General features: G+C 37.7%; 2 protein-coding genes across 4 annotated transcripts; both read right to left on the bottom strand.

The window, feature by feature from the left end:
- Positions 1-30082: 30082 nt before the first annotated feature.
- Positions 30083-95249, bottom strand: QSOX1 (quiescin sulfhydryl oxidase 1). Its single transcript, XM_058176166.1, has 12 exons — positions 94619-95249; positions 76598-76698; positions 72976-73024; positions 71033-71135; positions 65442-65532; positions 61116-61261; positions 54401-54538; positions 51607-51736; positions 45647-45763; positions 43876-44005; positions 41215-41400; positions 30083-36807 (listed from the first exon to the last, which is right to left on the bottom strand). The coding sequence occupies exons 1-12, from the start codon at positions 94893-94895 to the stop codon at positions 35969-35971; spliced, it is 2307 nt and encodes a 768-aa protein (XP_058032149.1). The 5' UTR covers positions 94896-95249; the 3' UTR covers positions 30083-35968.
- Positions 95250-130902: 35653 nt separating this feature from the next.
- Positions 130903-239336, bottom strand: CEP350 (centrosomal protein 350). 3 transcript variants are annotated; one of them, XM_058175292.1, is made up of 39 exons: positions 239109-239336; positions 218545-218630; positions 214762-214805; positions 213884-213995; positions 199254-199377; positions 197230-197822; positions 196665-196778; positions 196302-196415; positions 194508-194654; positions 192762-193399; positions 188284-188405; positions 186466-187454; positions 185916-186069; positions 183354-183508; positions 181356-181542; positions 179957-180162; positions 179677-179840; positions 176646-176756; positions 175985-176125; positions 175748-175881; positions 174979-175098; positions 172434-172588; positions 170127-170320; positions 168857-169041; positions 167992-168079; positions 163312-163455; positions 161999-162150; positions 159764-159886; positions 154529-154728; positions 153073-153284; positions 149663-149807; positions 149042-149202; positions 148566-148702; positions 146564-146646; positions 143623-145592; positions 138750-139151; positions 137948-138094; positions 136836-136958; positions 130903-135411 (listed from the first exon to the last, which is right to left on the bottom strand). In XM_058175292.1, exons 2-39 carry the CDS (start codon positions 218615-218617, stop codon positions 135250-135252), a joined length of 9225 nt encoding a protein of 3074 aa, XP_058031275.1. In that variant the 5' UTR covers positions 218618-218630; positions 239109-239336; the 3' UTR covers positions 130903-135249. The 3 variants fall into 3 exon arrangements, with proteins under 3 accessions (XP_058031275.1, XP_058031276.1, XP_058031277.1); XM_058175293.1 differs by lacking the exon at positions 239109-239336 and adding an exon at positions 221363-221515; XM_058175294.1 differs by lacking the exon at positions 159764-159886 and having other exon boundaries at positions 239109-239335.
- Positions 239337-239946: the final 610 nt, after the last annotated feature.

Raw genomic sequence — 239946 nt, 5'->3', positions numbered from 1 at the left:
AAAAAAAATGCAACCATAGTGACTGCGGTTCATTTCTATATCTATATATGTATGTATGTAACATTTCATTTCCTTCTTCCTAACTCCTAACATCGGAGTGCCCACTAAAGCAGATGCCAAGAGGGAGAGAGATCTTGCTTCAAGAAGAATTTTCCAATTTTTTTGAATTTATATTGAAAACAGATAGTTGAAATGCTGTGCGTAGGTCTATAAATTTGATAGCGTTGAGTGAAACAGATTTCTATAGTTAAGCTTGCTCCACTCTGCATAAGACCTGAAAGAGGGTTTCTGTCATCACCCCCACCCCAGACAAAGGTGTTGCAACAACAGAAACATACTAGAAAGTGGTGAGTTGGCCACCAGCAGAGATACGGTTCAGATACCCCAGGGACGGGGAGGGGGTTGGGAAGCCCAGCAGAGTCAAGGACACTGTCTGGCATCAAGCAAGATCCATCCTGGGATGCGTTTCCAATTCTCCTGGTTTAACCGGGGCAGCTACAAGAGTAATTTGTAAATTGTGTGCAACTGCTTGCATCACAATAAATAAATTTAATTATTGACCACTCATATGAACCCAAAATATGCAATCCCAGAAGAGGCTGCTCATCACACTTCAGCATGATTAATTACTCTGGCCTTGTCTCCTTTCAATTAGCACCCATAATGAGTAGACGCGTTATCTATTACACATATTACAGATACACTACATGATAATCAGGCAAGGTAAAATAGCTAGCACAAAGTAAAATGAAGTTAAAAGACAATTCTATTCTTCAGCAGGATTTATCTTTTTTCAGAGGACAAGACCTATAAGCCTATGCCTTAGGTTGGGGAGGGGGGTCTCCAACCTTAAGACTTGTGGACTTCAACTCCCAGAGTTCCTCAGCCAGCAAAGCTCTGGGAGTTGAAGTCCACAAGTCTTAAGGTTGCTAAGGTTGGAGACCCTTGCCTTAGGTTCCTTTACTTTGAGACACATCACAGTTCGTGCAAAAATAGAGGCATGGGGTTAAACTCCTTAGTAGGTTGAAAATTCTCACATTCACATATAGAAACCTTTTTGATTTGCAATTGAAGCCCTTCCATTTTGTTGGAAGACCATTGTGGTGATGTAGATAAACCCATTTAACCAATAATTTAAAATTAAGTTTTAAAACACTTCTCGTTGGTTGGACTGTGCCCAGGAATTGTAGATCTTTAGTAGATTATTTCCTCATAATTTCAAGGGAAGAGGCATGTAGCTGTCACAACCACAAAGACAGATTTCACTGAAGGACCAGTATATTAACATGCAGATAAAAACTTTGCAACCTTCCTGTATCACAGGTTGTCAGCACCTGCAAATCCACAAACAGCATCAAGCAAAATAATTATTCTTCACCTTCCTGGTATATAAGTCAACACATGGTCAGATTCATAATGGATTTCTCCACCTCCCCTCCCCCTAAAATCATATAAAAATAAAACTTTATTTTTAAAAATAGAGGAAGATGTGGGGAGATAAGGGAATAGAGAGGGCTTTTAAGAATAGTATGCTTAGATAAGGGGTCTCCAACCTTGGCAACTTTACGACTTGTGGACTTCAGCTCCCAGAATTCCTCAGCCAGCTTAAAGTTGCCAAGATTGGAGACCCCTGGTTTAGATCACTATTCTTGAAGAAATAGAGAAATTAATTATATATGAAACTCATATTTCCTCCAAGATCACGAAGGACAAGTATATAGTTCTCTTCTTCCTTCAAGTTATTCCCACACACTGATAAAATGCATTAATTGAGAGATTATGATTGTCCCACTTGAATCCTGAAGTGAACCTCAAAAGTAAATGAATCAGAGTTTAAACCTGGTTTGCTCTGCCCCTGGTCAGAGGTTCAAGTCATTACACCATGCTAGTGGTAATATACTTTCAGGATGATATAAGACATAGTCCCAAACTCTAGAAGGGACCTTGTTGAAGATTTATTGTATTAACAATAAAGAATATTAACAAATAAAAGCAAAGTAGTTACTTGGCTTAAAGGCTTGAAAAAAAACAGGAAAATGCAAAAAAAAATATCTAAATGCTACAGATAATATATAATTTTGGCTCGAATCAAATGAATGTTATCCTGATGTAACAGTAACTAACTTTTTATCTTATTTTTCTAAGTTGATGCTTTCCAGACAAATTGGAAGAAGAATTCACTGATTTTTTTTTTCCAGTTGGGAATTAGTTGCAGCCCCACTGCTTCTGAAAGAGATCAGGTTGACAGAGTGCTCTGTGTATTGCTATGTAACATGATCAAGGCTTCATTCAAGCTAGCCGTGGAAGAGCTTGACTTGTGTACACTATGAGGAAAAGCAAGATTTGCATTTATACACAGCATTTGTCATAGGCATTTGGAGAAAGTCTTGGTTTATGAATGTACCATTCCTCAGCCAGTATGGCCCTAAAACACAGAAAGCGCGTCTTATCTAAATACCCCAGAGCCTTCTAATTATCACATTGCTTGTTATACCAACTATAGCTTATAACCTATAGTTTGATTCTTATTCATGGAATGCTGTAGCACATCTATTATCATGACCATCCTCAAACAACTTTCTGTATTAGTAATATCTGGGTATTAAGATGGGGAAGCAGAGATTACTGTTTCCCAAAAGACATTTGCCCCAACCAAATACTGATTTGTATTTGCTTTCTTGAGACTGTAACTGACTTGATAGATCATTGGAATGCAGTCAATGGGCAAGTAGACGATGGAAAAAGAGTGATGCCTTTAGTCAGCTTTGACATACAGAAGCTCATATTTCTGACCCTGGAAAACCACTTGGCAAAGCTACTATTGTAGGTTCAGTATAGTTAATTGAAACATCTGTCAGCTAAGGTCTTGGTAGCAATTAATGGATCGATATTGGGCTGTGCATCTAAGACATGCATTCCCAAGATCCAGTTATTTGAAAAACCTTAGCTGTTTAAATGTACCCATCCCCTCCATATGACTTTATGGTCACCTTCTTTCCTTTTAACAGAAGCTGTTGGCCCTGTTGTCCTCTGAATAAATCATTCTATTTTTGTTTTTGTATTATCAGCATAAGCAATAGTTTCATCTGTATCACTGAAGATTACACTAAACTCAGAAATGCAGGAAACATGGAATTATACCGTAGTATACCTGTCAAGGTTAGGAGATGAGGCAACTTTATTTCATAGCTGGTTGCACATACTTAGGCAGTCACAATATGCTTAGGTTAATTTCTGATCCATTCATTTTGATATAATCCAAGACTGATGTTGCTCAAAGTTATTCAAAGCTCAAGCAGTAATGAACAGTGAATTGTTATGAGGGACTCCTACAATTTAGTAATGAAATGTATGTATCTATTAATTTTACAGATGTCTATCCTGCTGCAATTAAAAAAAAATCTCAGCAAATTCCATAGAATATAAAAAACAATAAAAGTATCCACAACAAACCTTTGAAAAAACTATAGAAATAGCTAATGGTTTATTAAGTACAAACTTTGATTTAAAAAGCACCAACCAAATATAAGAATGAGAAGAAGAAAAATAGTAGTTGGAGATATCATGATAAAATAAGGAAAGAGCCCTTGGAAGCTGCTGTCTTTAGCAGCTTTGAAAACATTATCAAAGAGGGAGCTAGCCCAATCCTGGGCTAGGTGGATGCTGCATAATATCAGCATTGCCACAGAATAGTAGTGCCTTCTCATTTCAGCCCACTGATCCTCTAAAAAAATGCCGATCAATAACAGTTTCTCCTTGTTTGATCTAATAAGCTGGCCCAGTACTGTTTGCAATAAACTGTTCTGCAAATATTGGGACTTCAAGCCATAGATGGCTTTAGATGTTAAGCACCTTAAATTGTACATCCAAACCAATCAACAAACAATATAGAGTTCACAAAACTAGTATTATGCACTAGTACCAGAGGCTACTGCATTTTGAACCAACTGTAATTTTTGAGTAGTTTTTGAGCGAAGGCTCAAGTAGAATGCATGATTACATAGTCCAACTGGGTACGGATAAGAGTTACTGCATCTAGATCCACTTGCTTTAGGTAAGGTTGTAATTGACAAACCAGCTGGAACTAGGAATAGCCCCCACCCACACACACACACACACACCCGCACACCTTCTATTTGCTATTTTAGCAGGAGCCGTGGAGCCAAAAGGATCCTCTAGGAGTCTAGGTGAACTTGCTTCCTAATATCTATGCTCTAACATAATCTTCATTTCAAACTTGGATCAAGGGATGGTTTTTTCAGAAAGTGGGGAGGCGGACCACAGTCTCTTTCAAGGTGTCTGGAACTCCACCCTTTGCAATGAGGAACTGAGAGTTTCCCAAATCCAAGGGAATTAGTCCAGTTCCTGAATTTATCTACTTTATCCACTTCCTGAGCAAACCAGGAGAGGTCCAAAGGGCATGTGCTAAAGGGCATCCAATAGAGCACCCTACCCATTTCCCAGACAACAGGATGAGCTAATATCCCAGTCACAAGTGACTGACTTTGTTGACAAAATGCTGTACAAATTGATCACTGTGGTCCAGGGAATTATCTCCTCTCCACTGGGTGGCATTGAAAATGAGGAGTCTAAAAATGACATTTTCTTTTGGACTCAGAACACTTTGTGGGGGGGATACTAAACTGAGAGAGAAAGGTGATCTGGGGAAAGAAAGCAAGAAAGGGAAGCTCCCTAAGAGTGTAGGAGTAAAACTCAGCCTCACAGCTCTAGGCTTTTGATTTCCATTACTATGGAAACTTCCATTTAATCACTTAAATGTAATGAGATGGATGGATGGATGGATAGACAGGTAGGTAGGTAGGTAGGTAGGTAGATATTTATTTATTTATTTATTTATTTATTCGTATTTTTATACCGCCCTATCTCCCTAAGGACTCAGGGCGGTGTACAGCCATATAAAAACACAGAAATATACAAAATAAAACATTCAACTAAAAAACTTATTATAAAGGCCAAATATTTAAAATCAGATATAAATAGTAAAACCCAATTTAAAACCAAAGCTAAAATTTAGTCATTAAAAATTTAAAACCCTAGTCCAGTCCTGCGCAAATGAATAGATGTGTCTTAAGCTCATGGAAGGTCCAAAGGTCAGGAAGTTGACGAAGTCCTGGGGGAAGCTCGTTCCAGAGGGTGGGAGCCCCCACAGAAAAGGCCCTTCCCCTGGGCGTCGCCAGTCGGCACTGCCTGGCCGACGGCACCCTGAGGAGTCCCTCTCTGTGAGAGCGCACGGGTCGGTGGGAGGCATTCGGTGGCAGCAGACGGTCCCGTAAGTAACCCGGCCCTATGCCATGGAGCGCTAGATATGCCATGGAGCTATGCCATGGAGCGATAGATAGATAGATAGATAGACAGACAGACAGACAGACAGACAGACAGACAGACAGACAGACAGACAGACAGACAGACACTATAGATAGATGAGAGAGAGATGGGTGGAGATAGATACATAGATAGATAGATAGATAGATAGATAGATAGATAGATAGATGATAGATAGATAGATAGATAGATAGATAGATAGATAGATAGATAGATAGACAGACAGACAGACAGACAAACAATACATAAAGAGATAATGGATGGAAGGCAGAATTATATGCCGCCAGGCAATATAGTATAACACTCAGGTCCCCAAGGCTCCAACATAAATGCAAAAATAGTGATTCCAGGGGATTTTTAGGGAGAAGATTTGAGTTTAAAGTGCAAGTAGATTGTTCTACAGAATGGAAGCAAGATAAGAATCTAGAAGTGTAAGATAACAACTGTATTTGGAGAAGAGCACATCTTATTTCTCTTTGGCTTAGGCAACCCAGGGAACAGTTCAGTTCAGGGATAAAATGGGTCCCCTTAAATGTGGGCTACTTATTAGAGTAGCAAGGGAGGGAGTGCTAGGAAGGGTCACAAGAAACAGGCTAAGCACAGGCTCCTGGTTCTTAATGTAAAACAACTTAACTCAATTTGGGGGGGGGAATTCTGGGAGCTGAAGACCACACATCTGAAAGATGCTGAGGCTGAGAAACGCTAATATAGAACATCCTGGCATTGTAAACTTCGATATTCAGCCCTTTCCAGAAGAAAATAAATATTTGATGTTAGACCAATGCCAAGAAAATGTAGAATAGCTGTGTATTTGCAGATTTCCAGTGTAGCTAGTTAAAAAATTGAATTCCTACCCTGAAAGAGGTAAATTTAGTGCTACAATGAGGAAATATGGCAGACAGGCTGCAAGATGCTAAAATATTAGGAAGTTGAAGTTCTGAATCTTCTCCTAGGTTTTTTGCCTCACTAGATGATCTGGCTACAAACAGCAACTAAACATCTGCTTATACTAGTAGGATCTGTTGTGCTTTGATTGAAGGGGTATTTCTTATTGGTCCAGGATGATAATGTTTTGGAAGTCTTACATATCAGATTTTGATACTAAAATCTACCTTCCTGCTCATACATAGTATTGAAGAATTTCTTTTTCAGCAAATACTACATACAATGTGACACTGAATTTAAACTTTACTTCTTACAGTTTTTTTCTTAAATACCATGCCTGGATTTACATCACATGCATAACAATGTTGCCTTCACATAGTATAGCGATCTTGGTTAATTTTAACCTTGATTAATTGGGTGTGTATGGCAGTGTTGTGAAATCACAGTCCTTTTAGTTAGTTAAATATTCAACAAATTAAAAATAGGTTAGTTCAGAAATTGAATTAATGGACTGATTCAGTAATTGAGTTAAGTATATTGCTCATCCACAGAGAAACAATAAAGAGCAGAGAAGCTGATAATATTGAGTGGTCCTGACTGATGAGTAACTACAGCCAATCTTGCATTATGAGACATTTTTAAAATAGTGTGTATTTCCATAGTAAATTTCTCAGTCCTAAGATTTACACTGAGATTAAACAACATAGTCATTAGCAAAATAAATATGATATGTTTACAATAGGTTTAACATATCTATTTCATTTTTTTAAAACAAAAAAGCCTTTTCAACCTCACAAAAGCCAAAAATCTCATTCTATTTGTAGTGATAACATCATGTGACAGCCATACACCATCCAACCTTGGTCCCTTTAAGACTTGTGGACTTCAACTCCCAGAGTCCCTCAGCCAGCAAGGTTGGAGATCCCTGTTTTGGAGGGAATAATATAATGAAATATTCTCATGGGGCAACATTCCAATACATTCTTGACAATAGCACCCCGTCTGCTTATACAAGTACAAGAACTGCCTTACAACAGTTCATTTAGAGACCATTCAAAGTTACAACGGCATTGGAAAAAGTGACTTATGATCGTTTTTCACACTTACGACCGTTGCAGCATCCCCATGGTCACATGATCAAAATTCAAATGCTTGGCAACTGATTCGTATTTATGATGGTCACAGTATCCTGGGTTCATGTAATCCCCTTTTGCAAACTTCTGACAAGCAAAGTCAATGGGGAAGCCAGATTCCTTAACAACTGCAGTGATTTGCTTAACAACTGTGGCAAGAAAGGTCGTAAAATGGGGCAAGACTCACTTAACACATGTTTCGTTTAGCAACAGAAATTTTGGAGTCAATTGTTGTAAATTGAGGATTATTTGTAAATGTATTCTGACCAGCTTTCCCTAGCCTGTGATCGTTCCTGTCTAACACCCAGACTAAACTGTCTAGAGACTGTGGGATCTGAAGGCCAATTCTCTGGTGAGCCCTAGGTAAGGGAAGTGTCCTTGAGCATCTCATTATCTTTGCTACTCAGAGCTACCAAGGTTAATGATTCTACCGTTTATGGAGGAACATTTGTACCTACTAACTGCTGTCACGATTACAACCCTTATGTGTATAAATGTGTTGTTTGACCCTCAAGGTGTAAATAATCAGTCGTATTTTGTAGTTTATGAAATGGAAAGTAAAGGATTAAAGAAATTTTGGATAAATGGCCATACATCTCACTTCCCCCGTTTCTTCCCACATCCACTTATATATCACACTATAGAATGAAAAGTCTCTGACCTTTTCTTTTGTAGCTGGATTTCGCAAGAAATTATCTTCTAGGGCAGGTACCATATTCGATGTAAAATATTACTGGTGTCATAGTGGGCTGCCCTTGATGTCTTTATAACCCTCTAAGATCAATTTTAAGTTTTGTGCCATTGGAATGTATTTTAAGGTCCATCTACTTTTTTAAAAAAATAGGGCTATTAAGGGTCTCTCTACTCATTGTTGCCATGGTTTGGTCTTCCAGATTCTTGCAGCCCAGATCTGATAATCCTATTTTTACACATACTCCTCCCATTTTTCCCCTCTCTCCAAATGGCCACTTGGCTTAGTTTGCAAAAGAGCATCTGGAATTCAGGCTGAAAACAGCTGCCAAACTCTTGAAAATTACAACTTTAAAACCGTGCCTTCAATTGCTGCCTAATGAAAAAGAAAGGACTCACTGGAGCATTCCCTGCTGATGTATAGGATCATCAGCCAGCCAGCAGGGGAGCATCAAAGCTAATGACTCTTAGCCCAAGTCAGCCTCAGAGTTAAAGCATGCCAGTGGAGGCCCAGAGGGCCAAAATATGAATCTACTGGGAACTGAGCTGCAGACCTTCCAAGCAAGATTAGCTCTAGGAGTCAGCTGTCCAGGGGAAGAGCAGAACTGCAGGGTCTCTTTAGTGTCGCAAGAGGCTCTTCCCCTACAACAGCCTCCTAAGTGAATTGACATATACATTTAATTTATATATCTATTACTTACACACACACACACACACCACTCTGTAATAAGGATCAGCACTCCTTCTAATGCAGCTACAGTACATCTTGGCAGGAGAACTATAGTCAATTTCATAAAAGCAATCCTAGCAACAGCTATGAGAATTAGATAGCCATACTGGAGCTGATACACAAGCCAAATCACTAAAGCACAATTGTCTAAGAAATAATGCCATGGCAAGTAGAACCCAAGTTCTGCACCCCCTGCTGAAATACAGGATTAAAAGAACAGGCTATTAATCATGATGACCATATATTACCTCCAGTATGGACGATAAAAAGTTTGTAATATCAGTTGCCCGGGAACGTTAGCAAGGGGAGTGCTATGGCAGCTTGGGAGCTACCAATTGCCACCAGCCCACTCACAGCAAGTAAAAAATAGAGGATTAACAATGTCTTTGGTTTGATCCAGTTAGGTTTTTTGCTTTGGCCCTCAGCAAATAAAATGGTAGTTTTTAAAAATTGCATGTTTGTGTTTGTTCCACATGAGGATTACAAATCCTTTCTTATTCGTGACTTTGGAGTTGCTAGACGGCATTGCTCAGATCACAGAAGCTCATGAAGGCATCGTCAAGATGAACTCAGTCCCAAAATTTTTTCCAAGCATGCATAATTGAGAATTATTTCATTTAATGTGTGATATACAATATCTGCATCCAACAGAGGCAGGGAGTACAACCTGAGGGATCACGTAGAGGGCCGGTTTAGCTCAGGCTGGTAAAGCCTGTTATTAAGAACACCGAGCCTGCAATTACTGCAGGTTCAAGCCCGGCCCAAGGTTGACTCAGCCTTCCATCCTTTATAAGGTAGGTAAAATGAGGACCCAGATTGTTGGGGTGGCAATAAGTTGACTTTGTAAAAATATACAAATAGAATGAGACTATTGTCTTATACACTGTAAGCCGCCCTGAGTCTTCGGAGAAGGGCGGGGTATAAATGTAAACAAAAAAAAAACAAAAAACAACAACGTACATATTCTGAGAAAGTAGGAACAAGAAGGAACGACCTCATGGGACATTGGAAATATTGTCTCCAATGATGCTCCTCAAAATCATCCAAAAGACCAATTAAATAAGTGGGCCCTCTTCAATCTCCAAAAAGTTTTCTGTAGCCCTTCGGATGTCTTAGGACTACAGAATTTCCCACCTAGCATGTAAGTTCTGAAGCCTATGGTCCCAACAGATCTTATAAGCTTAGCGTCATCTGACACTCTTTGTGCGTGCGTGTGCGTGTAGGGTGAACAGTGCTGGCCTTTTCCCCAACAGAGTATGATTTTAGGAGGCCTGTGGCAATCAAGCCTGGATTGATTCAAATGGTTGCTGTGAAAAACCAGTCTGATTTGTTTTAGACATCAGAAACAATTAGAATCAAAGTGCCAAAGGGCTGATAAGATTCATGACGCTAAAAACTCACAGGTCCGTGCGTTTCAATAGAATATCTGAAATATGTATATAGTTCTCTTTTGTCCATAAGGAACAGGAGCACAGAGGAGAACCTCTACACCTGTTTTCTTGCTTGAATCAGTAAGGAAGGAATTGCAGTTGGAATTGTGTAAGACAATAAAATGAAATTTAATTCATGAAGGAATTGGTTGACCTCTGAATAAGCGTCTGCATTCCCTGACTGACAAATGTTAGTCTTAAGAATCTGCAAAATGGAGGTGCTGAGGTAATAGGAATAACGATAATTAATAATAATTTATTTAATTTACATGCCACCCAACTCTCAATGACTCTGGGTGGCTCACAAAGCAATCAAAGCAAGCACAATAAAAATCAATGAAAGATAAAAGTTGACAAGCATGGCGGACCAGATGGAATAAAGTGAGGGGTCACACTCACCCTTGCCAAAGGACTGGGTGAAGAGCCAGGTCTTCATGACTTTTCTAAGAAATAGCAGAATGGGTGTCATCTTTTTCTTGGGGGAAATCTCATTCCAGAGGGCAGACACTGATATAGAGAAAGTGTGTTTCCAGGATTGCAATAAATGACATTGTTTAACGAAAGGAAACCAGATCCTGCAGAACTGAATTGGTGGGCAGATGCTAAGGGGGACAAGTAGTCCCTCAAGTAAGCTGTGTAGGGCTTTATAGGTAAACAACCAGCACCTTGAATCACACTCAGAACAAACTGGAAATCAGTGCAGCCTGAAAAGCTAGTATGTTTCATGGGCATATCAAGGCATGCCCATCACTGCTTGTGCTGCCACCTTCTGGATCAGTTAAAGCTTCTGGGAGGCCTTTAGGGACAACCACCCCATATAGAGCATGTTGCAGTAGTCAAGCCATGAGTTGACTATGGCATTACTGCCTAAAGGCCCCCAAATCTAGGAAAGAACGCAATGAATCCAGATGGAGTTGTGTAATGGCCTTCCCAATATGTTTAACTCTGGTGCTCTAATGAGAAAAAAAATGAAGGTTAAAGTGATCTCTCTTTAACTGTCAGTTCTCCTTTTCTTTTTCACGTGTACAAAGATTACCATTACTTGGCTGCAAAAATCATGCAACCACTAGATGGCAGCAAAGAGAAATGGGCCCTTTGAACTCCCTGCTGCCTTCTAGAGTTTGTCCTGATTTTGCAGCACACATACAGCACTCCAAACGAACCTATTTAAAATTATGATATCAATATTGCAATTTGCAAGAAGAGATTCATTTTCTAAGAGAAGACATTTCTGCAACGAGACAGAATTTTAAAAAATCCTGAAGAAAGAGAGTCAGTAAACCTGGCAGTGTAAAAATGGCACTGCAGGCTCATTTTTAAATACTCACTGTTACTAGGAGCAGGTTTTGGTTTTGTCCACCCAGATTTAGAACTCCCTAGGGATGACCAATATAGAAAAGTTTATGATACTCATGGTTTTTACTTCCAAGATTGTGTGTGTGTGTGAAAGAGATCAGAAAACACACAGAGACATAGATTTAAAATAGCCATAAATAAGATCCAGGAAATATTATGAAGGGTCACATTTAGCGAAGGTGGAAGAAAAATCAGAAGGGTAAAAACCATATCTCATTCTTCTGCAGGGAAGGTTCTTGCCCTTTTCTTGCGTATAGAAAAAAAATCTCCCTTCAGAGCTAGCTTCTCTGCAGTATTGTGCTCCTGGTTGCGGTGAGTAATATGGACCAGGGCAGAGGGTCTATATCAATCTAGCAAAGCAGAAAAATGAATGAAAATTGAATTCCTGTGGGAGAAAGAGGAGGAGGAGGAGAGAGCTGTGCTTCAGACAGAAAGATAAATCAAAGGATGCTGGGAGGAGAAGAATGATGAACCAGCTCCTTGGCAGAATGGAATAATTAGGGAAACCGGTTGGAAAAGCAGAGGGAGGGGGAATGGTAGAGAGAGATGGGAAAGGCAGTGATTATCCATTGTCATGGAAGAGGGATACCTTTGCCCAGAAGATCCTTTCAATTTTGATTTGGACTATATTAAGACCATGGAAAGATCATCTCTGAACTAACAGAGAAGATACAGCATGGTATCTATACTGTCTCTCTGCCCTCAACCACCAGAGAAGTATCTGAAAGTAGAACATTCTCCCGCCAGGTTGGTTATTTTGCCTGTGCGGGTACCAGAGAAATAAGATGTGTGTATGTGTCTGTAGGTACAAATACAAAATATACACTTTTATAGTCATTCCTAAGATTCTCCCTTGTGGTTGCATAGCTGTTCTAGAAATTTAATTAGCTGGAGAGCGGAGAATATTTTAACTCTACCGGGGGAAGAGTTGTTCCTCACAGCAGAAAGCTTGCTAATTCATCTGTCTTTCAATGTTGCTTTTCAGAAGCAGAATAGATCCTAACCTTTTCATCTTTTCTTCTTTCCAGGCAGACCTCAGGTTTAACAAGTCACTAGATTAAATCAGTTTCCAGGGGATAAATCTATTGATGAATATTAGGTAAGCACTGACCCTCCATGTTCAGAAGCAATACTCTTCTGGAACCCATGTATTTTGAAAAGTGCACCTGTGTCCACAAGCACTGCTTATTTTGATGTTACCAGCATTCTGAGGTAGAAGAAACCCTGATCAATTTGAGAAACACAATTCTTACATTAGGAATTATATTAAACCCATGCCTCCCAAGACAGTTTTAGGGAAGACCAGATGACACTGTAAGCTAAGCTTTTCTGGTTTTCCTGTTTGTTTGTTTTCTTATCAAAGGAAAACTGTTCAGAAAAGAAAAGGCAAAACAGAAATAGAATCCTTTTGCCAGAGTACTGTACATAGAACAATACACAACTGAACCACACAGGAAAAAGCAGTTTCATAGAAGGTGCCCACCCTGATTGGGATAACCGTTTTCTGTTATTTATCCTGCACTTTCTACTTCAAAGTCACATCACTTCTAGTTTGTATCCTAATCCTGGCTAACACAATTTGCCAGCAAGGTTGGTGGCTACACAACCTAAAAGGTAAAATATAAAGCCAATTTTTAAAAAACACCTGATCAAGAAAAATATTTTAAAGACATATGCACGAACCACATCATTTTGTGTTCCTTAGGCTTCATTCTAAAATATGTTATCAGGAAATGCTTATAAGAAAAGAATTAACCTTCACATAAACTATGAATTCTTGCATAGTTAAAACCAGTTTATTGAATCAACTAAAGACATCACAATCATTTTCTTTTCTTTGAAAACAAACACAGTAAAATATTGAGCAAATATTTTATGAATTTAAATATATCTTCATATATACCCCAACATCGATACTTTAGGTTTCTCTCTGAATGTTTTACTTTGATGCACATTGGCTATTTTTTCCAAAAGACAACATTTCCTCATTTGTACATTAATTCATTATTTGAAAAAGCCACTTTTGCTTTCCATTCCAAACTCTCAAAAACTGAGTACAGTATAAAGCATAAATAACCATGTTAAAAAAAGGTAGAGCTTAACAATTGGGAAACGACATACTGTAAAAGTGCTTTCAAAAGTTAAGATTTTGGATTTTATATATGCACTTTTCTGAAATTTCTCCTTCTTATGCTGTATTTAATCTACCTATGTAAAACCTTAATTTAAGATTTAATGCAAAGCAGAGAATAAACTTATTTTCTTTTAAAGACATCAAAATGTGAACCTGTCATAGTGTTCATATTCAAGGTAGTAAAGATCTGTCACCTTGATTAGAGCACATCAGTGTGTGTGTGGGTCACTGAGAAATTCGCTAAAGTTAGTCTCCATTCTATTTATTTAATTTGTATCCACATCTTTATTATTTTTACAGATAACTCAAGGCAGCAAACATATCCAACATATCTTCCTCTTCCTATTTTCTCCACAACAACCCAGTGAGGTAGATTGGGCTCAGAAAGAGTGACTAGCCCAAGGTAACCAAGCTGGATTTGTGACTAAGGCTAAATTTGAACTAACGGTCTTCTGCTTTCTAGCAATGTACCTTAAGCACTAGACCAAACTGGCTCTCATAGATATATCAGAGATATTCTATAGAGAAGAATATCCAACCCTTAAGAGAAGAAGCACATCTGAACCGAATATGCTACAAGAGTTTAAAACAGCAACCCTGGCATATATATATATATATATATATATATATATATATATATATATATATATATATATATATATATATATATATATACACACACACACACACACACACACACACACATATGACTTGAACCACTAATGCTCTACCTTTACCCTTTTAATAATTAAAGCCTACTGATATTATAATTTGAGGAAAAAGCCTGGAGCCATTTAGATTGAGACTCGACTTGGGGCAGCAGGTAGAGTGTTGGATACAGAAGAACAAATCCCTGGTCTAAATTCCAGTTAAGCCACGAAATTCCCTGGGTGTCATCATCTCTCAGTCTTCGCATCTTCACATGGCTGGCGTGCGGGCATGGGATTACTTAGCATAATTAGTCTAAAATTCATTAGTGTGCTTGATTATTAGTGTTGCTCATAGATTTCTTTTCCTCCCTGGCCAGCGGCCATTAATTCTCTCTCATCTAAAAAGGCTGCAGCACACCTCATGTCAGCACTGAGAAATAATTTCAGAGAAATTGGTAGGAAGATTTGGCAGCTGATGGAATCATTCTAGTTATTTAAAGATGCTTCTTTTGCTTTAAGAGAAACCAGGGACCTATTTCTTGAAAGTCTTCAGTAAAATGATTGATTGCATTATATTGTTTCATAACAAAGTGCTTTGATTCTATTTTCAGTTTGTGGAGTACAGCCTTGGTGACTTTATCAAATGGAAGTGATATAAAATATCAATATTAATAACATATAAACCAAGAACCACCACGCCATTTGAAAACCTGGAAGAAAAGCATTATAATAAGGAACATGTGCAAATTAAGCAATAGCAATGCAGAGGTACAGAAAACGCTGAATCCTACCTATTGTGAAAAAAATACATCTTAAAAATTACATCTCAGTAAGCTGCATATACCATGTCCAGTCCCAACCACAACAGAAAAGTTCCCCAGATCTGAAGCTGATGATCCCCTTGGTCTTGATACAGGAAGAAAAATGTCTCATCACTGATACTGGCATTTTTGTAATCTTTGTCTTGATACAGGCTCCATTTTTTCTTTGTAAGAAAGGTGCAATTACTTGCTGATAGAAATATGGGCTCCATCAAGCGCCTAGTTTCGGTACAAGAACATTCCTGTATTTCTTTCTAAACTTGATGCTCCTCACTTTTAAACAATTTCATCCAAGAAAACCTTCAGATGTCCAGAATTAGCTGTACATAAATAAGAATGGCTGTACTTACCAGTGATAAAAGGAAGGTAGGTCTTTCAAGATACGTAGAGGATAATAACATAACCTTGAGAAGTGAAACTTGTTTGTAGCACAGCAGACCTGCTGCCTGGCATTTAGTTCCCCTCCCCCCTCCCTGGACGGGCTTGTTTTCTTCAACAGAAATTATGAAGGAGCAGATTAAAATACAATGGGAGAGACTAGGATTTAAAAGGGGAGGAGAAGCCAAAAAGTGTGAAAGAGGAAGAGGCAAAGGGTGTCAGGTCTCCCTGCAGAGAAGGTGCTGTGATCTCCACGGTGTAGAATGGAGAAAGTGATTCTGTGTGTGGGTCAGTAGAAGAGAAAGAAGGGGAGGGGGGGAACAACCTCTGAGAAAATTAAATTGCACTTGAGGGCAAATTCTATTAGGGAATAGTGACTGTCTCTCAACAGCCTGCATCCATTTAGGTAATTAGTTGCAGGACAGGAATAGCCATCCAGGAGTTGGTCGTGCAGGCCCGGTTTGACTGATCACAGGCCTAGCTTTCTCCTGGCTTCAGGGAGCAGGAGCCTTTGCACCCCAAGGAGTCACGTTTGGTTTAGGAAATCAAATCTGCCCTACTGTAAATTATAGTTTAAATTAAACATCTGCATAAATTAAACATTAGTGGGATTTTTATGTCTTTCAGATTTTGCTACAGGGATTGGCCATTTGTTGAAATTATCCCTGCGAAATGCTTAACTATGATGCAAATGGCCCATGCCTCTTAGTCTGTAACCTAATTTATATCCAAGTGCTCCTGATAGAATTGCCTGGAAATGTTTTGTAAGATTTGTTTTTGTGATCTTTAGCTTCTGCTCCGTATGGTTGGTTGAAGGTTACCCTATCACATGTGCCACAATTAAATCAAGTTTTGTAAGTTGAAATGTAGCTGCTTGATCTCTAATTGGCCTGGTTAAATGTGTTTTTGAAATACATCAGTGGTGGGTTGCTCCCGGTTCTCTCCGGTTCTTGAGAACTGGTAGTAAAAGTGGCAGGAGGCTCCGCCCACCCACCCTGACATCATATTTGGCGATCTGCGCATGCACAGAAGCATGCGCGCATAAGCATTCCTGCTGCGAACCGGTAGTAAAGGTAAGTAGAACCCACCCCTGAAATACACCCAGTAAATAACCACATGTAAGGCAGGAGTTTAAAATGGCACCAGTGGTGGGTTGCTCCCAGTTCTGTCCGGTTCTATAGAACCGGTAGTAAAACCGGCAGGAGGCTCTGCCCACCTGCCACAACATCATCATGGGTCATCTGCGCATACACAGAAACTTCTGCACATGTGCAGAAGAGTGTGTGCTCCCGCTGCAAACCGGTAGTAAAGTAAGTAGAACACACCCCTAAATGGCACTGCTTTTAATGTGAGGTTCTTGCTTATGTCACCCAATCTTTGATCCTGTTAAAAGTGATTTTCTAGCCCCTTCTTTTCTAACCCTACTCCTCAACTTAAACCACAGCTTCCTTTAATTCCCTTGGCTCCCACCTTCTATATTTTGCTATCCAGAATTCCTGCTTCTCTTATTCTCTGGTAACCAAATAAAGCTTTTAGACTCTGTGAGCACACTGAGTTAAGCATATGCCACTGGGCAGTGCCATGTCAGGGTTAGGTGATAGTGGTTCACAGAATTCAATACATTTCTGTAGAAAGATGCTTTCTCTTTCTGCATATATCTTTGCTCCTGAACACTGTCAAAGTTCCACATTTCTCTTATTGATCTAGAAAGGGAATCTGACTGAAAAATTAACTCAAAGTTGGGTGCTGCCTTGCTTCCTTTATTTCACAAAATCTCCTAACACACAATATGTGCCAGCATGAAAAAAAGTAACCACTCTTTCAGATTTAGTAACTAGTTGTATGCTTTTAACTGCAATTAAATGCTTCCTGTAATTGGTGATCAGTTTCTCATGTTGCTAGGTTCCTTCTTGCTTGGCAAATTTCAATTTACTAGAAATTTGGTGTGAACTGCTCCAGCTGCATGTCTCGGCAGATTAATCAGGAACCACCTGGTAAAAGCCACTCCTTTTAGCTGCAGCCAGTGCAGCCTGGACAGTCCTTCCCATTTTTCCCAATCAGATAGCTGACCAAGTTCCAGATCACTTGCTTCCTTTTTGTTAATGGCAGTAAGAAACTAAGGTCGTACATCAGTTCACTAAAAAGGAAGAGAAAGCCCATTGACCCATCTTTCCTTTCAGTGGCCCTACTCAAAATGGCTGGTTTCCCACTATAAAAAAAAATTGAAATAAAGAAATTAAGCTGTTGGCATTTTTTCTATGTCTACAATAGTGGTGGAGAAGATATAACTGAACGATACATTGACCCAGAAATACCAAATAACCATCGCAGATCTCAATCTGAAAGCTTGGGGTGCTCTTTTTAATGCAAGCTTTGTTGAGGTATTAAAATGCATATGGCAACAAGAACCAGTATGTGTGTCATACTGTATGATTATTATATAGTCATACAGTATAAGTATAATCATACAGTATAAGGACATACTGTATGATTATTTCTTTAAATAATCAATAATTCTGCTTTATTTTAACTTGGCATTGATCTTTTCTGCTATAGTAAAAAATAACTAGATCCTTCTTGCTTTTTGAGAAACCATTTAGATCTTTTTGAAGACTATGTATGGGATAGGGCAGAGAAATTAAATACCTTCAACTGTATTGATCATTCAGCTTGCCAGTAACTACAATTATACCTTCAGTACTTGATTGATTGGTAGGATATAAATCATAAGATTTTAAAAATTAATTTTGTAGTCTTTTAGATTGTAACAAGCCAATTCAACTCCGCGATTGCATAGAGAAAATAAGCTATCCCATCAGATGCCAAAACCCCGGAGTGCAGATTTTGATCAGCTTTATGGATGTTTTGGGGGGGAATGCTGGGGCCTGTATTGTTGGTTTCATTGTAATGGTTTTAATCTTCACATCATCTCTGGGTTGATTTGGAGACTGAATTCAAGGGCAATTTGATAGAATGCCTGAATCAAAAGAGTGATCCAATTTGAATCCTTAATAACTGAAAGGGATGCTTCTGGATCCATTTGATTTGGCCCAAGTCATGTGCCACAAGCCCACATGAGCCCAACAATGCCTGAACCAAGTTCAAGTTTCTCACATTATTAGAGAAGTAAATAGAGGGTCTGGAAAAATATCTGGCCCTACTCAGCCTAACTGGGGAAAATGAAGAGTTCATTGACAGAAAACAAAAATCCTGAAGGAAAAAGCCTGACAGCATATAATTCAGAAGACTAGGAAAACCAAGAGACATTCTCTGTACTGAAACTGTGTAGTCAACTCTAGTTCTTCTCCTTGGAGGGTAATTTGCAAGGCCAAAGAGGAAAACTCATGTGGTGATGATGGGTGACTTGATGCTGAGATGAGCACAGTCTGCAGACTATATTAGATATCGGGGAAGAGTGTTGTCTCCCAGATGTGAAGATCCAGGACATAATGGAGAAGCTGATCTAACTAAACAAACATACTGACTATCATTCCTTTTTAAAATTTCATCTTGGAATAAATGACACTTCCAGAAATAACCTGGAAAAAAATATCAAAGAAGTAGGCAGGAGACAAAAGAGTTGGAGCAGCACAGGAGGTGTTTTTGTCTACAATTCTGAATGAGGTTCACAAGCAAAGGCCAGAAGATTCTGGAGTTGAACCATTGGCTCAAGAGACAATATTATTAAGAAAATATCGGATTCCTGGACAATCAGAGACTCTAGTGAGAGATAGACTGTCTCTCACAAAGTCTGTGAAGAATATATTTGAAAGATTATATTCCTCATATCCTCTGGTAGGTTTTAAACTAAATCTGGAGGAGGGGAAATCATGAATACATAAAACCATTCTCAAAGAATAAACTCCAAGTCAGTAAATGTTACAAAAGGGAAAGAAGTGATCAGAAGGAAGGGATGCTCAGGAATACACCAGGAAGTGCAAGCAGCCAAATCAGTGGTGGGCAGTTCCTGGTTCGGTCCGGTTCTATAGAACCGGTAGTAAAACTGGTGGGAGGCTCCACTCAACTGCCACGATGTCATCATGTGTGATCTGCGTATGTGCAAAAGCGTGTGTGAGCAAAGTGAACCAGTTGTAAAGGTAAGTAGAACCCACCCTTGAGCCAAATCTATAAAGGGCAGTAATAAAGGACTTAGTCGCCTGTACACCAACATGCAGAGTATGAGGACCAAAAAGTTGAAATCCTAAGATTGGGTGGGGTGGGGGAGCAGACAAAGTTGACATTGTTAATGGAAAATCTAGTGGAAGGAACTCATGATTGGACTATTGCATTAGAAGGAAGTAGTTTGTTCCACAGAAACAGAAGGAAGAGGGGGAGGGGACATTATATATAAATAATGTATACCTTGATGGACATTCGTTACACCAAATGAAAAACGATGCCAAAGATTTTTGGGTGAATATGAAAGGTAAAAGAAATGATAATGGCTCTGTTGGGATATTTTAAAGGTCAGGCAAATGATGATGAAATATTAGTTAATCACATGGCTGAGATGTGGGATGAGACATTGATTTGCTGTTTGGAGAAGTTGCCATGATGGTGAGAGAGAAAATAAGAAGGCTGAAGGGCTTAATTTCCATTTTGCATCTGTCTTTTTGCAAAAATAGAAAAAGGTCCTCTAAGAACTTGCCCAATGTGGAACAGGAAAGAAATGCATGTCAAAATGGGCACAGTTGATGAGAAATCATCTAGAAGAGTGTTTCTCAACCTTGGCAGCTTGAAGGCAGGTGGACTTCAATTCCCAGAATTCCCCAACCAGTTCCAGTTTTGTTCTTCAAAATACAAAAAGGATGATGAGGAGTTGGAAAGAATACAGAAGCAATTATCAAAGAAGTTAGAGTAAGTTAGATAAATCCATGAAAGGTAGTTAAAGAACTGGGTATGTTCAGTCTAAAGATTACAAGGCCGAGGAGAGACATGGTAGCAGTCTTTAAATGACTGTCATAGGGATATGGGCTCCATCACTGGAAGCTTTCAATAAGAGACTGGACTGCCACCTGTCAGAAATGATGTAGGTCTCCTGCTTGGGCAAGGGGTTGGACTAAATGACCTACAAGGTCCCTTCCAACTCTGTCAATCTGTTAAAGACCAATGGTGGCAGCTTTACACAGAGTGATTGAAATTCAAAACAAGGAGCAATTTCCTCACTATGATAGCTACTAAACAATGGAACTGCTTGCCTATTGCTTACTCTAACTTCTTTGATAATTGCTTCCGTGTGGGCTGTGTTTCTGGAGGTTTTCAAGCAAAGTCTAGACAGCCATTTGTCTGGAATGATCTGAGGATTCCTGCCCCAGGCAGGAGGTTGATCTAGAAACCTTCCAATATCCCACTGATTCTCTAAGTGACAATCAATAAACATGAAAACGAGAGAGGAAAATGTCCCGGTCAGCTTTTCATTATGTAATAAGCTTCTGCTATTTTGCTTGGCATGTGATACAACTGGTGGAGTGAGGATATCATTTTGATATCGCGGAGGCCCCCTGTTACCATTCCTGTAGGGTACTGCCAAGGGAGAGAAGTCTTCAATGTGATTAAATCAAAAGGGACTCTTGGCATGTTAATTCCTGACCACAAAGACCTAGCATTTCAGAGGACTAGAGATCTACAAAACAGGATGATGGCAATTCCACTGATTAGACTATTTTTCTTATGCCTTTGCTAGCAATTTCATCTTTTCTACTTGGTTCAATCTCAGTATTTCACAGTCTTTGGGGCCAGAATGCACGGTGAAAATTAATCTGCGTGCTTTTTTGTTGTTGTTGTTCTCTTTTCTATATCTGCTGTCCACTCCTCTAAGCCTGTATATCCAAGATAGTTATGCATGTAATAATTACTCTGAGAAAGCTATAAAATATAGTAAGCTTATGTCTTTTAAGTTACTGTGCACACCTAACTCGGAATTCTGAATTAAGTGTTCGGATGCCACTTAAAAGTGTGTATAATTTTATTTCCATACTGTGCAATATGCCTATGGAGTATGGTTGTGATGTGTGAAGCTACTTTTTTAGTCAGTATAGGTTAGAGAAACATGAGATAAAAAACAGCTTTGTGGAATGAAGAAAACTTGGAGCTTTTAAATTGTCTGGCTCAGCTCCAAGCCAGGTTATTATGGAATAGAGGCTGCCATTTGACAGTCTGCCCTGAGAGGTGGGGTGGGGAACCTTTTTGGTTCCTAACCAGTTTCCTAATCTTATTCACATCCTAATTTTATTTAGTTATTCAATTTGTGTTGCTCTTATAAAAATTGTTCTGAAGGTACATAAAAGAACCACACAATTCAAATAAAACTCAAACTGTACAGACAGAAAGTTAAAGGGTCAATTTAAAGCAAGCAGAAGCTAAAGAAAGGGTGAATGTGATTCTGACAACTGCGATACAGTTTTCCCACCGATTTTAACTGAGAAGCATATAGAAAACCACAGAGCCAGTCCTAAGATAGGCATTTCGCTTAAAAACTGAGAGAATCCTGAAACTTTAGCACTTATCTGGCTTTTCACCTCTAGCCATTTTTTATTATTTTAGAAGATTCTCTAAATATTTTAATTGGAAAGAAAAGTTTAAACCTTCTGCTGTGATGTCCATTCTGGGATATCTACCACGGTGTTTTTAAACTTGGCAACCTTAAGATGTGTGGACTTCAACTCCCAGCATGCTGGATGGGGAATTCTGGGAATTGAAGTCTACACACCTTAAAAGTGCCAAGTTTGAAAGACTTCTACAATCTACAACATGATGTGCTCTCTATCCTAAAATGTTTGCCTATCAATAGCTTATCATGGTAAAAGAAAAGTGTTAATCCCATCTATTTCTATTTCTCTTCCATCTCCTGGATTAGCTTCCATGAAACCATATAAAGATAATCCAGAAGGTTTTTCTTAAGGCTGATGTTTCCCATGCTTGCCTTTTGACAGAGTTTTGGGAAGTGTCTGGAATAATTCTAAATCAGGGCTGTCAAGCTCCTGGCCCCTGGGCCAGCTGCGTCACACGATAGCCACGCCCACTCCCAGTTTAGCAAAGGGGAAAAAAGTCTCGATATGTCACGTGATGACACCATGACAACACAAGTTTGACATCCCTGTTCTAAATATTAGTAACTATTACAACAATAATATATTTTCCCCTGAGATAAGGAGTGCCTCACTAGCCCAGGGGTGAAATGTCTGAAGTCTGCTACCGGTTCACTTTGCTACTGGTTTGCTTTGCTACCGGTTCGCTCTGCAAGCGCATGTACAGTGTGCACCAAACGCATGCTTTGCTCACATGTGCACTGCAGGTACTACAGTGCAGCGCTGAAAAAGGAGGATTAAGAAGCCTTTTCTGAGTCTGCAAAGGTAAGTAGAACAGCAAGGGGGGGAACAGTTGTGCCATGTGATTTAGATTTGCTAGGAAGCAGGATTTCCTTTTTTCTAGCTAATATAAATCGTGTGACACAGCTGATCATCAGAATTACCAGTTCTCCTGAACTGGTAGCATTTTTTTTTAACTACCGGTTCACCTGAACCGGTCCGTACCGGTAGCCTTTCACCCCTGCACCTTGGCCTTCTGAAGGTTTTAAAAACTGAATTCCCCCAGAGGGTGGACCAAGAAGTTTGATTAGTGGAAATTTGTGTGGTTTGTGCAGTTTACAGGTAGTCTTTGACTTACAACAGTTCATTTAGTGACTGTTTGAAGTTGCAACGGCACCGAAAAAAGTGACTTATTTTCACACATATGACCATTGCCGCATCCCTCATGATCATGTAATCAAAATTCAGATGCTTGGCAATTGACTCATATTTATGACAGTTGCAGTATCCCAGGTTCATATGTCACCTTTTGTAACCTTCTGGAAAGCAAAATGGGGAAGCCAGATTCACTTAATAATGGCGTTATTAACTTAACACCTGCAGTGATTCACTTAACAATTCAGGCAAGAAAAGTCATAAAATGGGGCAAAATTCACTTAACAAATGTCTCACTTAGCGACAGAAATTTTGGGTTCAGTTGTGGCTTTACGTCGAGGAGTACCTGTATAATACTGCATCTTGGTTGTTGTATTATGGTGATCTTAATTCTGATTTATCGAGGTTTTATTATATTGTCCTTGTTAATTGTTATTAGCCACCTAGAGTTTATGTGTCAGATGGGTGGCCATAACTACTTTCTAGAATAAATAAACAAATTCGATGCTGAAAAATCCAAAAGCTGCTTTCCTAACACAGGATTCCTGAATATACTTTCCTTGAAGAGGGAAGTCCAACAGGTAAAGCTTTTATCCAAGCTATAAGACACATTACAGCTGCCAAAATCTCAATTCTGCCTGGTGGTGAAAGACATAGGAGTCTTTCCCCTTCCACCCATGCCCTTCTAGAAAGGACAATTTTTTGCTGTCCTGTCCTGTCCTGTCCTTGAATCTGATACTGATCACATCCACCGCAGTTATTGGTCAGGATTTCTGTAAGTGGAATAATTCTGAATGGGTCTAGGGCAGGGCAGGGCAGGGCAGGGCAAGGCAGCAGATGAGGCTGGGCAACTTTAAGAATTCCAAAGGAGGGGGACACAGGGTAGGAGCAGGACTGGGTGAGGAAGCAATGGGGCTGGACAGAGATTGATTGGGGTTAAACTGGAGGACAGCTGGGGGGAGAAAAGAGGAAACTCTGGAGGATGTGCTGCATTGTTGGCATTGACCCACTGACTGAGGGGCAGGTGGTCAGGTTTTGAGAAGGAGCTGAATGTTAGGGTGAACAAAGCAAGGGGCTGGCGGGGGAGGGGGAGGGGCAGTGGATTTTCTTGTCCCCTGCACAAGACATGGCAAATGTCCTGGTTTGGGAGATGGAGAAGAGGGCTCCCTTTTCCTCATGCATTTTGCATAGAACATAACAACACACAGCTATTATGACAGAACAGCCAAGCATTTTTTTTTAAAGAAAGGACATTGTTTCTTTATTCTTGGGGTTGAAACCCTATTCATCCCTCCCCCCTTGTGTGTGTGTGTGTGTGTGTGTAAAACAAAGATAGAGAATTGGTCTATTAATGACCCATGGTTATGTGTTTTTATTTTTAATGTTATAAAGCTTCCCCCACTGTTTTTTTTTAAAAAACAAAATGGCTGAAGGGGGAGAAAGAAATCCGCGGGTAGAAATGGAGGCCGGTGGGTGGGCATGTAAAACCTTTGGCTTATTACTGCTATCGCTGACATGTGCCCAGGGGAAATCAGGGTGAAAGGCAGCTATGGCAGCTCGGCTAATGCTAAGGAGACATCCACTTGCACCCTATTTATCAATCTGAGCGCTGAAGAGGAGGCAGGCCAGGCCAGTGCCCATGAGACAGCCCACCACAGAGCAGGAATTGATTCAAAGATGTGGGCACCAACCTTGTAAGCTCTTGCATTGCCGTAACCTCAGACGGTTTTGTTTAAATGTGTGTGGGGACCAGTTTTTGATGCACCCACAAATCCCATCAAGGTGCTGCCAGAGTTCTAGCTTTCATTTTTAACTGAGTGAGGATTTCTCACCAATAGAAACTAGAAATTTACATTAAAAATGCTGCTGACCCCTCTCCGTTTTCACTGACATTATAAGGAGCACATAGAATCCTAGCCTGGATCCCCATCCTATTTATTTTTTTTTAACTCATGGAAAAAGATACTTAACCAAAGCAGGTGGAGTAGAGACAGACTTGAACTGTTCCCCAAGTGTAGAAGGGGATCTGGATCTGGATCAGAATCTCACCAAAATTCTAATTAAAATAAAGCTAGCAGGGTCAGCTGCACACAATGCCGTTTATATGTGCCTTGAGATGTTAATCAAGGTCAAGTGAGGTTTTCTGTATCCTTCAAGGCAGTAAGAAAAAAAAATCATCTGTTAAATCTCTGTGAGTCAGGCTACTGCAAAAGATAAGCCAGCAAGCAAAAGTAGGAGTATATCTGTATGTAAATAAAAGGGAAAGAAAGACATGGCTGCAAAGAAATGCTCTCCACTCTGGAAAAATATTCCCACATGAAATTTGCTACTTCCATTGCCAATCCCTATCCTACCTCTATTGGTTCTCTTTCAGGTTAATGTCAGACATTTGACTTTCCTTCCAGGTAACTGGGTACAAAGCCTGACAGATTTTAGATGGTTGGGAAAGTGTGAGAATGCTACTTCAACCCTGGTTGAGTAAGGTTGATGTAAGCTTGTCTCATTCACAGGCTAGGCTGGGGATGAGAAGAAACCAATCTCAGAGGGGCATAGGAGGGGGTAAAAAAATCCCAATGTTGTTAATCATACTTTCAGGTTTGGATAGGGTCCAAGCTGGGAAAGGCCCTAAGACTCCAACACTGTGCTCATAAATTACTGTAGGAATTCTTACACAATTAAATACCAGATGTGGCTTAAAGTAAGTTGACAGTACACGATGTCTTATTTTATAACAACAAAAGAAGAAACAAACATAACTGAAGGTATCATTTTAAAAAATGGCATTGTGAATATCAACAACATCAAAATGCTTGGCCCTATTCCAAATACTAGCAGTCTCTATGAACCAGACTTTGGTAGTGCATAGATGAAGACTACTTGGGCATAGAAAGTGACAGCAGCTCAAATGAACCTTGATAATAAGCAAGAAATTCAAGCCATATTATAGAGAAGAAGAAAAATGAGGGGAGAGGGGCAAGCATTTCAGGCTTAATAGAGCAGAGAAAGAGGGAATGCCAAGAGCAAAGAAAAGGCGTGTCTTAGAACCTCAACTGTGGGCTTCCACCACAATTTTATCCATCCTGCCTGGCACAGGTAGAAGGAGCAGGATCCAAGCTGAAGAGTTGCCTGTCTATCCATAACACATTGTTGCCCTTCCAATGGGAACAAGACATTTTGGTCTCTTCCAGATGTTTTGGAGTACCATAGCCATTAATATCAACTAACGGGAGCCAATGGCTTTAAGGATGTTTGCAGTTAAACATATTAGACAAGAGAGAGAATCTAAGGAAGAAGAAAACTTATGTGGGCTTTAAAAAAGGAAAGGAAATTTACCCTTTACCCTACATTATCCCTCTCAGCCTCTGATTTCATTAGCCTATTTAATAGAAATAAAACATCATCTAGTTCAGGGAGTTGGGATATAATTAATATAAAGATAGATGATAGATAGATAGATAGATAGATAGATAGATAGATAGATAGATAGATAGATAGATAGATAGATAGATAGATAGATAGATAGATAGATAGATAGATAGATAGATAGATAGATAGATAGATAGATAGATAGATGTACTATCTAATGGGACTAGGGAATTAGAAATTGAACTTCATAGAATGTATCTATAAATATCATTTTATGGAATACAGATAGAAGTTTTTCCAGTGGTCCTACTTTACAATAAAGAACCCAATCTTGGCTAATTTCAAAAGTTAAGTATTGGGTGGTTGAAGTTGGATTGGGGATCAGTTAAAACTTTCAGAGCTGTTGACTAGCCTAGGAAGTTGGGGGGGAAATCCTGAAAGCATGGCAAAAATCATGAAAGCACTTCTGTAATGTTGCCAGAAACATCAGGGAAATAAGTGTTTACCTTGCTGCAATGATATTAGAATAGCTGATATAGTTGATTGACAAAATTTAAGAGATTTTGATGGGGTAAAAGAGAGTAGGGAATGCAGAAAGACATGAAGAGTAGAAACAATTAATTCCATTGTTGCAGTTAAACAATATATCCTCATGAAAAATATTTATTAGTCTGAATATAGCTTACATCACAATTTATCTCATTGTTTTCCTGTTTGGTGGTGTTGTTTAAGGCAGGGAAGTATGACCAACTTTTTGGAACTTGTAAAGTTCTCTGAACTCTGAACTCTTTTTATCCTTCTTTGGAGCATTTTTTGGCTCTTGGAAATGTAAAGAAAACAGAGGTCTCCATATACTGCATTTAGAATTCCACAATTGCGCTGTTACATTTGGTTCTTCTACCTCCGATTCTCAGTAAAGTGAAGATGTAAGGGGGAAAAAGGCATCAAATCGGATTGACACCCACTACCACCTCCTTAATAAAGTTTATTATCAGCAGTCTGTAATCCTTTTAAATCCTCTACAGCAGGGGAAGGGCCGGATTAGTAGAGGTCAATGTAATCCCAATGAATTGGTTACAGGAGGATTTAGCTAGTACCAAGGGAGCAGATGGCCCAAGTTCCAGCTTTGGAAAACAACCATTTTCTTTAATGATTAGGAACAAGGATAAAAGGGCAAGAGAAATGGGAGCAGTGGTTCCGGGATTTTAGATGGGGGATGGTAGAGACAAGCGTTATCTTAGTCTTTAGAAAATCATACCCTTGCAACAGGAATGGAAAGACTGTAGACCCTAAATTCGGATTATCCCAGAAAAAATAGGATTTTGGCCTAGTTTTCATTAGTATGCCCAATTTGTTCCTGGGCTGTTCCTCTAAATTTGCAGATAAGTGACTACACACGCACACAAAACATTTGATGACTTCATTCAGTGTACAATGTACAATGGAATTCAGACATGGACGCATCAAATTCAGTGCAATCAGATATGATAGTTATCTTGAAAGTAAGTAGATTGGATGCACAAGGGAGGAAAGCCCACCATAGAAACATTCTACACTGAAAGAGATTGGCGGTTTCTCTCACGCTGGATGTGAGCAGGGAGGAGGTGATCAAATTCCCTGAGGACAACAAATTATTTAGAGTGCTTAAAACAAAATGGTAAATGTGTAGCACTCCAGAAGGATGTCTCCAAACCTGGGAAAGATAAATTAAAATGGGAAATGCAGCTCAGTGTGAACCAGGGTAAAGGGATGCATCCTAGAACCAAAAATGAAGGGTCAACAATGATTCAACCAGGAAAGAAATCTTCAGGTTGTGGTCTTCGGTGAAATGTTACTCCAATGTATAGGTGTCATGAAAGCAAAAATTCTGGAAATGATTAAGAATGAATACAAAGGGTTTGTTTTATGAAAATCCAAAGAATTTTCATATAGGAAATATTGTGCATAGTTTCAATTCTACTTCAGAAAGGCTACTGAAGAGCTGGAAAAGGTGTAGGCAATCAAAGCATCCAAGGAAATGGTACAACTTTTGTTTGATGATAATTTACAATAATTGAGTTAGCAAGAAAGGGAGATATTAGCTATATAAAATTAATGCTCAGTGGTAGAAACTGAAAGGAAATTGACAGGCTTCCTTATTATTATAATTTTGGAACCCAGACCAGGGGTGAAATGCTACCGGTTCGGGTGAATCGGTAGCGGAGATTGGGGCTGGTTTGCTGAACCGGTAGCAACTGCTGGCTGGCCACGCCCCTGAACCAGTCTGTGACCCGCAGTCCTGCCATGCTTGCCTGCCTTCCACAAGGCCTTCCCAGCATCCCCATGGCCAGCTTGTGAAGACAGGCTAGCAGAAGGCCACATGGAAGGCAGGCAAGCATGGCAGGGCTGCAGGGAAGGGAGCTAGCAGCCTACTTCTTTCCCCGCAGCCCTGCCATTCTTTCCTGCCTTCCACACTGCTTTCCTGGTGGTCCCGCATGCCCGCTTACCTTCTGAGGTTGGTGTCCAGCCCGGCCAATGGGTGGGTAGGCGGCCCTTGGTGGAAACACAGAAGCTGAGAGGGGCGGCAGCAGTGCTCTGGGAGGGCAAGCAGCCGTCACGGGGCTGCTGCACCTATGCCTGCCCTGTTTCTGCAAAGGCAAAGCCCCCACCTGCAGAGCGATCCAAAGAGGGGAGGGGGATGCTGCAGAAAAGGCCACCTTATACCAGGGCCCACATGCATCCAGTGCCAGCTCCGTGGGGCTTGGGGTTCCAAAGCAGCCCCTTGGGGAACTTGGCCAGCAGAGTCTGGCGCTCTGGGGGAAAGAGGCTTGTCTGCGGCAATGGAAGTAATTTCTTTCTCTTTTTTCCCCTTTTTTTATTCTTATCTTCTCCTTTGTATTTTTTACTCTTTCTAATTTCCTGTCTTTAATTTAGTGCTTTAGTATATGTTTTTACTATTGCAATTATAATATTTAACAAAATTATTTTTAAAAAAGAACAAAAAAATCTTTTATCTTTTTTCAAAATTCGAAGGTACAAAGGAATTTTATAGCAAGCTTTATGGAGTAACTTCAAGTTCAATTTCTAAATCTATTTTTTAAAAAACCTAATAGTTGTGTAATGTGTGTGTGTGTGTGTGTGTGTGTGTGTGTGTGTGTGTGATTTAGTTTACAAACTTCCCATGTCCTTCCCACTAGTCTAGGGGTCAGGAACCTGCGGCTCTGGAGCCACATGTGGCTCTTTCATCCCTCTGCTGCGAATCTCTGTCGCTGGTCAGCTCCACAATTGATAGGGGCTTTCGGTTAGGACAGGTAGAGGAAAAGGAACACCGCACTAGGAGGAGTCTCTATGATGGGGGAGCTGGACTTCCAGTCGGCTCCAGAATTGAATGGGGGGGCTTCTGGTTAGGACCTTTGTGGCTCTTTGAGTTTTTAAGGTTTCCGATCCCTGCACTAGTCAGTGCAATGTATCATAATCTTAGAAACATAAAAGCAAATACACAGGCTACATACACAAACTTATTTATTAGCAAAAATAAATTTATTCCACTAGGTCAAATAATTTGGGTAAACAGAGGCTTCTTGGTTCATTTCCATGCAGCATGGTGGAATACAAAGAAAAGGCAGTAAACCAGTGGAAAGGGACAACTTAGCACAGCCAACTCACTTTGGAACAACTCACTATGGGACAATTCAATTTTAAGTATTTAAAATAATTTTAATTTTTTTTTAAATTTTTATGATTCACATTTCATTCTGTCCCTCCTTTTGCATCCTCTTTACTGATTTTATTCCACCATTTCTTCGATATTAGTATAACTCTTGTCCCGTGGAGAGTTGTCCTGCAACGAGTTGGCCACAGTGAGTTGACTGTGGTGAGTTGGCCATGCCAAGTTTTCCTAGATCCATAAACCAGCCACAGATGGCTCTAAAGAACTAAAAGCTAATCAAAAAAATCTTCTTTCCTGTTTAAAGTGGCTTCTTCAGTGTTCCATTACAAGGCAATCAGCATTATGGTACAGGAGAAAAAGATTAACAGACAAATTTATTGTTATATCATATGGCAAGATGGTTAAGGACAATTTATTTCTGCAATGACCTTTGAGGTAGACTGCCATAGAAATTCTGGGAAACAAAAGGCATATTTGTGAGATCATGTAATTAGCAAGTTAAGTGTATACTATACTTATAACACTTACTCATTTATTGGGCAGTCAATCTGTGGCAGAAATATATGGCTTGGTGATTCCCCATACTTCATCCCAGCCTCAACCACACTAGTTATGAAGCAGAATTTGACTAGTAAACCTCATTCAACAGTATGTTCCTTTTTATTTAGTTAAGAGTTGGAGGTCTATGTGATCAAGAATGACATACTGTTTAATCTCACAGGCCTACTCTGTGATTTTGGTTTTTAGTCTTGACCTTCATCTGCATTTTACATTATAAGGAATGAAGGAGACATCATTATCTATGTCACTATGTCACTAAGATAGTCAAGTTGCAGTTTACTGGATAGATCTGATCACTAGAATACATTCTGGCTTCTAATAGCCTTCATCACCATATACTGTGTGTATGAAAGGGAACTGTTCTCAGTTTTGCTCATAAGGGAAAAGAAGGAAAAAAGGAGTTATTATTACTTCTATTGTTTCTTTTAATCCTTTGCATTTGGTCATTTGAACTCCCTATTCTTGTCCAAGCACACATACTCTTAATACAAGTACAATTTGTACCAACTATACTAGGAGTTGAAGAACTGTGAAATTAATTTTTGAGGCAATGCAGTTTTTGAGAATAGTATGTTCCTATGTTCCATGAGAGTAGAATTTATTCCTACTCCACCTATTAAAATCTGACTAAAAAGCTCACTGAATTATAACCTCTTAAACAGATGATAGCCAAGAAGAACTAACAGGTTTTTTAGAATAGTTTTTCAAACCTACTATCCCTTGAATAAATTAATAGTTGAGGCTACAATTATGTTAACAGACAAGAAACAAGGCAATGGTAGCATTATTTTTACCACAAAGCCTATGCACGGAAAGACATTTACATCATTTGAACGAAAATCTAGAGTGCATCTTACCTTGAACACCCATGCAACCATTAAACAAAGAAAATATAATTCTGGTGTTTATTGTCACCTGTAAACAACCGTAAGAGAAATACCTTATTATATTAAAAAGCTGTATTTCAAAACTGATTTTTTTCTATAACATGGAAACCAGAGAGTTCTAAACTATATGATACCTGAAAAAGTCTACAGAGTTTCTCATTTAGTGCAAATATGATTCATAGTTAAGTCTTTGATCCACAGATCATAACATTTTAATTGGGAGTAGTAATTTCAACGACCCTTCATTTCTCTATTTTAACCATACTATTACTTCAGACACATAGTCATATGACACATAATTTGTTAGAAAACCATTGTGCCAAGGGAAACAAGTATTCTTCAGCATTAAATATCAGAGAGTTCATATCATTTGAAATACTACAGTCTAATTAAATTTAGTCTAGGCCAATGTTTCTCAATCTCAACAAGCTGGTTAGTGAATTCTGGGAGTTGAAGTCCAGACAGCAAGTTCCTGAGGTTGAGAAACATTCTGTTGGCAGCAGAAACAGGTGTACAAAGAAATTTGTGGCTGAATGATGGATCCAGACCAGCAAAATCTCTCTGGAGGAAGGAGAGATTGTTGAGATAATCCATGTGACTCCAGACAGCTGCTCCTTCTGAGTAGATCACAGGTAATGTGTGGTCAGTTTATGAGTTGAGTGGCTTCAGAGTTGAGGGATACTCAAGCTCATACTTGTAACACAACCTTTTAAAGACATAAAGCCTGCCTGAGCCTCATTTCTAAACCACTTTTTGGATTATTTCTTTCATTGTCCTGAAAATATTTGCCATTTTCATTGAGTGAGTTGCCTTCTCCTTGGAGAAAGATGCTTTAAATGTGATTTTAAAGGCTCTGGAAAAATATTGATTTTTTTGATTAAATGGCAAAAACATGTATACAATATATTTTGGAATGGTAACAAGGATTAAAACTCCAGATAGACTTGGAATTACAATTCTGAATTAATTAGAATTATTCTTGTCAGAATTGTTTGGGCTTTTTAAAGAAGAAACATGATAATGGGACCTTGAAGGTTTGACATCAGAGGAAGCTAGAGGATAATACATTCATTTTGTTAACAAAGAAATAAATAATGGAGCAACAAGCTTTAATGCTTGTTTTTGAATATTGGTGTTCAAAGTTTTTGATATGAGGGAACATGGGACCAAGAAGTTAGACAAGAAGAATAAGCTACAACGGATAAGTATGAAATTAATTAGGATGTGGATTTAACTGTTTCAAGCAGAAAAATATATAACAATATACTGAATATGCAAATGAAACTAGATATTTCACCGCCAAAGGATACACATTTAAACCAGAAAAATAACTTTTTCTTACTGGATTTACAAAAGAGATCTGTTAAAGTCTTGAAGGACATTGTGAGAAATGATTTTAAAAAGGACAAACTTTACTTGCTGGATGTACAAAAGAAATCATTTAAAGTTTTAAATATTCTCAGGTTAAAAAAAGATGTACAGAAAACAAGCTCTGGGACTATATTTAAAGGGGTTAAAACTTAGAGTTGTTAAGTTTTCTTCCTACTTGTAATACTTAATAAGATTATTTGAAAAAGAAAGAGAAATATCGGTAATTTCAGCTACCTGATATCAGCATTATAGAGCCTAGCTAAGATTGGATTAAATTGTTCCAGCTCCCAAACCAAGCTAAATATGGTCCTATAATTTAGACCATGGCATTCTCTGTTCTTAGTCAAATGAGAAATCCAATCCCTGATGAGCTAGAAAAATGTGAGAAATTGAGGGATGCTAGCGACAAAACATCCCTTCAGATGTTTTGTCAAAAGACTACTTTTTAGACTACCATTTATTTCAAAATACCAGAGCAGGGTTGAAAATAAAGCTGAATAAAACTATTAGTATTTCTCAATAGCCAAAATGGAAGATGTATTTGAAGATTTATTCCTCCTTAATTTCTATTAGGGTTACCAGGAAAAAACAGATATTCCAAGAGTAATATCAGTACATATTTCTTGTAGATTTTAAATACTCATACAAGTAGTCTGCATCAATTTTGTTGTCATCTATCATCCATTGATTCAGGTATAATCAATAGATCTATCTGTCTGTCTGTCTGTCTGTATCTCTATGTATCATCTATGATAGAAGATTAAATTTGAGGAGAGATATCTTACAATTAGGTAAGATTTGTATGTGAGATTTGAATCACAGACTATTGAAGTCCTACTCAAATTAGCTCTCTTGGACTGGATAAAGTTTCAGAAGGCACTTGCATAAAGATGAATATCCACCTACAAAGACAACAGGAGACACAGCAAGATAGAGTAGCACTCTAGGGGGGAAAAGTCAATTTCTGAGGAATGCACCTTCAATAATACCTTCCTGTGCTACATATTTTTCCGTTTTTCTAAATGCCAGGTGGAGTCACTTTCCTCCAAGTATAGGGGTGGGCAATTATGGCAACTTTACAATCTGTGGATTTCAATTCCCAGAATTTCTGAGCCAGCCATGCTGGCTCAGGAATTCTGGGAGTTGAAGTTCACAGCTTGTAAAGTTGCCATAGTTGCTTATCCTCGTCCTAAGATAATGGCACCAGGTGTGACTGCAATGAACAGGAGTTTGCAATGTCTTATTAGACATCTAGATGTATCATTTGTTTTTCTACCTTCTAAGGTCTTATCATTCTTCCCCAGTAAAGAAATCTTGCTAGATTAACATTTTATCTGATTTACCAATAACTTCTTTCTTTTTAAACAAGACTAGGCTATTTCTTTCCATACTGAGGCAGCTCAGAAACAATTGGAAAGTAATCCTCAGCAATCAAACTTAATGGCCAAAAGAATCCTTAGAGGTCCTAAATGATTCCCTCTCCTCCCGAACTCTTTCCAGTTGAATGCAGGTACCCCAACAGGGATAATTCTAATAATTTCAAAAATCATCAACTCATGGCTCAGGGAGTGGTAACTGCACTCCTAAAAATGCATATTTGCCTTCATTTCTTCTCTTCTACTGGCAGCCCGTGGGCCGGATGTGTCAAGTGCAGGCCAAGCCCACCCCAACTCCATGAAGGAAGAAACGTTGCAATATGTCACGTGACAGCAACATGAAGCGGTGAGTTTGACACCCGTGGTTTGTAGAGTAGGATAGAAAAGGGGAATGACATCAAAGCTGAAGCTACCAGGATATGGAGAGAAAGACAAAGGGCACAGCGAAAGGAGTGAAAGAAACAGCAGCTAGTAAAAACTGCTACACTGATCTATCTATTCGACTGCACAGTCTTGACCTGAACTTGTTGCCAGCTGCTTTCAGTTCTTTACACTAGGAGTTCAAGTTCAAAACCCTCAAGGGTTGTTTTGTCTTCCATCATCTGATCAAGGGAAGAAGCTGGGCTGCATGGGAAATACAGGCAAAGGCACTAAGTATATTCTAAGCAGGTCCCTAAGAAGTCATGCAGAAGGGTGAACGAACTCCATCAATTTATATTTTAGATGGGTATGGAAGGGAGAATCTAATTCTTTTTTGTTTACTTGATTACTGCTATCAGCAAACAACACCATATAGCTGGTTTTACTATGGGTAGTTTTATAGTGGCACAGAAGCTTTGGAAAAGAGATTAAAAATGGTCAAGAGATCTTCCAGCACAATATTTTAGACTGCTTGTATATTAGGTTTCTTCACAATGTTACAGAGTTTGGACATACCTCAAGACACAAGGCACAAAGATTTCAGAAGTACCAGTTTGTTGCTGGTCCTAAACTTATCATGCTTTTTTTCCTCTTAAAACAGCAACAATATTTGCATTACATTCTGACTGTTGAAAAGACGATTGTATTACATTTATCTAATGAGATCTGAATCCTTTCTGCTTATTAATCCTTTCCTGCCACCACAGACCAAAAACAATAAAGAGCCCCTGATTCTTCAGACAATCAGCCTGTCACCATGTGCTCTGAAATATGACCCCATGCCCCTTTTGGCACTACACTCAGCTATTTTATTCTGGTACAGAATCACAAATATATACAAATGATCTAGCAACTGTGACAAAACAGACCTGCCTGCTCATTAGGTACTCTTTCATATGTAGAAGTAGCAATTTCCATGCATTTTAGGAGATCCAATAGTATACTCTACTAATTTGCACCCTTAACAACCAATATATCGTCTGTGTATTTTTGCATCTGTGTATATTCAGTATAGGAATTGTTAGTTTAGTGAAAGATCACCACATCAAGCTGATATGCACATACCCCTTCCATTACCTAATGGCTGCTGTACCTCTCCTTCAATTTCATGTCAATGAGTAGCCTAACCGGGCCTTGCGGTAATTCATGCGCATGCGGAAGAAGGTGTACATGCCCAACAGGCAGACAGAAGAAAGCAAATACAAGAGAACACACAAGCTGACATCCAATCGGGAGAAACCCATTCCCAGGATATAGATCCACTGGTTTCTCCTCGAAGTATTCTCCTTTTCCACTTGGATGCCAGAGAACTGTCTGGCTCCCAAGTTCTTATGCCTCAGGGACTCTCTAATATAATCAAGTGAGCGGCGGCCCTCATTCGCCATCAGGAACAGCCGAGTGTCCCTCTTAGTCCGCCTCTCCCTGATGCTAATCTGTCTTGCCAGCTTCAAGGCTTTGCTCTTAAAACGCTGCTCACTAAATGTATCAAGATCAACAATATCCTCCACCATTTCTTTTGCCTTTGTGCTCATCTTGACAATGCTTGGTTTATGCAACTCTGGAGAACCAGGTTTTCCCAAATCAAATTTCTTCTTTTCTTCTTTCCTAGTCTCTAGCTGCTCTGTCTTCTTGTCTTCGTCTGGTTCCTTTTGATTATCTTGGTCACTTTCTTCTCCTCTTCCTCCCCCTTCTAGCTTCCAGTCAGCTTCATAATTTTGCTGAGCAACATTTCGACCACTTCTTGTTTGATGCTGCAGGGGAAAACCCATGTAAATATTTTTTTCAGAAAAATGCCATTTGAGAAACATCAAGACTCGATTCTCATCCCACATAGACTTTTTCCCATCTTGCAGAGAACTGTCAGTTGAGGTGTAATGGCATGAAGGGCAGAAGCTTTTGGGAGGCCACTGAATCTTGGGAAATTTGGGATCATCAGTTTCTGTACCTGAACAAAAAAATGATTTAAAAAAACTTACTATCATGCTATTCAAATAATATTCTCACACACATTAACATTCACAAGCTACTTAGTCTATAAGCAGTGAGTGGTTTGACTTATGCCTAATTAATTACTGCCTCTGATACCTTATTGTTAAAAAGCCATTAAAATGTTTCTTTATGATGGATATTTATGAAGCCAGAAAACTTAACTCATTATTCACTGTAGATTATACAAAAGGTTTGCTAATATTAGGTAACATTTATATTGATTATTATATTGCACTAGCTAATTTCCTACAATGATGTTGGTGTATATGGGGTACAATTTTATTTATCTGTACTGCACTTAATTATAAACACACCAATAAAGCTACTACTGTATACTGATTTGCTTTAAAAACTGATCAATGCTTATTCATTTTCAAAAACTGAAAGATAACCCAAAGAAAATGTCTCTAAATATTTATGGAAATAGTTATGAAATACTTAGCTAATGCTTTCAACAATTTTTACTGTGTTTTCAGTAACTGTGACATAAAATATTAAGAGAAGTATGCATCAAAATATTAACACTGCTTTTCCATAAAAGCATGTTGAAAATGGTTGACAATGAAACAGATTTGAAGAGAAAATAAAAATAATAATATTTGCTTCATTAGTTTGAAAGCAATGCAAACTTTTGAACTCCCTGGTTCTTAGCCAAGAAAAAATTACTACCACAAAATTGCTTCAATAATCCATCTCCAGATGAGGATGTAAAATCTTGGATGAAAAAAAAAACCTGACAAAAATAACAATATTTATTCACTTGTTATTACAAAATCTTCCAATATTTTCTTTGCTTCAATTCAATGAGTTGACTGGAGGTGATGTCCTATCCTGTACGGCTTTATGGGCTTCATTGCTGAATTAGAAATGCAAACTGGGATACTGTGTCTGTAGCATGCCTACACATATATAGATAATTCTGGTCCCACAACAAAAGCAAGCAAGCAACTTCCAAAATTTAAATTATAGGCTACACCTAAGGGGTGGGGTGGCGGGAATGGCTACAGCAGATCATCATCATTGCCACCACTTGGAAATAATACTATTTTTTCACTTACAAAAATAAAATTGCATGCTTCTGTCTTACAAATGAATCTGCTTGCCTTGGTGCCAGGTTTTTGGTTTGTTTTTTTAAAAGCACCATGTAAATTACCTAACACCTGACTTGCCTTTGGTAAAAGTGAACCACTACAGTAAGTATTTTAAGCAGTTAAAACCTCAGCACTTGAGTCAAGATAAGCAGAGGTCATATTTGATAGAGTACAGCAAACCATTAAACTGGATTATTTTATTTTAGTGACACATACTGTTTTCCTTTTGTATTTTTGTTTAATGATTTTATATGCCATTCAAAGTTGCTTTGTTTGAGTTGGATGGCCATATAAATGTTTTGAATAAGCAAAGGTAAATAAATTTTAGAGGTAAAAATTTTTTTACCTCCCCCAAATTTTTCAAAATAGGGCATGCCAAGGATACCCAGTTTTTATCATTTCTCTCTAAGTATCCGATATTTGAAATACACCCAATTATATCAGGTCAACCTTCCATCTCTAACTATAGAGGAAAAGGAACATGACCTTTACAGACATATACAAGAACTACTATTTAGGCAAAAAGGGCTGAAATAGTTTTTAAGTCCAGAGCAATTCGATAAGACTATAAGAAGGCGAAGAAGGTACAGCACAATCAGATAAGATAAATGCAGATAAGCATTCTGTATGGAGAATCTGCTGAGAACAACAAAGAAAGATTCATATGATGGAAACATCTTGTGGATATTTGAAATCATAATATCACAATTTTAGTAAATGCTTGCAATAAAGAATCTGCTGTCTACATTTATTGTGCGATTTCCCTATTGTTAGTAGATAGGCCATCAACATTCCCTTGGACTGTTGACAGTCCAAAGCATTTAAGAGACTGACTTTAACAGGCATTTATTAAAAGCTCCGGTGAAATTCTGAAGAGGATTTAGCCTGTTTAGTGGCTGCTATTTACCCTGGGCTTGAAGGAATAAATGTATGGGTGGGTGTCTGCGTAAAGAGAATAAGAAAATATGCCTCAGAAGATCAGAGATTATGTCCCTAGGGATAGACAGAGAGGGTGGGAAAACCCAAGAGGAACAAAGAGTAAATAACTCCTTTGATTCCCTGGCTTGGTCAATGAGTCCCTCTACTTTCTCCTCTCACAATCATCTGTCAAGGGGAGTCACCTACTCCTCCCCCTGTCAGGGAAAACAGGACTGTAGAACAAGGGACTGCATCTGTCTGTGAGAAGCACAGCATTTAGGCAGCAGTCCTGGAGGAAGGTCCTCTCAAGGCACGTGTCAGCCTTTAGAAGCCCCCAGTAGAAAAGATGAAGATTTAGTAGCTAAGTCTCTGGTTCAAAATCACCAGCTGCCGACTCCTTTCTGACAACAAGAATCGGTGTTTTCTGTCTGACCCTCTCTGCCCTCTTCCGATCCAAGTATTCTTCACATGGTGAAGAATACACCATACACCACAGCATGGTGGGTGGTGAGGTGCCTTTTAGGTTTCTTTTCAAGTTACAGTGTCCTCCTCAGGGCTGCTGAACCAGGGAGCTAGAGGACTCTGCAAGCTTGAAATATATAGCCTGTCGGGCCTAATCGAGTTCTAAGCAAAGTGTTCCGAGAAAGAAAAATTATTTATTTTGTTTTAGAGTCAGTGAAACAGATGTAGCATCTCAGAACTCGGTCAAATAAAAATTCTCTCTGTCTATGTGTTTCAAAAATGCTTCCATTTCTAATTGGAACTATTTACATCCAGAAACAATCTCTCCCTTAATCAGGACTTGACTGCAAACTGACAAAAAAGATGAGGAAGCTTCTCATATCAAGAACTCTGATCACTTTTAGTTTGCGCCATCATAATACAGAATCAATTGGTCACTGCCTATTTTTTTATTCAGATCCCAGCATTACAACAATACATCCAGTAGAGGTGAGATGGCTATTAAAAAGGCCAGTGCATCCTGGAAGGTAACTGCACTAACGTGCAGAATGAAAAGGTAGCCAAGCCAACCAGTTCTAGAAACGAGCTATTACAGATACTCCTCGACTTACAACAATTCATTTAGGGACCATTCAAAGTTAGAAGGACACTGAAAAAAGTGACTTGTGACCATTTTTCACTTATAACGGTTGAAGCATCCGTATGGTCACATGATCAAAATTTGAATGCTTGGCAAGCGGCATGTATTTATGGCGGTTGCAATGTCCTGGGATCATATGATCACCTTGGGCAACCTTCTGACAAAATCGATGGAGAAGCCAGATTTACTTAACAGCCATGTTACTAATTTAACAACTGCAGTGATTCACTTAACAACTGTGGCAAGAAAGATCGTAAAATGGGGCAAAACACACTTAACTGTCTTGCTTAGCAGTGGAAATTTGGGGCTCAGTTGTGGTCCTAAGTCAAGATTACCTATATTCAATTTCCCCAACACATATTCAACACCAATTGTCTTCAAGGAGAGCTACAGAATAATACTTAAAATGAAAGTTTTCATATTTGTCATTTCCTAATGGCAAGAGTAATCAACCAATTTAACGGCTTGCCTCCAGAAGTTGTGATGCTCCATCACTGCAGGCTTTCAAAAAGAGACTGGACAGTCACTTGTCTGAATTGGTATAGGGTCTCCTGCTTGAGCAGGGGGTTGGAATGGAAGATCTTCAACATCCCTTCCAGCTCAGTTATTCTATGTTCTATGAGATGGAACTCAGTCAGAACGTACAGTAGTCTTTGCTTACCAACCACTTATTCAGCAGACACTTGACCATATGATGGGTTTTGGAAATAGAGACTTATAACTGGTCCTTGAAGTTGCAACTACTTGCAGAGTCCCCGCAATCACATGATTGCAATTTGGGCACTTAGAATAGAATAGAATAGAATAGAATAGAATAGAATAGAATAGAATAGAATAGAATAGAATAGAATAGAATAGAATAGAATAGAATTTTATTGGCCAAGTGTAATTGAACACACAAGGAATTTGTCTTAGTGCATATGCTCTCAGTGTACATAAAAGAAAAGATACGTTCATCAAGGTACAACATTGTATCAAGGTACAACACACACTTATGAAGGTTGTAGCATCTCATAGCCATGGGATTGCCAGTCAACTTCTGATATCCAAAGTCAATGGAGAAGATTAAAGTCCACCCTCAATCATGGAAGCTCACTGGGTGAGCTTGTTCTCTTTCTGCACAGTTTACCTCCAAGGACTGTTCTTCTGAGGCAAACCCAACAACTAAGTAAGCTTTTGGAAGGCTATATATCGCTAGGGAAACAGAATATATGCTGGTTAAAAAGTAGACTGCCAGGAGCAGAATCCTCACCTGCCAAGCGAGCATTGACCCTGTTATGCCTTGACCAAAGCCACAGAACAGCCTCGTCCCTGTTCTTCACTTCATGCATAGACTCAGCTGCCATCCCTTCAAAATGCTCTGCACACATCCTGCAGCCGAAGAAATTGCGGACATATCCTCTCATTGTAGGAAGAACTTCAGGTATACCTGAGGAAGCTGAAAATTAAACCACAATTGTTAACACCAAAGTAAAAAGGAATGAAAAAGTAACCCCCGACAACTACCATCTTCCTAAAGTGAACGCAAATCATGTTTCTTCTCCAAAGCGGAGCAACAGATGAAAGAGGAAGAATGCATTTGCCCCTGATATTTTTAAAAAGAGCCAATCTTATCAAGAAAGGTATCAAAATGAGAATCTTGTACAAGGAAAAGAGGTACAACTATAATTTATTTATTAAAAATAAGTTATTATCACTTGCTAACCAAAAATCGACTTATTTCTCTTTTGTTACTTTGAATGAATTTTTTTACTTTCAGAACAAATGACCATTACCTGAATATAAATGGAGAAATATCCACCATGTTCATATATCGTTACTACCATTTCTTTTCTAAGTAATTTCTTTTCTGACTTAAATGCTTCCTTATCTCTTTTAAAGCCATAAAATTGTATGCAATTATTTGGATGAGGTGTGACAAAATAGTGTAGAACTAGTGTAGTATAGCAGTAGTATAGCAGGTGCAATGCCAGACTTGGACCAGAGAGGCTGGTTCTAGTTCCCTCTTGATCCCAAGCTCAATGATGCTATCTGACCAGCCTGGTATCTGGCAAGCGATGGTAATAATGGTATACACACATACATATACGCATACACACACACACAAACATAGGGGATCTCATAGAGCAATGGTTGTAAAAAATAAAATTAAAGAAGAACTCCCATGCTTTGTGATAACTTCTCCAAAAAAAGGGGAGATAGATATTTAATCATCACAAACAATATTAAAAATGGTATGAGAGCAATTGTGTTCATTTCTGTTATTTTTTTAATTTTTTTTAATCAGAGAGATGAATGGCAAAGACAGAACATTGCCAATGATGAACCAACTCCCAAAATGTTTTCTAAGTATGTTCAAATGTGAGGACCAGCATGATGTACTCACTAAGGTTTTGGACAAGGACTGGAGAAATCAGGGTTCTAGTCCATCTCCACCCAGGGAGTTCATTGGGTTACCTTTGGACCAGGGGTGAAATCTAAAAATTTTCCCTACCGGTTCTGTGGGTGTGGCTTAATTGGTGGGCATGGCTTGGTGATCAGATGACTGGGTGGGCGTGGCCAATAACAATAAATAATAAAAATAATTAACAAAGTATAAAAAACAATAGAGGTACCAAAAAACAACTTTCACATTTTACATACACATAACACAACACAACTGACTCACACACAATGTAAAAGCAGCTGCACTTCACACTTCACACAGCCACAAAAAGCTCAAAAATCAACTTTCACACTTTACACACACACAACTGACACACACACACACACACAAAATGCCACATGCAGCTTTCTGAGATTTTGTGTGTTTGTGTAGTTAGAGTGAAACACTGCAGAAACACACCAAATCTCAGAAAGCTGCACAAATATTTTATTTTATTTATTTTATTTTATTTTATTTTATTTTATTTTATTTTATTTTATTTTATTTTATTTTATTTTATTATTTTATTTTATTTTATTTTATTTTATTTTATTATTTTATTTTATTTTATTTTATTTTATTTTATTTTATTTTATTGTGGACTTCAAATCCCAGAGTTCCTCAGCCAGCAAAGCCAGCCAGTTGATCACCGAAGAAATAGATTAGTTAAGCGATTGATTCTGTCTGGCTGAAACTGAAACTGCTTTCGGGCCGGAAAAAGAGCCATGCGTTCATCAGTAATCAGGTAAGTGCCTTAGAATCTCTATTCTTACTTGTAGAAAACATGTTTTCTACAAGTAAGAGTACAAGTAAGGTTCTGCTGATGAGGAACACAGGTGAGATCGCCAGAGGAGACTTTAATTTTTTTTTTAAAGTTTAAAGTCTCTGCCGATCTCAGCTGAGGGACGGGATCCTCAAAGGCTTTTTTTTTTTACTTTTAAAGGCATGTTTCGGCTGAAGCAAAACCGGCTTTTAAAAGTAAAAAAAAAAAAACCTTTGCCGATGGTGCTGCTCAGCAGAGGCAGGGTGGGTGGGGCCAGGGATTTTTGCTACCAGTCCTCCGAACCAGCAGCCGCCATCGCTACCAGATTGTGCAATCTGGTCCGATCAGGGAGCATTTTACCCCTGCTTTGGACCCCTTTCACTAGACATAAGCTTAACCTATAGAGTTGTTCTTGTGGGACGAAAATAAGAGAAGGGAGTTCAATGCGCACTGGATTGAGATCTTGGAGGGAAAATCTAGGATATAAATCTGATAAAAGAATATACAATATGTATAAAATCCTCTATCTGCAACAGATGAGAGTGAAATGGTGATGAATTTAATGGACACTGCAGATATATTTCTGACAGTATTTTATGGTTAAAAAAAACCTCATCAAAATGGTAAAGAATAATGCATCCAAGGACTATGATTGTGGATCCAGGCCTTCCATTCTAAAGTTCAGTGTGATGAATGGGATATAAAGCTTTAATGCAGCTACATACCATGATCTGCTGCTTGAACTGTCAGGTGATGGAAGAGAGTCCAGAGTCCACATGGAAAACCCCGGAAGTGAGGTTTGCTTCCTTGACATCCTACCCATTGAGGTCTCTCAGGTAACGTGGCATTTGGAGACTGAAAGATAGGTGGGAGATTGAAGGAAAAAAGGCTGTGCACAGAACAAGATACCCCATTTCATTCACTGCATGGCCCACAGCATGTTAGTTCCAAGCAAAAGAGAAACAAAATCAAGGATGGGGGTGAGGAGCAGGTAAATGGAACAAAAAAGAACAGCTGGGAGCTGCTTAAGAAAGAGAGGATGTGAAGTTCTCACCCCATTCATCTCATCATGATTTAGGTTTATTTGCAACTTGGAACAACCAATCTGTTCTGAGTTAAATTTCTGCCAAATCATGGATGACTTGCAACCATTCAATGGAAATGTACAGAGTGGATTGTTCAGGGTTCAAATCAATTGTTTTTCTGGTTGTTTTGTTTCATTCAATTCTCCTAATGTTTTCCCTACTTCCCCTGGGATTTTCCCTTTTTCCCCTATGGCATCCTGGCACTGGATCATGATCTCCTTACCTTCCCAGGTTGTTTCCACAGGCAGCTTCCTTACTGCCTGTGTACAATGGACAGTTAGGCTTTTTGTCCTTCTCCCACCACCACCAAAAAAGAAAGAAATTTGACAAGAACGTAGATTGAACAAGGGTTGCCCACTGTTTTTGTACCATCCCATTAGTAAATTCATTGGTTTGTTTATGTGTTTGTTCCAATACAAGTACCACCACCACCCATCCAATACAAGTAATTCTCGGTGGTGAGCAGCATGAAAAACATTAAAATAATAAAATAATAGTCAAAGTGATCATTATCTGCCTCAGTGGGAAGATAGAATAAGGCAGTGAGGATTTTTTCCATGTTTTCATTTAATTTGTAAATATATACAAATAGAATGAGACTATTGCCTTACACACTATAAGCCGCCCTCAGGCTTCGGAGAAGGGCGGGATATAAATGTAAATTAAAAAAAAATATTTCTTAGGTTTATATTTCTCCCTTCATTCAGATGCTGTCATAGAACTCCCTCTTATTTTCCTCCAGAACAACAACCATGTGAGGTAGACTGGGCTGACAGTGTGCGGCTGGCCCAGTATTGCCCAGAGGCTTCTGTGCAGAAGGTGGATCTGAACTTGGGTCTCCTCAGTGTCACTACAACACCTTCCCCCTTAAATCATGCTGGCCATTTGCAGACCAATAATTCGGAGAGTAATTTTATGGTACACAAAATAAAACAGAGGTAAAGAATGCTAAAAAGGATAACTGTAGAGACAAATAGACAAAATATTACTCTGACTTCATTATAATCTTAAAGTGTTATAAATACTATTCCATTCTCAATAAATGTATGAAGGACCCAATTGATGCAAGAAATGCACATTATTTATTAATAACATGTTCATTAAAAGCACAAATTCCTTATTTTTTCAATATTTTTTCAATTTTCAAATTCAATAACACTAAAGGCAATATATTTTTTAAAAAAACTTAAACAGAAGAGTGTGTGAATCATAGAAAGTATTTACATTATTCATAATATAACCTAATGAAACTCAATATACTTTTGCAATAAATTTAGATCTTGAGACAGCTCCATAATATATGATAACAATGGCAAGTTACACATGGAGCTTGTAGCATTGGAAACAGAATACTACCAATATCTAGTGGGCTTTATATATTCAACTTTTATATATTTTATATATAACCTACCTCCTTTTTATTCTTTAGAGCTTCCTCCCATTCACTCTGCAAAACAATTGTCTTTGGTCTCAGCCACAAATCCAGGTTGTAAAGGTAATTCTTGACTACCAACCGCCCAGCAAAATGCTGAATTTAAAAATAAGAAAGGGAAGGAAAAGATTAAAAGATGTAGATGGAATCATTCTCTGAAGCATATGTGAATAGTATCATGGTGTGACAACGCAGAGTACATTGGATGGCCCGCCAAATTCCTTTTCTTAAAAAAACAACCACCAAACAATATTACATTACCTTAAGAGGGGTAAACCCCTCTGTCCCAAGTGGGACATAAGCAAGTACCAGAGTAATCAGTGACCCTTTTCTCCAGTGAAAGAGAGAGAGAAAGAATGGAATTCATCCAGGCGTTTCAAATTCAACAAATATAAAATATGACGTTTAGTCGGGCTCATATTTATTGTCCAAAACATATTATTCCAGAGACCATCCAGGATTCTGATAGAAGCTGTTAGATTATTTACTAAGAGGAAATAATCTAAGACCCATTAGCCTCCATCAGACTAAAGACTGACAAATAAGCCAGTTTAAGCCCCAAGAGACAATTGAAGTCTAAATCTTGTAGCAATCTATTACAACAGAATCACTGGGATACCACTAATCAATGCCATCTTATTCAAATTATAAGAAGTATATTAGCTGCCACACATAAATAAGGCTTAAAGCAGTGTGAAAAATATTCAGTTACAACCATGAACTGTTGTGGCAAAGAGTTATTGACATAGACCCTGACATTCTTTAGAACCAAAAGCTTAATGTTGTCAACACCAAATGCAAGAGCGTCAGTCCACCCAATCACACAAGAGATCACAAGTCAGCAAGAAGGAGTAACTTGAGCCAAAACCATACCCTTGTTTCCTATATAGCTCCAACTCTGTTGAAAAAGCCATGGATGTATCTTTCTGCACTGTCCATCCAGTTATTGGTGGCAGATCTTGGCGGCACTTGAAAAAGGGGACACTAAAAACAGCTAGTTGTTCTGTAAGCTCAGTAGTTCATCTCCTGTTTTCCAACGGGCTTTATGGAATTCCTCCCAAATCCAGCCCACTACTTGCTAATACTAAGAGGGGCTTTTTTTGAGTGGTGTTCAAGATGTTGCAGTAGCAAACAAGTCAGTCCCTATGGGCTTACAGCCAGGATCCAGATCTTGACTCTAAGTCCAAAATAGTCTCCAAGGATCACAGAAAGCTACTTTGACAATAAGTCATCTCAAATCCGATTAGCATCAGCACTTTAAAACCACAAGCACTCCAGGGAGGGAGGGGGAGGGATCAAAGAGCTATATGCCTCAATTTGGGAGTGGTGGGGAGAGAAATGTAGCAGAAAAAGCCATGTCACTAAAAGAAAGCCAGGCAAATGACAGGTTGACTGGAGGAGGGGAGCAAGTTCAGAGAAAACAGGAATATTGATTGAGAGGACGTATAAAAGGAAAACACCTGTTTTGTTTCTCAATGAGAAAATGTAAGCAGTATTAAATGGCAGGGTGGCAGTTCAAGTAAATCAGCAATGGACGTTGATGAAAGAAAGGAGATTTTTCTTTGATTATTTCTTTAAAAATCAGCACACAGAGAGTTCAAGTGAACCAAAAATTTCTCTTCTATCTGAAGATTATTTGTTGTTGTTAGTTGCGAAGTCATGTCCGACCCATCGTGTCCGACCCATCTGAAGATTATACACTAGCTTATTTGAATATATAGCCTAATACTATATTAGGCCATATATTAGCCTAATACTTACTAATTTAGTACAGTAAGGAGAATGCCTAGGTAGCAGAAAGCCTGTTGAGATCCTGGACTGTCTAGAATAAAAAAAATTAAAAAATACAGCCTTCCGAAGCTTTATTTTTATTTTAGATAGAGAGAAGCCAAATTCCAAGGAATCTAATTAAAAGGAAAAACCTGTCAAGAAAAAGACCAAGGAAATAATGAGTTACAGGATCCAATCTGGGTTGGTCACTGGAGATCAGAGGTTTTGTCTTCCGAGCTTTTGGACTAGTGCTGGAGCCCATCTTCAGGGAACTTCTCTGTAGCTAATAATGAGTTAAGTGGCTGGAACTTAGACAGACTTCTCCACCTTGTGGCCTAAATCTAGTAACACACTTCACATCGGATACAATACTGATTGTGCTTTTTCAAATGTAAATTGGTTATGGGAAAAAAGAAACTAAGTCATGGGCTCTTTCAGAACACTGGTTGACCAAAGTTTATGCTACAATGAAAACCAGAAACTACATACAATTTGACTTGGCGGGTATTTTTAATGTATATAAACCAATGGGAAATAAGAACTAAAGGGGTGATTAATAGTAAAGTAAGGCTACAGAGTTAACACCGTGAGCTCAGCCAAACCATCAGTCATACAGAAGTATTAGATAAAGCCTAAATTATTACCCTGCAAATCACCTAAACACTACTGGCCTTTTCTTATTTTAAGACCCTCTCTTTGGCAATCTTAAAGGGCAAATTTAATAATCTCCCAACCACACAGAGGTTTTGCCCATGTGAATATGTGATATAGGAAATCTGAAACATCATAGCCCATGTCTTATTAACACTTATATTCAAACAAGATTTATATAGCTTCATCCCTGTCCAGGCAGATAAACTTTATAGCCATATAAACTAATAATATCCCCCTCCTATCACAGTAAGAATTACAGTTTAGCAACAAAAAAAAAAGATCTTTGGAATCTATACTCAAGCCTTGTAAATGCTTTTAGGCCCTTGATATCCACATTAGAGAAGAAGAAGATATATCTTAGAAGTTATTAGTGTTTTCAACCTTGGCAACTTCAAGATGTCTGGACTTCAACTCCCAGAATTCCCCAACCAGTCAAGCCATTCCCAATGCTGGCTGGGGAATTCTGGAAGTTGACGTCCACACATCTTCAAGCTTTTCAGGGTTGAGAAACACTGCATTAAAATTTACAAGCATTCAAAACAAAAAATGTGATGTTCTGCTAATGCTTGAATCTTTTTTCCCAGTTTTACGCTTGCTCAAACATACAAGAATAGCAGTAAATTTAAAATAAACTGTATAAAATACTGGTAGTCAGAAATGAAAATTTGGAACTTGAATAGTTCTTTCATTAAAGATTGGCCTATCGGCATTATTTCAACTTACAAAGAACTGAGGTTGAAAAATTCAGACTATGTGGAGGTAGAATAGAAACAAGTATGATTTTCATATACAATTGCTTTCCTTTTTAATGTATGAATTAATCATGCTCAATTTTTCTCTGACATTGTTTGGAAAGGGAAAGAAATTCACTGAATTAGATCAGGAAGTAGATTTAGGAGAAATTGGGTAAGTAGATAAAAGAAGTGCTTTGAAATGAGATAATAAATCTTATACAATATTACCATTCAATCTGACTGCCCTAAATCCAGTTTAGCTCCTGAGGACTCTGTCCGTGTAATTTTCTTGGCAACAATACGCAAATTATTTTCCACTGCCATCTTTCAGGATAATTTTTGACTTCTCAGTCTAATCTAAACTCTTGGGATTTATGGTGGACCTCCCTACTTAGCTTTGTTTAAGCTCAGACACTATTAATTGGGGCCATGTTAAAGTTGGACAAACCAATTATCTTCTATTGTTCAAAACTATTAGTTCTTTTTTTGTTAAACCCAAATTAGTCTGAAACGGTGATGAGTGAGAAAAAGTTCAAAGAATGGTATTCAATGAAATCCTGGAATGCAACTAAGAAAAACATGGATTCTCAAGAGAGAAACAAATCTTTATATTGAGTCAGAACCACAAATATTTATGCTCTTGTTTCTCAGTGTGTTGCCCACAGAGACTTTGGCCGATCCAGATTTTTAAATCATGCTGTTAAAAAAAAAAAAAGCACACATGGGAAAATAACATGCTGGAAAGCTAAGTCGCAATCTTAAACATAATCTTTATTTCCAAGAATGCAAAAATCCTTGTCAGGTGCAAAGAATCAGAACCATTCATATTTCACTATACACAAGAATCTGGTAAACTAAAGTTCAGCACTAAATTGGCACCTGATAAAAGTCAATGGAATTTAGGAGGCAATGGACTTAGAATGCTTGTGGCAACTCAAGGATTCTAAACTTATGACATGCTTACCTCCACTCCCCAGCTCTGCCTGCTCTTCTCCAACAATTCTGGAGAGATTCTTAGAAAATGAAAATGATAGGGCTGTAGCTCCATGCTTTCTCTTTTTTGCCCAGAAAAAAGACAGAAGTCAACTGAAGTGACAGGGAATATCCTTGAAGGCTAAAAAAAAGGACTTGGAAAGCATATCCATTGGTCTCCTGTCAATAGGGCCTCTGGTGGCTCAGCAGACTTAGTCTGTCTGTTATTAACACAGCTGCTTGCAATTACTGCAGGTTCAAGTCCCACCAGGCCCAAGGTTGACTCAGCCTTCCATCCTTTATAAGGTAGGTAAAATGAGGACCCAGATTGTTGGGGGCAATAAGTTGACTTTGTATATAATATACAAATGGATAAAGACTATTGCTTAACACAGTGTAAGCCGCCCTGGGTCTTCGGAGAAGGGCGGGATATAAATTCAAATTAAAAAAAAAAAATTATGTGACTGGCCTCATCCACCATAGCAGCCAGTGTGTGACAGCCCCCATACACAATTTTCGTACACAATTTTCCAAAAGTAACTTTTTCACAAGACTGTTGAATTTTGAAAAGGCCTTAAAACTTTTTTAAAACTAAACATTCAAAAACCGTTTAGTAATAAAAATCTTATAATTGCTTTTGCAGAATTGTCCACAGATCCTGCTTAGCAGTGTTATGAGCACATTTCAGTAAGCACCATGAAGTTCAAAGGGATGCTACACAAAATTAATAACACTCTAAAAGATAAAGAAAGAGTGCTGTTCGGAAGTAGTATTTTATTAATGGGGGAATTATGATTTTTGCCTACAGAAAGGAGCGTATTAACAGCTTACGGATGGCTTTTAAGACTGAACTTACTCTCCAAATGAAATACTTTCATATACATAAAAAAACAGAATTACTGATAAGATTATAAAAAGGCAAATATATAGAGAGGTAGTCCTCAAGATATAATGGCAATTTGGACTGGAATTTTATTTTATTATTTATTTATTAAATTAATTTGCTGCCCATTTCCATCATTACAACCACGATGTCACATGACCGCATTGCTTAGTGATGGCAATTCCAGCAATCCTGGTTACCATCATTAACCAAATACTATTTGGTTGGCTAGTTGTTAGGCAAAGACCTACCCCAATTCAAACCATTCCCAACGTGGTCTCTCCAGCCCCAAACTTTGGTAAGAGACTTTCTTCTTTTCAACTACCCCCATCAACCTGTCTTCCCCCACTTCTCTTTCTTTTGGGCTGCCTTGCACTCCATCTCTACTAGCCTTGTTGCCCTGTACTTGCTGGCTCTGCCATCTCTGTGAGAAGATCAAACGCAATTTGGACAATTTGGACAAGGTGCCAGCACAGCCTCAAGAAACAGGCTTGGCGTGGACAGCAGCGGTCTTGGGAAGAGACAGAATGGTTGCGCCTTATCAGCAATGGAAGAAGGCGGCAAAGGTCAGTTGCGGTAGCAAGGCCAGCAGAGGTGAGAAGACCAGTGCGTGTATGTAGCCAAAATGGCAGAGAAGGGGGAGGGGGAGGCAGATAGAGGGAGTTGAAGCAACCCTGCAGTAATAAATGCAGGCAGGTTGCAATGTGCCCAAAATTTAATCACATGACAATGGGTGGTGGGTGCTGCAATGACCATAATTTCGGGGACCAGGTGTAACTATCATTTGCTCAGCGTCACACTGATGTTAAACAACTGCTGAACAAATGGTCCTACTTTGAATAATACCTGGCTATAATGGGGGAGGGCAGCAAGAGAGAGGAATTGTTGGGAAAGTCTCTCAGGTCTAAAGGCTTCACATCACTCACCTGGACCAAAACAGACACAAAGTCCTTCAAAGCAGAGAGTCGCTCTCCCTCAAGGCTGGGGAATACTGCAGCCTCTATCCTTAAGGTGTAAAGCACTGCAGACTCTAAATCAGCCATGTATATCTTTCTCCTGTGGCACAAACATTATCCAAAAAAAGGGGAAAATTTATTGATAAGTGACACAACACAAAATGACAATTCTAGGGTGTAATCTAACGCCTCCTTTGGCATCATCTGACCCATCAGTTTGTCAGCAGCAGTCAGAGATACATAAAGCTAGTTCAAGCTGTGCCTATAGAACTAGTACCAATTTTCTTTGGAAAAAGAAATGAGACTTTAACTGCCCTCCATTATCTCTCTTGAGATTAATTTCTATAAATTTGCACTGACACCCATATTCTTTGCTAAATTCCGAAAGTCCACAAATGTTAGTATCCTGCACATAATAGAGTTCCATGATTTAACTTCCCTTCTGACCACACACTCGATCACAACTTGAAGTAGGCCTCTATTTCTTTTAATGCTCAAGTATCTTGCCTTTATGTTTTGTATCAATCACTGTTTTATTCCTCCCCAAATGATTTGCTCTTTTTAAAGATTTCTTGCCAGAGTATCTTTAATTGGAGCTGGTCTCAGTGAAATCCATTATGAATATGTATCTTATTCTGTAACATCAGATAATCCAGCTTGACTTCCAATAATATGAAAATCACTTTGAACAAAAGAAAGAAGAGCTAACTACTTTCCCCAGACAGAACCACTTTAATGTGTATGTACAAATGTGCTTTGAGAAGGAGTAGTATGATATAATAAATTATTTTCTCAAGAAACAGTTCTCTCCATCATTCAGTTTTTATGTGCATACTTTTATAGAGCTGGATTCAATCATGTATTCTGTCATCTCTGTCCAAATATACTCTGAAATGCAGGAATGATTTTTCCATGGATTATCTTCCATGGATTATCTGCATAAAAAGTAGGATTTTTATGAAAATTCATTCCAAATTGAATTTTCACCAAAATCCTACTGAATTGGAGCTCAACAGAAGAGTGATTGGGGCAGTGAGATATTCTTCGCAAAATTCTGAAATGATAGATCCTGTGCTGTTTGTGAGAACGTTTATTGTACGTTTGTTGATTTTGGAGAAACTGATAAAATGAATTGGTCTGAATTATGGAATGAAAATGGACTTGAAGGTTAGAAACTAATCAGAATAGAAAAAAATGTGAATAAATTGTGAATACTAATAGAGTGCTTAGTCAATGGCTTAGCATTGAGCAGAAAGTGAGACATGGGTGTGTGATGCCCATTTGGTTTGCTTAATATGTGTCAGGAATCCCTGTGGTGACACTAATAAATGCTGAACAGGGACTTACACTCCTGTGTTCATTCATGTGCAGATGATGGTTGAGATCGAGAATGGATTTGCAGTGAAGGTTAGATAAATAGTATGATGCAACAAAGAATATGGATCTAAAAATAACCTAAGTTGTGTTTGACAGGAAAGAGAGAATGAACAAATATAGATAAATGGCAAAGAACTAGAGTGAGTAAATGAATTTATGTATTTTTGATATAATAGCCACCTAAGAAGGGAAAAAGGAGACAGAAATACCAAATGCTGGTAGAAATGTAGTGGATAGTTTGTGGTCTGTGATGAAAAATGACTGTTGAAAGAAGTAAGAATGACTATGTACTGTATTAAGGACACGCTTCTGCTTTTGCATAAAGCAGTGGGAATTTAGTATGCCAAGAGAAAAGTTAAGTTGAATGCAATAGGTAAGGGATATTTAAGAAATATGGTGGTAAAACAGGAAAAAGAATCAAGAATGAGTGAGTGCCAAATGAGTGATGACTATGGAAATGAGTGATCAGTATGAAAGTACATTGAATTTGATCATATAGGAAGAATGAATAAGAATTAAATCATAAAGCAAATCTATGAAAAACAAAGAGGAAGAATGGTAGGAGATGCTGAGGTCCTTAGAGAGAGGTGAAAAATTTAAAGAAGAAGAGTCGGTGTATCAAACTCTGAAAGGACATAATGGAAGCAAAGACAGTTGCCACCATAGAAAAGTAGAGAGAGGATGTTGTCATGAACTAGACTGAGCTTTATTTTGCTTTCTTTTTCCAAACTCACAATTTAATTTCTTTGGCTTACAATTCTTACTCCCTTTCTACATTCCACATTACGTTGCTTACCTTGAAAGGGAACAAGTGATGAGTATGCATGTGAGTATATCAGTGACGTGCAGCTACCTGGCTTCAAAGCCAAATTAAAAAAAAGGCATTTCACAAGGGACATGAGAAATTTCACTGCAACTTCTCGTGACCTCTTTTAAAATGCTGCACTTTTTCCTGGGCTGGCACAGCAACTATAGAGTCCCAAGAAAATATGCACTGGCATTAATGAGGTGCAAAAGGATCAGCACACTTGTCATAACATGTTGCTTAGCTTAAACATAGATTTTCCTGGGATGCATGCCTACTGTGCCAGCACAGGAAAAGATGTAGCTTTTTTAAGGAGGTGTTGAAAGGTGCAGAGAATATTCCAATGCTATCTCTAAACTAACGTTTCCACTTCGGATGCAAAGCACTGTACATCCATGATGTATAGCTCTTGCATCTGCTAGCCCCCTTTTTGTTTATAAACTTGTTCAGGACAGACTGGATACCCTGCTCCTCATAACTACGAATGGTGAGACTAATCAGCCTTAGCTTATATCGTGAGAACATCTGAAACAGCATTAGGAAAGAAGAAACATGAAAGCATTCGGGGAAGCTGGCACTCACTTGTCTGCCACCTTCCAAATTGTAAAATCAGTTGTTGTCTGTGCAGTGGGGGACATCGTTGGTATGAAAACATCTCGTCTAAAGACCCCAGATAAGTTCCGCAGGAAATTAGTATACTGGGATCTCCAGTCCTCCAGCCTGGAAGGAAACATGAAAGGAGACAGATTTTAACAATGTGTATTTGTGTCCTTTCTAGTTATTATCTTTTTAGTTTCAGTTATATGTTATAACTGGTGTTAGGATTCAGCCAGTTCGCACCACTTCGGGAGAACCGGTTGTTAACTTTCTGAGCAGTTTGGCAAACTGGTTGTTGGAAGAAATCATTAGGGCAGAGAACCGGTTGTTAAATTACTTGAATCCCACCACTGGTTATAATTCACATAGCAACAGATATATTACAAAAGAAAAAATTGAACCGTCAATTCTCTTTAAGCATTAAAATACACAAATGAGTCTATATCATTACTAAAAAGAGATGTAATATTTTGCACTAGTGAATTTCAAATAGGTAGGCCATAGATCATTTGCTATTCTACCTGTTACCCAGAATGACCAAATACACCTTATTACCAGAGATGCTATATACTGGGTTCAATTTGTATGAAAGATGAAGTGTAAAAAGCAAATTAAGAAGGAAAAAGGGAGAAGGGAAGGGAAGGTGCTAAAAAAAGAAAAATGAAAAGAAAGAATAGCTTCCAACTTTCTTCGATACAGTTAAGAAATATAAAATATATTAACCTCTTGTTTTAAAATTTTCTATAAACATAAATATTTCTAATTGTCAAATCCCAAAATTAATGTGGCATTTCTTTGTTTCTAGCAAAAAGTCCAAAATTGGTTTCCATGTAAAAACAAAATTAGACAGAGACTTTTCTTTAATCAATGTAGTTAATTTCATCAATTCAGCCAAGGATACAGGGAATCTGTAAGACTTTTCATCTTTGTGCATACAAATATCTTGTTGCAATTATTATATATAGAAACAAAGTCCCATATTTTTCTTCAGGTGCTTAACTGGCTAGCCTAGTCTTCTCTATATTTTAGTTAGTTAGTTATTAATTTTTAATAGATACCCCCCTGTATCACCTCCATGTGCTAATTCCAACTGATTAAAAATTCCAGAAAAAATAAGCTGTCCCTAAGCAGTACACTTTTTCTGCATTCACAACTATTATACATAACTATGTTTAATATCTGATTTCCAGAGACAAGATCCCATGTAACTTTGCAGGAAATGAACTTGGTCTTAATCGTCTTTCTTTTCTGGTATTGAATATGGCTTGTTAAACTCAGATCTGGGTTAGGTCCAGGTTATTGGAGTAATCTATCTCTAGATCTTATGATTAAAGAGGAAAGGCAGGATATGAATGGAATAGTAAATTAAAATTATTATTATATCACCATTCTGCAAAACAGGCAATATAGTATTTGCAAACACTTAAAATAAATGGGCCTTGGAAACAAGCTATAATAAGATAGGGCAAGCCAAGCAGATTCATCCCAAATTAGAACAATTCACTTTCACTTTATTGCCTTTGCCACATAATTAATTTAGAAGACAAAAAAATGGAATATCCTTCATGTAAACTGCCAGATCCACCTCCCTTCCCCACCACAGTTTAGCACAAATTAAAGAACAGTCCTGCACTCCATATGTCTGCAAAGTAATTATGAAGCTAGTCAGTATATTATTATTTCCTACTGATACCACATCTACAGATGAAACAATCCACATTTCATTTGTCTTAGTAGCAATAGTCCTTAGACTTATATACCACTTCACAGTGCTTTCCAGCTCTCTCTAAGCAGTTTACAGAGTCAGTATATTGCTCCCAACATGTTCAGCAAATGGATTGTACCTAGCAAATATCAGAGAAATACAGATTCTATTCTTAAACTTCAGATTGGGTGGGAATGACATTGACTTAAAACTGGGCATCATTAGAATCTGGTCAGGTGAATTTAAAGAAAGAGATGTCTGCAAAGATTGTGAATATTATTAGTGACTGACTTCAAAAGCCCAAATGGGTCCATGGGTTTATTTTCCATTCTCCTAAATATCTCTCTCTCTCCTTCCCTCTCTTTCTCTGTCGTTCATCTGATTCCCTTTGAAATCAGTTATATACTATAGAGAGATTCAAACAGAGACAAGCCTAATCTCAGCCACCCCTTTATCTATAAACCAGGTGGCTTAAGATATAAACAGAGTTTTGAATACCCTTGCTGGACAAAGCCAATTTCCCTCACATCCCAAAGCAGCACCAACCGAAGAGAAAACTGCCTGCCAGTGCAGCAAGCAGTGGTACCAGCAAAAAAAAATCCCTCAGGGAAGCACAAGCAGGAACAGTCACTTTATACTCTGTTTTCTCGGCCTGATGCTCTTTGCGAGCAGATGGCCAGAGTCGGCATCATCACAAATAATTCTGTTCTCTGCCAGTTCTGCAGCAAGGAAAACAATGGCTCTCCTATTGGGTGAAGCTGGCAGGAAAGAAGCAAGATGACCGCCTCTAGGCAGCCGGCTACCTCACTCCAGTTAGTTCACTACAGATTTCACATGCACCAATTATTCCCCTCCGGTCCAGGAGTGAGTAGTGCCTTCGCATCTGTAAACCTCTTACTAAGGAAATCAACAGTGCCAACATGCCCCTTTGCCCATCACAGTAATGCCTTCACTGCCAGGTGGACATCAATCATCTGCTAAGAGCGATGTAGGGGAGGGGTAGGAGGGAGACCATCTGCTTGTTGTTTAATGCGCTATTCAATAGCAGGAATTCACCAGAGGGTCCAAGCACAGGTTCCATTGTTCTCTGCCAGCATCTCAGAACCAGCCATTGTCTGGCTTCTAATGAACTTTTCTGCAATTAGAAATGCATGTGGAGGAGACGAGCAGCTGGGTGGATGTGAGGTGGTAGGTCAGAACACAGTTGATCACTTGCCAGGTTTTCAGAAGACCATACTCAATTATCTTTGTTTCCAAATAATGTGAAATAAAATTTCCCTTCTGCAAACTAGGCAGAGAATCACAAGTTGCAAGGCTGATCACAAAAGGTAGCACTGGATGAATATTTTTCAGTTCCTTGATAATTTTACCAGAGAAATTTTACCAGAGAAAAATTTTACCAGAGAAAAACACAAGGTACTTTGGTGCTATTTTAATACTGCATCTACGTAAAGCATTGGAAGACATGATACAGAATGTGAAAAGGCTTGGGGCAATCCCCGGTAGCAATAACAGACTAGAAGGCGATCAATACTGTACACTGTGCCTGAATCCTGATGAAATTAAGGTAGTACCAGTAAATGGTTCCTAAATCAAGGAAATGGATAATTGTGAATGGATCTGAAATCCTTCTGAAGCATCAGGTACATGGCCTGGAGATGCCCACCTTAATACCAAAGAGTGTTTTTGCCAGCCACACGCATATACTGATGGACTAGGATAGCTCAGTTACAGTGATATAAACATGAGTAATTTTCAGTCACTAATTCTACTGGGTTCAATGTGGAATTACCTTCCTGAATAACAAAAGAATAATTGCCCTATAAAACCATAGTCAGCAGCATCTTAAGGGGAGCAAGGAGGGAGGCCAATGCTGTCAAAAGTGATGCTATGCAAACCTATTCAACATAGATCTTTTCATTGCACTTTTGTCTAAAAGGGGCACAGGTTACAGTGATGAAAGCAGGAAAGTCCTATGTTCACAGCTATTTCCATAGCTGAAAGACCTGCACAAACTATGGATTTGCTATTGCATGAAGTTGAAGGATTTAATTTTCATTCCTGAGCCTCTAAAAGCCTGGCTCCAAAAACCTAACAGCAAACTTTTTATATATATATATATATATATATATATATATATATATATATATATATATATATATATATATATATATATATATATATATATATATATATATATATATATATATATAAATGTTCTTGTTTTAGTCACTAACAGCAATAGTCAGTGGAGGCCTTCCCAGTTGTATCATGTTCTCAGAGAGTTTTCAAAGTTACAGGGAAATCTGGAAAGGAGCTCTAAGTATTTAATCATCGCAGTTTAAATCCAGAACAAATAAGCAAGAATATGGGAAAAAGAAAATATTTTAAAACATGGCCCATTTTCCATTCCTTTCATTGGCCCACTTGAAATAAGAAGACTGGTGCCTCATTACCAGCCAGGACACTTACAAGTTGAGCCAACCAGCTGTGTTATGCCTTTCTATGTGCTGTAATTTTGCAGATGCTAATTAAAAGCTGTTGGCCTCCTGCTGACTGGGATACAACAAACTACAATGAGATCTGAAAGGCCTTCTATCAATATCACATTCTAGTTTGAGACAGGAATCTAATGAATTCAGTTGTTCAGCTTTACTTACAGTTGCTGAGTATATCAAAAGGTACCATTATGTACACTATTACATTGAGCCTCAAAATTCAGCTTCCAAGCTATTATGCCAAGAGATAGTAGTTCAAATTTGAATACTCCACAACTAGGGAATCACCTTTCTTCTCAAGAAGATTCACAATGAATTAATAATTTACTTGTATTGACATATTACACTGCAGCATTAGAAGTGACAACTGTTTACTTTAGATAGAAGTACAACTAGTGCTGGCTTATAAAATGTTATCTTCAAAGGAAATCTCCTAACATGTGCAGCTAACCACAAAAAAGTCAGTGTATACAAATCATTAAGGGGAAGAAGGAATGTACAAGATAAGAAACTGTGTAGATCAGATGGCATAAATCCAATATATACCTACTCAGTCTGGTGTCATGATATTAAAGGATACAGGAGTTTGCCACAAATAGGCGGGGCCACACGTGGCAAACACATTGCTCAAGTCTGGTTTGGGGGAGACTTAAGATTAAACTACAGGACCACAGTCAAAAATTTATCATAGTAATCGGAGGCACAGTTCCTCACATCTATACAGAATCAGGTTTGATATTGCTGCCTTAGAGGATTCTAATTATGGTGTGTGTATGATGCAATAACAAGACAGGAACACAGCTTGTCTCTCTGGAATAACAGCACTTGAAAATTTTGAAATTAGCAAGACATATCCCATATCCACACCCTCCATACACAAATCCATTATATCCCAGGAGAGCGCTCTTTGAGCAACACCCCAAAGAAAAATCCAGGGTTTTTGCTTCACACACAACAAGAATCTCCCATCAGTAGAGATTCCGTCATTCCGAACCCAGCTAGCAGTTAAATACTTGCACGCCCAAGCAGTTGGCTGAAAACAAGTTTTGACAATGCAGCTGTCTGAATTATAATAAACAGACTGATCTCTTACTACAATGATCACAGAAGTTCTGTAGAAATCTATCCTGTTGCAGTTTTCTGCAGATGCCTGAATCATAGAATTGGAAGGAGGTCTTCTAGTCCAGGGGTCTGCAACCTTGGCAACTTTAAGACCTGTGGACTTCAACTCCCAGAATTCCTCAGCCAGCACAGCTGGGAGTTGGTCCACAAATCTTAGTTGCCAAGGTTGGGGACCCCTGTTCTAGTCCAACCCTCTGCCCAAGGCAGGTCTCCTTATACCATCCTGGGCAAATGGATGTCCAATCTTTTCTTGAAAACCTCCAGCATCCACAACTCCAAGAAGCAAGTTGTTCCATTGGTTAATTGCTCTATCAGGACATTTCTCCTTAGTTCCAGGTAATGATATCTCTTTAAACCCATTGCTTCTGGTCCTGCCCTCAGGTACTTTGGAAAATAAGTCAATCTCCTCATCTCTGTGACTGGCCCTCAAGTACTGGAAGACAGCTGTCATATTTCATCTAATACTTCTTTTTTGTTAGACTAAACATACATTTAGTCATACCCCAAACATACCTTAACCATTCATCATATGGTTTAGCCTCCAGACCCCTTATCATCTTTACTGCTCTTCTCTGCACTATTTCTAGCATCTTAGCATTTTTTTTTTTCTATTGTGGCTATTGGAACTTGACATAGTATTCCAAGTATAGCCTCACTAGCGCAATGTAGAGCGGTATTATCAGTTCTCATAATCTTGATGCTAGCCCTATTGATGCAGCCTAGGGATGTATTTATTTTTTTGACAACTGCAGCATACTGCTGGCTCATACTTAAGTGGTGGTCCACTAGGACACCTCATTCTCTCTGTTGCTATTGTTGAGGCAGGTGCTACCAGTACCTATTCTATAGCCATGCATTTGGTTTTTCCTGCTTAAATGCAGGACTTTACTTTTCTAATCACTGAACCACATCTTATTGGATAGCACCTATTGCCAAGATCCTTCTGATTCTTGAATCTATCTTCCAAAATCTTAGCCATTCCCCCAGGTTTGGTGTCATCTTTAAAATTGATAGGCTCCTCTTCTAAAGAATAAAAGAAATTCTAAGAATAAAAGAAAATAAAAATAAATTCTAAAAAATATCCCTCACACAGGAACTGGTCTGAGAATCCCAAAAATATAAATATTCTGCAAATTTCTTACATGAATAATTATGAAACAAAATTTAAGAATGGACAGTCAATTTCTGTAACATATTTAAAAGAAATTATGAATTGGATAGAAAGTCCTCACAAAAAATTCTCTGGGTTGCCACAGGAACCTACATTCTTGAACCCAAGGCGAATGAACATGGGTGACAGAGAATTCATGCATTTTAGCAGCAATACTAGATAAAACAGAAAAGGGAGGCTTCTATGACTATAATAATATCTCACCCAGGGATGTTTCTGCAAGAACCATTATTGGTCACAAGGAGGCCAGATGGAAAGGTAGTGATGTTGAACTGCTTCACTAGCTCTTCATTGCTCTGCAGGACTCGCCTTACTGCAATATTTTCAAATTGAAACATATCCAGTGCTACCTAAAATCAAACAAGGTACGAGTCAATATTACTCAGCGGGATTCAAGAAATGACTTTCTTCCTCCTCTATTCAAAAATTTAATCTTCTGAAATACTCTCTTGCAGCTCTCATTCATTCTCATGGTCCACTACCAATGAAATCTTGCTGATCCTTTTCAGGCTATTCACATCTAAACAGTGTCACGTTGCATATTTGTGAATGAATCAGAGGCGCACACATTCTTTGGAATGTTCCATTATTATTTCTTTAGCAATCCATTGCCAAAGTCTCCCTTGAATCCCAAACTGGAAAAGAGGTAGGTATTACTATTACATATACTCAGCATAATGATTACACAATTAAAGATTCTTAGGGTAATCTCTGTGTTTATATTTATAACAGCCAGTAGGTACAACCTATTATTTCTTTTAAGACTTATGGCAATTAACTACTTTCTTTATTTCCTCTCTTATCCCAAAGTTCACTGAAGGGAATAAAGCAGACAGAGGTACTCAATAGCCATGAAGAAGAAACTCAGAAGAGAAAGAAACAAAGAACTGAGAATAAAACAAACAACTTTTTTTCCAACGTGCAAACATATCTGTAAAAATAGTTTATTTCTCCCCTCTTTTATGCAGGAACTTCTTTGTACTGATTTTCATCAGAGAGCACCATCAATTTAAAGCCAAAGGCTATAACTTTACCTTCAGATGTTAGGTCAGGGTTACAGCTCAATAATGATCATGATACACATAAGATTTTATTATCAATTTTGGGGAGCCATTTGGGTTCCTGATCAGTGGGAAAAGCATTCTGAATAGGACAGTGCCTCCATGGCCAAAACTGAATCTGATAGGAGTCTTTCTGTTCAGACTTTGAGGGGTAAATAGGCATAGAAAGCCAGAGGGTACATAAAAACATGGGCAACATAATGGCTGTCTGTTAGTCAGTTCCCACTTCTCTTTCCAGGAACAAATGATTCTTCCATTTTAGAAAAACTGGCAGCTAAAAAGAGACATTGGGAGGGAAATAACTAAGATGCTTGGAGCTCAAGTCAGCAGCTGCTCATCCACACATTTTCATGCACGGAGAAATCTTCTGTGTTGCCACTACATGTCAGTGTTGCTAGAATCAGAATTTACATCCTTTCACATGTACACTAGGTTTTAAATTAAAGATCTTTTTGATGTTCCCTGCTTAATTTGTAATCAGAAGTTCAGGTTTAGTCTGTCAAAAAAGATTAAAACAAAAGTCTGGGCAAATGCACAAAATCCTATTGTCAGTGTTATCCATGTTTACTTTAACTGGAAATACAGTTTATAAAAAGAGATTATATTCTAATTTACCATACAAATGTAACTGTTGTGGAGAAACAAAAGGGATGTCCCTGACACCTTGAATGAAAAAAGCTAACCAGCAGAAGTATTATCCTGGTTTCCTCCTTTCATTGGATTTCACTGTGGGTTGTGGGGGCGGATTATGTAAAAGAAATTCTTTCACAAGAAATTAATCAATTGGAAGTTAAATATTATTTTGTTTAGTCGTATTGAGAAAACATGTTCTGTGAACTATACCATTTGCTTCCTTCAATTTAACCTTGTCAAGAGATGATATCTGGGCACGTATGCATAGCAGTTATTTTTAATAAAATAAGCACCAGCCAGGGAAGAGGAAGCACCCCAAAGCTGTAAAAAAAAAACATCTCCTGAACAGCTCAGAAATATTAACTTGACCTAACACAGGACAAATAGAAGAGAATATATGTAGTTCAAGGCGAAACTGTGGAGTCCTTGAAGCTCTCTGAGCTTGGTTGTTTGCTTCCAGACATTTCAGTACCCAACTAGATAAAATCATCAGTGCTAGTGAGTGTGGGCTTTCCTCCCTATTTATATACAGCACAGTATTGGGGGAGTGAGGGGCAAAGGTTCTGCTTAGTAGTTCCTTGATTAGGGTACTGTTTTTTGCATGATTATTTGCCTGGTGTTAATCCCTGCTTATTTGGGTGCAGGCTGCTGGAAAGGAAGTGTTCTGTTCTTTTTATTTCCTTGTTAGCATTTTTATGGTCTCTTTTGAATGGTGTGTAAACAAGGGTAGGCTTCAAAAATGTTAGTAAGGGGTTCTCTGCCCGGTTGCTGGGTGGGGGTGGCCATGGTGGGGGTGGCCTAATCAGCCTCCTGCACCATGGCAGGGAAGGAGGCGTTTTTGCCCTCCCCGGGCTCTGGAGGCTTTCCTTGAGCCTCTAGGAGGACAAAAATGGCCTCCCCGGGCTGCGGAGGCCCTTGGGAGGCCAGAAACGGGCCCATTTATGGCCTTCCTGAGCTTCCTGTATGCCCGTTTTTCGCCCTCCCTGAGGCTCCGTGAGTCCCCTGCACTTCCCTGCATCCAAAACAGGCCGCATGTGGACTCCTGGAAAGGGTGGGATGGGGTGGGCGGGGCGGGGCCAGCCAGGAGTGAGATTTGGGAGTTCTCTGAATTGCACAGAATCTTAGCTAGAGGTTCTCTTGAACCCCTGCGAACCCCCAGCAGCCCACCCCTGTGTGTAAATGAATGGTGTGTAAAAACTACCAAGGAGAAAAATCACATCCCCACTAACTCTGGTAGGCAAGCTACTGCATATAAACAGGGAGCAAACTCCACATTCACTAGCACTAGTCGGGTAATGGAACTTCTGCCAGCAACAATCAAACTCAGAATGCACCAAAGACTTCACAGGACAATTAACCAGTAGAGATGTGGAAATATCCCTAGAATAGTTATTGCTGACAGTATTGGGGATTAAATTAATATGTCAAACATATTCCCACAGAGTGTTTGACCCATGTAAGATATTCCAGGATGGAACAGGAAGGAAGAGCCAATATACAGTACTTTTTATTTATTTCGACAAAAGTTTCAGGTCTATAATAACATAATAATGTTTAATTAGCCTATTTATCTGTGCATCAGAGCGTGCTCTAAAAACTCACTTTGGGCAGGTTTCTTGGTCAGGTTGATTAAAGGTCATGTTACAGGGAATGAGCCATTAGTCACTTGACACCTGCAATGCCTTCAAGAGTGTCCTGAAATTTTAGTGCAAAATATAGCACACAGGGCACTAATAGACACCCAATACCAAAACCTCCCTATACATGTTTAGAAAATCCTGTAATTGGTTGTCAATTATTTCCCAGGCACAATGTAGCAATATCTTACAAGTCTGATTGTGCTTTACGTCCTGTCCCTATAGCCCAGTGAATCAGCAAGGTGTATTACCTGAGCCACATTAAAGATCATCTTGCTTCCCAGGACATAGAGAAAGTTTCAGCCTTTTTTGCATAAATAACAGCTCTTGCATATTTCTGTCAAGGTCATCTCCCTTACACTTTACCCTGTGGCACGTTCTTGCTTTGGAATTATATTCATATTCCACTCTTTTGGCTGTGTCCTTCTTCTTTATTCAGAACTTCTCAGTTTGAATTTGATAATAATCACAAGTGGGTCTCAATTAGTGCAGTTAATGAGTCCCAAAAATGATCACATTATTTGAATTTGCACTATCCAAAGTGATATTTCTATGGACAATGTGGAAATTAGTTCCAGCTCAATGGAAATAGGCAGTGAAGTATTTTAAACAACAATTAAATATTATAATAAAAGGTAAAAAGAGTATACTCTTGATTAAAATTCATGGTTAACAAAATCACATAGTTACAAAAAGCAAAATAAAAACAAAAAAAAATTCTATGAGTGTTTCAATATATCCTATTTTAGTGTTGCTACAACCACATTCATGTCTTCAATTACGTCAAATTTTTGCTCTAAGGTTATAACAAGCCTCTTCTTTTTTAAAACTTGTACTGTTTTCTTCTGACAGAATCTTCCTTTTCTCCATTTTCCACAAAGATTAACAGCATCTAAAACCCAAACTGCAAATGCACCTGTGTAAGTCTCAATTGCACAAGCAATAGCCTTGCATTAATGTGGTCACATTAAACACAACCTGGTATTAATTTGCACTAAACCAAATACCGTATTATTTGAACTCCCAGTGATAGCAATCTACCTGTATTTTAAAAGTTAATTAATCCAATTTCAACTCTTTATTTTAATTTTATGTTAGAGGCCTCAAATGTTTTCTGTGTAGACAAGCAGGATATAAATTTAATAAACAATAATAATACTGACTGTGATGTGTATGTTGAACAATCAATTAAGATTCACCTCTCTGCTCAAAAAGGAGTCATCCTCGTCAAATATCAGGGCCAAATAAGTCACGTTGTTTACCAGAAAGAAATCACGAAGTTCTGTCACGCTGAAAAAAGAGGAAAAACATGATATATTGTTCTAAGTACAGATGAACACTTCTTACACAAATTTAGTTGCCCATTGCCTCCTGCTATAGGAGATCTTACCCAACCAAGTTATGAGCATTGGTTCCTGACTGTAGGTAACAGCAATACATTTTTAATAAAACAGGATTTTTTATTTTATATGGGAATATAGGAATGCAAATCTCTACTCTTCGAAAAATCTGGCCTGTTTCCTCTTTCCAAATACGGCAGCTACATCTTTCCTTAGCAAAGATATATCAGTGATAGCTTTCAGTTGTTACATCTGTACTTGTTAGAGGAGAACGGGTATTACAAGTGATATAGAGCAACTATCAAAAGTGACATTCTTGTGCAAATTGTCCACCTCCACAAAATCTAGCTAGGACTTTCATCATTGTTCCTTCATATAGCCATCCTCCCATTGTATTGGTATTGCCCCCCAGCATTCATCACCCAGTACTGACTGACAGTGTACCCAACAGTGATGGGATGCAAATTTTTTTACTACCAGTTCTGTGGGCGTGGCTTGGCGGGTATGGCATGGCATGGCTTGGCTTGGTGGGTGTGGCAGGGGAAGGATACTGTAAAATCTTCATTCCCTCCCCACTCCAGGGGAAGGTTACTGCAAAATCCCCATTTCCTCCTGATCAGCTGGGACTCAGGAGGCAGAGAATAAATGGGGGTGGGGCTAATCAGAGGTGGTATTTACTGGTTCTCCGAACTACTCAAAATTTCCGCTACCAGTTCTCCAGAACTGGTCAGAACCTGCTGAATACCAATTCTGGTACCCAGGCGGGTTTATCTCATTTTAAGATTATTTTTTACATTGAAATGCAAAAACAACATGTCCTGAAACAGGTGAAAGGCATGTTATCAAATCGGGGACAGAGAACCAACATACAGTATTATTTCTGGTGGATTTTTTTAAGAAAAAAGGATATACAGCCAGAGCAAGGAAGAAAGCACATCCTATCTTTGTGGGAATCACTGTTTCTAAAGGTCCTTCCTTTGGCAATTAGGAGCCTTTTCTTTTTTTCTCCTTTTGACAATCATTGATTTAATGACAGTTTGAAATTTGCTTTTGCTTGCTTTTATTTAATCCAACCTAGTTATTTTACACATGTAGCAAACCCTTTTGCATTACTATCTTTTGCATTTTAGTATTTAATGACTATGGGCCTCACAGTTTAAGGATTGATAGTCTAGTCTAGTCTAGTCTAGTCTAGTATAGTATAGTATAGTATAGTATAGTATAGTATAGTATAGTATAGTATAGTATAGTATAGTATAGTATAGTATTAGTATTAGTATTAGTATTAGTATTAGTATTAGTATTAGTATTAGTATAGTATAGTATAGTATAGTATAGTCTAGTCTAGTCTAGTCTAGTCTAGTATAGTATAGTTAAGCCATGTCTAAATGACAGATTGAATGCCAAATTGTGATTTTAATATAGATTTTATTTGTTATTTATTACCTTATTCTAGACTTTTTAACTGGATATTCTTTTAAGTGTTTTTATTTGTTCTGGGGTCTGGTCTTTGACTATAATAAACTTGATTTGATTTGATTTGACAAGGTAATCATTGATTTAATGACAGTTTGAAGTTTGTTTTGGTTTGCTTTTATTTGTTTGCATCCTGGCTTTTATTAGTTTAGTAATAAGTCAAGGAAGTGAATATATCCAATACACCTTCTTTTGATTTTCCACATAGCAAACACCCTATGAGGTGTGTTGGGCTAAGAGAGAATGATTGGCCCAAAATCATCCAGCTGACTTTCATGGCTAAAACGGGAATTGAATTCACGGTCTCCAGCTTTCCTGTCTCTTAGTTATAACCACTGCACCACCACTGCAGTCAACTGATCACAATTCGGGCACATGGCAACTGGCTTGATTTTTTTTTGACAGTTGAAGTGTTTTGTGGTCTCATGGTCGCAATTTGCAATCTTTCCAGCTGGCGTCCAACAAGCAAAGTTAATTGGAAAAGCCAGATTCTCCTACCAACTGCATGATTCACTTAATGGCTATGCGATTTGCTTAATGGCTGTGGCGATTTGCTTAATGTAAAAATGGTCATAAAATTGAGTCCGGTCATCATTATTCACTTAATGACCATATTGCTTAGCGACCAAAATTTCAGTTTCAGTTGTAGTCATAAATAGTCATAAACCTGTAATGTTTTCCAAGAGAATAGAAGTAATAATGCTTTTTCATACATACTCAGTTTTATATAATTATGAATAATTGTTTTGAGGGTTTTTTAAAGTTTATCTCTAATTCCAGAATTAGAGAAACAGAGAGGGAAAGATAGATAACCCACAGCCAGCTAAACTCCAATCTCATATGTCTCCCATATCTAGATACCAATTCAAGTCATTCTAGGCTTTACCTTACAGGAGCCTTATAATCACATTTTGATACATTTTTGTGTCAAACCTTTGCCAAGCAAAAAATGTCACGCTTTAGTAAGATGTCTGCCCGTGGTTTCCTTGATCACTTCAACAAATTTGCATTCTTCTAAATTTTGTCCACCAAGATAAGAAAAAAAATTCATCACACATTCCAAGTGAACTACCAGCTCTAATGCATAAACATTATTTTTAAATGAAAAATTATGGTAATAGGTTTGATTACCAGATGTGTTGTCAGATCTTCAAGATAGATTAGGTCAAGAAACAGAAAACCACAGGAAATACTCAAACTCTACTTTATAACATAAGAAGTTTGATAGGTGTGTGGAAATCTCATGATGAGTTATAAACAATGATTCAGTAAATGAGCAGTTGTTACAACATGTATTCAAATACTATAAGCTATAACTTGTCTTTCAAATGTTTATATAAGCACTGTTCTATCAACTACGCATCACTTACTGAGTCATTGTTTATAAACTTTATAAAATGAATAATATGTAATATGCGAGATGATGGTTATCTCCAAAACGTACCAACACCAAATAATGAAATGTCAGTTCCGCTAATCACTCAATTCCTTACAAAAGAATATGAGTGTATTATGAATGGACATTTCTGCCCACAAAATAAAACCAGAAATTACAAATATAATTGGACTATTAATTGTCAGAGAAGGACAAAATTGAGGAATTTTTGAATGGAAACTCACTCCTTTCTTCATTCTTGGGGCTCAACACAATGCAGAAACCATCCCTGATGATGAAATACTCAATTTACTGACGAACATATTGGTTGGGGAAGATGGAAATTTTAACTCAACATATTGAGGGGGGAGGTACCAGTCTGAGGAAAGCTAAGTTATACAATTCTGCACAAACAAACACAACATTCGGGTAGGCCACAGAATGTTGCCCCAAGTGTGGGTTCTATATAACTAATTGAGTAACCAGTTACAGAGGGCAATTGACTGCCCATTGTTGACAAGGCTTTTGTAGTTTTATTTCATGAGAAGATGGCTGTTCTCCCAAGCCTGGGGCTAGGGAGGCTGCTGCCTCCTTTCCTAAATATTAGTCACTGGTAAGATGGTTTGGGGTTTGCCATTTGCTCTTCCTTTCTTTCTTTTTTTCTTGGAGCCTGGTTTTATGGTCTGTTTCTATTGTCTGTTTCTATGATATTCTTTTTATATTGTTTCATGTATTGCAAGCCACCCAGACTCATTTAGAATCAGGCAGATCAAAATGAATAAACATTTTATCAAAAGCAATTATAACTTAGGTTGGGTTGCAGAAGTAAGACATAATCTCCTTTGTAAAACAGGCAACATTACAATATTCTTCCTACAGCAATCCTTCACGAGGCAGAGAAGAATCTGGGTTGACACAATCAAAGGCATTTTGGTAATCAGTGAAAAATATATTGACCTCTTTTTGGAATTCTTTGGTGTTCTCAATTATCTAGGGAGCATCAGCAAAAATGTCTTGGGTTTCTTGACCTTTTCTAAAGTCACCTTAAACATCTGACACACCCCTTTCTTTCCAATTAGGGCTCTGATCTGTGTGGGATGGTTTATTTTGCTAGCATGTGAAATTAAGGCTATTGTGTGATAGTTCACACAATCTGTTAAGTCTCCTTTCTTTGGTCTTGATATGTAGACTGATCTCTTCAATCTGGTAACCATTATGTCCATATTTGCTTCCATAACTTGGTTAAAATCTTTACTGATTTGCAATATTTCTATAAATATTCCATTAATTCCTGTAGCCTTCTGACTTGATAATAACTGTGATCTAAGATAATCTTCTATTACTATTTTAAAAACTAAATCAACGTAAAAATATTAGAAACCTTCCAGAAAACAGAAACTAATATCTATTTTTAAAATATTTTTCTACAACTGAAATTATTTTATCAAGATCAACAATCACATAAATAATTGATAATGTACTTTCAATCCATGCAGCCTAATACAAACTGATTTTACTTTAAAATATACATTGTTCTCATTTTTTATGTTCTATTTTATTTATTTATTAAACTTATATGCCATCCATCCCACTGTCAAGTGACATTATAGCTGAATTTAAAATGGTTTGCTGGCCCAAGGAAATTATTATTATTATTTTTTTGGTTTACACTTATACCCCGCCCTTCTCCGAAGACTCAGGGCGGCTTACAGTGTATAAGGCAATAGTCTCATTCTATTTGTATATTTTTACAAAGTCAACTTATTGCCCCTCCAACAATCTGGGTCCTCATTTTACCTACCTTATAAAGGATGGAAGGCTGAGTCAACCTTGGGCCGGGCTTGAACCTGCAATAACTGCAGGCTTCTGTGTTCTTAATAACAGGCCTTACCAGCCTGAGCTATCTGGCCCCTATCCATGCTGATTTTTCAACATGGAAGGTGTATATATATTTTAAGAGATAATACACACACACAGCAATACAAATCACAAACCAGTTATATCTGTTCACATTGATTCACTGTAGCCCCAGTCTCTGCTTTCTTTTCCCTTTCTCTGTTATCCTTCTCATAAATGATTTTAGATTACAATCTCCTTTGGTGCAGGGATCTGATACCTTCAATCTGCTAAATGTGTAGGACAGTACTATCCTATGTTATTAGATTGTTCTAATTAAGCACTTTGAATATCTAACGTAATTTAAATGCTCAGTTTTCAGAGTCCAAAGCAGAGGTGAAATGCTACCAGTTTGGACTGGTTCGCCCAAACCGGTAGTAAAAAAATGCTACTGATTCGGATGAACCAGTATTTCCGATGATCAGTCTTCCCCCCCATCGCTGTTCTACTTACCTTAGAAAAGGCTTCTTAAGCCTCGTTTTTCAGCACTGAGCGGTAGCGCCTGTGGTGCACATGCGCGCAAAGCGCACATTTAGCGCACACTGTGCATGTGCATGCACAGCGAACCAGTAGCAGACTTCGGAGCATTTCACCCATGGTCCAAAACCCTTTTACTTTTTCTGTTGAGTTGAAGGAAAAATGAGTAGCATGCATACTGATGCTTAAAAGGGATACTTTGTCTTGCAATCTCCTTTTAAATTACCTTGTCGGATGCAAAGGTGGGCTGAGAGAGGGCCATGTATCTTCATGACTCTCCATTAAAGTGATTATGGTCCCTCTTAGAGACTCAATGGTTTTTTCATAATCTGTTCAGGAAAAAAAGCATATCATTGTGAAATTCCGATTAGATCAAGATAACTCAAGATAATTCAGGTTACCCCAGAAGATATCATGCATGAGCAAAGTCCCAGGAGCTTCTATCACTTGATTACTGGGAACTATTGCCGACACATGCTTTCCAATGGCTTAAGTACATCCTTTTTTTCTGATTAGTCTATCATCTTTATCCATGTAGAGAGAATACGCAGGAAATGATCACATCATGCAATTAACTTTTATAGATTTTACAAGGTCAAACCTCTAAACATGGAACAACAGGAACCGAGACATTTTTTTCCTGCCCAAATACTTAGAGGAAGGTGAGTTCCAGTCACCTGTAGCTCATTTGTCCCAGCAAATCTCTATATGCCTTCTATACCCCTATAAAGTTCAATTTTCAGTTGAGAATTGAGGAGCAAAAGTAAATGTGAAAAACTGAACCTAGCCACTCAAATGTAACCCTTCTGCCAAAGAGCCACTCCCAACTTAGTTCTTACATGGCTCATCCCAGAGTACAGTACTTCAAATTCAAACCTTTATTGTCAGAGTACAACATGTGTACAACGAGACTGGCTGAGCCTCCCTTCGTGCAACCCCCCCAATCCAATACAACTCACAGTGAAAGACAGTAAAAGAAAAATCCCTAACCCAGTGAATCCTACTAACAAACACACAGTCCTACTTCACCATGTGAATTTATTGCACATCGCACCAGCCCCGCAAGTCAATCGTACTATGCTGTTGTAAAATTATTTTCCATTCAGAAGCCTGACAGCCCACGGATAAAAACTGTCCTTCAGCCTATTTGTACGGCTGCCTATGCTTCTATATCTCCGATGGCAGGAGAATAAAAAAGCGCTGACCAGGGTATGAGTTTTCCTCAACTTCCTGAAGGGGGATTCCCTCTACAGAGAGTCCGAGTAATTCTCTTGAGCAAGAACTTCACAAATGTTGTCTAACAAGTATCATCATTAAAGAAAGAATAATTGCTTGATCCTCCTACAGTTCAAGAAGCAATCAACAGTATCTGTTGAAGCTCATAAGGAGATGGATTTAGATGCTGGCCTTTGGGCTGCGGCAATCTTCATGCAGCAATGTATTAGCACTTTCTGCTTTGCTTTTAGATTTTGCTTCTTCTTTTGGGACTTTCTTTTGATTCTATGATATCCCTCCCACCCCCAAACTATGGCATGTCCATATTGCAGTCTAACGAACATGCTGAGAATTCTTTGTTACAGATTCTTAAGTTTCTTCCAAGAGAAACACTCTTTGGTTATCCCTAGAAACAGGAAGCTGCTATTAGATAAATATTTAGGTTTTAAGTAGGTCTTCACCCAGGTAAGCAGAAAATAAGCCAGCACTCACAGAGTTTATTTGGAAATGCAAAACCCAACCACAACTGGTTATAATTTATTTTTTTTTCAAAGCAAAAAGAAAGCATGTGTTATTCTGAACAATGTTAAGCCTTAGATTAATGCACAAGAGAAAGTCAAGCCATATATTCTTTTCTAAATAAGTTAATCAGGTTCTGATTTACCCATAACCCATATTATTTATCTGGATACAGAATTTTGGCACCCCAAAATGGAAGTCCCAATTTGCTGATTTGAGAAGGACAGAAATATCTTTCAGGCCTTGCCCAAATAAAATATGTAACAGAGATACAGGAAAGGAATGAGAAGTCTCAAAGAAACTGCATAAAAATAATGGTCATATTACATGGTGGATCATCTCTCTCTTTGATAAGCATGACTTTCCTTGGGGATAGAAAGAGACAATTTATTTAGCTGCTACTTTACTGGCAAGAATTCTGCATATGGTACATACTGTTGAATTGTATGCCATCCTCAGGTTTTTGGGAGAACGTCTTGAAAAACTGGAAAAAAATAAACCACCATTGTTAGTTTCTGCTTTTAAAGATTGCTTTTGTAGTATGTTAAACAACATGTTAAGTATGTTAAGTATGTTAAGCCTAGTTGTAATCTGAAGTTCTCACCCATCAGCCTACAAGCTGGGAGAGAAGTATATAGATTGAGATGGAAGAAAATTACCAAGATAGTTTATTGTTGATATTTTCCCTTTCTGTTCACTTTGGAAGATCTGAAAAACTAGATTAGGAACAGATCATCGTGAAGAAAATCTTCCTATGTTGTTACTAAAAATCAACATGAACTTGATGGCACATTATCAAATAATCAATGATTCAATCTATCCATATCTTTCTGTTAAAAACTCTTTTTGTTAAACTATTGTATATGTAATACTTTGCTTTAAAAATCCCTGTGAATTGTTATTTTAAAAATAAATTAAAATTAAAATGCCTCTTTCAATTCTACTGAATTCTGTTCTGGGATTCTGTCAGGCCCAAGCAACAATCAACACACGAAGAGTTCAAGTTCAAGCAATTCTACCTATAATACAGGATTCTTCCCAGACTGCTTGTCTTCCTCTGGGAACAGATAGATAAGATTGGATGGAGCTTGGGGGGGGGGGGCAGGGGGGTTAGTCCTGGATCTCTTGCAAACAATTCAAGGATTATTCCCCACTTGATTACTCCTCCTTGCCGAGTTGGGCATTTCCCACAAATCCAGAATAAATCAGTGATGGGTTTCAAATTTTTTTTACTACCAGTTCTGTGGGTGTGGCTTGGTGGGCATGGCATGGCTTGGTGGGCATGCCAGGGAAAGGTTACTACAAAATCCTCATTTCCTCCTGATCATCTGAGACTCGGGAGGCAGAGAATAGATGGGAGCAGGGCCAGTCAGAGGTGGTATTTACCGGTTCTTCGAACTACTCAAAATTTCTGCTACCGGTTCTCCAGAACTGGTCAGAACCTGCTGAAATCCATCTCTGTAATAAATGCCCCATTTTCACCTGCAGAGGAGCAACCAAAGAATGTTGATCATTGCATAGGGGGAGATGTAATGACAGAACTGGAAAAGCATCCCCAGGAAAAAAAATATGTCGCTTTAATTAATTAAAAAAACCCAACCAGCTACAGACTTATTATGAAAGATGTAATTCATCTTACCAGGAGCTCCATTGGTTTGCAACTTGATAGCTATATTTGTTTTATGAGTTATATGTTGCTCAGGACACTGCTAATAAGAGTTGAACTGGTCAGTAGAGGGGGCATGCATAAGTGCACTAACATGCCTATTGTCCCTGTCATTGTATTTTTATTCTTTTATTCTTGTTCTCGTTTTTGTTTGACAAATTCTAAGAAATAAATAAACTTCCCTTTTTTCTAATATAGAACAAGAAGTTCTTTGACATCTTAAAAAGTATAAGTGGTATGGGACAGTGGGTATATCTTGTTTCATAGACTACTTCCAGTATCCTAATTTGTTTCTAATTTAACAAAAAAAATTCCTCCATTGGCTTCATACAACCTCACCATTGTAGTTTTGACAGTTCATGATTTATCATTTTGTAGGAACATCAGAGAACTGAAGGAATTCTAGGATTTTGGGGGGGGGAGTCCTTTCCTTGTTTTTCACCTCTCCTGTGCCCACCTCCACAGGAATATAGTCTCATAGCTACAATTTAAGCTGAAAACTTTCTATAGACTCTAGAGAAAGCATAATTCCTAACGTTGTTGTCATATTTGGCCAAAAATCAGACAAACAGTTGTCACTAAATATTCCATTTCTTCAGGTATTTTTATGCCTTCCCAAACCCCAATTCTTGTGATAGGGGCTAGATTCTGGAATGTTCTCCACCTCTTCCCAAATTCACAGCACATCTACACAAATACCTTGTAGGGATCGATAAAACTTCTCTTTTTACCCAGGCCCTGTTAGGTTATTCGTTATTCGTTATTCGTTTTGCCTTCCTATTTCCCTCATTTTTAAAAATTGATATGCTCACACTCCGTCAACTTCCGGACCTCCGAACCTTTCGTCGCGAGCTTAAAACTCACTTATTCATCTGCGCTGGACTGGGTTAGTTTTTAAATTTATGGGTTTTTAATGGGTTTTTATCTTAAATTTTTAATCTTGGCCAATTTAATAAGTTTTTTAATTGTATTTTAATTGTATTTATATTGTATTATTGTGTATTTTTTTATCTGGCTGTGAACCGCCCTGAGTCCTTCGGGAGAAGGGCGGTATAAAAATTTAAATAATAAATAAATAAATAAAAAATAAATTTTCTTTTCTTTAAAATTGTTTGTTACACACACACGCACACACACAAATACAGTTCTCCAACTGATTTGCAATAAAATTGTTTTACAAAATCTCAAGCAATATTGTCTCAGGCAGTTACATTCCCTTATCTGAGCATGAGGATGTGATTTTTGTGCATGTGCTGAGGTGTATTTATCATTTTTGCCCCATTTTACATCCCCTCCAAAATATATTTATCACTCATTTGAAATAAAACTGCAAATTAAGTTTCTAATTATTCCATGGGAAAAATTCATTACTATGCTGCCAGTGGCATTGGATAGGGCAAAGCAACAGAACTGAATTATCAAGCAAATAGGCCTCCCCTTTCCTACGTTGATTCTTTTGGAAAGATTTATAACATGTCCTGCCAGCTGTGTACTTTCCACCTGATCAAATGTACACAAATCAAGAGCTTGTGTAATGATCAGGCTTTAGAGATTTAACAAAACACAAGGAAAAGGAAGCAGAAAATGCCACATCAGCTTATAACAAAAACTGAATGTAAACCCAGGAAAGAGAGGGAAGGAACAAGACCTATATATGTAAATAGGAAACTTCAGGTTAGAAAAGGCAAGTTCCGGGAGATGAATAAGATTGCTTTTCTTTTTAAATAACTGCACAGTGAGGATTAATTCAGATCCAGGATCATAAATCCTAAGAAGAGAATTACCCTTTTGTCTATTAAAATCAGCCCCCTCTCTCCAAGCCTAATTTATTTGCCTTTTCCCATGAACATTAAGGGAGCGTTTGGATTGTCTTCTGCTACTTGCAATCTGAATTCATGTCTGTTTCTGGCTGTAGTAAGAGGCACATTTGCACAGTACAAATAATCTCTAACTTCTAGATAAATGGGCGGCCAAGGGTCACGACATGTAAGTTAGTGAGATCATCAAAGTTTATAGTGCGTAGTTTTCCTTTTTTCCCATCAAAATCCAGCAAGAAATCATGTAGCACTTCTGAAGAGTTTGCCATCTAAATTCAGCTACACAAATTTCTAAAGGACACAAAAAGAAGGTTTGGGGATGCTGCAAGTTGCCCCTCCCGAGAGATCATCAGGTACAAGTGCTTGCAACTTCCTTAAAGAATGCACCAGACGGTATTGTATGCCTCTCTACCAGACCTTGCTATGCTCAGCAATCTAATGCTGGTTCCAATTGGAGCAAAATGATCTAGATCAACTACTCCTGGGATGCTGGCTTTTAATTACCCAAAATCATGCTAGTTGGAGAGAACAGGAATTGTTCTTTCCAAGGAACCCTCACCACCAGAGTTTTTACCTTCACAGTAGGGTAGCTCTTTATTCCAAACTTATAACAGATGTTCTTATTGGAAAAATCAGCACAATCTATAGCTCCCAGTATCACAGCAGGTCTCCAGTCTAGAAGGAAGAAAGACAAAAAAATCATATTTTTCCAATATGTGAAAACACATAACTGAGTGTATATAAAATGACTACATAACCAAGAGCTGTTCCTTAATTTTTTCTTGTTCTATACAACATCCAAGAAATATGACTGTTTATAAAGAGAGAGAGAGGGGGAAAAATAGTTTTTTCAACTTGCAGCCGAGACTTGCTGATCCTCCCTGACGTCAAGGGAATAGCAAGCAGAAAAATCTCTGGCTATTAACCATTAACTGTAGCCTTTCGAATTGAGTAATTCATATTTTGGCAGGAAAGCCTGTAAAACTCTATATGGCCCCAAAATCGTCTTGAATCCCATTCTAATTTAGACAAAAGGCTTGGATCTTGTTTAAGAAATTACCACTAACTTAGTCATGGTGTAGTTTCCAATAGATTCTCAAATGAAAGGTGCTATAAAAGCTTTTAATAAAAGGAAAAAGGTTTGTCTGGCTGAAACAGTTACAGCTGCTACAAAATGTAGCTGCAAAGACAAGTATGCGTCTTCCTTGGTTAGTGCATATTACGCCTCTGTTTCACAAGCTTCATTGTTTGCCAGCACAGTTCAAGATGACCTATAAAGCCCTTCATGGCACAAGACTGGGTTATTTTAGGGACTACCTCTTCACAATCATTCCTACCCATCCCATCCGGTAGTAAAAGTGTTTCTGGGTCCCATCTATTAGGGAATGCCATCTGGCAGGGCCTAGAATTAGTGCTTTCTTTTTTCTTTTTGCTATGGGGCCTGCTGTTTGGAAGACACATCATTCCCACAAAGATTAGTTTGGCCCCAACATGGCTGGCCTTTTGCAATATCTTAAAAACATGATTCTATCACCAAGCCTTATTGATTGACTTATAAAGTTGTTCATGGCAGAGTTATTTTAGGGACCACCTCTTTACGATCACTCCTACTCATCCCACTAGGTCCAGCAGTAAGAGTGCCCTCAAATCCTTTTCAACTCCTAGCTAGAGAGGAGTTGAAAGGTCAGCTGGAGCTGGAGCTCATTGAACTCAAAGGTTTTTGACATGAACATTGAGAAATCGCAGGAAAGCTCCAAATCACAAACAGCAGGAACATACTGGGCTTTCCGTGAAATACTGTGGTTAGGAAGGAACAAAAAGGGCTACTTTGCAAAGGAAAAAGGGAGGAGATATTTTGTTATGGAAACCAAACATTGCCTTCAACAAGGATGTGGGAGGGTAAGGAAATGACAACTATACATCCATCACCACATAAATCATGAGACTCAACACACTTGCATCAGTTCTTCTTATTTGCATGATGATGTCATGATGCATACAGCCATTTTGATGTCATTGTGGCTTTTTATGAATGTTACTGGAGCCACGCATCACTTTTTTTCAGGTGAAAGAGAAAAGCCAAAATATGAAAGATCTGGTATTGCATGAAATTAAACTGAAGTATTCAGCTAAATTCTTCAACGTATTTCCCTTAAGCTGCATAAAAATCCAGAAATGGATGTGGGCTATACTAGAGTTCTCAGGACAGGAATGTGGATAAAGTCAATAGCACACACTAAGGGAAGCATAAAGTAGGTTTTCTACTAAGCCATTATGAAAAGGGGAAAAAAAAACCTAATCCAAGATGTAACGAAGTGGAACAAAAACCTCAATTGTAAGAGGCAAGTGTGTTGATAGGGCTTTGGTCAATTCTGTCATATCCCTACAGTGTTTGGTATTTAGTCTTCTGGAAAGCTGCAGCTGAGTTCGAGTTTATCTAAGGTCAAGAAGAGAAACAGGGGGATGGCCTTGAAGGAGGAATTCAGTAATGGTTATGTGAGTATGAGCTAAGTCTTGGATGGAGAGAAAAGCTTTTGTATATCCTACAACAATATAACAATAAAAAAAGAATTCCAGTAGTTCTTGTATCTTGACCTACCTTGACAGACTGACAAGTAGATTGATGACAAAGACAGTCTTGGAAGTGCTTTAAGTTTATGGATATGTCTCAGTGCTTCATGGCTGAACCAGACACCTTAGATCAGGGGTCTCCAAACTTGGCAACTTTAAGACTTGGGGACTTCAACTCCCAGAATTCCTCAGCCAGCAAAGCTTCTGGGAGTTGAAGTCCACAAGTCTTAAAGTTGCCAAGTTTGGAGACTCATGCCTTAGATGCAGAGGGTGTGGAGGAAATGGAAGCAGTGGTAGTGAAGCACGTGCATAAGGGAGGGAGGTTATAGTAGAGGGTATAGGAAATGACCTTGAAAGACAGGAGGAAGAGTCACTACAAGGCAACAGTCAGACCAACAGGGCAGGAACCTGGAGCAGAAACTAATTTGAGAAAAGATCTCAAGACAAGCAAGCCCTACCTAGTTCACATGTTTTTTTGGAGGTAGGGGCATATTCAGACTTGCAAGATTCTGCTACAATAACTGGTACAACAAATAAATAATACAATTCTGACCTATGTGGTATTGGTGTCTTAGTCTGGTCTACCTTGTAGATCTGACAGAGGCATAAAGGAAGCATCTTCGGGGAAATTTTCTGAAATCAGCCATGAATGGAAGGATTACTTGACACGGGAGAAACAAATAGGAGGAATTATCTTATGCTCATGCACAGAAAACAGAACAGAGATTATCACCTAGAGCAGGGTGCCTAGTAGTTGGCAAAGAAGCTGGCTCTAACTCTTTTGTAGAAACAGTCTTGTATATATACAGGTTAGCTGCAGTAGTAGTAAAATTATGGCTATTTATGGTGGTCTCCCATGAATTCTATAATCCAAAAAGAAAGAATAGTCTCTCATAATTGTCTTGGAAGCTGATAAGTTTTAGTGTCCCCCCCAAAAATTGAAGCAAAACAGTGAGATAGCCTTGAAAAGAGAATAAAGGTAATTCTCAACTTACAACAGGTCATTTAGTGTCTGTTCAAAGTTACGACATCACTGAAAAAAGTGACGTGTGACCATTTTTCACAATTACAACCACTGCAGCATCCCCAGGGTCACGTGAACAACATTCAGATGCTCGGCAACCGATTCATATTTATGATGATTGCAGTATCCTGGGGTCATGTGGTCCCCTTTTGCGACCTCCTGATTAGCAAAGTCAACCGATAAATCAGATTCACTTAACAAACGTGTTACTAACTGAACAACTGCAACAATTCACTTAACAACTCTGGCAAGAAAGGTCATAAAATGGGGCAAAATTCACTTAACAAACATCTCACTTAGCAACATACATTTTGGGCTCGACCGTGGCCGTAAGCCAAGGGCTACCTGTACACCTAAGGGTCAGTCCTCTAGATAAGGGAACAATCTGTTCTAAATGGCAGTGGACATAACCCAGAGGCAGGCTGGCCTCAACAGATGCAGATATAACTGACTGAGCAAAAGATTGTGGCCTTTGCCATGAAGCCATGATGGCCATGAAACTTAAACATGAGGTGGTGCATCAAATTACCGTATTCCAGAAGTGTCTTGATAATGAGTGACATCTCTCAGCCAGTAAAGCCATTATCAGTACAGGATGACTACCTCTGGCAAAGAGACTCTTTATCCTCTGTAAATGAAGATAATACAAAGGATTCCAAGGTCTTGGGACTCTGTTGCAGGAAGAACTGATTAACACCAGGCATGTGATAAAAGGCCTTCTGTTAAACCCAGCTAAGATAAAGTCACACTTCTTGAGGGGGAAGTAGGGATCATATTTCAGTTTAAAATGATGTGTTTTCATCACATGGTGAACTTTGTAAACTGCATTGCTACAACCTGCTAGTTGTAGCTTTTAGCGTGATTCAAATTCACCTGAAAAGCCATCTTGCTCTTTCAGATGTACCGTATATACTCGAGTATAAGCCGAGTTTTTCAGCACGTTTTTTGTGCTGAAAAACGTCCTAAACTTATACTCGGTCTATCGACTTATACTCAGTTTTTTTTTTAAGCCCTCGGCTTATACTCGAGTATATCGGCTTATACTCGAGTTTTTTTCTTTTTCACATTTTACAGGACGGCGGGAAGCCCTGCCGGTGCAGTGAGAGGCGGGCGGGGAGCCGCCAGCCTTCTCAGCTGAGGAGGAGGTTTCCCAACCGGTAGCTGCCTCATTTCCCTCCCTCGGCTTATACTCGAGTCCCCAGTTTACCCCAGTTTTTGGGGTAAAATTGGGGACCTCGGCTTATACTCGGATCGGCTTATATTCGAGTATATACGGTATTTAATCAGAAAAGCAAGCATATGTTCTTACCTCAAAAGGCCATTGTCAGGTTTGTTCGGGGGTTTTTGCATAATATAGAAGATGGGAATGAGGATGTGAAGGCAGGAATACAGAGTGACAAAGATGGCTAAGAGTTCTGATTATGAATAGTCCAAACACATCTAAAAAGCATCCGGTGGAGGAAAGTTGGACTAGGAGATTAACCCCCAAAATCAGCGTATGGAATGTGATAAAGGATACAGATAACTCAGCCTATAGCTCAAAAAGCAGCCAATAACTATTTTCTACAGAACGTATCCCTGTTTTTCCCTTTTGCCACTGATGCAGCAGGATCTTAGCAAAATCCTTTCATCTCCTCTTCCTCATGTGCAAAATTTCAGTAATCAGAATACTGTTAAACGTCCCCCCCACCCCCCCCGGTTAAAAGGATTGCTCTGCTTTCTTTTGCTTCCTGAGAGGATAAGTATTCTTTCTAGAACCAAGAGTACAAATCTGCTCTCTGTCTTTAGGAATGAAGCAGCATACTGGGAGTCCTCGACTTACAACCGTTCATTTAGTGACCGTTTGAAATTACAACAGCACTGAAAAAAAATGATTTATGACTGTTTTTCACACTCACAACGGTTACAGCATCCCCATGGTCACCTGATGAAAATTCAGACACTTGGCAACTGACTCATATTTATGGCGGTTGCAGTACCCCAGGGTCATGTGATCATCTTTTGCGACCTTCTGACAAGCAGAGTTGAATGGGGAAGCCAGATTCACTTAACAACTGCGTTACTAATTGAACAACTGTGGCGAATCATTTAACAAGAAAGATCGTATCAACAAGAAAGGTTGTGTCAAGTAAGGTCATGAAATGGGACAAAAGTCACTTAACAAATGTCTCACTCAGCAACATAAATTCTGGGGGCAGTTGTGATCGTAAGTAAAGGACTAGCTGTATAAGCTGAGAAATAGACAGAGAAGCAAGGCAATGGATAGGAGGGAAATCAGTCAAACACAATTTGCTGCTCTGCTCTGTGTCTTGGAGTTGGAGAAGGGAGGACAAGGGATGCTATCCCTCCCTTTTGAACCTCTAACTTTCTAGGGGGCTTATGGACCTGTTTCTGGTTTGTCAATGCTGGAAACCATAGCTTAAGTCCCTTAAGTTCAGTGGTGGGTTGCCACCGGTTCGGTCCAGTTCTTGTGAACCGGTAGTAAAACCGGGGGCAGGCTCCGCCCGCCAACCCAGATGTTGTCATAGACCATCTGCACATGTGCGATCCCATTGTGAACCGGTAGAAAAGGTAAGTAGAACCCACCTCTGCTTAAGTTCCATCATATATGGAAGCCGGACAAAGAACCAGTGAAACACTGAATGAAAACAGCTTAATTCTTCCTCCCTTCTGCTGTTTAAAAACCAAGGCAAATGGTGGGATCTACTATGGGCCATTCATCTGATTTCTCCCTATCTTCATTCCATAGCTTCCTGTCATTCCATAGCTGTAGTTCCACACAAAAAACAGAAGATGGGGAAGAAAAGATCCAACAAAGGCATTTATTTGAATATAAAATACAGAATTTTATGCTTATATGGAACATTTGCAAACTCCACGCTCACCATGTGGAAAGATTTACAACTCTGTGAGAAAGACCTAAGCTAACAGTTTTCTTCAGGTATTTGCCTTTCCTTGTCACTACTACACCCATTATTGTAATTTTGTATGGCATTGGTTGGGAAATATGGAACATATACTTCAACACAATGAAGAATGCTAAGACAAATGAATGCCGGCTTAGGTACTAATGACTTCCTGATTTCTAGGCACAAAGCAATAATTGTTCTATATGGGGGGGGAAAAAACAATTTAACTTCCATGGGAAGGTTCAAGAAAATGTCATTCTGTCTAGTGAACCATTTGAAAGACATTTTGGCAGAAATATTGCAGCAGGATAATCTATGGATTTAGGACCCTATTTTTCCTGGATCATAAGCAAAAGCAAAAGCTGCAAAGTCATTTTGTTCTCCGACACAAAAGTTTCCTGCTCACATAATAGAATAGAATAGAATAGAATTTTTTATTGGCCAAGTGTGATTGGACACACAAGGAATTTCTCATGGTGCATATGCTCTCAGTTTATTATAAATTATTATATTATATTATATAAATTAATATATAATAATAATATAAATTATTATATTATATTATACACACACACATACTGCGGGGCAATTTGAAATAATTATTCAGTATAACACTGGGCTAATGATTTGGTTTAGTGTATTGTATTGCTGATTATATTATGATTTGTTCTCAGGGAGTTCTATTTTCATTTTCATAAAAACCCTACAAGATAAGTTAGATAGATAGAAAGAAATTCCCTGGTGCAAAGTAAGCTACAGAACTCCATAGCTATTGAGGGCAGCTCCTGGCTTCCTCAGCATTTTGTCTTCTGCAGTATGCAGGTTATCTTGCATGCAGTAGAGCTAGTCCTTGACTTACAATGGTTCATTTAGTGACTGTTCAAAGTCCAGCGGCACTAAAAAAAGGGACTTATGACCGTTTTTCACACTTATGACCAATGCAGCATCCCCATGTGATCAAAATTTGAATGCCTGGAAACTGGCTCGTATTTATGACGGTTGCAGTATCCTGGGGTCATGTGATCCTCTTTTGGGACCTTCTGACAAGCAAAGTCAACGGGGAAGCCAGATTCACTAAACAACCGTGTTGCTAACTTTAAAAACTGCAGTGGTTCCTGTAGCAAGAAAGGTCAGAAAATGGGCAAATGTGTCACTTAGCAACATAAATTTTGGGCTCAATTGTGATAGTAAGTCGAGGACTACCTGTATGATGTGACTGGTATTAAGGAAGACCAGATCTTGCAGCCAACCACAAAGCTTCAGCATTAGGCAAAATAGCCAGTTTGGTTTTGTAATTAAGGCACCAGCATAGAAACTGGAAGACTATGAGTTCTAGTCCTGCCTTACAACAAAGCCAGCTGGGTGAGCTTGGGCCAGTCACACTCTCCCAGCCTTAGGAAAATGGTGAAAAAACCTTGCCAGGAAAACTGCAGGGATCAGGTAAAGAGGTCATCAAGAGTCAAAAATTGACTTGAAGGCACACAAAAAAATTTGATATAACTACCCTTCAGAGCAACACATTTTGCTTGCTGAGTTTGAGTTTTAAACTTCCACTGCAAATGGCTTCAAATGCCTTGCCTTAGAGACTTCTCATTGCTCAGCAGAAAATCAGCCCGTCTGCGGCCTATGCTTCGGGAAGAGACACTCAACCACCAAGCTGTTTTTGAACAAATGTTCTCTATTAATTATTTTTATTTTCACATGAAATGCACATTAAGAGAGACTTGGCAAGCTACTCTTTCCATTGCCTCTGCATAGATTTTGCCTTAAAAAAACTGTTTTGCCATTGCCAACTTTTGCCAGAGCGGAATATTTCTAGCTCCTACTTATGAGCCATCCCAAACAGTGAAGAAATTCTCAATTGGACTCTTTTAAAAACAAAAACAAGGAAACTGTCTCCACTGTTAGGGGTGAAACGGGATCAGAGGGAGACCAAAATTGCGACTACAAGTGAAAATAGTGTGTGGTGTAGAACGTGACTACTTCAAGAGCCAAGACTTTCCGGAACATAGCCAAGGAATGAATTTAAGATGTTAAGTCAGAATCTTGACGGTCCTGTTGCTGCCAAGGAAAATCCTTCAAAGGCGGGCAATACATGTTCAATTTTATTTTCCAATTTATGTCTCATTTATTTCCCCTCCCAAGCTAGTATTCTTTCCAAAAGTGCAGAAGACACAGATTTACATGCACAACTTTTTTAAATCTATTATCTAAAAGTTGTTTAGCTCGCTTGAGTTTGCTATAGTAGTCAGATCTAAACCTCATTAAACAGGGATGATATACTGTGCTACAAATGTTTTAACATAATTGAGGGGAAGGAAGATTCCATGAATGATTCCTCTCCAGAGGTTAATGTCAGATCAGAAAACATATTTAAAAAAAAAAGAAATATGTTTATTCCTTAATCACCCTGGCTCCAAAAACATGTGATGCTTTTTTCCATACATTTGTTTTATTTATTTTTTTCATCCCAGGCATATCGTATCATTATAGCCTCTTACAGCTGCACATAGCAGCAGAGGTGGGCATCACATACTGTAACAACCAGCTCACCCAGAACCGAAAATGTGAGCATGCGTGCAGCATTGAAAAACCAGCGATAATATAGGACATGATAGTGCCAGAGCCGATGGACAGGCCCAGCAGCTGGTTGGAACTACCGGTTCGCCTGAACCAGTCCGAACTGGCAGCAGTCCACCACTGCATAGCAGCATATTCCAAAGAGTAAGTACAGTATCACATGGGAAAAAAAGCTTTCTTCCTTATTTCCACCACAAAACATATTTGGGCAATTTTCCACTCTACCTGTGGAGCTGAGAGTTCTAAATAAAGATGTATCCTAAATGTAGAATACTCTAGCAATTCCTTCTCAGTTTTGGAACTACAAGAAAATCTGGCTATCAACTCAAATAACTTAGGGTTTTAGACAGACAGGGATAGGAACTGGACTTTATCCTGGAGGCCAACAATTTTTTTTATAGCAAGGAACCACACTTCTTTTTTCTTAACCCACTTAGTTTAGACTCTTCATTTTATCTATATAAGCAAGAAAAAACATAAACTCAGGCATTTGCTACGGACCAAACTTGTACACCCCAGGTTGAAACTGAATTGAATGCTAGCTTCTGTGACAAATGGATATGCTAGAAGAAGCATTTATGAAGTGTAGGAATGACTTGGCCAATGTTGTTTTTATAGCAGCACATTATAAACCTTTCCAAATTCCAAATTCATTTTTAGGTTTAATCTTATAATCTGGTCGGAGCGTTAATATTCAGATCTACTTCTTTAGCACAATGGAGGACACAGTTCACAACAGAAATGGCCTAAGCTCTTATAGCAGAGGTCTTCAAACTTGGCAGCTTTAAGGCTTGTGGACTTCAACTCCAATTGGCTGGAGACATCTGGGAGTTGAAGTCCACAAGTCTTAAAGCTGCCAAGTTTGAGGACCCCTGCCTTATAGCAAAAGGAAAGGGGTATTTATTATCAGACTTTATTATCAACAATCATAAGTGCTGTCAGGTGAGGTGGCTGAGGCTTCCCAGGGCAGTTGCCATTTTGTGCTGTACTACAGCACTCTCCCAGTTCAGGTGCAGCCTGTGCCAGGTCTCCCAGAGACTCCCACATCCTCCTTTGGCACCTCCACAGTCCTTATTTGTGGCTCCCTCTGCTTAACAATGTGTGATCCTCAATTAATGATGGCAAGCAGGAGTGCCAAGATTGAGGCGGCTAAGCACTGTGGTCATGTGATGTCTCACTTACTGATCAAAATTCCAGTTTCAGTTGTAATTGTAAGTTGGGGGCTACCTGTAGCTAGCAAAAGAATTCAGACTGTTCTATCTACAGAGATAAGTTAGCAAAATAAGTCTCTGTTTTTGGGAGATAATTTTGACATGGACATGCCCAAAATAATAATAATATAGAAATAAAGATAATAATAAAACAAGGAAGATCAAGGAAACACTGGAAATAATATATCAGCAAATAACAACCATAGCCAGGAAGATCAGCAGATACTAGGCTTAAATAGCAAATTACAGGGTAGAATCTCTAATTTTAATCCAATCAAAAATGTTTCTACCAATCCATCAATGGAGAGACTGCAGTAAATTAGTCAACACTTGACAAAGAAGAAACAGTGCCATTCTGGGTACAGATAATGGGGCAACCTAAAGAAATATTCCAAGAACGCAGCTTGGCTAAAAGAGATAGGTAAGTAAAAAAAGAAACTGAAATGAAAGAACTTATGATAACAGCAGAAATGGTGGACCAAAGGACAAGGAATATTAGGAATTGGTCAGCACCAGGTGAAGATGAAGTGCTCGGTTTTAGCTAAAACATCTGACTGATCTACACCCGCTCATTGTGAAGCATTTAATAACATACTGCAAGGAGCTAAAATTGAAGAGTGGTTTAACATCTGGCAAAACCAGATAACCTGATTATGAAAAATCTAACAAAGGGCACCCAGGCAACTACAGATCAATTACCTGTTCACCAACAACTTTCAAATTGCTAACTGGTGTGGTAGCTGATGCAGTTCAGCAGCATTTGCTTGAAAACAATCTCTTTCCACTTGAGCAAAAAGGAAACAGCCAAAAGAGCCAAGGAACAAATGATCAGCTCCCAACTGACAAGATGGTTTGGGAAAACTGCAAGAGAAGGGAAGACCAACTTGAATGCAGCATGGATTGACTACAAGAAGGCATTTGACTCACTGCCACATAATTGAATAATCAAGTGCCAAGAAATAACTGGAGTCAGTTGAAACATCAGAAGCTTTGTGCAAAGTCTGATAGCACAATGGAAGACTCAATGATGGTCAATGATGATAAATTGGGAGAGGTTGATATCAAGACAGGAATCTTTCAAGGAGAGTCACTATCACCACTACTGCTTGTCATTGCAGTGATTCCTTTATCAACAATACTGAACAGCTCAGTATTGATAGCTCAGTATGGCTATCAAAAAATCAAAAACATCTGCTAGGTTATCTCACTTCCTTTACATGGATGATCTGAAGCTGTATGGAAAAACACCATCTGAAAAAGAATCACTGCTCAACCGTGTCCATATATAACAGTCAAGATGTTGCAATGGAGTTTGGATTGAACAAATGTGCCCTGTTCACCATTGAACAGGAGAAAATAGTGAAAACTGAAGGATTCAAAGATGCCATATGGAAATAAAATCAAAAATAAGGATGAAGACAGTCACTACAAATACCTGGGCATCCTTCAAGCTGACAAGATCAAGCACACTGAAATCAAGTAAAAAGTCAGAAGTGAATATATCAAGCGAGAGAAAAGGATCTTAAAAGTCCAAACTCAGCATACTTACCATCAAGGTAATTACGGTAACACCTGGGCAATTCCAGCCATTAGATACACAGCTATAATATGGCTTGGACTCAACCAGAACTAAATCCCTTGATAGGAACTCCAGAAAAATAATGACAATAAATCATGCCTTTCATTCTCACAGTAATGCTAACAGACTCTACCAAGGAAAATAAGTGGGCATGGAATGTTGCAAGTACATCGGACAAAAAAGGGCATTGTTAGAGTCGCTGATGGACAGTGAAGCAGATGCACAGAAGCTAGTATACCAGGAAGGCTGACTGAGTACTAGAGAGGCTAAACTTGCCTACAAGAAAAACCAAATGAAGAATAGAAAACAGACATGGGAAGACAAAGTATTACATGTCCAGTACTTTAAAAAATAGCAGCAGATAATAATGAGACCTGGCAATGGCTAAGAGCAGGAAAGTTGAAGAGACAGACAGACTAATTCTGGTTGCATGAGATCAAGGCTTAAGAACAAATGGATACAAAGCCAGAATTAAGAAGACAATAAGAAAGAGAAAGTGCCATCTTTGAAAGAAGTTGAAGAAATAGTGGACTTGCTGATTAAACTGCTGCAAGAAGATCGCACAGGCTGATTACAAACAACAGCATGACAAGATAGCAGCAATGATGTACTTGGAGATCTACAAGAAATACCCTTTGCCTGCAAGTAAGAAATGGTAGGAAAGTCCTAGAAAATGAATAAGGTAAAGTGCTCTGGAACTTTAGAATTCAAATAGCCATATTACACCACACACTTAACAATTATCAATAAGAAAGTGTAGATAGTGAACATGGCAATACCTGGAGATAGCAGAAAAGAACAGAAAAATTGAGAGGTGGGGGTGGAATACAAAATATAAGGGCTTGCAAATAGAAGTAGAATGATTGTGGCAAAAGAAAACACAATGTGTTGTTACCAATAGCCTCTGTGGCTCAGACTGGTAAGACAGTCTGTTATTAACAGCAGCTGCTTGCAATTACTGCAGGTCCAAGCCCCACCAGGCCCAAGGTTGACTCAGCCTTCCATCCTTTATAAGGTAGGTAAAATGAGGACCCAGATTGTTGGGGGCAATAAGTTGACTTTGTATATAATATACAAATGGATGAAGACTATTGCTTGACATAGTGTAAGCCGCCCTGAGTCTTCAGAGAAGGGCGGGATATAAATGCAAATAAAAAAAACCAACCAATAGTGACAAGGTATTGAAAAATCACCATCAGTCAGTTGCAAAAGATAGCTTTACTTAGAACAGCTTACATCCTGCAACAATACCTTTAATGCCATCAATTGTCAACATCAACACGGGAAGGATTCAATAAGTGGATAAAAATGCCAAATCCAGTTTGAGCATCTGGCTGACTGTGCAATGAACCATAAAAAAGGAAAAAGAGAAGGAGAAGAAACCATGAAGAAAAAGGGGGAAATAAATGGGAACATTCATGATCAAGTGGATTTTTAAGTTTCCAACTTAGAATTCTTGCTCAAGAAGTAGAATCTATAAACATTAGAACAAAACAAAAACTTTAATAAATTAAATTAGCAGTTTAAACATTAGACAGTCCTCTGCCATATTCATGTTGCAGATCTTGCAACAAAAATATAATGGTTTTGTTTTGATTACACTTCCAGTATACTCTTGAACTTTACCATCAATAGGATCTATTGACCTAGTATAGAATTCCAAGAGGTTATCTTATTTGCCTGAAAAAAATAAGGGTTTTCCCCCAGCTTTTGCCTGGGCGGAGATTGTCAGGTTTAGCTCAAGAATGATGTAAAACAATTCAGACAAAGTTCAGTTCCTTATTTACTCATACCACGTAGACAGAATCTTGCCAGAGTAAACTTATACTACTCTAACCAAAGGATATACGTTGGGAGATTCTAGAGAGTGGCTATCCCAAATCCCTTCCTCTTCCCCCTGATCCAGATCCAGATTGTCTTGGCTCTTGTCTCTTCTTAGAATGTACTTCCTCCTTCCCGAGAATCGATTCTATAGTCTATCACAGAGATCTTGTATTTGCTGAGCAAATCCTTGAGCAAATAATAAGCAAAAGAATTAAAGGGTCAACAACTGCAAGCAGGGTTGCTTAAAAAAGTTGTATTGTAGCGCCTTTAATATATTATCCTGGAGTTGATCCCTTCCATGGAAGTGACCTTTTACTTCATAAGAGGTTCACTAACATAACCTGTTTTGAAAGAAGAGAATAGGGTTTCTCTCTCTCTTTTCTTCCCCATTCAATTACACATTCCCCTTAATCTCTTCTTATTCAGTTTTCTTCCCACTTTTCTATTTCCTTCTCCTCTCAGTGCAGATACAACTTCCCCTCACCCCAACGTTTTCTCGATTTTTCCCTTTTTTGTTGTTTCTCTGTTATGGAAAATGCAGGTGTGTGTGTGATTGCGTGCGTGCGTGTGCTCAGTGGCACAACCACTTGTATGATAATGGGGAAATTGGGAGTAAACTTTAAACTGGTACAGAATGAAGCTGCATAGGTTGTAAATAGTATTGGCTATTCAACACACATAATATTATTGGTTTGGTTTGGTTGCCAGTGTCTTTTCAAATGCAATTCAAGGTGATGGTTGGCAATTTTAAAGCCCTCCATGGCTTGGGAGCAGGTTACCTAAAGCAGGAGTCTCCAACCTTGGTCCCTTTAAGACTTGTGGACTTCAAACTCTGGGAGTTGAAGTCCACAAGTCTTAAAGGGACCAAGGTTGGAGATCCCTGACCTATAGGATGTCTTTTTCCAACAGTTTGTATCTGGTCCAATTTGATCTGGTAGGATGGGCATATTCCAGGTCCCGTCAACCAAGGAATATAGCCCCTGATGAGTGACCAGAGTATCTTTTCTGCTGTAGCATTTATTCTCCTGCAGTTAGGATGGTCCCGATCCTGTTGGCCTTTCAGAAGGTCTTGAAGTCCTGGCTATGTATCCAAGTCTGGGGTCCTGAGTCTTTGAAGGGCCCAGTTCCTGATTATACTGACACGAACAGATTACAATATCTCTTGCCTGTTATTTGAATTTAATTTTTTCCTGTATTGTTTATATTATTTGTTTATATGATTGTTCACTGTCCAGAGTTTGAGATGAGCAGCTGTACATATTGAATAAATAAATAAAAATACAGTATACTTTTGTGTAAGAATATATTGTACAGAATATATATTTTTATTGCAAAGATGCTTAGAAAAATAGCATCTTCACAGCATCGCATATCTAATGCTGAAGTGATACAAAGCCTATTTTTATTTCTGTCATGCTTGCCCAAAAAGTATCAGTTGATACTGGAAGATGCTATTGAACAGATGTTATCAACCATGTGTTGCTCTTGACCTTTTGAACCTAATTTACTTCTGTGACTCCCCCTCTGAAGACTCTCTCCATCTACACTACACAACAATCAAACAAGGCTTCCCCAAAGTGGTAAATATTGGCCCCAAGAGTCAATTCAACTGTCCATAATTGTTTTTGTTATGGCTGATTGAGCAGTCAGCCAAAAGTTTATATTGGGTTTGGCGTTTTTTATTCATCTATCAAGTCCTTCCCAAATGGCTGGGATAGCAGAAGGTGTTGTTTAATGGTGCTAGAGATAGCATTGAAAGATGTAAGCTCCTCAAAGTAAACCTGCCTTTTGCAACTGACTGATGGTAATTTTGTCAATGCCAATGGTGTACAAGTGGTGCTCCAGTTGCTTTGAGATTGTTACTGTTATTATAACAGTAGTACCGTTAGTTAAAATACTATTTTAAAATTATTTTCCTATAATCAATGTTTGGGAGTTGATGAACAACGTGAAATTTCATAAAGGGGTCAATGAGCTCAAGAGTTTGGGGATCATTGGTTTTTAAACTGTATCATGTATACACTGTGGCTTTTCTAGAAACATGGCATGGCCCTCTGGCTGAGAACCACTGTTATATATCACAGCAGGGAATGACTTCTGATGGGTAGGTACAGTTGAGAGAGTATGACTGTCTTCTTAGGTCCAATCTATCACTAAATACTATTCTTCATTGCTTCTTTAAGTGCCCCATTAAAGAGAGAAACAGGCAGGTCTGCAAGATTCCTGACTAGGTGAGCCACTGAGCCTGACTAGGTGGCTAAGACACTGAACTTGTTGATCAGAAAGGTTGACAGTTCGGGTGATTCAAATCCCTAGTACAGGTCTCCTGCATGAGCAGGGGGTTGGACTAGGTGACCTCCAAGGTCCCTTCCAACTCTGTTACTGTTACTGTTAGTGATAATTCTTTCCCATTGTCAATATCCTCCATATTTTTTTTTGCTTACAAGTCATTACCTTTTTGCTTGTACCCTTCAGTTCTCTCTATTAAAGCTGATTAGCAAAGATAAGGTTATCAGTCCAGCTCCCCAGCATGGCCTCTTGTATCTCCCACTGTTGTTATCCAAACAATAACAAATGTAAATTGTTAAACTGACTGTCTCTTACTTCTCTGCTCATTTCCTCCTGCCCAAAGATAGAGGAAGGGCATCCATGACAAGTGCTTTTGTGCTCAAAGCATATTTTATTTATTTATTTATTTTGTCACAACATCACAATGAGCTCATTACCATCTTTGCTCTTTTTATCTTTAGATTGCAACAGGCAAGGGGGACTCTGTTCTCTGCCCAAAATTGCCTAATGAAGGTAGACCAGGGTTGAGTTTTGAGGGCAAGAGTTGTTTATACTGATTTGGTCGTCCATTTGCCAAAAGATCACAGAACAGTGGCTGACTAGGATAAAAGTAGACACAATAAGAATTGAGCCATGATTCCATTATATAGTTTCATGCTGAATTTAGCTTCATGAAGTGAGATACACCTACCTATTCTGAAAGAAAAGATGGGAGTGAAGATTCACAGAAAGGTTAGGTAAGGCATACATTTAATGAATAATATTTCCCATAACTTGGACTGAAAGTTCCAAGCTACAATCCTATACGCATTCAGAGGTATTAATGAACACAAACACTTATAGCAGCCAGTTTGTTAAAAGGAATACTGATCCATCAAGGGAAACTTTAAAAAAAACCTTACCTCTCCTTTTGAATTAGAATAAAAGAAAAATAATTAAACACAGAGATACAAAGGAACAAGAGGCTCACTGCAATCCTAAAGCCAAGGGTAATGAAATAGATTGGCACTAAAATGGAAATTCACTGCTGAAGCATAAAAAGGCACCGCAGAAGACGCCTGAGGAAAAGGAAGGGGAATGTTTGTTCAAGAGATGTAAAAATAGTAACAGTACCAACAAAGACAATTGGTCATAATTGAAAAAGTAATGAAAATGACAGTTGGTGGTAAATGTTCATACAGAATCCATAAAAGAGTAATTATGACAGGATTACACAAATGTATCCATTAATAGAGTCAGTAATAACCGTCTACAGCTGAGAAGCAAAACAGATTTAAATTGTGGTTCTTGTTCTTTTTTAAGCAAAATAGAGACGAAAGGATTGTTCAACTGTGATATTAAATAATGCACAGATGGTTCAGGGCACACTCATAGAATCCATGCAGTGAGAAGAAGACTGCACATGTTTTTTGTAATTTACCAGTTAGAAAATGTGAGGATTTAGAAGATTTCACAGGTTGTGTGTTTAGCTAGCATATACAGGTAAAATCCTCGACTTACAACAGTTCAACATCACTGAAAAAGTGACTTCTGACCATCTTTCACACTTACAATCATTGCAGCATTCCCCATGGTCAAGCAGGAAAGGCTTTCTAAAACTGTATTTACTTAGCTAGAACTAATTGATAGAGCAAGTACAGTCAGTACAACAAGACCAATCTAAACATGCCTTTTAATGATTTAATAAAAGCTTACTGGAGTGAGGAAAGTAATTGGCAGAGTGAGAGTAGTATAGGACAGTGTCATGGAAATAATACAATTTATAGGTGGAGGGGACTTGTAGAATAAAGTTCTTTGCAGATGGAGGAACAATTAGAGAGAAAAGCACCCTTTTTAATTCTTCTTCACAGTTTCAGGTTTTTTTTTTAATCTGCAACTGGAAATAGCTAGGAATTTAATCCTCCCCCCATACTGTCCTAATGCAAAGCCCAAATTATTGTTTTTAATGGACACAGAATGTAGAGAGAGGGGGGGAGGGAGGGAGAGAGAGCTCAATTTAAAATCAATAATTCTGCCTTCATCTTTTCTTTGGGAAGAAAAATAAATTACTTGAAAGAAAACCTAGTGAACGCTATTAGGTTTGCTTCACAGTATACACAGTACACGCTGGGAACTTGTGAATTCTCTGTTCCTGTACTGACTGCAGGTCCCCTGTCATTCATTGAGTCTGGCGGGTCATATTTGGGAACTACGGACGTTGTAATACAGTGCACTGGGAGGCACCTGGCTGGGAAAGGCTGCCTTACACAAACAGGCAAGGGAAAACGTGATTTCACAAAAAGCAAACAGCGAGAAAACCAGCGCCTAGGAAAAACCCTGTCCCGGAAGAGGCAGCAATTCAGCTCAATGAGCGTGGAAGCAGCAGCGGCTGGTTTCTTTCACCGGGACTTCATTTCGGGCATGCTCTACGCCAGCTGCGGGCAACCTGCGAAGCCAGGACCAGCCGAGAGGGCATCTCTTGAGTTGGTGCGACCTGACGTCCCCCACCCGCTCCCGGACACACACCTGCTCGAGAGCGGAGAGGGGTAGTAGCGAAGAGGAGCAGGATGAAGGTCGCCCCCGGCGGCCAGCTTGTTGGCTTTCGGCCACGGGCGGTTGCTGGACTTACCCTTCGTGTCGTTGGCCAAGCCTTTCCAAACGGGGGCGAAAGCTTTGCAGTGGCCGCACCAGGAGGCGTAAAACTCGACCACCCACGCGCCGGTGGAATTGAAGATGCGGTGTTCCAGCGTATCGCCGGTCAGCTGCACCAGCGGGTCATCGGGCGAGTAGAGGCCGAGGCTCTTCGCCCCGGGGACCCGCACCAAGAGCAAGAAGGCGACGGCGCGGACGACGCAAGCGGGCGGCATCAGCTGCCGCGATCCGGCTCCGGAGAGCCGCCTGGGCATGGCGTTGAGCCGCCGCTGGGAAGCTCCGACGAGAAATGCACCCGATGCTCCGCGCCGGGCTGGGAAGTCACTCGACCCTCGGGCGGGCGGGCGGGTGGAGCTGGAGGCGGAGCGGGAGCGCTTCCCTTCCCAAACCGAAAAGGGGGAGGCCCGCCCCCAGCGCCCCGCACGTGTGGCTCTCGGTTTGTCGTCAGGCGCCTCCTCCCCGCGGAAGGAACCAGGGGCTCCGCAAAGCAGGGGTGGTGGAAGCACCCGGCATCTTAAGCAAGAAGAATGTCACCGTCGACTACGGGGACTTCAGTTCCCCTTAAAGCAGCCGCCAGACCAGGATTCCCGGCGGAGAGGAAAAGAATGCGGAAGCGGCGGAAGAATTGAGGAGCCCGGAGTCTGCTCTAGATCAGTGGTCTCCAACCTTGGCAACTTTAAGCCTGGTGGACTTCAATTCCCAGAATTCCCCAGCCAGCTTTGCTGGCTGGGGGATTCTGGGAGTTGAAGTCCACCAAGTGGTGGGTTTCCAAAAGTTTTACTACCGGTTCTGTGGGTATGGCTTGGTGGGCATGGCAAGGGAAGGATATTGTAAAATCTCCACTCCCTCCCCACTCCAGGGGAAGGTTACCGCAAAATCCCCATTTCCTCCCAATCAGCTGGGACTTGGGAGGCAGAGAATAGATGGGGCTGGGGCCAGTCAGAATTTTTACTACCGGTTCTCCGAACTACTCAAAATTTCCTCTACCGGTTCTCCACAACTGGTCAGAACCTGCTGAAAGTTGCCAAGGTTGGAGAGCCCTGCTCTAGATTGTGGCCAAAATGCGACTCCACGATGCCATGATAAAATAGAATAGAATAGAATTTTTTTATTGGCCAAGTGTGATCGGACACACAAGGAATTTGTCTTGGCGCACACGTTCTCAGTGTACATAAAAAGAAATTTTTCGGTGTGGTTTTGCAACTGGGCCAGCATTCCAAGGCTGACTTATTCTTTCGAGCGGGACCCAAACCATCCCGACTCCTGGATTGCACAGAGCCAATGCTGCAATTAAAGCCTTTTTCCCCTGGCAGATAAGCTGGCTTGAATAATTTAAAAACTGTATGTGAGCTTTATGGTTCAATGCAGGATCCCCTGCAATACTTCCGAAGTCTTTCCGTTCTGAGAAAGGGGAATGCTTTCTGAACCTGATAGGAAAGTGAGTGTACCAAGACAAGTCTGAGGTATTAAAAAAAAAGTATACACGCTCTGAAAATATAATTAAATTGTAAGTGTAATCAGTTGTGGCGATGTTCCACCATATTATATGGTTTCAGAAAGAAATTGCAAACATTAATAAAGGATTGGGTTGCCTACAGTTACTAATTTTTTACTACTTTCTGAATGTTAGGTAAGTTATTTACTACAGGGCTGCAAGTGATTTGACAGGTCTCGGGCAGGCAAAATGGAAAACTACAGTAGAGGATTACTGACCGGATCCTGCAGGGAATTGGCATTCGGTGGAAGCGGTTTGAGCCCTTACAAGAGGAAGAACTGAGTTTTATATAGTGGAGCAAATGCTCTTTATACACAGAAAGCCCTAGAATCAAACTCCAGAAACTTTAAATAAAAATCAAGATAGGCCCGGGAAGGACTGTTTTATAGGTCTCAATGGAAACAACTCTATGTTAACTAAGTTAATGACTCAATTCAGAACAAAGCAACTTCCTTCCTATGCCCAAGTATCAGGGAAATTGGTATTATTTAAAGCTTTAAAAATAAGCCTGACTTGAATAACATTTTATTCAATTATTTCCATTTTCCATATTGAAGAATTACAGCAGTGGTTCTCAGCAAATTCAGTAGACAGCCAGTTTGGCATAGCGGCTGGGTACCAGGCATCTAGGAGACCATGAGTTCTAATCCCACTTAGGCACAAAACCAGATGGATGACTTTGAGCCAGCCACTCTCTCAGCCTTAAAGGAAAGAAATGGCAAACCATTCCTGAGATCTTGTAAAGCAAATTACAGGGATTACAATACTTTCACTAGGCTAAGTGGGTACAGGCCAGGGGTGAAATCCAGCAGGTTCTGACAGGTTCTGGAGAACAGGTAGGGAATTTTTTTTTTTATTCAAAAAGTTTTACAAAAAAAATTTTCCCCTTTCCCCCCAACCCCCCTCCCTTCACTAATCCCCTCCCCCCTTCCCCCTGACTTCCCGGAACAAGCACAAGGTATAGTTAAAAATAAAACAAACATATGCTAAGAAAATTTTTCCCCAAAACTATTATACCAATTTTCCCTCTCTAGCTCTGACTTCCTCCTAACATAACCAAAATCCTTCAAAAAAAATTAACAATTAACAGTAATAAAATATATAAATCAATAGAACAAATTAATCCTAAAGTATTTAAAACCAGCTAAAGCATAAAAATCCAATCCAATTCAGAGAATATCTCCCTTATAGCTTCTATAACCATATAATTTTCCCCCCAGGTCTTTCTTACATAAGATCTTTTGAGAATATTCTATTTAAAATTCAGTACAACACATTATAAAATTTCAATACAGAAAATTACAATATCTATTCAACTTTAGTCCTTCCTCGTCAAAATCCAGTATAAATCCAAATATCTAGTCTTTTATGATAGATATAAAACATATAATCAACCCATTTCTTCCAGATCTTCCTCACATATTGTCTTTCAGGGACACTAATATTTTTGTCTGTTAATATTTCAAAACAACCTTGTTTCAAGGATAATACTTTTGTCTCTTGCCATTTTTTTTGATGCATTAATCTCTGTCTTTCCTTCATTACTCCTTTTGAAAAGTCAGTCACAATATTTCCTAGTAGTTCCTTATGTCCAAGAATCCACAAATTACTGCCGTATATTCCATCAGTCCAAAAAGAGAACTCTTGGAAAGCATTAACCCTGTGAGTTTTTTCGGTTTGGGAGACAGCCTCCTGTAGCACAAATTCAGGCATTTCATCCAAACTATTTAAAGAAAACTTCTTTACATCAACTTGTTTATTTACAATCATATCTTCATATTTATCCACTTCTGTTTGTATCTCCTCCATTCCGTTTTCCAAGTCCTGATTACACTGGTTAATTTTCTCCAAGCTCTCATCCAAAACGTCCCCATTTTTTATCAATTCATATTTTTGAATAATTAAATACATTCTTTCTGTGTAATCCTGTATAAAGTCACGAATCCATTCTTCAGAAAGAACCTTCATGACAACGTTCTTACTGAGAATCCCCTTATGAAATACTTAAACAATGTAATATAATCCAACAATCCACAGTCCAACACAATAAGATAAAATCTCCATTCAGTTTCAATTTCGCAGCAAGGCTCCTTTCGTTTCCCTTTCCTTTATCGCTCTACTTTCAGTTGCTCTCAAACGCCATTTTAAACAATTAAAGGAAGGGGGGGGAAATTTCTCTTTTTAAAGAAGGTGGAAGTCAGGAAATCAAAAATACTTGCAAACCAATAATTGTTCACTCATGCTTCTTCCGTCTGCTTATAGAAATCCACAAAAAGAAATCAATTGTTAGCAGAAGTGGACACCTTCCTCTTTTCCTGCTTTTGCAGAAGCGCACTGAATACTGGAGATTAAAGGAGGATTCAATGGGATTCGACCTTTCGGGACTTTGCATAACAAAAACAAAGCCCCTAGGGGAATTTACCACTCTCCCCCCTGCTCTTTCTCTCTCTTTCAACCAGAGAGGGAAATTGAAGCCGGGAACAGCTGTTCGTTGCTGTTTTCCCAGTAGGGAAGTAGTTTGGAGAACCAGAAAATACCACCTCTGGCTGGTCCCAGAGTGGGGTGGGAATGGAGATTTTGCAATATCCTTCCCCCAGGAGTGCGGTGGGAATGGGGATTTTGCAGTATCCTTCCCCTGGAGTGGGGTGGGAATAGAGATTTTGCAGTATCCTTTCCCTGCCACGCCCACCAAGCCACACCATGCCCACCAAGCCACGCACACAGAATTGGTAGTAAAAAAAATTGAATTTCACCACTGGTACAGGCTTTGTTAACAGTTGCTAAGAGTTCACTTTTTTCTCCATTTCTGTGTTCACAAAATAAAAGATAACGGTTTCCCCTGTCCAGTCATGTCTGCTTCTAGGGGTAGGTGATCATCTTCATTTCTGAGCCTACGTTATCCGAAGACTTTTCTGTGGTCATGTGGTCAGCATGACTATATGCTGGGGGGTAGAGAGTGCTGACACCTTCCCACCGAAATGGTACCAATTTATCTACTCACATTTGCATGTTTTCAAACTGCTAGGTTGGCAGGAGCTGGGACAGATAACAGGAGGAAACCCCATCATGCAGCGCTTGAGTCTCGAACGCCGGCTGTGAGCTTTCCAGCTGACAAGCTCAGCATCTTTAACTACTGAGACATCATACCCCCGTTCAAAGAATAAGTCTAATACAAACTAAAAGAGAACAAAAAGAAAAATGGAAAGAAAAAAAACAAAAGGTGAAAATAAAGTAGCCAAAAAATGAAAAGTTACAAAAAATATACAAAAAGTAATTTCTGATCTTCTTTACAGCAGTTGTAAGTACAATTATAAATTGACCTCTCTCTCTAAAGTTATATCATGACCCTCTTCTTTCTATATTCTATTCTATCTAATCTTCAAAAAATAAAATTTTGCATGATTTATTGATGCTGGCCCTGATTCAATAGAAGCCTGCTAGCAAAATGTTACAAAATGTTGAGTAACATCTCCAAAAAATAATGCAGAGCCACACAGAATACATAGGGGAAGAAGCTATCCAGTTTTTACTAACGAGCAATGAAGAATGTTATATTTAGATCTCCAAAGATATATTTTAGCTGATAATTCTTTTTTAAAAAAACAAACAAACTATGAATATAAAGTATTTGATTTTGTGATAGGTTGGAAGCACCACCATTTTTTCCTCTGGTTGAAATTCCATGTCTGCATTGCTTCATCATGGACAACTAAGCTTGGACTTATGCAAATTAGAAACCAGAAATACATAGTAAGCAGGAAAACTATTAACTTTAATTGAATGTAACTGAATGAAATTGGAATATTTTTTCTTAGGAAATTATTAGACTTCTTTCCCAATCAGTCCCATAGGAATAGTACAGAGAATAAAGAGAATTGGTATAATCTCTTTCAAATTCAATATGCACAATTTATGGAGGAATGTTAGTAACTGTACAATAAAGACTGGTAATTTAAAGAGGCACTTGGAAGAAGAAAAATGTTTATTTCAAGAATAAATTGAGTATTTTTAGTTATTCAGTCAGCAATGAAATCTCAACAAAATAATTTTTATTTTGGCAAATAATGACTTAGCTGTAGTTTGAGCATCTTTTAAAAAAATGTTTCTGTATTCCTAAATATAAAAAAGCCACATACAACAGGAAACAGATTAACAAATTCAACAATGATGCCTGCAAAGTTGTTTTTAATAATCAAATGCTAAATAAGATTGCCAAAACTCTGTTATCAAATGATATAGTTTTGTTCTTCCTTGAAAAATCATCTTGTGATATTAAAATTGCAAAAACTCAAAATTTTGCTTTAAATAGATAAATATGCAATTTTAATAGGAATAGTTCAATATTTATGAGGAGAAACTGATTGAACATATGTACAATGCAAAACGAGCAACAAATGTTGAGCTATTTCACATTTTGATAATTTTTTTTCAACAAATCACCTGCTCTGGAAAATGACAAGTACACACTATGACAAGTACACATTATGGGGTTACAGTAAATGTTGATTTGCAAATTATACACATGACTCAAAAACAAACAGATACTTCTCCAATCACATCAACATCATATCCTGAACTTTTTACTGTAGGATTCAGCAGAACCCAATGCACTCCAAAGTCATTCCTTCCAATATCATCAATCGGCTTTTTGCAAGTCCTCCAAATATATTGTCTCCTTCAATTCTCCTACTCAGTCCTGCTGTTGGATGTATTGGCTGGGAATTCTGGAAGGTACATCCTGAACATTTGTGCAGGGCACCCAATTGAGAAAGATGGAGGAAAGCAAAACCTGCATCGCTGACAAATGCATATTTAGAGTACAGTAAAAAAAAATTGTAATGTGCAACTCATCCCTTTCCAAAGGACCTTCCCCAAGCAACCCAATGGTAACTTAGTGGTAAAGAGCAAAGACTTATAGTTCTATTAATGGAAAAAGGTAAAGACATTGGAGGTGAGTGGGAAGAACTTGATGAACTCTGGAATATTTCCTAATGAAATGATGGATGGGACTCTCAGGAAGCCAAGTTTTTCTGGTCTTGGAAACTAAGCAGATTTAGACCATGCCTGTCCATAAAGACACCCGGAACTAAGCTGGACTTGATGGAGACATTTTGTGTGCAAGAAACAAAACTATTGAAGAAAGCCCAAAGATATTGACTAAGAATAATTGTTAAGAGTATGGAACTGCAATAAGGAGATGGAATGGAATGGAATGGAATAGACTGGAAAATGCTAGAAGAGGAGAAGGCTTTAATAAAGCAGTGTTTTGTTAAACTTTCCAGTTGTGCCAACTATTTGAGACTTATTTCTAACTGTCCTGGCATTAATTTGAAAAGCTTATTCAATGCATAATATTTAAATCAGTTGTCTTCGGCCTGTTGTGAATTGTCTGAGCTTGCTCATATTCTTCTTTGTAATATTTTGCCTTTTCAACTAGTCCTTCAGCCAAGCACTGACAAACCATTTATGAAATGCTAAAAAAAGGCTAGGATGGAGCGGGCCAAAAGTTTATCTAATCTTGCATTCTGTTCTGCTCAACCCAAGTGCCAGTGGAAAGCTGATGAGCAGGACATGGACCAGCTAATATCATCCTTGTGATAATGTTGCACAGCAACTATTATTCAGAGAAGCTGTTGCCTCTGATACTAAACAGAGGAGTAACTGTGGTCTTCTAATAATATTTTACTATTATTTATTATTATATTATTATTATATTATTAATTAATAATTATATATAATTAAATTATTATTGTTGTTATAATAATAATAATAATTATTATTATTATTATTATAAAGGCTGAGTGCCAAAGAATTGAGGCCTTTGAACTCTGGTGCTGGAGAAGACTCCTGCGAGTCCCTTGGACTACAAAGCGAACAAACAAGTCAGTTCTAGAGGAGATCAACCCTGACTGCTCTTTAGAAGGCCAGATCCTGAAGATGAAACTGAAATACTTTGGCCACCTAATGAGAAGGAAGGACTCACTGGAGAAGAGCCTAATGCTGGGAAAGATTGAGGGCAAAAGAAGAACGGGACCACAGAGAATGAGGTGGCTGGATGGAGTCACTGAAGCAGTAGGCATGAGTTTAAATGGACTCCAGAGGATGGTAGAGGACAGGAAGGCCTGGAGGAATGTTGTCCATGGGGTCACGATGGGTGGGACACGACTTCGCAACTAACAACAACAACAATATTTTTCTCAACCCTGTCCTTTTTTTCTCATTGCCTTTTTACCAGTTCCTGCATCAGCCATTAGATTAGGTGTGCATTGCATGAAAAACATTTTTTGTGTCCTATTGTATAATTTCATTTCATAAGTGTGGCGTCTACCTTTATGAAGCAAATAGAAAAAAACCACCCACATTTATCTTACTCACTTCCCCCCCCCCATGCCTTAACACTCCAAACACTTTGTTGGAAAAGCCATTATCTCTTCAGTCTATTGGCCACTAAGGCAAAGAAAAGATAAAAGTTAGAGAAGATGTAGAAACCTCTCTCTGTCTCTCGCTTGGCCTGTTGTTAAAGTAGTAAAAGGAATTTATGGGTTTAAAAGACAAAGGAACGTCATCTCTCCTTCTTTATCTTTTTCTTCAAGAAGTAGTTTAAGAGAAGCGAGGCTGTCTTGTTCAATGCATTTCTTCATAAATCTCTTTTTTGCTTCAAATATACTGAATGTCTGTTAGCATTCATTGACAGCTGGGTAAGCCTGTACTTAGCATCTAGACATATATATTATGAACACTTTTTCTTTTTAAATGGAGCCTGATACTAAATTAGTTGGTGTTCTTTTAGCACTCTGCCTATGCTTGGGCCACCTTTTCTAACTACGACTCCTGCTGAATTCAAATCTCCAGCATTTTCCCATTACAAGAAGCAGACTATTGATTCATTTGGTTGCCTTTTTCTAATCCCGAGTTTCTGCAGTAACTGGGAAGATTCCCTTTATATTGCTAATGATGAAGAATTGTTGTTCATCAGTACCACGTTTGCTTGCAAAATACAGGAGATTGTGGGGCAGAACCCAAAAAGATTATTCACTGTGTCCTGTGAATCGAGTGACAAGATATATGCCTCAGCATCTTCTCTGAGTGTGCTGGAGATGATGTTAAAAGGGTTGAAAAGCGCTGATTCAGTGTTATTTCAACAACCACATAGGACTTTAGTAGCACAAGTATGTGTAGCTTGTTCTGAATGGATGGGAAAATGGGAATTTTATTGATGATCGAGCTGAGAGAGAGTCTTTGAAGTCGGCTGAAAACACCCCATTCCTAAGAGGACCATAAGGGGCGTGCATAAGCGCACAAAAGTGCCTACCGTTCCTGTCCTATTGTTTTTTTCTTTTCTTCTTCCTATATACATATATGCTTATACCTCCTTATATTTACTCATATATATATGTGTTTATATATTATATAATCTTTTTGTATGACACCTACATATATTGTTATGACAAAATAAATAAATAAATAAATAAATAAATAAATAAACTTCAAGACTTTTTGTCTTGGGGAACTTCAACTTACATACTGAGGCTGCCTTAACAGGCACAGCTGAGAAACTGACAGCTTCTGTGGCTTTCATGGAGTTTTACTCAACTCATTTTGGAACTTATCCAGGAAAAAGTTTGTACCCTTGTTCTGTTTTTATCTTAAAGATAAGTGGTCTTATCTTTATCTTTATCTTTATCTATCTTTATCTTACAAGTGTGTACAAGGTCCTTGCTATGGATAAACCACCACTTGCTGAGGTTTCAATTATTCCAATAAGTGTCCCTCCACAGAGGGAGGGACCAGAATAAGTTAAGGACCATTTCTTTGGAAGCTGATTTATTTATTTAACATACATCTCTGGACATCTCTGGAATATCTTTTATTGAACCTTCCTGACAACCCTTTTAGGCACCTTGATGAAATACTTTAAGCGTTTGATTTAGTGGTTCCTCAGCAGTCTCTGTCCCATGTTGGAGCTCTTGGCATTCTGTGGTCTACCCAGTGTTCCAAACAATGAAAGAGGAAAAGAAAAATAACTCAGAAATAAGACCAGAAAAGGAACAGAAGAACAGATATTTCTTTGCTCATCAGGAATTCCCCTGTGTGCTGAAATAGGGAGAAGAAGATCAAGGGAGCAAGAGTTTCATTTGGCTGAAACTGGATTAATGAAGAAAATAGTTGGCAGAATCAGTGGAAGGAGACACCCTTCTGATTTAAAGGGTTTTATGATCCAACCGAGAGCCAGTTTGATATACTGATTAAGGCATCAGGCTAGAAATCAGGAAATCATGAGTTCTAGTCCCACCTTAGGTGACACTGGTCTCTCGGTTCTAGGAAGGAGGATATGGCAAACCACTTCTAAAAATCCTTGCCAAGAAAACTGCAGACAGTCTCTGAGAATTGGGCAAGATTGAATGGAAGAAGAAAAAATGATTCAGCTACCTTGGAAAGTATGGAGTTTCCCTTCAACTACCGTATATTAGCTGTTAGGGAGGCTGCGCATAAAGTAACATTCCAATTCCAGTCATTCCATTCAGCTAAATTAACATTATAGAAGAATTCAGATTTGAAACTATCAAGGCAATCCTCTTATTGGAAAATCTGGGTGGAGTTTGGAATGCATTATCTTAGATCAGTGTGTGGAATTAGATGATGAATGTTTGTCTGTGAGCTGCAACACAGTCATCAGCAGAAAAGAGCAAAGAGGCATCATCTTTCATCTATTGCTATGTTAAATAATGTCCCAAGTCTGAGAACCAGCTCTACTAGAAGTTTTAACATGTTGTACAATATAACAAGTTTATAATGTTTTTTTTAATCAGTGGCTCTTAAATATACTTAGATATGCATAAAAGAGGTAAAGAACTGAAATGTACATGTGCTATCACATTTCAATAGGTACAAATCATACAAATTATGATTAATTCAATAAAAACTTGTCTATTGGACAAATATGCATCTTTTCACAAATAATTTGATATATTAATTTATTTGGAAATGTAATGTTCATAGCAGGGGTCTCCAACCTTGGTCCCTTTAAGGCTTGTGGACTTCAACTCCCAGAGTTGAAGTCCACAAGTCTTAAAGGGACCAAGGTTGGAGACTCCTGCTTTAGGTAACCTGCTCCCAAGCCATGGAGGCCTTTAAAATTGCCAACCATCACCTTGAATTGCTCTGGGAGTTGAAGTCTACAAGTCTTAAAGGGACCAAGGTTGGAGACCCCTGGTTCAAAGTACTGCCATATGTAATGTAGTTTTGTGTTATAGAACAGTGGTCTCCAAACTTGGCAACTTTAAGACTTGTGGACTACAACTTCTAGAATTCCTCAGCCAGCAAGGCTCCCAGCCAATTCTGGGAGTTGAAGTCCACAAGTCTTAAAGTTGCTACATTTGGAGATCCCTGTTACAGAAGATCCTTTTTGGTAAATATTATCTGAACATATGGGTTTTGTAGATGCCCATGTTCTTTTGGATGGTAATACCCAACACGTGTGTCAAAAAAATAAAATTACATTTAAACTCAGTATAAAGTAAAAAAAAAATCTAGTCAGAGTGTGGGAGTGGGGAAAGCAAGAATGAAGGAATTGCACAAAATGTTTGAAGCCAAAAGGCTCTATATTAGTTGGAGAGAAGAGAGAAAATGGAATGCATGGAAGATGAAAAAACTTAGGTTACCAGAGTCAAAGATTTCAAAAAGGCATCTTCGCGTTAGACAAGGGATATGATGGATTACTATATAAGTGTGTGTGTGTGTCTGTGTGTGTGTGTGTATATATATATTTGTTTTCTGAGGTTTTCATGGGTGTTTGTATGTAGGTCTTTGGTTGTTTGGGTTTTCTCCCGTGTAAAATTGGAAGTGTCTTGGCGACGTTTCGTCAAAACGTCGCCAAGACACTTCCAATTTTACACGGGAAAAAACCCGAACAACCAAAGACCTACACACACACACACACACACACACACACACACACAGACAAGTGGTCAAAATTAGCAATACTCTATCAAATGCTGTTCCTGTCAAAAGTGGCGTTCCTCAAGGCAGCTTTCTTGGACCGACGCTCTTCATACTATACATAAATGATCTCTATGACCATATCTCAAGTTATTGTGTTCTCTTTGCTGATGATGTCAAACTATTTAACACCACCAACAATACTACTACCCTTCAAAAAGACCTTGATTTTGTATCTGATTGGTCTAAAACTTGGTAACTCCAAATCTCAACCAGCAAATGCTCAGTCTTACATATTGGAAAAAAGAACCTAAACACTAACTACAAGCTTGATGGACATTACCTTACAGATGACTCCCACCCTGTTAAAGACCTTGGAGTTTTCATATCAAATGATTTAAGTGCCAAAGCCCACTGCAAACTACATAGCAAAAAAAAAGGCTCTAAGAGTTGTAAACCTAATCTTGCATAGCTTCTTTTCCAAAAACACTACACTACTAACCAGAGCATAAAACATTTGCTAGACCAATTCTTGAATACAGCTCACCTGTCTGGAAGCCATACCACATTTCTGACATTAATACAATTGAACATGTCCAGAAATACTTTACAAGAAGTGTTCTCCGCTCCTCTGAAAACAACAAAATACCTTATGCCACCAGACTTGAAATCCTGGGATTAGAAAACTTAGAACTCTGCCGACTCCAACAAGACCTGTGTTTAACTCATAGAATCATCTATTGCAATGTCCTTCCTATTGAAGACTATTTCAGCTTCAATTGCAACAATACACGAGCACACCATAGATTTAAACTTAAGTTAACCGCTTCAATCTTGATTGCAGAAAATATGACTTCTGTAACAGAGTTGTTAATACTTGGAACACATTACCTGACTCTGTGGTCTCTTCTCAAAATCCCAAAAGCTTTAACCAAAAACTGTCTACCATTGATCTCAGCCCATTCCTAAGAGGTCTGTAAGGGGCGTGCATAAGAGCACCAACGTGCCTACCATTCCTGCCCTATTATTCCCTTCATTATATCAAATTAATATAGTTATTGCATACTTTTGCTCATATATATGCTTATACGATATGTAGTTATTTTATGTTGATGCTTGTGTATACTGTTCTGACAAAATAAATTAAATTAAATTAAAAAAAGTTTTGGCTAGGAAGGGAGTGGGCTTGTAGAACAAAATTCACCCTTGTGTCCATGCAGTAATCTGTATCAGCCAATGAGAGCAGAAAAAGGATAACATTACTTCCCCCGAGAAAAGACGTGTTACTTTTGGTATGCTGTCTAAAAAATTAAGATCATAAAAGAGGTTAAAAAGAGGCTTCCAGACGTAGAAAAATATTAAAATGGTGAGTAGTGAATGAATTATGTAGACAAGCAAGCACATAAGTGTGAGCTATGTTTATTACTTTGCTGTTGCAAAGCACGTTTTTTCAGTATGTTTCAACACATTTCATAAAAAGACAGTATTGTTATTCCTTGTGTTCTAAATACGAAAACAGATATTACAGTGTCCACCCAAGGTCTTAGCTGAGTCACAGACAAAAATCTGTTTGTTTTTTAGTGTGGTTCTTATTTTATTCAGCTTGACCGGCTGGGGAATTCTAGGAATTGAAGTCTACATATCTTAAATTCATTACGTTTGAGAAACCCTGATTTAGACTACAAGTAGTCCTTGACTTAACGATCACAACTGGGATTAGAATTTCATCATAAGTGATAGTAGTTGTAAGTTGAGGCACCCGTGTGACGGGACATGCTTTTACTACCATTTTTGCAACAGTCATTGAGAGAATCATGCAGTCGTAAGTATGAACCCATTCTTCTGAATGGGCCTTTCTTTGCTGAAAACTGGCAAAAACCATTGCAAATCACAATAATGTGACCGTGTACTGCAACCAGTCATAAATATGAGCTGTTTGCCAAGGGCTTAAAACAGGGTCATTGAACCAGAAATGCTTTATAGACCATAAAACACTCTTTCCAAGGCCAAAGAAATTCCTAATGGTTGTTAAATGACCGGCCATAAGAACTACCTGAACTGTATGAAAGGCCTCCCCATCACTAAAGACTTTTAAGAAGAGTCTGGACAGCCACTTGTCCAAAATGGTATAGACTGTCCTGCTCATGCAGGGAATTGGACTAGATGACCTCCAAGGACCCTTCCAACTTGTTATTCTATGTTTTTCTATTCTGGACACTTCCACATAATGCTTATTTCTGTTTCCAATACCCCCAAAGCACTTCAGGTCTGACCCGTAATCATCTTCAGATTTGCCATCTCAGATGGTTTGAGTACCGGGAGAAAACCATGAGCAAGGTTGGTGATCTCTAGAGAACTTCCTCTAGCCAATCTTTAGAAAATACAATCAATAGAATACAATGCTGCCCCCAATCCTGGCATTACAAAAATGTCTTCATCCTCCACCATCTACAAAAAGGAAATAAAATTAATTCCTCACATCTCATCCAGTTTTTAAATTCCTGCTGTGTACAATTGTCTGATTGTTTGAATATGATTGTGGGTGATGGTCATCATCATCATCATTCTGGAACAGGTATTATGAGGACAAGCTTTCTGTGTACAAAGCTGCCTTTCCTCCTGTTCCTATTCCAAACTATGATGACAACTGAAGAGCTGACAACAGTTTTGCAACCAAATATTTTCCCAAAATAGTAGCTGTTGCCTTGTTTGCAAGGTTTTTTGGGGTGTGTGTGACAAGGATGAGGAAGATGGGGAAATGAATTCTGAAGAATGCCGAAGGGCAGATACTGGGAACAGGAACCTTGAATTTCCTTGGAAGGGAGAGAATATTGATTGCCTCAAAACCTGGGGCGAGGAGACAGAGTGTGGCAAGAGTTTCTATCGGTTCATTTGTGAGCTCAACCATGATCAAAGATCGCTCGCAAACCACAGCTGGTCCAGAATGCAGTTGTGCAAATGATGATGGACAAATCTTAGTGTATCATGTATTATTATACAACCTGCACTGGTTATCAGTGGGGTTCCAGGTGCAATTCGAAGTACCAGTTATCATCTATAAAGCCCTATCAGGCACACTGGGTGGATATTTATAGGACTGCTTCTGTTCAATGAGCTTTTTTTTTTATTGAACATTTTTTACAAAGCTTTCCCCCCGTTTCCCCTCCCCCACCCCTCTCCCACCCCTCCCCGACTTCCACAAACACAAGGTATAGTTAAAAATAAAACAAACATATGCTAAAAAAATTTCCCTCCTAACTCAATTATACTCTTACAATTCTCATCAATTCCTAACCTCCCCCAAAACAATCAGAAATAATACATCCTAATCATTCAAAGGCACTCTGATAACTCTTAGTCTGATATCTGCTTTGAATATAGTCAATATAGTTTTTTCCATTCGTATAAGTATCTTTCTTGTGTCTTGTCTTTCAAAAAGGCTGAGATTTTTGCCATCTCAGCCAAATTGGCAACTTTCAATATCCATTCTTCTATTGTAGGTATTTCTTTTTTCTTCCAATACTGTCCTATCAGTAATCTTGCCACTGTTATTAGATTTAAAATCAGTTTAGTCTCAATTGCTGTAGAATCTGTAATAATTCCCAGCAGAAAAAATTGCGGCAGGAACTTTATCTTCTTTTTCAGAACATTTTGTAAAATCCACCAAATTTTTATCCAAAAAGCCTTAATATTCTTACAAGTCCACCAAATATGAAAATATGTAGCGTCATCACAATTACATCTCCAACATTTTGCTTGCATATCTGGATACATACACGATAATTTCTTAGGATCTAAATGCCATCTATAAAACACTTTATCAAAATTTTCCCTTAAATTCTGTGCCTGCATGCATTTAACATTTCTAACCCAAATTTTTTCCCAAGTTTCCAATAATATTGGCTCCTGAAAATTTTGTGCCCACTTTATCATACAGTCCTTTACCAAATCCCTTTCAGAATCTATTTCAAGTAACACATTATACAATCTCTTTATATGCTCCTGAGACTGATTTCTAATTTGCTTTACCAAATTTTCCTCATTCTGGACTATACCAATTTTCTGATCTTCCTTCCATCTAGCACGTAATTGCCCATATTGAAACCAAGTATAATTTTTCCCTTCTTCTTTTAGTACGTACAAAGATTTTAATTGCCAACTACCTCTTTCAGTATATAAAAGATCTTTATATGTAATCATTTCCTGATTTTATTCTAAATTTATATTCTCTATTGTATGTCTAGGACTTGCCCAACAAGGAACCTTATAATTTAATTTATAAAAATATTTATTTCAGACACGCAAGACAACGATTTTTAACACATGATTCTTAAAAGCCTTATTCACTTTTTTGTCATAAATTAAATATGCATGTCATCCATATAGCAAGTCATAACCTTCTATATTCAGGATTCTTTCCTCCATTAAATTAAACCAATCACTTATTGCAGAGAGAGCAGCTGCTTTATAGTATAATTTAAAATTGGGCATTTTTAAACCTCCCCTTTTCTGGGAATCTTGAATTATTTTCATTTTAACCCTCGCTTTTTTACCTTCCAATATAAATTTATTAATTCCAGGCTGTCATTCCTCCAAATTTTTATCTTTCTTAATTATTGGTATCATCTGAAAAAGGAATAAGAATCTAGGTAAAACATTCATTCTGATAGCAGCTATTCTCCCCAACAACGATAATTGCAATTTTTTCCAAACAATCAACTCCTTCTGAACTTTTTGCCATAAAACCTCATAATTATTCTTGTACAATTTCACATTTGATGATGTAATATAAACCCCTAAATATTTAACCTTTTGTACAATTTCAAATCCTGTTACTTCCTCTAGTTTTTCTTTCTGTTGTGTGGTCATACTTTTTATTATCACTTTTGTTTTATTCTGATTTACCTTAAACCCTGAAACCTTTCCATATCGATCAATTATTTCCAACAGAGATATACTTGAATTTATAGGGTTTGTTAAAGTAATCACTAAGTCATCTGCAAAAGCTCTCAGTTTATATTCATGTTGTCTATCTTTAATTCCCTCTATCTCCTTTACTTCTCGTATTTTATCCAATAATGGCTCCAGAGTTAAAATAAACAATAATGGTGATAAAGGACATCCCTGTCTTGTTCCTTTTGCAATCTTAAAAGCTTCTGTTAAGTTACCATTAATTATTATCTGGACTGTTTGCTCTCCATAAATTGCCCTAATTATTCTTACCATCTCCAAATTGCATTTTTCTATTAATTTAAATAAAAAATCCCAGTGCAATCGATCAAAAGCTTTCTCTGCTTCGAGAAAGATAAATGCTGCTGGAATAAAATTTTTCTTTTCTAAATATTCCAATAAGTTAACAATCTGCCTAACATTATTCCTCATCTGTCTCCCTTTTATAAATCCAGATTGATCAATATGAATTCTTCGTTATAAAACTAACATTAATCTGTTAGCTATTATTTTAACAAAAATCTTATAATCATTATTTAAAAGTGAAATTGGCCTATAATTCCCAGGTTTGGAACAGTCCTATTCCTCTTTTGGTATCAATGAGATAAAAGAAGTTCTCCATGAGGGGGGAATTCCCCCTCCTAATTGTATCTGATTAAATAATTCCTTAAGTGGACCTAACATCCTGTAAATTCCTATAATAACTTATTGTAAGCCCATCCGTACCAGGAGTTTTCCCCATTTTTAATTGTTTAATTACCAAAATAATTTCTTCAGAAGTTATAGGCTGATTCAATTCTTCCCTTTGTTCTAGAGTTAAATTTTTAACCTTATATTCTTTCAAATAATTATCAATATCCATATTCAATATTTTATCTTTAACATATAAATTTGTATAATATTCTAAGAAAGCTTTCTTAATTATATCCTGTTGATATCTTTCTTTACCTTTATATTCTATTTTTTCTATAGTACGTTGTTTTTGTTTTTTCCTTAAAGTATATGCTAACCACCTACCAGGTCTATTTGCATTACAAAAGGTATTATGTTTGGCATATTGTATATTTGTTGCCACTTGGTCAGCCATTATCATGTTAAATTGACTCTGTAATATCTTTATTGCATCCTTAAGTTTTTTGTCATGCGGATTATGTATTAATAATTGTCTGCTTTTTACATTGATTTACATTATCCTGGCATCTAAACAAATTTACATTTAATCTCCATGTTCTTCCGCCTTCTTTTCCATATTGCAGTTCCATCCAAACAGGGCTATGATCAGATAAACATCTTGAAAATATCTTAATTTTTTTTACCCTAGAAAGCAAATCATTAGAAGTTAATATAAAATCAATACATGAAAAAGATCGATTGCCTATCAGAAAAAAAGTATAGTCTCTTTCCTCCAGGTTCCACAATCTCCATACATCTCTCAACTCAAAATCTTCTATCATCTCAAAAAAAGACTTAGGGAGCTTTGCATGTGCAGGTATCTTTTTAGAGGAAATTCTCTTGTCCTTTTGTGTATCAATTACTCCATTCCAATCTCCTAATATAATACACGATCTATAATCCCATAAAATCAACTTGTCATACAACATTCTATAGTATTTTTCTTGTTGCTGATTGGGTGCATATATACCAAGCAAAAGAATCTTTTTTGTTTCTAATATAAGTTCAATGGCAATATACCTTCCGTAAGTATCTGCCTCTATTAACTTGGCTGGTATATCTTTTCTCAAATATACCATTTTTCTTGTCCAAAGCCGAGGCAGAAAAATATTTACCTAGTTTTGAGTTTATTAAGTATTTCGGATCTGATGATTTAATGTGTTTCTTGTAAGCAAATCACATCATTTCTAAATTGTTTCAAATAATGAAATATTTTTCTTCTCTTCTGAGCTGAATTCAAACCATTAACATTCCAAGTCAGAATTTTATTTGCCATTACTAGCCTCCTGAAGCTTTTGAGCAATCAGCTGAAGATCCTCCTCCCGTATCTTCGGCTTTGCTCCTCCCACCGCTTCTGTGACAGTATCCTGACCTTTACTTTGAGTTTGTTGCTCCATTTCTTTACGCTTGAGGGCTCCCCTCGTCACTCTTTGTTCTTGTGGTTGCTCCTCAGATAATAACTTAACTGGAGTCACCTCAGCTTCCACACCCATTTGGGTCTCTTCAATTCTTTTTTCTATTACTTCTATTTCAGGTTTCAGCACAGTAGAAAGAAAATCTTTGGCCTTAAGCACTGTATCAAAATGATATCTCCTTCCTTGATAATACACTGTCAAACCAAATGGAACCTCCCATCTAAATTGAATCTGGTATTTCTTAAGTTCTTGTGTAAAAAATGTAAAGTTCTTTCTATCCCTTAACATCTTGGGAGGAATCTCTTTCAAAACGTTCAGCTTCTGTTCTCCTTTTTTCAAATTTTTCTGAAATGCAACTTGCAAAATTTGATTTCTCACTGTTCTTTTCAAAAAATAAACTACAATGTCTCTAGGAAGTTTCTTCTGCCTGGCAATCCAGGAATTAACTCTATAAATTTTGTCAATTTGATAAGCAACCTCTTGTGGATCAAGTTCAATAAGTTCAGCCAGAGCTTCTGATAAAATTTTTTAAATCTTCCCTTTCTCCTCATTCAAACCCCTAATTCTCAGAGCTCCTTCCATCATTCTATACTGCATCACCACCACTTGATCTTCATTTTGTCCAATTTGATTTGCATTCTCCCATTCTATTTTCTAAATGCTGGTTTGACTGGACAATTTCTTGCACCTCCTCCTCCACCACCTCCAGTCTTTTTGCCAAACCTTGAAAAGCCATCAAAATATCTTCTCTTATCTTTTTATTATTTTCTTTTATTTCTTCTCTTATTTTCTCATTATTATCCATAATATTATTCATCATCTCCTTAAACCTCTCTTCAAACACTTTCCCTTGCTCTTTAATCAAATCTTCCAAAGCTACTTCAGATACCCTTCTGCCAGCAGTCTTAGATGGTTTAGTAGCCATTTCCATTTTTAAAGTCACAAAAATTAAGTTTAAAAACTTCTCTTTTCCCCTTTTAGTATGGGAGAGCTCAATTCATTACAATCCACAAGTAACATTTCTTAGCTTCTTAGTTAAGTAGCCTACTTCTCTTTCAGTTCAGTTCACTTTCACTTCCTCTCAGATGCCATTTTAAACAGTCAGTTAAAACAAAAAGAAATTTTTCTCTTTTTAAAAGGTAGAAGTCAGGAAGTCAAAAATACTTGCAATCCAATAGTTGTTCACTTGCGCCCGTTCCGTCTGCATATAGGAATCTACAAAGAAAAATCAATTAAGCAGAGATGGACACTTTCTTCTTTTCCTGCCTTTGCAGGAGCGCGCTGAAGAGCTCGGCAGGATTTCAGTGGGACTCAACCCTCCAGGGCTCTGCCTCACAAAGCAAAGCCCCTGGGGAGATCTACCCCTCTCCCACCGCTCTATTCTCTCCCTTTGAAGCCAGCGAACAGCTGTTTTTTGCTGTTTCGCCGGCTTTTATGAACTTCAGTGCAGAGCGCCTTATTTAGGCGCCCAGCGAAGAAGGTGGCACCACCGGAAGCCCTGTTCAATGAGCTTTGTGTCCCACCAGGCTAAGAGACATGTCTTCTCTGCTCTGAATCGACATTCCCTCTTGACATCTGCATAGCCTAACCCTCCTTGCCTTAAAGAGAGCCTTGAAGATCTGGCTTTTTCTGCAATTACTGAGCCAGGTTGCCCTGTATGCCAAACATTGAATATAAGTCATCTTTGCCAAACGTTACAGTTTCTTCTCCCAGAATGGCTAATTTATTTCTGTGTGATTTGTTTACCAACCACACTTGAAGCACCGGTATTGTTCAGTTTTAAATAAATCATGGCAGACCCATAAAAAAGACTGCTCTCAGATGAGGCTGGTTACACAGTTCTAGAGCTGTTCTGAACCACCACAAATTGTTGTATACCGTTCGAAACACTATATAGTTAATTTAATTTTTGTGGTTGCCATTTTTATAGCTTAATTTAAATTTGTATCTGTAGATATCTTTCAACATGTGATCTGGTTATTGCTACAAATATATAATCTGTTAGCAGAGCACTGAATTATCATGTATTTTTTTCTGAGGAAACCCCAATTTCATTATTTTCCTGTATGAATCAATTGTAGGTAATCCAAACCAAATATTATTTGCTTGTTTTAGATACTATTTTTCTATTCAAAATAAACGTCCAGGGTAGATGAGTTTAATAATCACATTTATTATTGAATAACATTATGGACATGAATGGAGGTGGGGTTAAAAAAGGAAACAATCCCAGTCATTTCAGGAAAACTTCAATATACTTTAACTGCAAGTGATATGAAAGTGCCATTTCCCTCTTCCAGGACGTGTTTTCCTGATAACTCCCCATCCAAATAGTACCGTAACTAGATGCCCTTTTGCTTAGCTTTTTTTGAGATCAGCCAAATTCTGCCAGGCACTGCCACCTGCTGAATATCTTAAAATGTCTACTATGTTTTTTTAAAAAAACAAGCAAAAATAGATGCCAAAGTGGACTCATTGCAATCTGAAATTACCTCAGTGCTTGAATAACTACAGTCTCGTCCCCATACATTTAGTCCCTGAATCAATGCAAAAGTCGTGACTTGCATTTCAGTCACTGGTTTAAATTTAACATGTTCTAATCTAGTCATGGTTGTTTGTAAAGTGTGGTTTATGGTTTAGTATTTTTATGAATTCAGCCTTTGGGGCTGATTCAATAAATCATGATTAAAAGAAACCAGTTAAAATATTCCATCCAAGAAGACACATATTAAACTGTATATTTTTAAACAAACCTCACTGTGATTTAATGCAATAACATAGAATTTGTAAACATAGCCACTATGTAACTTTTCTTCTCAGAGGAAGTTTATAGCTGAAAGCAATAGTATGAATTAGGCCCAAATTTTGTGTGGTGTATTTGTAAATATGAAAGATGAGGTTTCCCCCAAGAATAAGCTTTCCCCCAATGCTCAGTGGTTTTGCAAGTGAAAGCCATATGAAATTAATTTAAAAAATAAGTGATACAAATTTCTTGTGTCAACAAATGCTCTTAGAAAAAGAAATTCATGGTACTGAATCTAGTCCGATATCTCTCATAAATAATTTTCATTTCATTCATGGGCCAGCTATAAAATAACATAAAACTGCAAATTTACAACCAGTAATTTTATCTATTTTGGCTATAAAATATTTAAAAAATGATGGATATGTCTGCTAGCCTTAAATGTTTATACTAAGACTATATAGAAGAAAAAGTTACTTCATAAAATATATATTGTATTGATGTCTAAGGTTTACAGTTAGAAAATCAATATTAATAAATTTATAAAATAACAACTAACAAGAAAGAAAAACTGCGGTACAGAAATGGACTAAGCTCAAAAATACAAAAATAATGATAATACTACTAGTGCAAAGTATGAACATTTTTAAAAGCGCTAGTCTCACTTTGGGCACGAAGCCAGTCAGGCTAGGGCCAGTCACTCTCTCTCAGCCCTAGGAAGGAGTCAATGGCAAACCTCTTCTGAAAAAGCTTACCAAGAAAACTTGTCCAAACAGTCTCCAAATTTCAGACATGATTGAACAGAAGAAAAAAAATATTGTATATAGGACTCAACATTAATATTATAACTATAATAGCTGTGATATAGAGAAGATTGATAGTAATAAAAATTAAAACCTAGATGATTTAGACAGTGACATATAGATGCAAAAGTATGGTTTGACCTTTTAATCTATTGTCTTTTGTTGGCTCTTATTTGCAGTCAGTTTCTAGTAGGTTTTGTAGGCTCCAGCATGAAACAGTAGCTTTATATATTATAAGGGGATTATAGTCTCAGACTAATAAAAAAATATAATTTTGAGTTGTATAACCAGAAAATGTTTTAAGTATGAGGGGTCCTTGGTGCTCTCTGAGCTTGCTGGTTTTTTTGCAGGCATTTCATTACCCACTAGCACTGATTATGTTAGCTAGTTTGGATAATGTAACGTCTGCAAGAAAACAAGCAAGTTCAGAGAGCATCAAGGACCCCTCATGTCAACCCTGAACTACAAATATCCTCCTTTATTAATGTTTTAAGTAGTAAGGAGATCAGAGCATCTGGAGGGGAGAGGGAGACAGAGAGGCGGGACTAGATCTCAGGTCTATGTCTTCTTCTTTCTAGCCTGGTGTCCTTGCCAAGAACAAACTCTCTCTCTCAATTGCCATAATTAGTTAATTGAAATAGTTGGCGAGGGCGTAAAATGTATTCACATTTAAACTCCACAGTCTCATGAAGCGTCAACTCAGGTGACAACATTTGAATCATTTCTAAAATATTCATTACAAATGATTCTTTCAAAAATGTATTTCTGATATATTCATGCACGTTCCATTGCAGTTACCCAAATCCCAAAATATGTTTAAAAGCAGTAATACAAACAATGTGGAAAGATCAATTATGCCACATTCTTACCATCCTTATGACATGGTCAAGTGTGTTTTGAAAATAGTGTTTGCTGTCCAATTGTTTGCTCGTTGTAGACGAGTCAGGCTGCTACCCTCTAATCTCCCTTGGTCCTGTTCCAGCCTTCTCCAAGACACCTATGGCCCACAGATTTCCTCTACCTGGGCCATGACTTGCTCTTGTTAATTTTGCACTCTTTGAGCCAACTAATTAACACCTAAGCCAGTCCTTCAACATCTCATCCCAGCCATTGTGCTCATGAGTCTTGTTAACCCTTGTTCATGCATCTTGTCTTTCCTCAGTTGTGTTGATTACTTCGGCATATTACTCCCTAAGGCTCCACCAAGCAATTCTGCATGACAGGTTCTGCCAGCGGTAGGAAGATAGAATTTTTTAGTTGCAATTAAAATGTCAAGAGTTGAAAAGAAGTTCAGGTAAGCCTTTTGCCTCCTTACAGCTGGCTTCACTGGGAACTGTCTTCCTGGGAGTGGGTGGCTCAGGCTGTAAGACAGCCTGTTATTAAACACAGCTGCTTGCAATTACTGCAGGATCGAGTCCCACCAGGCCCAAGGTTGACTCAGCCTTCCATCTTTTATAAGGTAGGTAAAATGAGGACCCAGATTGTTGGGGGGGCAATAAGTTGACTTTGTATATAAATATACAAATAGGATGAGACTATTGCCTTACACAATGTAAGCCGCCCTGAGTCTTCGGAGAAGGGCGGGATATAAATGTAAAACAAACCCAAAAAAAACACTGTCTACAACAGAAAACTACTATGCTTTTACTCAAAGAGGCCACATAGTACTCAGGAACTATCCTATGTTATGGCAAGCACAAAGGGATAAACAGGTGAGAACTTGAAATGTTAGGCTGAAACCTCAACTGCAGTGCATAAAAATAAAAAAAGGAATCAGAGGACAATGTTCAAATGTTCTTGGAAATTACAACATGCATAAGTTCTTTTTTTATGCAGGCATTAGCATAACAAAAGAACTTATGCAATATTAGCAGCTCATCCAAACAAGACTCTTAATTATGTTTATTAAAAAATAATGAAATATCCTTTAGTTGGCCTTTAGTTGGCAAATCCATTTTTTAAATGGAAAATTAAGCGTTTGATCTCTGAACCAGGCTCAGGCTTGAGAGGTGTAACACTTGGAGTTATTCCCAGGTGCATGAGGGAAGGTCATAGACTGAACAGGAGAACAATAACTTTTGACCACTACTGCTTTGTGGTCTTTTCACCTGAAAATAGTACATATACAGGGAATCCTCGATTTACAACCATATTTTTAGCGACTGTTCAAAGTTACAACAGGACTGAAAAAATGAACTTGCACCATTTTTCATACCACTATTGCAGCATCTCCATTTGGATGCTTGGCAATTGGTTCCTATTTATAACGGCTGCAGTGTTCCAGGGTCACGTTATTACCTTTTGCGACCCTCTGACAAGCAAGTCAACGGGGAAACCAGAGTCGCTTAACAACCGTGTTACTAATTTAACAACTGCATTGATTCACTTAACAACTGTAGCAAGGAAGGTCATAAAATGGGGCAAAACTCACTTAGCAATTGTCTCACTTAGCAACATAAATTTTGGTCTCAGTTGTGGTTGTAAGTCGAGGACTACCTGAATATGTCCATATTAAAAACCTTTTTTTACCAACCGATCCAACAATTCTGGTAATATTTATCAAGGACTTTCCTGCACTGTCCATTTACCATATCATCAGAATGGGAGGCATGGGGGGGGGGGAGAGGGGAGAAAGACTATTTCTAGAAATGAGAAATAGATGGTGTCACCTATACTCAACTTTTAAAGCGATTCAGGGAATGTTTCTCTTTTCTACTTCTGAGGAACACTTTTCTCTGTTATGTTCATATTGAATGATCCTGTCTTTTGGGGTTAGAGACAGTGGTGGGATTCAGCCCGTTCGCACCACTTCGGGAGAACCGGTTGTTAACTTTCTGAGCAGTTTGCTGAACTGCTTGTTGGAAGAAATCATTAGGGCAGAGAACCGGTTGTTAAATTATTTGAATCCCATCACTGGGTAGAGTCCTTTAGTTTGTGGGCTAATCTCCATAATTCATTGGTTGTTTTGACCAAAAAACCCTCTGCCCTTTTAATTAAACTGATGCTTATCTTGTTTCTATACTTCTATATAGATTAAGATCTTTCTCTAAGATAGAGAAGATTGACATTTTCCATTTTTTGAGTAGGTAACTTTTAAAAAAAATAAGTCCACAGATGTATTTTTTCACTCTTTTTGCAGTCATGCAAGGTAGAAAGGTTTCATTTCCAACTCCCAGATAGATCACAGATTTATTCTAGCTATTTGGGATCTAGAGGTAAAACTCTTCTACCTCCCAGGATAGGAAAATGACAAATCCTTGGAGAATAGAATAGAATAGAATAGAATAGAATAGAATAGAATAGAATTTTTTTTATTGGTCAAGTGTGATTGGACAAGGAATTTGTCTTGGTGCATATGCTCTCAGTGTACATAAAAGTAAGCAGGGAAAGTACCTGGCCAGGGAAAATAATAACGAGGGGGGTGGGAACTTTTAGGATTTTGAACTGGTTTGTTTGGGTTTTGGTTTTTTTTGGAAAAATCCATCCATAGGAAAGAAAGCAATTGCTATTTTTCTCCTGGAAAAGAAATATGGTAAGGACATGATAGTTTTCTGTTCAAACTTAACACTTTGCAACCTGTTGCTAAAAGGCCTCAATTCACACAAGTTTTTCTTAAGCCAATTTAGAGTCAGTGTTATAAGCCCAGGATAGAAGCAGCTTAATAGTATGCTTCATCTTGTTCTTTATAAATAATTCATATGAGTGCATAAGTCTGGGAGGTATTTTAAGTTAAAAATATATTTGCTTTAACTGATGAATAATTACATTTTAAAAAATCAGAGCTTGTGATTTCTGATTACATGACAACGTAATCACATTACATCTGATTACAGTCAATGAAGTAAAATGTTTGCAAATGTTGATTATAATACAGAAAGTTTCAGAATAAAATTGCAAGATTAAAAAAAGAAGTATGGATATGCTCCAACCAGCACCAGCGGTATTGATAGCACTTAGACTTAGATAGCACTTCATAGTGCTGTACAGCCCTCTCTAAGTGGTTTACAGGGTCAGCAAACTCCAACAATCTGGATCTTCATTTTACCGACCTCAGAAGGATGGAAGGCTGTGTCACCCTTGAGTTAGTCAGAATCAAACCGCTGGCAGTCAGCAGAATTAGCCTGCTACACTGCCTTCTAACCACTGGGCCAACACGGCTCCTCTATCCACTCTGAATCTAATGGTTTTCTCTTTAAAATTGATGTCTGCCAAAAAATGGCAGCTTGTGAGTGATATTGTTGGGGCTCAGAAGCTATGCAATGTTGCTCCTGTTTAGGACATAAATGAGGAACCCCAATGTTATAAGCTTATAAGGAGTCAATGTGGGGCAGTGGTTAGAATGCAGTACTGCAGGCTACTCCTGCTGACTGCTGGCTTCCAGCAGTTCAGCAGTTCAAATCTCACTGGCCCAAAGTTGACTCAGCCTTCCATGAGGACCCAGATGGTTGGGGGCAATATGCTGACTCTGTAAATCACTTAGAGAGGGCTGTCAAGCACTGTGAAGCAGTATATAAGTCTAAGTGCTATTGCTATTGTTAAGTTCGGGAAGTAACGAGGCTGGAGACCAGGGTAGTGACAACAGCTCTTTAATATAGGGTGAACCCAGCGACAGGCTGGGGGAAAAACCTCTCCTTTTATACAGTTCTGCTGGAGGCTTCGTCCAATCAGCAACGTGCTGATTTCCCGCCCAAATATTTAAAGGCACAACTGTTAATACATAACACTCCTCCCCTCCCAGAAAACACTTGGTCTTATTTACATATTTATTTACATGTTATTTTTCGACGTAGTCACGCAAATAACCTGGGCGTCTCCTAGTTCTTTCTGACCTGCGCGGTTCAGTTCTGGGTGGTGTTTTGAGCTGGTCGGAGGGGCTGTTTTCTCCTCCCAGCTCTTTCTCTGGGCCATCGGGCTCTGGATTATTGGCCGACTCTTTTTCTTGGCCATCCGCCTTGATTAATTTTGAATTTTCCTTGCTGTTTCCTCGGGACCTGATGGCGTCGCTGGAACTCTGGGACCTCAGCTAAGTCTTGCGCCCCCCCCGGGTCATTGTCAGCTGTGGATTCAAAGTGGTATTGGTCATTACCTGTCTCTGTTGGTTCGGTTTGGTCAGTTATTCGTTTCCTTAACTGATCTATGTGGCGCCGCCACATTCGGTTGTCTGGTAGCTCTACCACACGATTTTGGCCCTGTTACTTTTGTTACTTGTCCTGCGACCCAACTAGGGCCGTCCCCATAGTTTCGGGCCCACACCCGTCGCCTATGCTCATTTCCTTGTTTTTCTAGCTCCCCTTGTAACCCTCGGTGTGTAATGGGGTTCAAACGGTCAAGTGGGCACCGGAGTTTCGTCCCATTAGCAATTCGGCTGGGCTTTTCCCAGTGGCTGTGCTTGGGGTTCTGTGCTGGACGGCTAGGAAAGTCTATTTTGTTTGCCAGTCACCTGGCTTGAGCCTGACACGCCTCCTTAGCGCCCGGACGGAACGCCTGCAAGGCCATTCGACGCAGGGTGGAAAGGTGCAGAGAGGGCATGTCGGATGCCTTCCTCTGCCAGGTACTCTTCAAACTGGGCTGCCGTGAATTGGGGCTCATTGTCGGACACCAGAGTGTCCGCAACCCGTGAGTTGCGAATAGGTGGCGAGGGTTGCGATTACTGCTTCGGCTGTGGTGGACTTCATAAGTATGATCTCTAACCATTTGGAAAATGCATCCACCACCACTAGGAACGCTTTGGCCGTGAAAGGGCCAGCAAAGTCAATGTGGATTCTTGACCAAGGCCCTTGGGGCTTTTCCCATTCTCTGACTGGGGCTGTTGGGGGTAGCGGTCTGGACTCTTGGCAAGCTTGGCATTTCCCTACCCTCTCAGCAATCTCTGCGTCCATGAGTGGCCACCATACATAGCTTCTAGCTAACCCTTCATCCTTACGATGCCTGGGTGACCTCGTGGAGGAGGTCCAATACCTTGCCCCTTAACTTAACAGGAATTATTACACGATCACCCCATAACAGGCACCCCTTGAGCCGAGAGCTCATCACGTTTCTTAACAAATTCTTTGAACCGTTAAGCCGGCGCGTGACACCTCTCTGTACCCAACCGGTACAGTCCTTAACACAATGTCGGTATGATGCCGAGCCACTTCCTTTGATGTGACTGGGCCAGAGTCAACGAGTCAATAAGGAGGATGGGTGTCCCGGGTGGGGTCTTGATCGCCCTGGCAGTGGGCATCGGCTCAATGCGTCTGCATGCCCCACTTCTTTCCCCGGTCGATGCTGCAGCTTGTATGAGTAAGCGGCTAAAAATATAGTCCATCGAGTCAAACGTGGCGAAAGTGCCACAGGCGTTGGCCGGTCGCCAGCCAGTAATCCCAGTAACGGTCTGTGGTCAGTCACGATTTCAAAATTCCGCCCAAAGACATACTCATGGAATTTTTTGACCCCTGATACAATGGCTAATGCTTCTTTGTCTAATTGGCTGTAGTTCCTCTCTGGGGAGGACATCGTTCTAGAGTAGAACGCTATAGGGGCTTCTGTGCCGTTTGAAGTCTATGGCTGAGTACAGCCCCACCCCATAAGGGACGATCGCAAACCAGCACTAGGGGTAGTGAGTTGTGATATTGGATGAGCAGGCTATCACTTGAGAGCAGGTTCTTTACTGCTTCAAAAGCCCTATTTTCTGACTTTCCCCAAGACCAAACAGTATTTTTTCCTAAGAGCCTATGCAGCGGTTCCATAGCAGTTGCTTTGTTCTTTAAAAAGACCGCGTAAAAATTAACCAATCCCAGGAATGCCTGCAGCTCTGCTTTGTTTTTGGGCGCTGGAGCCTTCCTAATTGCCTTAACTTTGCTCTCAGTAGGGTGAATTCCTTTCTTGTCTATCCGGTAGCCCAAGAAATCGACCGATTCGACCCCTATCTGACATTTATTTGTCTTGACTTTTAATCCGGCTGTCCGGAAAATGCTCAAGACCTTTCTTAACCGCTCCCCCAATTCCTCCATGTTTTCCCCTGAAATTAGGACATCATCGAAGTAGGAACTACCCTGGGAGCCCTTGCAGTAGTCGTTCCATCAGGTTTTGGAACAGCCCTGGTGCCACACTAACCCCAAATTGCAATCGGTGCACTTGAATGCCCCTGTGCGTCTGTCGTTTGGGCTTGACTGTGCGGGCGTCTACTGGCAGTTGTTGGTAGGCTTGGGCCAAGTCTAACTTTGCAAAGACTTGCCCTTGCCCCAAGGAGTGCAATAAATGTTGCACTACAGGAACCTGCAGCTTTTCTGTAAGGCTTTGTTAAGCGTCGCCTTGTAGTCAGCGCAAATTCTAATTGACCCGTCCGATTTGATGGGGTGACGATTGGCGTCTCCCACTTTGCGTGATCGACTGGCACCAAACCCCTGATTTATGAGCTTGTCCAGCTCCTTATCAATTTTTGGTTTTAGGGCAAAGGACTCTCCTCGCCTTAAGCCTAATGGGGCTACCTGGGGTCTAAGTTGAAGGAAATAGGGGTCCCCTTGTACTTGCCCAGGCAGTCCTTGAAGACATCTTCGAACTCGTTAAAGAGAATGTCTTTCAAATTGCAGTCACTTCTGTAGATGCCAGTCACCCCATGCCCAGGGCACGAAACCAGTCTAGTCCCAACAGACTGGGCAGAGTTCCTTCGACGATCGTGATGGGCAGGGTCTTTTGTGAGGGCCGCATCGACTCGGACGGAGGTGGTCCTCGAACAGGGATGCGATTCTGGTAGTCGTGCACTGAGCCGCTTGTGCTTGCAGATGGCGTCGCGACGGACGGCAGCGACTTCGCCAGGGTGTCCCAGGACATGATGGTGATCGCTGATCCCGTGTCCACTTCAAGCCTGCACCGAACTCTCGATCTTGGGCTTTGTGAAATCTTCTTTTCCACTTTGGTTGAGGCGCGCCTATAATGACAGTCGCTTGGTTAGACTTCGCCTTTCTTGTTTGAACCAATCGCGGGCCGCCTTCCGGTTCCGCTTTGATTGGCCGATTTGAATTTTCGCGGAAGGTTGGGCCGCTCTGCAAACCTGAGCTAAGTGTCCTTTCTTCCCACACCGCCGGCATGTTGCGTCTTTAAACCTGCAGCGTTGGCGCTGATGCTGCCCTCCGCAGCTTCCGTGACTCGCCACGGTCCTCAGTGTCGCGTTTCTCGGTCCGGCAGACCCTTCCTCATCCTCGCCTCACCTTCGGATTCGGACTGAATCTCCTCCTGGTGTACTGGCGCTGGCTTTGGCGCCGCCTTTGGATTGAAGAGGCTTTGCAGAGTCTCTGCTGCTTTAGTAGATTTCGTGTGCTCTGGCCTCGCCCAGAGCGGTGGCTAGTGTCAGGTTGCTCCTGGCTAGCAGTCGCCGCCGAGGCGGATGTCCTTGACCCCTCGGATGAGTTGCTCGAGTAGCACTTCGCCTAAGTCTCGGTATCCGCAGTCCTTGGGCGCTCTTCTTAAAGCGGCCATGTAGTCACCGATGGACTCGCCTCCATCTGTCTACGTTCTCCGAATTCAAACCGCTGCACGATTTGGACGGCGTCGGTGCGAAATGGTTCTTCAGTAAAGTCTGCAGAGTCGGCCACGATACCGATTGTATCGGCGTTGGCTCTGCCAGGGCTTCCGCAATCTCGATTACCTCCGGCCCGCAATGGCTTAGGAAATAAGCCCGGTTGCGGTTATCGGGGATCCCCTGTAGTTCGTTGGGTTCTACAAAGCTCAAACGGGTCATATATGTCCCCATTTCTCCTTGCCGGGTTATGCGGTGCGGGTGGCGTGTTTGCCATTCTGCCCTGAGTTTGCTGGGTTCGGGACTAGCGTGCTTCAGCTCGGTTCTGGTTCTCCTTAGCCTCGAGACCCATCCTCGTCGCCAATGTTAAGTTCGGGAAGTAACGAGGCTGGAGACCAGGGTAGTGACAACAGCTCTTTAATATAGGGTGAACCCAGCGACAGGCTGGGGGAAAAACCTCTCCTTTTATACAGTTCTGCTGGAGGCTTCGTCCAATCAGCAACGTGCTGATTTCCCGCCCAAATATTTAAAGGCACAACTGTTAATACATAACAGCTATTGTCTGGGACAGAGAAGAAAGCAGTAACAAACCACTTCAATACTGTGGCCAAGAAAAATTCATGGCTGCACCTTCAGACTTGGAAAGAACTGAGCTAAATTTGAAGAACCTGGATTCTTTCAACTGGATGGCTGTCTTCAGATAACGGCAGAGTACTTCACTGTTTATCCTGATCTTTTTTGAGTCATTATAAAATGTCTGCACAATATAACAACAACAACAACAACAACAACAATAATAATAATATAAAAAATAAAATAAAAACAACAGCGTATACACTGCCCAACTCTGGGCTGCTCAAAGAATCAAACAAATAAATAAGATAAAGATAAAGATAATATAGAGGCATATTGAAGCCATCGAAGTTATCACAAAGCCTGAAAGGGAGGGATCCGTGGACAGGGCTATAGACATAGACATCCTTGTGATCTGATGTATCTTTGGGTTAGAACTGGCCGAGAAATAACACATTTTTAATCATTACATTTTAAGTGTTACATCCTTGGGCAGCTTAAATATGGCAGTATGGCAACTGTGCAAAGTGAGTTGTTCTCTCTTGACTCAATAAGTTATTTTTTGAGGAAAAAATAAACTTGTGCCCCGTCCCCTCCTGACAAGCTGCAACTCCTGCATTAAACCATACTACTGAAACCACCATGTCAAGCCAAGAGAAACAATAAGCTGGGATAGTTTGTCTTTAGGTGTAGCACGTGATATGAATACAGCAGTTTTGTTTTGTCAGCCAGGATTAATACTGTGGAAACCCAGACACCAACAGCCTTCTGAATTACTGGAATTCTGTGCCACTTTGAAAGCAACTCCAGAGGGCTGTTTATCCAGCCAGCAGAACTGAACTGAATTATTTGCAGTTCAACTTCAGGGTAGTCCAAGCTGTTCTGAAAAGCCTTTTATTTATTTAAAACAAGCCACCTCTGCTGGAGGAAGTTCTGTCCTCAAGAGAAATGTGAGCTTATGAACTTTGCAGCTCCACCTATGAAGCCAAAGGGAACAAACAGAGAAGAAAGTGCTAAAAGTGCTTTATGCTGTAAGCCACCCAGAGTCACTTTGAAACAAGATTGGTGGAAAATAAATTTCATAATAAACAAACAAACAAACAAACAAACAAACAAACAAACAAACAAACAATAAAAGGTTTCTTAGGCTTCCTTTCCTCTTGAGAAGTCAGCCAAGGATGAGTCCAATATCTGGCTCGTACAAGTAGTCTTTGACTTGCAACCACAATTGAGGCCAGAATTTCTGTATGAGACATTTGTTAAGGGAATTTTGCCCCATTTTAAAACCTTTCTTCCCACAGTTGTTCAATGAATCACTGCAGTTGTTAAGTTAGTGACATGATTGTTAAGTGAATCTGGTTTCCCCATTGGCTTTGCTTGTCAGAAGGTCTCAAAAGGTGATCACATGACTTTAAGACACTGCAACTATCATAAATACGAGTCAGTTGCGAAGCGTCTCAATTTTCATCATGTGATCATGGGGATGCTATAATGGCTGTAAGTGTGAAAAATGGTCATAACTCGCTTTTTTTTCAGTGCTGTTGTAACTTCGAATGATCACTAAACAAACCATTTTAAGTCAAGGACCACCTGTATTTTTCTTCCTTGCTTTTTTTCTCTTGAGGTTGTGGCAGTCTGAACTTACAGAAAGGGGATTCTATTTTAAGATTCAGTTATGACCCTTAGAGCAGCTACAGGTGTTTTTTGGTCTCCCTTAGAGGCCTGAAAAAATAGGGATCACTTTAATGAATAAGATTCAGTGCACACACAAGGCCTTTTTTCTTTCTTTTTAGACTGTTGCTATCCCCCATTATATTACTGGTGTGTTGAAAAGAATTCTTATAAATTGTCTATATGCATTCACCTTAGAGGAGCCCAGCTCAGGAACCCAACTTTTGGCAGGTATTTGCAGTTACCCTCCAACTGCAGCCTTGAACAATAGCGATCTTTATTTATCCTAATTTTCAGCTGTCATAGTCCAAGACTGGGGAAGACTGGTTTGGAGCTTTCCACTTCCCCTTATTGTTGAAATATGAAGATGTTTTGAACTTTGCTCCCTGCTGCATTTTCAGATGGCTGAAAATACACGATAGCAAGAATAAAGCTTCATGTGGGTTAATTTCTTCTCCAAATGGATTCGGTCTGCGTCAAAGTCAGAAGCTGGTCTTCAGCCAAAGGACATTCCAGGCTAGGCTAAAAATCTTGGCTGCAGCTGTTGCTTTTTCTTACAGATTTGAAACCAATGTTTGCTCCGCTCTGCGATTTAAACCTTGGCATCTTAACCTACAGTATAGCTGCTGGGGATATCTTTACAAAAGGATTTATTTTTTTTTTGCCCTGGCTCTTAAGAATTCAAAATATCTCTTTTGTTCCCTGTAGAGATAAGAGATAGAAACTGAAAACAACTATCAGTGACTTCATTATTCTTTCTCTTGCTAGAATGCTATGCTGGGGTGAAGGCAAAAGTATACCAAAGATGGCATTTGCACCAAGGAAGTGGTGGGGGGTGAGGGAGGAAAGGGCGAAGCATGCAATGTCGTGACACAAACTATTTTCCTTTAATATGCGCATCTTGACATGAGTTTGTTGTTCTGATTAATCCTCTGGTTTGAAAGGACATTTCTGGTAGTAAATGTTCTCTCACAAAAATAAATTCATCTGATTTATTGTTAATAACCATTATTCTCTGGATAGTGTTCAGATGAAAATCCTTCACCAGCAGCCAGGTAGCTTCCTTGGAAACCTCAGAAATAAAATACGAAGTAGCAAATCCAATGGTTGTCTTTTAATATCTCATTTTCAGAATACTTCTCATCGTAGTTTCATTTAACTTTCACCATAATTCATAACTAATCAGCTACTTCTACCTGCACCTGTCTGGTTTGGCACAGCAACCAAAGAGGACAGTTACAGACTCCAACAGATAGTTAGGACTACAGAAAAAAACAATTGCAACCACCCTGCCTTCCACTGAGGATCTGTATATTGCAGGAGGCAGAAAGACGGCTGAGAAAATATCAACAGACCCCTTACATCCTGGACACAAACGGTTTCAACTTCTCCCCTCAAGACTCTGCTATAGGCCAAAGCAATTAGACACAAAGACAATTTCTTCCCCCATGCCATTACTCTGCTAAACATCTAACTCCCACAGCACTGTTTTAGACCTAAAGATGTTTACCCATGTAGTAGGCTCTATTACTATCATCCTTGTCATCTTCTCATTCCTCACCTCTCCTACTATCTTCTTCTATTGGTATATTATAATTTATCAATTGTTGCTTGTATCTTATGCTTTATTATTGTATGATTTATGATCTATGACTTATCACTTTGCTATCTGTATGAACATTGAAAGCTTATGTACCGGAGAATTCCTTGTGTGTCTAATCACACTTGGCCAATAAAGAATTCTCTTCTATTCTATCTAAAAAAACCAATTTTAAAGCTACTTGGTCAACCAATATAAAGCAGCTTTCATTTCTTTGATTTGTAGAAAAGGGAAAGATTCAACGCATTCTGAAGCCTATATATCCATCTCTTTTACTATCTATGGATTATACGGTTTTAATAGTAATTCTTGCTAAGTGGCTTTTTAACTGAAATGATACATCCTGACCAGATGGGCTTTATCTCAGGAATACGGTATATAAGATATTAGATTCTAATGTATCGCTTTGAAATATATTTCTTGTTAAGGTAAATCAGAAAAATAAAAAAGTAGCTATGAGCTTTCTTGATGCTGAAAGAAGTTTTTGACAATTTGGAATCACCTTTTTGTTTTGTAGTTTTGAGGAAAAAAAGATTTTGGCCATATTTTTTGTCTATGGGTACAGAGCATTTATAAAGAAAAAAGGCAACATTTTTGTTAATAGTCTTATTACAGCAATATGCAAAATCCAAGAGGACAAGACAAGGGAGTTTCCTTTCTCATTTTGTTTTTACTGGCACTGGAACCACTGGAAATTCAGCTATACCAAAATAACAAAATTTGGTGCAGAAATAACCGCACAAAAACATAAATTTGTGAACTTCTTTGCTGATGATTACTTCTAATTGCTCAGCCTAAAGAGATTTTAACATGGCTGATGGAGCATGCATAACAATATGGTTCAATGTCAAGTTATTGGAATAATGAAGAAAAGTCCTCAAATGTTGACATGGAATCTGACAGGAAAAAAAAAGCAACGTGTGTATCAAATCACAGATGCTAAGAAGTTCAATATTCAGAGGTTCCCCCCCCCCCCGTAGAAAAAAATAAAATTTAAGAATAATTATTTACCATCTTAGAAAAACAGCAGATATTTCCAGATGGGAAAAATGTAAAATTATCCTGGATTGAAAGAATTGCAGCAGTTAAATATTCTACCAAGGTTTAATTTCTTTTTCATGATTTCAGTCTTTTTTGAGAATAAGTTACTAAATAACTGGCATAGACAAGTAACAAATTCTAACAAAAGACCAAGAATTAAACTCATGCAACTGAGTTAAGAGAACAAGGTTGCCTATAGCCTCTGAATTTCAGACTGTTATTATCTTAGGAATGGAACGTGTCTCAGGATAATATTGCAGAATCCAATCTGTGTCGTCACCGAGAGCAGCCTTCTGAGCTTTCAGACTTATGATGGTGCTCATCTTCAGGGAAATTTTCTCATTTTATATACTGTCTGCTGCGTTTTATAATAAACAAGTTTGTTTTAGCAAACATGTTGTATTTATTCATTTAAGCCACGATTAGTAAAGAAAACTCAGAATATTGACTCAGAATATCACAGCCTAGCATGACATGGCCCATGCTGATCCACAGCCCAGGGGTTGGAGGCCTCTGGCTTAGTGCTATTCTGTTTCTTTTCTAGGCTCAAAGAACCTCAAGTGGCAACTGAGAAGAAATAATCCTTGCTAATATTAGTAAATACATTTTTTTGCATATAGAATCCATTATTGAGGGCGGAAATCAAATATTTTCATGTTGGAATGCCCAGAGGCATTTGTCTGATCTTAGAAATGTAATACTGGATTAATTAGACACTGACTTGATCAAGAAAACAATCAGTAATTAAAGCACAACTTGTCCCTGATGAATATTTTTGAAGGGAACTGAGACCTAGATTTACTCAGAACAAACAGCATATGAACAAATGTACTTTATTTGAACGACTGGTAAACTATTTGGATAATTTATAAATCACTTTATTTACAGACTTTATTCTCTTAAAGTACATCTCAAAATAACAAAGGTATTTACATTGGTGTAAAGAGACTATACTGCTTTATTTTACATTTCAAAATTACATGAACCTTAACACCCTGTATTCTACCAAGCTGTACTACACAAAGAAGTGTGTACATTGGCTGAAATTGGCCTGGAAACCTATGAATAAATTACTTACATAAACACATAGGCAGGAACAGTATCTGCACAGCACAGTATGCAAGGAAGAATAGTTTCTCCAAGACAACTCTGCAAATGTACAGCAAAGGCTCTCCCAAAACATTTATTTACTACAATGTGTTATAATGTATAGTTTTTTTACTCTTTATTCATGAGATTTTAAATTAATTCAGATGAGTTTTGCTTGTTTATATTGACAATGTACAATTTACAAATAATTATTTTTACAACTGTCAAAACTGTTTTTGCTGCTGGAACATAAGTCAATCAATTCTGATTAAATAACAAACTTGCTTGGAAAAAAAAGGCTTTACTGTGCAGTGACTTCAAAGGTCTCTGAATGCTGTGCTATGGTATTTCTTTAGTGAATACACACTTTTATTCAAGTATTGCAAAAAATGCTAAGGCCACGTTTTTTTTGAAGATCATCCATTTGTCCTCCTCCCCCTTGCCAAACAGGCCATAAAACCTTGCTGTTAAATTTTCTGAAATACTGGAGCACTGAAAAGGCGACAGGTTACAATCCATGTAACAACTGTCCTATTCGAGCCTCCCTTTGAAGTAAATGGTGATTATACAACAACACATAAAATAGTTCTTTTGGTGATGGTTTTGCATTTAAATTGAGCTTTAATAGGACTTCTTTAGGAATTTATCTTAAATCTATAGGTCAGGAACAGAGCCACAAAGATTGTTGCTCTTTATATTTGCATACATTTGTAGGTATGCAATCTTCCTCAAAATTTCATTTTAATGTTTAATGAATTAAAATTCATTTTAATACAGACTAAAAAGCACTAACAGTCCTTATTTTCTAGCTGCCCTATATATATATATATATTATTGTCAGTGTTTTTCTCTAAAGTGAATTCTGATGGCTGGGCATAATATAATTTAATATATTCAGGATATATTCTTCAAGACAATTAGCAATTCTTTGTCATAATTAAACTCCTCTATGCTGCTTAAGTCCATTCCGAACTCTGATGGAAAAAGGACAACCTTCTAAAGGATTCACTGGGCACTGTGTTAAAATTCACTTTCACATTTAGTATACACAATGATTATGCCTGTATTTGCATGCAAATAAAAAAAAGGAAAATGATACTCAGTTATGTGAATTCATGAATTTGTGGGTGACAGCAGCATGTATTGCATGTTTATACATACATAAGATTTCTCAAAGTGAGCTAGAGGTATTATAGTGAATCTCCAAAAATGTTTTTAAGTGTGTTTTTCCAGAGTAGCTACATGGCCCTCCAATCTCACTTGCAGGAATAATTAAGCACTGTAGAAAACTATAATAATAAGTAGGTTGTTTCTGCGAGATGGTGCAAAAGTTGAATCTGGTAGCCATAATCACTGAAATCAACAGGTATTTGAGCACAAGTCTCCAGCCCTTTTTTTATGATAGAGAACTTCAGTATAATCCCTCTCTAGCAGGGGGAAAAACCATAGAGGCATCAATATTTGGGGTCATCTGGATGGAGGAAGCAGAAAGGGGATTTGGGGAAGAAGAACACATCCTTAATATGTCAGTGCAATGAGCAAAAGGTTGCCCAGAGCAGCTATTTAAGGCAAGTAGCTATGCATTCTTTCCTTACTCAGTTTCTCATTTTGCAGATACCCTCTTCACCCAGTCTTTTCAAGTGCAAGATGTGATTAGGTAATTAGCCAAAAGGGAAATTCCTTCTCAAGAATCCCAGTGTTAACAGCCCTTAAGGGCCTACACCATACCAGCCGGATACCATACTAGAAATTGTGCAGCTTTGGTAACATGCAGTTCAGCTTTTAAATCAGTTTAGCTGAAACTTAGTTGAATGTATGGTATCTGTAGTGAGCAGTCAGAAGTATCTTTAAGGATAACGTGAATTCCCAAAACTATGCCACATACAGTTGTGGGAAGAAGAAAAATGCCATATAAGGCCTGAATGGATTGCCCTTTCTGGTGTATGTGGACCTGATGAGACAATATTGAAGACCATTCCTTCACAGACAAAATTGTGGCTAAAATGTTCCTGGATTCATGCTCAAGTAATTGTTGCCTTGCAAAAAATTCTATAACAGCCACAGTTCTCTCAGTTTAAATCTATACCATATGTAGGCCCCGTTCCTCTAGATTTGATTGCAGTGAAACCTTTGCACCGCTATTGATCACAGCAACAAATCTGAGTTAAGCAATATACTGTATACATTATTCTATTGCTTTAATCACCTTGGGCATATCTATATTCTGTTTGATCAATATTGCTATCAGTTTAAGTTGGTGACTTCCCCAATCCTCTGCTTGGATATTCCCTTGATTCTCATAATTTAGCTATGTAGGTAGGGCAAAAGACATGGATGACCCCAAAAGGGCAAAACATAAAACCGTTAGAAAATGGCCTCGTTTGTTTCAAAACAGAGAAAAAAAGCCCAGTAACTTCGTTTAGGTATTAAATATGCATTAAAAACATTCTGAGGTTCAGTACGAAAAGTACTGAACTCATAGCAGCTTGCTCCACCAGATTTGTTCAAAGTTGACATTTACATGCTAGTAAAGTCTATGTGCTAGTTATTCTGTCTTTTGTTCTTTTAGCCCATTTATGTATAATTAATCATCCCAAGTTTACAAATGTGATTCTATCAATCTATGAGCATTTCTGATTGCACGCCAACAACTTTTTAAAAAATATATTTTCTGGTTAAAAGGAGCTATCTTGGTTGTGTGTTACTGTGCAAACAGCAAACAAGTCAAAAAAGTTTCAGAAGAGATCCACAAGAGAGTACTGGCAGACATATATTGACTGGAAGACCAAGAAACTAAAGATGAAAGGAAAAAGGACATAAATAGGCGCATAGTCTTTGGAATGCCTCCTCCTATGCTTTGGAACGCTGTCTCTGCTGGGATATATTAACAGATTTTGAATCCACTCCGATTCAATGTTTCCTCAAGTAATCCAGATTTCAAATTAAGGCATCAGTAGTCAAGCCTAGATTATTTTGTGTTCCCTGGGGAAAACTTTGGGGGTGGGGGAAGAGGAATGGAGGCAGTATGAGCCACACTGGGTTTGATAGTGGCCCACTCTAACAGTCATGGAAATCTTGGCAAAAGGGTTTTTGATATCCCATTTCCCTTTCCAAGTACATTAGTTTGATGTAACATGTGCCTCTTCACAATCCGTTTCTACCCCACGGTGGGAAAAAAACCGTGCATTTGGATCTTTGTAGACTCTTGTCTCTGATGCATTTCTTGCACATAGTATGACACAGATGCATTCCTAATGTACAGATATTCTGACGTTTTAAATCCTGTAACAGTGCATTCATAGAGCACTCGACAATTATTTTTTAGGAGTTATAAAATAAGTTATAACAAATGTCACAAGCATAAAAAAATCAGGTCCAGAGTCAAGCACTGAGTATCACTCTCTTTGGTACATACACTCCTAACCCTAGCTAGTTCAAGTAATGGTTTCACCGGTACATTACAGTAAGGTGGTAAGCAAGGGAGGAATCAAAGGGATCAATGGCCCACATTATGTAAGCATTTTTTCCTATCTCTCACATATTAAAATCCTGAGAGAATCCTGAGTACCATTTACTTAGGAGCAGCTGGTGGTTCACTGAGGAAAAAACAAATATAGTGGAAAAGTAGAAAAAGTATCCCAGATTAACTGTTTAAGAAATGGAAATAAAAATTTAGTTGAAAAAAAGGAGCGTAACTCCTCAGATCCACATGCATTAATCCAATGACAGAAGATCCATAATGAGACAAAAATATTAAAATTACATAAGACTGAGGAACAGCTACTTGGTTGGACTGACATACATTGTTAAATCAGAAAACAGAGTTATAAATTACACATAAAACAAAGTAGAGCAGTTATTAAAATGAAGAATGTTTACTAGTAACTTGAATTTCCATCATTGGGTTCTTGGTGCTCCATCCCAACCATTTTCAAACTGCCAATATCGAAAGAACAAATGCCAAGTATTATTGTATATACTGAATTGGCAAAAGCATTTTGGAGGAGGGGTAGCCTTTTTGGAATAAATCCAGTGTAGGAGATCCAAAGGCAGCACAGGAAGAGGAGATGTTGTATCACTTCTCAGCCAATCAATTTTGGAAAAAAAATATGGTTTGATGTTAGACAGACAACAATTTCTGTTTTTCAATGATCTGATTGAGGAGATCAATAGTCTCTCTAATTAAGGCCTCAAAAATCCCATCTGCTAGCTGCATCTTCACATACAGCTCATCTTCATCATAGTTCACCCACTGAGCCTCTTCTTCATGCAATTCTTGAACCTTAGAATTAGAAAGGGGAGGGAGAAAAGTCACCACTATTAATATACTACTCCGTAAACATATATAATAAAAATTATTATTGTAAATCCATCTAACCATCATTATATAAAAGCTACAGATTTTCAATGACTCACAGGAAAGAAAACGAATAATAATTCCTAGATATATTACAATGAAAACAAAAACTAAAAATAGGATGATATCACTATTTATGAAGTCACTAAGAGTCAACACTAACTTGCTATCAATAAATCAATAAATCAATCACCATCACTTATCAATGTCTCTGGCCATTCCGGTAAGCCAGGCTTTGGCGTGACTCATATTCCACTGAAATTACTCATGTTACTTATGAAATGTTAGTAACTTTAAGCCTGTTCATGCTTTGCAACAGTGCCAGCATTATTAAATAGTTCCATATCCACTGAGGTTATGGCAGCCATTATTTTCTCACCCCTCTCCTTCCTCTCAACTCATTAATTTTTCTTTCACATATTTATTTTGCAATTTGATTTTCATTCTTCAATGTACATTTATAATGGTCACTCATTTTCGTTTTCAGTCTACATTTCCTGAACAGCTATACCTTCTTAACCTCATATCTTGCTTTATCATGCATATTTAAATACCCAATTCCTAAAAATTAAACATACTTTTGCTTTTTTAATTTAGTCAACTCTTATTTTCACTTTGGAAAGTGGTTAGAAGTACACTTTTCCACTGATATTTATTCTTTACAATAGACCAAATACAATCCATTACCTTTCGACCAGCAATTGCAAATCTTGAACTTCTCCATCAATTTCCCCATCTGTAATAAATATTTCTCAACAAGCATGCCTTCATCTCTTTGCCCTATTTCTTTTTGCCATTTATGAATAATCTGCAATCATTCACTCGATTTTTGTGTTAAAAACAACAATCATATTTCTTGTTGTATCTGCTGAAAATCAATTTGGGTTTTCAACCAACAACAAGGCACCATTTTTTCCATTTTTTTCACGTCTCTAAGGTTACAAGCATATCTCTATCTATAAATACATTAAACAATCAAACAGCCTACTGTACAGTGAGTTGGTTCTGATTGAAGTGGCCTATATACATTTGTAAATAATAATAATAAAAATCCCTATTCTGCTTAAAGATCTTAATTTGGAAATGCCTAATTTTAGTTGACATTTATCCATAGTTTATATGGATGAGTACACACAAGGAAAAATATGATTCTTGAAAAGCACAGAAAAGGATACATTTAATTTCCCTGTCTACAATCTTTCTGCTTAGGAGGGCTGAAAGCAAAACTGGGAAAGAAGAACAAGCTAATATGTAAACAACATTAGATCTAACCCATTTTTTTCAAACCATGCAGGTTGCTAAGTATTTATGCCTGACTACGATGCACAATTGAAAAAACAATTACTAACCAATATGTGATCCACTCTATCTTTTTTCTTCCGTCCAAATTTCATCATTTTCTGCCAGTCTGTTTTATTATTTGATTCCTTTCTCAAATTTAAGAGCTTTAAAACCTCAGCTGTTATAAAGACCTTGGGTAAAGGAGAAATAAAAAAATAATGAATGCTAAGTAAATACATTTTTTCTAGTTGCAATATCAATTCTACAAGTAGCTTTCAGGGAGAAGATTGCTAGTGATGTCGTAGTCATGACATATATGCAACAGAAAACACATTGTATTGTTAGGTAATTACAACTATAGTAAAGCAGCTTGGTAGGCAACTCTAGAAATATCCATGAAGTTCATTATGAATTATGACACTGATTCAACTGTTGTACATTCCAGTATATAGATAAATGCAGCATCAGGCATTGGAACTATCCCCACCCCTTGACTTATTAATCCAGGTACAGCTATTATTAGTTGCTGTATTGGAAGGATTTTAATTCTTTATATACTGGTTATCATTCATTGTATTTTTTTGAAAAAAAATTGCATGTTAGATGTAAGCCATCTTGGTTGGCTTTGTAACTGGAACAGTGTTAAATATTGACAATTAAAGCCTTCATTATTTTAGTTTTAAGAAATAGAAGCATTCATCCACATCCTGTTTCAAATTAATTTTTAAATGAAATCAACAATAGAGTAAGAAGAAACTATAGTGTGAAAATGCAGACTCATCTTGGAATATGACTGATAGTGTAAGAAAATTATTTTTTTCAAATGAAAAATAATTTATTTTTCAAATAAAAATGCATGATAAAATTCCATGGGACTTCACATTTTACCTCAAGTTCTAGGTCAGTGGTTCTCAGCACAGACTGGGGACTCCTGGGAGTGCCCAAGATCCTTTCAGAGAGTCCATGAAGACAAATAAAGCTTTTAAAACTTCTCAGTTTTAAACCTTAATAAATATTCATAAATATAACCCATGTAAACCAAAGCTGTTTGGGACCCTCAATCATTTTAAAGAATGTAACGACGTCGTAAGACCAAAACATCTGAGAACTGCTATCTAGATGAACTGCACTTTATTTCTATAAATGTATTTGAAGTTCAATCTATTAATCTTATTCCTACTTTTATTTCTTCAAGATCACTTGGATCTTTAACTCGTCGAAAGTAACCAGAAATTATCCTGCTGGGTTTCATCCATAACGGCTGATTCAAATTTGGATCTTCTGCAAAGATTTCTTCAAAAATCTCTCTTGTTAAATCAAACACAGCCTTAATAAAAATAAAAGAAACATTGTATTAGCATTGTATATTATAATACCATATCATTTTTCAAAGAACCAAAAAAAAATATTAATGAAAGTAATTATGCTGAATATTACTATTTTATTTTATTTTATTTTTATTTTATTTGCATTTATATCCCGCCCTTCTCCGAAGACTCAGGGCGGCTTACACTATGTCAGGCAATAGTCTTCATCCATTTTGTATACTATATACAAAGTCAACTTATTGCCCCCAACAATCTGGGTCCTCATTTTACCTACCTTATAAAGGATGGAAGGCTGAGTCAACCTTGGGCCTGGTGGGACTTGAACCTGCAATATTGCAAGCAGTTGCTGTTAATAACAGGCTGCATTAGCCTGTTGAGCCACCAGAGGCCACTATGCAGCAAGTGGAATATAATTTTGTTTAACTATTGCATTCTGGGGATAAGATTTTTATTGTTTTTAGTGCTTTTGAAAAATGTCTCCATATCCTCTTTTCTCTTTTACACTTCATTGTATCTGTCAAACACACCATATCTTGTTTTATATTGCATTTTATCACTGAGTCTAAAATAACATTTTTTTAAAGAGATTGGGGACTCCTTTGATACATTTCCACTATGTTTATACATTTCCCAATGATGAGATAAATGCCATACCTGTTGGTAGATTTGTTTACTAACGGTTTCAATGTCATCATTTTCGGGGGATTCGTTCATGTCTCTGGGGTTGCTGAGGGCCTGAAGATCATGCCCCAACTCTTTGCATTTCCATAGCTTCTCAGCTGCTGCATGCACCAATTCTTCCACTTCTTCTGCAACATATGGTGCAGCCAAAGGTTCTTCACTTGGCTTTGGGGACACTTTTGGCAGCTCTATCTTAGGTAATACTGCTGATTCTTCCGCTTGGTTTTGAGGGAGCTTATGTGAGCTCAAGCCAAAATCCTCATCAAACCAATCTTGGTCATCTCCCAACACATTCAGAAACTCCCGGCTAAGTTCCAGTTCTGCCAGCCTCTTGGCAAGTTCTTCCTGTCCACTGGCACCAAACACAGGGCTTTCCTAAATAATAAGAAAGTGATTTATTACTTAGAACCTTAAGTATTCCCTGCACTATGCTCCTGATTTTGATAAATATTATTCATTAATGCTTTAAGATTTAACGATATATAGTCATATTTTCTTAGGGTGCAAGAAAGTGGGATACAGAGAAAGTCTAATGGCTTTTACTAGAGGACCCATGGAGATATGCCCTTGGTAGGGGACTATATAGAGCAAGTCACATGTGGAAGCCCCAGTTAGTTAAATGGAAATGATACAACAGCAGTAATCTATGGATTGAATCCCTAATAAAGAAATAATATTCAAGAATACAATTCTATACCCAGAAAACTAAAACACTTAACATGGAAAAATGTATTAACTAGGATTATAATGACCCATATTCAATTCCTTATTATCCTACTTATTGTATTCTTATGAGGATATAATTAGATGGAAATATAGATGATTTTTGCTCCTTCAAGAAAGACATGATATAAACAAATAAATAACTGCAGTTCTTGTTCAAGTTTCATGGATAAACAAAACAAAACAAAACAAAACAAAGAATGTGAATTCAGTTGTTAGGATCCCAAATTTAAAAAAGTAAACCAAACATTCTAAACCTAAAGGTTAGACCAAATCAAGTATAAAATATTGAATGAAATCTTTATATTTTATTTTCTCAAAGGCTCTCCTCTTTGCCTTTTAATAAGTCACTTCTGAAACACTAGAGTTCTAAAAGCAGTTCGTGACATATATAATTTGTTGTTGAAACAGTAAGTTCAATTTATTGTCTTCAGCTTCTTTTACAAAAAAAAATATAACTGCAATTTATTGTAAATTGAGATGCTTTGTCATCTCCCATAATGCCTATTGATGGGGTTCTGATACCGCAGAGAGGAGATACTTGCAATATTGGGATCCTTGTAGACTCATGCCTACTGTTATATAGGTAGGTGGAGCCCCTAGCTCAAAGGGCTTTTGACCAGATTCTGTAGTAGTTTTTTGTCACCACATTACAAAAAATATGTTGAGACTTTGGAAAAAGTGCAAAGAAGAGCAACTAGGATGATTAAAGATCTGGAGAAAAAACATATGAAGAACGGCTGCAGGAATTGAATATAGGCAGTTTAGAGAAAAGAAGGACTAGGGGTGACATGATAGCAGTAGTCCAGTATTTGAAAGGCTATCACAAAGAAAAGGGGACAACTTATTTTCCAAAGCACCAGATGGCAAGAAAAGAAACAATGGATGGAAACTAATCAAAAAGAGAAGCAACCTGGAATTAAGTATAAACTTCCTAACAGTGAGGACAATTAAACAGTGGAACAGCTTGCCTTTAGAAGTTGTAGGGACTTCATCACTGGAGGTTTTTAAGAAAAGACTGGACAACCATCTATTTGAAATGGTATAGGGCTGTGATGGCAAACCTATGGCACGCATGCCTGAAGTGGCACATGGAGCCATGTCGCCTGGCACATGTGGCGTCGCCAGTTCGTCTTCCAGGTTTCTGGCGCACATGAATGCACAACGATCAGCTGGCCCCTTTGCGTGGGGCAGTGCCAGAAACTGGAAGAGCTGGTCTTCCGTTTTCCTGTGAGCATCTGTGCTGGCCAGCTGATCGTTGCGCTTGCATGCATGCCAGAAACCCGGAAGAGTAGCTGGCTGGAGCACATGTATGCATTTCATTTTCAGGCATGTGCATGCTCAGTGCTGAAAAGGTTCGCCATCACTGGTATAGGGTTTCCTGCTTCAGCAGGAGTTTGGACTAGAAGTCCTCCCTTCCAGCTCTATTCTGACTGATTTATTGATTTAGCCTCACCTAAAAACAGAAGACCCTTGTGACATTGATTGATTGATTGATTGATTTGATTGATTGATTACAGGGGCGCGCTGAGGATTTTGTTCAATATCTGTCTGATAAAATCACTCAGATTCGGGACGGCTTGGACATTGATTGGATAGATTCAGGCGGGATGACGGGGACAGGTCTTGAGAATGTTATCTGGGCGGAGTTCGATCCTGTGACTCCTGAGGACATGGACAGGTTGCTGGGCAGGTTGAACTCCACCACATGTTTATTGGACCCGTGTCCCTCCTGGATGGTGCTGGCCACCCGGGAGGTTACACGAGGCTGGCTCCAGGAAGTTACCAACGCTTCTTTGTTGGAGGGTGTCTTCCCCGCTGCTTTGAAAGAGGCGGTGGTGAGGCCCTCCCAAGAAGCCCTCCTGGACCCGGCTGTTTTAGCTAACTATCGTCCAGTCTCCAACCTTCGCTTTTAGCGAAGGTTGTTGAAATGTGGTGGCAAATCAGCTTCCTCAACACCTGGAGGAAACTGTCTATCTGGACCCGTTCCAGTCCGGCTTCAGACCCGTTACAGCACCGAGACGGCTTTGGTCGCGTTGGTGGATGACCTCTGGAGAGCCCGGGACAGGGGTTGTTCCTCTGTCCTGGTTCTATTAGATCTCTCGGCGGCTTTTGATACCATCGACCATGGTATCCTGCTGCGACGGTTGGGGGGATTGGGAGTGGGAGGCACCGTGTATCGGTGGTTCTCCTCCTATCTCTCTGACCGTTCGCAGACGGTGTTGGCAGGGGGGCAGAGGTCGACCCCAAGGCGCCTCACTTGTGGGGTGCCTCAGGGGTCTGTCCTCTCGCCTCTCCTGTTCAACATCTATATGAAGCCGCTGGGTGAGGTTATCCGTGGTTTCGGGGTGGATTACCACCTGTACGCTGATGACACCCAGCTGTACATTTCCACCCCGAACCACCCCAATGAAGCCGTTGAGGTGATGGGCCGGTGTCTTGAGGCCGTACGGGTCTGGATGGGGAGGCTTCGACTCAACCCATCCAAGACAGAGTGGCTGTGGGTGCCGGCTTCCTGGTACAGTCAGCTTACACCATCGCTGACTGTGGGGGAGGAAGTACTGACCCCCAGGGAGGGAGTGCGCAACTTAGGCGTTCTCCTGGACGACCGGCTGTCCTTAGAGGATCATTTGACAGCCGTCGCCAGGGGAGCTTTTTATCAGGTCCATCAGGTCCATCTGATTCGCCAGTTGCGCCCTTTCCTTGACCGGGACGCCTTACACACGGTCACTCACGCCCTCGTCACTTCCCGCCTGGACTATTGCAATGCTCTCTACATGAGGCTCCAGTTAGTCCAGAACGCGGCCGCGCGGGTGATAGAGGGAGCACCGCGTTGCTCCCATATAACACCTATCCTGCGCGGCCTGCACTGGCTACCGGTAGTCTTCCGGGTGCAATTCAAGGTTTTGGTTACCATCTTTAAAGCGCTCCATGGCTTAGGACCGGGATACCTTCGAGACCGCCTTCTGCCACCGATTGCCTCCCAACGACCTGTGCGCTCCCACAGAGTGGCCCTCCTCAGGGTGCCATCGACCAAACAATGCAGGTTGGCGACCCCCAGGGCGAGGGCCTTCTCTGTGGCGGCACCAGCCCTGTGGAATGAGCTTCCTCCTGGATTACGACAACTCCCTGACCTCCGGACCTTCAGACGTGAACTGAAGACTCTATTATTTCAGCACGCGGGACTAGCCTAAGAACAAAAATGTTTTAAACAAATTTTAATGGGGGTTTTATTGGTTCTTATTGTTTTAGTGATCAGGCCTTGATAATATTTAGTTTTAATCTGGGTTTTAAAAGTCTATTTATTATATTGTTTTATATTGTTTTAATATGCCTGTGAACCGCCCTGAGTCCTATGGGAGATGGTGCGGTATATAAATTTAATAAATAAAATAAATAAATAAATTTATGCACTCATCACAACTTGGCTAGATGACAGTAATGAACTCTATAGGATGCTACACTGAAGACCACTGAAAAGTTATAGGTCATGGTTGGCTAACACTCATCAACCAAGTCCTATATGGCTTAGCACTAAGGACTTCAGGACTGCGTTTTTCAACAGGAATTGACCCTCCAATACATGTATCCTGAAAGAAACACTTGTTCCAGATTTCCATGAAGTAAGGGGATATGAGATTCACAGGTGGCTCTTTTTGATAGTGGCCTGTGCTTTGGAATGGCTTTTCTCTCAATCCCAAACTTGTTTCCACATTATAAACCTTCCAAACAGTTTTGAAAATAAATGGTTTTTTGGGGAGAATTTATAGACTGAGATGATGGTATTGAATGTTTCAGCTATTGTTACTGTAGCTAACACATTGTTGTTTTGTGATGTATTTCTAGTGAAATGTTGGTTTAATTTTACTTTATATTACTGTAGTACTGCTGTGGTTTTAGTTACTCTATTGTAATGTTCTTGATCTGTTGTGAACTATGGAGTCTGATTTGAATGTGCCAGTGTACAAACATGATAAAAACAAAGGTGATTAAAAACAAACAAAAATGTGAAACACAAACATTTGTTGTTAAGACACAACTTATTAATAAGCCACAGCCTGTCAAATTTTATAACTGAAGCATTACTCTAGTCTTACTTATCTTAATTATGAACTATACTTACTGGTCTGGGACACATATCTGGGGAAGATACTTCTTCTCCATCATCCAATTCTGATACAACTAAAAACCTCTGCTGTTCATTAGTTGCCAAGTTATTTTCTTGGACAGCACCAAGTCCTTGATTGCTAAAATGGATCTTCTCATTCCTTGCCTTTTTGATTTGCTGAAATTGACTAACTGTGTCTTTCACAAAACCTTGCAGTAGACTATCAGCCAACAAACCAACTCTTTCCTGTCGATCTAGTAGATCTTCCTTTTCTTGGGATGGGACTTTAAGCTGGGCTTCCAGTTGGCTTCTTTCTTTTGTCAACAAGTCCAGAAGTGGTGTTGCAGATTTCTCTAGATTACTGGGAGAAAATCTGTTTTCGGTTTGCTCTTGCCAAACAGACCGCTGCTTCCATTTCTCAGGAAAGCTGCTGTCCAAAATCTCTCCTACTTCAATAGCAGAATCTTCTTTGTGGATATTTGAAATGGTGGGAGATAACATACCATTATCATTTTTAGAGGATTTGGGAGAGTCAAAGTCATTGGTTTCTTGATCAAACTCATCAACAGTACTAATAACTGCCACACAGCCACTTGATTTACTGAATTTTAAATAATCTCCAGCTCCAATTGAACCTTCTGAGGAAGAAGATTCTCTTAGAGATTTCTCATTTGAATTTCTTTTATTCTTTTCTTTTTCAAGACTGTCTAAGCCTTCCTGATTTATTTTGTGTAGACTATCTTGTTCATGCTTAAAGAAAGAATTTTCATTTGAATCTAAGTCATTACCAAAACTTTCTGAAAAAAGAGATATTTTTTGTGGAGGGGCAAAAATACCATGTTTTTCTTTACAATCAAAATATTGAATACCATTGTAAGAGCCATTGTTGTTTCCTTCAGGTTTGTCCAACTCTACACCAGCCCAAAAACCTTTATCAAAATTTGTCCGACCTTTAAATTTTAATGTTCCAGGCTGGACATTACTCACAAGAACTCGGTCACCAATGCTGAAACCGAGCAAAATATCTTCTTGTTTTTCTGATGATGCCTTGAAACTGGAAGCCAAAGATGAATCATCATCATCATATGGTTCTTTCTCTACATCGCCACGTTCTTTATTTTTCACAAATTCTGTTGGTGACTGAAGTTCTAACAATCTTTCTGACTGAACGCTATCAGCTACAGACAAAGATTTTTCACTGAGACATTCACTTATTTCATCATCACTTCCAAAACTAGGGGATTCACTCCTAGGAGGTCTTGTGTACAAAGAGTTCTCTCCCTGTGATCCTGTATCTTGTCTGAAAGATAATGTAGGTGCTTGAAGAATATCTTTTTGATATTCAGTAAGAACTATCTCACTTTTTGATATATCTGTTCCTAAGGAAGACTCTTCAAAATCACTAGAATATGATTGCTCTTCACAAATAGAAATCTGTTCTGAAACCAGGGAATCACCTTTCAGTATATCTTTCCCCAGCCCATCAGAGGATTTGACTGATATAATACTTTCATCATCCTTGAGCCTTTCACTGGGTATCTCCTTGATTTCCTGCACACTTATGCATTCCAAGACACACTGATCCTTTTCTGACACCTCAGTCTCTGAAGGGACGTCTGTCTTTAAAGGAATTGAATTGTTTTGATTTAAATCAAAAACTGAGGCATCATATATTTCATAAGCCTGGGAAGCTATTTCAACCTCTAATTCTTTTGATTCTGTCGTCTCTTGCACTATAGATTTGGTAGCGGGAGAGTCATAACTCACTGCATCTTCAGACTTATTCAGTGATATGCTTGTGTTTCCTAAGTCTTTGAGAATAGCTGACGAGAGTAAACTATCCAAATCATCAGATTCTGCTATAGATTGCCTTAGGGTTTTGAGGACTGTGGATGCTGTATGAGATTGCTTCTCTGCCTGAATCTCTGCTTCTGTGAATTTCATGGTGTTTACAGACACAGATTGTTCAGAATGTGGCACAGCATCTTAAGAGAATAAAACAAAATCAAACACACATATTTAAAACAATTGTGCACTTTTATTTAGCATTATTAAAGAAGTAAAAAATCTAGGTGTTATAGGAAAAAACTGAAATTCTTACTAGAGAATGCTAACCTGTCCCATTAAATAGCATGAATATTCCACTGCTTACATATAAATGGCTAAAGTATAACTTAAACACAATATCCCAATCAAATTTATAGTTAATAAGACTTCATAAATGCTTTGATTCTACTATGCATAGGAATTAGCAGACCCAAAAATATATCCAAAAATTTTAAAATTGTATAAATGTTCCCTTTAAATTTCTTGTACAATAAATGAGGTGACTGTTTTGAGATGTTTGATCTTTCCTTCCCTGTCTGATACTTTACTAAACTTAATGTTTATTAAAAGAATTCTAGAATGAAGAAGTGTGAGCAGAGACACGTAGTAAACACAAGTAAATTATGTAGTGTTACTCTGAATCTGAATCCCTATCTTGTTTCTTTCTAAAAAGCTATCAACTCCAGTTCAGGCATAGTGCAACCTCAATAGAGTGTCAGAAGAGATTCTTATACTTATTTAGCCACTCTGAACCAAAAGTGCCTTGTAGCAACTACTAGCATTCTTTGAATTTTTTTTGAAGAAGTATTATAAATAAAATTGCTAGAAAATATGCATAATAGCTTATAGAAAATAAAATACATTTTTAGAATTTATACTGACTATGAAATAATTCAATGGATTCTTCAATAGATTCCCATAGTAACTGCAATACTATGGGGAAAAGTTCTCATTTTTTAAAAAAAGTGTTAATTAAAAAAATAATAAAATCTATTAAATTCACTTGCTTGTTTTTCAATTATATTTTTTTAAAAAAACATACTTTTGTTGAAATTATTTTAACCACATTAGGTATATGAAATAACTTGTGTAATTTTAATATTAAATAAATAACTTCCAAGATACATACCAATATGTTCCGCAATAGATTCCAAAGATCCCCTAGAACGTTCAGAATCAGTGAGTGATTTCCAACTTTTGGATGTTTCAGATCTAAAAAGAAGTTTCGAAAAGATCACTCACACATATATTTACAGATATTTTAAACATTCTGAAAATATTGTACACTGTTCCAGAATTAACAAAACAAAAAACAAAAACCAAGGAGAAAACATATAATTTTTAAAATATATATATATCCAATATTTAATCCAGAGATTTGGATATTGCAACCCATCCAAAATCCATAGTTGAATTAGGATTTGAGGACAGATTCTAATCTCACTGCTCTAGAACACACAAGTCTATTCAGTAGCCACAAGGTTTCTAAGTTTTAGACATAGTTGCATGTCTATTACCAAGTATGTCAGGAGAAGGTTATAATTTCCCCATTTTTAAGGTTTTGCTTTTTATTTAATTTCTAGGCAGTGGGATAACAGTTATATCCGCCACCCCAAAGAAAGGTATGGCATTGGGAACTAGAGCTAACAGGATTTAGTTTACAGTTCTTTCTCAATCTGAGATTGGTTACCATATCAGAAAACTGATTAATTTTAAGTCCCACAGCTGACTCCTGGTCAGTGAATAGCAAAATATCTGTCAATGAGAATGTGGTCCTGAGAAATCATATTGACCTGGCAGGTATTGCTAAAATTGGGTTTGGAAAGGAAAAAACATATCCAACTTATTCATGTTATTTGCAGCAACACAGGATTGATGGGCAAAGAAGTAATCTCTGCATAATTTTATTTTACTTGATTATAAAATTATTGGCCTCCCATATTACCATAAGGTAACTCTGAGTGGTTATACATCTACATTAAAACCTGAATAAATTAAAACCACAGAGTAAAATTTATTTATTTATTTATTTATTAGATTTCTAGACCGCCCTTCTCCCGAAGGACTCAGGACACATGGACAAGATAGCAACAGAATGGGTTACTCGATTAACCACATCCACTGTGCTTTTTCCCCACATTGGGGCTGCTGGCCAACTGGCAGAGCCAGGTCGATAGGCCCTTACAAAAGGATAGGAGGGCTGGGGCCAATCTCACAACAGGGCAGCAAGATGTTCTAGAGGGCAGGAGCAACAGCAGAGAAGGCCCTCCTCCTGGACCCCATCAGGCAGAATAATTGGGCTGATGGGACCCACAGCATGTCAGCGCAAGACGGTCCAATCCCAACAGGGTTAGACAGTCCCTCAAATAACCTGGATCCATGCCATAAAGAGTTTTAAAAGTGATCACCAACACCTTGAATTGTACCTGGAAGCAGACCAGCAGCCAACTGGTGTTATAGGGGCCATTCATGGGGACCACAAACTGCCTGCACCACTGTACTCTGAATGCTCTTCAAGAGTAGCCGCATGTAGAGCGCATTACAATAATCCAACCATAAAATGACTAGGGACTGAATGATAACAATCTATACTTTTCAAATTCTCATTTGGCATTACTTTCATAAATAAATTGGTGGCAGCCTCCGCAGTAACTTATAGTGGTATTGAAATGGTGACAGGAAATGGTAACATCATCATATAGATATTGCTTTTATGTAGTTGCATCCCAGTGTCTAACACAAGTCAAGATTTATTTTTTTTAGCGTGAGTTTTGACTTTATGATTTTGAATACTACAGGCTAGTCTAGTGCATATTAATGAATAAGTTGTTAAGGATTATTACTTAACAGCAACAATAATAATTTAATTAAATCACTATTAATTTATAATATCATCTTTCCTCTGGAACATGTTTTTCTGTATACAAAATTATATACCAAAATTTACTTGGTCAGTCTCTTTTTAACTTGAATTCATCCAAATATTTCTTTTGTTCAGCATCTCAGATTCTTAAATATGCATGCATATAAGATAGTTTTCTTCCTTTGAAAGAGATACAAACCCTTTCTAGGCTGCTAAAGGCGTACATTTAGAAAGGCCACCATGCATTAACTTTAAGCAATTATCTTACCTATGAAGTGGTGGGGGTTTGATCTTTGGTTTCTCAGTAACTGAGGATGGAGTTTTGATTTGAGGTTTAGCTGTTGGTGTTGTCTCAAAATCCCGATTCAATTCTTCTTCCGTTTTCTTGATGAATTCATCATAAGTCTGATGATATAAAACAAATAAGATATTAGGAAGACCTGAACATTATCTTATTCTTTATTAAATTTGTTTTCAAATATTAATCTTATTGAATATTGAAATTTGGAATTGTGTGTGTGCGTGAATGTGTAAGATATACAAATGTCTTATGGTTATTATATAATTTAACCTATGAAGGTATTTTTATTATGGTTTTGGTCAATATTATTATATTACTATCAGTATCAAAGCAAACTCGAAAGGAAAAAATATTCAGAGAAAATGAGGCAAAAGAAAACATGGGAATATCGATATGTAACATACACATGTTCTATTTAACATTTCTTTCAAATAAATTCTTACCTCTAACTGTTTGATCAAACTTGCCTCTTGAGCTTTAAGTTTCTCTTTGAGCCTCTTCTTCTGTTCTTTTTTCAGCCTATAAACAACAGACTTTTTTTTCCGCACTTCATCTTTCAGAGCCCAGATTCGACTTTCAATGTCACTTTGATCAGATGTAGTTTCTAAATATATATATATATTGTTTACAAAAAATATTTTATATTTGCCTGCTAGAACAGCCACATAAACCTACTTTACCTAATCACTGTTAAGAATCCAATCTCAACCATAATTACAATAAAATAATATATTATTTATTAAAAAAGAACTAAACAGAACTTCTAAATTTAAGTGATATGTAAACTAAAGTAATAAAAATGATTTGTTCCTTTTACCATTCCTATCCTTTCTCTCTAATCTTTCTGATGAGGGGTCTTGCCCTTTTTATTTCCCAAATTGAAAATTGGTGGAAAATTGCAAATATATTCTACATAATCTACATATATATATATATATGTAGATATATAATCTACATCTATATAATCTACATAGAATTCAAGCCCCATCAATTCCAATGAAAAACTGAGACCCATTAAAAACAATTTAAAAATTGTAAAAGGAAATTGAAGCTCAAATACTTACCTGATTGGGTCATGGATAAAGACTCATCAGACCAACTATATGAGATATCCTGAGATTTTGTAGATGACAGCTGCTTTCCTCCAGACTTCGGTGTTTGTTTGTTTGACTCTTGCTTTGATAGAGATGCACTGCTTTTACAAGGAGACTATGTCAAGATGAAAAAAAGAGTAAATAAGGAATATATATCACGCACACGCACACATACACCTCACGCTAATTACAACATGGACTTATTTTGATTTCTGTCTCTCTCAAGCAGGGGAGGCCAATTAGTTAGGAAAATTTTGTTGGACAGAAAATGGCAAGCCTCTGATGCCCTCCCAGGTACCAAGCAAGGATTTCAAATGGATGCTTGTCTGTGTCATACACTGCTAGAAGGAGAGACTTTCTGGATTTCTGGTTTTTCAGGATATCAGTTCACTCCTATTATGTCTAGGACCGAACATATGTCTTGTGTTTTTTCTTTTTTTAAAAGGTTGTACAGAATGAAAAGAATCATTCCTGGAAAATCTTTTCCATGGTTGGAAACTGAAGGAGATTATATATCTGATAATATTTCCCACATTCTAATCATATGCTTGCAGTTCAGAAGTGGAATGAATTTCTTCCCTGGAATTGTTCCAAAATCAAAGCTATGGACCTTTTCTCCTATACTCTTTGATCGGGGGTGTAATGGCTCAGCAGTTAACGACGTTGAGCTTGTCAACTAGAGCTGACAGCCCAGGTTAGAGACCCAAACACGTGCAACAAGGTGAGCTCCTGCCCACCTAGCACTAACACTTAGACTTATATACCACTTTACAGTGCTTTACAACCCTCGCTAAGCGGTTTATAGAATCAGCCTATTGCCCCCAACAATTTGGGTCCTCATTTTACCCACCTCGGAAGGATGGAAGGCTGAGTCAATCTTCAGCCTGGTGAGATTTGATCTGCTAAATTGCAGGCAGCCGGCAGGCAGCAGAAGTAGCCTGCAGTACTGCACTCTAACTATTGCGCCACAGTGGCTCATCTAGCAGTTTGAAAGCATGCAAACGCGAGTGGATTAATAGGTACCAGTTTGGTGGGAAGGTAACAGTGTTCCGTGAGCCTTTGGCATATAGCTATGCTAGCCACATGAACACGGAAAATGTCTTTGGACAAAATATGGCTCCCTTGGCTAAGAAACAGAGATGAACACTACGCCCTAGAGCAGGACATGATCAGACAGGAAAACCTTTTATTTTCCTATCTGCAAAACACCTTGACTACATGCTCAGAAAAACCGATACATTCATTTAGTGACCATTCAAAGATACAAAAGCACTGAAAGAAGTGACATATGACCTGTTCTCACATGACCACTGCAGCATCTCCATGGTCACATGACCAAAATTTATGTGCTTGGCAGCTGGCAAGCATTTCTAACAGATTCACTGTCCCAGGGACATGTGATTACCATCTGTAATAATTCCAACTGGCTTCCGACAAGCAAAGTCTATGGGGGATGTCAAATTCACTTAACAACTGCATGAGTCACTTAATAACTGCAGTGATTCCCTTAATAATGTGGGGGGGGGGCAGATAGTAAAATACAGCATAATTCGCTTAACAATTGCCTTGCTTAAGAACAGAAATTTTGGGCTCAATTGTAGTCATAAGCTGAGGACTAGCTATAGTTTCATTTCATCTATACTTAACACAGTTATGTTTTGAACTAGATCTAAGAAGACTTGAAGGAAACTGAAATACAAAGAAATAAATAAAATGAAGGCAATAAATATAAAATGATATGAAAAGCATAGAGAAAAGTTATTGAATAGATGAAGATCTTGAAAAGCGAAGAAAATGGGGGGAAATAAAGAAAAGACTAAGCTAAAGAGAAGGTAGGCAAAAGGTTTGGAGTTTTATTTCTGCATGGGGGATTAAGGAGCAAAACGGGCACTGTAAGTCTTGAGTCTCTTTTAGGCATTCAGTTTTATCTGTTGAAACACCTGAACCTCAGTCCCAAGTTGGGCCCTGTCCCTACCCATTTTTCAAATATAGCCCTGAAATGCCAATTTGACACTTGAAGATAATGGATTTTCTATGCTCCTTGAATAAGGTTTTGAATATTAAGAAGACTGAAAGTTATTATCCTTGGGATTCTCAATTTCACATTCAAGATTACTCCCATCTGCTTAGGAAGATTTTCATGGGTAATAAATCAACAAAATATCAATTTCTCTCAAGGCCTCATTTAAAAATTGACCTCCAGTACCTCTTTCCTAACAATACTCAAAGCACTTCAAGACTGTGGTCCTGAAATCTGTAGTCAAATTATGGAACAATGTTTTGTTTTTTTGTAAAAAGAGCAGTAAGCAGTAAAATAGTATTTATGCTTCTGATATCACTAGCACTTAAATTTATATACCACCTTATAGTGTTTTACAAAACTTTCTGAGTGGTTTACAAATGTCATCATATTGCCCCCAACAATCTGGGTCCTCATTTTACTGATCACGGAAGGATGGAAGGCTGAATCAACCTTGACCAGAGTTCAGGATTGAACTCCTGGCAGTGAGCACAATCAGCCTTCAATACTGCATTCTAAGCACTGTGCCAGATGTATTAGCCCTATTTTACTAAAAAGAAAAAAAAAAAGGAAACAAGAAAAAAACTTTCCCCAAATAACCATTTACAACCTTCACAGAAGGATTCTGACAAGCAAAGCCAATGGAGAAACCAGATTCATTTAGTGATTGTATGATTTGCTTAATGACCTTAGCAAAAAAAATTGTGACTCATTTAATAGCATCATTGCTTAATGATGGAAGTTCTGGTGCCGAGTTTGGTCATAAATCAAAGACCATCTGTATGTCACTTCAACAGGGTTTCAGAGGCTGAAAAAATAGTTTAGGGTGATCCCACTCACAAAATGTTGCCTACTCTTGCTAGGGACAAAAGTCACCATCTTTTCACCCTTTTAGTCAGGTTTAGTGCTGTATCAAAAATCATTTCATCTGATTTATCCATCTAGATTATGTAACCTTGGTATTTAGAGATTTAAGTCACCTTTCCTATTTAGATGATCTCACATTAGATAGCAACACCCAATCAAAGAGAAAACTACAGTTTAGCCTCATTCACTGAATCCGAGAACTAAACTAGAAAAATCATGAATTGTGGGTGCATCTCTTTCCCCTTTTAACAGTATATTTTGTACATTTTTAACAAAATTAGCATGTTGTGTTACAATAAATACACACTGGACATTACTTTTGTATTATGTGTTCCAGAAGTAGCTGGAATTAAGAATAAATACTTTTTTCCTTTTTCAAAGAAAGTGTATGTTCAGACATTTATTTGGCTCATTTACTAATGTAATATAATATTCAAATTAAGCCTTTAATTTAATTTCAACGAAAGGCAAATGGATACTCAAATTCACTTACAGGTTTTCCAGGAGAAACAGCAGATTCCAGTTCTTGTGTATAAACTATTTCTTCAGTTAGTGTGTGATCTAGGTTTCCAGGCTCGCTTTGAATCTCAGAAACCTTTGATGGAACGGATTCAACAACTAGATTGCTCAATTCTTCTGGGACTGAGCTTTCGCTATTTAGACGAGAACAAGGTGGCATTGAAGAGTCTTCTTCACTGGCTGTCTCTGAGAGAAAAAGAATGGAAAATGATCAATCCTTCAAAAACTCCTAGTACTTTACTGACAGGCTTTTAAAAACATTTTGATACATGTTTAGAGTCATACTAAAAATTAGGAAGATACCACTGAATTTTTTGGCTTTTAAACATATTTCAACATACAGTATTTGATCTTAATTTCCGCAATATTGATCAAAGGATATAACAAGTATCATCCACTATTTACATTTTATAGTCCATAAACACAAAAGCAAATTTCACCTCTTGAAAAAATAGATATACCCCTACATTTATCACTATCTCAAATCTCTAAACTAGAGTTATGTGTAAATAATTAGAACATTGTTAGAGAAGAATTGGGAAGAGCTGGTCTTATTTAAACCTCAGATATTTAGTTTGATTTGCTGTTTTTGGTGAAGTTTGTGTTTAGATTGAAAGAGCTCTCTGAAGCCTTCAAAAAGAATTCAGAAAGAAGGTTATAGAAGCCCATGAGATTATGTAGCGATTTAAAAAGATCTCCAAACAAGTGGATATCAATCATTCCACTGTCCAGAAGATCATCTACCAGCTGAGATGTTAAAAAGAAAAAAAAACTTTACAATGGGCGTACTTAGTTTTTCATATGATCATATATATTGAAAATTTTAGAGAAATACATTTCTATGTTATTATTTTATCTATTTTTCATTTGCTTTTTATACTGAAAATTTATCTCTCCTTTAAGTAGAACGGTTCAACACAAATAGTAAGCCAAAACCAATTATTTAAAAATTTGGGATAAGTATGATTTTTGAACACAGCTTTTGGAACACAATTAGGTCCTGAATACATGAAAGTACTTTCTTATCTTGCACAGGTACTTTTGTTGAACAAAATAACCTGGATAAGCCAAACTTTTTCCACATAATCAGCACATTTCTAATAGCAAGATTTAGAGCAGGGGTCAAAAAACCATGGTCCATGGGCCAAGTCTGGCCTGCCACTTCTTTTTGTATAGCTCACAGGCTAAGAATAGATAAACAGATGGGCAGCAGATTACTGGAACCAAGTCTCAGCTGAACTCCCATGAGGAGGGATGGGAATGAGGATGGGGTGTCCCAGGCAGTAGCAGCAGCCTATCATTGAACCAAACTATCCAATGGCTGCTGTACTCATGAAAGCAGAGATAGGGGAAGGGAATCTGGCCCTTTAAAGAAAAAGTTTGCCAACTCTGAATTAGCATCCCAACAAGTTAAATGTTATAGTTTCTACCTTTTTGATCAGATTTCTGATCTCCTGCTCCTTTTTTATTTGCTTTTGTTTTATGCAGTTCTTTTTCCCAAGCAGCTAGTGCTTGTTTTTCTATCTGACGTATCTCTGCTTCTTCTGCATCTAAACGTTGCTTCCACTGCAGCAGCTCCTCTGCATACTGACGCCGCTGCATCAGTTTTTGCTCTCGCTTGGTCAAGAACCTGATGAAGAAACAGGGGAAATTGTTCACTGTTGTCCTAAGATATAAATATTCAAACTTCTTTGAATTATGCTATTTGGTAAAGGTGTTTCACTCGTATTGCTGCTGTGAATAAGAATGTGAGCCTGATTTTTTTTGTTAAAAAACCCCCCAACTCTGAAGTAACATACGCACACACTAACTATAAACAAAGTTCTTAAACTGCCTCTGCTCTTCAAGGAAAAAAATAAGATCATTGCTCTATTTAGACTAATATTTAAGCAGTGCCACGAGAAAGCAGCATTAAGGCTACCAGACTTCTGAAAACCAGTTCTAGATCAATTTAGAAAGAAAGCTTCAGGGGTTATCATTTAGCAATGGAGAGTTATTCATCCTCAAAATTGGATGCTTTTTAAACCACTGTAAAAATCAGAACATAATTCTCATTAACAACTGTAAATTAGAAACTGCACATCAGGCTCTCTTTCTAGGTACTATACCCATTATATCCATTATAGTGGTTTCCTGTCTCTTAAGCTGTACTGAACTGATTTTTACCCACCTATAGCAATACAATGCCTTCCACTGTTCCATGTGACTTAAGCAACAAAGTAATTATTCTAAAATGGTAAATTATGAACAAGGTATTAAAAATGCAAATTAATGATGATATAAATATAATCAAACTGGAAAGCATAGTAAGTTAATATATTACAAATGAATATAGCAAATAAATACAGTCCGAATCTTTTAAGAAAAAAGAAAAGTGGAAAAAATCCAATAGTACGTCCCTTTGGTGTTTTAATTAATTTTAAATAGTATCTTAAAACTTGCCATCAGAGAAAGTCACATTATCTAACTCTATGGTCTCTGATAACTGGGACAGAGATTATAAAAGGAGAATTAAGTGAATTTAAATACATATGTGCAAATTAATGAATACAGGATTTTCTACCAAACTTTCTAATCATCATTATCTAATCCTAGGATTGACTAACCCTACATCGTTATCCATAATTTTCAAAGAACTGTCGAATGAAGTCAGTTGGGGGCTGACCCTTATGAAGTAGAAGTGATGAATGGTCACCATCCATCCATATCCAATTTAAATGAAAATACCAGTATAATAATATGAGATTATATTTATATGAGATTAAGACATAGTCAAATGTACTAGACTTTTGTACTCCCTAAGAAATGAGCTCCCTGTTAAGTCACTATCTACTGCCTTATTTAGTATACCTAACAAATTACCCATTATGGTAATAAGTTATGATGGTTGTAAAACAGAATATCTATGATTGGACTCATTTTATAACCCTTTTCAGTTGTAAAGTGATTGATGTGCTCATTAAGCAAACCCATTGTTTGCTATGGACTGATTTTGCCGAAAACTGGAAGTAAATGCTGAGTTTAGCAAAAATATTGCAAATCACGGTCACATGATTATAGGATGCTACAAATATCTAAAAATGTGCACTCATGTGACTGTGTGGTATGGGGGCTGTTGGGAAATTGGAACCAGGTCGTAAGTACCTTCTGCGTTGTCCATTTTAACTTCAGTCAGTTGCTAAGTGACTATTTGTAAGTTGAGGGCTATATGTAAACAACTATTCACACACTGATTCTAACAGCAGGGTTTCTATCTAAAACAGAAAGCTTTGCTCATGCAATGATGATGATGTTAAGTTGAAAATGATTTCTGACTTTGAATATTGGAGCATTATTTTATTATTTTTGTTAGTTGCGAAGTCGTGTCCGACCCATCGCGACCCCATGGACAACATTCCTCCAGGCCTTCCTGTCCTCTACCATCCTCTGGAGTCCATTTAAACTCATGCCTATTGCTTCCGTGACTCCATCCAGCCACCTCGTTCTCTGTCGTCCCCTTCTTCTTTTGCCCTCAATCTTTCCCAGCATTAGGCTCTTCTCCAGTGAGTCCTTCTTTCTCATTAGGTGGCCAAAGTATTTCAGTTTCATCTTCAGGATCTGGCCTTCTAAATATATATATATATATATTTTCTGAGGTTTTCGCGGGTATTTGTATGTAGGTCTTTGGTTATTCGGGTTTTCTCCCGCGTAAAATTGGAAGTGTCTTGGCGACGTTTCGACGAAGTTTCATTCGTCATCTTCAGGCTTCAGCTTCGTGCTTCTGGGAGCAAGAAGCACGAAGCTGAAGCCTGAAGATGACGAATGAGACTTCGTCGAAACGTCGCCAAGACACTTCCAATTTTATGCGGGAGAAAACCCGAATAACCAAAGACACACACACACACACACACACACACACACATTATATATATATAGCTAAAATTTCTGCAGAATTTAAGCTCTCCATCAGCTCCTCCCATAATTCAAGGAACTGGTTTGAGGATAATAAATACTGAAATATTGTAATAAACCATAGCACAATCTGAAATCAACCTCGTTTCCAATGCTTTTTCAAAACTCACATAACTTAGAACCAGTGAAAGACAATAAATGGACAATTGAGGATACAATTTGGTGTCAAATTATACTACAAAATATAAGTGAACACTTCTGCTACTTTGCTGGCTGGATTTGGATGGTTCAGTGTGATCAGATAATTGAACAGTTCAACTGGAACCCAATATTTCCAACTCTAAAGATTCAGGTACAGAGATAACATAAAAACAAGACAGAGACAATTATGTTTTATATATGATATTTTTCACATGCAAGCATCCTACTAGCTTTCCATGTCTGCTGGGTAAGAAATTTCATGTTCTATATATCTTCACGTTAGATACAGGAGAGGGATCTGATAGAAAGGAACTTTCACATAATTATCACTATTTTTCATTCTTTTTCAAAGAGATACAATTCCTTGTCAATTTTGTCTGATGATAATGATTTAAGACTTCATCTAGTTATGTGTAGCAAAGATGAATACAAGCATTCTTTTCTTGGCTACTTAGAACCTCTTTTTCTATATAAGAATTCGTCTACAAAGAAACTATTAGGCTGAAGTCACTGACCAAATTTATGGGGTCTTCTATGGGACCAGAAATATTCTTACAAAAAAAACAAAACCAAACAACCTCTGCAATAATGTACATAATGTCAGATACTTTTCTTTGTAATATTAATTTATTGCAGAAAGTGTGATTAGAGTTGGGTCAGGCAGCAAAAAGATATCTATTAGCACATAGACACTTCATCTTGGCTCATTTAGGATCCAAGACATAAAGCAATTTATTAAATATAGAGCTATATCTTACTAGCTCTACAGAGGACAGTATCTACAGTATACAGAGGACCTGTATACTGCACGAATCAAGAAGAGGGCCATGAAAATATTTACAGATCCCTCATATCCTGGACATAAACTGTTTCAACTCCTACCCTCAAAACGACGCTATAGAGCACTGCACACCAGAACAACTAGACACAAGAACAGTTTTTTCCCGAAGGCCATCATTCTGCTAAACAAATAATTCCCTCAATACTGTCAAACTATTTACTAACTCTGCACTACTATTAATCTTCTCATCCTTCCCATCACCAATCTCTTTCCACTTATGACTGTATGACTGTAACTTTGTTGCTGGTAATCCTTATGCTTTATATTGATATATTGACCATCATTTGTGTTGCAAATGTTGTACCTTGATGAAGGTATCTTTTCTTTTATGTACACTGAGAGCATATGCACCAAGACAAATTCCTTGTGTGTCCAATCACACTTGGCCAATAAAAAGTTATATTCTATTCTACAGTAATCACTCCCAAATCAGAAGTGATCCCAATCTTTACTCTCTTTATATATTTACTATGAAGTGCTCCAAACTTCCTCTCCTTTCCAAATACATTTTTTTAAAGTTTTATTATTGGTTAGTCACTACAATATCTATTTCCACTACAAGTACAAGATATATTTCTTCAAATTCTTGTAGAATGCTTAAAACATTCCAGTAGTTTGTGAAGTTTACCACTGGTTTTTAAAGAAAAATGAAACCAATGCCTCAGATTTTCCACATTCACTAAAAATAGAAAGTCTGAATACCAGAGATGTATGTTATGAAATCTCAAAAACGGAATGACCAATTAGCTATCAAGAACCAAGGAAATAGGTTCAAGATCCATGTAGTTCTAGCGTTTTCTTCCACATTAGCTAACAATTTTCTCTCCATTCCCTTCTCTATTTCTTACAAACTCATAAAAACACTCAAAGTTATTTCAGGGAAGATGCAATTACTGAAAACAACAACAAAAATATTCTGAATTCTGACTTGGACTCATTGCTATGGATTTGAATTCTTACTTGGGAAAGAAGAATTTCTACTGTTATGGCCTCCTACAAAGCCAATTTTTTAAAAAACAATTTAAAAGAGATTAAAAGATGCAATTGAATAATTTTGTACTCCACGTAGTTAAAAGTATTCAAAACAGATTTTCCTAACAAACAGGACATTAAAAGAAATATTAAATTTCAAATCCTTTGTCTAAAGTTCAATTTTCCAAAACTGTTTTGCGCATGATCATAGAATCATACAAACATAAGATGGAAGAAACTTTGGAGGTCTTCACATCCAACCCACTGCCCAGGACAGGAGTCTATATACTATTCTGGACAACTGGTTGCCTAAACTTTTCTTGAAAACTTGCAGTGATGTAGCACCCACAAGGAGGCATTGTTACTGTCAAGAAATTCCTCCCTATTTTCAGGTTGAACCTCCCTCTGACAAGTATCCACCCATTGCTTCCTGTCCTGCCCTCAGGTACTATGGTGAATAAATTGATACCCTTTCCCCTGTGACAGCCCTTCAAGTACTGCTGTCATGTCTCCCCTGGGCCTTTTCATTAAGTTAAACATACCTAGTTCTCTTAACTGTTCATTGTATGATTTAGCCTCCAAACCCATTATCATCTTTTTTTGCTCTATTTAACTAGTTAGAGATTGTCAGCTATCTATTGTCAGAAATGCCTGACTTTATACAGGGAAAGGAAGAGTTCTAAAAGAACTCCTAATCCTTTAAAATTGAACAGGGCATGCTCAATCAAAGAATCTACCACTGAAAAAGGTAGAAAGTTACCTGACCAATTGGTTGTAGATATACAGCTGGAATTTGGGATGGAGGTTGGGAAAACAGACACTGAGAGAAGCCCAGTGGTGAGACGTAAAGACAGAGAAGAAGTAGTGAACAGGAGAGCAGTGTCTACAAAATAAGGAGGAAGAGTTTTAAGCCGATAGCAGGAAACAGACAGAAAGCAAGAGCAGGAAAAGGTCTAGCAGAGTTTTAAATGAATCTCAAGTGTCAAACAGCATCATCCATCAACAAGTAGAAACTTTCAAACTGCAATAGAAAATAAGCATCACTTAAAATTCTTTATTTCTTGTCAATTGCTCCCCGTTTCTTATACTAGCAACTTTACCTTATTATGGTATAATGCTATAGATAATTCTCCAGTTGTTTAAAGAACTACATTTAAGGGCAATTCCAATTATTCATTTAATAGTGCATTTTAAAAAGATTATACTATTTTAATTAATTACTCCAAGGTTTCAAGTTGTGCTGTATTTATTGTATTTACTGTATTTATACCAATGGCAATAGCACTTAGACTTATATACCGCTTCACAGTGCTTTTACAGCCCCCTCTAAGCGGTTTACAGAGTCAGCATATGGCCCCCAACAATCTGGGTCCTCATTTTACCGACCTTGGAAAGATGGAAGACTGAGTCAACCTTGAGCCTGTGTTTAACTATTGTAAGCTAAACAAACAAAATCCAAAAATCAAACAAAAGCAGTAAGATCACTTAGTTTAAAAATGGCTCAAATCTTTATGTAAACTTAAGAATGTATAGGCTGTCATTTTGCTTCCATTTTCATATATTGCTTTGAAGCACACAGCATTTTATTAAATGCCTAACAAGAAAACTAGCAAAAATTAAGGAAAAAAAAATAACTGAAAAGGCTTTTAGAGCATAGAAGCCACTACTAGCGAAAGATAGTTAAGAATTTACAAAGATAAGATCAGAACAAATATCAAAAGAGATTAATTCTTTGACAGAGCATGCTCCTATTCACATGCAAACCATTCAATAGTCTTTTTGTCTTCATTATCCAAAGATCAATTATGGCACTCCCCAGAATCTCTATTAAACAAAATCTTATTGGAGGCATAATTATCCAACTCATCCTCATCATTTAATATTTTTTAAAAGCTATGCTAAATTTTTATATATTCTTCCCCAACTAATATAATATCCTACTTAATTATTCATTATTTAGCATTTATATCTGTATCTTGCTTTCTATTCTCACTCTAAATGCATGTTCAAAAGTTTTACTAAATTGAAATATTGTCAATACATTTCTTTTAATAAGCAGAGGGTAACTGCTGTTCTTCCATAATCTTAAAAACTAGAGAGATTACTTTTACCACAACATTATTTTTCTTCTATTATAGACTGAGATCCTTAAAAAAATTGTGACTAGAAATCCCAAACTCTTAAGATATTACAAAAGTCATAGAATTTTCGTGTTTTCAGAATAATTTCTTGAAGGGTTGTGAAAAATTGACAGATTCAATTCTACTATTGAAATCCAAAAATATACTGTATACCAATGTCCTATATGTATTCTAAAATACCATGCAATAAATAAAAACATTTTTATGACTGAAATTTTCACTACTATATTCAGTAGCTATCTCGCAGAGAGCTACATTTTCCTTTTATTGTGAAGGAAATATTAATTGCACATTCTATATACTATAGACAGATGCATATTACTACAAAAACCAATTTTTCCCCACAAAATTGTGAAAATTTAGCTCAATTCAGTTTCAAATTTTAATATTCTATAGTAGGAATCCATTTTTCTCCTGATGACATCGAATTTTCAGGTATAAGAATATATTTTGATTGAAGATAATTCAAAAAGAAAAGCAACTTTTTAAAAAGCTATATGCAAACATTACATTACAGCAAGCATTCTGCATTAAAGTAATATAACTGTGTATATAAAATTCCTGTGTGTAGCTGCTGCACCAATTGCAAGAAGGGGCACATACAAAGATTTAATGATAGTACATATGCTTTGCCTGCAGAAAGCCCCACATTCATTTTCTACTATTACTAGTTAAACATTATTTCAGGTACCAGGAACCTTAGTTTTTCATGCCTATTCATGATGGAAAGGCAATCTGTATATTCATGCTTATTAATATATTTAAGCTACCAAACCACCATCAAGACTAAGCTGAAATTCTGTAATAGCTGTTGGAAGCCATTTCTATTAGGAATAAAACAAAATACAAATTACTTCTCATCCATTCGTCTCCGCATTTTCTTTAATTTCTGCATGATACTACTTGTCTCAGAGCTGGAAATGGAGGAAGGGCTATAGGCCTCTGCATCAGTTGGCTGAGGGCTCGAGGAATGGGTTTGTTTTTTATCATCTTCACTGCGGTGTTCCTAAAACAAAGAAACAAACAGAAATCAACTTAAATGGTCAGATGAAGACTGTACTAGGTTTTAGATTTGCCATATGCTCAAATGAGGCAATGAAAATTTTCTTCAGATTTCTCCAGAAGAGTTACTCTTTGTGAATTTAGAAGCCTTCTGGACAGAAAGAGTACTGTAGAAGCAAATGGACAAGAGTTTTGCCTCGCTAAAATTTTCTATTTATAGGTTTCTAATTTGAAATTAAAGCTGGAAATTTTGCAGCATAACTTTTTATAAATATTATTAAACCAGAGGTTTTTGATTCTTGTTCTCTAGATTAACTGTTTTCAATCCATTGTTCTCCGTGGAACAAAGTCTGATGCTCTGTTTTCAAACCTTCTTTATAGGTAGTCCTCATTTAGCCACAGTAATTGGGACTGAAATTTTTATTGCCAGGCAATTTGATCATAAAGTATAATGTCACATGATCATGCTGCTTAGCAACAACAGTTCTGGAAGTATCTTTTATCATTGTTAAATAAGGACCATGTGTGTCATTAAATGAAAACTTTATATTAACTGCAAGCTCTGACTTCCTGCCAGCTTCCCCACCAATTTTGCCAGTGGGAAGCTGGCGGGAAATATCATGAGCACAGGGGCACACAATGGTCGGTGGTAATCTGTGCCAGTTGCTCATTGTAATCATGTGATGGCAGAGACACTGTAACAGGTGGAACTTCAAACATCAGTCCTAAGTACTATTTCTTCAGCAGTACTGTAAGTTTGAACAGTCACTGAATGAATGGCCATTAACAGAAGATCACCTGTATTTTATTTTTCAAAAAACAAAAATTTTAAGTTCTAAAATCTTAGGAGGGAATGGCTTTTTTTAAAAAATAAAATTTGCTGGTAGCCAAAATACATACTATATGTGGATTGAGAATGATGTCGTATCACTTTCTTAGTTAAGGTTCTTGTATCAATTATACACACAATACAACCAACATTAAAGGTTAGCCCCAAATCTAAGATTATGACAGCTACAATTGCTACACTAAGAAAAAAAAGGTCATTTATTCTTTGTATCTTAAGAATGTCACAAATACTATTCTTCAAATGAAATGCTGTTTCATTTGACAATATCAACTGGATAAATAAAATAAGCAGAATAATTGCATTATAACTTATCACCTTGTTTTCTCCTGCAGACTTGAGTTTTTCCTGTAATTTCATAGTCGTCTGGCGTATCCGTTCAATTTCTTCCTGCTGTTTAAGAATAAGTTGCCTTTCTTTCCGTGCTGCCTTATTAGCTTCCTGAAGGCGCTTAATTTCTGCCTTTATGGGTAAACAGGATAATACAAAACAAAAAATAAGCTGTTATTTCCTCATCAGTTTACCTCTTAAATATCCTTGGTTTTTCATTTTTATTCTATGCTGTGCCACACTTTACAATTTTCTGCTTGTTGCTTTTATCCAAAGTTTATTAGAAGTTTATCCCAATCCCCAAAGAACTCTCCACTCTCTCCTTCTATTTTATATACTGTCATTTTATTAATGTTGTTTTTACTTCTGTATGTAATCTTTCAAAAATGTAAATATTCTCTCGTCTTTCCCATACCAATTTATCTTACACACTATTTAGAACTTATTATGAATTTGGTTTCTCTCTCTTTATTCTTTTTTCTGAATTCTGTTTATCACTATCTTTGTTGTTATTTTTAAAACAGCTTTCCTAGGACAAATTATAGCAATAGAAATGTTTTTTAATGTTTTTTTTAAACTAAAGTTAAAATTAAGAATCTTCAGCTTTCAATTTTTTTTACTGTCTGTTCTTCAATTTCCTTCTTGTTTGGTTACTTCAGATCCAAAGCTTGTGAGCAGGGGCAACATCTACTGAAGCCTATTTGTCCCCAAATAGTGTTCATTGGTAGTAGTTTGCTTCAGGAAATTTCCCTTGCAAACATCAATTTTCCTAGTCTATGATTTTTTAAAAAACTTAATTAACTTTCCTAAACATCTCTGTGGTAATTATGATTAGTGTGGGGGTGGGGAATAGCATTCCCTGTATTTTCTCTGTATTTGAGTTTTATCTGTTTGCTTTCTATAAAATTAATTTTTCCTGCTTTGTGGGTGTAAATGTGTGATTTGGCACAAAGACTGAAATGTTCCCTACCGTTGCACTAAGATTCTTGAACAAGTGACTATCCACAAATGACTCTAACTAGGAATTTCCATCACTAAGCAAAGCAGTCATTAAGTGGAAGATCATGTACGTGTACCACTTAGGAACGGCAGTATCAGTAGTTCTGGTTGTGAGCAGGACCACACGGTCGTGAAGTGAATATCTCATACTTTTCCTGCATAGCAACCTTACCTCTACTTCAATTTCCACCTCTCTCTCTCCCATCTCTGCCTTTTTGGTCTTCTTGCACTCTGTAACCATTTACATGAAGACCGTGCATGAAAAATGAGCAGGGGCCTCAGTCTGGGTACACTTCAGCAGCAGCAGGAGGAAGATGGCAAAAATCAGCTTGGAGCAGCAAGTGCATGTACTGAAGTGCAAGGCAGCCAAAAGGAAAGGAGAGAGAGATGGGGAGATAGGGGCATGGGGAGAAATGAAGTGCATGCTGTGGTCATAAATGCACATGGGTTGCCAAGCTCCCAAAATTTTGATCACATGGCTGTGAGGATGCTGTAACAGCTGTAACTTTAAGGACTGTTGGTACAGATAGTCACCAACTTACGACCAAAATGGAGTCATTAAAGTCATGTTGTGATGGTCATTCAGTTCACATGATTGCTTTACTTAACAACTCACATTCCTACTCTCCCTGATGTGGTTGTTAAGCATCTGCATGGGCCATTAAGCAGAACACAGGGCGCCTCATGTGTAGGACGGCCCTGGAAGACCTAGTAAAGGGCTAGGCCTGCCTGCCCTAGGTTTCCCAAGGCCTCCCACCCTGAGGCACCCTGTGCTCTGTTTCCTGTTTCTCAGCGCTAGTTAACTATTGCAAGAAGATCACAGAGACTGACTACAAACAATAGCATGACGAAGCAGCAAGAATGGAAGATGCACTGAAATATCTGCAGGAAATACAGTTTGCCTACAAGCAAGAACTGGTGAGACCAAGTAAAAGAAAATGACGGAGCTAAAGTACTCTGGGATTTCAGAATTCAAACAGACAAGCACCTGCCACATAACACCCAGACTTAACAATTTCAATAAGACAGACAAAAAAAGTCTGGATAGTGGACAATGGGTACCTGGAGACAGCAGAATAGAAGAGAAAGAACTGGAGAAAATCACAAAGTATAAAGACCTGCAAATAGAAGTAGAAGAACTGTGGCAACAGAAAGCAAAGATAGTACCAATAGGTGCCTTGGGTGCAATCCCAGGAGATCTGGAGCACCACTTGAACACCATCAGCATTGATAAAATCACCATCAGTCAATCGCAAAAGGCTTACATCTCGAGACCATTCTTTTAACACCATCAAAGAACAAAATCTCCCTAACCCAGGTCCTTGGAAAGGAATCAGTAAGTGGATCAAAATGCCAAAGCCAATCTAAACATCGGGTTGATTATGAAACTAAGCATAATAATAATAATAATAATAATAATAATAATAATAATAATAATAATAATAATAATAATAATAATAATAATAATAATATAAGCTGCCTACAAGTGGTGTCTGGGCATTTTATAGTTAGATAACTTGAAGTATGGATAAGTTAAAAGTGTGGTTAGCAATGAATATAACCGAAGTGTGAGACACAATTGAACGATTGAAACACCATCAAAGCCATCAATACCTGCACATTAATACCTGTTGGAATTATTAAATAGATATAAGCTCATCTGGATAGTTTGGATTGAGGAAAAAAAAAGCAAGTGACTATTCACTATGCATGACATCCCTCTAATGATATTGATAGATTATATCCGCCTTGCAGAAATGGAGGCAGAGATTCATTTCAAGTCAAATAAACTGTCAAAGAAAAAAGTTTGCATTGGTTGATTAAGTAAAACACAGCAAAGAACAAGGATTGATGCAAGTAAAAAACTGGAACTTACTGAATGGACAGGAAACAAACTGTGAATGTTGAAATAATGCAATAAAAATACAAACTGAATGCTGGCAAGGAAAAGCATTACATGCTCAATTTCTACAAAGATTTGAGGGCAAAGTAAATAAAGATAAAACCTGGAATGGCTTATAACTGGAATATTAAAAAAACGAAACTGAAGTCTTGATTTTGGCTGCTCAAAAGCAAGCTAATACAATCAAAGGTAGAACTGAAAAATGATCAAATGATTCAAAGTGCATATTGTGCAAAGAGGCAGAAAATAATTATCTGAAATGGTATAGGGTTTCCTTCCTGAGCACAGGGTTGGACTAGAAGACCCCAAGGTCCCTTCCAATCCTGTTATTCTGTTAAAAAAGAGTAGATCATATACTCAGTTTGTGTGTAAGAAGATCACATAAACTGATTATAAACAATGACATAACACAGTCGCCAAAATGATTCACTGGAACTGTAAAAATGAAAATTGATTGGAATATATAGTTGAAGTGATAGTAAAAAATGACTAGTTTAAAATACTATGGGATTTCCAAATACAAATATATAAAGTCTTGGCATACAACACGCACATTTAGCTGTTGTTGAAAAGAATAAAATATGGATAATTGATGTGGCAATACCAAGGGATATAGAACAGAAGACAAAGAACTGAAGAAGATCACAAAGTATCCAAATATGAAAACCGAAGTTGAAAGATTATGGCAAAAACCAGCCCTGATGGTCCCAATGGTTATTAACACATTGGGTGACAATGCAAAAAATCTTGTACATTGACAACATCTCCAACTGCAGTTACAAAAGACCACACTATTTGAATCTGCACATACTCTACGCTGCTATATTATGATATCCTAGATTCTTGGGAATAATTCAGTGCACATGAAGGTCAATACCAGCTAAAAAAAGGGCAGCTGTGATTTCACATGACTGTGTATATAATAATTATAGTTGTTAATTTTGGGTTGCCACAGTGCACAGTCTTTACTTTTAGAATAATATGTGCTTAAGTACTGTATCAAAATTGTCACTTTATGGGTCAAAATTGACATTTTCTCACCATTTATTTTACAATAAATGCCCTATGGCCAGTACTGTATATCATCCAACATAGTAAATTTATTCAAAAGAAAATATGTTATCTTTTCACATAAATGTCAATTCAAATTATTAATATGATACTAGTCTATTAAAATTAATATTTCTTTAAATAAATACATATGACATTAGTACAAACTACTACAAGTTACTCCAGTATCCCAGAACCAGCCCTTTGGCAATAATTGTTGTTTACACTAGATAAAACGCAAAATAAGGTTGTATTTTGGATCAACACTAAGTCAACACCCTCCAATAAATCTATTGGAAATCTTAATAAATCCGTTATTTGTAGATAGTTGCACTAATTATGACTTCAAATATTATGACTTTCAGAATATTTGCATACCCAATTAACAACCTGTTTAAAAATTAACTGAGTCAGAACTACCTCAAAGTAAAAACACAATTATATGAACTCCAGCTCTTGGTGAGAGCATCTATTCAAGTTTCTTGACAGAATGAAAAAAGTGCTTTGTGGGGGTTTGTTTCCTATCCAATCTAGTCTACATCCCTGGAATTCTTGGGAGATCCTCTGTCCAAATTCTAACAATGGTTATTCTCATTTTACCTTCTAAGAATAGCCAAGACTGGAGAGTACCTGGCCTTCTGAGAATAGCCAAGATTGGCCAGGTACTCTCACCTATGAGGCAGCTCAAAGCAATCGAACATAAAAGTAGTGTTTACCTTCTCTTGCTGAAGTTTAAGAAGCAGGCCACGTTGTTTTTTACGGATAGGTGGCATTTTATCATCTTCTCCTTTATCTCGTAAATGTCTAAAAATAAATAGCAACAAAATTAAATTTCTTCCACTTCTGCATTGAATTATTTCCCTCATTTTTTTTCGTTTGGCTTTTTACATTATTGATAAAACACAGGAGTTTTATCCTGTGATAATGACAGCAAATGCATAAGGAAATTTGGAAGCAATTCAACATTTGTTTAAAAAATTTAGATGTGAAGAGGTGAGATAATTAAACATATGATACTATATTAAGGGCACATCAAATTTTTCAACTTTCAATTTCCAAACATTAGGGGCCTCAAAAGTTGTGACATACCTTGGGGATTGTAAAAATATTTTGGTTACTTTAATATAATTTTTTTTTTTTTTTTTTTTGGTTTACATTTATACCCCGCCCTTCTCCGAAGACTCAGGGCGGCTTATTGAGATGTGCTTGGTAAGTAACTACATAAATATCATAACTTTTTAATACTTTGTTTCATATATTATAGGAAAAGTATAAATAATCAAAGAAACAAAACTACATTTGAACGATCTTTTTAAAAAAACACTTTGTTTGAGAAAATATCCTCATTATGATGTAAAGTATAACGTCATAAGTACAAAGATGCGAGTACAAACCAAACAAAATTAAAGACATTGTGATCATATTAAAATTGCATAGAACTCTCCTTAGTTTGCTATCTCTTTCATGGCATTCATAAAACATTTGCAATAAGAATTTAACATAAATCAAAAAAGCCCGAAATCCTTAGGATGGGTAAAAAACTCTTGGTTATGTTATACATCGTGGGGTTTCCAGCTTTACCGTTTCTGGTGTTCTAGCCAAGCTAGTTCAGCCTTAGTCTTCTCTTTAAGTGCCTTTTCACGTAATCGGAGCAGCGAAGACTGGTGAGCAGCTCGCATTTCTTCTTCTCTCATGTACTGCCGTACCATTTCCATTGTAAATTTAGAAAAACTGTCTTGCCCTCCTGAAAATGGCAGGTTTAGCTCCTGATAAAAAAATAAAATAAAAAATAGTTTTGCTGGAATTCACAATCTCTTTACTGGGGGCAAACTGTTGATGTTCCAAACCGTTTTCACAGTTGTACTTTTACACTAATCATTACCAGATTTCCATTGTTGTTATAAAGAAATACTGTTTTCTACAGTGCAGATACATGACTACTTATGTATATGGTAATGTTCATTTATTCATTTAATAAATTTATATGTGAGAATATGAAAATGAGTAACTTGAGACAAGCAGCAACAGAATAACAGATAACAAGAACATTAACAAAGTTGCAGTTGAGGTGGAAGAGGACAGGGAAACATGATTTTTTAGGTGCAAAGGTATTCCAGCATCTATTATTCTTCCCAGTGCACCTACTATTAACTTGAATGTGTTGCATATTTTCAATGGTATCTGACACTGGCTTTCTAGGAAGACCACAAGCAGAAGCTGGTCTCCTGTAATTCTGTCTTTATAAAATGTCTTACTAAAATTCAGCAAATGATATTTGGCAAAACAATGCATCTAAATTAGATTTTAATACAGCTATTACCACTAGCAGCTATTCATAGATCAAACTTCCAGAAATTTCTATAAATCCACCTCACCTATAGATACTCATTTTTTAAAACAATCTTCATGAATTATGCCTATTATTTATTGAATTATTCCCTCTGCATTCAAGGAGATCATTCTTTTCATTCTCCATGAAAAAATTTATGGGAAGAAAACCATAACTTGTGCAAAATGTTGAATCTTTAGCAGACAACATAATGATGAACATTTGCAGATAGATTAGACCCAGCAGTCAGATTACTGCAAAGAATGTCAAATAATGTCACCTTCAGTGAGACACTCAGGGACAGACCTATGTATTTATTTCTGCTGATTGTTTCACTTTTTATGACAAATGTTCTTCAAAGAGCAGTTACACATATACTGTATAATTTGTAACAAATTTAAAACAGCTAAAACAACTAAAACATATGCATTAACAAAATTCCTATACAATCGTTAATTGGAAAACGGGCCTATACATTTAAGATTCCGAAAAATGAATAGCTTAAACCTATTGAAATCTTGCCTTAACAGGTGACAGGGTAGGCTTTCCAGGAGAAGTTTCCTCATCAGAATAAACTTGGTGATTTCGTTTCTTCAGATTGATCCGGCGGTGGCTCTCAGAAGGCAATAAAGACCGGAATGATTGCTCTTCAATCTCATCTTCTGTCATAGACTCATCAAATTTTAGGGAATATTCTGTGGCAATAGAAGTGGAATCTGAAAAGATACAATACAAGAAGGGGGGGAAAATAAGAAATTCATTACAGAACAAAAAATGTTACAAAATAAGATTATGTTGCAAAAATTGAATGAGTAAATACTGACTGAATGGACAGAAATATAGATGTGCCTAACTATCAAAATTCCTGACCTTATTACGAACACAATGAACGTATACACAGACTCTTTGGATGACTATTACATAATTGAGCTATGTAAACCCTTTGAGAGACATGTTTGGGGAAGATGCAAGAGCAGGTATGTACAGGTAGCCCTTGAATTGCAACCTTAACTGGAATCAGACGTTCCATCCCTATGTGATGTGGGTTGTAAAGCATGATATCACCTAACCTCACTGCTTAGCAACAACAATCCCAGCAGACCTGGTTCTTGTAACCAAGAGTTCACCTGGGTTGTTAAGAGAGGATCTCATATGTCTGGAGCCCTAGGCAAGCAAGCTGATGGGTGAGAGCTATTGGAGGTGAGTGGGTGCTACTGGCCAGTGGAAGCCACAGGTGCTATAAATGGGCACTACTGAGTATGGGCAGGTAGGTCAGCAGGGGTTCATGTACTCTGCAGTGGGGCACTTTAGAAAAAAAAGTGGGAGCAACTTGCAACCTTTCTGCTGGCCTTATCACCACCTTTGCTTGTTGATCATGTGATCACAATTTGCAGTAACATTGCAATCGCAAGCCACCTGCCCAAGTACCTGGATTGCAACAACATGATTGTGAGCACTGCAATGGCTGGAGTTCCAAGGACCAATTCTAAGTCCCTCTTCTTCAGCACCCTTGTAACTATGAATGCTCACTGAACAAATGGTTGTAATCCATGGACTACATAGTAGCTGTTTTCAAACCATTAAAGCTGCTGCAATGTTTCCTGGCTCTCTTGAGGCTACTACCAGTTGTCTTGCTTGTGTCTACAGAAGCCTTTGAAGATACTGGAACAACTTTCAAAGCAGATGAACCAATCAGAAAAAAGCTGCAGTTCCTTAAAAAGACATTGTGTACAGACATTTATGTTCTGAATCATTTTCTCCTAAAGGATTCATTCAATTCTAGTACATATATATATGTCCTGTCAAAAGAAGTCAGAACATTCAATGTTAGGAAAGCTCTTTCCAAAATACTTCTTCTTAGAAGGGATGGCAGAAAAAAAATCAGGCTATGAACTAATTTTGCCCTCTTTCAGCTTACATGTTTTGGGGCAAGGAAATAAACTTTACTATTCCTCAATAATAGCTCTTATTGGAATCTACTGAAAACTACCATATTTTTTGGAGTATAAGATGCACCTTTCCCCCCCCAAAAAAGAGGGTGAAAATCTGAGTGCATCTTATACTCTGAATGAAACGGAGGTTTCAGAGGCTGAAAAAAGCCTCTGAAATGGAGCTTCAGAAACGAAGCTTCAGAAAAAAAGCCTCTGAAATGAAGCTTCAGAAAAAAAGCCTCTGAAACAGAGGCTTCAGAGGCTGAAAAAAAAGCAAGGCACAGAGCTCACAACCAAGGAACCTGTTGCTAAAATTCTCCTCTGGGAACAGCTGGTTGGAGTTATTCCGATCCACCCGCCAATCAGCTTTTTTCTTATTTTCCTTCCCAAAAACTAAGGTGCGTCTTATACTCTGAAAAATACGGTAACTACAGTGATTGTAATATACATCCTTCCCCACCCCAATTCCAAAAATTCCATTTTTTGGAAATACCAGCAAAAGCAACCAAACAAATTCTGAAGATTTGTTTCACAGCATTCATACATGTATGCATGCTTGAGATTAAATTTACCATTTTTTCTTTAAAATGATGACTAGCACAAGAAGAGGAGGAATCCAGCCAATAGTTCTAATAATAAGGAGGATGAAAGCAAAAGCAAGCCAAGACAATCTGGCAGTGATACTGTCAGACTGCAAGTTCTGCAGAGTCCAACAGATGGTTACTCAAAAACAAACATATAAAGAAATCAGGATGGTGAGAATGTGTAGGGAATTATTTTTATATTATTACCATGTAACCCATCACTAAAACCATTGACACAGCAGTAGAAAGAACACAGTTATGAAGAAAAAATTGAATGAACATTGCTTTGGTTAAATATTGATCTGAAAACTAACCTCTCTCATCATGAATGGATGGGATACTATTATTCTGCAGTGAATCGTTGACTGCCGTGGGAGCTTCCTCCTCAATGGAACTGCTTGGTTTTTCACGATGAGAAAGTTTCTTGGTTTCCTTGGAAGATGGACTTTCCTGCCGACTGCTGCTACTACTGTATTATAAAAAGGCGTACAGGAGTCCTGAATTAATATTGATGTAATGCGTAGAATGAATTTGCACAGCTTCGTGGTGTGTGCCAGTTGCACCCATTCCTGGATCCAGGGGCTCTGCTCATAGTCCCTCATGTGCTAGTCACCTCCCCTTTGGGTTTCTGCAATGTATTCTATATGGAGCTGTCCTTGAAAAGTATCTGGAAACTTCAACTGATGAAGAATGCAGCAGCATGGGCAGTTGTGTGCATGGCCCTAGAGTGGAACACATTACATCTGTGCTCCTCAAGCCACATTGGTTGCCAGTTTGCTTCTGGCTTCAATTCAAAGTACTGGTTTTTACCTTTAAGCCCTTTATGGAATGGGACCAGGTTATCTGAGGGGACCCCTCTTCGCATCTGCCCATCTCATAGGGTCTGGCAGAGAAGGCATGCAATGAGCCCAACTGCTACAGAATTATATTTGGCAGGTCCCAGGTCCTCTCTGCTGTGGTACACACCTTGTACCCTCTTGGAAATGACATTAGTTTTATCCTTTTCAACATTTTGCAAGTCTCTCACTATGTTACTAGGCCTGCAGGTTCCAGGGGACCAGGGTGATTTTGTGATGCATCCCTTACTGTGGCTAATATCATCCTCATCTCACCTCACCTGCTTTGTAGTTTTAGTATAGTATTTTTAAATTGTGATTGTTTTGTATATATTTATTGATTTCTTTAATGCAGTGCTATATACTGCTCCAAATCACTTTCCTGTGAGTTTGGCAGTTATACAAATAAGTTAAAATATAAAATAAATAATGAATTCGAAAATATGTGCTTGCATTGTGTACTCTTTAAACCCTTCTCCCCTAGGAATTCACTTTCACATCACAGAGTATAAAATTTAAATTACATATTTTAAAAATCCAGGGTCCCATTGTTTTTACAAGAAGCAGAATCAAGGTCTTCGATAACCTAGTGATAGCAAATGTTTTCCATCCTGAAGAGCTAGCTATGATGGCTAACATATACAGTTGATGGAATATGTTCACACTGGTGGCTCAAACCATTTTTAGAAGAAGAACTGTAAAGTCCATTGAGAAACAAACAAGCACGTATTCCATTTGCTCTTGATACTTCATGCCTGAAAAGTCAGAATTAGGAGTGTCCCTACTTTTAGGGCTTGTAAGTGTATTAGCAATTTTGAAACAATGTCAATGTCTGCAAAATTTGCAAAATAGCTCTTGTAAGGGGTGCAAGCAGCAAAAATAACCATCTCTCAGAAGTGTAAACTAATATTTGTTCTTCTTAAAAAAGATATTTGTGCAAAAAGATTAATTTCAGTTGGGGAGAGCATGCAGAGTCAGAGATGTACTAGGAATCTAGAACTCTCACTCATTTTCAAGATCATCCTTTTCAAATTACCTCATTAACTTTGTAAACCTTACCATTCAAAATTGACTCACTCTGCAATTCGCAAAACAAGAACCTTCAATTTGTCTACAAGTCATCACCAATATATGCTTAAGTTTCATGCAGGCAGTTTTTAAAAATTTGTTAAGACTAATAGCTCAAGAGAAAGTCATTTCAAATATCTAACCCAAGGCTTCAGCAATAAATTTGAAGTCTGAGTCTTTATCAAACATGTGCAGTACATTTAAAATCTGAAAATGCTACCTCAAGCTTCATACAGATTTTCCAACTTTACCTTACTAGAATTATTCTTATCTGGTTCTACTATTCTCAAACTGTTCTAAATTCAAACAGATCCATTTTAACTCAAAATAGATGTCAACAGGATCCAATTTAAGCTTAGACAAGTTGTAATGTTTCCTGCAAAGTCAAAAAACTGTTTCATTCAAGCCCAGAAATTGGGTACTTCAAGTCCAAAATACTTCATATTCAAGAGTTTCTGCATACTACTTTTCAGAAACTTATTCCCCCAATTAGTAGTATTTCTATTTATATATTATTGGGTTTTTTAGACTCTGTATACTGCCTTGAAATTTTTTGATTTTACAGCCCCATAAATCTAATGAATTGTTAGGGTTATTATTTTAAATATAGCAATTGGTTTAAAAATATTTTGAGCTAGTTTTGAATTCACAAAAATAAATATAGGTTATCGAAAATACTATTTGAGAAAAAGAACCTCAACCTAGACATCATTTCAGTAGTGAGTTTCAAATCCTGCCACTACTAGTTCGCTCGTGTGCTCACGACGCTTCTGCGCATGTGCAGAAATGTCTGGGTGAGTGGTCGGAGACTCCCGCTGCCGCTACCGGTTCGCCCAATTTGGGACGAACTGGCAGCAACCCACCGCTGCATCATTTCCTGCATTAAGTAAACCAAATCATCTTACTTGGTTGAATTTATACTTGGTATATAGTGATTATAAATTTTGTGTCTCACCTCTGATCATGTGCCTTTGATCTTGATGATTCTGAATAGCTATCAAATGCATTTAAATAATGATGCTTTGAGTCATTTGTCTCCTCTCTACCTGATGGCGTGGTGGTTGAATCTGCTTTTCTATTAAAGAAAATAGGAAAGTTTGAATTATTTTAAAAATCACAGCAGTGTTTGCAATTGACTGACAAATAACTGAACACAAATGCAATGTATTAATGTAAAAGAAATGGTAATTTCCAATGTAGTATATTTGCATAAGAATCAGCTTTTATTGTTCCTTTTTCTATCAAGTATAGGAGAACAAGAGAGAATTCCTAAACTAGCAAAGCTCTAAGCACATCGTTCTGTCTGCTTCTTTCTCACAATAGATGGGGTACTTGATAGGAGAAGGAAGTTTCATGCCAGAGAGCCTGTGAAACGGATCTAAATTGGTTGGAAAAACTAAAAGGCTCTTCCTTTCAAAATCAGCATTTGGGGGTGGGGGGACGGGGGAGGCAGAGGACTGATTCAGCGTCTTACCATGTGAGCCTTGGCGGCCCTCATTTGTAGTTATTCCTTTCCTACACACTTGAGGCAAATTTGTGAAAACAAAATTACATAATGAAGTGGCAACTTTCTATGACTGAGGTCTTCTTACCGGCCTATAATAAGTCAGTCAATGGAATTATCAAGGAAATCTACTATTTACAGATGCTTTGATGAACTTTCCTTATTGAAGTACCTTCATTAAAAATATTACAGCCTCAAATTAAATTTCTATATAAAATACCTGTTCATATTGTGAAGTTTTAATTGCTTTATGAATGCTGAACTGTGCTTCCGTTCTTGGTCAAATAATGTAGTAACTGGAGCTGCAGTAGTACCAACTGCATCAGAGATCTGGAAACGTGCAAGTTCTGTCATCTAATAAAAAGCAGAGCAAAATACAGGTTTCAAATACACCAATGAAGTTCTTATGGTGCATTTGAAACCATAAAGGTATAAAAATCCACAGAAAATAACTCACTTCTCGTATCTGACGAGCAGTATCTGCAGTCAACAGGGCTGTCTCCAGCTGATGAGTTGCAATCTTAGATGTGGTCTCTTTTAGAGTCTCAGCTGCCTCCTGATGTGATTGTGCCAACTTATGTAATGATTCGGCCTGGACCTATACATGGTAATGCAAATTTGGTTTTGAAATCTATTTACTTTCACTGAAAGTGTAGCTGTGCTTTGACCTTAACCTGAACATGAAATTCTTCTTCTTTGCCTTAGGGGAAGGATTGTTACCTTAATAACAAAATTTATTTCATGTTACTGATTGGAAGTGTAATTTTAGATCACAGTTTTATAAATGAAGAATAAGAATTCTCACATGGACGGAAGGTGTTCTTTAAGTATGTTGGTTCTGATAAGTGGTTCAAAAAAAGTAAAAATCATCAAGCTGCAACCCTGACTTGAACAAGGAAAATTGTAATAATTTAGAGAAATATTGGCAAAATATACCACTTTGTGAAGAAATGCTTTTGCTGATTACTAGTGCATCGCATCACTAACACAATGTTCCAATATATCAATATACTGCCTATCATTTTGAACTACCATCAATTGCCATTGCCAGCCATTTCTCTATAGAAAAAGATTCTATTTTTGGTTTTTTCCCCAAGCTGTTTAAAATGCTACATTACCTGAGCTGTTTTTTGTTTTGCCTCTTCCAGATTCTTTTGATTTTCCAACATCTCTTGCTCTGCCTTGAGCTTTAGAAGAGCCAAGTCCCTCTCATGCCTCTGCTGCTGTGACTACAGATGAAAAATTACTTTATGTTTATTCACTTACATTCTTCCTTTTTATAGAATTATGCAAAAGGGTGGTACAATTTTCCATCATTTAAAAAAAGTAATGGCTCATTAACTTAATTCTAAATGGTTTTAATTTAGTAGCTGTAATATATCAGATATTTAATTATAATATAATTATAAAATAATTTGCTTTAATATTTCAGCATCTGTTCCTACTTTAATACTTTTTAGTACCAATTTCTTGGTGAATAACCTAGGTAATTAATTAGATTTATATAGCTGCTCATCTCACAGTAGTAACTCTGGATGGTTGTAAAATACAAAATACAATTTAAAATACAAAAACCACAGTATACAACCTCTGGTCCTTAAGGATAAAACAGAAAATATAATTAATATATTTTTTAACTAGAATGCCAGGCATGTTTGAAAATTGTAGCTACAATCTTTTTTTAGGAAAATTAGATTTCAAAAATACACAATTACTGGAATAAAGATCCCAGAATTTTTGTTGCTTTAGAATAATAATAATGATAATAATAATTTAATTTGTATACCGCTCTTCTCTCGAAGGACTCAGGGCGGTTTACAGCCAAGATAAAATACAGTGAAAACACATACAATACTAAAAACATACATTAAAAACTTATTAAATTTGGCCCAATTTTAAAATACAATCAAACCCTATAAAAATTAATAAAAATTAAAACCCATAAAATCAACTAAAAAGTTAAAATTCAAGCCAGTCCAGTGAGACGGAATAGATAAGTCTTAAGTTCGCGACAAAAGGTCCAAAGGTCAGGTAGTTGTCGAAGTCCAGGGGGAAGTTCGTTCCATAGGGTAGGAGCTCCCACAGAGAAGGCCCTTCCTCTGGGGGCCGCCAGTCGACATTGCTTGGCTGACGGCACCCTAAGGAGTCCCTCTCTGTGAGAATGCACAGGTCGGTGGGAGGTACAAGATGGCAGTAGACGGTCCCATAAGTATCCCGGTCCTAAACCATGGAGTGCTTTAAAGGTGGTAACCAGTTACGCCCCTTTCTGGATCGGGCTTCCTTATGCACGGTCGCACATGCCCTTGTTACATCCCGCCTGGACTACTGTAATGCTCTCTACATGGGGCTCCCCTTGAAGGGTACCCGGAGACTCCAACTGGTCCAGAATGCGGCTGCGCATAGAGGGAGCTCCTTGTGGCTCCCATATAACACCCCTCCTGCGTAATCTGCACTGGCTCCCGGTGGTCTTCCGGGTTCACTTCAAGGTACTTGTTATCACCTTCAAAGCACTCCATGGCTTAGGGCCGGGATATTTACGGGACCGCCTACTGCCACCATTAGTCTCTCACCGACCAGTGCGCTCTCACAGAGAGGGCCTCCTTCAGATACCATCAGCTAAACAACGCCGGCTGGCGACCTCCAGGGGGAAGGCCTTCTCTGTGGGGGCTCCTACCCTCTGGAATGAGCTCTCTCTGGGGCTTCGTCAACTCCCCGACCTCAGGTCCTTCCGCCACGAGCTGAAGACGTTGCTGTTTCGAAGAGCAGGACTAGCGTGAATGTAGTTTTAAATTGGTTTTTAAATCAGGGGTTTTAAATGGGGTTTTAAATTTGTATTTAAAAGTTTTAGGCCATCAATTGAATTAATTTTCTATTCTTTTTGCTGTTTTATATGTATTACATATTTTCTGTTGTTTTATTGGCTGTGAACCGCCCTGAGTCCTTCGGGAGATGGGCGGTATACAAATATAATAAATAAATAAATAAATAAATAAATACATTGAAGCACACCCGGAAGACAACAGGCAGCCAGTGCAGTCTGCGCAGGATGGGTGTTACATGGGAACTCCGAACCGCTCCCTCTATCACCCGCGCAGCTGCATTCTGGATTAACTGGAGCCTCCGGGTGCTCTTCAAGGGGAGCCCCATGTAGAGAGCATTGCAGTAATCCAAGAGTACCAATGTCTACTTTTCTACTTTGGGTACTGAAATAACATTCTCCCAGCCCTACTGTAAGTCTTCTAATCCTCTGCAGAGAAACTTTATAGCAGCGGTCACCAACTGGTGGTCCGTGGACCACTGTTGGTCTGTGAGAAAATTTTGGTAGTCCGCAGAAAAATTATTTGCACTAAATCAGGGGTCCTCAAACTATAGGATACGTACAATGAACGTTTGTGTTGCTGCAGAGAGTCTCCCCTTTCTGGGTCTTTTTGCGTGGGTTGGAGGGTGGGAGAAATTCCGACTTGGGGTCTGCTTCAGCCTCCTGGTGTGGGGCTTTGGGCGAATGCTGAAGGTAAACGCCACTGGTAGCAAAGAGCCAGAGGGCCTTGTTCCAATGGGATTGCATCATGGCCTGGAACTAGCTGACCATCTCAGCCCACTGAGCCTCCAGGCGCCTATACCTGGCCTTGCACTCCCGCAGGTCTTCCCTTTGCTTGGAAAGCCTATGCTCATAGTCCTCAGTGAGGTGCTTCTGTTGAGCCTCCTTGTCGGTCAGATCCAATTTGAAATGAGCCATCTGTTTTGCCAACTCTTTCTGGTGGCTTCCAAAGCTGAAGGAGCCTGGGTGGGGAGGCGAAGAGTTGCTGAAAGGGGAGGGGCGAGAGGCCGGCAAGGTGCCCCTCGACGTGAATGACATCTAGTTGAACATGCCCACCTAAACATGACCACCCAGCCAGTCATGAGGCAGATCATATTAGTGGTCCACGGGATTTAAAATTATGAAGTTAGTGGTCCCCGAGGTCCGAAAGGTTGGTGACCCCTGCTTTACAGTGAGTGCCAAAACCAATTAAAGCAAAAAATAACAAGTTTTGGTTATTTTTAGTTATTAATAGAAACTTTTTGTATATGAAGTGAAAGATTTGAGAACTGAGGTTTCCAAGAGATGAAAATACCATGTATTTTAAGGGATTTCAGATTCATTAATCTTACCTTTAATATTAGAGCCAGAGAAACACTTTCCTGCTGTGCAAGTGATATCCCTCGCACACGTTCTATATCAGAGATTTGATGTACCGACTCTTCAATAGTGCTTAGGTAGTTAAGTTCTGCAGACATACGTTGCTGGAGACCAGCAGGTGAGAAGCGCATGGAACCTGTAAAATCAGTACACAACTTAGTAAACAACAACATGTATATGCTCAAATCACCCTATATAAAATATATAAAATGTAGCATATTCTATATATTTTTCCATTTGTTGCCAGCTCACCGTTTGGAATATTGGCTCCAGTCCTGTTGTTTCCAATACTTAAGTCAGAGAAGGCAGGATTTAGCTTAGATCCAGAAGCTACATTTCTGGAAGAATTTAAAGATCTATGTTTTTCTGATGTATTTCCTACAGGATCCATTTTTTTCTGTATGTTTGGAGACTGAGGAGAGCTTATCGTTCTTGGTGATCTAACTTTATCTGGAAGACTAAACAAACAAAAATTATTTAGAAAAAGTATTACCCTTAAAAGCATAAAGCTTAAAATTATAGCTTAAAAGTATTTTCTATTTAAAGAAGAACTAGTGATAATAAAAATTGCAAACTAAATTTGTGCCTTTTCATCAGTAGGATATATTTTCATACACTGGGACAGAATGAGAAAACGTATTTTAAATACATTTGGCTATTGTTACCAGCTCTACAACCAATATATTTTATATTAAAAAGAAGAAAAACTTTGAAAATACATTAATTGAATTTCAAGAGAATTGGACAGCTGTACATGAAAGGACTAAATACACCTCTTTTCACATTATTTGACTTTAAAGAACATACCTAAAACAAACTACAGACATCAATATGTGTACAATTAATATGCATTTATTAGGATAGGGATTTATTATGGCTCACTATTGAGTAAATATAGATTGTTAAATCTAAATTTGCTTCTGACCCAACCAGACCAATTGCAAATGAGTTTTGCTCTTAGCATATTATTCATATAAGTAAAAAGGGAGGGGAAATAGTTATGATTTGATATTGATAATTCTTTTCTGTCATATCACTCAACAGAACTTATGATCAGGGTTTATTTTCAGTAATTATTCTAAAGAAATCAAACTAAGTCAAAATTCAGAATTCTGGGATATTTGAAATAGCTTTCTTTTCAAAATTCAATTTGTCATATCTTATGTTTCTGTAAGCAATTAAAAAGAATCATTTACATAAAGTCTTTGATGTATGAGCTGACATTATCTTTTAAGCATTGGTTATGTTAGATTTCTTTTATTATATTATTTTATGATTTCTACAGGGGATGTTTTATCATTTGTATTGATGGATATTGTAAACTGCAAAAATGTTTTTAATTACAAGGGGGTAAATCCTGATCAATCAACAAGTAAATGCAGAATTCTAAACTCAGAGCATGGCCCCTTAATCCACTCACTGCTTTCACAAATATCAGTGGAAGCTGTATTAAACTTATGTGACCATTTTGAAAACTGACATAAGGAAAGGTAATATAGATTATGTCTTATATTCCAAGAACACTGGTTTCTACTTTATATATAAATATACCAATATAACAGTAATATGCTGTTGTACCACTACAATACTTTACCTGAATTATAAACTATGCTATACAATTTAAAATCAGAGTTTGGTAATAGTATTTTACCTCATTAATGAATGACCAGATAGTTCCTCTAAAGTACTGTCAGAATCTGGGTTCACTTCTTGTTCTCTGTTAGACACTGAATTACTAGATAGTAAGTGTTTTGCTTGTTCCAAACCATAGTCTGATCCTAGGGATGTTTTGCTTTTTTCCCAGAGAGAGGCATTTGGAAATCCATTTGATTCTGTCTCTGTAATATATTTTAGAAAAACGTGTTTAAAAATGCATACAAAAAATAAGAATTCCACCACCAACTGATAAATAGTGAGTTTTTAGATTTAAAAATCATGAGATTTTAAAGCCAGAATTAGAGAGGTGCAGTACGTTTCTGTATCTGAAAGTTATGCCACTCTCTCATTAAATCACATTCATAAAACCACCTTGACTATCTTGAACTAATCATTCTCTGTCTAACCTGTTTTATTCAGTGCAAGAATAAAAATTAAGCAGAGAGAGGAAGAGATTAGATTTTAATAATTGCTAGGGGAGAACAGCAATATTTGGCAAGAAAGTCTGAAAGAAATAATGTCACTGTCTACATTTACAGGTAGTCCTTGACTTACAAATACAACTGAGACCGAGACTGGAATTTTAGTTGGTAAGAAATGTAGTCGTAAAGCAAGCTACTGTGAGACCACATTGCTTAGTGGCCACAATTGCAGCAATCCCTGTAGTCATCAATAAGCAAATTCATTAGGCAAAGACCCACCTTAATCCAAGCTATTCTGGGCTTGATCCTTTCCAATTCTGAACCTCAACAAGGTAAGGGATTCCCCCCCACCTACCTTCCCCAATCTCTACCATTTTGGCCCCTCTGCACCCTGCCTTGTGGAGTGCCACACAGCCCCAGGATTATGTGTCTCTGGGGTTTCTTGCCATGCCCTGGGAAGCTGCAACTGTAACAGACCCAGTTACTCTTGCCACCCTGCACTCCAAGATCCCTGCTACCTTATGCCCCGCTGCCATCTTCTTGCTCCTGCTGCTGGTGAGATGTGCCCAGCCTAGCTGTTGCTCCATATGGGACTGATTTGTGCAATGCGGGGGGAAAAAAGCACAAAGCAACTTGAAGGAGCTAGAGCATGCCAAAATATCCTTTTGGCACCATGCTCCTGGGCCATATGGTTTGGCTTCTTGCTTTTTTCCTTTTCTTTCATCATAAACCCATCCCCATTAGGCGCAGGAAGATGACACAAAGGAATGCTTTGACACACTCTGTTTCAGGGAGAGACTGTTCTGTGCTTTCCCCCCTTTTTTGCAGCACAAAGCCACTCATATGGACTGCAAACCAGACCAGGCATGTTTCATTAGAAGCAGAAGCAAGAAGATGGCAGAAAAGATCAGTTGGGGCTGTGAAGTGCAAGATAGCAGGGGGCCAAAAAAGCATAGGTGGGGGGAGATAGGTGAGTGGGGGGAATTGCAGCATCCTTGCAGTTGTAAGTACATGTGAGTTGTCAAGTGCCTGTATTTTGATCATGTGGCTGCTACAACAGCCATAACTTTGGGCATGGATCATATGACTCTTTGTTCAGCACCATGATAACTTTGAAAGATTGATGAACCAATTGTCCTATGTTGAGGCCTACCTGTATTTGTACTGGATTATGGTTCAAGTCATGATAAAACTCTTCATACAGCAGCAAACAAAAAAGTGAAATTTAGCAATGAATTTTACCAAATTCCTGATATTATATAATGTTATATAACGAACATTAGAAACAAAAATTAGTAACTGAATAGTGTTCCTCTGATTGCTTATTATTTTAATAATGGCCATCACCCAATTTTATTCAAAATCTGTGAAGTTTGATATTTGGAATGTGGTAGGATTCTTAACCAAATACTAAAGTTACCTTTTAAATGGTCTCTTAATATTTTACTTAGATTAATCTTTATAATTGGTACTGGCCTGAAAGTCTTTTTGATGTATGTATATTGTGATGAACTGGTGAACTGGGCAGCAAACTTATCGTTGTAATAAACAAGCAGCTGAAAAGCTCTTACTTTCTTTTCTTCCTCTTCTCTTAGAAGATGTGGATGCACGAGAAGAACCTGAAGATGGCGGTCCTGAGGAATGATGGGATAATTCCAGAGTTTGGTGTTCATAAGGCAATTTTTTATTGGCAAACTCTCCTTTCAGGCTGGTGTTACTCGTGGCACTGCCAATACAAGCATGAATTACACATCGTCAATATTTTTTATCTCTAGCATATCAAGTGAAATCCATCTAGCTTTTGTGAATAAACATAATGATGGCTAATTGATTCCTTTATACAGGGATTTTCAAACTCTTTGATACTGTAACCCCCTAAAATGGTAAGTTAATTTATGTAAACCCACACCATGAATAAAACTAATGGTTTAATAAGAAATAAATGTATCAGTTATTTTCATCTGTTAAATTTATCTTATATACAATTGAACTTTACAATAAAACTGTATTAAAAAGTATTAATTGTATACATTAGAAATGTACATTAAAATTTAAAACCAATGTTTCAATAAGAAGAATGACTTTTCTTCTTTTTCCTGGCATCTTACAAAACACTAGCAAGCTGTAAATTGCTTTTGGTTCTCCTTCTCCCAGTTTAGCTATACTGGACTAGCAATCACAATCCATCATCTCTTTTCACTCTAGCCTGTTGCTTTGTGTTTATAAAAGCCTCTCCTTACAATATCCTCCTAACCATAGCATCATAGTCCTGCTTCTGTCTCTGCATATTTATTAGAATAAGAATCAGGTCAGATGAGCAGAAGCTTTGTGTTCTCTGAACACGATCATTCCTTTTTTGAAAGGCAAACCCAGTATGATAAAAAACAAAGGGGGGTCTGAAACCTAGAAGTTGCTTTGCCCTCAATATAATTTTCAAACTAGTATGTTGGATTTATTTATGTAGCGTTTGGCATATTATACATGGACTAGCAATATATATTAAGATTTCACCTAGATTAGTAAAACACAATAAAATATAAATGTTAAGAAAGATCTATGTTTGAATACAATGTCTAGGCCATCTAACCACTGAGGCACAGCATCGTTTATATTAAAAAGATCAGACGTCAAATTGTAGATCACATCATGGCTTACAGCCAGCCATGACGTGATCTACAACTTGATGTGGGACCCCACAGTCACACTGAGGGGAGGATACTGTGTCCCATTTATACAGAATCCCAGCAGATGCCATTTGCATATTTTTTTAAAAAGTGCTTTCTGCTGATTTGCCATTCATTATCTTGTGGTTTTCAGGCCTTTATAAATTAATATTAAAAATCCCTTATAATATCATGCCAAATATTTTAACTGCTTTTAAAATATAAAAATTTGGAATATTATACCATTTCAGAAACCGTTCAAGATAAAAAATACTGCATCTGGTAGATAAGCGTGCACTAGTTTATATTTCTTTAAGTGCGAGTTCTCATGCTCCAATATCCTCAAAAAGTTTTTTATACTGGAATTTCATAATGCCATATTTATATAAATTGTACACAATTAGGCCTCCACTTACCACCACAATTGGGCCTGGAATCTTGGTCATTGAGTAAAATGGTTATTAAATGCTTTGCTCAATGACTGCAATTTCAGATTTCTCAGTTGTGGTCATTAAGTGATGACGTGGGTTGTTAAGCAGAGCATCAGGAAAGGTCCGCAGCTTCCAGGACATGATAGGGCAGGGAATCAGCATAGTCTGCCCACCATATTCTGGAAGTCTGGGCCCTCTCCTCACCCCATCAGCAACAACCATCACGAAACTGCTATGTTCACTACCTATCCTTCCATCCCCCCACCATTACAAATGATGAAGCTTCTGGGATTAGAAGTGAAATATTTTCTTCTTCTTCCTCAAGGGGGAAAAACACAGTCCAGTTGCCTTTTGAAAAAAGCACCTTTGAGAAAACTATGACCTGGTTGACTGAGAGTCTCGATAGACTTTTGCTGTGTTCACTGGCATTCCCACTGGATTTTAGGTCTATTCCTCCAGTGTGCAGGAAGATTTCCTCTCCCTGGACAGAGTGGAGGAGAAATCTTTTGGTGCACTAGGGGAACTGACCTCAAATTCTATGTCCTGTCCACTTGAAATCTCTCCTGCCTGCTTCTCCCTGGCTTTCTGGGGAAGCCGACAGAGAAGATTGCAAGTGGTAATTACGACTGCCAGCCACTTGGCAACTTATTGCCAAGCATCCCAAATATGATCATGTGACCCAAGGGTGGGGGAAATGCAATGTTTTACGATGGCCAGAAATGCTTTATAAGCCATAAAGCATCCATTCCAAGGCAGTCATTATTGTGAAATGGTTGTTAAAAAACTGGTCATAAGTCGATAGTAACAGTAGTTAGCAGTCCTAATTTAAAACATTCTAACAAAAATGTTGGAATACTAAAATTTTAAAGCTGACAATTCAGAATTTTCAAATAGCAATTTGTATCATTAAAGAATGCTAGACTAAGACTATTGAGACACTAACTATTATGCAATTCTATATATAGTCACATATTATTCAATGAAAATCACTTTTCACCTCTTATTTTATAGCTTCAACACCCATTTGAAAAATATATACCTGTGCTCTGGTGTAGATTTTTTGTCCATTGATGTACCACTACCTTGTGATAAGATGAAATCATCCTCATAGGAAGCAATACTATCTGGAGAGCTCATAGCAGGAAGTAAAGGTCGATGTGTTGATGATCCCTGTCCTGCATGTTCTTCAGATTCTGGCAAAAGGAGGAAAGTGAAAATGAAATACAATCAATATTTCAGAAGAATTTACATTTCAACAAAAATTTAACACAGAATATGATCCAAAGACCAATCATACAAAACAACTCAGAAAATTCTAAATGGCTATACTACATAGAACTAAGAAAATATATTCTTCCCTAGCAATGCAAGGAGGTGGAACTTTTAAACAAATGATTGACTTTATTGCAAAAAGGTATAGCAGCTGACATCTCCAAAACAAATTAAAAATGTTGTACATAGAAGCAGATACTAATACCAGCAAAACTAGACTGAGATAATACATATAGAACACAGAATTTCAAGAAATATTCATTTAATTATTCATCTAGCAAAATATCAGAGTTATCAAAAGGTTTGTGTTTGCTCACCTTTCCCACACAACTGATAAGATTTTGTAAAGATGTTGATCACGCTATGTGGACTTCCCTTGACAAGTTCTTCCCATGGTTTTGGACCATTCCTAATCTGTGTGAAAATAGGTAAATAATTTTCTGCCTCCTTTTGAAATTCTTTTATGGGTTCAAAACCAGTTTTATCTGCAACACAGAACTCTTTTTCGTTTAATGCCTCAGCAATCTTCAAAGATGGATTATTAGGCTTTTCACCTTCTTCCTCAGAGAGAAGACCATCGCTGAGTAGACCTTCACTTATGGAACCCCCACTATCATCCAGAACTTCAGGTTTATTTTCAGGCCCAACAGAGCATGTTTGCTTTTGAGACAGATTTCCTAATATTCCTTCAGATATATTATTGCCTGGAAGACCGAGAGCACCTGTATGAGAACTAATAGACTCTGGGAGCTTTTTAAACTCATTAAAATTTTCCATTCCAGGAAGGTTATCATCAAAAGTTGTATGTGAATTGCAGGTTGCCAACATTTTCTGAAGCCTAGCTGAAAAGACATCATCTCCTCTCACAGGAGGACTGCTGGCTTTTGCCCAGCAGGTATCACCTTGATCCTTTTGCAACAAGTCATGTTCAGTATCCCATGCTGCTTCATAGTTAATGCCAGCCCCAGCTAATTTTTTGGCCTCACTTTCAATTCTATTTGAAAGAGAGGCTGCAGTTGCCTTTAGGGCTTCAATTCGGTCCAATTTATGTTTATAATGATTAATGGTGGGTTGTACAGTAGATGACATAAACGGCTGAGGAGTTGAAGACATGGATCCCACAGCTGCATTATGGCTCCTTCTGCTTGATGTTACAGATTCAAAATCCTTTTGCAAGATACCCATGTTATCCAAAGATAAAAGCTGAGAGAAAAGACCTCCATTCAAAACAGATTTTGAGCAAGGAACCTGTGCTACTGAACTCAGCTTCTCTGGATGAATCCTTAAAGGCTCCAGTGTATTATCCCTGTAAATAATCCATTGAATTATCATCAGTTTACAGCAATAAAGTTTAGACATTTAATTATAAAATAATCACCTGTACTAAGAATTGATAAACCTCTGGGGGCCAAGAGTGGAGGAGGAATGACTTTTTTGGAGGAATGACTTCAGTGAAGATGGCAATGAAAATTATGTGGATTAGTTGTTCTTTTGGCAAGGAAGTTCCTGGATTGGTTTTTATTGACATTATTTTTCACTTATCTAAAAACGATGGGAAACTGATACTTGGTACTATAGTTTAAGGAAAAGAGTTTTGAAAGATACAAATAGCCTACCCCAACTGTAAAGACTCTCAAATAGACTTCTGGATTATTGAATTCTTATTTTTCTCTTCTGCCTTCCTGCCCAACTAACTAAACACTCCATCTACCAACAAAAACCACTAACACTCCATACATGAATTTAACATTTAAATACAGTTTAACAACAGTAGAGTAGATAAACTTATTACTGGCCTCAAATTTGAATGTTTTAAAGTGAATCTGAATTCTTCGTACAATATAATCTTGCACTTTTCATTTGCATTCCTGAAGAATCTTGGTACAGACATAGCTTTGAATATATAGAAGGCATTATCCTTCACTTCTAACGACTCATGAAGTGGCATCTTGTTTTTCATGACATATTTAAGAATTTTATGAGCATTGAATTTTAATAAATATATTTTCAAAAGATTTAGAAAAATAGTTCAATATTCTCAGCTGCTATAAAAACTGTATAGCTAAATCATGCATAAAACCATTATTTCTGATATTTAGTATGTTGCACTTTCCTAGCCCTGAATGCATTCTTACCTTACAAGAGGATGAGGAGGCTCAGAGAGAGACATATCACTACTGGATGATGCACTAACAGGACGCTCCTGAACCTTGTTCTCTTTATCAGATTCTCCAGATGGTTGATATCCAGGTTTGGACTGGGAAGAAAAATTGACATTTTTTATAAAATAAGGACAAATTGAATCAATAATGTCTACTGAACTGCTTCAAGTGGTTGATGTCGCGGCAATAACAGCTTGGAAAATAGCGGGCTCCACCAACCCTGTGAAATCCAGCCAGCAATTGCTGTTGGGAGACCCTAACGGGGTCAAAGCTGCCTTGTAGAGGTGGCGAAGAAGGCAGAGGGGCTTCGTGAACCATGAGGAACTCGCAATTTGCTCATTAGGTCTGAAGCAAGCTCTCCTAAACGACAGCAGGGACAATGGCCATTTTTGGCTAGTCACAAGCTGGGACAACCGGGACCATAAGATTTGTGCTGGAGTGGTCCGTGGACAGAGCATTGGAGGTGGGTGAGATAACTTCCAACTCTTACTCTAAAGACAAAAAATAATCTCCAAGCATTAAGGAAGAGGCAATTAGATATATGGAGAAGACTAGAATAAAAATTAAGAGGTGAAAGAAATGCCCAAAGGAAGTTTTAAAATATAGAAAGCCTGGAAAAAAGCTTAAACAACCTGAAAGGTGATTTTTGGGAGACAGTGTCTTTCTTATTTGTATCTTTAAACCCCCTGGACTTATCAGATAATCAGCTGTTTTTGACATAGTGTTTAATGTTGGAATTTGGAGCAGGAGAGCCATCTACTGGAAGAAGAGGAGCACTACAACATGAGAACTTAATGAAAGGGAAGAATGTCTAATACACGTAACAGAAGAAAGTAAACAACACCTGGAAGGCGGTCTGATCTTGATGTTATTTTAGAAGACGATTTGGATATTTTGAAATACTTAGTGAGTTTTTTTTCTTTTTTGAAGATTCCTAAGATGAACTAAATTGCAAATTTAAATTGCAAATAACTAAACTCTATTGAAACTGGTTATTGGATTGTGGATTTGAAAGACTGGAAGAAATCTAGTGGGTTAATTTGGATTATTAACGTTATTTGACAGAACACTCTACAAGGCAAAAGAAGAAAGCTAATAGAAGAAAAGAGAAATAAGAAAAGTTAAATAACTGGAAAACCAAAAGGCTGTAAAATACTAAAGAATTTAAAGATTATAAATTTAGAAGATTTAGAGGTATAACTATGGGATTGACTAAATCTCATTAATAACTGACTCTGTTGGATATTTTAAATATTGAGACGTTGGAACCATAGAGGTATATTGAGTAATTCTTATTAAATTGTTACAAAATGGATTATCAGAGGATAATAGAGGTATATGAAGAAATAATTTTGATGCTCAAAAGCAAGCATGAAACTGTAAAGAACAATGAGACAAGGGGATTGTCTAAAGATAAAGAAATGAGTGTAGGAGCCTCTCAACAACTGGGAAAAAAGATGAAGATGATATTCAGAAAACAGATGATAATAATAACAACAACAATAACAACAACAACAGAGTTTGAAGGGACCTTGGAGGTCTTCTAGTCCAACCCTCTACCCAGGCAGGAAACCCTACACCAGTTCAGACAAATGATTATCCAACATTTTCTTAAAAATTTCCAGTGTTGGAGCATTCACAACTTCTGCAGGCAAGTTGTTCCACTTACTAATTGTTCTAACTGTCAGGAAATTTCTCCTTCGTTCTAAGTTGCTTCTCTCCTTGATTAGTTTCCACCCATTGCTTCTTGTTTTACCTCAGGTGCTTTGGAGAATAGTTTGACTCCCTCTTCTTTGTGGCAACCCCTGAGATATTGGAACACTGCCATCATGCCTCCGCTAGTCCTTTTCATTAAACTAGGCATACTGAGTTCCTGCAACCGTTCTTCATATGTTTTAGCCTCCAGTTCCCTACTCATCTTTGTTGCTCTTCTCTGCACTCTTTCTAGAGTCTCAATATCTTTTTTACATCGTGGCGACCAAAACTGAATGCAATATTCCAAGTGTGGCCTTACCAAGGCATTATAAAGTGGTATTAACACTTCACGTGATCTTGATTTTATCCCTCCCAGAACTGTGTTGGCTTTTTTGGCAGCTGCTGCACACTGCTGGCTCATATCTAAATGGTTGTCCACTAGGACTCCAAGATCCCTCTCACAGTTATTACTATTGAGCAAGGTACCACATATACGTTACCTGTGCATTTTGTTTTTTTGGCCTAAATGTAGAACCTTACTTTTTTCACTGTTGAATTTCATTTTGTTGGATAGTGCCCAATGTTCTAGTCTGTCAAGATCTTTCTGTATCTTGAGCCTATCTTCTGGAGTGTTGGCTATTCCTGCCAGCTTGGTGTCATCCCCATCTATCCCCTTGTCCAAGTCATTGATGAAGATGTTGAAGAGTACTGGGCCTAAAACAGAGCCCTGGAGTACTCCACTGCATACTTCCCTCCATGTGGATGTAGTTCCGTTGAGGACTACACGTTGAGTGCGGTTGGTCAGCCAGTTACGAATCCATCTGGTGGTGGTGCTGTCTAACCCACATTTTTCTACTTTATCTAGTAGTAGGTTATGGTCTACTTTAGCAAATGCTATACTGAAGTCCAAGTAAATTATATCGACAGCATTCCTCTGGTCCACTAAATTTGTCATTTTGTCAAAGAATGCAAGATGAGAAATTAGAAGAAGCAGTGGAAGAGAAAAATCAAAATGAGATGCAAGAAGACAAAGACAATGAAGAGAAAGGATTGATAAGTAGGAATCAAATAGATAATTTCTTAAAAGTTTAGAGTAGAACAAAGAAAAAGAAAAGAAAAATCTCTTCAAAATAAGGAAAGTTTTATGGATGGGTGCCCAAAGGATACAGCAGAAAGAGACAAAGGGCAACCCAAAGGGAATACTCAGTGGGAATAAAAATATCAAAAAAAGTTATAAAATTCCAAGAGAGATAAATAAAAGGGTGATTAAAAAGCTAACAAATGATGGAACTCCAAAAAGGTTAAGAGATGATGGATAGTGATAAAATATATTAATAAAATGAAAAAGTAGAAAATGCAAATAGGGAAAATAGTAGCATATATACTAGCAGATATTATAATTTATTATAATTTAAAATAAACTAAGGTTAGAAGGTGGAAGTTTAGGATTAGGTAATCTAATTGTATTATTAAAAATATATTGTGAACTTAAACTTTTAAGGATTAGAAATTGTGGGGACTTTAAGATATAATCCTGGGATTCAGACCAAGAAGTACCAAATAGCTTACGAATGAATAGAATGTAAGAATGGTATAAAGGTGAGAGGGAAAGATAAAGTGCTATTTTGTTTTATTGTTCACATTTTGGAAAAAAATAAAAAATTGTAAAAAAGATATAATCCTGGGATTGATGAAATTTTGTTAATATTTGGCCTTGTTAATAGTAAACATTTGGGATATTGAAATTATGCTGGAATAATGAGTAATTTTAAAAATATTAAACATTGGTGACTTAGTAGGAAATAACAAATACATGGTACAAAGAAATATTATTTAGGTGTAAATGAATTAATGGGAAAAATGATAAAGAATTATAAAGAGAGAATGGTATTGTTGAAGTTGGAAGATTAGGATTATGCATACTTATTTGTATTATTATTGTTAGCGTTGTTTAAAAAGGACATTGACCCAGTCAATACACTGTCCACGAAATACGTATGGTGTGAAAGGAAAACTGCAAATAAAACAAGAATTAATATAAAATAATGTATACTGGACTATGAACTATACTTTCCCATGACTTTCATGACTGATTAAGGATTTGAAGATGGATCTTTTCAACACTAATTAAAGTAACAGCTATATAACTGTATAATCAAGGTTTCCAGGAACATGATAGTTTCTAAATGTGTCCAGCTAAACATATCTAGAATGAATCTTCAGATCTTTCCTTAGCATAGAAGGAGAAGAAGGAACTAGGATTAACAAATATTGATGACCAGGAAAGAATACAGGGCCCTTATCTACTTTGTGTCTGTCCAGGTTTTTAAAAATGCCTTAATGTGGCTAATGTCTATTCACATCTTACACTATGCTAAAATTATACATTGTACTCCATTTGCAGACTGCAAGAGTGTTGGCAATTCTTACACATCTTATTAATGCTATTCTTACTTGATTCAGTCTTTAGGCACCATAGAGGTTAATAGACAACTCTTATTAGTCTCTTTTAGCTTGAATTACCTCAACAACTTTAATAGTATTAAGGGGATAAAACCTAAACCCTAGCTAACATGATATATCTCACTTTCACATCTGAGAAAAAATACCCATGAGGCGATAATCTCAAGGAAATGGCATGTTATATATGCAACAAATGAATAAATAACAGCTATTCCTGCTTATTGTATGAATTTTTTTTTTAAAAAAAATAACATGGAAAAAACACAGAAATATCCCAACTCTTATCAGCCTACCTGAACTTCTTGAACAGAGAGTCCTGGATTCTCCAGCAATGTTTGTTCCATGAACAATTTAGAATAAGTTTCTTGTAACTGTTTAGTTACCCTTTCAGATGTTGATGTTGCCTTTGTTTTATTTGCAACAGCTTCTTTTTGTTTTTTGTAAAGTTCCTGGAGTCTTTTATTTTTTTGCTGTGTTGCCTCCTTTTGTGCTTTCTTTTCTTCACTTTGTCTCTTCTTCCTTTCCTCTTGCTGTCTCACAATATACTGGCGTACTTCATCTGCATCATAGTGGCGTTTCTTTAAGATAAACTGAGTGTCTTCACTGATGGGAGCTTTGTCTGATTTTTTTTTGCTTGGACTGTGACTTCTAGAAAACGGAGGTGGTTCTGATTCCTGAGTCTGACATATTTCATTCCTCCTCTCTGAATCCTGAGCTACAGAATCCAGCTGCAGATCATCAAGAATCCCACGGATTTCTACTGGCAAGAAATCCTTATTTACACGATCATCTCCCAGTCCCTCATTGTGAGGAGCAGCATCTTTTTCCTTCAGGTTATTCTGTGCTCTTATTTTGCTCCATGAACGCTCAGGACATATTGTGAAGGGTATTACAGCCACGGGCATATTGCAGTCAGTTTCTGTTATTTGAGCTGAGGATATTAGAGGGAAGTAGAGGGGGAAGATCAGAATGTAGCATTAGCAAGGAACTAAGATTCAAAGTAGCATATTCATCTTAATATTTGGTGGGCATTATTTGGTGGGCATGATTTTTTAATCTATCTTATTTTATGAAATTTGAACACTATATCCAGAAACTACATTCTTTGATATAGAAAGAAAAATTACTTTTAAAAGGTGGGAAGTAATGTTGGGCAATAAAATAATATGCAACTGCAATGTAAATTTTTTAACCAAAGAATATATATAACTTTGAAACTGGTTATGAAAAAATTAGTTAGGGCTACAATTTTCATGTTCTTTCATCTGGAACTCCCACAAGAATTTGCTGTCTGAAAGAAAATTTGCTGTCTGGAAGAAATTATTTACAGCAGTGGTATCAAACATGCGGCGTCACATGATGAATCACGACTTTTCCCCCCCTTTGCTAAAATGAGAGTGGGCATGGCCAGCACATGATGCATTATGCCCCCACAGGCCGCAAATTTGACACCCCCGATTTACAGCATAATCATACTGTATATAAGCTGTAGAATATAGCTTCCATATCTGCAATTTTGCAAAACTGGGTATGGACAGCAATGGAGTAATTTAAATTTAATACTTCAAAATCTCACTACCGTCATCCAATAATGATAACAATTCTTATATTTTTTTCCTTGAAGATTCCTTTATTAGTAGCAAAATATTTCATGAAATATTGCTGAGTAGTCAAGCATGTGAATCTTAAGTTTAATTTACATCTATTATTTTGTGTCTTTTAAAAAAAAGGAATACATTAGTAATTCTGCTTGTGCAAATGCAGGTTCATGCGCTCATGTGCTATTTTCGTGGCTCAGTTCTCAACAGGCTGAGCGATGGCCTGGGGTTAGGGGCCCCTGCTGTACGGTATTCATTCAATCTTTAAAGTGAAGGTACCGATTTTTATTTTGTGATTTAAAGAACTGTGTGCAATATGATCTAAAGAATAATTGTTCAGAATTAAGTTTCATTTTGTTCAGTGTATGTGACATAACATGAACAGCTGCTTTTCATTGGCATTAAAATGCTCTCTCACACACACAGATATATTTAACTTACCAGTTTTAATAGATTTATCTTTTTCATTCCTGTCACTAGGCAACAGTTGGGTGTTTGACTGCTCTAGTTTAGGCACTGGACCCAGTAGTTTCTTTGCTAGTCTTTGTCCATCCCGCCAGGATGTTGTACTTATTGTGTTGGCAACACCTAAACCAAGAAAATTATTGAATAACACACCAGTACTCTATATTTTAAGGAAAGTACATGGATAGAAGTGGCAAGAAAAGGAAATGCATTGCTATCTCACCCATTCACAAAATGACAGCATCATCTGAAGTTACTTGGGTAGTAGCAGTTTCTTCTACTGTTCCCGCAGAGTTCCTTCTTCATTGCTTTTTACTGAACTAATGTTATCGACTTCTGGGGAAGCAGTGGTGGACTGAATATGGCTCCACAAAGAGCACAGCTGATGACCATAGCAGAAAGAGGAGCCAGTAAATGGATCAGCTCCCCAAACTTCTCTCCGAAACAAGGAGAAACCAGGATTTCTCACAAGTGCTCCTTAGAGAGGGTCCCCATGAGGAGACTACATAACAGCAGTGTCAGAGTTCTGGAAGCCGAGAGAAACTCATCTCACCAAACTTTGGTTGGGAATCGTTTGGAATGGATATTCAGCTTGCCCTTTTCCTCTCTTAATCATTTTTGGAAATGGCTTGTTAATTGCTTTTTGCATAGTGCGAACCTTCAGAAGGGCAAGTTTGATTACAACGGATAATTTTCTTTCAATTGTCAGTGAAAGAAGTTCCATGTATGTTTAAGAACTTAAAGCAAAATTTAATATTCAGAAATAAACAAAAAAGGGGTGATGAGAAAGTTGATTCTGGAAAATTACAAATGGACTAATGGACCAGATTGACAGGAAATAAGATTTTGAAACTAAAAATCCTTCCTGTGATTTTTTTAAAAATCCAGTTAAAATATATGACGCTTATGAATCTAAGTGTAGATTCAGTGTAAGAAAAATATGATAAGACACCTTAAAAGCTGCCTACTAGAGACAACTGAAAAGAACTAAAAAATCTTTAAAGAGGTCTCAAAAATAGAATGGAAAAAAAGTATTTTAACTCTGGAAAAATTCATAGCAACAATGTAAGTTGAGGACTACCTGTATTGTTCTTTCTGGTAGATTTTAATGGACTTTTGTTGATTCAGGCTGAATGATGAGGCTTTATTAGCAAATAACAGATAAAAAATGAGATATGGAATTTTTGGTTGAAATTGTTATAAACCTTTGGTTGAAAGGTGATAATTTGCTGAAATTGTTTGTATTCGTCTTGATGAAGGGAGAAGTCATTTCTTTGTGTAACTTTATTTTTTCCCTTCCCCTTTTTTCCTCTGCATTTTTATTTTTTTCTTAGCATTCATTTTTTACTTTTATATTTTAAATTTCTTGCATTTTTAAATTAAAGCTAGCTAACCTTGCCTTTAATCTTTGCTTATCATTAGCTTAGTCTCTCTTTATATCCCTCAATGTGTTCTACAGAGAGCAAAACTGAGAAAATCTATATCACTTCTGCAGTAAAGCTTAAGATCTTCACCTTAGCATAGGGTCATGTATCTGCAATGCTTGGTTAACATGTTATTAATATATCATATTTGAGGAAACAGTAAGTAAGCATGACGATGGTGAGAGAATATGACTGCAGCCCTCAGATACATGGAAGCAGCTCTCTTGAAAAATATAAGCCAAAACTGATGATTGTCATGAATGAATGAATATCATAAAATTTGAATGCCACCTGACTCTTGGTTGCTCATAATAGTTAAACAAAAAAAAATTACAATAAAATGCACCTGATTTAGAATAAGGACTCGAGAGTTGTGCAATCTTCTGAGTTTTACGCACTAGTTTGTGTCCTTTTTTCTCTTTTCTTTCAGTAGGTGTCTTTATTGCAGTCAAATCCTCTTCTAAAAAACATGTTGAAGAACCATTAGTTCAACAAGCAAACTCCCATCAAAATTACAGGAGGATGTTATAGCAACTATTATTAACTTTCAAACAGAACGCAAGGTATGAATTAAGTTACCAATGTTATTTTTTTCTTTAAATTTATAGGGCTTCGAAGTATTAATTACAGGCTTATGGATTAAGCAGGTTAAATATACAATATCACTGCTTTTAATGTAAATATTCACAAAATTACTCTGGCTATTTACCTGCCAACTGGAATTCTAAATCTTGACATAACTCTCTACTCAGATTCAGAAATTCCTCTTCACACCATACCTTTCCATCAGGAGTACGAATCTTGGCTTCTGATTGATTGAAACCTAAAAGAACAGCACAATTAATTTTAGCAGATTAAAATAGTCATGACATTCTATTTAGATTTCAAACCTCTACTACATGGAAATAGCCAGAAATGTAGGAGAAATCCACGACACGTGTGTTCAGTCTGAAGGACTGAGTCAAAAGCTGGAGACCCCTAGCAACAGGGGTGGCACTTGACAGCTCTGACAGACTCAGTCCTTCAATTTGAACAGACGAGTACAACCTATGCTGGGCTGCTGTCTTCACCCACAATGAAGAATAGTCATGACATTCTATTTAGATTTCAAACCTCTACTACACAGAAGTAGCTGTGAAGTTTCTATCTAAACACATTCAATATTAAGTGGGTTTGCAATCGATCCCAAGAAAGGAACAGTGGAAATCTTAGCCTTTATTACACAACCCAGAGATTTTTTCCCCATATATACATTTTATTTACAAATGGTGTACCTTTATAGGAGGGAGCCATAGGTGCTGTTGCCACTTTTCTGATTTTAGGAGTCACTATATTTTCAGGAGCTGTAACAGTTATAGGATGATCAGAATATTCAGGATTATGTCCTCTGACAGTCAGTTCATCTGAACACTCCCACTGCTTTCTAATTCGTTCTTTTAGTTTTTCCAGTTTATCATCATGCTGATGCTGCTTTAAAATATCTAATCTATGGGCACTTGAGGTACTGGCAGAAGAAGCTGAAGATTCTACCAATTGTAATTCTTTTAGTTCATTTTGGATTATTGAACTTGGAGGTGTTTTCGTATACTCATCTCCTCTGGATTCTTCACTTTTTTCTTCTTCTAATTTTGTAGGATTCACCACAGCTGAACTTTGCAAAGCATTAATTGCTGGATGGTCATTCAAATAGCGAACAACAGTTTCATCTGTAGAAGACGAGCTCTTCAAATCTCTGCCATGCAAATCTGGTTCTCCTTTATCATAGATCATACCACTTCCTTCAGCTTTATTTCCTGCTTCTTTATACTTCAGACATCTGGCCTCCAATTGGGAAGAGGTTTTATAAGATGGTGACCACTGAGAATCTCTAACGGAAGCACATTAAACATTAAAATAAAAACAGGAACTCTAATAAACCTATGTTTGTCATAAAAAGAAAACAACTTTGAACTTGAGAGAAAGAGTTAAGTAATTATAAAATCTTTTTCCTCCTGTCATTAAGAATGTTCTATCATCCAAGCCTTTTCATTTTGAAGCCATAGTTCTAAGCAAGATAATAATTCCTGTCCCTTCTTCAATTCCAAGGATTCACAAACACAGAATATGGATTGGCATTTTCACAGCCAGATATCCAACGCATCTTGGCTATAAAAAGCCAAACCAAAAAGTCTCCTACACTACTTTATGTCCACAGCATGAAACAGCATAGGAACTTTCTTAATTGTCACGATATTATTGTAGAACTACTAAGCACATCTCTTTTCCCAAAGAATGAGATAAAACAAGAATGCTTCCTCTCTTTTCAGGTAAGAACATAGAGGGAATGTGATATATGGTATTTGCTTTCACCAAACCAGAGAAGGGAAAGTAAAGGCCGGTTTAGCTCTGCCTGGTAAGGCCTGTTATTAAGAACACAAAGCCTGCAATTACTGCAGGTTCGAGCCCGGCCCAAGGTTGACTCAGCCTTCCATCCTTTATAAGGTAGGTAAAATGAGGACCCAGATTGTTGGGGGGGCAATAAGTTGACTTTGTAAATATATACAAATAGAATGAGACTATTGCCCTATACATTGTAAGCCGCCCTGAGTCTTCGGAGAAGGGCGGGGTATAAATGTAAACAAAAAAAAAAAAAAAAAAAACTCTAATCTTGCTATAAAAGCCAAACCAAAAAGTCTCCTACACTACTTTATGTCCACAGCATGAAACAGCATAGGAACTTTCTTAATTGTCACGATATTATTGTAGAACTACTAAGCACATCTCTTTTCCCAAAGAATGAGATAAAACAAGAATGCTTCCTCTCTTTTCAGGTAAGAACATAGAGGGAATGTGATATATGGTACTTGCTTCCACCAAACCAGAGAAGGGAAAGTACTCTAATCTTTGCTATAGAAAGGCAGAGAATATGATTCAGGAGGAAAAATCTAATTGCATGAATTGTACTCTTCTCCAGGATAAAATAGCATTAAAGGTTCAAGTAGGATAATTTCTTCACTTAGTATATTTTTTGTCTCCCAAAATCTATTAATGCCCTTCCCTCTCTCTTAGAATAGCGGTGATTACAGTTTTTAGAATTTTAGAATGCAGCTAGTATTTTGATAACTTGGTAAAAACATTGTCTTCACTTCTACATTGCAAGCAATAGCATAAGCAAGAGCTCTATTTCATGAAATCGCTATAAGATGAAACAGTAATCATATCAATAAATGTAAGTTCTTCAAAAACAATAAATAATTATGCTTACAGTTTACTTCTATAACCCCTGCAATAGTAAAATGACAAAACTAATTAAACTCACCTAAAAGAAGACAGGGGCTGACGAAATTCAACACGTCCATTCTTACTCACATTGCTATCCAAAGTGGTAGCACGGAGTGGCCTGCGGAAAGAACTTTCCTTGTTTTGACTGGAAGACCTGCAACCTGAAACAAAAATCAAGATGTTTTTCATGCATCTCTAGGGATTCAATAAGCAGTCAAGAATGAAAATTTCTGGGTCCCTCACTCTGCAAAAGAAGATGGGTGTCTGAACCTAAATGATATTATGGCACCCAGGAGCATCCATTCTCGGTGCAAAAAGCATTTCCAAGCCAACTCTCCTCTCCTTCCCTCATAGGCAAAGAAACAGTGGCAGAGAGGAGACAGATGTTTGCAAGGTGAGTCCAGTGTGGCAGGAAGGGTGGGAGAAGCATGAGGTACCTTAGTGAATTGGGGAGGCTTTAAGGGCCTGTTCTATCACTAGCCCCCCCGCCCCCCCGCCCTTTCCCTATCCTGAGATGCCTCCTGTGCACTGAACATTGGTATTCTTGACTTGTGAGCTCTTGGGAAAGTATCCCGCCCTTGTGTGTTGCAAACAGCCATTTCCAGTGAGGAAAACAGAACAAAGCAGAGTGGGCAAATATTTTCCTCTGCTAAATTTCCAATCAAAATTAGACCGTGGCAGGGTCCCTACAGGAAAGCCCTTTTAAGGATTATGTATTAATAGAAAAGCAACTAATTTACCTCTGTTCTTAAATGCTAAAGCTGTTGCACATAAAAAACAGAGGCGCTCTGATCAACTATTACAGTTGTACTGTTGTCTGTGGGTGCCCCACTAAATGCAAGCATGGGATAAACTGAGCCTGGTCTGTTCTCAGTCTTTTAAGTGCTCACAAACTACTAGCAAAAGTGAAATGTTTCCCCTTTTGCATCCAAGAAGGGACAGGAAAGGAGAAAGAGAAAGAAAAATAACAAAGAAAAAGAAGAAAAGAGGGGAAGTGAGCAAGAAAGAAAAAAGAAGGAAAGAGGGGAAGGAAGGAAGGAGAATGAAGAGGGAAGGAAAAAGAAGAAAAGGGAGGGAGGGAGGGAGGGAGGAAGGAAGGAAGGAAGGAAGGAGAGGCAACTTGGCTGGATGCCCAGTTCAAAGGAGAAAGCAATTTTGTATTCTGTTTTGTCACAGACAGAACTTTATTGGCAACCCGCACACACCATGAGCAACCTGCCAAGGAGAGCAAGCAGAGCAGCTATGGGAATTGGGCATGCCCACCCCACCCCTGAGGTCAACCACAACCCTGATGTGACCCTCAATGAAATTGAGTTTGACACCCCTGTTCTAGACTTATGGGAGAGAGAAAAGTTTCTACTTCTTCATAATATACTCAATTTATAACATATGTGTCTTTTTTCAGTTATTTTTTCTAATTTGTACAATATACAAGTATAAACCCTCAAGAACAAGTAACTATTGATTTTTTAAAAAATATTTAAGGTTTATATTGAACATTTTCTTAAAGCATTGTATAAAAATACTTATTTCAGAAATATAAAATTAAACATGTTTTAATTATATTTAAAGAGTCATGGGTAGATGAGTAGCCATATAAATCTAAAAAATAAGAAACTTCATACTTATTTTACAGTGAGGGAAGAAGACCCTAGCTAGCAACAGTACTTTTACAACAAATCTAACAGCCCTTTGAAGTGGACCAGATCATGAAAGAGACTCTATGTCAGCTTTGGAAGCCATGCTAGGCCGAAGGCTGATGCTGACTCTCTATAGGACAACTAGAACTACACCTTATTGAGACAGACTGTAATAAAAGAATCTAGTAAGTCTGTGCTTCTCCTCCCATCCTTCTTATACCCTACTGAATCAATCTCTTCTCAATAGTATCTCCCTTCCCAGAACTTAAATGAATGTTTTGATCCTCTTGGTTTACAAAATAAAATAGCTTATAAACATTATAAAAATTTGCTTTAAGGCTGATTTCACTGAAATTATTTAGATTAAAAAATAAATAAATTAAAACTAATAGTTTAAAACTACACTATCCTGCAATATTGCTTTGGTTAATTGTTCAAAGAAAACAAATACAAATAACATAGAAGTTTAACATGGAAGTGTAAGTTAAAAACCCACTGGTGATCCTTGTTTTCCTGATATATCATGAAACTACAAATACACATTTCCTGTGGTACTAAATCACCAATTATTATCTAATTTAAAATGAAATTTAATTTGAAAAAACCGAGAACAGCAGTTATATCTTAAACAATGACTTAATTTATTTAAATTTATTATGACTGGAAAATTAATACACCTTCAAAGAAGTAGAAAGGAATCATTAATCAAAACCAGAAAACCTTTCCTTAAGATCTTAGGCAAAGACATCTTTGCCTAAGAACTTTTAACTTTAAGGAAGTGCTTGAAGAAAGAAGTTAAAAATAAATAACTAGTTGCTTTAATGTCCCTTCTAAGCAAGTTTGTAGAAACCATTACTAAATATAAAGCAATTAAATGCACTAAATACATAAAATAACAAGTCTTCTTAAAAAATAAACTTTTTTCTGCAAAACAAGTTAGATTTGTTTTAAAGTTCTTTGCTAAATCAGCAAGCATATTCTTTCTAGATCTGAAGAATTCACATACGAAAGACCCTTGAGCAAAATTAACCATCTCAGAAGTGCAGAGATTCCCTTATTTTTTAAATTTTATTTATTTATTTGTCAAACACAACAGTATATATAAGTATAAGCATGAAATAACCATATGACTTGGATACAATCAAAGGGAACATTAGGACAGGAACAGTAGGCACGCTGGTTTTACAGACCTCTTAGGAATGGGGTGAGGTCAAAAGTAGATAGTCTTTGGTTAAAGCTTTGGGGATTTTGGGAAGAGACCACAGGGTCAGGTAGTGCATTCCAGGCATTAACAACTCTGTTATTGAAGTCATATTTTCTACAATCAAGATTGGAGCAGTTCACACTAAGTTTAAATCTATTGTGTGCTCGTGTATTGTTGCGATTGAAGCTGAAGTATTCTTCGACAGGACAGACATCATAGCAGATGATTTTATGAGTTATACTAGGTCACGCCAAAGGCAGCGGAGTTCTAAATTTTCTAAACCCAGGATTTCAAGTCTGGTGGTATAAGGTATTTTGTTGTGATCAGAGGAGTGGAGAACTCTTCTTGTAAAATATTTCTGGACACGCTCAATTGTATTAATGTCTGAAATGAGGTGTGGGTTCCAGGCAGGCGAGCTGTATTCGAGAATTTGTCTAGCAAATGTTTTTTATGCTCTGGTTAGTAGTGTAATCTTTCTGGAGAAGAAGCTACGCAAGATTTAAGTTTACAACTCTTAAAGCCTTTTTGGCGATGTAGTTGCAGTGGGCTTTGGCACTTAGATCGTTTGATATGAAAACTCCAAGGTCTTTGATGGGGTGAGGGTCATCTACAAGGTAATGTACATCAAGCTTGTATTTAGTGTTCTGATTCTTTTTTCCAATGTGTAAGACAGAGCACTTGCTGGTTGAGATTTGGAGTTGCCAAATTTTTGACCATTCTGACACAAAGTCAAGGTCTTTTTGAAGGGTAGCCGCATTGTTGGTAGTGTTAAATAGTTTAACATCATCGGCGAAGAGAACACAATTACTTATAATATGGTCACAGAGGTCGTTAATGTATAATATGAAGAGTGAATGCTGCCTTGGGGGACACCGCTATTGACAGGAACAGGATTTGATAGGGCACTGCCTATTTTGACCACTTGTTGTCTGTTTCACAGGAACGCTGTTATCCAATTATGGAGAGGTCCTGAGATGCCGTAGGATTTTAGTTTTAGAAGAAGTTTATCATGTACCACCGAGTCAAAAGCTTTACAGAAGTCTATGTAAATTGCATCTATTGCTTTGCCCTGATCAAGATTTGTAGTCCATATGTTTTTGCAGTGAAGAAGTTGTAAATTACAGGATGATTTTTTTTCTGAAACCAAATTATTTATTAGAGAGTAGGTTGTTTGTTTCAAGGTGGGGGATGATGGATTGGTTGATGATTGATTCCATTACTTTGCAGGTAACGCAGCATAAAAGAAATTGGTCTGTAATTTTCAACCAGGCTGAGGTCTCCTTTTTTGAAGACAGGGATGACTGTGGCTAGCGATCATAGTTTGGGAAGGGAGCTGGTCCTGAAAGATTTTTCAAAGATTATGCTTAGGGGTTTTGCTATAACAGTGGAAAGCTTTTTTAAGAAGTATGCACATAGACCATCAGGTCCAATAGATAGAGATGGTTTCAGTCTGCGAAGGGCCTTTTTAACATTATCTTCTGTGAAATCTATTTTGTGTTAGATCATTATAATCATTGTTGGTACGACTGGGAAATTTTGGGTATGAGCCATTACTGTTAACAAAGACTGAGCTGAACAATGTGTTGAAGAGGTTTGCTTTAACTGTTTCATCATTATGTTTAGATACTGTCTGAATATCACTGCAGGATGACAGCCATCTTTGCCTGAAACTAATTTCTAAAACTTATGCCTTTAAAAAATGTGTTAGTTGGAAAAGGCACTGTCAGATTATTTCTCTTTGTGAGCAACAGGATCCTTAAAAACTGATATTCAAACTAGTGCTTCTTAATGTGCTAGAGGCAAGAAATAAGGCAGCCAATAATTTGGATGATAAAAATTGTTTAGAACACGGGTGTCAAACTCAAGGCCCGTGGGCCAGATCTGGCCCATGGGGTGCTTAGATCTGGGCCATGGGGCCACCCTGGAAACAGTGGACTGGCCCGCAGGCCTCTGCCAACAAAAAGAGTTTGCAAGGGCTGCCCACTCCATTTTCACTGCCAGAGGGTTGCAGAAGGCCATCGCAACTGAAAACAGAGCTCGGGAGCCCGTTTTTGCTGGCAGAGTACTCGGGCTGCCACAGGCACCTCCAACATGAGTGACGTTGAGCTGGCCACGCCACCTTGGCCATGCCCCCCACCCCCCGCCTCCCCGAGATCAAACACAACCTTGATGGACTTCCGGTTTGGCTCCGCTTCGTTGATGGCAGTCTTTTTTAGACTGCTAACCCAGTAGTCTGTAGAGCTGCCAGGACAGCGTAACTCAGCTGTCCGACAGCTTGTAAATCTCCCCCTCGGGCAAAGAGGAAGATATGAGCATTCAGACTGAAGTTGAGCCACCCGGAGAAGCCCCAGATAAGTTTCTGGAGGCTTGAGGGGAGTGCTCCTTCCAAAGCCTGAAAAACGCTCCAGACTCGGAGGGCATCTGCCTTTTGGCAGGAAAAAACATAGCGTCCAATCTCCGTGGCAGAAATGGATTTGTGATGGATTGTAACGCGGACAGAGCAGAAACTGGAGTTCTAGCATTTGTTTATAAGAAGACTGCAAGCCCCTAATAGAGGATACATTTGTTGCGAAGATAGGAGAGAAGAAAGCAAATGGCATTTTGTGGAATGCAAGCAAATGGCGATTTGTGTATTGGAAACGAAAGTTAAAGAAATGCTTATTAACAGCTAGTGTGGAACTAGGAGATATACAAGAAGATACTGACTAAATGGAAGAAATGAGAATTTTATGAATTATATTTTTTCTTCTTCTTTGGGATTATAGTGATTTAGAAGAAAAGTTTTTTGAATCTTTCCTTTTTAACCCCTTTTTGTCCTCTGTTACTGGGTAGGTTATATATTTTAAAAAATGGCTTTTAAGCAAATAGTACCAAAAGCCACTAAAAACTTTGAAATTTCTTCAGTTCAGATACGAAAATTAAAAGAAGAAATCAAAGAGGAATTAAGAAAATTTTTACAGGAGTTTCTGGAGACTCCTTTTTCAGAAATAGATCAAAAATTTGATGAAATAGAGAAAGAGATGTTGGATTTTAAGGAAGTGGTGAAAGAGCAGAAGAAGGAAATGAAAATGGTAAAGGATGCAATTTCGCAAATATTAAGGTCTTGTATTCAGATGGAGGATAGTTTGGAAGAAGTTAATAAAGTTAATTTAGAGTTGCAAAGGAAAATAGAGGAAATTCAAAAGAATCAAAACAATTGGAACTTAGATAATAAGATGGAAGATATACAGGCAAAGGTAGATAGGGCAGATGAAGAAAGAGTAATATTACAATATAGATTAATGGAATATGCTATAAGGGTGAGGGGGTTGAGGGAAAGTAGAAAGGAAAATTTAAGAGAGATTTTTACGCAAGCTTTTGCTCAGATAAAGGGTGTGGAGCCAGAAGACTTTGAGATTAATATTGTAAGAATTTATCGTGTTAATTCTTGGTGGGCAAATCAAAATAGATTACCGAGGGATGTGGTTATTTATTTTACAATTAAAAAGGTTAGGTATGAAATCTTGCAAGCCTTTTATAAAAATAAATTTCAAATATTGGGACAAGATATAAAAATGATGAAGGAAATTCCTCCTAAAATGTTAAGAAAGAGAAGAGAATTTGCTTTTTTAGTGGATGAGTTTAAGAAACATCAGATATATTTTAGATGGGAAGTTCCAATGGGTTTGTCAGCGAATTTTAGTGGTAGAAAGTATTTTCTTAGTACATTTATGAAAGCAAGACATTTCTATATTAATGTTTTAAAGAGTGGGAATCCTTTGTTGTTAGATGCTAATGGGTTTGTCAGCGAATTTTAGAGGTAGGAAGTATTTTCTTAGTACATTTATGAAAGCAAGACATTTCTATATTAATGTTTTAAAGAGTGGGAATCCTTTGTTGTTAGATGCTAAGTTAACTGGTTTGGAGATGATGGAAAATAGAATACGAGAGGGGAGGAATGTTTAAGATGTGAATATGATGATTATGGTTAATTTCTAGAATTGATTTGTTTAGGATATAAATTGTAGGATTTTTGTTATTTGTTATTTGTAAGGTATAAACCTATGGGATGATATTATTTAATTGTGAAGGATGGAAAGTAAAATTTATGAATTTAGATAATGTTGTGGATGTAATGATGTTAACTATTTACTGTTATATTGTGGATGTAACTTAAATGATTATTCGTTTTAATTGATACGTTTATAGACAGTAAAAGTTATGAAGTTAAGTTGGAAATATTGTGTCTAAGAGACTATTTGTAATGATATTTGACTGATGGAGTAATATTGGAAGATCGGACATTAAATGTTATGACAATTGAAGAAATATATAAGTGATTAAAATTTGAGCTCGAGAAGATGGACTGTAATTTAAGAAATGGACTTATGAAATTTGAAGGAATATACAAGTGGAGAAAATTTGAATTTGAGAAGATGGACTAATTTTAAAGGGGGGGAAATGATACATGGATTGGTTATTAATGTACAGTGATGATTGAAGATATGAAATTAAAATTTGAAATGATATTGGGGCTGCCCGACTGCCATTTCAGAAAGAAAGGGAGAGAGGAGTAGAAGGAGGGAAGAAAGTAGGTAGGAAAGAGTTGAGAAGGAGGAGGGGAATAAGAATAAGAATAAGAAGGTTACAAAGGGTGGAAGAAGGGAGGAATGGAGAAGAAGGAGAGGAAGTAGTAAAGTGAAGGAGATGAAGGAGGGGAAAGTAGTAGAGGGTAGAGGGAGGTTGTGAAGAAAGGAAGTGGCAGTCGGGCAGGCCCGAATCAGCAATAAATAAAAATGATTAATTATGGATAACAGATTGTACATAAATATGATGTTGGAAAATTGAAATAAATAAATATATGTATGTATGTATGTATGTATGTAGGTCTTTGGTTATTCGGGTTTTCTCCCGCGTAAAATTGGAAGTGTCTTGGCGACGTTTCGACGAAGTCTAATTCGTCATCTTCAGGCTTCAGCTTTGTGCTTCAATCACACATTGCTCCCAGAAGCACGAAGCACAACTGCAATCACACATTGCTCCCAGAAGCACGAAGCTGAAGCCTGAAGATGACGAATGAGACTTCGTCGAAACGTCGCCAAGACACTTCCAATTTTACGCGGGAGAAAACCTGAATAACCAAAGACCTACATACAAACACCCACGAAAACCTCAGAAAACAAATACATATATATATATGTATGTATGTATGTATGTATGTATGTATGTATGTATGTATGTATGTATGTATGTATGTATGTATGTATGTATGTATGTATGTATGTATGTATGTATGTATGTATATATATATGTGTGTGTGTGAGGGGGAAACAAGTTATTTCTATAGGCAATCTCTCCTTTGTCTGACAACAGCAGTGATGAGATAATGGCACTCCAATTACATCAATCCATTCTAAGAGAGGTCCTTGGTGCTCTCTGGGCTTGGTTGTTTTCTTGCAGACATTTCATTATCCAAACTAGGTAACATCACCACTGATGAATCAAATGTCTGCAAGAAAACCAAGCTCAGAGACCACCAAGGACCCCACATTTCAACCCTGAGCTACAAATACTCTCCTCTATTCTGTTTATAGAGGTGTTTACTTACTTTAGTAATAGTTACAGTTATTAGCATGTATAACCACAGCCTATCTCCTGTCTTCAAATGTCAGAAGTGGCACAAGGGGCCACTTTTGTATTCATACCTAAACATTATGTGTCTGGCCAAACTCATTTAGAAGCAATCTAAATCTAAGAATTAGATCACACCTCTGTAAATTGTGCATAACCACTACAGGCAATTCCCATCTTTCCTCTCAGTTCTCACTGTGTCTCACTCAGTTCTCACTAAGTATAAAGTATAAGTATAAAGTATAAGTATAAAGACTTTAAAAAGACCAGAACTATCGCCAAAACTGAACACTTTAACAACAGAATAATCAGAGAAGCCATTGAGATAGAAAACCACACAGCATGAACAAACGAGATGACACCTCCGCCTACCAGCCATTTGGAAACCCGCCTTATTGACAAACGAGTCCCTAACACGAGGAATGACACCAGACCCACACTCACGAGGTCCACACAGGATGTCACCACCGCATCCACCCAGAAAGCAGACCCAAACCCATGCTGATCATGAAGCACGACCAAGGACCAGAAGCCAGACCGCAGGTGCAACATTAGCCATTTCAAACCCCTCCAATCCATACATGCAGCAGACTGACACCCACTATGAAGATGTAGCACGACCACAAAGCCAAACAACAGCTATGCAGCTCACCAGCTCAAATCCCCCTGCAACACAGACTAAACTGAGCACAAACAAGCCCCCACCAACACAGGACACACCCCAGCCAATCAGAGCACAGCCAAGCTCCCACCCAATCAGTTCAAACCCCACTAGCAGTTAAAAGGAAGAAACAGCTGCGATCACACATTGCTGTCTGACAACAGAGGTCTCTTTCTAGCTGGAAAGCACAGTTGTGATCACAAATGAACCAAATTACTATTCCTTCCTCCTGTTTATTTTTAATAATGCATGAATGAAACACACACACTAATTAGTGCTAGCAATATTATAATAGAAAAAAGTAAAATTTCAAAGATGAAGGAATTTAGGGGAAGGTCTAGTGGAATTTTATTTATTTCCAACTACAATTAAAAGTTTTTGTAACAATGGTAGGAAACATCTGAACCAAACACTTAAGAACCTAGTCAGTTTCAACTGAGGTTTGTATGTGGTTTTCTATTTTTAATTTTTATTTGCAATGAATTTTGTTGTGATAGATTAACTTTGTAAATCATGGTAGATAATTATAACTTCTGCTGAAGAGGACTCTGGTAGAAAACGTCCAGTCTTATAATTTTCTCTCAATTTATAACATTTCAATTTATAACGTTTAAAAGAACAACCAGATAACAACATCACAAGTTTGGGGTAACTTCAGCTGTACAGAATTGGGAGCAGGAGACAAATTTCCTAGCCACATTACTGTCTTAGTGAAAGATTTTTACACATTGGCTCAGTTTAATTAGCCTTGTAACTGAAAGAGCCTCAGAGTTGAATGTTATTTACACTCTTTATATTTAAAGACTAGATTAGTTTTAATTTTTTTTGGTTTTGAAAACCCTAAAGAATGAAACTATAGTAAAAGATAGTCATAGATTTGTGAACCACTAATGGAGGCTTTACATTATAAATTTATAAGCTCATTTCCCCACCCCCCCATTTTTACTTATTTTATTAAACATTTTAGAAATAATAAAGAAAACAGAAGAAAATAAAGCTCTGTAAAAAAGGTCACTAAAGCCAAAGTAGTAACAATTATCCAGTCCATAATTAATTATAAATCAAGAAAACCCCCAGCCAATCAGAGCACAGCCAAGCTCCCACCCAATCAGTTCAAACCCCACTAGCAGTTAAAAGGAAGAAACAGCTGCGATCACACATTGCTCCCAGAAGCACGGTTGAAGCCTGAAGATGACGAATGAGACTTCGTCGAAACGTCGCCAAGACACTTCCAATTTTACACGGGAGAAAACCCGAACAACCAAAGACCTATATATGTATATATATATATAAAGCTAATGATGAACTCAAATGGCCAAATAGCTACAATATTAATTAGTATTACTGTGCAGCTTCTTCCTTTTAATGTCAGCGTAGTTCAGCGGCAAAAGCGGCTGTAATATATGACACAACATTTTGGACAGAAAGCAAGAACAGAAAACAACTAATGCTGTTCATTTTCTGCTCCTAACTGAGCAGTGTAACTGAAACTAAGAGCTTTATCTGACAACAGCAGTGATGAGATAATGGCACTCCAATTACATCAATCCATTCTAAGAGAGGTCCTTGGTGCTCTCTGAGCTTGGTTGTTTTCTTGCAGACATTTCATTATCCAAACTAGGTAACATCACCACTGATGAATCAAATGTCTGCAAGAAAACCAAGCTCAGAGACCACCAAGGACCCCACATTTCAACCCTGAGCTACAAATACTCTCCTCTATTCTGTTTATAGAGGTGTTTACTTACTTTAGTAATAGTTACAGTTATTAGCATGTATAACCGCAGCCTATCTCCTGTCTTCAAATGTCAGAAGTGGCACAAGGGGCCACTTTTGTATTCATACCTAAACATTATGTGTCTGGCCAAACTCATTTAGAAGCAATCTAAATCTAAGAATTAGATCACACCTCTGTAAATTGTGCATAACCACTACAGGCAATTCCCATCTTTCCTCTCAGTTCTCACTGTGTCTCACTCAGTTCTCACTAAGTATAAAGTATAAGTATAAAGACTTTAAAAAAAGGGAACAGAGAGAATTTTGACCACTCAAAAAACATAAAGGTAAATACATAACCAACACCTTCAATTTTAGCTAGAAAATATTTAAATGTATAGATATAATATGTATAAATATTTAAATGTGCAGTATGTTATCTGAAAAAAACAATATATTGAATAAATATCACATGAGCAACTGTTTAATCATGTAATTGGGATATATCAAGAGGGATCAAGAAATGTCCTTCTCATTCCATCAACAATCACTGGGGAAGAAATTTAATTCTATAAAGTCAAATGATTGGAAAGGCATAACATATCCATAGTAAACTTATTGTGCATAACTATGTACTTTTTAAAAATATTTAGATCAGTCAACTTAGACAACTGATTGTTAGCCAGTCTTATAAGCAATGGTAAGACTTACCATGTGGAACCTTTCTCTATAATAGAGACGGCCCATCCTGCACTTAGTGTTTCCCATTTTTGGAAGCAGGGTTAGAAAAAGCATCCAACAATGATTCTGAGGGGAGAAAACTATTCCTTTCATTTTAGAATGAAAATCAGGGAAGAGAGAATTTAAAGAATAAAGAAATATAAGGGGGAAGTAAAAAAAATAGATTTTGCCTTTCGGTTGCAAATATTAATAATATTCATTTTCTTCTCTTACACTTTCTCTCTTTTTAATACCTGATATGGTTACTTGCTTTGGCTCTGATTTACAAAAGGATTTTCATATTAAGTTCAATCTGCTATTCTCCTATAGCAGACCCAGGATATTCTATACTGGGACTTATTACAGCTTCTACACCTTCTGTATTTAAAATTAATAATGAGAAAAATAAACTATTAACAAAAATGTGAGTATATAACATCAAACGTAATTGAATGGAAATATTGGTTTTCAAGTTGAAAAAATAGTTAAATATTTGGACACTATTATATCTAATTGCCAACATACGCTGGATCATGGAGAAAGCTAGGGAGTTCCAGAAAAACATCTACTTCTGCTTCATTGACTATGTTAAAGCCTTTGATTGTGTGGATCACAACAAATTGTGGCAAGTTCTTAAAGAAATGGGAGTACCAGACCATCTTATTTGTCTCTTGAGAAACCTGTATGCGGGTCAAGAAGCCACAGTGAGAACTGGACATGGAACCACTGATTGGTTCAAAATTGGGAAAGGAGTCCGGCAAGGCTGTATACTATCACCCTGCCTATTTAACTTATATGCAGAACACATCATGAGAAAGGCGGGGCTAGATGAATCAAAAATTGGAATTAAGATTGCCGGAAGAAATATCAACAACCTCAGATATGCAGATGATACCACTCTAATGGCAGAAAGCGAAGAGGAACTAAAGAGTCTCTTGATGCGGGTGAAGGAGGAGAGTGCAAAAGTTGGCTTGAAACTCAACATTAAGAAAATTAAAATCATGGCATCCGGCCCTTTCAATTCCTGGCAGATGGATGGTGAAGAAATGGAGGTAGTGACAGATTTTATTTTCCTGGGCTCCAAGATCACCGCAGATGGGGACTGCAGCCAAGAAATTAAAAGACGCTTGCTCCTGGGGAGGAAAGCTATGGCAAATCTAGACAGCGTACTAAAAAGCAGAGACATCACCCTGCCAACAAAAGTGCTTATAGTCAAAGCTATGGTTTTCTCAGTTGCAATGTATGGCTGTGAAGATTGGACCATAAGAAAAGGCTGAGCGACAAAGAATTGAGGCCTTTGAACTCTGGTGCTGGAGAAGACTCCTGCGAGTCCCTTGGACTGCAAGGCGAACAAACAAGTCAGTTCTAGAGGAGATCAACCCTGTCTGCTCTTTAGAAGGTCAGATCCTGAAGATGAAACTGAAATACTTTGGCCACCTAATGAGAAAGAAGGACTCACTGGAGAAGAGCCTAATGCTGGGAAAGATTGAGGGCGAAAGAAGAAGGGGACGACAGAGAACGAGGTGGCTCGATGGAGTCACTGAAGCAGTAGGCATGAGTTTAAATGGACTCCAGAGGATAGTAGAGGACAGGAAGGCCTGGAGAAATGTTGTCCATGGGGTCGCGATTGGTCGGACACGACTTCGCAACTAACAACATATCTAATAAATTCTATATGTTATTTCAGAATAATTATGTAAAGGTATGAAAATGCAATTATCATTGCTTGGTAGAATTTTTGTCATGAAAGTGAATGTATTGCCCAGAATGTTTTTTTTTTATTTGAAACAATACTGGTTTTTAAAAGTAAGGAACCATTTAAACAACGGTAAAAATTTGATTTGTATGATAAAGGAAGAAACCAATGTTTAAATATAAAATACGGAAGGATGCAAAAGATAGAGGAGGACTGGGCTTACCTGACTTTAAACTGTATTTTGCAGCCAACTGTTTAGTTTGGATGAAAGATAGGGTATTGCTGAGAAATAGAAGAACGCTAAAATTGAAAGGATGTAACTTGATAACGTATAACAGAAAGGCACTAAGAATATTGATACGGGGAAACTGACAAAATATATCCTTGTTCCTGAAATATCTAAACTACAAAATGAAGAAACAAAAAATGAGAGGAAGAACAAAAAGAGTTCTGAGAGCTCCTGAGAGATACCATCATAGTGTAACAATAACAACAACCCTGAGAATATCTTATTTATTTTATTTTTTATTTATTTTATTTTGTCACAACAATATATGTAGGTATCATACAAAAAGATTATATAGTATATAAACACATATATGAGTAAATATAAGGAGGTATAAACATATATATATATAGGAAGAAGAAAAGAAAAACAATAGGACAGGAATGGTAGGCACGTTTGTGCGCTTATGCATGCCCCTTATGGTCCTCTTAGGAATGGGGTGAGGTCAATATCTGGCCTAAAGAAACTGTTTCCCCAAAGCTTAGGCTATAAAACTTTGTCATGGCCAAAGATTATATTTAATGGGAGGACAAGAGCACGCTCAGGGCCGCAGTAGAAGAGTTAATGATGCAGAGTGGAAAGGGTGATGATGGCGATAGAATGGAAAGGATGATGATGGGATGTTTATGTAGCACTTGCTGGCAACTCTTTAAAATCTGTTTTATCCCAGGGTCTCATGGTTGCCCTATACTGCTGGAATAGATTTACGAGAAAAAAAGACTGATTTGATTTTTAAAATTGTTGACAGATGCTATGTTCATGCCTGCATGTATTGTACCCAAAGCACTTTGTTGTAAATTAAAATGATGCACTGCACAACCCTAATAACAAAATGCTAATGTTATTCAAATTGGAAACATTATGAAGGCAAACTTCTGGTTACAGAAACAAGAAATCTCAGGTAGTTTTTCTTCCTATTCTTCACACATGTCAGTAATAACAGCCTCCGTAATTATTTTCAATGTAGAACTTTTTCACTGCAAGAACTTAAGATACCCCACCAACCATCACATAGGAATTCTACTTCCCAAACAAAATTTTCAAAATTTGCTGGTTGAAGACCAAAAATGCTTTATTTAAAAAGGCTACCTTAAGCAACTGAAAGCTGCTTTTTGAAAAGGCCTTAATACATACCTTTCCTGCTTATTTTCCTGGTAGTAGTAATTGATGGCTTTTTTTCCATGACAGTATCCAATCCGGCTGTGCTAATAGGAGCTACTTCCAATTTGTTCTCAATATGCTGCAACTAGATAGATTAAAGGGGATAAGAAAGGTATCAACATTTTAAATCTGTTATTCCGCCACTTAAAAAAACCAAAAAGTTAAAAAAATTTTTTTACAAAAATTGGATGAAACATTCCCCAACCTAAGTAAAATTAAATCAGATTTAATTTCAGCTTTGTACAATCAAAAATAGTTTCACATTAATGCAAAAATTTTCATTGCAGGAAACAATTTATATTACATTTTTCAATCCTGAAAAAAGAATGAATAAAAAACAATGATAAATGAAAATTTGATGTATCAGGCCAAATACATCAAATTCATTGGATTGGAAAACTTCCAAACAAATTCCTTAATAGTAGTTTTTTTGTAAAAGCAAACTGCATATTAGGGATTGAGAAGAGTTGCCTTAGCAGATCAATTGCATTTTCAGAGAACTAAAATTAAAATCTGGGTGACTGACAGAAACAAGGAAGCAAGAAAAAGGAAAAACTTCACCAACTGTTTAGACAAGAAGAGAGCATCGGTTGGAATTAAGAGAGCAGCTTCCTAATTTTGGGAATCCTAGAATCGTAAGAAACAGCTCAGTGTCCAGATAGGACGAACTAAGGGGTGGCTGATTCCTATATGTATTTTAGGAGAATAGTGACTGTATTTTATTAATCTTTTACTGTCCTATAACATTTGCAAGATAAAAATAAGTGATTATTAATTTTTATTTTTAAATAATAATGCCCTGTATGGTTTATTTTCAATTTTATTTAACTCAGTGCTAAAATACTACTTACTGTTGCCTTTGTTTGTGAAAAAGAATTCCATGCTGTTGTTAAATCTGTACAAAAATTGAAAACATACTCTCATTATATAAATTCAAGGATCACCTTTGTGATAAAACATATTGGAAGGTTCCGTAACAGTTTTAAATACTGTTTAAAACAATCTATTCACAATATTTTTTCTCTGAATATACTTACTTGACTGTGGTCAGATTTACACATCACAATATGCTATAATCAAGTTTATCTGGTTTGTGGTTACTATACTGTATGAACCCAAACGAGGGCAAAACAAAATGGTCCATGCACAAAATGATTTTGTATACAGAATAGCTTGTTTCAGGTAGTTCTTATTAAAACTAAGATACGTATGTTTCGGAAGCACTGATTCAGATACAAAACAAAATATGATTGTTCTAAGCAAAAGTGTTTTTGTGATGAGGGGTAAGAAAATGCCAAGGTTCAGTAGGAAAAGTAGATGGATAACCCCTTCCCATGACAATTGTGATATTAGGGAGGGCCTGTTTGTTGCCTCTGTGGACTACAAAACACTCTTTCTTGTTTTCTTTTTCAAACATTGATAGCATCAGCAGTGGCTGAGTGGAGCTAGAGAAGTTAAAAAATGAAAAGATTGGGACTCAATGGGCAAGATGACAAAATGCAGACATACCTCATTTTATTATGGTTTAATTCAGGGTGAAATCCAGTAGGTTCTGACAGGTTCTGGAGCACTGACAGCGGAAATTTTAAGTAGTTCGGAGAACCAGCAAATACCACCTCGGCTGGTCCCAGAGTGGGAATGGAGATTTTACAATATCCTTCCCCCAGGCGTGGGGAGGGAATGGGGATTTTGCAGTATTCTTCCCCTGCCATGCCCACCAAGCCACACCACGCCCACCAAGCCATGCCCACAGAACCAGTAGTTAAAAAAATTGAATTTAACCATTGCTTTAATTTACTGTGCTTCGTAAATATTTTAGTTTTTTTATAAGACCATCACCAGCAAAAAATTACAAGTCACTGAGGAAATCACATACTGATTAACATTTTTTTTAGCCTTAAGGTGTCTTTTAATTTAAGGTATAATATTTTTTAGATATAATGTTATTGCAGACTTCATAGACACAATATAGTGTAAATGTAACTTAAATATTCACTGGGAAACCAAAACATTCACATAGCTCACTTTATTGAAAAATTTGCTTTATTGCAGTGGTCTGGAACTAAACCCTTAGTTTCTCCAAGGTACGCCTATTACCATGCTGGCAACTTCTTAGGTACACCAACCAAGCAGGGGAAACTAGAACAGTACTAGAGTTAATAATTTGTTTCTGAAGGAGATGGAAAAAGCAATGAAGGCAAGTTTTTCCCTACTTCCCCTTTAAAATCATACATCTTTTTATTTATTTATATTCTACTTTCATTATTTTTACTAATAATTTCAGCTGACAAACACACACAATACATCTGTGAGGTTGATTGGGCGAGTAGAGAGTAACAGGCCCAAAGTCACCCAATGGCTTACTGTTATGACCCAGGCCCCAGTAGGTAGTAGAAACTTAGTCAGTCTAAAAACAAACAAATTTTATTCGAACAGTTGAGAATTACTTCATTCTCAGCATAGTTCAACTAAATTAAAGCAAATTCCTCCCAACACAAATTCCTCAGTCCTATCACCAACCTTGGTTCAATTAGGCAAATTGCCAAAGGCCTTTCTTGGCAAAAGTTCAGAAGACACTGATACAAAATAAATGCAACAAGACGAAGCTATCAACGTCGTTTTCTGGCAAAGCCCAAACGCCGTTGCTGGTCTTTTAAATCATCTCTTGGCCCTACTCCAGAGTCATCCTCTTTGCTTGAGCTGGTCTTGCCTTCTGGCAGCTCTTTTCATGCGTGCATTAGGAACAGGCTCCTCCTGTTCCTCTGCCTCACTACTGTCACTCTCTGGAGGCTCTGAAGTCCGAACCTCACACCCGATGGCCCTGGCCCCACCTCAGATTCCGACGCAGAGCCCTCATCCGGCCTTTCCCCAGTCGCCAGGACTGGCCCACGCTCTTCCTCAGCCTCATTGCTGTCCGCAGGCTGCGGACAGCAATTTCATGGCTAAGATGGGACATGAACTCAGGGCCTCTTGGTTTCTAGTTTGGTGCCTTATTTATTTATTTAGTGTATGGCATATCATACATAAATTAGCAATGTATATCTCTATCTCTATCTCTCTACCTATCTACTTACCTATCTTAATATTTCACCTAGATAACTAAAACACAATAAACTATAAACATTAAAAAGATTTGTGTTCAAAAACCAATATCTAGGCCATCCAACCACTGAAGCACAGCATTGTTTACACTAAAAAAATCAGATACTGGACAGGTATATGGTATTAGTTTATAGCCGGCCACGATTTGATTTAAAATTTGACATGGGACTTCTGCAGTCACATTGAGGGGAGGATATGCCTCACATATACAGAAAATCCGAGCACATGTTGTGAGGTGCAAATCCTATTCATGATTGTTCTTTGCTGTCGTGGCAGTTCAAAGTCTGTCCCCATCTTTTTTGTGGGGTCATCTGTATGTCTTCCTATGTCTGGGTGTTCAACAAACCATTTGTCTTTCCATTGGGAATCGATGTTAAAATTGTTGGGCAGATGTTGTGCAAATACCAGTGGGGGTTTCCTGGATTTGAGTCTTTCGGATGATAAATGAGGAAGGTCAGCATACACTGATAGGAGTTGTTCATAATTTTTCTGTACTGTATTCTCTCACTAGTGATCTTGCCTTCATAAAACTGGTGATGCTATATGGCTCAGAACAGGAAGCCAGCAAGTCGGAGTGGTTTTAATAATCTGTTTATAATCCTCATGGCATTTAACTTACCACTATGGCAGCTGTTAAGCATAGAGGGGCACAGTATTCTGCTATGGAGTAGATCAACCTTAGTGCTAATAACCTGAGGGTGGCAGCTGAAGCTTCCTGTTTAGTAATTTAACAACCAGTTCTCTGCCATAATGATTTCTTCCAACAATTAGTTTGCCAAACTGCTCAGAGAGTTAACAACTGGTTCTCCCAAAGTGATGCAAACTGGTTGAATCCTACCACTGAGCCAGAGTACTCTGGTGCCTTAACACTAGACCAAACTGGTTTTTCTTTCAGTCAAAACCCAGAACAACTAAAATATTTCAAGTTTTGTTTCTATCAAATCATGACTATCAAAAATGGATTTAACAGAACTTCTGAAATTTAATACTTTGTTTCAGGTTCAAAACAAGATGTATTTTCTGTTTCATGCAGAGTCCTAACCCATAAAATGTCAGCCATGCTTTCTAGGTTACTATAATTTGTAAATCTAATCTATAGAGTCAGCCAGCTTCAACCCACAGATTTTTACATGGAAGATATCAGGTGATGCAGAACTTTGAAATTGCATGGGGCAAACTATACTGTATAATGCCTAGTGTGTAAGAGCATTAAAATAATATTTGATGCACTGCCTGCACTGGACCACTGTTGTCAGATTTTGGTCTTTAACTATCAATGAAGAGGCCTTCATCCTTCAGTGATTCAGGTTGATTATTATTTTTTATTATTTAGCTTTCACTAACAAATTTGCAAACAGAAACCAAAATGTTTGCTAGCAGAAGTTAAGGAATAAGAAAAGCAGAACTTGTTATCTGATCATTCTTTCCAACGGATATCGTTTCAGTTTAACACAAATTCCGTTCTATTAAAATTTAGAATTTCAGATAAAATTCTTTGCACCAAGTGAGATAAAAATTAAATTAATTCGTACCTCTGATGGAATTCCTGTTTTGGGAGAACTTTGGATTGTGTAAGGGAAATTCATTTGCTTTGTTGCTCCACATTCTGTTGCTTCACCTACAATATAAAGATAAATGCTCACTGAAATGTCGAAGAGGAATACATACACATACCTTGTAAGTTATCAGTACTATTTGAACTTTATTAGCACAGAAAGTTAAACCTGAACCTGAAAAATACTTTACTTCAAGTCAAATTCAACAGATTCAGTATGTACAATTGAAAATTTTACATACCAACCAAATTATATTTACTATTCAATTTTTACCTGCATCCAAAATTATGTTGCTTATATGAAGGCTCATTTGCAATAATCCTGCCATTAACCGGGACTCCTTACGCCCTCATTACTTCCCGCCTGGACTATTGCAATGCTCTCTACATGGGGCTCCCCTTGAAGAGCACCAGGAGGCTCCAGCTAGTCCAGAATGCAGCTGCACGGGTGATAGAGGGAGCACCGCGTTGCTCCCATATAACACCTATCCTGCGCGGCCTGCACTGGCTGCCGGTAGCCTTCCGGGTGCAATTCAAGGTGTTGGTTACCACCTTTAAAGCGCTCCATGGCTTAGGACCGGGTTATCTGCGAGACCGCCTTCTGCCACCGATAGCCTCCCAACGACCTGTGCGCTCCCACAGAGTGGGCCTCCTCAGGGTGCCGTCGACCAAACAATGTCGGTTGGCAGCCCCCAGGGGGAGGGCCTTCTCTGTGGCAGCACCGGCCCTATGGAACGAGCTGCCTCTGGGGTTACACCAACTCCCCGACCTCCGGGCCTTCAAACGTGAACTGAAGACTCTACTATTTCATCGTGCGGGACTAGCCTAAGAAATATTTTATTGTAATTTTAAACAGGTTTTAAATTGGTCTTTGACCGTTTTAGTTGATTTGGCCATTAAATATTTGGTTTTAATTTGTTTTTAAAATTGTTATTTATATTTGTATTTTAATATGGCTGTAAACCGCCCTGAGTCCTTCGGGAGAAGGGCGGTATAGAAATTAAATTATAAAATAAATAAATAAAAATAAAATAAATAAACCAACCTTTTAAAAATATTTTTATTATATTTTTAAAATGTTACATTAAGCATTTTAAACTACTTTATACATTAATACATATTATAAACTAGTAAATAAATATTATAACAACATATAAAATTATATATTTTAGAAGAAAAATACTACTCTCTTATATAATGAACTATTTGTTTAAAAGAGGGTGGGATAAGTCACTTTAGCATCACTTTTTTCAGTGCCATTGTAACTTCGAACAGTCACTAAATGAATGTTTGTAAGTTAAGGATGAAACTTGGATGGATATTAAAGTGTGCCCATCTGAGCTTTAGATACACCGTCAGCCACAAACTAGGGCAGAATTGCAGAGTGGCCACTCAGCAGACTTTTGTGCCTTTTAAGAGTGCTGCTCCAAATACTGACTGTATGAAAAGCTGGGCTCTAAGAAACAAATGGGACTGTTTAAGGTAATCTGGTCTCACTTCTCAATGAAATAATATAACAGATTAATTTTACAACTGACGTTTTGAAAGAGAGACTGGAGCACAAACTTCAAGAGCTGAAATCATTTCTTCCAACAGATGTAGAATTTGCAAAAAAGGCACAACTAGCACAACATAACAAGGGCAAAGAAAGACAGAAACACAAATTTTCTACCCTGCAAAAGCACACAAAACAGAAGAATGGGTGAGAGAGGACAGTGTCATATCTTAGAGAACTAACCAATAGGTGAGAAATCTGAAGAGAGCTTACTCAAACAGGGAAGGAAAATCTATATATACTGGGATTCCCAGTGTGGAACTGCCAGCAGATCTAGCTTACATAAAACTTGACTCTGTCATTAAGTTACTGTGAAACCAGAACACACACCCTCCAGTTCATGTGAGAATCGTCCTTTTAAGTGGTACTGTTTTGCTAACCCCAGCCCACTATGTCTTCTGAATCAGACTTCAAAACAATGGGCTGAATTGTATATTTAAAACAGTGTAAATTAAAGTAACATGCTTTTAGACTGGACCAAAAGCATATAGCAGCTTTTAAACTGATGTGATTTGTGAAGCCTAGAAAGACTGGTCCCAGTTAGTCTAGATAGTAGCATCCCAGACCTGCAAAATATGTTGTAAAGTCCAAAAAAGCATCCTGGAAGATAACAATGGCAAAAGGGTTCATTCAGTTACCAAAACATTTCATGGATATATTTATAAAGTCATCTGGAGTATCATTCACTGAAGATTTTCTAAGTTTTGCCTGGAAACAATAAAATTCTTTGCATAATCTCTGTTTCAGGAGGCAAAGGAGATTTTTCTATTTTTGCACTCAAGAATCAGCAGGAGTTTGGTAGCACCTTTCCCAACTAGCAAATGTTATTTAAATGAATAAGCCTTCATGAGCTGCAGCTCATTTCATCAGATGTGATGGCAAATATGTGACACATGTGTCAAAGATGACACATCAGGTTTTGGGTGATTCGCCAGTGTTTGTGGCAGTGTGCATCAACCTCTGACAACAATTTTCATTCTCACATGATTTTCAAAGGCTGCAAAGGTTATGTGATAATGGGCATACTTTCACATGGCCTCAGGGCACTCCAGAAGTCATGTAAGAGGGCTGGGCTCTTGCGCAGCCCCTGAGCCCCAGAAAATTGTACAAGAATGGGGTGTCCTTTCACATACTTTTTGGAGGCTGCAGAAGACACAGAAGTGCATTCTCCGAAGCCACTTCAAGAAAAAGGCCTTGTATGACAAAGGCTATAGGGGCCTGTTAACAGAAAGAACATCACCTAAAGGTAAGCAGGGAGTGCTGTGCTGCTGGGCAATCACACCATTCCCCAAAGTTCATGCATCGTTTTGAGTAGCAGTGGTGGTACCAGGGCTGAAATCAAGGTCCTTCAGTTCCAGTCTCAGAGTTGCTTGTGAGTGCCGCCCTTAAGGGTGGCCTAGTTGGAGGGAGACAGAGAATTGTTTCTCTTTTGTTGGAGGGTGGGGGTAGGTGACAGTCACATTACCAGAGTGAAGTTTTGCATTTTCCAAATTTGTGAAACACTGAGTCTAAAAGTGTCACCATCACTGGGCTAGACTTATATATGATTTAGACTGAGGTGGAGAAGGGGAGAGATGGAGGGAAGGAAGAGGAAGACAGTTTGCTGGTGCAGATTATGCAAGGAACAAATACTTGTAGGCACATTAATTATAATGTGTTGAAAAATATTGTTTGTTGAGATCTTTTAAAATTGCCTAAAACTTTTTGATGTAGATTTTTCTTAAAACAGTTTTTTTTCCTTGCTTGATGATCCTAATTGGGACTGGCAACTACACTGTTAAGTAAAACAGTCATTGAGAGGGAAATCACATGAGCACCAGTAAGAGGAAAGAGACAACTGTAGTTTCACATTTATTATTTTTGTTTGCCTCCTAACCATTTCCCTCCTTTTGGATTGATCATGCCTGCTTACTGTCTTCTACACATCAAAAACAATGCTGTGGTATAGTGTGTATGCTGTGGAGTACATGATAAACTTCTCCTAAAACTAAAATCCTACGGCATTTCAGGACCTCTTCACAATTGGATAAATGCCTTCCTGTCAAAAGTGGCGTTCCCCAAGGCAGTGTTCTTGGACCAAAGCTCTTCATACTATACATAAATGATCTCTGTGACCTCATCTCAAGTTATTGTGTTTCCTTGCTGACGATGTCAAACTATTTAATACCACTAATAATACTTCTACCCTTCAAGAAGACCTCGATTTAATTTCCAATTGGTCTAAAACTTGGCAACTCCAAATCTCAACCAGCAAATGCTCAGTCTTACATATTGGAAAAAAGAACCCAAACACTAAGTACAAGCTTGATGGACATTACCTTACAGATGACCCCCACCCTGTTAAAGACCTTGGAGTTTTCATATCAAATGATGTAAGTGCCAAAACCCACTGCAACTACATAGCAAACAAGGTTCTAAGAGTTGTAAACCTAATCTTGCACAGCCCCTGAGCCCCAGAAAATTGTACAAGAATGGGGTGTCCTTTCACATACTTTTTGGAGGCTGCAGAAGACACAGAAGTGCATTCTCCGAAGCCACTTCAAGAAAAAGGCCTTGTATGACAAAGGCTATAGGGGCCTGTTAACAGAAAGAACATCACCTAAAGGTAAGCAGGGAGTGCTGTGCTGCTGGGCAATCACACCATTCCCCAAAGTTCATGCATCGTTTTGAGTAGCAGTGGTGGTACCAGGGCTGAAATCAAGGTCCTTCAGTTCCAGTCTCAGAGTTGCTTGTGAGTGCCGCTCTTCAGGGTGGCCTAGTTGGAGGGAGACAGAGAATTGTTTCTCTTTTGTTGGAGGGTGGGGGTAGGTGACAGTCACATTACCAGAGTGAAGTTTTGCATTTTCCAAATTTGTGAAACACTGAGTCTAAAAGTGTCACCATCACTGGGCTAGACTTATATATGATTTAGACTGAGGTGGAGAAGGGGAGAGATGGAGGGAAGGAAGAGGAAGACAGTTTGCTGGTGCAGATTATGCAAGGAACAAATACTTGTAGGCACATTAATTATAATGTGTTGAAAAATATTGTTTGTTGAGATCTTTTAAAATTGCCTAAAACTTTTTGATGTAGATTTTTCTTAAAACAGTTTTTTTTCCTTGCTTGATGATCCTAATTGGGACTGGCAACTACACTGTTAAGTAAAACAGTCATTGAGAGGGAAATCACATGAGCACCAGTAAGAGGAAAGAGACAACTGTAGTTTCACATTTATTATTTTTGTTTGCCTCCTAACCATTTCCCTCCTTTTGGATTGATCATGCCTGCTTACTGTCTTCTACACATCAAAAACAATGCTGTGGTATAGTGTGTATGCTGTGGAGTACATGATAAACTTCTCCTAAAACTAAAATCCTACGGCATTTCAGGACCTCTTCACAATTGGATAAATGCCTTCCTGTCAAAAGTGGCGTTCCCCAAGGCAGTGTTCTTGGACCAAAGCTCTTCATACTATACATAAATGATCTCTGTGACCTCATCTCAAGTTATTGTGTTTCCTTGCTGACGATGTCAAACTATTTAATACCACTAATAATACTTCTACCCTTCAAGAAGACCTCGATTTAATTTCCGATTGGTCTAAAACTTGGCAACTCCAAATCTCAACCAGCAAATGCTCAGTCTTACATATTGGAAAAAAGAACCCAAACACTAAGTACAAGCTTGATGGACATTACCTTACAGATGACCCCCACCCTGTTAAAGACTACTTCAGCTTCAATCGTAATAATACAAGAGCAAACAATAGATTTAAACTAAATGTCAACCGCTTCAATCTTGATTGCAGAAAATATGACTTTTGTAACAGAGTAGTTAACGCTTGGAACACACTACCTGACTCTGTGGTCTCTTCTCCAAAATCCCAAAAACTTCAACCAAAAACTGTCTACTATTGACCTCACCTCATTCCTAAGAGGACTATAAGGGGCATGCATAAGAGCACAAAAGTGCCTACCGTTCCTGTCCTATTGTTTCCTTTCATTATATCAAATTAATATAGTTATTGCATACTTTTGCTTATATATATACTTATATGATGTGTTGCTGTTTCATGTTGATGCTTGAAGCAATTTCAAAGGAATTTTGGAAAGTTCAGTAAGGCAAACCTGGTACTTATCTGCAATAGCTTAAAGTAGCCAAGCTTTGTTCTAAGATCCCATATGTCTCTTGATATGCCAAACTCTCTCTTCCAAATGGGCAGAAGTACTCTTACACACAGCTGAGCTGAACTGTATATATAATAAGCTACGATGGTTATTTTAATCAACATTCATTATTTCCCACAGATAGCATAGTATTCATACCTTTTCATCAGTATTTGCATATCTCAACATTTCTTCATCTATTTCCCCATCTTTAGTACACATACAGCAAAGTTCACAAATTAACCTACTTATTCATTTGACAATTATTTACTCTTTTATTCCTGTTAAAAGTATCTTGGTGTTCAAAACTAATGTTCAAATTCATCTTGATGCATCATACAACATGTTAGAAGGTCACAAAAGGTGATCACATGACCCATCATAAATATGAACCAGTTGCCAAGCATCTGAATTTTTATCACGTGACCATGTGGATGCTGCAAAGGTTGTAACTGTGAAAAACGTTCATATCATTTTTTTCAGTGCCATTGTAACTTTGAACAGACACTAAATGAACTGTTGTAAGTCAAGGACTACCTGTACTTATATTATCACCACAAGGATTCTCTATTTAAGGAGCCGTGGTAGCACAGTGGTTAGAATGCAGTATTGCAGGCTAATTCTGCCCACAGCCAGAATTCGATCCTGACTGGCTCAAGGTTGACTCAGTGTTCTATCCTTCTGAAGTCCAATCAACAATCCATAATTCAAACCTATTTATGTCATCACATGCTTTTTCTAAATAAACAAAAGACAATACATTTTTTCTCACATTCATTTATTTCTCAGTGACCCATGGAAGAACAAAAACCTGATCTACACAAGCAAAAAAATACACCCCAAAGTTTGTTCAGACTCTTCTACTCAAACAGATTTCTGATAAATATCTACTGAGACATAATAAATTCCCCTGCAGTTTTTGCATTCACTACCTTTATGTTTTTGAAGAACAGTATTCTTCCAATTATCCAGTACAGATACATTTTTCACATGTTTTAATTAAGTCTATACTGTATTTTTTTGGAGTATAAGATGCACTTCCCCACCCCTAAAAGAGGGTGAAAATTTGGGTGCATCTTATACTCCGAATGTAGCCCCGCCTGCCCACCCTTTGGCCTCTGCCTCCCAGCAGTTTACCTCCTTGCAGCAAGCAACAAACAGCAAAAGAGCCCATTTCAGCTTCAGTAAATCCTGATTAGCACAAGCAGTTGATTGTCAGTTGGATCCGCCTCTCGACCCTCAGCTGTTTCAGGTTGCAGGGATTGCCATTGCCTATTGCCACGTGGGCCTCCGCTATTTGCGGCAAGGAAGCAAATTGCTGGGAGGCTTTTTTTTTTTCTTGTGTTGAAAATGAAAATGAAACTAAAGCAGGCTGTTTGATGCAAGGAGGGAAACTGAGAGGCAGAGGCAGAGGCAGAAGCAGAGTTATTGTGAGTGTTTTATGGTCTTATTTTCTTCTTTGTGTCCTTTTGTTGTAAAATTTCTGTCTAGAATCAACAATTAGCTGGAATTTAAAAAGCATTTTACTAACTTAATTAAAATGTTACCTGAAGGAAAATAAAGAGAGGGCAAAAAGCTTTACATGCATGCTGAATAACTTGCTGATTCTGATTACAATACCAATCTATACAAAGAAAAAAACATAAAACAGTTCCAAATTGGTAAAATTTCATATTATTTCCCATATCCATGCACTAGTGTATATCTTGTTTACCTCCCCAAAAAAGGTAGGTGCGTCTTATAGTCCGGAGCGTCTTATACTCCGAAAAATACGGTAATCACTTTTATTTCTAAATCCATTCATTTTTTTGGTGACTCCCTTTTTCATTTAGTTCCAAAACAATTTTTATGTATTTTCTGTTCCTCCTTTAAACTGAATTAATCCTTCTTTTCTCTAACCACATTCTTTGCAGCTATCTTTTTCTTTCCACACATATTTTTCATTCTCAGTTTTGCAATACAGGTAGTCCTCGACTTACAATAGTTAGCTTAGTGACTCTTCAAAGTTATAATGGCATTGAAAAAAATGACTTATGACCACTTTTCATACTTATGACCGTTGCAGAATCTCCATAGTTACCTGATTTTCATTTGATTGCTTGACATCTGACTCACATTTATGATGACTGTAGTGACCCAGGGTCAAGTTATTACCATTTGCAACCTTCTGAGAACCAAAGTCAATGGGGAAACCAGATTCACTTAACAACCATGTTACTAATTCAACAAATGCAGTGGTTAAACAATTGTTGTTTAACATTTGTTGTTAACGAATGTGGCAAGAAAAGTAAAATGGGGCAAAACTCAATAAATATTTCACTTAGCAACATAAATTTTGGGCTCAATTGTGGTTGTTAGTTGAGAACTACCTGTATTCTTCTATTTGCTTTTTCTCACCTGCAGCTTTTTTTACCTCATCTTTCCACTAAAAGTACTTTTTCATACTTCCCATTACCATAATTTCACCCATTTCTGTGATATTCCATAACACAGTTCATTTTACTTGGTTCAATATAGATTCCAAACTTTCTTTATGCCTACTTTTTGTTCATTCCGATAATTTTTCTTACATATTTCTACAGTCAATCTAATTTCATTCTATTCCTTTTCATTTCATTTCTCTTCTTCACTTTCATTTCCCCCCAAATAATAATCTGTCCCACATTTTGAAACTCTCACTCTTGTACATTTCAGAAATTACTTGCTTAACAATCTTAAGTGGAATGAGCAACTGAATTATTAACCAATATAGTTGTTAAGTGAAACATCACAGGACCGTGACTTGCAATTTTATGGCTGGATCCTCCATTGACTCCATTGATCCTCTGCTTGTTGGAAGCTGGCTATAAAGTATTTAAATGTTGATTATGTGATTATGGGACACTGCAATGGCTGCAAAGGTGAGGACAGTCCTAAATTTACTTTTTCAGAACTGTTATAATTAGAAATGGTTGATAAACAGGGCTGTTTTAAAGGACGATTACATATATTCTAATCTTTCATCATAAACAATCAAATTAGTTTTAGAATATGAAAATGAAAATGAAAATGAAAATGAAAATGAAAATGAAAATGAAAATGAAAATGAAAATGAAAATGAAAATGAAAATGAAAATGAAAATGAAAATGAAAATGAAAATGAAAATGAAAATGAAAATGAAAATGAAAATGAAAATGAAAATGAAAATGAAAATGAAAATGAAAATGAAAATGAAAATGAAAATGAAAATGAAAATGAAAATGAAAATGAAAATGAAAATGAAAATGAAAATGAAAATGAAAATGAAAATGAAAATGAAAATGAAAATGAAAATGAAAATGAAAATGAAAATGAAAATGAAAATGAAAATGAAAATGAAAATGAAAATGAAAATGAAAATGAAAATGAAAATGAAAATGAAAATGAAAATGAAAATGAAAATGAAAATGAAAATGAAAATGAAAATGAAAATGAAAATGAAAATGAAAATGAAAATGAAAATGAAAATGAAAATGAAAATGAAAATGAAAATGAAAATGAAAATGAAAATGAAAATGAAAATGAAAATGAAAATGAAAATGAAAATGAAAATGAAAATGAAAATGAAAATGAAAATGAAAATGAAAATGAAAATGAAAATGAAAATGAAAATGAAAATGAAAATGAAAATGAAAATGAAAATGAAAATGAAAATGAAAATGAAAATGAAAATGAAAATGAAAATGAAAATGAAAATGAAAATGAAAATGAAAATGAAAATGAAAATGAAAATGAAAATGAAAATGAAAATGAAAATGAAAATGAAAATGAAAATGAAAATGAAAATGAAAATGAAAATGAAAATGAAAATGAAAATGAAAATGAAAATGAAAATGAAAATGAAAATGAAAATGAAAATGAAAATGAAAATGAAAATGAAAATGAAAATGAAAATGAAAATGAAAATGAAAATGAAAATGAAAATGAAAATGAAAATGAAAATGAAAATGAAAATGAAAATGAAAATGAAAATGAAAATGAAAATGAAAATGAAAATGAAAATGAAAATGAAAATGAAAATGAAAATGAAAATGAAAATGAAAATGAAAATGAAAATGAAAATGAAAATGAAAATGAAAATGAAAATGAAAATGAAAATGAAAATGAAAATGAAAATGAAAATGAAAATGAAAATGAAAATGAAAATGAAAATGAAAATGAAAATGAAAATGAAAATGAAAATGAAAATGAAAATGAAAATGAAAATGAAAATGAAAATGAAAATGAAAATGAAAATGAAAATGAAAATGAAAATGAAAATGAAAATGAAAATGAAAATGAAAATGAAAATGAAAATGAAAATGAAAATGAAAATGAAAATGAAAATGAAAATGAAAATGAAAATGAAAATGAAAATGAAAATGAAAATGAAAATGAAAATGAAAATGAAAATGAAAATGAAAATGAAAATGAAAATGAAAATGAAAATGAAAATGAAAATGAAAATGAAAATGAAAATGAAAATGAAAATGAAAATGAAAATGAAAATGAAAATGAAAATGAAAATGAAAATGAAAATGAAAATGAAAATGAAAATGAAAATGAAAATGAAAATGAAAATGAAAATGAAAATGAAAATGAAAATGAAAATGAAAATGAAAATGAAAATGAAAATGAAAATGAAAATGAAAATGAAAATGAAAATGAAAATGAAAATGAAAATGAAAATGAAAATGAAAATGAAAATGAAAATGAAAATGAAAATGAAAATGAAAATGAAAATGAAAATGAAAATGAAAATGAAAATGAAAATGAAAATGAAAATGAAAATGAAAATGAAAATGAAAATGAAAATGAAAATGAAAATGAAAATGAAAATGAAAATGAAAATGAAAATGAAAATGAAAATGAAAATGAAAATGAAAATGAAAATGAAAATGAAAATGAAAATGAAAATGAAAATGAAAATGAAAATGAAAATGAAAATGAAAATGAAAATGAAAATGAAAATGAAAATGAAAATGAAAATGAAAATGAAAATGAAAATGAAAATGAAAATGAAAATGAAAATGAAAATGAAAATGAAAATGAAAATGAAAATGAAAATGAAAATGAAAATGAAAATGAAAATGAAAATGAAAATGAAAATGAAAATGAAAATGAAAATGAAAATGAAAATGAAAATGAAAATGAAAATGAAAATGAAAATGAAAATGAAAATGAAAATGAAAATGAAAATGAAAATGAAAATGAAAATGAAAATGAAAATGAAAATGAAAATGAAAATGAAAATGAAAATGAAAATGAAAATGAAAATGAAAATGAAAATGAAAATGAAAATGAAAATGAAAATGAAAATGAAAATGAAAATGAAAATGAAAATGAAAATGAAAATGAAAATGAAAATGAAAATGAAAATGAAAATGAAAATGAAAATGAAAATGAAAATGAAAATGAAAATGAAAATGAAAATGAAAATGAAAATGAAAATGAAAATGAAAATGAAAATGAAAATGAAAATGAAAATGAAAATGAAAATGAAAATGAAAATGAAAATGAAAATGAAAATGAAAATGAAAATGAAAATGAAAATGAAAATGAAAATGAAAATGAAAATGAAAATGAAAATGAAAATGAAAATGAAAATGAAAATGAAAATGAAAATGAAAATGACCACTTGTTGTCTGTTTGACAGGAACAGGATTTGATAGAGCGTTGCCAATTTTGACCACTTGTTGTCTGTTTGACAGGAACAGGATTTGATAGAGCGTTGCCAATTTTGACCACTTGTTGTCTGTTTGACAGGAACAGGATTTGATAGAGCGTTGCCAATTTTGACCACTTGTTGTCTGTTTGACAGGAACAGGATTTGATAGAGCGTTGCCAATTTTGACCACTTGTTGTCTGTTTGACAGGAACAGGATTTGATAGAGCGTTGCCAATTTTGACCACTTGTTGTCTGTTTGACAGGAACAGGATTTGATAGAGCGTTGCCAATTTTGACCACTTGTTGTCTGTTTGACAGGAACAGGATTTGATAGAGCGTTGCCAATTTTGACCACTTGTTGTCTGTTTGACAGGAACAGGATTTGATAGAGCGTTGCCAATTTTGACCACTTGTTGTCTGTTTGACAGGAACAGGATTTGATAGAGCGTTGCCAATTTTGACCACTTGTTGTCTGTTTGACAGGAACAGGATTTGATAGAGCGTTGCCAATTTTGACCACTTGTTGTCTGTTTGACAGGAACAGGATTTGATAGAGCGTTGCCAATTTTGACCACTTGTTGTCTGTTTGACAGGAACAGGATTTGATAGAGCGTTGCCAATTTTGACCACTTGTTGTCTGTTTGACAGGAACAGGATTTGATAGAGCGTTGCCAATTTTGACCACTTGTTGTCTGTTTGACAGGAACAGGATTTGATAGAGCGTTGCCAATTTTGACCACTTGTTGTCTGTTTGACAGGAACAGGATTTGATAGAGCGTTGCCAATTTTGACCACTTGTTGTCTGTTTGACAGGAACAGGATTTGATAGAGCGTTGCCAATTTTGACCACTTGTTGTCTGTTTGACAGGAACAGGATTTGATAGAGCGTTGCCAATTTTGACCACTTGTTGTCTGTTTGACAGGAACAGGATTTGATAGAGCGTTGCCAATTTTGACCACTTGTTGTCTGTTTGACAGGAACAGGATTTGATAGAGCGTTGCCAATTTTGACCACTTGTTGTCTGTTTGACAGGAACAGGATTTGATAGAGCGTTGCCAATTTTGACCACTTGTTGTCTGTTTGACAGGAACAGGATTTGATAGAGCGTTGCCAATTTTGACCACTTGTTGTCTGTTTGACAGGAACAGGATTTGATAGAGCGTTGCCAATTTTGACCACTTGTTGTCTGTTTGACAGGAACAGGATTTGATAGAGCGTTGCCAATTTTGACCACTTGTTGTCTGTTTGACAGGAACAGGATTTGATAGAGCGTTGCCAATTTTGACCACTTGTTGTCTGTTTGACAGGAACAGGATTTGATAGAGCGTTGCCAATTTTGACCACTTGTTGTCTGTTTGACAGGAACAGGATTTGATAGAGCGTTGCCAATTTTGACCACTTGTTGTCTGTTTGACAGGAACAGGATTTGATAGAGCGTTGCCAATTTTGACCACTTGTTGTCTGTTTGACAGGAAGGCATTTGTCCAATTGTGAAGAGGTCCTGAAATGCCGTAGGATTTTAGTTTTAGGAGAAGTTTATCATGTACTACTGAGTCAAAGGTTTGCAGAAGTCTATGTAGATTGCATCTATTGCTTTTCCTTGATCAAGGTTAGTAGTCCATATGTTTTTGCAGTGGAGAAGTTGTAAGTTACATGATAATTTTTTTCTGAAACCAAATTGTTTATTAGAGAGTAGGTTGTTTGTTTCAAGGTGGAGTGTAATGGATTGGTTTATGATAGATTCCATTACTTTGCATGAGACACAACATAGAGAGATAGATCTGTAATTTTCAATTAGGCTGCGATCTCCTTTTTTGAAGATAGGGATGACTGTGGCTCAGATCATGAGCTTCTTCTTGCAGAATTTAGGCTTAAACTAAAGAAAGTAGGAAAAGCAATACTGGGATACAATCCCCAAAATGACAGAATAATCTCAGTCCGTATCCAAGGCAAACCATTCAATATCACAGTAGTTCAAGTCTATGCCCCAACCACTGGTGCTGAAGAAGATGAAATTGACCAGTTCTATGAAGCCCTACAGCACCTGATAGAATTAACACCAAAAAATGATATCCTTATCATCATGGGAGATTGGAATGCTAAAGTAGGAAGCCAAAAGATAACCGGAATAACAGGCAAATATGGCCTTGGAGTACAAAAGGAAGCAGGGCACAGGCCGATAGAATTCTGTCAAGGCAATACGATGGTCATAGCAAACACTCTTTTCCAACAACCTAAGAGACGACTCTACACATGGACATCACCAGATGGTCAACACAGAAATCAGATTGACTATGTGCTCTGCAGCCAAAGATGGAGAAGCTCTATACAGTCAGTAAAAACAAGACCAGGAGCTGACTGTGGCTAGAGACCAGAGTTTGGGAAGGAACTAGTCGTGAAAGCTTTATTAAAGATTATGCTTAGGGTTCTGCTATATTAATTGAAAGTCTTTTTAAAAAGTATGCAATCACTATGTTAGTTTGATATAATGAAGGGAACAATAGGACAGGAACGGTAGGCACTTTTGTGCTCTTATGCACGCCCCTTATAGTCCTCTTAGGAATGGGGTGAGGTCAATAGTAGACAGTTTTTGGTTGAAGATTTTGGGATTTTGAGTAGAGTCAGGTAATGAGTTCCAAGCGTTAACAACTCTGTTACAGAAGTCATATTTTCTGCAATCAAGTTTGAAGCGGTTGACATTTAGTTTGAATCTATTGTTTGCTCTTGTATTATTGCGATTGAAGCTGAAGTAGTCTTTACAGGAAGAATATTGCAATAGATGATTCTGTGATCACGTCCCAATATCTTAGCAATCAGCAAACTAAAGTGGACGGGAATGGGCGAATTTAATTCAGATGACTATCAGGTATACTACTGTGGGCAAGAATCCCTCAGAAGAAATGGAGTGGCCTTCATAATCAATAAAAAAGTAGGAAAAGCAATACTGGGATACAATCCCCAAAATGACAGAATAATCTCAGTCCGTATCCAAGGCAAACCATTCAATATCACAGTAGTTCAAGTCTATGCCCCAACCACTGGTGCTGAAGAAGATGAAATTGACCAGTTCTATGAAGCCCTACAGCACCTGATAGAATTAACACCAAAAAATGATATCCTTATCATCATGGGAGATTGGAATGCTAAAGTAGGAAGCCAAAAGATAACCGGAATAACAGGCAAATATGGCCTTGGAGTACAAAAGGAAGCAGGGCACAGGCCGATAGAATTCTGTCAAGGCAATACGATGGTCATAGCAAACACTCTTTTCCAACAACCTAAGAGACGACTCTACACATGGACATCACCAGATGGTCAACACAGAAATCAGATTGACTATGTGCTCTGCAGCCAAAGATGGAGAAGCTCTATACAGTCAGTAAAAACAAGACCAGGAGCTGACTGTGGCTAGAGACCAGAGTTTGGGAAGGGAACTAGTCGTGAAAGCTTTATTAAAGATTATGCTTAGGGGTTCTGCTATATTAATTGAAAGTCTTTTTAAAAAGTATGCAATCACTATGTTAGTTTGATATAATGAAGGGAACAATAGGACAGGAACGGTAGGCACTTTTGTGCTCTTATGCACGCCCCTTATAGTCCTCTTAGGAATGGGGTGAGGTCAATAGTAGACAGTTTTTGGTTGAAGATTTTGGGATTTTGAGTAGAGTCAGGTAATGAGTTCCAAGCGTTAACAACTCTGTTACAGAAGTCATATTTTCTGCAATCAAGTTTGAAGCGGTTGACATTTAGTTTGAATCTATTGTTTGCTCTTGTATTATTGCGATTGAAGCTGAAGTAGTCTTTACAGGAAGAATATTGCAATAGATGATTCTGTGATCACGTCCCAATATCTTAGCAATTTCAAGAGCTACATCCCTCTGAAAGACTTTTTACAATTTCTGACTTTTCAAAGTCAGTTAAATCTCTTTTTTGGCTCATTTTACCTGAAGAAAAGCAGCTGTCTCATGATTATGGACACCTTGATATAGATTATTGATCTCCTTAGGCCACACCATCCCTCATTTCACAAATACATATCGCCTGATATGTTTATATCTACTAAGCATTCAAGTTTATACAGCTTGGAGGTGAAAATATGCATAAAATGATATGGTCAACATACTTGCCTAGTAATTGCGTACACAGTGTATTTTCCATATGCAACATCACTTGCTAGAGTACCAGTCAATTTTGGCACATTTTGGACTTACTTGCAAGCAAAGTCCAGGTTTACCCCATTTTTATTAACATCATACAGCTATTAAGCTATGTTTTTGAGTTAGCAAGCACTGTACTATTGCTCATATCTTATCGATTTAGAAATATATGAAGTGTGTATACTCAGGGTACATAGTAGAATAGAATAGAATAGAATAGAATAGGATAGGATAGGATAGGATAGGATAGGATAGGATAGGATAGGATAGGATAGGATAGGATAGAATAGAATTTTTATTGGCCAAGTGTGATTGGACACACAAGGAATTTGTCTTGGTGCATATGCTCTCAGTGTACATAAAAGAAAAGATACGTTCATCAAGGTACAACATTTATAACACAATTGATGGTCAATATATCAATATAAATCATAAGGATTGCCAGCAACAAGTTATAGTCATACAGTCATAAATGGAAAGAGATTGGTGATGGGAACTATGAGAAGATTAATAGTAGTGCAGATTCAGTAAATAGTTTGACAGTGTTGATGGAATTATTTGTTTAGCAGAGTGATGGCCTTTGGGAAAAAACAGTTCTTGAGTCTAGTATTGTTAATTGACGGTACAAAAGGAAGCAGGGCACAGGCCGATAGAATTCTGTCAAGGCAATACGATGGTCATAGCAAACACTCTTTTCCAACAACCTAAGAGACGACTCTACACATGGACATCACCAGATGGTCAACACAGAAATCAGATTGACTATGTGCTCTGCAGCCAAAGATGGAGAAGCTCTATACAGTCAGTAAAAACAAGACCAGGAGCTGACTGTGGCTCAGATCATGAGCTTCTTCTTGCAGAATTTAGGCTTAAACTAAAGAAAGTAGGGAAAAGCACCAGGCCACTCAGGTATGAACTAAATCATATCCCTGGTGAATATACAGTAGAGGTGACAAATAGATTTAAAGAATTAGATCTGATAGACAGAGTGCCTGATGAACTATGGACGGAGGTTCGCAACATTGTACAAGAGGTAGCAACTAAAACCATTCCAAAGAAAGGCAATGCCAAAGAATGTTCAAACGATCGCACCATTGCACTCATTTCACATGCTAGTAAGGTTATGCTTAAAATCCTACAAGCTAGGCTCCAGCAGTATGTGGATCGAGAACTACCAGAAGTACAGGCAGGATTTCGTAGAGGCAGAGGAATTAGAGATCAAATTGCCAACATATGCTGGATCATGGAGAACGCTAGGGAGTTCCAGAAAAACATCTACTTCTGCTTCATTGACTATGCTAAAGCCTTTGATTGTGTGGATCACAACAAATTGTGGCAAGTTCTTAAAGAGATGGGAGTACCAGACCATCTTATTTGTCTCTTGAGAAACCTGTATGTGGGTCAAGAAGCCACAGTGAGAACTGGACACGGAACCACTGATTGGTTCAAAATTGGGAAAGGAGTCCGGCAAGGCTGTATACTATCACCCTGCCAACAAAAGTGTGTATACTCAGGGTACATAGTAGAATAGAATAGGGAGGACCAGAGATCTATTCAAGAAAATTGGAGATATGAAGGGAACGTTTCATGCAAAGATGGGCATGATAAAGGACCAAAATGGCAGGGACCTAACAGAGGCAGAAGAGATTAAGAAGAGGTGGCAAAATTACACAGAAGTACTATACAAGAATGAGCTTAACATCCCTGATAACCACGATGGGGTGGTCACTAACCTTGAGCCAGACATCCTAGAATGTGAAGTCAAATGGGCCTTAGGAAATCTGAGCAACAACAAAGCCAGTGGAGGAGACAGTATTCCAGCTGAGCTATTCAAAATCTTAAAAGACGACGCAGTAAAAGTGCTACACCCAATTTGCCAGCAAATTTGGAAAACTCAACAGTGGCCACAGGATTGGAAAAGGTCAGTTTACATTCCAATTCCAAAGAAAGGCAATGCCAAAGAATGTTCAAACGATCGCACCATTGCACTCATTTCACAAATACATATCGCCTGATATGTTTATCTCTACTAAGCATTCAAGTTTATACAGCTTGGAGGTGAAAATATGCATAAAATGATATGGTCAACATACTTGCCTAGTAATTGCGTACACAGTGTATTTTCCATATGCAACATCACTTGCTAGAGTACCAGTCAATTTTGGCACATTTTGGACTTACTTGCAAGCAAAGTCCAGGTTTACCCCATTTTTATTAACATCATACAGCTATTAAGCTATGTTTTTGAGTTAGCAAGCACTGTACTATTGCTCATATCTTATCGATTTAGAAATATATGAAGTGTGTATACTCAGGGTACATAGTAGAATAGAATAGAATTTTTATTGGCCAAGTGTGATTGGACACACAAGGAATTTGTCTTGGTGCATATGCTCTCAGTGTACATAAAAGAAAAGATATGTTCATCAAGGTACAACATTTATAACACAATTGATGGTCAATATATCAATATAAATCATAAGGATTGCCAGCAACAAGTTATAGTCATACAGTCATAAATGGAAAGAGATTGGTGATGGGAACTATGAGAAGATTAATAGTAGTGCAGATTCAGTAAATAGTTTGACAGTGTTGATGGAATTATTTGTTTAGCAGAGTGATGGCCTTTGGGAAAAAAACTGTTCTTGTGTCTAGTTGTTCTGGTGTGCAGTGCTAGAGAAGCAATGCTAAATAAAAATAACAGAAAGAAATACTTTAGGAAATAATATATAGATTGTCCAGAAAATCTAATTTTGGCTTATGAAAGAAGGAATGCTTATTTAAAAAACAGGACAGTGAAAAAAGAAATCTGCCAGGTGTAATCAATGCAAGTAAATACAATCTTTCCAACAAGTTCAGTTAGATCGCTCATTACAGATTTTTCCCAGCTCTGGAATCCAGATCACTGTCCAGAGATTATCCCTACTATGTTTTCCAATTGCTAAAGAGGGAGAAAAATTAGATAATGAAGATTAGTGACCCTTTGAGAGCCATATACAACAAAATTTCATTTTAATGTATGCCGATTAGTGTACATTCAAAGTGACAAAGTAAGTCTAAGTCTAAATCTAGTGAATGATGGGGACCAAGTTTCCATTTTTCACTTTCAAAGAAATCCCAGGTTAATTTAACAGCAGAAATTTAACTCAAAATGTTAAGGTGATATTTGAACAATACAACTAGCTCCCATCATCAAAAGCAATACAGTATATTGCAGTCAAATCTAATATGAAATATAGACAAGAATTTTAATAAAACAGTCATGATTCATTTTGTAAATGTAGAATTTGTTAATACCATTTCTAATGAACTTATTTTCTTTCCTCAGAGTGGACTATCTACAAAAACTTGATTTTAACTTTTTTTAGACAAAAACATCAGTCATTAAAGAGAAACCAATCATATAACCAGTTCATGTTTTTTTTTAAAAAAATGAAACGCTTAATTGTTCTTTCTAAAACTTTAAAAATTATTCAATATTAATGTAGAGCATTATATTGATACTACAGGAGAATGAGGAAATGATGACTGACAGTGCCTTATGACAATCCTACAATGCCATCTACTTGTTGATATTGCAAATTAGAGATGAGACTGATTCTTGCTTGGATCTGTATTATGAAATCCTCTCTACAAAACACCTTTTAATTTTCAGCAACTCCAGAGCCATAGTCACATTTGGAAATACATTTTATTAATGATTCTTATATTTGGCTAGTTTACAGCTTTCTGCAAATTAACACTGTGTATCTGGGTAACATTCATTATATTCTGTAACATCAATTCTATATGGGGTACTTTCTCCCCTACTATTTAGAATTTTCTGAGAGAAATAAAGATATGCTGGCAGTCTGATACAACAGATAATATTGATTTCCAAATGGCTTTTGACACAATCATCCAGTGAAATACATTAGCCAATTAAATATATACAAACAGATAACTCTTTGCATCACATAAAATTGTACCAAATTCACTGCTCCAATGGTATGAATTAGACAAACATGGAAAATAGGTCTACAAACAGCTATTAAGCAAGACAATTACAACTAATCTCTATGTTCAAACTCAGCATGCAAAAACAGATATCACCTGCTACCTCCCAATAGGGCTGCCTGTCCTATGGGGCATGGGGAAACAGCCTACCTTTCTACAAGTACGCTCACAGAAAGCAAAGTCCCGAGCAAAGTCAATTGGGAAGACAGATTCACTTAAAAACTATGTTACTACCTTAACAACTGAAGTGGTTCACTTAGCAGCTTGCGGCAAGGCAGGTGATAAAATGAGGCAAAACTCAACTGTTTCACTTAGCAACAGAAATTTTGGGTTCAATTGTGGTCATAAGTCGAGGATTACCTGGAGCCTGTAATATGTCTCTTTTGCTAAAACAGACTAAAATGCAATAGGGCTGAAAAGTAAATTCCTTGGAGAGAAAACCTTACCTGGCCACTTATGTTATTTTGCATATGAGTTTGTGCCACTAATACTGATGGGAACGCATTAAAATAAGTATATTCAGTTATCTGTATTTCATGCTAGTTCCTGTAAATAATAAAATTATCAGAACCACTCCCTTCTGAATAACTCATTTCCCCCCCCATCTCTCTATATCTCATACAATGTAAAGCTCGGAATTCTTCTGGCAGTCAAATTTAGCTCCTTCTGGATTCCTGCAGTATTAAATGACCTGAAACAAGAGGGGGTGGGTGGGGTGGCAGTTCTCTAATTCGGGGATCTAAATCATAACAGAGCTTCCTCCCTTTAAATCAGGAAGAAGCGGTGACAATCCAGGCCGAATTGCAGAGGAACGGAGCGCGGAAAAGGGGGCGGCGAAAGAACGAACAAGAGGTAACAAACTCCGAAACCGGCTGGTAGAAAACACCCTCCCAGCGCTTCACCCCCTTCTGGATCCCTGGAACCGAAAGCCGGAAATCCTGTCAAGTTTCTCTCGCTTTCCCCATAAGCCCCCAGTTGGGTTTTAGCTGGAGGGCTCTCCACAATTGGAGAGCCGCCTCACCTATTCTATCGCCGCTTCCGTTCCTTCCTCCTCCTTCCCGGCGGCGACTGAGGTTGTTGGCTCATCCCCTCGAACCTTCGGGATTGAGAGCGGCGGTGAAGTGGAGCCCCTCCCCCCCCACCACCAAGCCGTTTTAAGGGCCCGGCGCCATTACCGCTCAGTAACCGACTCAGAAGCGCCGGGGCGGGAGCTTCGGAATACCAGCGGCGCGCGGTAGGGCGGGAGCTGCGGTTGGAAATCTCGCGATATGTCCTCGGAGAAGTCATAGACCTTCCAAATACGGCTATCGACGAGTCTGTTTCTGTGCGCTCCGGTCATCTTGAGTGTGGTACAGCCAGAAACTCCGCCCATCTCTGCCCCCCCCCCTCCACTCCCCCGCTAAATAGACAGACCTGAACTGGGGTGGAAAGCCTATTAAATTGATTTGTGAATGAAAGTAGGGGAATATTAAAGATTCATTGAAAGAAATGCCTGGTTCCATCAAAATGTATCTTGAGCTTCATTTGAAAGATGCCATTGTCCCTACCGACCAAGGTTTCCTTAAAAAAAAAAAAAACCGAAACAGTAAAGGAAGTGTCAAAAGAAGAATTAGGGGCGACATGATAGCACTATTCCAGTATTTGAAGAGTTGCCGCAAGGAAGAGGGGATCAAATTATTCTCCAAAGCACCAGAGAGCAGGACAAGAAACAATGGTTGGAAACTAACCAGAGAAAAACAATCTGAAATTAAGAAGAAACTTCCTAACAGGATAATTAACCGGTGGAACAGCTTGCCTTCAGAAATCTCATGTGTGTGTGTGTGAGAGAGAGAGAGAGAGAGAGTGAGTGAGAGAGAGAG

The sequence above is a fragment of the Ahaetulla prasina genome, chromosome 3, assembly GCF_028640845.1.
Source record: "Ahaetulla prasina isolate Xishuangbanna chromosome 3, ASM2864084v1, whole genome shotgun sequence".
Taxonomy (NCBI): Eukaryota; Metazoa; Chordata; class Lepidosauria; order Squamata; family Colubridae; genus Ahaetulla; species Ahaetulla prasina.
Note: the sequence above shows the minus strand (reverse complement) of the source record. Positions and strands in the feature narration are given on the sequence as shown.

What these genes read in the sequence shown, in the direction of transcription:
- QSOX1 (XM_058176166.1), bottom strand. Translation starts at nt 94,895, where the DNA reads ATGCCCAGGCGGCTCTCCGGAGCCGGATCGCGGCAGCTGATGCCGCCC. An exon ending in CTTGGCCAACGACACGAAGG is followed by an intron (nt 76,699 to 94,618) that starts GTAAGTCCAGCA and finishes TCTTCCTTCTAG; the next exon opens with ACTGGAGACCTGCTGTGATA. An exon ending in AGTTCAAGCAGCAGATCATG is followed by an intron (nt 41,401 to 43,875) that starts GTATGTAGCTGC and finishes TTTAATTTTCAG; the next exon opens with CTTCCTCAGGTATACCTGAA.
- CEP350 (XM_058175292.1), bottom strand. Translation starts at nt 218,617, where the DNA reads ATGTGGAGCAACAAAGCAAATGAATTTCCCTTACACAATCCAAAGTTC. An exon ending in AAACCCCCACCACTTCATAG is followed by an intron (nt 146,647 to 148,565) that starts GTAAGATAATTG and finishes ACTTCTTTTTAG; the next exon opens with ATCTGAAACATCCAAAAGTT. An exon ending in ATAGAGTGGATCACATATTG is followed by an intron (nt 135,412 to 136,835) that starts GTTAGTAATTGT and finishes TCTAATTCTAAG; the next exon opens with GTTCAAGAATTGCATGAAGA.